The following is a 281,496-nucleotide window of genomic DNA, read 5'->3' on the forward strand; positions in this document are numbered from 1 at the left end:
AATAGTATTGCTTTCGTTTGGATACTTTGCAGTTCTCATATCAAGATCTGGCTTCTCTCTTGTTATACCTGTAAACAACACTGCTGAGGATCCCATACACTGGAACCATACTCTAATTGGGGTTTTACCAGAGACTTACATGCCGTCTCTTTCATATCCTTACTACAACCCCTACATACTCTCATAACCATGTGCAGAGATCTGTGAGATGCTATGTTGGAGAGCAGGAGTTTGATGCGCCAGAGAGCTATGTGGACAGGCAAATTGGCGAGTACAAACTCTGAAACTAGAAAATTCAAGTGCACTTGTAATAACTGCACATGTAGAGATGCAGCAGTCCAACGTAATGAGTTGGTAACTGTTACGAAGTGATACAAAGGAAAAAAAGAAAAGAAAGTTTTCTAACAGAATATATTTAATAGAAAATCATTTCATCTTATACGGCATCATGCCGAATCTGATATTTTTCCTTTCTTCTTCCTAGGTACTTTTGCTGTCTGATCACTGTCTTTTCTCTTCTTTACTAATGTTTCTTCTGTCTTGCTATCATCACGTTTCTGCTCCTGTTTCTTCTTTAACTTTTTTGTCTTCTCAATCCTTTTTCTGAAAGAACAAATGTTAACAAAACTCATAAGTTGATCAGCAGCAGAGAATTGGGAAATGTGAGGGGGAAAAAACATAACATTAGATGGGAGAGAGAGAGGTGAAATTGAAACTGAATCTGAACTTTACACTCCTGTTAAGTTAATAAACAGAGCATGGCAGAAACCAGAGAGAATAGCAAAATAATGTAATATTATCAGAGAAATGTGGGAAAAGAAATCTTAGGAAGATGAAAACAGAGAAGATGCATGTAGCTAGTAGTAAAGACATTCAAAAGGAGGTATCGTAAACTGCATGACTTACAGTAACATGCAAATTCCTTCCAACAAGATGTAAGAAAGTGTTCTCATAATAAAAGTAGTGAATACTTCTGAAAATCAGTTATGCGGTTACAGACCTTACAACAGTTCGACTTAAAATGGGCAATGAAATTACAACATTTTGAAAGAAAATCAAAGTTAAATATGACATAACTCAAATGTTTGATTTACTCAGTGTAAGAATTCAACTTGCTATGATTGCTGCATTACAAATAAAGGTAAAGTGATTTTCATTATGTTCTCAACCTTTTGTGTTTAGTTTAAAATATTGTTTTGTTTCTCCTGAAAACTTAAAAGATGGTACTTCAACAATGTTTTGGCATGGCAGACTCAAATTATTGAAAAAATGAATACTCTTTCCCCAGTTGCTGGTCATCCACAATTGGTAAAGAAGAGCATTCTTTTCATTTGCTCACTTAAGTTATTCAGCAGAATGTAAAATTTTAAATATAATTCCCAATATTATGCAAACTCAATCACAATATATACTGTAATATGAATATAAGTTTAGAAGCAAAAAAGGCTTTTGTAAAGTCCTTTGTGGGGAGTGTACTACTTTATGGTTGTGAGAGCTGGACTATTGGGAAAAAGGAAAGAAAGTCACTAGAAGCAACTGAAAAAAAAAAAGATGAATAAAAATGTTCTAAAGGAACTCAATGAGCAATGGAGACTGGTAAAGGGTATGGAAAGAAGGAAGTCAAAACTTGTAGGTCATAAACGTCTTTGAAGGAAAAAATACTAAAAGGAAGAGGAAGATCAAGGAAGACATACTTGATGGGATGTAAAAACTCCAAGGAAGTGAAAAGAACAGCAGGATTGGAGTGACAAGGCTTAGCCTTTAGTGAATGCTTATAGGTCGAGGTCCAAGAAAATATGGTACTGTAAATGTTGTTCAGCATTTTCAAGGGTTCCACTATCAGACTGCTACAAAGTTCTAGGTGAAATGAAGCTGCATCTTTCTTTTTATTCTTCCGCTAGTGGCTTTACGTCGCACCGAGACAGATAGGTCTTATGGCGACGATGGGATAGGAAAGGCCTAAGAGTTGAACGGAAACGACCGTAGCCTTAATTAAGGTACAGCTCCAGCATTTGCCTGGTGTGAAAACGGTAAACCACGGAAAACCATCTTCAGGGCTGCCGACAGTGGGATTCGAATCCACGATCTCCCGGATGCAAGCTTACAGCCGCACGGCCAACTCGCCTGGTGAAGCAGCATCACACTTCCACCTGAATATATAAGTGTGCTGCTTGCCTACTGGTCTGCCACTGTGTATGTACAATCGCTGATTGGCTGTTCTTTGGCCAATTATTGAAGTGATGTGGAGCTTGGCCTTGGCTAACATGCCTTGGCGGAGACAGGAAACTGATTGCTTGTTGCTTTCACTGGTATTGAACTACCAAAGAGGTAATAAGAAATAGAGGATTGTGGAGGCATTCAGCTAATTTTCAGAGGCTTGCAGGCTGAACACTGATAAGCATGACAGTCCTATAATGAAGGTGTTCGTATGTATGTTAGTTACGGGTTATTCAAACTATCTATCCACCTTGCAGTTTCTTGACTGATGTTTTTATGTGAGAGTACTGCAACTTGCATGTGGCCAGAGTTCTTAATGTTGACTTCCAGGTTTTTAAAAGACAGGGTTAACATGGACTGTTGCGCCAACTAGTAAGTAGGTATTGTATAATGTGTCACTTACTTAAGCTTCTCTTTGCGATGCTTCTCGTATGCCGGTATGGTTGATATACTGTCTCTGGTGGGGGCTTTGGACTCCAGCTTACGACGCGCTCTCTTGCTTGCCTTCTTTAGAGTAAGCAGATACTCAGGTACATCGCAGCCTGAGTCTCGTACCACATGGGCAATGCTAAGGGACAAAAATTAGTGCGTCTTGAAAGGAAAAGTATTCACTTCTTATTGATCAGAACATTAATTTACTATCATTATTATCTACCATGCTGATCTCTGGAAAAATAAAAGTCAATCTTACACAGAATCCCATACAGGTGTATTCAAAGGTTAATTAGAAAGAATACTGACAAGATAACACGCAGATCAAGATACTCACCTACGCAAGCACACAGTGTCATCTTCTGTGAAGAAGGTAATTGCTTTCCCTGGACGTCCTGCTCGTCCAGTCCGTCCTGGAACAAAGGAGTTTGGTATGATACAGTGTCAAACAAGGAGAGAACACCCTACCATAGCTCTCTTTCTATATTCCGCATGGCTTTACTTCTAAATTGACGTTTCGCAAAACAAATGAGCATCACCTTTCCTCTGTTGCCAGCACGCTATTGTTGCAAGAACAGCTGATGGAATAGACCGCGGCAAACAGCCCTTGTAAAATATAACACCATTCTCAGAAAAGGTAATGAATCTGGACTGAAAACAAATTCACAAAACTACACTTACTAACAACATCCGACACTAAAAAAAGATCATTGTGTTAGTTGTTTTTAGACCTTTATGACTTAATTTTTGCACTGCTTTGCTCATTGGCTGATGATGACACTTCAAATGTGTTGAAACCAGTCGCAAATGAACAGGTTGTAACTTCTATTTAATTTAATTTAATTTCGCACAATGTGCATAATTAGAGGACATACTCTTAAGCATTTTCACAGAATTTTGCCAGAGATATTTCTCTGCGCTTACATGTCATTACGTGATATCTGTCACATGGGTTATCACAAAGTTTGCACACACATAGTTCATCCGGTTGGTGGTAGATGTCTCTCGTGCAGATACCGTGGTGAAAACCATGAACAGCAAAACGCGTCATGAAGTGTCTCAATGCGTAATTGGCTTTTATCCATTCTCTGTTGACCATCGCATCTGTAGCGTAAAATTCAGGAAATATTTCTTCTCTTTTTCCTTGCAGTTCACGGTTCAACTTAACAACAGAGTATTGAAAGGTGGATCCTTCCTTCTATTTAATATTGTATACTAAAAAAAGAGTATATATTATTAAGAATAAAACAGAATGAGCAAATAACACATCACCCACCGCTAATGGCTGGCAGAGGAAGGAGGTTATGGGCTACAAAGGGAACACTTCAATGATCTCAGAGTCAGTGGAAACCTCCAACAATGAAGCACTGTCATTATCACCAGCTCCCAAAGATATTGAACTTTTGACACAGGTCTCCACTACACCTTCATTCTTCCATGCCTCCCGTATTATTGTTTGTACGTATATGATGCACACAACTTTCCTCCAGTCATCAGCGCTGACATTCACCACAGCTTCGATTAACAGTTTTTTCCACCTCGGAAACAGTAAACCGCTTAGTACACAAACCAATGCACGATTGTAAATAAAACTAAAGCTATTTTTATATACTGAACTATTAAACCTGTATTGTACTAACTTATGCTAGGCTAAACTGTAAACTATGCTATACTAGAGAGATAAAGACTAATATGAAAAACATTAATTACTGAAGAAAAATGCAAAAGATCGCAAACCGTACTGAACACCATACATGCTGAGCGAGATAGGTTAACACGTGGTGAATGTAAATATTAGTGTTGGCAACTAGGTTTCGAGATCGTATTCCATTGATATATGTCAATATGAATGGCAGCTTTGGATTGGTTGGGTGTCTACATTTCAGCGCATAACCACTGGACAGAGCCAAAATCGGCCAAAACGTCAATTTGGAAGTAAAGCAGTGTGGAGTATACCTAGGTAGTTATCCAGTCATCACTAAAGTTATGGAGTTGTGTGATATCAAAAAACTTGAGCGCTTCCACCAAGAGAAAATGAGATTCATCTTGAACATTAAGTGGGAGGATTATGTGACCAACACGGCAGTTCTTGACAAAGCGCAGCTAAATAGCATTGAGACAACAATCATCGCTCATCAACTGAGTTGGTTAGGCCATATTCACCGCATGGGTGATACCAGGCTTCCCCGCCAAATTCTTTATGATGAACTTTGCTCCGGGAGTAGACGTCATGGAGCCCCTCTTAAGTGTTTTAAGGACCAGCTTACTGTGCGTTCACTGTGGCGGAACACAACATCCACCGCTGTGAACTTGTTTGAAAGAGAACGCCGCAGACATCAAGAGGCTAAGCGACAAGCAAGAAAACTCCATCAATTACAACCCCGCTCTCCTCCATCCATTCAGTGTGATTTGTGTGGGTGTATGTTTTATGCCAGGATTGGTCTGTTTAACCATCGTAAACACATCCATAAACTGAGTTGAACTGGTCAATGTATGCAGGAAGAAGTTAAATACACTCAGATCAAGTTACAGCCGACGACTAAAGTTGTCCTCCTTCACAAAATCTATAGCACGGTATAGTTCTAGACTCTACTATATCTAACTACAGGGCTTTATTTTTAAATCTTCACCGATGACAGAGAGTTTTCCTTCTCTGCTGTCAGGTGTGCGATAACAATGGTTCTGTCCTTCAGAGCTGGTCTGTAGACTGCGATAGCTAGTGCTCAATCAAAGGTCAAAGCCGTGGATTGTTCATTTGCTAAGATGCTTTCATTATAGCAGCGCATCTTTGTGTGTAAAAAGATGAAATAAGTTTACATTATCGCTGAGGAAGAGAATGTTTGTTTTCTCGAAACATATACAATGTTTTTAGTGAATAAATAAGATTGATAAACTTACAGTGTATCAGCAAAGCAGATTTTTTCCCCATCTTATTTCAATTTATTTATTTACTCTATATGAGAAAGTATTTTAAATACGAATCAGCTAGTCGGAAGTGCTTGCAGACAGTGATCAGTGTTGGTGTCTTTCCCTCTTCGCTCCCAAACAGTGTGTGATTTTTACTCTGAGGATAGACTGAAAGGAGAGGTTTATCACATAAATCCTCATTCACTGGAAGAACAAGAAGAAAACATTATGAATGAGATCAGAAACATTACAGTGGAAGAACTCACTTGCCTCAATCAGAATTTGCTTTCCAGACACCATACTTATATACTGTAAATCGTTACAAATTTCGTTGCGATCCGTACTGACAGACATCAGTTACAAAATAAAATGTTAATTAAGGTCAAACTAATCAATACTTGTACTACACATGAAGAGTTACAATTGGTCAGTACATGTTTCGATTTGTTTCAAGCCAACGTCAGCTGACAAACAATGGTAAAGAATAATAATATATCTATATATATAAAATAAGAGTTTTGACTGTACATTGTTCAGAATTTAAAATGAATGGTATTTCTGTATCTGTTGTGACCACAGTAACAACGAAATGCACGTTTTAATTTTTCGTAATTTCTGCCTGTATATATGTACATACGTACATGCATCACGAGAAAGCGGCTGAAGATAATTTAATGAAAATCGGTATGTAAAGTTGGGAAATAAGTCACTACAATCTAGGCCATAAATAAATTTATTCACGCTGAGTGAAATGGTAGTTTAGGGGAAGGCCTGAAATTTAATTCTCAAATATTTATGTTCTTAATGGTCCTTTCAATAAATACTACATAACTAAAATTATAAAGAATTAAATTTGCGATCATTTATATCTTACACATTTTTACCATCCCGGCTATGATAACAGATATACTGATAAATCTGGATCTTTGTTGCTAAGTACATATTAACGCCAAGCCACATGAAAATGGGTTAACAGAATTTAATGAAAATCAGTATGTGAAGTCGGGGAATAAGGAACTACAGACAAGGCTATAAATAATTTTATTCACTCTGGATGAAATGGTAGTTTAGGGGAAGGTGCATAAAATTTCATTTTTAAATACGAGGTGTCCGGGTTAAAGGTATAATAATATAAAACTTAATAATTTGAGAAATAATGGAGATATTTATTGGCAGTTTGTTTCTACAACTACAGTAACTCAAAATGTTTTCTGTGTTCGCTTGCGGTGGCACCACACGCACATAACGGCATTGTTCTCGAGAAGCGCGCAAGTAACCATGAGGACTCCACAGCAGAAGGTGTTCTGTGTGCTTTCGCTTGCGGAGATAAAATCCGTTACACTAGTACAACGTAGATTTTGGCATGAGTATGGACGGTTATCAACTGATGATGTTCTCACTTACGTAACAATCATGAAATGGGACAGGCGCCTTTTGAGAATCTGGGACCTTGCTGTCGATGTCGGGCCACCATGCCAAGCACACAGTTTCAGAGGCTACTGTTGATTTAATCTGCGAGTCCTTCAAGCGGAGCCCTCGTAAGTCAATTCGACAAGCAAATAGGCAGTTACAGTTACTTCGTTCGACAGTACACAATGTCATCCACAAAAGGTTGTGCCTACGGGCGTACAAACTGCAGCTTCGTCAGAAAATCAAACCTCAAGACAGGACGCTACGGAAGGCATTCGTGGAACAATTCTGGCAAAAATTGATGAAAACGAGGCATTCCTCGGTTCAGTATGTTTCTCGGATGAGGCTACATTCCATATTTCCGCCATGGTAACCAAGCACGATTGCCGCATATGGGGATCTGAACTCCCCAGGTAGTGATAGAGTTGGAACGGGACTCTCTGAAAGTGAATGTTTGGTGTGGATTGTTGAAGGACAGGGTTATTGGCCCATTCTTCTTCGTGGAACCTACAGTTAATGGAACACGTTACCTAGACATGTTGGAGCAGTATGTTGTGCCACAACTTCCTCGTGATGTGATCTTTCAGCAAGATGGTGCACCATGCCATTATGTGGAAGTTGTGAGGGATTTCTTAAATCGTGAGTTCCCAGATCGCTGGATTGGGAGAGGTATCTATCAATTGCTTGGCCCCCTAGAAGCCCCGACATTACGCCAAACCAAGTGTAGCAGATACCAGTTTGTGATCTACCAGATCTGCGTCATCGCATTCGTGCAGCTATCGCAAATGTTACGCCTACAATGCTAAGAACACTTGGAGAGAATTGGAATACCGATTAGATGCCTGTCACGCCACTAATGGTGTGCATATCAAGGTTTATTAGGTAAGTAAACAAACATTTTGAGTTACTCTACTCGTAGATACAAACCGCAAGTAAACATCTCCACTACTTCTCAAGTTATTAAATTTTATATTATTATACCTTTAACCCAGATACCTTGTATGTATGTTATTGGTCCTACTGAAAAGTACTACATAACAAAAGATAGAGAATACAATTTTGAATCATTTATGTCTTATTCATTTTTACCGTACTGACTATGGTAAGAGAGGTGGTCTTGGTGATTGTTGTTTTAAGAGGAAGTACAACCAGGCAACCATCCTCCTATATAACACTAATCAGAGAGAAAAATAGGAAGGGGTCCAGTGCATCGAAAATTGAAGGTTTCGGCTTTTGGCACGATTGTCTTACAGCGAAAAAATTTATGGTCTTTGGTCCATATCGACAAGGAAAATTATGAAGAAGTTTATAAAATAAGAAAAATCGAGGAACGACCGCTTGAAGAATAAGACAAGAGGGAGTCTTGAAAGAAAGGAAGACTCGCTTTACATTAGATGCCGTAATATCACAAAATCAGAAGAAAACTAAATGTGAAGGCCTACAATATCGAAAGCTCATAAAATTATTCTAATAATATAATGTTATTTGATTTACGTCCCACTAACTACTTTTACGGTCTTCGGAGACGCCGGGGTGCTGGAATTTAGTCTCGCAGGAGTTCTTTAACATGCCTGTAAATCTACTGACACGAGGCTGTCGTATTTGAGCACCTTCAAATGCCACCGGACTGAGCCAGGATCGAACCAAGTTGGGGGTTAGAAGGCCAGCGCCTCAAACGCCTGAGCCACTCAGCCCGGCATAAAATTATTCAACAATAACATTACAATGACCATTGATTTTTGTGATGTACTCTGTCTTTTCTGTTGCCACTCATTTCCGATAGATGGGATTACTGCTGCGTACCGAGTAAAACAGAATATCTAAATATTGGCGGGAAGTAGCTGGGGTGTTAGATAACTTTCTTCCTTAACATGCCATTCCTCTGGTTCATGCATTTTCTGACGCTAATGGTAGGTCAGAGCCTCTGTGGATCAGGCGGCAGCGCGTTGGCCTCTCACAGCTGGGTCCCGTAGTTCAAATCCCGGTCACTCCATGTGAGATTTATGGTAGACAGAGCAGAGGCGGGACAGGTTTTTCTTTGGGTACTCCGGTTTTCCCTGTCATCTTTCACTCCAGCAATACTTTCCATTGTCATTTCATCTGTCAGTCACTAATCATTGCCATCGAGGAGTGCGACAGGCCTTGGCAGCCAGAACGATTTCTATCCTCGCCACAAGATAGGGGCTTCATTTATTCCATCCCTGGCCCAGTCCACGACTGGAAAACAGGTTGTAGGTTTTCAATTTCAATGATATGTCACACACTGGTTCATCATAGTATTGCAGCTATTTGATACCTACACTGAGGCGCTGATTGAAATGAGCAGTGTGCTCACTTAACAGAATAATGGCAGAGGGGTGTTTACAGCTGTCTGTGGCCTGATCATTCCAGCTCTGGGCGGTTGGATCTGCAGAGTAGTATTGTTTGTTACCCCACCAGTGGTCGTTATATGAGCAAAATGCTCACGGTCATTGAAAATCATCTGCTCTTTTATACAGCATGTTCGCACTGCAGTTTTGAAAGAAGGATGGATGCATTGAAACACACATCTGTGACCTTGAGAAGGGACACGGAGAGAGGAATTATCAGTGATCATCAACGGTGAGCATTTTGCTTCCCGCGCGACCAGTCACGTTGGCACTAATTTCTGTGTTATAGTTTCACTATTGCTGTATGCTGTTTCATAGTTGAAACAGTCCTTTGCAACTTATTGTATTAATGTGTTATGTAATTAGTGCATGAAGATGGCTTCAAGTGATGACATTTTAGCTTGGTTTGATGAAATTCCTGTGATCAACTCGAGGGCGAAAACAGTGATTCTGACTGTAAAAGTGAACACAGTGAACATAATACGCCTACGGATACTGAACAGTCCAAGCTCGGAACTGTACCTGGAAAGCAACCTGTGGCTGGGGAACAACATATTTTGGAGGCAAATAAGAATTTCATGTTTAGTGACAATGTTTACATACAGAAATATAAGGTGACAAAGTGGGGCAGACACTCCCTTGTGACTGGCAGTAGGCAAGTGGGCCTGCCATCATAGTGAAAACACCCCAACTTGACTGTGACTGATAGTAGGCAAGAGGGCCAGCCATTGCAATGAAAATTTCCTAACCCAACCTTGAGGTGAAAAAAGACATACATATGGTGACTTCCCTGTCGCATTTCTGGGGTAACGTAAAGAGCTATACAATTTAATACACCTTACTCAGAATGTGTGCACTACTTAACCTAGAATTCCATAGCAAAGCATGGGTACATCAGCTAGTTGCCTTATAAAATAAAAGACATACATAAAATCTACCTTAAAAGCATATGAACCTTTGTGAGGATCCTTAAAATTAATGTCCCTTGAAAACAATGGGGTAGGTAAGGGTTATTCTGCCCAAAGGCAGGTCCGAACCTCCGCAGAGGTGTTCCTGAGCCGGAGTTTACGTGCGGTAGGGTGGCCAGTTCCTTTCCGCTCCTCCATTCCCTTACCCCCCACCAACAGCGCGTGGCACCCCATCCAACTCCTGACCACGCCCAATGTTGCTTAACTTCGGAGATCTCACGGGATTGAAATAATAACATTAAGTTATTTATTAGACCACCTAATCAATACAATATCGTCTTGGATGATTTACATAAATTTTTTAACTAATAGTGGTACATGTTTCGCCTTCCCTGAAGGCATCATCAGCCATAGTCTTAACCTTAAATTAAAAATAAGCGTCTAAATAACATGTAATAATGAAATGAATTTTATAAAATCTTGAAGAGATTTGAAGTAAAATAACATTAAAAATAACAATAGTGCGTGACGATGGCTTCAAGTGATGACATTTTAGCTTGGTTTGATGAAATTCCTGTGATCAACTCGAGGGCGAAAACAGGATCCTCACAAAGGTTCATATGCTTTTAAGGTAGATTTTATGTATGTCTTTTATTTTATAAGGCAACTAGCTGATGTACCCATGCTTTGCTATGGAATTCTAGGTTAAGTAGTGCACACATTCTGAGTAAGATGTATTAAACTGTATAGCTTTTCACGTTACCCCTCCAGCACAAACCTTCAGCTGTAACACACGTAGCAAGAAGTCTACTGTTACAAATACTTCTAACTCATAACGTTACAAGTTATCTTTGTCACCGTCAAATGATTCCACTATTATATGCTTTTTCAACTAGAATATCTACAAACGCACAATTTACAACATTTGAGCATTACTTCAAATTTTGAGATGGTCCATAGAGATCCTATTTGAAACTGTTCTTCAACTTCTATTCTACAACTTCATATCCTCAACGTGTTCTACAACTTCACCATATGCCTCTGACTTATGTCTTTTATCTTCAAGATCATGATTAACTTCGGACCTCTCGACTAACTTTGACTTTTATTCTCTCTTCTTTACTTTGATTATATACGATTTTTCGCCATCGTCTAATTATAACCGCCAGACTATCAACTTTATTTTTATGCAATCTTACTACTTGTTGTTTAACAATCTGTTGTTTTATCCATTGCACTTATTTTAGCAGCCCTCTAATGTTAATTTTGTTAATACTTTCACTATTATATCTCATCACATTGTATTTTTAAACCATCATTGTTATTTTTAATGTTATTTTACTTCAAATCTCTTCAAGATTTTATAAAATTCATTTCATTATTACATGTTATTTAGATGCTTATTTTTAATTTAAGGTTAAGACTATGGCTGATGATGCCTTCAGGGAAGGCGAAACATGTACCACTATTAGTTAAAAAATTTATGTAAATCATCCAAGACGATATTGGTTGATTAGGTGGTCTAATAAATAACTTAATGTTATTATTTCAATCAAATATCATCAATACGGACCAAAAATGATATTTATTACGTGTAAGATCTCACGGGATCCGGTGTTTCAACACGGCTATGGCCGTTGGCGAAAACAATGGAATGTCATGTTAAAATCAATATACATATATAAAATAATTGAGTATTAGGTCACAATAGAAGATTCCAGCTGTATAACAGGAGATCCATTTAATGGATTTAAAACTTGCTGCACAGCATACATATGCACCTGCCAGCCATGACTGTTGAATCTATGGATGACTGCCACATGGTTCCTCTGTTCATTTGTTCTTTTCCATTACTTACATTGATCTGCTAGGCCCCTACACTCTTGCTGTTTCTGCCCTTTGTTCTTAGTCTTCCTGTATGCACCTTTATCTTATTGTCTCTCTCTCTGTTTCTTTTTACAATTTGCTTTACGTCGCACCGACACAGACAAGTCTTATGAAGCTGGAAAGTAGAAACAAGCTGACTGGGAGTTAAGAACAAATAGATGTAGAAGAACTGGAAATGATGAGGAAAAAACATGTCTAATTTTTGGCAACAATGTCAGAAGTCAATGGAGATTGTCCTTCTGTGTTTCCATATTTGTCCTCATTTCTCTTTCTGTTGTTACTCTTCCCATACTGACCAGTCATTATGTTCATCCTATTCATACTCCTCTCTCTAATTATTTCCTCACTGTTGGGGATTGTGTTCTCCATAGAGACTTACGTGTATATTTCTCCACTCTTTCCCATTGTAAGCCAGACACAAAACCTTCACGAGGGAGGTCTTAGTTGCTTGCTTTATGGTGTTGGACCAATGTGTAGGAGTACGTCCAAGCTTTCGTGCCAGGGACACTTCCTGTGGTGATGACCAACAGAATTTGCCTGGTGTGAAAATGAGAAACCATAGAAAACCATCTTCACGGCTGCCGACGGTGAGATACAAACCCACCATCGCCTGAATGCAAGCTTGCAGCTATGAGACCCTGGCGCTTCTATTTCTCACCAAGAAGTATATGCAGGGATAATATATAAGTAATAATAATAATAATAACCTTCAAATGTAGTTGTCCGTAGTGCCATGGTTTGTTGCAAGTACGAGAAGAATGTGTTCAAGCAAAAAACGTGTGAAATAACACTCAGCCCACGTTACACTATTACTGTCCCTTTTTGTCATAAAAAGAAACAAGAGCGTCTTCTATTGTCCTTCAATGCATCCGTACTCTTCACGTCTAAAAAAAAATACACACTTGCGTGTTCCACAGAACTTTTCATGTTCCTAGGTATGAACACACTGCTGTGTACTGCTTTCAGAAAGAATGATTTGTTGCAGATCATTTTTGTCCTCAATCACTCTGCTCTTCACTGTTCTTACCTTCACAAAAATTCTTGTTCTTTTAGTTTATGCTGTTCTTGACTATACTGTTTTTCACGAGAGTTTAACCCTTATGTAAACAAATAGGTGGAGCACCTTGGCTTTGCACGTGGACATAGACGTAATTGATTGGGGAAGAAACCATTGCACTAACTCGACTGTATGCGAGCTCAAAGAAAGGTAATACGTCGCATTAATTTAATTTTAATCGAAACCGACTTTCAACCTATTAGGTCGTGTTACGTACATTTAGTACGTGTTGAAGAGATGTTAAGTACAGAACAAAAATGGCCATCCAGACACCAGTGGGATCCGAACCCACAACCTCCCGATTTCGCGTCGGTTGCTCTACCAATTGAGCTATGGTGGCCTACGCCATCTTTGTTCTGTTGGAAAGGATCTAAGCTACAGGTCTGGTACTACTACCATCGCACTATAGAGTGCGTTTAAGTTGCCCGTTGAGGGCCAAGTCAATGAATAATGAATGTTCACGACCGCATTGTAATCGAAACCGACTTTCAACCTATTAGGTCGTGTTACGTACATTTAGTAAGTGTTGAAGAGATGTTAAGTACAGAATAAAAATGGCCATCCAAAGAAAAAAGTCCAACAGAAAGAATTGATCTTGAAATGTTTTAACTTGTCATAAGCACAAAGTAGAAATGTAAAATTTATAAAGAGCCTTTCGATTTTGTGAAATCCATAATAATCATTACCATTTCGGTATTACCGTAGTACATGTGAGATAACTGTAGGAACTACGGAAAATCCGTAGTAGTTGGCAACTCTGTATATGACCCAAGTAGGCTACATTTATGCTTCTGGCAGCTTATCTTGTTCTAACCTGCATAAAACAAAAAGACTATACTGTTCAGCCTAGAAAAGTTTCTATTTCGATGTTACTGATACTTTTCATCAGGGCCGATGACCTTAGATGTTAGGCCCCTTTAAACAACAAGCAAGCAAGTACTTTTCATCAAGACTTCAAGAAGAAGTGTTTTTATAAATTCTTCTTTATGATTTTTGGTTATGCTTTTTTACCTTAAGACAAATTAAAACATTTCAGACCAATTCTTTCTGATGGACCTTTACTGTAGTGTTTTCCTAGAATTTTTCTATAAACTTTATATTTCTTTTTCAAGGCTGAAGAAGGCCTAATAGGGCCAAAACATGTGTCATTGTGTTTTTACTCAACATTTAATATAGTGACCAAGGCGGTCTGTTGAAATGACACATTTTCTTCATTGTTTAGCACTAACAGTGAGAAAAATTTAACTAACCCTACTCGACAATGGTCCCAGTGATGCCACATTTTAGCAGTGCTGTCACCACGTGGTTGAGTTTGCTCTCTATCGCTTTTGTAATATCATGCGGAGTCATACTTTGTCAGCTATTATTTATTGCTTTACATGTTTTCTTTTCTGAATATTATTTTTTTTGTTAGTTTATTTTTGCTATTTAATAAGTGGCTGGTTGTACAATTTCCCAGGAACATACTGCCTGAGCCATGGGAGTAAGCTTAAATCCTGTTTGAAGGACCTCACAGGAGCAATTCACTTCTCCGGAAGATTATTATCCAATCCGGGTAAAAATATTTCATTCACATTCTGACTAATTGTGGTTTCCTTTTTTTTTTTTTTTTTTTTTTTTTTTTTTTTTTTTTTTTTTTTTTTTTTTTTTTGATGAACTAGCATCTTCGTATGATGGGTTATTCCTGAAGTGTACCATTAACAATTAGCATTAAATAATACAACTATCAATCTATTCTGTACTAATTTTTTTTTTTTTTTTGCTATTTGCTTTACGTCGCACCGACACAGATAGGTCTTATGGCGACAATGGGATGGGAAAGGCCTAGGAGTTGGACGGAAGCGGCCGTGGCCTTAATTAAGGTACAGCCCCAGCATTTGCCTGGTGTGAAAATGGGAAACCACGGAAAACCATCTTCAGGGCTGCCGACAGTGGGGCTCGAACCCACGATCTCCCGGATGCAAGCTCGCAGCCGCGCGCCTCTACACGCACGGCCAACTCGCCTGGTTATTCTGTACTAAAGGATGATAGTATATCACAGGTGGAGGTAACTATGGCAACGCAGCGCATGTCGTCGTTACTGTTTTAGCCACTCAAATGTCAGACTACAACTCTCGTGGTCTGTAAGGTAGCAAGCAAATTCAGTTATTTTTACAATAAGCAATCAACTATCAAGGGCTTTTGTGATTTGATGCGGAGAAAGAGAAGGCTAATTTTCTCTGTCCAGTTGATGCAGAAAGGCAAATTTACCTATGCGATGGATGTAAGAGATGGCACTTGGTGGGAAGTCGTAGTTGATGACCAGGTTAACACCCTTGAAGTCAATACCACGGGCCATCAGCTCGGTACAGATTAGTACCCAGATCTTACCCTCTCGGAAACTACGCACCACGTTGTCCCTCTGCAACAAAAGACACACATACACTCAGCTTCAATTACTGTGTTGATGGGGGATTGTACCCAGGTGTTAATATAAGCAATGATCTTCATTAGGGTAATTGCATCAATTAGGTCGTAAAGAAAGATTACAGATCACTTCACACGGTTATGAAGGTATTTAGGGGTTCTAGTAAAGATGTAAAGGAGAAGGTGAATAAGTCTCCGGTAAGACTCCAATTAGAGGACAGTTCCAATGTATGGGACTCACACCACAAGTACTTGATTAGAGAACTGAAAAAGGTCCCAAGAAAAGCAGCATGATTAGTTCTTGGTAATTCCCAATAAAAGAGTCGTTTTATAAAAATGTTGCAAACTATGGTCTGAGAAGAACACTAGCTGCTCGACTAAGTGGTATTTGCAATTTACAAACTTCATCATATAGATCTCTATTAATACAGCTTGATTAAGAACTAGTATTAGGTTTAATGGTCCACCCAATCAATACACTTCACTTTACAAGTGAGAACATATTCATATTATGTATATAATATAATATAATATAATATAATATAATATAATATAATATAATATAATATAATATAATATAATATAATATAATATAATATAATATAATATAATATAATATAATATAATATAATATAATATAATTATAATATAATCAACTTCCAGAAGACGGAAAGGACCTTTGTCTGAAGAGCATAAACAGGCACTTGTCGCTGGGCTCAGAAGATACTGGCAGGAAGTCAAAGCCGGAACAAGAACAAGACCTAGACACTGAAATGAAGTTGGTTGTTACCACGCAGTCCATAGAGGCTCAACTCGATGTATATATTAAAAAAAAAATAATAATATAAAATATATACTTGTAAAGTGAAGTGTATTGATTGGGTGGACCATTAAACCTAATACTAGTTCTTAATTAAGCAGTATGTTCTGAAATGTCTGTGGAGAAATGGCGTGGAATGATGTTATTAGACGAATAAGCTTCAGTGGAGCTTCCATGAACTTGCGAGATGTTTTATTCCTTAGATCATAATTCAAGGAAATTAAAAACAATAAAATTGTTCCTTTAAGGATCATGATTTAGTTACTAAATACAATATAAATTATGCAAGAACCAGTGAATGGATTTCCATGGTTGATACCTTAAACAAAATCCTTGCATAATTTTTTAAGAACTCAACTACTAAGCTGAAATTTTTTATAATTTTAAATACAACAGATGGTCACAGTGTTCCCTTGGAAAGTCACTGTTTTGTTTTTTATTGAATTTAATCAAAGGTGGAAACCCAGGAAGTGGGACTGTAATACACACGTAGTGTGTGCCCTTATTACGGTGGAACCTCGATTCTCCGTTTTTCGAGGGACCGCGGGAAAACGGAATATCCGGGAACGAATGAACCATCAACAATTTGGCTAAATTTCACAAAAATGAAATATGTATTATTATAATCTTATAAACACTCCTAAACCAAACCAAACTACAGTCCCAATGGACCTTCTTGCCCACCAAACGACCGCTGCTCATCCCAAAAGCCTGCAGATTACTAGGTAACACATGGTCAGTGTGACGAATCCTCTCGGCCGTTATTCCTGGCTCTCTAGAACGAGGTCCTCATCTCACCATTCGATAGTTCCTCAATTAAAGGTAATCGTAGAATGAGTGAACCTGGAATCAGCCCTCATATGCAGGTAAAAATGCATGACCTGGCTGGGAATCGAACCTGTGCCCTCCGGGTGAGAGGCAGACAAGTTAGATCGCGGGGCTGGCTTCAAAGATTAATTACCGGTAAGCAACTTAAAAATCTTGAAAGTTTACATTCAGTTTTACCGTGAAAACTTCTTTTAGATCAGCAACGTTGATCAGCCAAACTTCAAAAAATCTAATACCGGTAACGCCAAGCCAAACAACAATCAACCATAAGTAGTTTTTAATTCTCTGAAAATGAATGAATGAAAACCTACAACCTGTTTTCCAGTCATTGACCGGGTCAGGGATGTAATGAATGAAACATATATAGGCTGTTATTACAATGGGGTCGCCACTCCCAAGGTGATTTATATATTAATGAGTGATAAATGCTATGAAATGATAATGGAGAGTGTTGCTGGAATGAAAGATGACAGGGAAAACCGGAGTACCCGGAGAAAAACCTGTCCCGCCTCCGCTTTGTCCAGCACAAATCTCACATGGAGTCACCGGGATTTGAACCACGGTATCCAGCGGGGAGAGGCCAACGCGCTGCCGTCTGAGCCACGGAGGCTTCTCTTTTAATTCTCTAATCTAATAAAATAAAGCACATTAGACACAAAAGCGCCAACATGATGGCAAAATACCCTTTTTTTAATCTTCCATTTTAATTTGGTAACGGGTACCGGTATACAGTTCGTAGTTATAGTTGATGGAAATCGTGTTCCACGTAAATTAGGCCTACATCGACTTTTAAAGGTTATGTTGAACTCGAGAATATGGTTTTGAATGTAAATATTGATTCTCGAAAATTCTCGAATGCATTATATTCAGTTCTGCCCATCCTAATCACAATCAAATTGGAAAGAGAAAAAATATAATCTAAACTTCAGAAATTACGGTTATTCGTGACCTTCAGTTCAGCTGGAAAGCACGCTCGCTGTACAAGTCGGTACGAGAGCGAAATGCTACAAACTTTTTAAATGTAACGTGCACAAATAAAAGACTGCGATTTTTATAACATTTTAACACAAAAACATGAAATTCCCAGTCTTATATTAGGACCAAAACAGTAATAGGCAATCCCAAAACCTTCCATGGCTTTATGTATGTAAGGTGCAACATCTGTTCTGGCCTCGATAACATAATCGTATATGATAATATTGAAATACTAAATTTGTGTTAAGAAGGAGCAGTTGCGATTTCTGCCTGAAACCCAGTGACTATACAATGCCCTGAGGGAATTGCCGGAAACCAGTTCGGCGATACAATTGAAAGAAGTAAAAAATATAAACATCTAACCCTGGACATAATGTAGACGTTTTGCAAGTACGAACATTTGACGAAACTCGTTCAGTCTTCAAGTAAAGCTGTCGAAATGTGCTCTGTCTCCTTCCAATTGTTGTGGCCACTCTCTGCTTTATGAATTTCCGAGGATTCTCTAAACAATACCACCCGAATGCAATGCTAAGATGGTCCCTTATACAAGTGCACCGCCAATCGCTTTTCCAGTACAGTACTTCCTCTAATTATCGCAATGACGGAACATTAACACCAAGATCCGTAAGTAGCCTATGCCATAGCCTTTCATGAGATACAGTTTCTTGAAATACGCGTGATCGAGGATTTAGCGTTGATGGGACTGAAATTTCTGAACGGTTGACCCGGGAAATCGTTTCTTCGAGGAACAGACAATACGGGGTTTTTACAGTGTGATTTAATTGGGATGCTCGCGGGACCACGTAATTTGAACGGAGAATATGGGAAAACGTAGTTTCCGGGGAACGTATAATCGAGGTTCTACTGTATTTCTTAAGGTACGTCTTTTTTCAGGATATTATTAGAGACAGGCTACTTACTTGCAGCTGTGTCCTATCAGCATGTATTACATCAACATTGATTCCATCGTATATGAGCTCCGTAAAGAGTTCCTTAGCTCGCTCTTTGGTCTGTACAAACACTAGAACAGGCGGTGTCAACCCCTAAAAACATATAACATTATAAAACACAGAATTACTAACTTTTGTAACAAGTAGATGTACTTCTAATGAATAATAGCCAATATACAAAGGGAGTTCAATTTATAATGCAACACTTTCTTTTTTTTTTCCTAAAAGGAGGTTGGTTTTTATTGAGGATTCAAATACATCATGCTATTCCCCAATCCTTTTGTTACAATACCCTATTTTTCAACATAATCTCTGTTCAATGCTTTGGCCTTACGCCACCGTAATGTGAGGGCCTATATGCCTGCACGGTCCCACTCGACTGGTCGATGTCAGAGCCAACATCGTGCTGCAACGATAACTTCCCTATCATCCATGTAGTGCATCCTTCATTGGGACAAACAGATGGAAGTCAGAAGGCACGATATCTAGACTGTAGGGTGGATGAGGAAGAACAGTTCACTGAAGTTTTGTGAACTTCTGTCACGTGCGCACACTTGTCCGAGGTGTTGCGTTGTCGTGGAGAAGGCTCACCATGCTTTTGTCCACTGCCAGGTCTCAGTAGACATTCTGCAAGCGCCTATGAATATCTGTGATGCCCTGATTTTCCATCAAAAGAAAGTCAACAATTGCTCACTGTTTGGTACGCACCTCCGTAACAGACGCCTTTTTGAAGGCTAGTTATAGCGCTGCTACCTATCAGAAATTAATGAAACTGTACGAGACGAAGCGGGAATATTCAAAGATGTCCCAAACAAAATTCCAATTTTTAAAAACCAAAATTGGCAGAGAAATAAAATGTGTTGCATTATATATTGAACGCCCCTCGTACTTCCTTTTCAAAACCACATGATAAAAGGATGCTTGCTGCCATGAAAAGCAGAGCAACAACAGACGTTATTAAGTGAAACAAATCATTTTCTAATTCTTATGTTGATATTATTATTTACAGGCATACAAGAGGATGCAGCAGCACCATGCCAGAAAAGCTGTGGAAGAATACAAGAGTGGCTACAAGGGAAGATAAAAGGCTGCAAAATAAAAGATGAGAACAGAGAACTCGTTGAGTAAGAGCATCTGAAAGGCTCCAATGAACACAGGCTTTTTACCAGAAGTTAAATGAGTCTGAAAAATTTTCAAGTGAGAACAAGTCTGTGTAGAGATGAACATGGCACAACCTTGAGCAGTGACAAAATGATATTTGACAGGTGGGCTCAGCATTTTAATGAACTCATCATCATCATCATCTCCCATTATCCAGCTGTAGCCGGGTATGGGCAAATATGGTCCCTCCACCATTCCTCCAACACTGTGTCTCAGTCCAGGTTTCTTTCTCTAATACTGCGCTGGATTGTGTCCTTCCATTTCAATCGTGGTCGTCCACGGCCCCTTTTTCCTTGCATTTGCATTTCCATCATCTGTTTTCGCTTTATGTGCCCAAACCATCTTAGTCGGCTCTTCTCTATTCTATCATTCATTTTTTCCACTTCAATGTCTTCCTGTATTTTCTCATTCTTTATTTGGTCTCTTCTACTCTTCATTCATTTTGGCTGCCTGTGTTCGACTCTCATCCTTCTTTGCCAATGTCCAAGTTTCTGCTCCGTAAGTTGTTATGGGTACGTAATACATCTTGTATATAGTTTCCTTTGCTTCCTTTGTGGGTGAGGTTAACTTCCGAAAGTAACCAGGGGAACCTGACTCCTACAGAGTGCGTTCCCAGGTGGCGGATAGGAGGCCCCTACAGTACGTAGGGCTGGTTGAAATACCCAATACAACCCACGGACCAACAGGTAGCCCAATTCCTGGGGGCTTTAAAATACTGGGACACCCTCTCTCCAGGGGGTCATAAGTATGGAGGGCCCTTGCCCTGGATTGTGGGTGAAGTTCCCAACGGCATCTATGGTGGAGAAAACGAACTTCAGTACGGCAGCAAACCTGTAGCGTCCGTACTCCAGAGGAGCGGCTACGAAAGGCGGCGTCTGTCTCCATGTTAGGGGCGACCTAATTTTGAACCTGACAGTAGGTATAAAATGCCTTTGGGTGTGGCAAGCCCATTGTAACAATAGCCTATACAGATAAAGCAGATGTGGTTTAATGAACTATTGAATGGAAATTTACCTGATAATCAAGGAAGGATAGTCACTGCAGAAAATTCATACAGCCTTTGAACTGAAGTGCAAGTGCCAGTGCCAACCACTGATGAAGTACTTCTTACTATTAGAAACCTAAAGAAAACAATAAAGCTCTAGGAATGGACCTCGTCCAGTCAGTACTTGTGAAACATGCAGGACGAGAATATACTAAACTCCTTCATAACCTAATAACAGAAAGATTTGGATTTCCGAAGAAATACTTGATGAATGGAACTTGATCATTATGATATATATATGTCCAATTCACGAGATGATGTAATGTTTTTTATAATTGGCTTTACATTGCACTAACATTTTAGGTCTCATGGCAACGAAGGGATAGGAAAAGCCTAGGAGTGGAAAGAAAGCGGCCGTGGCATTAATTAAGTTACAGCCCCAGCATTTGCCTGGTGTGAAAATGGGAAACCACGGAAAACCATCTTCAGGGCTGCCGACAGTGGGGTTAGAACCTACTATCTCCCGGATGCAAGCTCACAACCGCACGGCCAACTCACCCGGTGAGAGATGATGTCACAGTACTGTACCTTTTCATTGCCCTAATTGAAAAAACGGAGAGTTGAAATCGTCATTTGCCGAGAATAACGGTAAAGTTTCGTTAACCATGCGGCGGAAAATTCGAAGTAAGGAAATACAGACTAATGGAATCCATGTGGCCGTTAATATAAGGTAAAAGATACAAACGGAATCCAAGTGGCCGTGACATAAGAAAAGTGCACTACAAACCAACAGTATGAACATTCAAAGATCGCAAGGGAAAAAAAAAAAAAGAAGGGAAAATACTCGGAAAGTTACAAGAAGTTAATAATACAAAGAAATAGCAGATTTTAGGGAGAAGATGCTAAATTATCGAAGAATTTAACTAAAATTCGAAGTCCAAACGCTATATTTCTCGTAAACATCTAAGATCATAGGCAAAATACTCTGCATGAAATGAAGATGACTGAATGGAAAGCAGGGTTGAGTTAAAGATCAATGAAAGTTTATTGAAGAAGACTTCCAAAAACGATATCTTGAAGCAATTTTAATATAAGCCTGACAGTATTTAAGCCACCACCCGTGTCATTAAGACTGCAATAGATGAATTTACGTCATCATATTCTACTCATAAGAACATAGAGATTTTTTTTTTACGTCGCACCGACACAGATATGTCTTATGGCGACGATGGGATAGAAAAGGCCTAGGAATTGGAAGGAAGCGGTCTTGCCCTTAATTAAGATACAGCCCCGGCATTTGCCTCGTGTGAAAATGGGAAACCATGGAAAACCATCTTCAGGGCTGCCGACAGTGGGGCTCGAACCCACTATCTCCCGATTACTGGATACTGGCCGCACTTAAGCGACTGCAGTTATCGAGGTCGGTAGAGATAATTTAGGAAGAGGCTTTATAACTAAGGAGATCAGGGAATTAATGATGTATTTGTCTATGTTTCTCATGTATGTACGTGAAAATGCTGTAATGGCCGACTAGACTGGAGATGGGATTGGCGACAGAAGGGAACCGAACCGGCTTTGCCCGACAACAGAAGTCCTGCGACCATGACTCGGAGATGCCACAGACATAAACCAGAGATGATCGCCACATAAAGGACGAAACTACAGCAGTCCCAGCCCAAAAACACAGGCAGAATAAGATAAGTTTAAAAGCTTTATTTCAAAATTAGATATTTGTGTAGTATCATGTAGTAATTTGTTGGTTGTGTTGATATAAGGAAACGATCGATATATCTTCGAGAGATGACTTACAAAGATAGTTTCACTGCGAATATATTTATAGTGCTGTTCAAATGAAGTTTTTAGGTAGTACTCCAAAGCATACAAGAACTTCCATATGTAGGAAATGTCGCATTCGCCAATGAAGCATTATACTAATATCTCGTCAGTCGATCTTCAGAGAGTTTTGCCATTAACAATCTATTCTAATGTACTTGGAGTGCATAATTGGTGCGTATTGAATTGTAGGTTACCAAGATCATAATTAACATCAACTTTTTGCCAAACGTGAGTAAACATAGGTTATATATGTGTATATTTTGACAAATGAAGTGCATATTGTCAGAGATAGTAGTTATTGATCCATAAAATTATAATTTTATTGGGATGTGGAATTATACAAGTCGAGCGTTATATTGAGTAGACCAAATGAAGTTTATATACGCGGCAATGTAAGGATATGATGGAAATATGAGATAGGGAGTGCAAATGATAAATAATAGATATCCTTGAATATTATTTGAGGAATTATAATAAATGTGAGGACGTATGAGGAGAGAATTCTGCGAATAATTAATTAATGTAATTGTGTGTAACACAGTGTAGGATTATGGTTTTATTTGACGCCTATAGCGACGTAATCTCGAATAACCTATAATGTGAGGTAATGGCCATTTGAAAATGGATTTACAGGATGTTAATGGAGTATGGTCATCGAAAATAATCTCAATTAACCTATTACTCAGACTACTATGGCAACCTCGAAGAAAATTTCACATGCTATTTAGTTTCAGTTAATTTAAGCTGAAACACTAGATTGTTGTTGGCAGGTATGATATTAGTGTCATCGTAATGTTAGCTTATCACTATTAATGAATTAGGAACTGTCATCTAAGATATTCCTCGACTTATTGCAAACATATAATTGAATTTATTAAGCGGTGCAACGTATTATAACCTGAATGCAAAGTTGTTGAGCCTATCTTGGAGATTTTACAGATTTCATAGGAATATTTTGATTATATCTAGTAATGATAAATGATGATTTTTTAAATATTAAGATAGGTAGCTATTAAGAGCTACAGACATGAAACATTTCTTATTCTGCGTGTGTTTTTTTTTAGATGATAAAATTAGTTGAAGAACGCCTAGACAGATAATTACTTACAAAAAAAATTCTCGGATTCTTAAGTTTGAAACTTTGTAATATATCAATACTAGAAAAACAATCAAAACTGGAATTCATGTCAGAACTTGACATTCTCCTGAAACATGACAATTACTTAGAATCTAATAATTCATGAGAATTTGATTTTATTCATAATAGATTTTCATTTTTAATTTACTCTTGTTATGTCATTTACATAATTTCAAGATAATTAATTAATTTAATTAATTCCTTAATGTCAATCTGAAGAATTTTTTTTTTTTTTTTAATACGTGGATGAAAAGATGAAGAGAGATTGTAATTCATAATAGGTCAGGATGAAAACATCGAATAATTTTTATTCAGGAAGAATTTTAAGAGAAGAATTATTTGATAAGATGAGACCTTAGGCAATAATGAGATAGTTGTTGATTGATGATCATAGATCGAAGGTTACGATAAACACACAACTTCAAGACTTTTTTTTTTGTTTGGATGAAATACAAATGTACATTGAAAAAAAAAAATTTGGAAAACATTTAGCTCATCTGAATATAAGATATAAATTTGAATAAATATTAATAATTAAGAATTTAAGCAATTTTATGTTATTTATAGATTATAAGATTAACTTAAGGTAATATCTTACCTGATGATGGTAATTAATTGAGTTTAAAACTAAGTCTTTATGTCCAAATGATCCAATCGATGTTCGCATATAATGAAAAGGTAGGAAAGGTAATCTCAGTCGGATTCACGTTAAAAATGCTGATATAACTTATTCCCTGAGATATTATTCGTTTAGCCATGGATTTTCTTGAATGCCAAGGGTGACCAAAAAGTGAGATATGCATTGGAGCGTGGCGCAAGAAAAATATTCCGTAAATATGGCGCAGTACGTGGCAATTACAGGGGAATTAAATTTACTGAGCATTGCCCATAAAATATTCTTGACCATTCTGTTAACAAGCTTGTTCCCTTTGTTGAAGATTTCATTGGAGACTACCAATGTGGATTCCGACAAGGAAGATCAACTGACGATCAAATTTTTATGATACACTAATTACTTATGGCAATGCAGGAAATGCACATTCTTCAAAAACTGATTTCATTAGTAAAAGCTACAATGGAAAATACTCAGTCTCAAATTAAGATTACTAGTAATCATGCTCATATTGGTCCGTATTGACTATATAACTTGAGAAAAAAAAGATTAACCACCTAATCAATACACAATATTATAATCTAAAAATACTATTTATCTAACAAAAGTGGAGCCATCATCAGCACACAAACACTGAAATAAGATTAATAGCACGTTGTCGGCAGTGGCTTTAACTCGTTTCCAAGTTTACTCTTCCTCCATGTCACTTCACTTCGAAATCAAGGCTGTCTGTGGATGTGTTTGCAGTGACTAACAGTCCAATCTTAGTGTGGAACAAACTATCACACAGAATTATTGGAGGAAAGTATGGTTGAGCTTCCCTGATTATTCGTGCTCGTCGCTTGCCCTCTTCGTAACTGCGCCGTTTCCCTTCAAACGTCTTGACAGTGCCCAGGATGATCTGTTGCCAGGTTGAATCATCTTCAGCAAGCAATTCCCAGGTTCGTGGATTCAGACCTGTCAACTTCATAGTATGCTTAAACAGGTCCTTATAGCACGTAAACACATTTGAAAGATCATGAATGTAGTAATGACATATATATCTGATATATATGACATGTCCACTTTTGTTTGATAAATAATCTTTTAAGATTATAATATTGTGTATTGATTAGGTGGTTAATCTATCTATCTATCTATCTATCTATCTATATATATATATATATTATAACCTTCCAATGTATGTCAGGATGAGATTGGTGGACACATTGGAAGCTTATGTCGAGAAATGATGTCAATGAAATCTTATATCCGGTTATCACACCTCCAGATGAATTAGAAAGCAGTTGATTTGTCTAATTACATGAACGGCATCGCTGAATTGAAGATATCAGCAGATTGATAACCAGCTCTAAACCCCGTGGTATCTCGGAAATATTAGCAGAAAGTTAAACATCGTGAAACATAGGGCAAGATTATATGAATAATACGCATTCTCCAAGTAAAGTTTTTAGAAATGCATGAACGGCAGTATATCTGTGACAGATTGTTACTGAGGGCCATGAAATACGTAAATAATAAGTTTATATGAGAGGGCCATACCTTGTACATCTAGTCTCGCACGATCCGACGATCGAGATGAAGAAAGGAAACTGTCGATTACTAACCTAAATACGAGGCGGCAATTATTAAATAAGTTCCTTTACTAATACAGCTGATTTGTACGAGATCGTCTTACATTATGTGTCAAATGTTTCCAATTGTCAGAAACATATGGGAGCTAGAAGCTGAGAAGAATTCTGAAAAGCAAACCGTCTCCAATTATTATGTTGTAGTAGAATCTGTTTTGTCTCTGAAGAAGTTGACACTCTAAATCTGCACCTCAGAAAGATCGGAAGCAAGAATTCATAGGGAAAAGATTGTATTGAAAGGAGTTACTAAAGAGATATTGGCATATTATAAACATACAATATTGTAAAACAAGATATCTTGTTATTGAATGAAAAGGCAAGTGTATCGCTTGAACTGTTAAAATTGTATTAAGGTGTATGACCTTGTTCTAATTGATATCTCTAAGTTTCAGGTAATATGGAAATGTCATCAGATAATTATTCAGATGCTGTGTGTGCACGTATCAACATGAACAACTAAAATAGAGGGACCTCAAAGGATCTGATCTGAAATGTGATGGACAATACTTGATGATGTTATTGAGTGAGAGCTGAACTCGGAAGGTGACACCGTCGTGGAGCAACAACCCAGGATGAGTACTTGAATATCTTATACATATTCCGCCACGTAATTGCTTATTGTAGTTGTAGAGTAGTATTTATTTTGTTGTCAATTTTGACATGAACAATTTTAACTTGAAAGCGACCGTTATTTGTTGGACATTGCGTTGTAATATTTATGATCATTACGTCTAGTGTGGTGAGCCGGACTACGTTGTGATAATATGCGATAGTTGTGTAAGATTTCTTTAATGTTTGCTAGCAAGGTTTTGCGAAAGTTTCTTCGACATGGATGTTATTGGTACCGTAATGGTGTTATGGTAATGAACGTTAATTTTAACCTGTAGCTCAGAATACCTCGGAGGAGCTCGGTATTTTGCGACGTGCGATTCTGTGGTCTTCAAAATGTTATGTGCTTGTGTGGAAATACAGTGTTTTGATTATAGAAGTGTGATACTATTGTGGTGATATGGAATTAATGCGGCAACGTATTTAGTAATTTTACGTAATTGCCTGAATAGATTGTTCTTTAGTATTGTGAATTCGCTGTGCATGACGAGTTGTGCGATGTAATAAGGTGTTAGTTACGGTAGGATCTTTGAAAATATTTACGTGGATAGAGTGATATGATGATTATAGACGTGTCATTAGGATTGCGAATTTTATGATGATGTTATGTGAAGGTCCTGATGATGGTATTGACGGTAGGAACTATGTAGGTCATGCGTGAATTTTGATGTTGTCGTGATGAATAATTTATTTAGGTGCGAGGCCGTATTTTAGAATAATATTATAGGATGTTGCACTCACGAACACTAGTAGTTGGTCGTCACATTTATCCTATTTAAATACAAGATTGACCAGAGCGCATGATATTAAAGGGATGTTTAGGATCTTCGCAAGATAATCGGTAACGTAAAGATATTAAGGTCATGTCGTAAAGGAAATATGATCTTCTATGGTAAGTAAACCATTTCTTTGCTAGTTGGATTTTGTAGATCATTTTGAGTTGACGCCTAGTGCTAATGTAGTATTCCAGGTCAACGTCGCAGTGGTATCCGGAGGCGCAGAATCAACGTGGTTAGACAAGGTTATTGTAGATGTGGCAATGTCTCTTGATGTTTTTTATCTAGGTGCGGTCACCGATGGACGTACGAGAAGATCGAGTCTGTCTTTTAAATGCATGATTTTGATGGATGTCATATTATGTTACGATCCTGTGTTTTCAAACATTTCTATTGCATTTATGGTGATTTTATATGGTTAGAATAACGGTAATTTTCAAGTTGCTAGATAGACAGATACTGACATATAGTGCGATGATTTTTAAAGGAGAAATGACGGAATATTATAAGATGTTTGGGTAGGAAATAACATTCTGAAGTGGAAGATTCTATAATTCCCAGTGATTTATTTTGAAAAATGCGAGATTGATAACTGATCTTTCCATGTAAGCCTTCAGCAGAGGGGCACTTTGTCTCTTTTGTTTCGATTGATGATGTTGTATTTATTTGTAACAAGAGCTTGAAGTTAGGTATTTATTTTCAATTTAACATAACATTTTCCTTTTATATCCGTTGTGTTGCCAATAATTTGTTTTTAATGTAGTTGATGCATTTAAAGTTATTTTTAAGTCATTAAACGGGAGATCCTTCCATAAAATAAAACTTTTTACGGAGTTATCATTTAAAGTAGCATAGGAACATTAGGTTAGTCATTTAATTTAGGATAAGATAAAATGTTGGTCAATGTGTCTCGTCGAATATGCCAATATCCTCAGCCTCTTAATACCCTATTGCGGAATATTCACGTAATTTAGGCAGAAATGATGATTACATTCCACGTTAAAAGCCACGATGATAACAGTCCACTCAATTAACCTGTGTCCCAACTCGTCGGACTTGCACGTCCCTTGAGTGGAGCTTTGCATTGCTTCGCCGCGGCTTAACCCAACACTGAGATACAAAATTAAAATTTACAACACGGTCACAGGGACTGCTGTCAGGGCACATATAGGTATTATAATTTTACTTGACACCCAACTGTGGGGCCAGAGTTGAATTATTTTATTACCGAACGACTAGAGTCCAATTACTTATCGCGTGGCAGTGGACTTAAAGAAAGGAAAACTCGAAAAGACATTGGTAATCAGAGAACATTGAATCTACAACGTTGTTGGTGAAGAATGTTTGAAATATTTATTTAATCATATATTTTATGAGTAATATTGGAAGGATTTGACCGTTAATTAATACTACGATTTTTACTTAGTTTCATTTTATGACATTATGGAAGGATTTTCCGTAAAGTTTCAGCTCTTGTTAATCGGGATAATGAGTCATTTAACTCGGATAGAGCGATAGGTTGTTCCGTGTCACTTATTATTGGATGTCCGTCATATTTCGGGTCAGATCCGGAGAGACCCATACGTTCATTTATTGAATCTAATTCGTGAGGTGCTAGACAGGTATAGGTGTTGTGGAAACACTAGATAAAGACTGTAGAGTGAGATTGAGAGTGATATATTCTTGTTAAGGTACGATATAGGAAATTACGATGGCGTCTCTTGCTCAAGTAAAACTATTATTGGAGGAGCTCGCTGGAAAAATGAATAAAATGCAAGAATCGCAAGAGAATACAGAAAAGAGAATTCAGGAAGCGCAAGAAAATACAGAAAAGAAAATTCAGGAGGCACAAGAAAGTACTGAGAAAAGGATTCAAGAAGTGAGAGAATCACAAGAAAGTACCGAGAAAAAGATTCAGGAAGTACGTGAGTCGCAAGAGAATACTGAGAAAAAGATTCAGGAGGCACAAGAAAATACCGAGAGGAAAATCCAGGAATCACAGGATACTACCGAAAAGAGAATTCGAGAATCACAGAAAAATACTAGAGCAGAAATCCACGAATCCCACGAGAAAATGCAAGGAACTTTTGACAGAATCACCGATATGGTGCAAGAAAATATGAAAGTGATGCAAGAAGAGATTGTATCGTTAGGATCGAAAGTCGCTGAAGTACAAGGAGAAGTATTAAATTTAAAAGAAGAAGTGAATGCGGCGATGATTGAGAATAAGAGGAATTTTCAAGAAAAATTCGAAGAATTGAAAGATGATTTTAAATCAAGCATCCAAGAGTTGCGAGTTCAAGTCGACCACGACCTTAAAGAGCTCAAAGAAGAGGTAGATGTAATGCAGGAGAAGATGAAAGAGTCTGATAATAATTGGGATGGAAAACTTAAGAAGGTATCGGATGAAGTCATTATCACCAATGAGAATATACGGAAAGAGATAACCCAAGCAAGAGAGCAGATCAATGACAGGTTCAATTTGATAACGGAAGAAACTGAAGAGAATAAAGCTTTGATGAATCAGCAAATAAAAGGATTAAAAGACGACTTAAATGCTATTCAAAAGGACGTACAGAACCTGAGGATTGAAAACGAAACAAATAGGAATTTGGTATCATCGTTGAACGACCGGCAGACGATAATTGAGGATGGAAGGAAGACTGAAGTAAACAGTCAATTTGAGATACCCCAGTTTTGCGTTGATATTAATGACAACGGGACAATTCATACAGGAAGTGGAACCCAGATTGTTAACATTATACGCACTTATGAGGATAGGCCTAAGAAATTTAACGGAAATATAGGATCCAGTATGACTCCTCGTGGTTTCCTAAGAGAGATTGAGGAATACTTTAGGGAGACAAAGGTATCTACAGAGCGCCAGTTAAAGACAGTGGAGAAACACTTAGAAGGTGCACCACTCATTTGGTTTAAAGCTTTTCGCTACGTTTTTGAGGATTATGCAGGCTTTAAACAAGCTTTCTTGGATAAATTCTGGGGAATCGACGTACAGCAAGGAATCAGACTCGATCTATACTCGAAGAAATATTCTTTAACAGGACCGAGTAGGTTTGCCGAATACTTCACGATGCAATTTCATCGACTGAAGGAGCTTGATTCTCCACCTACAGAGACGGAAATGGTACGAGCAATAATCAAACAGTTCCCTGCGGATATACAGAGATTATTGACGGCGGCAAATATTCAATCAGCCGTGCAAGCGGAGTCGATACTTCGGCAAATTGACAGCACGACAACACATACTAATAGCCGCATAGTAAGACACGTCGATCCGACGGTAAATGTTGTAACACCAGCAGGAGATGAAGGTGAAGAAAGAAACCAAGGATACAACAGTCACGGTCCAGGAGATAGACCTAGGACGAATGAAAGCTACAGAAGAGTGGAACATAGGGATGAGAAGAGTGACAAGACACGCCAGAAGTGGGCACCGTCTCGGAACGAAGAGCGGAGATATCCTAGATATTACAGAAATACAAGGTGGAGTCGAAACAGAGATAAATGGCCGTACCGCAGAGATAGGTATCGAGAAAATTCAAGACAATCAGATATTCGGCAGGACGAGGAGATAAACAAGGAAAGAGAAAGGTACCTTGGCGAATTAAGAAAGCAGCAGGAATGCAAGCAATGGGAACGAGCGATATTGAATCAAGATATGAACGCTGATTGCGTGGGCGCGACTAGTCTGTTGTATCAGCAAGAACAAAGAAAAGAAAGCGCTGATAAAACGTTAAATCCCGCAGCCACACCATTTGACAAGAATAATCAAGGCAATGACGGGGTGAAAAAAAAAACTTCGTTTTGGAATCAGTAACAAATAATAGAATTAGTAAGTTAAATCCAAATTATAGGCAGCACGAATGGGTCATAGCAGGAATCGAATCGTGGGAATTTGAACCCGAGGAATTGCTTCACGAAGACGGTCTACCTAAAGGAATGAAATTAAAGAGAGGACTGCCCGTTATTTACGTCACAATATTGGGTATTCGAGTATTGTCATTATTGGATACTGGAGCAAGTATAAGTATCATATCCAAACTACTATTCTCAGAGTTACAAGACAAAGCACACTTGCCTGTAATTCCGATTGCCAACATGAAAATCAAGGGCATAATTCCAGACAAGGTCACGAAATGCAAGATACAAACTTATTTGCCAATAGAGATTGGAGGAAATTTTATGGAACATCCATTTGTAGTCATGGACAAAATCCAATATAACTTAATTATTGGATCAGATTTTATCAGGGAAAACAACATAGTAATTGATTTAAAGAAAGAAGAAATAAGGATCAGATGTGACGGTGAAAGAGGACAGGACATTACAGCTAGAATAGAAAACAAGGAAACGAGTGAGTTACAGAAAACCATGAACATTTCAATAAATGAAGCTGCCCATGTTGCCGAGAAGATAATGGAAAGATACGACACAGAAGACGCTGTATGTGGACAGACAATCGACAGTGGAATAGGAGGAAATCCTGAACAGCAAGGGATAATTGAGAATCTGCTGAAAAGGTATAACAATGCTTTTAAGAGCCAGCCTGGAGCAATAAAGAACTTTGAGTACAAGTTATTAGTGAAAGATTGGAGGCCATTTAAGATTAAACCGTACCCTATACCAGATAAATTCATGCCCGAGGCTAGGAAGGTAATACAGGAGATGATGGATAATGGTATAATATCTAAAGCACATACACCATTCGTTAGCCCTCTGGTAGTGGTAAGAAAAAGCAATGGATCGATTCGCGTGTGCATTGATGCGAGACAGGTCAACTCCAAATTAATTCCTGAGTATGATAAAGCCCCAGTAATAAAGGAGATAATAAGAGGATTTCGGAACAAGAGATTTTTCACGATTTTAGATTTGACTTCCTCATACTTCCACATAGTCTTGGAGAGTAAATCCAAGCTATTTACTGGTTTCATGTTTGATAATCAAACGTATATCTTTGAAAGACTACCATTCGGCATTTCTAACTCTGCGGCTGCATTGGTACGAGCTTTAGACAGGAACTTGAAACCGGAAGTAAAAGAATTTATAACCATTTATGTTGATGACATCGTACTGGCGACAGCAACTTTCGAGGAGCATGTAGTCAAGTTGGAACAGCTGCTAAGAAATTTAGATGAGGCTGGATTCAAAATCAATCGATCCAAGTCAAAGTTCTGCCAATCTGAAATCTTGTTTGTTGGTCATGTAATTGATGGAACTGGAATAAGACCAAACCCAGTTAAGATACAGGCCATATGTAACTTTCCGAAGCCCAGAAGGATTAAGCATATCCGACAATTCTTGGGAATGACGAGATTTTTTGCTAGCCACTGTCCAAGGTATACAGAGATATTAGCTCCCCTGCAAGATTTATTGAAGACCAATAATCGTTGGCGGTGGAATGAGAGTCATGATCGAGCTTTTGTTAACGCGAAGGAATTACTAGCTAACAGTATAAAACTTGGATATCCGGACTTCGATCGTGAGTTTATCATTCAATCTGATGCCTCAGCAGTTGGAGTTGGAGCTGTATTGTATCAGGAGAGTAATGGGGAGAATAATATAAACTATTTAGCCTTCGTTAGTAGAAAATTAAGAAACCATGAGCTTAAGTATACGACCACTGAACTTGAGATGCTGGCCATTGTTTACGCATTACAACAGTGGAGAAAAATAGTGTATGGGTATCCGGTAGTTATTAGGACGGACCATAAAGCACTAACGTTTGTGTTAAAAACCACATTATCCAGCGAGAGAGTATCACGATGGGCACTTTATGCGCAGCAATTTAATTTAAGAATTGAGTTCTGCCCAGGTAAAAGTAATGTGTTGGCAGACAGTCTAAGCCGAAATCCAACAGAAGAGCCTCTGGAGGTCAATGTTATCGAAATAACTCAAGAGGATGAAGAATGTTTGGAAAGCCTAAAACGATTGCCGGAGCTGCAAATTGAGGATTCATCTCTGAAAGAGATTATTGAATATTGTCTAAGAAGGTCAGCTAATGATGGACCCGAAGATCAAATAGGTGATTATGTGCTGACGAATAACATCTTGTATAAGTACATAGACAAAGATCGGAAGAAATTAAGAGTGGTGGTGCCACGCAAATTAAGATGTAAACTCATATGGTACATCCATAGAATGATTGGTCATGGTGGTCTAGATAAATTAGCGGCTACAATAGGAGAGACTTTCACATGGACTGGGTTTCGGAGAACCATAGGGAGAATAGTAAAAACCTGTGATATATGCCAGAGGGTGAAATACAACTCCGTATTATTGTATCAACCACCGATAGCCGTAATACCAGACCGACCTAGGGAAGTATATGCCATGGATTTGTATGGGAGTTTACCCGTAGGTAAACGTGGAAACCGTTTTGTATTGGTAGTCCTCGATGTGATGTCAAAATTTGTATCACTTCAGCCCATTAGGAAGGCCAACTCTAAGTCCATAATTAGGAGTTTAGAAAGAGTAACGATACCAAAGATGGGTAAACCAAAATGCATACTAACAGACCATGGAACACAGTTTACGTCAAACGAATTTGCGGAAGCTTTAAGGAAAATGAACATTCAACACCGGTTCAGTTCCATAAGGCACCCTGAATCCAATGCAGCTGAAAGGGTCATGAAGGAAATTGCGAAATATTGTAGGATTTTCTGCCATGAACGTCATTGGACATGGACTTCTTGTTTACCGACAATAGCCGATTGTATAAATTTTACATGGCACGAGTCTATCGGCAATATTCCAAGCGTTCTTCACATGAACGAGCAACCAAGACGTCCCTGGAACGAGATCATTGCTAGACCAGTCGAAGAAAGTCCTAGCATCGAAGAGAACATAAAGCAAGCTCAGGCGTGTATGAAAAGGCAGGCCGAAAAACGTCTAAAGAAGTTAAGGCATAAGAGATTTCGAGAACCTTTGGAGGTTGGAACCTATGTTCTTGTAAGAAAACCAGCCGTATCTTGTCCCACGGAAAAATTCTATTCCAAGTTTGCACATTTGTACATTGGGCCGTTCAAAGTTATTGAAGCACTGGGCAATAACGCATATAAAATACAGAGTTTAGAGTCCAACAACATTGCTATTTTCAATGCTTCAAATCTTAAACAGTACAGTTTCCCGATCGTTGAAGAGGAGGAAGTCAATATCATCGTGGAAGACGAAAGAAACGGAGATGCTTGGGATGTTTATTCGCTGACCGACGGATCAGATGACGAATGATGAAGTCCAGACAGGATTGGAAGACAGGATATGGTATAACGGTATCCCAAGACCAGAGTTATTTTTCGTTCATTTCAGACGTGATAAAAGAAGATTTCATTGAAGAAGAGAATTATGATAAGATCTGGCATGAATATGAAATTTCTCCTTTCATACGAAATTTCATTTTTGAGTAGAGGAGGAATATAACCTTCCAATGTATGTCAGGATGAGATTGGTGGACACATTGGAAGCTTATGTCGAGAAATGATGTCAATGAAATCTTATATCCGGTTATCACACCTCCAGATGAATTAGAAAGCAGTTGATTTGTCTAATTACATGAACGGCATCGCTGAATTGAAGATATCAGCAGATTGATAACCAGCTCTAAACCCCGTGGTATCTCGGAAATATTAGCAGAAAGTTAAACATCGTGAAACATAGGGCAAGATTATATGAATAATACGCATTCTCCAAGTAAAGTTTTTAGAAATGCATGAACGGCAGTATATCTGTGACAGATTGTTACTGAGGGCCATGAAATACGTAAATAATAAGTTTATATGAGAGGGCCATACCTTGTACATCTAGTCTTGCACGATCCGACGATCGAGATGAAGAAAGGAAACTGTCGATTACTAACCTAAATACGAGGCGGCAATTATTAAATAAGTTCCTTTACTAATACAGCTGATTTGTACGAGATCGTCTTACATTATGTGTCAAATGTTTCCAATTGTCAGAAACATATGGGAGCTAGAAGCTGAGAAGAATTCTGAAAAGCAAACCGTCTCCAATTATTATGTTGTAGTAGAATCTGTTTTGTCTCTGAAGAAGTTGACACTCTAAATCTGCACCTCAGAAAGATCGGAAGCAAGAATTCATAGGGAAAAGATTGTATTGAAAGGAGTTACTAAAGAGATATTGGCATATTATAAACATACAATATTGTAAAACAAGATATCTTGTTATTGAATGAAAAGGCAAGTGTATCGCTTGAACTGTTAAAATTGTATTAAGGTGTATGACCTTGTTCTAATTGATATCTCTAAGTTTCAGGTAATATGGAAATGTCATCAGATAATTATTCAGATGCTGTGTGTGCACGTATCAACATGAACAACTAAAATAGAGGGACCTCAAAGGATCTGATCTGAAATGTGATGGACAATACTTGATGATGTTATTGAGTGAGAGCTGAACTCGGAAGGTGACACCGTCGTGGAGCAACAACCCAGGATGAGTACTTGAATATCTTATACATATTCCGCCACGTAATTGCTTATTGTAGTTGTAGAGTAGTATTTATTTTGTTGTCAATTTTGACATGAACAATTTTAACTTGAAAGCGACCGTTATTTGTTGGACATTGCGTTGTAATATTTATGATCATTACGTCTAGTGTGGTGAGCCGGACTACGTTGTGATAATATGCGATAGTTGTGTAAGATTTCTTTAATGTTTGCTAGCAAGGTTTTGCGAAAGTTTCTTCGACATGGATGTTATTGGTACCGTAATGGTGTTATGGTAATGAACGTTAATTTTAACCTGTAGCTCAGAATACCTCGGAGGAGCTCGGTATTTTGCGACGTGCGATTCTGTGGTCTTCAAAATGTTATGTGCTTGTGTGGAAATACAGTGTTTTGATTATAGAAGTGTGATACTATTGTGGTGATATGGAATTAATGCGGCAACGTATTTAGTAATTTTACGTAATTGCCTGAATAGATTGTTCTTTAGTATTGTGAATTCGCTGTGCATGACGAGTTGTGCGATGTAATAAGGTGTTAGTTACGGTAGGATCTTTGAAAATATTTACGTGGATAGAGTGATATGATGATTATAGACGTGTCATTAGGATTGCGAATTTTATGATGATGTTATGTGAAGGTCCTGATGATGGTATTGACGGTAGGAACTATGTAGGTCATGCGTGAATTTTGATGTTGTCGTGATGAATAATTTATTTAGGTGCGAGGCCGTATTTTAGAATAATATTATAGGATGTTGCACTCACGAACACTAGTAGTTGGTCGTCACATTTATCCTATTTAAATACAAGATTGACCAGAGCGCATGATATTAAAGGGATGTTTAGGATCTTCGCAAGATAATCGGTAACGTAAAGATATTAAGGTCATGTCGTAAAGGAAATATGATCTTCTATGGTAAGTAAACCATTTCTTTGCTAGTTGGATTTTGTAGATCATTTTGAGTTGACGCCTAGTGCTAATGTAGTATTCCAGGTCAACGTCGCAGTGGTATCCGGAGGCGCAGAATCAACGTGGTTAGACAAGGTTATTGTAGATGTGGCAATGTCTCTTGATGTTTTTTATCTAGGTGCGGTCACCGATGGACGTACGAGAAGATCGAGTCTGTCTTTTAAATGCATGATTTTGATGGATGTCATATTATGTTACGATCCTGTGTTTTCAAACATTTCTATTGCATTTATGGTGATTTTATATGGTTAGAATAACGGTAATTTTCAAGTTGCTAGATAGACAGATACTGACATATAGTGCGATGATTTTTAAAGGAGAAATGACGGAATATTATAAGATGTTTGGGTAGGAAATAACATTCTGAAGTGGAAGATTCTATAATTCCCAGTGATTTATTTTGAAAAATGCGAGATTGATAACTGATCTTTCCATGTAAGCCTTCAGCAGAGGGGCACTTTGTCTCTTTTGTTTCGATTGATGATGTTGTATTTATTTGTAACAAGAGCTTGAAGTTAGGTATTTATTTTCAATTTAACATAACATTTTCCTTTTATATCCGTTGTGTTGCCAATAATTTGTTTTTAATGTAGTTGATGCATTTAAAGTTATTTTTAAGTCATTAAACGGGAGATCCTTCCATAAAATAAAACTTTTTACGGAGTTATCATTTAAAGTAGCATAGGAACATTAGGTTAGTCATTTAATTTAGGATAAGATAAAATGTTGGTCAATGTGTCTCGTCGAATATGCCAATATCCTCAGCCTCTTAATACCCTATTGCGGAATATTCACGTAATTTAGGCAGAAATGATGATTACATTCCACGTTAAAAGCCACGATGATAACAGTCCACTCAATTAACCTGTGTCCCAACTCGTCGGACTTGCACGTCCCTTGAGTGGAGCTTTCATGGATCTCCGACTGCATTGCTTCGCCGCGGCTTAACCCAACACTGAGATACAAAATTAAAATTTACAACACGGTCACAGGGACTGCTGTCAGGGCACAATATATAGTTTTTTTTTTTTCTCAAACTCAAATTAAGGTTAAAAATATGTTGTCAAGCCCTGTAACAACTACAAATTGAGTTAAACAAGGAGGTTCCCTGGCCTGTTTCCTGTTTAATATTGCATTAGAGAAGATGGTTTGAGATTCTGGAGTTAGCATGAGAGGCAGTATCTTCTATAAATCAGAGCAGATTTTAGCGTATGTGGATGTGATATCATAGCAAGAGACCACCATGAGCTATGAAAGAGGCCTTTACTAACCTGGAAAATGCAGCAAGAAATATGAATCTTTATATCAATGATGATTGCTCTACGACTGTGAAATGAAGAGGAAAGTTACAGATCTAAGAGTAATACCGTCAGAGGCCCTAGATAGTGACTACAGACTACTGGTAATGAAACTGAGGACTATGAAGAAAAGAAAGAAGAGAGAGAACCAAGAAAGATAGATCAAACTTTAGAAACTGATGGAGGAAAAAAAACCAAGGAAGAATACCATGAAAATATAAGATTGAACTTACCAACAGACGATACAGAAGCAGGAGAGGAGGAATGGGAAAGTTTCACGAAGATATTAGTAAAAGCTGCAGAGGAATTTTTTGGGAGAACTAGTACCAGAAAAAGAAGCAAGCAGACCCCATGGTGGAACGACAAAGTGGCAGTTGGGGAGAAGAATAAACCTTTTAAAGTGTGGTTTCAATAGAGGACAACAGGGACATGACAAAATATAAGACCAAAAAGGAAGAAGCTAAAAAGGTTGTAGTAGCAGAGGAGAAGAAAAAAATGGATGGAAAAGTGGACAAACATGATGAAGATAGCAGAGGAAATAAAAAAGTACCGTATGGAATGGTCAAGAGTAAAAGGAAAGGCATGAGGGAGGATGTTATAATGGTAAATAAAAATGGAAATGTGTAGTACTAAAAGAAAAACTGAAAGAAATGTGGAAGGAGTATTTTGAAGATTTACTAAAGCCAGAAGGATGCACTGAGGAGAAAAGTACAAGCATGAAGGAAGTAAGAAACATGGAAAAAAGAAAAAGAATTAGCACGGGAGTAGGTAGCACTGGACAAGATGATACTTTAATATTTGCAACTACTGGAAGTAAATTATGGTTCCCTTCTGGGAACTTAGTTTTTGAAATAAATAACTGTTTGAAAAATTCAGATCAAGTCAGGGCATACAATACAGGCTCCACACTAAGAGGTTCAAATGACTCACAAGTAGAATCGCTATATAACTCAGGAATCAATTTCAACATATTGAACTACCACATATTGTAATCAATATATTGCTACAGAAACATATTGATTGTTTCTAAGTGCAAGCAGAATTATGAAATACATAGAAATTTGTACACAAATTGTGAATTATGCAAGAATTTGTGAAAAAAATGTTAAAATGACTATAAAATTTTTGCGATATATCACTACTGTAAAACGTTTGTAAAATCGTGCAATAGATATTAAAAACACTTATACTGCATCAACCTTACAGGGATCCCTACTAATACTTCATACTATGTTGCAATCATGTGATGTTATGTTAATCACCACTGCCTTTGTGATGCTGCTTCGTGACTACAGAGGTAGCTTTCCTCAAATCAGCTATTTTCGATTTACTACACGCCTACTTTGAAAGAAGCATGGGATAAAGTTGACTAAATTCACATTTTGACACAAAGAGCCTCTGATTTTCTGGCTCAGAGAACCGATTAAAAAGGGCTCCAATTCATATCTTTAATGGTTAAGAAGTTGGCAGGATTTTTCACTTTTCCACTCACTAGGCTGAGGACTTATTTTGTTGTATTTCCCTCAGCCAGAGCTTCCGAATGACATAAAAATTGTTACCATTAACCTGGTAGAAATATAGGTATAGGCGATAAAGTTATAGAGCCTTAGCCCTTTATATATACTGATCCATATGAGAAGATTCCTGAAAAAAATGCAGCAACTACAGTATGTACAATCTCGGACCTTGCTACCCATCCTTGCACATTAAAATGATGAACTCACTTTCTGTATCAGCTCCCTGAAGGCCACCAACTTCCCTGATTCACTGCCTACGAACATCAGCTGTTGGTCCACAATGTCAGCAGCAGCATTCCTGCACGGAACAACATGATTTTTTAAGGTCTGCACTGGATAATAAACACAATTTACACAATGTTATCATTGATATCCATATCTGGCACCTGGATAAATGCAGAACATACTTTTCTTTTTGGCTTACAGGATGTAGGAGCTATATAGAAATGAACAGGTTAATACAGCATAGGGTGGCATGAAGAGCTGCATCAAACCAGTCTATGGACTGACGACCCAAACAACAACAGCAGCAGACTGTGGTCGAATTGGGCCAGTAGCTCCCAACAGTTTACTGGAAACTGTGTCTGGCATTCTTTAGAGGTTCACTCTAACCAAAAATCAGTGCACTGTTATCACCACCTGGCTTGGTGCAGGCTATCATTCCACTCGACTAGAAAAAAATGCTAATACACAGCCAGTTTCCAGTCATTTGACCGGGTCAGGAATGGAATGAGTGAAGCCCTCATCTAGCGGTGAGGATAGGAATTGTGTCGGCTGCCAAAGCCTATTGCACTCCTCCGGGGCAATGATTAATGACTGACAAACAAAATGAAATTATATTGGGGAGTGTTGCTAGAATGAAAGATGACAGGCAAAAACGGAGTACCTGGAAAAATACCTGTCCCGCCTCCGCTTTGTCCAGCACAAATTTCACATGGAGTGACTGGCATTTTGAACCACAGAACCCAGCGGTGAGATGCTGACGCTCTGCCCTCCAAGCCACGGAGTCTCTACTCCGCTCAACTAAAAACAATCGCATATTATTATTCTTAAACAGTAGAGTGCCGAACAATGATATTGTATTTTCTTTTTAAATTTAAATTTTGCTATTTGCTTTACGTCGCACCGACACAGATAGGTCTTATGGCGACGATGGGACAGGGAAGGGCTAGGTGTGGGAAGGAAGCGGCCGTGGCCTTTATTAAGGTACAGCCCCAGCATTTGCCTGGTGTGAAAATGAGAAACCACAGACAACCATCTTCAGGGCTGCTGACAGTGGGGTTCGAACCCACTATCTCCCGGATGAGGTCTCACAGCAGAACGCCCCTAACCACACGGCCAATTCGCCCGGTGGTGATACTGTACAGTAGAAGTCCGCTATAGCGAGTACGGCATATAACGAGAACCCTGTTATACCGACAACTTTTTTCTGGCCCTTCAAAGTTCCTACATTAAACTGCATATTATCCTTCAGTTACAGCGAGAGTCCTATCATTGACGCATCCGTTATTACGAGCAATTAAGCGCGCAAGATTTTTTATGGATATTTATGCCCCCGCGATTATGTTGCATGCAATCCATTATCTTCGGTATCGTTTTCTTGCTATGTCCACTAGTGAGTTCTCTTGTTGACATACGAAGGCGATGTCGGAGTCGATTAGTAATACCCGTCAACTGCTGTTCTGTAAAGAAAATTTGAACTGAAAGAGAACATATTTTCTTAATACGTGCGTAAATAACATTCCGATAACAGTTCTAAACTCTTTAAAAATAAAGGCTGACTAAACGATCGCTTAATTTTAATGATAAATACTGCAATCAAGTAAATACGGCAAATTTTCAACGGGTTCTCGTCGATACCGTATTATGATGCCAATTTTTAGTTAATTGTTATTAAACACTCGGAAATGCAAAATAATTGTGCAGCCGCAAGAAAATATGGCATACGCCTAAGTAAAGCCAATATTTGGCGTCAGTGTGAAGACAATGATAGCTAAAAACAACGTGTACTGAACAAAAAGTGCATTCAGTGGTCCGCAACAAGGATGCTTTAAAGAAGTCGAAAATGAAATTGTGAGGTATGTGCACGAAAAACGCAAGGGTCGAATGGCCATACCGTGGCGTAATAAACTCGTTCGTTGACTTTCAGCGTCCGCGATTAGGCCTAAACATAGCTAGGCGCTGAAGTTGGCCGAACCCGGCAAGCGAGACGTGCGTGTAGTGGTAGCCGGTTATATCTGACGCTGAGTAAAAGTACCGTAACAGTTTTATAGACAGCAAGAATATTTTCCTGGTGGATCGTCGTAGAGATACATGGAATAGGTATTGCTGGCAAATTTTCAACGGGTTCTCTTCGGTATTGTGATGCCAATTTTAAGTAAATGGTCATTAAACCCGCAGAATAAAGAATAATTGTGCAGCCAGAAAAAAATGCGGTATAACGAAAGCCAATATTCGGCGTCTGAAAATAGTCTAAAAGTGCGTACTGTACAACAAAGGCATTCATATGATTTTACAAAGCACTTCTTGAGCCTGATTAAAATTTTTTTTAGGAAAAAGTGCGGTTCGTCATGGATTCGGAGAAGTACGGTACTGTAATTTTTTCAGAATGAAATTAAACATACACTTTCACGTAGCATCGGATTTCGAAAAATAACAAACAAGTAAGCCGTAGTGCAGATATCATCCATGGAAACGCACGTTTTGAACAAACTGATCGCCATTTCATACTAATTTTAATGTGTATGGGGTTTTTCCGACTTTTATACAAAAATCGGATATAACGACAATCCGATATAACGAGTAAATTTTCTGCTGTTGTGAATTCTCGCTATAACAAACTTCTACTGTATTTACACGTCTATAGGCCACAGTATTTTACCTGAAGCAGGAGGGGGGGAAATGGATCCAGCTCCTTGGTTGAACGGTCAGCATTAGGCCTTCGGTTCAGAGCGTTGCAGGATTGATTCCGGCCACGTCAGGGATTTTGATCGCATCTGGTTAATTCCTCTGACTCAGGGACTGGGTGTTAGTGTTTGTCCCAACACTCTCCTCTTCACCCCACACTACCAACAACCACAGAAGCACATAACGGTGAATACAATCCTCCATATAGCGCTGGCATGTCATCAATACAGGATGGTTGGAAACAACATGAAACAGGTATACAAGATTTAGAGTGTTGGTCCTGCTGTTAAATGATTTGAAAATATAATTCCATACCTCATGCCATTGTAATTATGTCAGCTCCATAAGTTAGCCAATCAGATCACTTCGCGAGCGAGGCAGTATCGCTAAATCTGCATGTGACTTAAGACTGGCTTGAGAACGTCACTAAGAAACAATGTTAGGTTATGGTCCACCCAAACAATACACATCCCTTTACAAGTGAAAACTATTTAATATAAAAACATATTAAATATATTTTGGGACATGTTTCATCTCTTTTTGAGACTTCATCAGCCATAAAATCACGTAGTAGATTACAAAACTTATTGTTCAGAAATTGAAAAAAAAAAAAAAAAATGGAAGAACCCAATGCATTTTTAAGGACTATTTGAGATATGCAAAAGATGTGTATATATATATATATACACATACATTGTTTACACAAAATTGTCCTCACTTATTGCAAAAAACTTTTGCTATCTTCAATGTTAAAACTGAAATGAAAATGAAAACCTACAACCTGTTTTCTAGTCATCGACTGGGTCAGGGATGTAATAAATGAATCAGATATAGGCTATTAGTACGATGGGGTCGCCACTCCCAAAGTGATTTATTAATGACTGATAGATGCTATCAAATGAGAATGGAGAGTGTTGCTGGAATGAAAGATGACAGGGAAAACCGGAGTACCCGGAACCTGTCCCGCCTCAGCTTTGTCCAGCACAAATCTCACATGGAGTGACCGGGATTTGAACCACGGTATCCAGAGGTGAGAGGCACGGAGGCTCTTCATTAAAATTGAAATATAGCCTAAAATATGACATGCCAGCCATAACGTCTCGAACGGAATACAATGTCCATTGTTGCTGTCTGTAATTTAAAACGGAAGTTCCTTTATGAACTGTTGAGAAAACACTGTATATTTAATAAGGCAGTTTAACACTTCTTGCAAAGAATCTTTCATCAATATTGAATATGAAAGACCTTACTTGAAAATGTAGGAAGCATTGTTGGAATCTGGTAGTTTCAGTGTGTTGACTGAATCCACATCAGATCATTTAAAAACTTTGTAACTCGTGTGGAATTTTCCTTCAAAAACTAAGCTATTCTGGTAGAAGAAATCTGAAGCCTTATGAGATAGCCTGTCGTATGGCAAAGATCAGCGCTGCATGATCACCTCTCTCTTTTGCAGAGTTTGCTGATATGCCTTTAACTTATGGCACTGCTCAGCAAAATGGACCAGAGGCACTGAGGACTTACTCACTGTGTCATTTCGTGCCGCAAAACATTTCGATCCACTGTAAGGCGATGTGGACACTGACTAAGCTTGCGTTGCATGCGAGTTCCAAGTCTACCGTATGCATGTCATATTTCTGTAAATGATTGGTTGCCTAGCAGCTACCAATGCCGAGAAATCAGCATCAAACACAAACACATGCGGGTTTCAGACAGTGTCACCTTACCGTACTTGCTATGGCGCGATGATGTCAATTTGGAAGTACATGTTCAAATCTCCCCCACCCCCGGCAAATTTTTCCTTCGATAGGCGTTCTTAAGCCGATCATAAGCCACGTGCAGATTTACCAACACTGCCTCGCAAATCTTGCGAATAGAAGTAGATGATGGCATACCAAATCTAATATTTTGGAACAAACTACCGGGGTATTACAGGGAGACCCATTAAGTCCTCTACTATTCATCACTGCAACAGCAGACATAGTAGATTTTGTAAACCAGGAAAACGTCAAACTATTAATGTACGCTGATGATATGGTCTTGACAACAGTAGGTTGGGTAAATAAAAATGAGCTCAAACTGAATGTAGAAAAAACTGTTTCCATGACGTTTAGAAGAGCCTGATGGAGTCTTCTTTTTTAAAAAATTGAGGCACGAAAATGGGATGCATTTTTTTTTTTTTTTTTTTTTTTTTTTGCGTCAATGTTGGCATTTTCTTTCCTTCAAAATAAGCCTACCTAAAGTTAAGGTGCGGGGATTATTCGCATAAATACAGTACTTGGGTGTAATTTTTCAAATCCAAGGTAATGTATTTATCCTCCATCTCATGGACCGCCTAAATGCATCTATGAAAGCATTTCCCCCCCCCGCCATTTGCTTTACGTCGCACCAACACAGAGAGGTCTTATGGCGACGATGGGACAGGAAAGGCCTAGGAGTGGGACGGAAGCAGCCGTGGCCTTAATTAAGGTACAGCCCCAGCATTTGCCTGGTGTAAAAATGGGAAAACACGGAAAACCATCTTCAGGGCTACTGACAGTGGGATTCAAATCCACTATCTCCTGGATGCAAGCTCACAGCTGCGCGACCCTAACCGCACGGCCAACTCACCCGGTGAAAGCAATATCTGACATTAAGCATCTGAGAAACTTGTCTTTAGAAACAGCCATAAAACTCTTTCATCTAAAAATCAGCCCTATAGCAACATATGGCTTGGAATTTGGGAACATTTGAGTATGAAACAGCCAGAAAAAATCGAGAAGTTAAAGGCAAACTACTTCAAACGTGCCCTTTGCCTCTCTAAATATTCTCCTTCCCAGCTTGTGTATGAGTTACAATCAAATTATTAAATTAATTTAATTAAAGTAGTAATGATCCACCTTCAATACTATAATATGCAATATTCTAAATTTCATTAATTAGGGACTAGTTTCGGCCGCGGCTGGCCATCTTCAGCCTTAATGTAAAACATCTAATAACTAAACAATCACTGTAATGATTAGCAGTATTAGAACTAACAGTTCTGTGAATATTAACACATTGGAGACGCCGGTTGTAGAAACTACGGGCGCGCTAATTCATTGCTGCTGACGGAGCTCGGAGAATCTACGGGCATGATTTCACTGTAGCTAAAAAATTGTATTTGCCGTTTCAGCGAGCTGTGGCTTCAATAAGATACTGCTGAATGCTTCTATAAGCATAAAATATACTAGTTATGAGCATAAGTCGAGAGCTCTTCTTTCAAAACATTGATAACACAGCCAGGTTCCTACATAACCTACGGCTGCGTCATCGTTGACTCTCAGCTGTGAAATGGGCGGGAAAGTACATACGGTACATGCGGTCAGAAAGAGTGTGTGTTCGAGAGGCAGACTGGTTTGCGTAATTCTTGTGAATATTTAGCATGTCTGATTCAAGTGTACGAAATTTTGACATCGAATCCATAATGGATGTTCTTATGGAAGACACGATTTCTGAAAATGAGAATAAGGATAACAATTACACACTAAGTAAACATCATGATTCTGGCGCTTCAGGTTAGTAAATGTAGAAAATGAGCTCATTTCAAACTGGTGTGAAGTGTAACGTAGTTTTACATCGCTTCCTTGAAGTGGGTTCTGTAATACTATTTTATACCGCTTCCTAAAAATGTGGGTGTTTCCCGTGTACCTGCAGCAACTCGATGCAACACCGTCGTCAAACAAAGAACAGTGGGAATGCAAATTCCTTGTTGTAAACCAGATTACTGGTGCCAATTGACTAATTAGGTTAGAATCTGCATTAGTGTGTTTCAGTAGATGTGCCCACAAAGTCAAATTTCGAAATATTAACCGAACTGGCATCCATAGCTGCGTCAGATTTTTTTCGTTTGTAAAACATGTTATTTTCATAAATTTATATTTTAAAATTGCTGCACTATTGTGATAATTAAAACTCATTTTTGTGTAGAAGAAAGTGTGATCTTTCTATGCATTCCAAACATTGTTATAATCAAGGCTTACCCTAGCATTGAAAAATGTTCACAAACCATTAAAAATCCCACGATATCTGGAGGATAGCACATTCAAATATGGCCGTCTCCAATGTGTTAATACATGAAAGAGTCTTGATGATGAGCATTCTCAAGATCCAAGAATTTAGAACCTAGTTATTTTCAAATTTACTTATAATTTCATCTCAGTATATACAGTATTTGTTTCATTTGTTTTATGTCAGTTGTGTGCATGTACATTTGTTTAGTTATTAGATGTTTTACATTAAGGCTGAAGATGGCCATCCCCGGCCGAAACTAGTCCCTAATTAATGTAATTTAGAATATTGCATATTATAGTATTGAAAGGTGGACCATTACTATATTAATTTAATAAATACACTGTAATTACAATTCAATACGGATCAGAACCATGAAGTTTATAACTTATGTGTATGAGTTATTCAGAGAGGAATTTTATGCGGAGGAGCTACGAATACAGTTGTTACTTCCAGCAACAACATTTTATGTACATCTGCTTCGAGACCTACGATCGAAGAAAGCCAACATCTGGAAAGATGTCTACTCTACCGATGTCATGATAAATCGCGAGTGGGTTCAAGGTGGTTATGAACTGCGGCACCTGCTGACAAGGTTCTCCGTTCATGGGTTTCATTATAAACTATGTAACATAAAGCGTTATCGTGAACCAGGTTTGAACTGTCTATGTTTAAGATGTGGCGCACACTGTACTAGGTACCACGTGTCAAGTTGTAAAAAGCAATCGGAATCGCTGGTGAAATTTTGTAATGAAGATTAATGTACTTTAAATCTTTGCACATTGTGCGCATTAAATAAATTATTAAGCCAATGGCAGATTTAGCAACACCGCCTCGCAAAGCGATCTGATTGGCAAACTTAAGCAGCTGATAAAATAACAATGGCACGAGATATGAATTTATTTTTATAAAATTATTTATCAGCACTCTTAACACTCGTGTATCTAGTCATGTTATTTCCGACCACCCTGTACATTCCCTTGTGCAAATCCCGCTTGAGGTTTCACTCTGAGATTATGTGAGTCAGTTCTGTCCATTGCATTGGAAGTGGTTTTGAAGCTATTGGAGACCATTCCTTCTGGTATGGGGTACTAAGTAGCAAAGGTTCTTCCACTTGCCCAGCAGATAGTTGAATAGTTTGTCCAGTTCACACAGAATAATAATTATGGTAATGAATTTAATTGTTTTTCTACGCTTCTTATGGCTATTCTTCAAGCGGGCAGATTAATATCTGGCATTGATGATGTGCGTTATCTGATGGATTTCCTGTCCTCTACTTTATTCAAATTTCGGGGTCAAACACGCAGAGGTAGTCGGATTATTGTGACACAAGTGCGATAAACGGATGTAACTTGAAAACAATATTCACTCACCCATGGGTAAATAATGCAAGTGTCGAGCTCGAATTATTATTATTATTATTATTTTCCGATTATGATTATTATTATTACTTGTAATGTACGGCTATGAAGAGTTACATCCAGTTAGTATTATTATTATTACATCATATGTACATACAATACGATCGCGTTGTTTGTGAGGTTACGTAATGAAAAATTTGCTGTATAAAGACGTTTATATGAGTTTAGTTAATGTAAGGACCTGTATATAATTTAATATTACCTGTATATGATGTGTAATCCGCTACAGAATTGTGAAGCACACTGTAACTTCTAGAATGGCACTAGATCATGGTAGAATATTCTATACATTATAACCATGTTGTTAGGCACTCAAGAACTTACGAGAAGGTATTTTTTGTAATGCATCTTTCTAGAAGTCTGGACAGGCACATATGAAAGGAGGTGGTCTTGATGGTAATGAGGAGTAATTGTTCAGTAGAGTTATGAGTTAGAATGTTATTTTCAACACAGGTAAGTGCTCTTATGACAGGAGGCAGGTCAGAGAAACTTGCACGCTAACAGAAAAAGGCCTTGAATTCCTGAACTTCACATGATAAATTGCACCTTTGGGGAGCAAGCTGGTTAGCAGTGAGGTTGCTGAATAATTCAGTGAGCACGTCTGTACTTGTATTTCGCATTCCTGCCAGAAATTTATTTATTTATTTATTGTTGAAAATTTGTCGAGTGATAGTCTATCTACGGAATACGACCATAATCATGAGAAGATCAGTAGTGCGGTGCATATATTTTGTCTTGTAAAATAATGCTATTTGCTTTATGTCCCACTAACTACTATTACGGTTTTTAGAGATGCCGAGGTGCCAGAATTTAGTCCGGCAGGAATTTTTTTACGTGCCAGTAAATCTACCAACATGAGGCTGATGTATTTGAACACCTTCAAATATCACCGGACTGAGCCAGGATCAAACCTAGCAAGTTGGGGTCAGAAGGCCAGCGCCTCAACCACCGTCTGAGCCACTCAGCCCGGCATTCTGTCTTGTCTTCTGTCTAGTTATGGATAGGGAAAAGGTCATGAAATAGCCTGCTAATGAAGACGAGTTTGAAATCCTTCAGAAAGAGGACAGGCATCTGCATCTTAAGCACACAGATTTGGGGCAGAACTCCTACTTTTGACTTGAGTTAGTCTGAACCAATGCTGTGTATTACTCGAGTGTTGTCGCATTCAAGATGGCAACCTAAGTCACCCTATCACACATGGGCGAGTGTAACCTCAGAGTAAGAGTGAGAACGGAAAACAAGGTTTATTAGGCATGTAATTATGTGAAGTTGACTAGAGCGGTGCATACTGTATTTGTCTTATGACAGCCTAGGTATGGATATGGAAAAAGTTGTGAAACTGTTTACTGATGAACATAAAATTAAAACCCTTCAGGAAGTGGACTGGCAGCTCAAAGTCTCAGTCATTTCTGTTACACCCAACTTTCTGTATTTTCTGCCCCATATTTCCATCTTCACGTAAAAATTTACAACATGATCTAGAGCATTCGTGAAGAACAGTTATCAACAATTCAAATACCTGTGCCCAATGGTGACAGAGATCAGTCCCGACAGATTCTTCCGAGCCCAATTTGCAACGTCTGGTGTGTGAGTGGCCGAGAACATGGCACGTCGTACATTCTCTGAGTCACAAGCGCGGTATATCTCGCCCAACTGATCCCTGAAACCACGTTGTCCCACCTCGAAGAGCTTGTCTGACTCGTCAACAATCAGCCACTCAACACTGTAAAAGAGACAGCAGCAAAGATAGAAAAAACATCCTGTATTATAGGCTAAGGGAAAAAAAAGTTATGCAACAAGGACATGAAACACACATCCACAACGAACTTAAGAAATACATAAATATGTACGTACAGTATTTAATGTAAAAGGTGCAATGTTTTTAGGGAGATAAAACTCAAAGTAGAAGTGCATCTCACAAGTGCTATTTCTCCCAATATGCAAAAATGCCAGATCTATAATTAAAATATAGTATCATATAAATTCATAATAAAAGTTATTTGCAATAAAAATATCTTATTTGGTGAGATCACACATACACTTGGAAGTTGCACATGATTGTAGGTGACAGAACTTGTAGAAGAAAGGATAACGGGATGGGGACGAAATGCAGGAGAAAGGAAGATTGCCACCGCCACCATCAATGGGGCGCAGGAATCAATGTGATTCTGGCAAATGGGAGCGAAATGTGTTGTTGCCAATCATCTGTAACAGGAACATCTTGGATTCTGCACGAGAATTCAACTAGCCTCTTTCACACCAACTCGAGCACAGAACCTAAAAGCAATCCAGAGGAATGTTGGGTAACCAATCCTTACATGTGATAATATGTTTTCATGTACTATATTAATTATTATGTCCGGCTCATTGGCTGAATGGTCAGCGTACTGGCCTTCGGTTCAGAGGGTCCCGGGTTCGATTCCCGGTCGGGTTGGGGATTTTAACCTTGATTGGTTCATTCCAATGGCCCGGGGGCTGGGTGTTTGTGCTGTTCCCAACATCCCTGCAACTCACACACTACACATAACACTATCCTCCACCACAATAACACGCAGTTACCTACTCATGGCAGATGCCGCCCACCTTCATCGGAGGGTCTAGCTTACAAGAGCTGCACTCTGCTGGAAATAGCCACACGAAAAGAAAAAAAAAAAATTATTATCATCATTTTCCAACTCCAGTTTCCCAGAACCAAGCAAGTTGCCCGAGCACTTAAGGGCGCGCAGGTGTGAGCTTGCATTTGGAAGGTAGTGGGTTCGAACTCCACTGTCAGAAGCCCTGAAGATGGTTTTCCATGTTTTGCCATTTTCACACCAGGCAAATGTTGGGGCTGTACATTAATTAAGGCTTCTTTCCAACTCCTAGCTCTTTCCTCTCCCATCATTGCCATAAGACCTATCTGTGTTGGTGCACCGTAAAGCGCATCGTAGTTTCCTGGGTGGGATGTACAAGCACTCTCTTCCTGTTCCAGGGCATTTTCCCCTTTGAGACCTCTCTCCTCCACATCTGATTTCACCATGTCCATCCAGTGTTCCCTTGGCCTTCCCCTTGGTCTTCTTCCTTGGTCCGTAAGATCAAAGTATTTTCTGGCACGTCTCTTGCTCTTCCTTCTTATAACGTGCCCATGCCAGTGAAATCTATGCTTCTTTATTACACTGGTAACAGGGAACTCAGCGCCTGCTGCCTTCCTGAATACTTCATTCCTGATTTTGTCTTTTCGAGAGATAATCTGGGAATGCCCAGAAGGTGTAGCTGTGCCAAACTTACTGAGCAATAAAGTAAAGATGCCCTATCAAAAGTGCTTAAGCTGTGACCAAGTAGGTGATGGAAGATCAGATAGGTTTGAAACCAAAAGAGGAGTCCAGCAGGGAAGTGTCCTGTCACCACTCCTGTTCATCATTGTTATGGATCGGTTCATAAAGTCCAGAGAACATTGCAAAGAGACTAACACTCTTAATATTTGCAGATGATGTTCTGATCTGGGGAGAAAATGAAGCAGTACATTAGAAACTAAATCTTTGGAATGGCAAGTTTAAAGAATATGGACTAAACGTTAGTAAAACAAAAACTCTTAAAATGACTATCAACAGGCAAGGCACAGATTCAAACATTTTCGTGGAAAGAACTCTATTGCAGTCTGTTTCAAACTTATTTCTTTTGTTATTTGCTTTTTTTTTGCTAGGGGCTTTACGTCGCACCGACACAGATAGGTCTTATGGCGACGATGGGATAGAAAAGGCCTAGGAGTTGGAAGGAAGCGACCATGGCCTTAATTAAGGTACAGCCCCAGCATTTGCCTGGTGTGAAAATGGGAAACCACGGAAAACCATTTTCAGGGCTGCCGATAGTGGGATTCGAACCTACTATCTCCCGGATGCAAGCTCACAGCCGCGCGCCTCTATGCACACGGCCAACTCGCCCGGTGTGTTATTTGCTTAACGTCCCACTGACACAGACAGTTCTTATGGCGACGATGGGATAGGAAAGGCCTAGGAATTGGAAGGAAGCGGCCGTGGCTTTAATTAAGGTACAGCCCCAGCATTTGCCTGGTGTGAAAGTGAGATACGATGGAAAACCATCTTCAGGGCTGCCAACAGTGGGGCTCCAACCCACTATCTCCCGCATACTGGATTCTGACCTCAAAATTGGGTCTCCCATTTCATAAGCATCAACAGCCTCTTTTTGTTCCAGAACCATATCATCTAAGTCTTTACCTTGATTCAACTGTTGGATGTGTTCCTGCCATCTTTCTACCTTGTCTTCTTTCCCTACAAGTGGTTTTCCATCTGAGCTCTTAATATTCATACACCTAGCTTTCCATTCTCCAATGGTTTCCTTAATTTTCCTGTATGCAGAATCTACCTTTCCTAGGGCCATACAAACTTCAACATCCTTGCACTTCTCCTTCAGCCATTCTTCCTTAGCCAGCCTGCATTTTCTATCCACTTCATTCTTTAATCACCTGTATTCTCTTCTGCCCTCTTCATTTCTAGCATTCTTGTATTTTCATCGTTCATCAATAAGGTCTAGTACCTCCCGAGTTATCCACTGATTCTTAGTCGAAATTTTCTTCCTTTCTAATATTTCTTCAGCAGCCCTACTGACTTCACTTTTCATGACTATCCACTCTTCCTCTATTGTGTTTCCTTCGGCCTTTCATTTAGTCCTTGTGCAACATGTTCCTTGAAACAATCCCTCACACTCTTTTCTTTCAACTTGTCTAGATCCCGTCTCCTTGCTTTCCTTCCTTTCGTCAACATCAGGTGGTATTTCATGACCAACAAGTCGTGGTCAGAGTCCTCGTCTGCTCCTGGAAAAGTTCTGAAATCCAACACCTGGTTTCTGAATCTCTGGCTAATCATACTGAAGTCTATTTTGATACCTTCCAGTGTCTCCAGGATTCGTCCATGTATACAGCCATCATTTGTGGTGTTTGAACCACACAAAGGGAACTAGGAAAGTTTTGCAATGTGAGGGAACGCTTTAGACTTTTTCAAAATCATTTCCACCACACTCAATACACTTCTCCATAGGTAGACACCAGTCACTGAACCAACTCTGCCACTTTTCTTTGGTTACATTTTCACACTCTTGATCCCATGCTGCCAGAAGTTCCTCGTCGGATGCAAAATGCCACCCTTTCAGCTTCATCTTCACTTCTGGGAAGAGTGCGAAGTCACATGGGGATAGATCATGACTGCATGGAGGGTGATCAAGCACAGTCAACCCTGATCTGGCAAGAAAATCCGTTGTTACATTAGCACGATGTGCTGGAGCATTGTCCTGATGCAAGAGCCAAGTGTTAAGCCGAGACCTTGAATGGAGCTGCTTGAAAGCCTGGATGACCTGAGGCAGACAAGTCTCACTGTACCACTTCGCAGTAACCGTCCTTTGTGTTTCTAGCACAACCCGAGTCAGGTTGCCCCGTTTAGTGAAGAATACTGCAATCATCCTTTTCTTCGCTGACCTTGACTTTCGCACAGACACAGGAGTACGTTCATCTTCAAACAGCCACACCTTGTTCTGGGATTTTGTTGGGACACTGTAATAATAAAGCCAAGTTTTGTCATCTGTAACGATGCTATTGACGTTATGCGAAGTCCCATTTTCAAACTGTTTTGGCATTTTTCGGCACCATTTCACTCGATGTGCCCTTTGTTCCTCTGAAAGTGAATGGGGCACTCAAAGGGAACAAACCTTTCTAACATGAAGATGGTCATGTAGAACTGAATGAATAGCTGATGCAGGGATGTGGAGAGTCTCTTCTACCTGACGATATGTCAACCACCTCTCCTGCTGCAACATTTTCCTCACAGCTTCAATGTTTTCCTCAGTCACTGATTCCGACAGTTGCCCAGAACGAGGATCATCTTCAACCCCATAATTTCCCCTCTAGAACTCTTTGTACCAGTGGAAAATTGTTGTTTTGTGTCTATTTTGACAACAAGAATCCTTTCACTATGATAGTCATAGTAGCTTACCCGCTGACCTATTTTCTTATTCAATATTAAACCAACTCCTGCATTTCCTCTGTTTGATTTTGTGTTGATAATTCTGTAGTTGCCTGACCAAAAATCCTGTTCTTCCTGCCAACGTACATCACTTACACCAACTACATCTAACTTTAGTCTATTCATCTCCCTCTTTAGATTCTCTAACCTATCACAACGATTCAAACTTCTAACATTCCACGTCCAACTCGCAGAATGTCGTTATCCACTTTTCTGATGGTTGCCCCCTCTCGTGTAGTAATTTCCTCCAGGTACTGGTTAACAGTTAATCCACGAGCAAAATTGTAGCGGATAATTGCGCGATATTCACCTTTAGATCACACTGACATCTTAACTTGCTTTCAATCCCACTGCTTGGTAACAACTGGTGTGAAGGTAGCACCTTGCTGTCTTCTAGACCAGTTTTCACCCCTCTTTTCATCCCTCACCATAACAGGGGTGTCCAGCCAACTGTTTTTGTGTACTGCAAAATTTTCCTAGTGCCCCTTTTATTTTAGCAAGAACTAAGTTGTGATCGGTGCAGAATTCAACCAGTTGACTTCCTGTTTCATTCCTTTGTCCCAATCCGAATTCTCCTACTGTATTATCTTCTCTTCCTTGGCCTACCACTGCATTCCAGTCTCCCATCACAATTAGATTCTTGTCACCATTTGTATTAAATCTTCTATCTCTTAATATATTCGTTCGATTTCTTTATCACCCGCTAAACTTGTAGGCATATAGACCTGCACTATTGTGATGAGGATAGGTTTTGTGTCTATCTTGACAACAATAATCCTTTCACTATGATAGTCGTAGTAGCTTACCCGCTGCCCTATTTTCTTATTCAATATTAAACCGACTCCTGCATTTCCCCTGTTTGATTTTGTGTTGATAATTCTGTAGTCGCCTGACCAAAAATCCTGTTCTTCCTGCCAACGTACATCACTTACACCAACTACATCTAACTTTAGTCTATCCATCTCCCTCTTTAGATTCTCTAACCTACCACAACGATTCAAACTTCTAACATTCCACGTCCAACTCGCAGAATGTCAGTATCCACTTTTCTGATGATTGCTCCCTCTCGTGTAGTCCCCACCCGGAGATCTGAATGGGGGACTATTTTGCCCGGGAGGAAGCCATCGTCAGTACATCATTCATACAGAGAGAGCTGCATGTCTTCGGGAGTTAGTTATGGCTGTAGTTTCCCATTGCTTTCAGCTGTGCAGCAGCATGAACACGGCTAAGCCATGTTGAGTATTATTACAAGGCCATATCAGTCAATCATCCAGACTGCCGCCCTTGCAATTTCCGAAAGGCTGCTACCCCTTTCGATGAACCATTCGTTAGTCTGGTCTCTCAGCAGATACCCATCCGACATGGCTGCACCTGCGGCTCACTATCTGCTTCCTTGGGACACGCAAGCCTCCCCACCATGGCAAGTCACATGGTTCGCAGGGGACTGTGACTATACGTAACCAATCCTAGCAGGAAGTTGGGTCGGCAAGCTGATTAGTGTGGTGGGGCTTCAAAAACAAAATATCTTGATAACAGCACTGGAAGAGACAAGATTTGTGGATGAAGTAGTATTGAAATCACAAAGCTACAGGATCTACAAGAGGCAGCCAGGTCAGAGAGTGATGAGGCTTCACAGTCAGCAATAGCATGACCAAATCCATAACCTCCTCCTCATACCCAAATGGGTACGTACCTACTGTTATACATCAAAACCCTCAACAAGGCATGCATGTAGTAAGGACACTAACAGGAAAGACATCGGAAGTGTAGAACTGTAGACACATAGGTGGGATCCCAAAACACCAAAAGACTGCCTTCATGGGGAACTTCAATGCCCAGATTGAGGAAGAGCGAAGATTTAAGAGCATAGTTCGAGAATAACCAGCCCACAAGAGAATCAATAGGAATATAGAGTGACTGATCGATCTGTGCAGAAACTACTATTAAGTCTTTAAATACAAAGCTTTCAAACACCTTCCCAGGAAAGACACACATGGAGATGTCTCAATCTCAAGCTAGGGGTGTTCCAACTTAACCACACAGCCATTAGCAGAAGGAACACCAAGGACATACTAAATGTCAAAGTACTGAAAAGTGCCAACATCCATTCAGACCATTTTCTTTGATTGAAACTAATTTCATCCCCCTCACATGGAACAAGTCAAGATTTCCAAGATTCGACCCGGCCAAGCTGAGAGACAATGACGACTTCACCAAGACCCCAGGTAACAACAACGATAAAAAGGATAGGCCATATCTACAGAAAGCACTGGCAGATACAGTGACAGCAACAATCCAGACAAGCAGAAGGAACAAACACCTTTGGTGGTTTTTTTTTAGCCTAAGGTGGGGCTGAGGGATGTGGAATGGTGGGTGATTGCTGGAGGGAAAGAAGGGGATTTAGAGTACTTAATATCATTTTATTGTAAATAGGAATTAATAGATCAAATAAAGGGTTTGTTTTTTCAGACAGCTCTTCCACATCCCTCAGCACCACCTTAGGATTTTTTTTTTTTTCATGTTGGAAACAAATGAACATCCCAACACTTTCCCATCAACATCATTCTGTTCACACTTGTTTCAGGAGAGCTGAGTTCTAGAAGTGTTCCACCTGGTTTTCTGTGAGGTGCATTCTTCAAATTGGAGGAAGGCTGAGAGCTTGCATAGGACCTATGATTGTGATGAGCGTTTTTCACATCTTCACTTGTCTTGCACTGAATTTCATGCTTGCTTCATAAATTTTATCTATATTCATGTCTTGCCACAACTTTCATTTTCACGCATGATGTTCCTAGTAAGACTAAAACTAGTTTCAACAAATATATGTGACTTTTTTTTAAGGTTACAACAAATTGTACTGAATAGGTGGAATCCTTCAGCTTTTGTTTTACATTGAACAACAACGGCATAATCATTCGCTAATTTCTTTACTGATTCTCCATTCTCAAACTTTTCGATTAATTTAAGCTTTTGTTTTAAAGATAAAAGCACCTTATTTCACTTCATAGCCATGACTGCTATCACAGAACACCAACAAAGAACTGAAATGAAATGGCGTATGGCTTTTAGTGCCGGGATGTGTGCGAGGACGTCGGCTCGCCAGGTGCAGGTCTTTTGATCTGACGCCCGTAGACCTGCGCGTCGTGATGAGTATGAAATGATGATGAAGACGACACATACACCTAGTCCCCGTGCCAGGGGAATTAACCAATTATGGTTAAAATTCCCGACCCTGCCAGGAATCGAACCCGGGACCCCTGTGACCAAAGGCCAGCACGCTAACCACTTAGCCATGGAGCTGGACAACAAAGAACTGATATACAGTACATCATTTAGTGTTTAATTCTTGAACAAAGCATGCTGCCAGCATACTTGCAGTCGAGAGCGTGCTCAAATTTCAAGCGCGCAGTTCACACGAATTCAAAATGCTGTGACAAAAATAAAGGAAATAAAATGAAAATACAAAAATCCTTGAGAGTGCACGGATAACTGGCAAACCAGATAATCTGCACCCGGATAATTGAGAGTTTGCCGTAAAACAATAGGCTGTTCATCAGGTTTCAATCTGTTTTAATTTTTTAGGAGATTTTTATTTCTACAGTGTAATCATAGGTCTAGGTCACAAAAGATGGAACAGTGGCAACAATACGATATTTAGTAAGAAAAGCAGGGAATTTTTTTTTTACAAGTTACTTTACGTTGCACCGACACAGATAGGTCTTATGGTGACGATGGGAGAGGAAATGGCTAGGAGTGGGAAGGAAGGAAGGAAGGAAGCGGCCGTGACCTTAATTAAGGTACAGCCCTAGCATTTGCCTGGTGTGAAAATAGGGAAACCACGGAAAACCATCTTCAGGGCTGCCGATAATGGGATTCAATCCCATTATCTCCAGAATACTGGATACTGGCTGCACTTAAGCGAGGTACAGCAGAGAAGAGTCTCTCAGTGAAGTCATTATAAGATGAAGAATACAGTAGGACAGCAGAGACATGGATGTTTTCATTTGTTGTCAATATTTGGAGACGAGACTTTAGTTACATAAAATAAACTCACTTGTTTAATGAGAGCACAGGAGGATCTTGTCGCAGCAGATACACGAGGCGATTTGGTGTAGTCACTAAAATATCTGAAATAAACAGAAATCATTAGTCAAACTGTAATATCAGCAACAACAAAAAAAATGTATTTTATTTTTATGAATAGTAATATAGTATGAAAACCAGACCCTTCCTAACATCGCTTACAAAAGCTAACCAAAATGAGACCAGGAAAAGGTCCGAAAAATGTAAAATAGAATTCAGCAATAAAATGAAGAAATACTGGGCCAACAGAAAAGATCAAGATAGGTACCAAGACGAAAGCAGCAGCCAAACCTACCATGAAGAACACCATAAGTAGTAACCATAAAAAACATCATCAACAGCAACAACAATAATACAGCTAAAGCACAAGCACTGTGGTCCTGAGGTGGCCCAAACAAGCTCAAAACAAAAAAGGTAATAAACCACATAACAGAAAATAACAGGAAGGTAAAAATAACGAAACAATTTAAATACCCAGGAGAAATTATAACATACAGCCTGGACGAGAAAATTCCATGCAAGAAAGAACTAATAAAATTATAAAAGCTCAAACATTAACATGGTCTCCATACCATAAAAGATGTCTATTGTACAAAACAAAATTTAAACATTACAAGACTGTGGTTCAAAAAGATGTGACACGCAATAGTGAAACTCTTTTTAAAGTCACTTAAAGAAACAGAATCGACAAAATCCTGGAAGTAGAGAGAAGAATAGCAAGAACAGGCATAAATAAAATATATCAAAAAGATGGACGGTGGTAGATACTGTCAAATGGATGGCGTACAGAGAACTGGAGCCCATCACAGATCCTGTATGGAAGAAGAGAATCTGGATTTTTTGTTTGTTACATTATGAGGACACCAGAAACCAGATCACCAAGAAAAATTCTAGAGAAACTCAAGAATCTGAAGCAACAAATAGGATGGATTAAGGAAATTAGACAGAATGTGGAAGAACTAGAAATAACTCTGGAAGATTAACAAAACAAAAAGTTTAAAGAAATTGAAAAATACGAAAATAAGATTTAAACCAAAAATAGACGACATACAATGAAAAGAGTATTTATAGACGAGGAACGACAGAAAATATCAGAACAAATGAAAAGGTACTGGGCAATTCAGAAAGAAAACTTATCAAATCAAATCCATCAGTCACTACTGATCTGCATTTAGGGCAGTCGCCCAGGTGGCAGATTCCCTATCTATTGTTTACCTAGTCTTTTCTTAAATAAATGCAACTAATTTGGAAATTTATTGAACATCTCCCTTGGTACGTTATTCAAATCCCAAACTCCACTTCCTATAAACAAATATTTGCCCCAATTTGTGCCCTTGAATTCCAACTTTATCTTCATATTGTGATCTTTTCTACTTTTACAGACACTACTCAAATTAATCTACTAATGTCATTCCATGCCATCCCTCCGCTGACAGCTCGGAACATACCACTTAGTTGAGCAGCTCGTCTTCTTTGCCCAAACTTTGCAACATTTTCGTAACGCTGCTCGTTTGTCGGAAATCACCCAGAACAAATTGAACTGCTTTTCTTTGGATTCTTTCCAGTTCTCGAAGGAAGTAGTTCTGGTGAGGGTCCCACACAGTGGAACCATACTCTATTTGGGGTCTTACCAGAGACTAACATGCCCTCCCTCTCCTTTACATCCTTACTACAACCCCTAAATACCCTCATAACCACGTGCAGAGATCTGTTCATCTTTCCTTATATTAACACCTAGGTACTTACAATGATTCTCATAAGGAACTACCACCCCATCAATGCAGTAATTAAAATTGAGAGGACTTCTCCTATTTGTGAAACTCACAACCAGAATTTAACCCCATTTATCATCATACCATTGCGTACTGTCCATCCCACAATATTATCGAGGTCATTTTGCAGTTGCTCACAATCTTGTAACTTATTTATGACTATGCAGAAAAACATCATCCGCAAAAATCCTTATCTCTGATTCCACTTCTTTACTCATATCATTTATTATATGTTTTGCTAGTTGCTTTACATCGCACTGACACAGATAGGTCTTATGGCGACGATGGGATAGGAAAGGCCTGGGAGTGGGAAGGAACCGGCCATGGCCTTAATTAAGGTACAGCCCCAGCATTTGCCTGGTGTGAAAATGGGAAACCACGGAAAACCATCTTCAGGGCTGCCGACAGTGGGATTCGAACCCACTATCTCCCGGATGCTCCTAACCGTACAGCCAACTCGCCCGGTCAAGAAAACATAAAGGTCCAATAATACTGCCTTGAGGAATTCCCCTCTTAATTATTAATAATAATGTTATTTGCTTTACGCTCCACTAACTACTTTTACGGTCGTCGGAGACGCCGAGGTGCCAGAATTTAGTCCCGCAGGAGTTCTTTTACGTCCCAGTAAATCTACCAACATGGGGCTGTCGTATTTGAGCACCTTCAAATACCACCGGACTGAGCCAGGATCGAACCTGCTAAGTTGGGGTTAGAAGGCCAGCGCCTTAACCGTCTGAGCCACTCAGCCCGGCCTCTCTTAATTATTACAGGGACAGATAAAGATTCGCCTACTCTAATTCTCTGAGTTCTGTTTTCGAGAAATAACTAATGTGATTACAGAGTATGACATTTGTTGACTTAATTCTGTCTAAGCCATCAAGTTTCGATGATGTTATTTGCTTTACGTCCCACTAACTACTCCTTTACGGTTTTCGGAGACGCCGAGGTGCCGGAATTTAGTCCCGCATGAGATCTTTTACGTGCCAGTAAATCTACCGACACGAGGCTGGCGTATTTGAGCACCTTCAAATACCACCGGACTGAGCCAGGATCGAAACTGCCAAGTTGGGGTCAGAAGGCCAGCGCCTCAACCGTCTGAGCCACTCAGCCCGGCCCATCAAGTTTCAGTATTGCGCGTGTGTAAAGAGAAGTGTGTTAGAACAAACACAAAAACTCAGTCCCCGTGCCAGGGGAATTAATCAGACAAGACTAAGATCTCGGACCCAGCCAGGAATCGAACCCTGACCCTCTGAACTGAAGGTCTTGATACTGACCAATCATCCATGGAGCCAGACATTTTTTTATTTGAGGGGAAGGATTGGTTCTCATTTTGGAAACATCCACCACAGCCAGTTTCCCACACAGGAGCTAATACCTGTTGCAGAGCTTCTCAACTGTGTACCAAAACAGAACCCCATTTCAGACCTAAACAAGTTTTTAAGTTCATTGTGGTTCTGTGCACGAAACGCTCTGGACAGCAGCCTGTGATGCTAATAACTTGAAACAGGAAGGAAGTCAAATTTACAACACTGTAGAGCACAAGTGGGCAATGAGAGAATGCTACTCCTTGAGCTTATGGCACGAGTGCGGGAAGAGATGACAGTTTGTGCAGTGAAGACTAGACAGCAATATGCGGAGTCAAAACACAAGAAACGCCACAGCAGTGTACGTGGATGACTAAATTATGTTTATTCAATACAATCGTACAGTTCGTTTGTTGTTGACTGTCTTCATGACCAACACTGATGAACTTGAGGACTGGGGGCTAAAAGCTGTCAGGAGGTCTATCCTCATTTCGAGACATATCATCGGAATAAAATTACTGACTTCAAGTCTGAATCATACTTATATTTTACGATTTGTAAGAATTATTTCTGAAGTTGTTCTTATACCTTTTTAAATGTTTTTGTAAAAAAAATTTTATTTTTTGCTAGGGGCTTTACGTCGCACCGACACTGATAGGTCTTATGGCGACGATGGGATAGGAAAGGCCTAGGAGTTGGAAGAAAGCAGCCGTGGCCCCAGCATTTGCCTGGTGTGAAAATGGGAAACCACGGAAAACCATTTTCAGGGCTGCCGATAGTGGGATTCGAACCTACTATCTCCCGGATGCAAGCTCACAGCTGCGCGCCTCTACGCGCACGGCCAACTCGCCCGTTTTTTTTTGTAAATTCTAACTTCACTAATTGATTTTTTAGAATTGTTTAAAATTGTAGATCCAATTTCACAATTATTTTCAATGTTTTGAGTTCTTTACAAACTATTTCTTTTTTAATCAATATTCACAGTACTGTGTATTCTTCACATTTGGAAAACCTCTAGGTGGAAGAATAATTATAATATAAAATTTAAAAAGGCTGTATTCCTAAAGAAGCTTTTATTTTGGCTAACTGTATTTTCATTACTACAGGGAGTAGACAAAGGACTATTTAGTTATCACATGTCAAAATAATTAATTTTGTTTCCTATGTATAATCTAACGAAATGAATATAATTAAACATTTACTTAGTACATGGCGTTTGTATACACCAGGGATGGCGAACCTATGCCACGCGTGTCACTAGGTGACACACGAACACAATTTCGGTGGCACGCCACATGAACATAATAATTGTTTTATATACGTCTTGTACTGCAGACAATACATATCTTACAGTACAGTGTTTCACAAGTAAGAAATAAATATCGAAAATCTAAATACTAGTTCCATTTGGACGTGCAATATAGCAACACTGATACACTGATAGGTCCGAAAGTCAAGTGAGGTAGTGTTGTTTTCTGGTGGTTTTGTATACGGACATCACAAACATGTTTTCAGTGCCGAAAAGAACAAAAAGAACAAAGGTGGTGACCGTACTTTTCAAAACCTCTGACAAGGGAATTTGGACTGATAGAAAGATGTGTTTCCTGTGTTTGAAAACAATGGTATCCCCCACATTTAATGTAAAGCTCAATTTCGAGACTAATCATTAAAATGTTTGTTCCATTTCAAATGAAGAAAGAAGCCAGTTCGTTTCACAAAATATCAAACATTACACAAAACTAACTAGTTCTTTTGTATCATCTTTCCGGCCAAGGAATAATATCAGTGCGGCTGTTTCCATCTGTCTCACTGCATAGTACAGCATGCATGGGAAACCGATTTCTCAAGGTGAGTTGGTGAAAGAAACTTTCTTATTGACGTCCGACACATTATTTGAAAACTTCCCTAACAAACAACTAATAATTAACAGAATTAAAGGAATGTCAGCCAGCTGAACTTTTGTCGAGGGTAGAATAATAAAAAATGAGTGTAGAAGTTTCCGAGCAATTGAAAGCTAATTTGGATAACTCCCACAAGTATGTTTTGATGCAAGCATGAATGTGACCTTATCAGCAAGGTTAGCTGTGATGAAGAAGAAATTAGTTTAATTGTTGAGCATACAAACTACAACATGGAAAGATAATGCTAATGGAGGAAGTGAAGTCCATTCGCAATATTACTATTTTTGATTTTTATACCTAATAATTTTTTTAACAATTTGCTTTACGTAGCACCGACACAGATACGGCGATGATGGGATGGGAGAGGTATACGAGTGGGAAGGAAATCGCCATGGCCTTAATTGAGGTACAAACCCACAGAACATGCAATCAAATATATTTACAAGATATATGTGTAATAAATAAATGAATCAGTAAATAAATAAATAAATAAATAAATAAATAAATAAATAAATAAATAAATAAATAAATAAATAACATATTATGAAACATAATGGGTCATTTAGAAAGGAAGTCGCTGGGAGGGGGGGAATGTTGTAGGTTGTAGACATTCCTTAATGGAAAACAAGTGGCACAGTAGACAGTTGAGAATAATAAACCAGACTTAAAATGGCAAACTAGTTGGAAAAGGTTCGCCATCCCTGGTATACACAATATAAAGTATTCTGTTTTCTCACCATAATCTAATGCACTGAATAGAATGAGACATTAGGCACATTAAAAGTGTTAAAAGTTTAAATTTGTTTAGATACACGCCCCTTCACTGGTTGTAAGTGAGAGCTGTGCAAGCAGCTGCTAGGCTGTACTCTGCTCCTTTTACCAGCCTGAGCTGGAGCAATGCTCATTGAGCTGAATTGTGCCCATCTTTGCTGTATAGCAATATCCATTACAAATTCTATCCTATTTTTTTAGTTGGAGATAGAAACCATCTCTGGAGTTGGAACAGTAAATTACCTCAAGTACTTTTAACAGTGGCATCGAACTCCGCTTTTTCCACGAACCTTGAATGTGGGCAGGCTGGCTATTGCAGGTCAGTGATCTATTTTCTGACAAGACAATTCCACTGATCTCTTTAACAGAGGAATCAAAAGAAAATTAAGATGATGCACAAACCTGAAGCTTACCAAATCTCTGCGATGACTGAGGACCGAACTTGTCCTTTGCATGATTAACTTTGCTGATGATGTGGATCCTCAAATTAGTGCCTTCAGCTAGCCTCAAACATTCCCTGAAAAATGCATTTCACACTATGACAGATGGTAACACAAAATAAAAAGATAACAGCAACAAAACAATGATGGTGGAGGTGATTATATTTTTGGAGGAAGTACAACTCGGCAACCAAACACTTGATACTAATCAGAAGAGAAACGAAAGAGTTTCGAGAATGAAGATATCGCAAAAATCGAGGGAAGGGTCATCATGAAGGGTATGAAAATTAAAGACATTCTAGAGCTCACTAACCAAATACTGTCAGAGTTGGAAGACAACATGAGTTATTCAAGGAAGGTCAGGTAAGAAAGATAAAAGTGAGGAGCCTGACAATGCCAGACTCAGCTACATAGCCCATGGTAACAAACCCAGTCTCCCCAGCCGAAAGCCCCTAGGGATCCCCGATTTAGCTGCCTCTAATGACAGTCAGCAGATACTGTGGGTTTATTCTACTCTCCCACACATAGCGGAAGACAAAGGGACAGGGGCCTATGAGAAGCATAATAAGATCAGACTAGCAGTTTCCCACTGGCTCCGCCCGCAATGTACAAAGTATGGTGTTGTTCGTTACTATCCTCACGGATGTATTTGCAAAGTTTCAAGTTAATGAAATAAAGCACATTATCTGCTGTGGTAACAGAATGTAATATTATGTCAACAAAACATTTGAAAATATATCACACACAGAAATTCAATTAAACGTCCCTTGGAACAACACTACGCGCTGAACTGTTAAAAAGTCCTTCGCAGATCTTTGTTACGGAGACAAATGTACTCATAACTTTTCTCAGAATCTACTAATTTAAGTAGTTATTACCTCAAAAGAAAGCGCTTGATCCACTGAGTGTTTTTAGATCAAAACAAACTGCGTACTTCATTTAGAACGAAAGATATGATTGCTTCAATGAGAAAAAATGTTGAAGAAATGAGACATCAAATTGAATGTGCACTCATAATTTTCCTCAGAATCAACCAATTTGAATAGTTAAGAGCTGAAATGAAAGAGCTTGATCCACTGAGTGTTCTTAGGCTAAAACGAACTCCGTACCTCAATTGGAATCAAAGATATGATTGCTTCAAAGAGACAAAAAATTGAAAAATCAAATAATTTGAGGAAGGCCGAAATTAAGTGATTTATAGTACCTGATAACAAATCTGTGCATGAATACATTTCAGTTTAAAAAAAATGAAGGAAATCGACCAGATAGAATGGCCAGACTGACTGACTTTAGTTTTCATAAAAAAATTTAATACTGTATATAGATAATGAAACTCTGCAGGTAAGAGTGTTTAGCATAAGCATAATCTCCTTATTATCTAAGACCCTTTATCATTGCTTAGAATTAAAACATTAGTTGCTGCAAATCTTAACATTTGAAAGTTTTTTGGTGTTCACTGAAAGTTGCTGCAGCTGTTCTTGCCTTCATGATAGAACTCACTTTAAAAGTAGTAGTCCCTTGCCTGCTCAGGCGCATGAAATGACACATGCTGCCTTACCACATTATAAACAAGAAGAACATCTACCTAGTACACTCATCATTAAGGTTTAAAAGTTGAAGATCTATACATGGCCTGAAAAAGACCTTAAAATACCCACACAAGAAAAGGGACGTAAAAATGAGACCCAAATGCATTCATAATTTTAGTTTTAATTACAAAATTAATTAAGGAATATAATGTTTAAAAATGCAAAATTCTGGCAGTATACAACACACAGTGCAAAAATAAATGTGTGAAATACTTTGTCTTTCAGATTGTTTCAGATGTTTAGATTAACATCATTTAAAAAAAGGAATTCCGTGTTTGTTAAAAAAAAAAGTACTTGCAGAATTTAGAATTAAATTCTTTTTCCACCTAGAATGAATTCAGCAAATCCGCAATGGACATCCTGGAGAAAGAAATCAAAATTAGTATAACTGGAATAATATCTGGCTTAACCACACTAGAAATACACAAATTGGAATTTGGAAACCTTACTTCAGTTGGCTTCGCAGCATACCGCAATAGTCATCTTCAGGTTCTTACATGTAAAGGATCGTCGGTTTTAAGACAGCACACTGCGAACCATCTAGAAAATTCTCTCCACATCAGCGGATGTTAGGGTTTATACTTGAAGCACATGAGATATTCCTCTTCAAAACCTATCACATCTAATTTTCTCTTTACCCCTGGGGTTTTTTCCAAGCACTAAGCTTCATTTTTTCATTTTCTCTCTTTTTAGATATGGTTCAAAAATATATGTATTTACTACAGAAAATAATATGTTTAAGGGGTGATGCATGAATTAATGATATATTCGAACTGACATTGGGCAGTAAAAATGTAGTCAAAAGAAGGTGAAGTTGCACAGAAAAAGCTGTTCAGATCTAAAAATGTAGTCAAAAGAAGCTGAAGTTGCACAGAAAAAGCTGTTAAGATCTAAAAACGTAGTCGAAAGAAGATGACGTTGCAACAACAACAACAAAAAAGCTGTTAAGATCTAAAAATGTAGTCAAAAGAAGGTGAAGTTGCAAAAAAAAAAAAAAAAAAAGAGGAAGCTGTTAAGATCTAAAAATGAGGCTAAAAAGGACCAAAGAACGTGCAAAAAGCTTTAAAAAAACAGATAAAGTCCACCATTTTCTGGCCTACAATGATCCAGAATTAACATATATTATGTGCGCCTCATTTTTGGACACTCAAGAAAAAAAAATATATTTTTCCTCAACTTCCGAGCCCTCCTCATCATATTTCAAAGACACAGCAGGATTGGTGGAACAGTTCTGTTTTAAATTGGGCTAGAATTCATCATAGAATGAGGAAGCATACAAAAAGCGACAGTTCATTTATAATAAGTTATAAGTTATAGATAAAAATTTGAAGGAGAAAATCGTATTATCGTCATAGCTGGATTACAAGTTTCTTAACAGCTTCAAGCAATCAAGACCATAGTTTTTAATAAATTTTCAACATTTGACTTCATTCATATAATAATGGGGTCATTTTATAAAAACTTGTACGCTGGACATCCCACAGCTGATGCAGCAGTGTCGTACTTGTAGTAATGACTCATAAATAAATCAACGGATAATCATTACAACGGTCTATCTACTTCAGAGAGACTGCTGTATACGCCCACAGAGTTTTAATGATTTCTGACGTCAACACTGCTGAGTATTGCATACTTACAATTGGATGTATATCTCGCTCGTAATATTACGGGCACAGCAGAGTAGTGGTAATTCTCTGCAATCGCAAGATTGCGAGTGCAGCAGACCAATTATACCATTTTTGTTTCTCTTTTAGGTTTTTTCTTCTAATTTTTCTAAAAATCATGAATTAGTTTCGACAGACTGAAGAACAGAATGGTTATGGATTAACTGAGTCTAAACTGAAAAGAGTGGTGGTGGTGGTGGTGGTGATTATTCTTTTAAGCGGAAGTACAATTAGGAAACCATTCTCTGTATAACACTAATCAGAGAGGTAATATGGAAGAGACCTGACGCTTTGAAGAATGAAGGTATCAATGACTCATAAATAAATCAACGGATAATCATTACAACGGTCTATCTACTTCAGAGAGACTGCTGTATACGCCCACAGAGTTTTAATGATTTCTGACGTCAACACTGCTGAGTATTGCATACTTACAATTGGATGTATATCTCGCTCGTAATATTACGGGCACAGCAGAGTAGTGGTAATTCTCTGCAATCGCAAGATTGCAAGTGCAGCAGACCAATTATACCATTTTTGTTTCTCTTTTAGGTTTTTTCTTCTAATTTTTCTAAAAATCATGAATTAGTTTCGACAGACTGAAGAACAGAATGGTTATGGATTAACTGAGTCTAAACTGAAAAGAGTGGTGGTGGTGGTGGTGGTGATTATTCTTTTAAGCGGAAGTACAATTAGGAAACCATTCTCTGTATAACACTAATCAGAGAGGTAATATGGAAGAGACCTGACGCTTTGAAGAATGAAGGTATCGGCCAAAGAAACACAAGGGCAACAAAGGGAATAAAAATGAAAGACCCCCTAGGTCTCGATACCTAATACCGACTGGTTCACAAAAGAATAAGAGTTGACCATGGGAGGTCAGACAGGATAGAAACGGCACCCAATACAACAAATGAAGATGCGGAGCACATTTGTCCTTCTGTATTTTCACATTTGTTCTTCTTTTCATTACCCGTCATTGAGTTTCTCCTATTATCTGTTCCTATCTTTCTGCATACATTATGGCCTGATTTTTCACTTGTTTGTTCCTTGTAGATTAATAAAGAAGATTGAAAGTGTGAATACCTTTAAATGAAAATAATGGAAGACAAATATGACGAGGAAAAACATGGATTTACAATAGAGGAACCACAGACCTAATTTTTTCACTTAGGCAGTTAATGGAAAAGTTTTGGAAAAAAAGGGAAGGACTTAATAATAGTGTTTCTGGATTTGGAAGAAGCCTATGATAGTGTTGAGAGAGGAAAAATATGGGAATGTTTAGAAAACATCATCCCAGAAGCACTAATTTAAAAAGTTCAGATGCTGTATGATGGTTGTAGTGTGCAAGTAGGAGATGGAAGATCTCAGTGGTTTAAAACAAGGAGAGGTGTCCGAGAAGGGAATTCTCTTGCCATTTGGGAAGAAAATGAGAGGGTTGTTCAGAGGAGATTGAATCATTGGAAAACCAAGTTAACTGTGAGCAAGAGCAAAACAGTGGTAATGAAAGTTAGCAGGACTAATACACCTCACCCTCAAGGGAAGGAAGAAAGAATGTGTGAATACCTTTAAATATCTGGGGATTATGAAATATCAAATGATGGAATGCCAAGAACGAAGTGTTAAGCAGAGTGCAAAAAGGACCAACTTCTTCCATCAAGTACGGAGTATCTCAGAGGGCTAAACAGACCCTGTTTAAGACTTATTCTCCTGCCCATCATGATATACAGTCTGGAGAGTTGCATCATGCATAGCTTGTGAAATGAAGTTCCTTATATCAACTGTACAGAAAACAAGGAAGGTCAGAATCAGGAATGATCAGATACAAAAAGACCTGGCCATGGAAGAAAGGCTGAAGTGGTTAGGACACGTTAAGCGGATGCAGGCAAACTCAAACTCCAAAGTATTTTAAAAAGATTGTTCTGAGGTGAAGACCTATTGGATGCCCTAGAAAAAAGACCTAGATAAGAGAGGAGAAATATAAAGAGACCTTTATAAATGGAGGCACATTATTCAAAAACATCCTACCCGGGTCGCTGGAAGAAATTCATGATGATGATGATGAATGTTCCTTGTTATACAAACCGATAGGTCTGCTTTGCCAGTTCCCTGGTTGGACTCACTATCACAGCTCTGAAACCTCTCTTTCGTGGCCCTTTCAATTGATGGATCACTGGTACCAGGAATGCTGCTGTTTTCCCAGATCCTGTAGGTGCACACGCCAGCAACTGTCGGCTCTAAAAATAACAGCAGACCAATATCCTCAGTATATTTTAACTTCAGTCAGAAGCAGAAACAAAATACAGAAAATTACTCAGTCCAGGGATAATATTTGAAACATATTTAAAATTTGTTGTGAGATGGACAGCAGGTAAATGGGATGAAAAGTATGTTTCACCAAGAGGAAAAGTCCTCTCAGTTTTAATTATAGTACTGATGGGAAGAAAGTCAAATTTTTTTTTACAACTGGCTTTATGTCACACTGACACAGATAGGTCTTATGGCGATGAAGTGATAGGAAAGGGCTAGGAGTGGGAAGGAAGCGGCCTTGGCCTTAATTGAGGTACAGTCTCAGCAGTTACCTGCTGTGAAAATGGGAAACAACAGAAAACCATTTTCAGTACTGCCGATAGTGAGGTGTGAACCCACTATCTCCCAAACATTGAGAATAAAGTCAGTCATGGTGTAGCGGTATAATTATGGGGACTATGTGGAATTACCGATACACCAGAAATCGATTTGTGTGGAATTTAAAAGAAAAAGGGAAAGGAAATTATTGTTTAACTTTGCCCAATGTAACGCAGCTCTGCGATGGCTAACTGTTGTACATTTAAGGTTCTTATTGGTGTAAATTGTAATATAATAGTGGGATGACCCCTCACCATTGGATATTCCGTGGAGCTTTGTTGTTATGAAGTTGGTATTGGTTGGCGTGCCACTTGACTGTTTTCCATGGTGCGCCCTGGCATAAGCTACTAGTACAGTGGTTGTCGTGGGCCAGATTCGCTTGAGAAAAAATTGCCAGCAACGATTGGTGTGTGTATTCACACCATCCTAATAGGTGTTTTCGACTCAGGTTGAATTAATATTAGGGGTGGGTGGTTGATACTATTATTCGTGTGCAGTTCTTATTTTAAAGGTTTTAAAGTGACCGTTCCTTTCACCATCGAAGCATGCCGCAATACCTGGATATAATGTTGCCACGGTCGTAAGTTTTAAAATCTTACATTGTGAAAAGTCCTCAGCACCGTTGGTAAGTCCAACCTTGTATACCATATAAATATTTAGGCCAAATTGTCCTGCGACACTTCGGCAGTTGCTGCTGTAAGGAATTCAACATGTCTGCTCACCATGTGACATGAATTATTTTTGTTGGGGTAGACTGAAGATCCATTCGCACCTACAACCATGTTAAAGCATAGGAAATGAAGTTTTTTGTGGTTAGCATCATGGAATTCCGCCAATTTAAATATGCCCTACCAATTACGTTATATTTGAGCAAGAACTTTTTTTAAAAACTGAAAGGACATACTTCATCACGAGAACAGTATGGTTTCAAATGACCTGCTCTTTAAACAGGAGCTGTGACAAGTAAAATTGTGTGTAGTCTGTTATTATTAACCTCATAAAGGCAACTGAATTTTTAAAATTAATGTAACGTTTGCTGATTTTAAACCCAAGTGAATACTGAAGCGTGCTTTGGGCTGAATTGAATTTTATTCCATTTTCTTTTTTTATTATTATTATTATTATTATTATTATGAAATTTTCCCTTCTTTAAATTTTGATTAATAGTTACTGTTCTAAGGCTGTCTCCATTTAATTGCATTGTTGTGGTATGCTTCCGTTTTTTTTTTTTATAACGGTTTGATTAGCTTGCATTATCGCGGCATAGTCAGTGTTGTAACAATGCTTGAGATGTGCTGACGTTCGTTGTTGTGCGCTGAACTTATGCCGTTGGTGTGATGAACTGGGTCATGAGAGGAGTTTTAATTGCTTTAATATTATTGTGTTACCATATAATGGTTTTCTTTCAATTTTTTCTGTTTCTCTTTTGATGTGGGCTCTTTCTCAATTTAATTTTAGCCTACCCTTGTTACTTGTGGACATTGTTGTTCTGTTGGGGGATGTGGATAGATGTTTTCATTTGAAACGCTTCCATGTTCACTGAGAGATCTCAAACTATGTAATAATTTACGTTATTAAGGTCTGTTAGCTTTTAATTGTTTAATAACAATTTGGTAAACTGAATGGGTAATTAGATAGGGGCATGCACGTACCCAGAATGGTGCACCTAAGGTATAAATGACTTAAAAAAAAAAAAAAAAAAAACATTATATCTTCTTTTAAAAGAAAATGGGTTCAAGCTCGAACAGTAAATTGTTATGAAACTATAGGTCAAACTCAAGCTAATTCCTTCTGGAAAATATTATTGAATCTTTTAAATTGGTAAAGTATTTAGGTTGTGTGTTTTCCCAGGATGGTAATATAGTAAGTGAGATTGAATCAAGGTGTAGTAAAGCTAATGCAGTGAGCTCGCAGTTGCGATCAGCAGTATTCTGTAAGAAGGAAGTCAGCTCCCAGACGAAACTATCTTTACATCGGTCTGTTTTCAGACCAAGTTTGCTTTATGGGAGCGAAAGCTGGGTGGACTCAGGATATCTTATTCATAAGTTAGAAGTAACAGACATGAAAGTAGCAAGAATGATTGCTGGTACAAACAGGTGGGAACAATGGCAGGAGGGAACTCGGAATGAGGAGATAAAGGCTAATTTAGGAATGAACTCGATGGATGAAGCTGTACGCATAAACCGGCTTCGGTGGTGGGGTCATGTGAGGCGAATGGAGGAGGATAGGTTACCTAGGAGAATAATGGACTCTGTTATGGAGGGTAAGAGAAGTAGAGGGAGACCGAGACGACGATGGTTAGACTCTGTTTCTAACGATTTAAAGATAAGAGGTATAGAACTAAATGAGGCCACAACACTAGTTGCAAATCGGGGATTGTGGCGACGTTTAGTAAATTCTCAGAGGCTTGCAGACTGAACGCTGAAAGGCATAACAGTCTATAATGATAATGAATGAATGAATGAATGAATGAATTAAATTGGTTGAAATTGTAGGTATTCTGGCTTGGTGACCACGCTTGGTAGTAATTCTTCGAAAATGAGCCTTGTCATTAGTTTTTCCTTTTAAAACTTAATTGTTTTCAATTGTTTTATATACTTAAATTGTTTGCTTGTTGTTTTAAGGGGCCTAACATTGAAGGTCATAGGCCCTTATATACTTGTATTACACACCACCCACCCGACTTATTGTCTTTCTTATACTACATTAAATTTTGGTCTTTAAGTGTGACAGAGAGTGTTATTATAGTGAACTGCTCTACCCTTTTAACCTCTTCCACCCTCTGTTATGGTCGTCGACCTATTGGCCTTGCCCAGATTCCATCGCTTCCCTATTCTGTGTTTGTGTTTTAACGAGGCCCTTCCCTCTGTAGTTGGCGTGAATCCGTGCTGGGAGGTACCTCTTATCTCTTTGGTGGTTGTGCTAACGGTTGAAGACTTGGGCTGTGGTATTGTGACTTCAGTCGTTTGATTGCCCCCTTCTTCGATCGTTAGTATGCCACAATGGGAATCGCTTACTTGGGTGTTAATATAAGAAAAGGTTTTCATAGGAGTAATCACATAACAGGGATTGTATATATTTAGTGTACGAATCAATGACTTCCCACAATAAAGGGTTGCCGCAACGGACAAAGTATAGCGTATCAGGATACAGCAATTTTTATCTTATAGAAATATAGCGGTAAGATGATTTTTTAATTACATACATAATCATTATAGACCTTTATGCCTTTCAGCGTTCAGTCTCCAAGCCTCTGTCAATTTACTAAACGTCGTTACAATCATCTATTTGCAACTAGTGCTGTGGCCTCATTTAGTTCTATACCTCTTATCTTTAAATTGTTAGAAACTGAGTCTAACCATCATCGTCTTGGTCTCCCTCTACTTCTCTTACCCTCCATAACAGAGTCCATTATTCTCCTAGATAACCTATCCTCCTCCATTCGTCTCACATGACTCCACCATCGAAGCCGGTTTATGCGTAAAGCTTCATCCATCGTGTTCATTCCTAACTTAGCCTTTATCTCCTCATTCTGACTACCCTCCTGCTATTGTTCCCACTTGTTTGTACCAGCAATCATTCTGGTTACTTTCATGTCTGTTACTTCTAACTTATGAATAAGATATCCTGAGTCCACCCAGCTTTCGCTCCCGTAAAGCAAAGTTGGTCTGAAAACAGACCGATGTAAAAATAGTTTCGTCCAGGAGCCGACTTCCTTCTTACAAAATACTGTTGATCGCAACTGCGAGCTTACTGCATTAGCTTTACTACACCTTGATTCAATCTCACTTACTATATTACCATCCTGGAGAACACACAACCTAAATATTTAAAATTATCTACCTGTTCCAGCATTGTATCACCAGTCTGACATTCAATTCTGTTGAATTTCTTACCTACTGACATCAATTTAGTCTTCGAAAGGCTCATTTTCATACCATACTCATTGCACCTATTTTCAAGTTTCAAGGTATTAGAATTTTAATTATGAAGGTCCAAAGAAATGAGATCTCAGGATGTGTACAGATCCACGTATGGTGGTGGTAACTATGCACTGAATGCTGTTCATAGATAGCTCAAACTTCTTCACGAACACGGCAAGTACTGTGCCACAAACACAAACAATTAGGCCGATAATCTCTACTTCATTCGGATGATATTTGTTTTTGTAGAATGGTATAGCGGGAGAATAAATGTTCAGCTTCTCAAGGTGAACTTCAGTAGGCTGGCTGACATGGTGCTCGAATCAGATGGTTGGAAACCAGGTTAAAAGCTGAGGCTATGGTTGCAGGGCCACTCGCAAGGTAATAAGAACGTGGGGCAAAGCTCCTATATTTGGGGTCATGTTGCAAACCAACTAACCATTCAATGCACAAACAAGTGTTGCATAAACTTAAGAATTCTCGGAGTAACATTAATTCCACCACAAATACCATTAGACTCAACATACAAGATGAAATCAGGCATTTCCCGTTCAAACACGGTGCTATAAGAAGACAGTTTACATTTCTACGTTCCATGTTATGAGAACACGAAAAGAACAAAGACATTTCCAGTTATCAATTATAACTTTTTTAGAAATGTTTATTAGCCATAAGTTTCAACCAAAATAGACATAGCTAAGTTCTTAACCTCCCCTCCCCCCAACTCATTCTCTCCCACGACTTCAAAGGTTCATCCTTTAATTTTTTAATATGGTAGAGATTGTTTTAAGACTTGCATATGTCTCTGTACTTTTATGAATTTCTACGTAAACCAAAAAAGTATAGCTGATGATGTTTAGTCAATCTAAACAAAACATGTAATACTTTTAAATCAAATTTTCCAAAGGCAAAATAAAAAGTATCGATTAGATGGAACCATTTCTCTGCTTGATTCATCATTTCATTGGAAGGGCGAGTGTCAACACCCATCGAGGGGCTATCTTGACAGATCTTCAGCTTGATGCAGAAAGTGCAGAATAGGAAGAAAGCTGGATAACACAGAAAAAGGGAAGAGACATAAGATAAAGAGGTCGGCACCAAGGTGTAGGGGTAGTGTGCCTGCCTCTTACCTGGAGGCCCCGGGTTCGATTCCTGGCCAGGTCAGGGATCTGAGGGCTGGTTCGACGTCCACTCAGCCTATGCTATTAGAATTGAGGAGCTATCTCACGGTGAGATAGCGACCCCGGTCTAGAAAGCCAAGAATAATGGCCGAGAGGATTCGTCATCCTGACCACACGACCCCTTGTAATCTGCAGGTCTTCGGGCTGAGCAGCGGTCGCTTAGTAGGCCAAGGCCCTTCAGGGGTGTAGTTCCATGAGGTTAGTTATAAGATGTTCCTTTTCATGTTCCTAACTCTCTATATATGACATGATCCGATATTTGTTTGTTCCTTTCCAATAACTGCAAAAGATATACTAGGGAGGAGAGTAGAATTCAAGCCAACGAAATGGAACACCGAAGAAGTATGATAGGAAAGCCAGATTAGAATCGAAGATGTGAGAAAGGAGGTTGGGATGGAAGACCTAAATGAGAGAATTGATAGGAGTAAAGAAAGATGGTCTGGACATGTAAAGAAGATGGAGGAGAAAAGAATAACAAAACAGATGATGGAAATGAAGTTTGAGGGAAAGAGAGTGAGAGAGAGAGACCTAGAATAAGGTGGATTGATTCAATAAAGAGGAGTGCAAGAAGAAGAAAAAATCTGGACTGGAACAAAATGATGGAAGAGAAAAAGTGGAAGGAGAGAGGAAGGTGGAGAAGTGGCATAAATGCTCTGACCCAGCAGGAGTTGGATAAGGGGAAGAGGATGATAGTAAATATGAAGTGGTCAGCAGAAGACAGGATAAGGAGGTACAAACATAGGTTCTTTCAAAGATATGCAGCAATCTTTCAAATACCTCTATACTAATGGCAGCACTGCTTTAAAAAATATTTATCGTTACTTGATATTTATATAATGTAGATGTAAAATAGTGACTGCTTGATTAGCAACGAGAATTTACTTTTTAAGGTAAACGGCTGCAGCTCAAAAATAGTTAACAAACAGGAAATGAAAGGGAAATAAAAAGAGGAAGCTGATCCAGTTTCATCTGATATTGAAGGCGTGTAGGAATAACTGCTCAAGAATGTGTTAGGCAGACTATTGTTATTTATATCTTGACATATTTTGCTGTTTACTTTTCATAAAACACGTATTACTAATTAAAACTGTACATTAATAATATAAACTTAGCCTACGTGCACCTATTGATGTTATACAAATTGTAGTTACCAAAATGTTGTGGTTCATGGCAGTTTACGACATCAAAATCTCAAAATAGTGAAACTAAAATCCCTTCAAAACCTACCACATATGGCAAATTTTAACCGCGCACTCTGGGACAGTGCTTCAGCTAATTTTGGGGCTGCCTTGCGCAACCTCCTTAAATCCCACAGCTCTGTGCTCTCAGTCCAGAAATTGAACCCCTTCGCTGGTTCAGGAGGGCAACCGAGTGTTGATGTCAAAATTATCATTACGTGTATGAATCATCTTCTTTTTAATTTCCTGTTTCCAGTCTTCTGGGTCAGGCTGTGAACATGTGTCAATCGCTGGTCCACTCGCTAGCGATACCTGGGCTATATTTTCCTTGCACCTCATAGCCTATCGCTTTGCGCACCCACCTTACGTCCCAAAGCTCTGCACTCTCAGTTCAGAAATTGAACCCCTTCGCTGGTTCCGGAGGGCAACCGAGTGTTGAAGTTAAAATTATCATTACGTGTATGAATTTTCTTCTTTCCCTGTTTCCAGTCTTCTGGGTCAGGTTGTGAATCAAGAACCTCCACAGTTTTCTATTTTTCACAGTTCAACCAGGACGAGAACACCAAGAATGGCGTGTCGCTTTTGGAGGGAGCCTTAACCGTTTCCGAGACCTTGACACAGCTCTCAATCATTTTATAGGCTGTTAGTACGATGGGCTTGCCACACCCAGGCGGAGCTCCATCTGCCTGAAAGCCATTGGCCTCTTCAGACTGTACTCGTATTTATCCCCAAGTCCAGGGCTGTCTCCTCCGCCATCTGCACCGTACCTAACTCCACCTTTTCCGCCGCACATCACGTCGAGTTCTTCTCTCGTGCACCCTTACCAGGCGTTACACACTGGGTCAGTGTGTTCTGGGACTCTCAGAGACAGTGATACCACGCCTTTGAGGAGCGTCCCTACCTGCTACCTCTACGTGTATGAACATACAGAGCTAATTAAATGAACAGTCCCTTGATGAGTCATTTTACTAAGAGTTATCTATTTCTAGGGGGTTCAGTGAACCGCTGAACACCGAATGCCCTGCGCCTGCTGTACACGCTAATGCATAATCATTAGGGGTAAAAAAGGAGGAATGAGGCAAATGATTAAGAAAAAGTTGCTAAATTAGTAGAATTCCTTCTTACCTTCAACATGATGGGAATGGCCTGCATCTGAATTGGTGTTGGAGCAGTATAGCCACACTCGTGAAGTCTTTCCACCAGGTCCTGACTCACCCCATACTCTGCTGCCAGCTGCCCAAACTCCTCCACAGGAGCAGGAACATTCTGCCCAACCACCGAAATCTGATGTCTGTTGCGAATTTGGCTTATCTACAAGAGAAACATATTAGTCCAATTTTCTTAACTCCATGAATAAACTGTGTTTTAAAATTTCCTGTACTTGGCCAGCCAATCAATTGGAACTTGGATTAAGAGTACACCAAAGAAATATCCGTCCCAACCAGCCAGGCAAGTCGGCACCAGCTGAGAATCCCCTATCTTCAGGTTACAGTTTATTATTTTCATGTCTGCATTGATGAAGTTCACGACTGTAAAACTGGGATAATTCTACCTAATCAATACTGCTTATTAAAAGTACAATGTATTTAGGCTTAAAAATACACTATCTGCAGTGCTGGTTTCAATCTGTATCGATCATCCTCAGCTGCATTAAGGACATGAGATAAAACAATGTGTACAAATCATTGGACATTACTTAGTTTAAGAATGTGATTAATAAGCATGATGAACAACATTAATAACAAGCTAAAATCAATAAAATTTTAATTGTGGCGATAGGTCCCTTATAGCGCCCATTACACCTATTGGAGTTCTGTCTTCTTCATAGTTAAGAATGCACTTGTGTGATACTTATTCCGATAAGGTGTAGGCTTGTCAAATATGGTGCTAAGGCATGTTGCTTTTTGTGCTGGGGTTAAGAATGCACTTGTGTGATACTTATTGCAATGAGGTGTAGGCTTGTCAAATATGGTGCTAAGGCATGTTGCTTTTTGTGCTGGGGTTAACTGATCTTCCAATTTGCTTGTGGAGATTTATGCTATGTTCTTTTAGTAACGTGCTTCCAGCAGGGCAACGCCATCTGGCCTTCCCAACTGAACTCTACAACTACTATCCCATAGATAGAGACCTGCATTTTTCATGGAAATCTTTTTTTTTTTTTAAGAATTTTGTGTTAATTTTAATAATTTTATTATCATATTTTGGTATGTTGGTTTTTTTTTCACTATTTGCTTTACGTTGCACCGACACAGATAGGTCTTACAGCGACGATGAGATAGGAAAAGCCTAGGAATGGGAAGGAAGCGGCCATGGCCTTAATTAAGGTACAGCCCCAGCATTTGCCTGGTGTGAAAATGGGAAACCACAGAACATCATCTTCAGCGCTGCCGAAAGTGGGGTTCGATCCCAGTGTCACCTGGATGCAAGCTCACAGCTGCGCGTCCCTAACCGCACAGCCAACTTACCGGGTTTGTAAGACTGTGATGGACATGATTGTTTATTTTGGCGGTGGAAAAACCTTTATAAGAAGGCAAACACTGTGAATTTGCATTATTATGCATATAAAATTGAAAAAGTTGACATACTGTCTGAATTCGTTTTATTTCGCGAAATAAAGCTGTCTAAGTTTCAAATTGTTAACAACATTAAGTACAGGTAACTGTTCCCCAAGCATTTTAGGAAATATTTTTTAAAAGTCGGTGTTATCGCAAACGCGAAAAACACAGGTCCCTACCCATAGACGATTCCACCTACTTCAAATGTACAATAAACAAGAAGAAAATACGGAATCAAATTATGAAATATATTTTATGTATTTAAGACCAAGCGAGGAATAAAGATTTGTCTTTATGCAAAAAAACATACATATTTTAAGCTCGTATACATCCTGATGACATCCTGTATGTAGCTAGTTACAGTATGGGTTGAAGAGTGGATCTCTTGTGTAATCTCATTATTGTTACTTCACTGAAATAAGTTTTATTTTCCAATTAATTTTTTTTTTTTCAATTTTGCTTTACATCGCACCGACACAAATAGGTTTTATGGTGACGATGGAATAGGAAATGGCTAGGAGTGGGAAGGAAGCGGGTGTGGCCCTAATTAACGTACAGCCCCAACATTTGCCTGGTGTGAAGTTGGAAAACAATCTTCAGCGCTGCCGACAGTGGAGTTTGAACCCGTAACCGCACAGCCAACTCGCCCAGTAAATTTCTTTTTCACAGTGTACTTAAAATTGAGGGTTAGATAAACTTCACTTGTCTACAATACCAAAAAAATACTTAATATACTAATATTTATGAAAAATTGCAACACCAAGAAAGAAACGTGTTTAAAATAACATTATAGTGCAGATTAGGTACATGGCAATACATAAATTATTAAGTTTGCTGATCATTAAATGACTTCTGTGCTTGAGTATTCAGTATTTCGTGTCGCCTCTACATGCTACAGTCAGAGCCTCTAAACGTCGTGGCATGGAATCAAAGAGGTTCTGCACATGTTCCTGGGCAATCTCCGTCCATGCAGTTTGAATGCGAGTCCACAAATTATCATTTTAAGTTAAAAACTTCATGATTGTTCCGTATTGAATAGAGAAATAAGATGTACAATATTATAGGGAAGGATCCACCTTTCAATACTCCTTAGTAAGTTGAACTAAAAAGTAGTTACAACCTGTTTATTGGGACTGGTTTCAACACATTTCAAGTGTCATCATCAGCCAATTAGCGAAGATCTTAAAACAACTAATATATTGAACACAGGCAAAAAATTAACATTGTATCATATCGTAGCAATTCAGTTAATGTTCAAAACACAATAACCACAGTCAAGAGAGTAAACAGAACATCACTATCTTGCGCCGAAAACAAATATAGTTGAAGTTCATAAGCAGATCAAGTATGCACTTATGTAAAGTCGTTGCTAGGCAGGTCTTGTAGGCATTTGTTTCTCCGGCCGAAGAGTAAAAGGTGACGTGAATGAAGTCTTAGGAAAACAGTGTAGGATTTAATTTCGTCAAATTCAAAGTGGATATATAGGTTTTAAAATAATTTAAAACATTAAAAAAGAATAAAGCCAAATAAAAATATATTAAAAAATAGGAAGAAATAATGAAAGAAATACGAGGTTCAACTCGAAACAACTTGCCGTAGTAATTGATAAAGAAATGATAAATAGAGAAAGGGGGTGGGGAACGTTTATTAGAGGGTGGTGATGGTGGTGGTGGTGGTGGTGGTTATTGTTATTAGAGGAAATACAATTGGGCAACAATCCTTTACATAATACTAATTCGAGGACAAAGAAGAAGAGAACCGACACTTCGAAAAATGAAGATATCGGTTAAAGGAAGACAAGGGCCACGATGGGCGTGAAAATGAAAGACTCCTTAGCCCTCGCAAACCTAATAGCATCGGGGTCGGAAAAGAACAAGAGTTGACCAAGGGAGGTCTGATAGGATAGATGAAAGTGAGGAGCCTGGCACAAGTAAGTGGAAGCAATGCCAGGACTCAGCTAAGGGCACCGTGGTCGCCAACCCACGCTCCGAAGTTCAGAGCCCCTGGGGGATGGAGGGTGGGAAGGAAAGAAAAATGGAAGGGATCCGATACTTCGAAAAATGAAGATATCAGCCAAAGGAAGACAAGGGCCACGAAGGGCGTGAAAATTAAAGACTCCCTAGCCCTCGGAAACCTAATAGCGTCGGGGTCGGAAAGGAACAAGAATTGACCAAGGGAGGTCGGACAGGACAGATGAAAGTGAGGTGCCTGGCACAAGTAAGTGGAAGCAATGCCAGGACTCAGCTAAGGGCCCCGTGGTCGCCAACCCACGCTCCGAAGTTCAGAGCCCCTTGAGGGGGGAGGGGGGGAGGGGGATCTATGGAGGATCAAGGGGGGTGTTGCGGAAGGGGGAAGTGGCATGAGAGGGTATTGTGTAAATTGTGAAAGATTGATTCCTTATTTGCTGACTTCAGGTTGTTTAAAAAGGAGATGAGAAAATCGAAAAGGGCATTGGGTTTCTCAGAAATATCATTCAGATTAAGATTTGGATTGAAAAACTGGTCAAGGTGTATAAAACAGTTTTCGGTGATGTCTAGGAGAGGGCCTTTATTTAGAGTGCTGAGAATTTCAATATCCTGGTTTATTGTAGTGAAAGCATGTTTTGTGTCATGTATGTGTTGTCGCACTGCCGAAAATCTGTTGCGCTTTATTGCATTAACGTGTTCAAAGTACCTAATTTTGAAGTTGCGACCAGTTTGACCTATGTAAGAAGAATTACAGTTGTGGCACTTAAAACGGTATACGCCTGATTTAGAAAAGACACTTGTTCTATTTAAGGAGTGGGAGTACCGGGCGAGTTGGCCGTGCGCGTAGAGGCGCGCGGCTGTGAGCTTGCATCCGGGAGATAGTAGGTTCGAATCCCACTATCGGCAGCCCTGAAGATGGTTTTCCGTGGTTTCCCATTTTCACACCAGGCAAATGCTGGGGCTGTACCTTAATTAAGGCCACGGCCGCTTCCTTCCAACTCCTAGGCCTTTCCTATCCCATCGTCGCCATAAGACCTATCTGTGTCGGTGCGACGTAAAGCCCCTAGAAAAAAAAAAAAAAAAGGAGTGGGAGTTATGTAATAATTCAAGGTTTCTATTATTAGTTCGAAAAGAAATCATGGTATTGTGTTTCATGAAGACATTAGCTATACTATAGGTATTTGTATTGAATGTGAATGTGGTGTAAGCAGCTGGTTTGGGAATATCTTTTAAGAGTGTTGTGTTAGGACGGTGTCTAAATTTGTTAATGATTTGTTCAATAAAATAAGAATTATAACCGTTAAATTTGGCAATAGAGCGGATGATGTTTAGTTCTTTATTTAAGTTATCCTTTGATAACGGAATTTTGAAGGCGCGGTTAACCATACTGTTGTATGAAGCACGTTTATGTGACTGTGGGTGAAAAGAGTCTTGTTTTATGGTTTTAGCTGTATGTGTGGGTTTTCTATAAATCATATATGATAATGAGGAAGGTAATCTGTTTATTGTTATGTCTAGAAAATTAATTGATTGTTTGATTCTGTTTCAAGAGTGAATTTAATATGTGGATCAATTTTATTGAGGCTATTAAGAGTAGAAGCTGCATTGAAAACTCTATCATCCAGTATAACAAATGTGTCAGCAAATAAGGAATCAATCTTTCACAATTTACACAATACCCTCTCAAGCCACTTCCCCCTTCCGCAACACCCCCCTTGATCCTCCTTAGTTCCCCCCCTCCCTCCCCCAAGGGGCTCTGAACTTCGGAGCGTGGGTTGGCGACCACGGGGCCCTTAGCTGAGTCCTGGCATTGCTTCCACTTACTTGCGCCAGGCTCCTCACTTTCATCTATCCTGTCCGACCTCCCTTGGTCAACTCTTGTTCCTTTCCGACCCCGACGCTATTAGGTTTCCGAGGGCTAGGGAGTCTTTCATTTTCACGCCCTTCGTGGCCCTTGTCTTCCTTTGGCTGATATCTTCATTTTTCGAAGTATCGGATCCCTTCCATTTTTCCTTCCTTCCCACCCTCCATCCCCCAGGGGCTCTGAACTTCGGAGCGTGGGTTGGCGACCACGGGGCCCTTAGCTGAGTCCTGGCATTGCTTCCACTTACTTGTGCCAGGCTCCTCACTTTCATCTATCCTATCCGACCTCCCTTGGTCAACTCTTGTTCTTTTCCGACCCCGATGCTATTAGGTTTGCGAGGGCTAGGGAGTCTTTCATTTTCACGCCCTTCGTGGCCCTTGTCTTCCTTTAATCGATATCTTCATTTTTCGAAGTGTCGGTTCTCTTCCTCTTTTTCCTCGAATTAGTATTATGTAAAGGATTGTTGCCCAATTGTATTTCCTCTAATAACAATAACCACCACCACCACCACCATCACCACCCTCTAATAAACGTTCCTCACCCCCTTTCTCTATTTATCATTTCTTTATCAATTACTACGGCAAGTTGTTTCGAGTTGAACCTCGTATTTCTTTCATTATTTCTTCCTATTTTTAATATTTTTTTATTTGGCTTTATTCTTTTTTAACGTTTTAAATTATTTTAAAACCTATATATCCACTTTGAATTTGACGAAATTAAATCCTACACTGTTTTCCTAAGACTTCATTCGCGTCACCTTTTACTCTTCGGCCGGAGAAACAAATGCCTACAAGACCTGCCTAGCAACGACTTTACATAAGTGCATACTTGATCTGCTTATGAACTTCAACTATATTTGTTTTCGGCGCAAGATAGTGATGTTCTGTTTACTCTCTTGACTGTGATTATTGTGTTTTGAACATTAACTGAATTGCTACGATATGATACAATGTTAATTTTTTGCTTGTGTTCAATATATTAGTTGTTTTAAGATCTTCGCTAATTGGCTGATGATGACACTTGAAATGTGTTGAAACCGGTCCCAATAAACAGGTTGTAATTACTTTTTAGTTCAACTTACTACGGAGTATTGAAAGGTGGATCCTTCCCTATAATATTGTACATCTTATTCCACAAATTATCGACAAAGGTTACTGGCGGACCGTAAAGAACAAGTTGTCAACAATGTTCAATGGACGACATGTCAGGCGAACGCGCAGGCGAGGAAGCAACGGTATGTGACCAAGCATTGTCCTGCTGAAATGTGGCATGTGCAACTGCCTGAAGGAAGGGGAATACGTCAGGCTCTAAAACCTCCATGGTAATTAAGGCCACGGCCGCTTCCTTCCAACTCCTAGGCCTTTCCTATCACATCGTCGCCATAAGACCTATCTGTGTCGGTGCGACATAAAGCCCCTAGCAAAAAACTTCCATGGTGTACTGGATGCTGTTCACACTGCCTCCAATACATAGGAAGCGAATCGGTTGTTGAACTCAATGGCACCCCACACAATCACACTTGGTTTTTGTCTGCTATAACGCCCAACAATGCATGCTGCCAGATTGCACACACCATGTTAGCATCAAACATGTATGCTACCACTACTGTTGGACAGGTTGAAGCAGGACTCGTCTGAATATACTACACTTTGCCACTCAGTCCACCAGTGATAGTGTTCATGTACACATTGCAAACTGAGCCCGTCGATACATATCCACATCTGTTGCAGTGCTCCACCATCGAACCAAAACTGTTGACAAAACTGTATGGGCTGGGCTGAGTGACTCAGATGGTTGAAGAGCTGGCTTTCTGGCCCCAACTTGGCAGGTTCGATCCTGGCTCAGTACGGTGGTATTTGAAGGTGCTTAAATACGTCAGCCTTGTGTCGGTAGATTTACTGGCACGTAAAAGAACTACTGCAAAACTAAATTCCGGCACCTCGGCGTCTCCGAAAACCGTAAAAGTCGTTAGTGGGACATAAAGCAAATAACATTATTATTATTATTATTAAAACTGTATGGTCCATTATGACCGAGCAAACAAGATTGCAGTCATCCCATGCTGTCTCATATTGTGTGGACCACTTGTCACTGCATCTGATCTTATTATGTCTTTTGATGTTGACGAGGCATACTAACACTTAGTTTCACATTTCCACCTTGTTTGGCAGCTCTTCGCTGACGACATTTGGCATAACACTGACCTTAACGGTCACAAAACAGGGCCCTGCTGGGCCTATGTTTACCCCAACTCTCTGCAATATTAGTATTACTTATTGCTGGCACAATGTTCTACATCCACCGAGTTTGGATTCATTTGGCCATTCCTTCACCGTATTGCAATTTTCACAAACGTTAGTGTATATAGCAACTTACACGATTTAATGTTAATGAAGACGAAGACTTAAAACTATTGCACAGTAGATGCCAGTGAGGTCTCACTTATGAAGGATCATGACAGATTATTGATCCGTCTGCAGTATGTATGCTGAGCACAGAAAGGTACTGACGGTCAGGCTTTGTTTATGTATGTGCATTCATTTTTTGGAATTGGTAAAGCACCAGTTTTATAGTTTTCATGATCATAGCCAATATCATCATATGCCGTTTCCAGGACTTCCAATTTTACACGGAATCCAACCACTATGCATCTGTCTTCCACCTAACACAGCTTCTCATATTTTTATATGCGGCTCTTCCGACCCCTCTATAATAAGGCAAAACACCAGCCAACATTATGAAACAATAATGAAGAAAGGGACCGCTAGATTGAGAAAATATTGAGAATGCTGCTATTTCTAAAGCCATAAATTTCATGGTTTTTTTCTTCTTATCACAGGCTTTTCGCCTGCAGGTTAATTCAGGCTTGGTTTCTCTCAAAATGTTTGCTCCCGCTCTCCTCCTGACCAATTTGAGGTGATGGGTTTCCACTAAGATGATTATGACAGCGATTTCAAACTGTTTTGTGATTTTTATAAACCAATAGTTTGTAAACTATGAGGTCCACAACCTCACCATGTGCTACTTTCATTCATTTCCATCTACATCATTTGTTTTTCTCATTCCCTTGTTTCTTAGGTTAACGCAGTTTTTAGTATCTATTATTTCAAATTAACACCTGTTTCACTGAATTTTGTCACAATAAGTTGTTTTTTGCTCTGCATATTGATGTAAATATTGTATATTTGTGCTAATTTTGTTTCCAGGCTCTCTTTTGTTTGTTTTTTCATTTGCGCTTTCATTATGTTTTTTAGCATTTTTTCAAATCATATTATGTATATTATTCCAACCCCCCTAATTTTTTTCACTGAAGATGGCTCAAACGAGCCGAAACATGTCTGATCTTGTTTACTCCGTCTAATGACGGAATATATGATGTATTGATTTGGAGGATACTTTCATTTTTCGCCATTGTAAAGTCCAACCACAGGGACGTAAATTTTTTTCTTTTAATACATTCTAGGTACGCCAGGTGGGATCTGAACTGCGGCCACCTTGGTGTGAAGCCATATATGACGGCAACTGCCCATCATCAGACCTCCTCTAGAGCCATCTGCCTTGGTTAGGTTCTGAGGAGCAACATTAGTCTCTTATAGCGCAAGGCATAATTTAGCCTTTGTTTAGGCGTCTAATAGATTTTTGCAATTGGGCAACTTTGTTCGTTTTTGACACTCCCGGTCAGTAGCGGACTTTGTGGAGAAAACCTACCTTTTTATTCAATTCTAGCCAGCTGAAACTAGGAATTATAGGAAGATTTTTTTAAAGCAAATAGTGCAAGCCCTGTTGTCTTATCAGGTAATTCCTTCATGTAATTTCTTTCATTTTCAACAAAATTATCAGCGGAAATACGCACAAAATATAATTTGTCGTGGCTAACCAATTTGCACAGCACCACAGGAAGTAGTGGAGACTCGCACAGCAGCGTATACCATGTGCTGAGAGGAAGGGTAGCAGAGGAATTTATTTTTCCAAGGTCATGGACACTGAGGTATGATTCACCCGGTTGCAGCGCACATTCATCAGTCTGGCAGTCTTTTTGGTGTCTGTTAGTTTCTTAGTGTGTAGTCAAATACTAAATGGTTTTTAATTGTATAATCACGCAGTCTTATCCTTGGCTTAGACAATATGAAAGTGACTGAGGTATGAGCGCTGCTAATAATGCCATTCCTTGTGCAGCCAGTCCCTGCTATGAATGGTGTGAAAATGTTGCTCATAGGGTCGGTTGGTGCATGCATTTCAGTGGGCTTGGCAGACTGATATGTAATAGCAACTTCTCGCTCGGTGAGGAAAGCAACGGGAAACTACCTCACTCCTCATTTCCCTAGTACGCCTCTTCAGTGATGCCTAAGCCATCTATGACAGCTGATGGCAGAGCTGTTGAGGATCCAACCAGCCTTAGGGCTGAAGACTGAACATACATACAATCACGCAGTAAGTCTGTCTAATAGTAATACATGTGTAATATTGTTTCTTTGGTGAAAGTTTTAATAATAGAGAAAAGCGCACAACGTGCATAGATGTTCTGCATATAGCAATTTAGTCGCTACAAAGTTGTGTTAGGGATACACGTCTCTGGTGACACCATAGTACATGATACCGATCACAATGTTTATCGCACTGTTCACATACACACGATACTTCATCCGGAGTGTGGAAACCCTTTTTCTTGCATACGCGATGGTGGAACCCGTGCACTGTGAATCGTGTCAGCGTGTGGCGCAGATCGTAGTCCGCACCTTTCCAGTCTGTAGACATCATTGCTTCGGTCGAGTAGAATTCCAGCCATATCTCTTTTTTCTTGTTCTAAAGTTCTTCTACGAGTTCCTGATATGCCTTTGTGGATGGTAGGGGCATTTTCTGTCTTAAATGTTCTATGAAGAAAGGTTCTCCGACGAGCTCGTATGTTAGTCTAGAGGGAGTGAATTTCGATACACATAATAGTCTCTTCAGATATGTTGCTTTGATCTGCTCGATGTCTTTGAGATTTGATTTGGTGAGATGTGTCCATATTAATTCTAGTCCGTAAGTCACTATGGGCATTATCTTGGTGTTGAAGATCTTTATGGCAGTGGGTACAGAGTCTGCGCAGGAGTTGGATGTCACTGACGGCCATTATGGCTCCGCAACTGCTCTATTCCTGATGTGCTTAGTGTAGGTCGTTCCAGTGGCCTGTAGTGTAATTCCGAAATAGTTAAATTACTTTGTTATTTTCATTGGTTCCTGGTTTGGAGTGAAGAACAGTTGGTCTTTGGCCGTTATTTTCCCTCCCTTCCTAAATATCATATGAACTGTCTTTTGCTCATTGATCTCTAGCTTATTCTTCTCTGCCCATAATGTTAGGCGATACATACATTCCTGTAGTACCTCGAGGTTTGATGAGCCTAGTGCCATGTCGTCTGCATACATAGAAAGTGACCTGTTCCTTTAGATTTCCGCAGCACTGGATAACGTCTGATGTTGCAAGATTGAACAATAGGGGGCTGGCTGGATCACCCTGCAGAATTCCATTGGTCTGTGGTATTGGGGTCGAAGTTTGGATGTTGTTTTTGATGAGCTCGTTTACTTGTAATATGTTGTCCATGATGATCGTTAGATAGTTGTCTTCTCTGATCCTACATTTAAGCTTATCGATGATTATCTGGCGGTCCAGTAGGTTGAAGGCCTTCTTATAGTCGATGAATATAACGTGAAGTTTCCCCTCTGTGATGCCTAAGTGCTTCCTTCATGTCATCCATAAAGTTACTTATTGCATGAAGTGTCGATCTGCCTTTCCTAAATCCAAATTGCTCATCCGGTATTTGTCCGATCGTTTCCTTTTCTAATCTTGCAGATAGGATTCTGGTGAATACCTTGTTCTCCAACGCAATTCCTCTGTAGGAGTCCAGGTGGTCAGGGCTACCTTTACCTTTGTACAAGAGTTTTAGCGTTTCGGTCCTCCAGTTGTTCAGTACTTTGCCTATTTCCAGGCACTTGTTAAATAAAGGCTGTCCATAATTCCCCTAGGTGTGGCAGGGCTTCCTTCATCCTCATTAAAGATTTCGTCTGGTCCGGCAGCTTTATGGCCTTTCAGTTCCATGACCGTATTTGTTACCTCCTCTGTTGTGATGCGTGGGAAGTCCGAAGTCAGAGTTGCGTGGATTGTCCTTGGAGTTGATTGCCTGTTACAGATCTGTTGAAAGTGTGATTTCCATGTTTCCATTGTGATAGTTTGGAAGAACTTTGGTGACTTAGGTTTCAAAGCTGCAAAGTGGTTTTCTGATGCCTTCTCTAATAGTCTCTTCCCTTCTTCTTCTACCCAGGTTGCTCTCTTCTCCTAGAGTAGGTTTTTGTATGTGCCTCTCTGAATGCTGTAGGTCTGTAAGTCTATTTCAGTTTTGGAGGTTCTTGCAGTGTGTAGGAGGTGCAATACCTGTTTTCTGTTGTCATAACAGGCCATGTCGAACCAAGGCTGTAACTTTCGTTTGCTCCCTGAACTGAGCGTTTGGGCGTCCTTTATATAACTGTCCAGTTTAAATGCTGCAGAGTCTATCTCTCCCTGTTTTATTTGATCAAGAATGTGATCATTCGATGATGGTGATATTCCGCTTAGGATGCTGGTATTCAGTGTTCTCTTTATTGTTACTCTCTTCTGATCTCTGCTGTTTGGTAGAGGCTCATCTATTGCGACCTGAGCATATACAGGTATATGTTTCCTTGGGGGCACGTCTGCGTTTGTGAAAGTCTTGAAGTCGGTGCTTCTGATGTAGGTGTTGACAAATAACAAGTCTATTGTACTAGTGCCATTGTGGCATACATAGGTTGGAGTGTGTGGCTTGTTCAGTAGAATAAAACCTTCTGCTTCTAGGAATTCTAGGACTGTTTTGCTTTTCATGTCCTCTTTGTCCGTGCGACAGTTAAAATCGCCTGCTAGTATGGTGGCATATTTGTAACTGATGAGCGTTAATGTGTTATATCCTGTGCTGTATTGTGAGGTTGGAAATAGGCAGCAATAATGTTCAATCCTCTGGCCTTCATTGCGAGTAGGTTCGGAGTTCTTTGGATAACATGATGCGGTGATAGCCACGGTTTGATTAGACAAAAGATGCCTCCACTTGGACGTCCGCGTTCTCCCTGGCTGGCAAGGTTGTGGATGTTGTAGTAATGTTCTACATTGATATGATTTGTCAAGAAAGTCTCAGACTTTCTTGGTGAAAGTGTTATTGTATAGTATTGAATCAAAATCTCAAGAAACTATTATTACCGCACTTAAGGCCCTCCATAGCAATGAGACGAAAATTTTCAGATGGAGACTCAAGCTCAATCATCAACCATGTGAGAAATGAGCATTTTCAATACAGACTTGGCATAGCCCCAATTCTTATGAAAGTGAAGGATGCTATAATATAGATGCCGATGGTATGGTTATGTCATTAGTAAGTAATGACAATTCTGTGGCAAAAAGAGCACTTTGATTAGATTCCGGAGTACACCGGCCAGGCAGAGGACCTGTAGGGCCCTGGAAAATTGTCAAGGAAGATATACAGGCTCTTGTTTTGAATCCTAAAGATGCCAGCAAGAGGGCAAAATGGATTGTATAGCACAACAGTGAATACTGTACGACGGAAAAATTGCTCAGAAAGAGAGAGAGAGAGAGCTGTACAGTTTTGGTATATAAATATTAATAGGTTAGGATTTGTTTAGGTGAGAGTCTGGATTCCATTAGAATGACTGACAACTGAAAATCTAGCACTTACCTCACTGACACTCATCATCCATGGAGATTGATTGAAAAAAAAAACCAAGTTCCATTAAATTTTTAGGCCTACAGCAAAGCTACTCTTATGTGATGGGAAGTTGGTAAGTTACCTGTTCTTGTTTCAATGCAGCAAGCTTAGCGCCGGTCATCTTTTTCTTCACTTTCACCTTCTTCCTGACGGTTGGACCTTCTTTAGCAGCAGTAATGGAGCCAAGCAAAATCAATTCATCATCCTCAACATCACTTTCCTGTTTAATTCTCTTACTGAACACTTCTGGCTTCTTTTTTTCGTTTGCAAGTTCTTCCTTCACAAGCGGTAGTTCCGGAGTCGACGGTTTTCCAATCTAACAAAAACCAAAATGAATGAATAACACAACATTGAAGTGATGAGTTATTTAAACTTAGGTCTAGTATAAGTTAGGTTAAGAAGACGTGTAGTCCCATTTCGGTATCACAATTGATGTAAGTAAAACACTCATCTATAGGCTATAAAGGCATGCATTCGCTTTTAATAAAACACGTATTAAGCATACTTGCGGTTTCTGGCTGTCATTACGAAATTTCTTTACATTAAATTTCGCACCAGCGCTGAGTTTCTTAAAAATATCCGATGCATCCATAACAAATTATTTTTCTTTTCTGAAGATACCGGTTCGATCACCACCAAACTAACCTCAACTACTGAAATATATAAACAAACGTGCACACTGATAAGTGTCAAGTTAACCCTAACCCCAAATCACGCAAAGAATCATGCAAGTACGAGAAACCACGTGTGTCTGTGTCGGTGTTGGGTGATGAGCAGTGAGCACTCTGGTGATGAGTAAAAGAATCAAAATGTCAAAGATCATCAACACGAAAGATAGCGGACTTCTTTCCAACCTGCAAGATGTTGGATAACCTGAAGCAGCAGTCCGTGTGATTGGATTGGTTTACGCGAGAAAACTTCTGCGCTGTTAAGCTTCCGCATTCTGAGGAAATACAGCTGATAAAGCTGCCTGCCAAAATAAATAATAGTTTTCCCTTTAAGAAATCTAAATCATAATGACGTCATTTTATAAATTGTTAGGAAAAATAATTAAATTTCATGAAATAGGAAGTAATATAAATTTACGCCTTGATTTTCTTTAGTGCTGTCTTTTATATTTACAATGACGAAGCCTTGTCTTTGCAACAATGATACACTCTTCTGCGTCGCCTCGATTTGACAGTTCGCAGCGCAGCCCAAGGCGATCAGCTGACAAGCAAAGGCTTGTGGTTGGTAGTGCAGTCCGTGACGGTAACGTGATGAATATTTTGTGGATGCCGTTCAGATTGGGGAGAGTTTAGCCTTTTGTTAAAATTACTACTTATTGGAGAGTATATTCTAACGTAATGGAGAAAAGGCAGCTTCAAACCTATATTGCCCGGGAGAGTGCTACGTTCGACATGTTTTAATCAATAATTTGCCGTTTCATAGTAGGTTTGTATTGACTTACAAGATGTCATGTTCGGTAAATGCATTCTAGTGTACGGATCATAAGAGTCATTTTGATTGTTTAGCTGTTCCAGGTTGAGGTTTCTTCACCATGGAGAGTGAATCAACTCCTCTACTTTTGCGGCCACAGCAGGGCCTGAACAGTGGAGCCTTACCATGGGATCCACGTCGTAGCTGTATAGCCGGTGTCATTGTTCTCATAACACTGACATTAGAACGTCTAGCATTCTATGCTCTGGTGGCCAACTTGTTTGTGTTCCTCAGCCTTGGTGGTTGGTCACCTCGAGGGGCTATGACAGCTGTACTGATGTTGGTTGGTGTGGCTCATTTCTCCGCTCTTGGAGGAGGGTGGTTAGCTGATGCTTGGATTGGACGTTATTGGGCCCTCGTAGCAGGATTGTCCTTGTATGTGACTGGATTTTCAATCCTCACTGCTGCAGCGGCTGGAGTTCTCTGTAACCCTGATTCTACATCTGCAATCTGTATTTATGAGATCTATAGTGTTCTGGTGTGCGTCGGAATAGCTGCAGGAACTGTCAGGGCTAATTTTCCCTCATTTGGTGCTGAACAGGTTAGCCTTTCCATACATCATCCTTTTTTTTTTCTGTTTAATTTTCTTCTTTGAAGTTTTCCAAACACACGATAGGTCTGTTATCATTTTAGAGCTGTAGATTCCTTTCTGCTGGCTTGGAAGTATGTCGGTTCTTAAATATTCTTCTTACTTTACCTTCATTTTAAACTTGTGTGCATACCTTTCATTCAAGCAGAATAACATATCAGATACCAAACCTTGCATGGAACAAGTTGTTGCTGGAAAATCTCTATGGTTCTAGCAGCTGTTTACGTTATGAGTTGTGTATGTGTTTCTCCTGCAAGTGCCTTATTTCCCTGTGCCATTAATAGTTTTCATCCTAGAAATGGTAAGTTTTGAAACATTTTTAAAACTTTGTGTCTGTTTTACTGTTTCGTAAGTTCAACAGATTTGTTTAACATTTATCAGTTTTACTGATTACTTTATCACTGTCAGGGTAATCAGTGAATAGTGGAACAAAAGGGAAGAGTGTAAGAATATATGTATTACAGAAATAGGATAACTTAGGAATATTCTCTTGGAGTGAAGTTGTATGATCAGAAATGGGAATAAGTTAGCTAGATAAAACTTAGTTCAGAAAAATAAGATAAACAAAGGGGGGCTTAGGAAATGGAGGCTACAGTGTACATTAATGGTACAGAGTGACCTGGATGTCTAGTACAGGCTACATTGTTGTAAATTTGCATTCGAGAGATCGTGGGTTCGAACCCCATGATCAGCAGTCCTGAAGATGATTTTACGTGGTTTACTAATTTCACACAATGAAGATGCTCTGGTTGTACATTAATTAAAACCATGGCCACTTCTCTTCCAGTACTAGCTCATTTCCTATTTCACAAAATACTGCTAGTATTTTAAAATATGCATTTATGGTTTCAAGGAAAGAATCGTATAAGTAGAGGAGGAGACAGTGCTAGATATGAACAGTGGATAGTGTAGGGCAGAGATGCTCAGCTGGGTGCCTGTTGAGACTACTCCAGCGTGGCTTGGCAGGCTTGACTTAACAGCGGGCAGTTTACATGTCAAGCATACGTCACTGAGAAGCAAGAGTGTGAAGACATTCGGTACAGCAAACGAGGAGTGCCATTTGATTGTAACTACAGAGCTTTCCTGGCACCATTTTCAATGAAATGTTGACTGGAGTACAGCATAAAGAAAGACACTAAAATCGCAAGCAAAAGACCTTTTTTCCTTTTTTCAAAATTCATGTGTGATTTATACTTTATGATATTAACAGTTATGGTATTATTTTCCTGTATTTACACATTCAAAGAAAACTGCTCGGCTCCTTGGCTGAACAGTCAGCATTGTGGCCTTCGGATCAGAGGGTCCTGAGTTTGATTCCCGGCCGGGTCGGGGATTTTAATCACATTTGATTAATTCTTCTGGCCTGGGGACTGGATGTTTGTGTTTGTCCTAACACTTTCCTCTTCATATTCAGACAACACACTACACTACCAACCACCACAGCAACACGCAAAAATGATTACATCCCCCCCTCACAGGGGGCAGTAAGGGCATTTGGCCATAAAACAGGGCCAAATCCACATGAGCGGCACAGTTCGCACTCATGATCCCACAGGAGTGGGAAAAGCGGTAGAGGAAGGAGAAGAAAACACCTTCTGACACGTTACTATTTTTAGACATGATTTGAGCTTATGCCATGTCAAGAAAACACAGCATATTGGGGCTCTTGGGTGGCCATGGCAGTCGTTGGATCCCCGCTGCATGTTCCTGGAACCATTCCCGGGCGAAGTGGGAGCGATGTGGCAGCGCGTTATCATCTTGAAACACCGCAGAACCGTCTGGGCGCTGGAAGGCCAAGAATGGGTGGAGGTGGTCTCCAAGCAGCTCAACATACCGCATACCATTCAAAGTCTCTTCCAGTACAACTAGGGGGCCCATTCCATACCAGAAAAATGCACCCCAGACCATAACAGAGACACCAGCGCCCTGGACCACACCTTCGAGGCAGGCGGGATCCATTGCTTCATGTGGTCTGTGCCATACATTGTGCCTCCCATCGGCATGGTGCAGTTGAAATAGTGATTCGTCCGACCATATCACATTACGCCATTGTTCCATTATCCATCCCTGATGACTGGCAACAAATGCGCATCGTTGTGCCCGATGACGTTCGGTTAACAGTGGCACCCGTGTGCGGCGCCGGCTCCCATACCCCATGGAACTCATGTTCCTACAGATTGTCCACGGGGACACGTGTCTAGCATGGTCTGTGTTTAATTGAGCCGTGATTTGTTGCACGGTTGCCCGTCTGTCACTATTGACAATCCGTCTCAGATGTCGCCGGTCACAGTCATCGAAGGTGGCTGGACGGCCGGTCGTTCGTCTGTTGTGGATGGTGACACCCGCATTCAACCATTCACGATACACCCTGAACACAGGTGATCGTGTGAAGCCGAATTCCCGCACCACTTCCAAAATCGCACTTCCCATCCGTCGGGCACCGACCACCATACCCCGTTCGAACGGTGTCAGCTCACGACGACGTTCCATGTTACACCTGTCACATGCACAGCCACTGCTCACATGGTCTCCTATACAACTGCCGCTGGCACAGGGGCATGTGGTGAGCAGACAACACACCTGCGCATCAGTGCTCTGCTATCCCATGACATTTGCTCAGTCAGTGTACATTAGCCGTGCGTCTTGGTAGGTGTGCTAGTTACCAACTGATGAGCCCAAACTGCCACACGGGCAAAATGCTGGCAACCAAGAATGAGTTAGCTGAAAAAGGTATAATTTACCTTTTTTTTTTTTTTTTTTTTAATGTGCCTTAATATAAAACTGGTTGCAAACAATTTAACAATAAAATATGTTTATTCATTCATGAATTTTTTCCCAATACATTTAAGTGATTTTAACCCATAAACTGAAGAAGAGAACATTAATAGATTCTCAAAACATGTATGTATATATCTTTATGTATCTGATATATTAGCAAATATACTAGGCATTGTATTGTATTGACAAAGTGGATCCTTAAATAAGTAATAATAGTGATTTAAGTCAATACGGACTATTGGTGGTCATTATGGTTAAAATTATAGATACATACCACCTAGCCGAGCATCTCATCCCCTTACTCCTGAGTATTCCCAGCCCAAAGTTTACAACATTTTCATAACACTACTCCCTTGGTGGAAATCACCCAGAACAAATCTTGCTGCTTTCCTTTGGATCTTTTCCAGTTCTCCTATCTAGTAATCCTGGTGTGGTCCCAAATTTAACTGGGGTCTTACCACAGACTTATATGCCCTCTCCTTTACATCCTTCCTGCAACCCCTAAATACCCTCATAACCATGTGCAGAGATCTGTACCCTTTATTCTTATATAACACCTAGGTACTTACAATGATCCCCAAAAGGAACTTTCACCCCATCAATGCAGTAATTAAAACTGAGAGACTTTTCCTATTTGTGAAACTCACAACCTGACTTTTAACCCCATTTATCATCATACCATTGCCCACTGTCCATCTCACAACACTATCGAGGTCAACCTGCAGCCGCTCACAATCTTGTAACTTATTACTCTGTACAGAATAACATCATCTGCAAACAGCCTTATCTCTGATTCCACTTCTTTACACATGTGATTGATATATATATAAGAAAACATAAAGGTCCAATAATACTGCCTTGAAGAATTCCCCTCTTAATTATAATAGGGTCAGATAAAGCTTCACCTACTCTAATTTTCTGAATTCTATTTTCTAGAAATATAGCCACCCATTCAATCACTCTTTTTTAGTCCAACAGCACTTATTTTTGCCAGTAGTTTTCCATGATCTACCCTATCAAACACCATAGATAGGTCAATCGCAATACAGTCCATTTGGCCTCCTGAATCCAGGATATCTGCTATATCTTGCTGAAATCCTACAAGCTGAGCTTCAGTGGAATAACCTTTCCTAAACCCAAACTGCCTTCTGTCAAACCAGTTATTAGTTTTGCAAACATATCTAATAAAATCAGAAAGAATGGTTTTCCAAAGCTTACATGCAATGCATGTCAAACTGACTGGCCTGTAATTTTCAGCTTTATGTCTATCACCCTTTCCTTTATACATAGGGGCTACTATAGCAACTCTCCGTTCATTTGGTATAGCTCCTTCAACCAAACAATAATTAAATAAGTATTTCAGATATGGTACTATATTCCAACCCATTGCCTTTAGTATATCCCCTATCTGGACATTATCCTTGTAGGCAACAATCTTTACATACTGCTGACTGAATACTTCTGCCTTTTGAAGATCCTCGCATACACACTCCCCTTGTTCATTAATGATTCCTGGAATGTCCTCCTTTGAACCTGTTTCTGCCTTAAAGTACCTATACATACCCTTCCATTTTTCACTAAAATTTGTATGACCACCAATTATGCTTGCCATCATGTTATCCTTAGCTGACTTCTTTGCTAGATTTAATTTCCTAGTAAGTTCCTTCAATTTCTCCTTACTTCCATAACCATTTCTAACTCTATTTCGTTCCAACCTGCACCTCCTTCTTAGCCTCTTTACTTCTGTTATAATATAGTGGATCTTTAGCATTCGTTACCACCTTTAAAGGTACAAACCTATTTTCACATTCCTCAACAATTTCTTTAAACCCATCCCAGAGTCTGTTTACATTTTTATTTACCTTTTTCCAATGATCATAGTTACTTCTAAAAACTCCCTCATGCCTGTTTTATCAGCCATATGGTACTGCCTTATAGTCCTAATTTTAATACCTTCCTTTCTTTCACATTTATTTTTAACTACGACAAAAACAGCTTCGTGATCAATAATACCATCTATTACTTTGGTTTCTTTATAGAGCTTATCTGGTTTTATCAGCACCACATCCAAAATATTCTTCCCTCTAGTTGGTACCATCACTTTATGAATCAGCAGCCCTTCCCATATTAACTTATTTGCCATTTGTTGTTCATGCTTCTTGTAGTTTGCATTACCTTCCCAATTGACATTTGGTAAATTGAGATCACCTGCTACTATCACATTCCTTTCCGTATCATTTCCAACATAGCTGATTATCTTATAAAATAATTCTGAATCAGCGTCAGCGCTACCCTTTCCCGGTCTGTACACTCCAAAGACATCAAATTGCCTATTATCTTTAGAGATGAGCCTTACACCCAGAATTTCATGTTTTTCATCCTTAACTTTTTTGTACCTTACAAATTCTTTCACGAGAATGAATACTCCCCCTCCTACTATTCCTATCCTATCGCTACAATACACACTCCAGTTCCGTGAGAATATTTCTGCATCCATTATATCATTTCTCAGCTATAATTCAACTCCTATTACAATATCTGGTAAGTATACATCTGTTAAATTACTTAATTCGATTCCTTTGTTTACAATGTTCCTACAGTTGAGCACTAACATTTTTATGTCATCCCTACTTGATTTTCAGTTCCCTGTTCGCTTAACAGCCAGGACGACTGCTTTCAATTGTAGAAATAATTTATATATTTTCTCTTGAGTTATTTGTTTGTTTTAATGTTGTCAATCTTATGTTAATATTAAGGACACTTCCTCTAAAGCATTACTTTGTCAATTTATATATTTTTCATCTAAACAGTCTTATGTGGCTGAAGATGTTGATAATATACGAAACATGTACCACTTTTAACCATTAAATTGCCTTAAGCAATCATTGTATTGACTAGGTGGAAAATAAATAAATACTTAATTGTGAATTTAACACCCAGGAATTGAATGTGGAGCCCTCTGAACTGCAGAACACTGGATACTTACCATTCAGTCTAGGAGTCAGGCTGTCGTAGCCATAATTATAGAGTATTACATTGTATTATGCATTTACATCACCCATAAAAATCACTTGCCGGCCCCGTGGTGTAGGGGTAACGTGCTTGCCTCTTACCCGGAGGCCCCGGGTTCAATTCCCGGCCAGGTCAGGGATTTTTACCTGGACCTGAGGGTTGGTTTGAGGTTCACTCAGCCTATGTGATTAGAATTGAGAAGCTATCTGACGGTGAGATAGCGGCCCCAGTCTAGAAAGCCAAGAATAACGGCCGAGAGGATTCGTCGTGCTGATCACATGACACCTCGTAATCTGCAGGTCTTCGGGCTGAGCAGCGGTCTCTTGGTAGTCCAAGGCCCTTCAAGGGCTGTAGTGCCATGGGTTTTTTAATTATAAAATTCACTTCCCCATTAGTTATCTCCTTTTCTAGTTTCTCCAGGAAGATAATGAACAAAATTTATGTATTATTCACCCATATTGACTTATGTCAGGGATGGCAAACCTTTTCCAACTACCGTATCGGTTAAGGTCTTTTTTTTAAATTACTTTTCACTGTCTAGTGTGCCACCAGTTATATTTATTTAAAATCATCATGAAAGGCACTTTGTTTAGGAATTAGATTGCATTACATACAAATCCATTCGAGTGAAGTTTCATTTTTATTTTGCAGACATCACTGAAAATTCACTTCACAAAACAGGTAAATTTTATAAATAATAAATTAACCTACTAGTATTTGTGAAAAATGTGGCCATAGAAATGTGACATGCTTCTTTATTAATTTTATTAAAGTGTAATATTAAAATAAGCTATGTTTTTTATTTATTACATGTTAAAAACATTAAAATTTGTTAGTAAGTTGTGCAGTGTGGCACAGAAATCGTGTTCACGTGTCATAGATTCGCCATCCCTGACTTATGCGGCTGACACCTGGATAATGAGAAGTAGGGAGGAGAGTGGAATTCAAACCAGTAAAATGAAATATCTAAGAAAGACTGCTTGAGAAATGAAGACGTGAGAAAACAGGTCGGAATGGAAAATCTAAATGAAATTGATAGGAGTGAACTTAGATGGTTTGGACATGTAAAGAAGATGGAGGTGGAAAAAATACCAAAAACAGATAATGGAGAGTAAATTTCGAGGGAAAGAGAGCAAGAGGGAGACCTAGAACAAGGTGGATCAATTTAGTGAAGAATAAGAAGAAACCTGAACTGGGACAAAATACTGGAAAAGGAATGGTGGAAGGAGGGAGGAGGGTGGAGAAGTGCCATAAATGCCCTGACCCAGCAGGAGCTGGATAAGGAAAAAGGATGTTGATGATGACATTGTACTAGTATTTTGATTTAATGACCAGGCGAATTGGCCGTGTGGTTAAGGGCGCGGAGCTGTGGGCTTCCATCCGGGAGATAGTGGGTTCGAACCCCACTGTTGTCAGCCCTAAAGATCGTTTTCCGTGATTTCCCATTTTCACACCAGGCAAATGCTGCGGCTGTATCTTAATTAAGGCCGCGACCACTTCTTTTCCGCTCCTAGTACTTTTCTATCCCATTGTCACCATAAGGCCTATCTGTGTCAGTGCGACGTAAAGCAAATTTTTTAAAAAATTTGATGATGATAAAAATGTATGGCCTCGGCTACTGTGTGCAGGCATTTTGATTTGACATCATCTAGGCCGCCTGAACCTCAATTTTGACGTTCCAGCTTACTCTGCCAGATTGCAGAGTAAACCGAATCCCTCTTGGGCTATCTATGGCAGGGTTTTAAAATTAATTTTATTTGGTAATCACCAGATGTGTCACGAGATATCTTTTTCACATCCCAACATTGTGCGACATGGAGCGTTGAGTGGACTTTTTTCTGCCCTTCAAAAGACCGATTATCTGTGTGGGGTTTGAACCTGTGATCTTGAGATTCAAAGGCTGACACATTACCAGTAGAGCCCTGCATGGAAGTGGAAATTCGCGAAGTTAATCTCTTGGCGGATGTGAACTGTGTACCAGTGTGGATAATTTTGCTGATAATGTCTAAATAATGATGTTTATTATTTTGACTCAGGTATACTCTCATTTTTTCTTGTAGTTGGGTGACCCTTCACGTTGGTATGGGAGCATGGTGATATACTGGGTGAACAGAATAAAGCGGAACCGCTCTATCATGTGCACGGGAATTTCCAATTTTTGGAGAATTACCTGAGAGGGAAAGAGGTGTTGCAGTTTTCCAGCAAGACTCTGCGACGGCACGTAAAACCCACTTCTCCTTACAGGAAATCCATGCGGTGTTTGAAAATAAAGTTAACACCAACAACATATGGACTCCTTGGTCACCCGATTTAACCCCCTGCGATTTTTATCTCTGGACGGCATTGAAAGAGAAAGTGTACAAAACGAATCCACACACTTTAGATGAACTTTGAAATAACATTCATCAAGAAATTGCTGCCATTTCTCAGAGGGAACTGCAGATGGTAATGAACAATTTTCTAAGCAGGTGCCAGAAATGCTTGAACAACAAAGGGAGGCAGTTTCAATTTCTCCTGACGTGATATATGTGATTAATTTTATTGTTTTGTGTTGTTTTGTGTTTGTTAGAAATAGCTTATGCGACAATGTATTTACTGCAGACTTTCTGTCATGCACACATCTCCCATGTGCGGGCAGCGGGACTGGTTCCGCTTTGTGTTGCTCACCCTGTATGAAGAGCCTAAAGTCCATAAAGTCGTAAATCTGACCTAAACCTAACTGGCTCCTGCCTGCAGTTAGTGGAAGAAAGGTAGAACGATTCCGAAAGAGAACCACTCAGTACGTCGGTAGTTGTTGCAAGAGGAAATTCCTTACAAACCTCTGACTGCAGAGGGTCTGGTACCAGGTATCAGGCCTGTTGTATTATGTTAACAGATCTATCTTTTTCAGTACCTTGGGTGTTATCATCATCTTCATTTCTCATTTCCAGCTTCCCAGGTTGGGTTGTGGATTAAGGACCTCCATCGCTGCCTGTCTCTCCACCACTCTTCTCCTTTCTTCAATACATCTTCTGGTTTTCCTCCCCTCTTCTCTATGCACTCCCACAATGAATCTCTCCACCTCTTTTGTGGTCTTCCTCATGGTCTCTTTCCTGTTAACTACTCTTTTTTTTTTTTTTTTTTTTTTTGCACACTCTCTTCTCCCATTCTCATCATATGCCCATACCACTTAAGCTTTGTTGTTTCTATCCTGTCTTGAAGTTTCAAGATTCCTGTCCTTTTCCTTATCTCTTCATTTCTAATTCTATCCTTTCTGGTCTTGCCCTCGATACCTCTTAGTAATTTCATCTCCGCTCCCTGTATTCTACTCTCCTCTCGTTTTGTTGTGGTAGTTACATATTTACAGTATCCACGGGTAACCATTCGCGGATGCGGATAGTATTTTGTATATCCGCACAGGGCTCTATCTACCAGTTATCAACTGATGGAGCGCAATTGCACTGTCACAGTATATCATTTCTAAACAAACATTGTTCAAACTGTGTTATGTTTGTCCTGTCTGACAATGATAAGCCAAGATAAAATACTTCCAGTTCATTCATATAGAAGAATGGTACAATGATAAGAAATCAGTGACTCATATCAGGTGGTGAATTAGTGTGTGTCTACCTGGCTAAATTAACAGACAATTCATCGTTGAATCTTTCATAATTCTTTCTTATAATAACTCTGGTTCCCAATGTCCTGCTTCTCAAAACTGAGAGTTAATTAACCCCGCAACTTAACATTTTAAAAAATAAATATGGTCCAAAATTTTTTAATTCCTTAATATTTTAAAAATAAATAACACTTTACGAAGTAAAAATTAAATGTATCCTCCTAATTCAATACAAAATGGAATGATTCTAATATCTTGTAATAATAAAATAAATAACATCCAATTATACCCAATTTTTTAATTGTTGAAACAATGTTTATTGTAACTTATGGAGAATTATAATTTTTTTATTATGTACAGAAGATTAGGCACTTCTAAAATGTCGGTGTTTAATAACTAATCACAAGAAATAGTGTACATTATTATTGTTAAAACATATGTTGAAAATTTATAATTTTATATTATACAGTAAACATAAATGAAAGTATTCAACTTTGGAAACAAAATTCGTGCATAAAATGGCATTTCCCTTTTGACATTGTCAGGCTTAGTAACTCTAATGGTAGAATGCTGACTTTCTGAGTTGAATTGAGCGGGTTCAATCCCGGTTCAGTTCCGGTGGTATTTGAAGGTGCTCAAATACATCAGCCTCGTATCGATAGATTTACTGGGGTGTGAAAAAACTCCTGCAGGACAAAATTTTGGCACCAAGAACAGTACAAGTTATAAATCTAATTTTACAACCATATTGGAGTTCAGAGTAATAAATTATTATAATTAAAAAACCACCTTTCCAATACTCAAAATGGTTTCATCCTAATTATAAGGATTTTGTGTATTGGAAAGGTAGTTTTTTAATTATAATAATTTATTACCAAGAATAGTCCCAAAAATTGCAAACCTAGTTACCGGGTCTTTAAACCAAAAACATTATTATACCTTTTGGCTTTCTCTATAGTGTTCATTTGGTTTTATCAGCACCATGTCTAAAATATTCTTCCCTCTAGTTGATTCAGCTGTCCTTCCCGGATTAACTTATTTACCATTTGTTGGTCATGCTTTCTGTCATTCACATTACCTATCCAGTTAATGTTTGGAAAATTGAGATCACCCGCTACAGTCATGTTCTTATATGTATCATTCCCCACGTAGCTGATTATATTATTATAGTTCTGCATCAGTGGCACTCTTTCCAGGTTTGTACACCCCAAAAACATCAAGTTGCATATCGTCTTCAGAGGTAAGTTTTACACGTATAATTTCATGTTTCTCAATCTCTAGCTTGCAAATTGTTCTTTCGCCAACATGAATACTCCCAATCCTATCAATTTTTTAATTTTTATAATTTGCTTTGTGTCGCACCGACATAGGTAGGTCTTATAGTGATGATGGATAGGGAAGGGCTTGGAGTGGGAAGGAAGCAATTGTGGCCTTGATTAATGTACAGTCCCAGCATTTTTATGGTGTGAAAATGAGAAACCATGGAAAAACCCTCTTCAGGGCTACTGTCAGTTGTGGCCTTGATTAAGGTACAGTCCCAGCATTTTTATGGTGTGAAAATGAGAAACCATGGAAAAACCCTCTTCAGGGCTACTGTCAGTGGGGTTCATACCCACGATCTCCCGAATGCAAGGTGACAGCTACGTGACCCAAACAAGTGAACATGTGAACTATTCTACGTAGAGGATCTTCGTTATCACTTGCTGCTACCATCTACTGTACATCGAGTTATCTACAGTTTATATAGAAATTAAGGGCAAAGAAGAGAGACATATGGAGTGAATTTAATAGCTTTTCACAAAGACACTCATGGCCATAATAATTAAACGGTTAAATGCCTTTAAGCTCTGGCGTTATCATCGTATGCTCAGAATAACTTGGGTGTAGCACGTAGCGAACGATGTGGCTTTGCAGTGCATCAGAAAGTACTCCTCATATAATTCTTCTCTCCTCACTGGTCCACGTAGGAGTGCAACATCACGCATTACGCCAGCACTAGTGTTGTGCCTGCTGGCTTGTTTACTGTAACTTCCCATTATGTCACATTCCGGTGACCTCATGGGTCTTCCCAGAATTCTAATAAATAGCTTATTATCACTATTTTAAAAAATTATGTGATTTGGTTCCGAACCATACTGATGAGAGATGGGACCAATATCAAGAAATAAAAATCTGAATTGAGAAAGCACGGGTGGCATTCCATCATATGAAGAAAGTATTATGTAATCTGGACTTAGACCTTCATCTTAGAACCAGAGTACTTAAGTGTCACGCCTTCTCCACTTTGTATTACAGTGCGGAGGCTTGCACTCTCACGGCCATAACAATTAAACGGTTAAATGCCTTTGACTTCTGGTGTCATCATCGTAAGCTCGGAATATCTTAGTTGTATCACGTAACGAACAACGTGGTCATGCAGCGCATGAGAAGACAATTAGAAATAACAAAGACCATCAAAGAAATGATGACAGTATATTTTGGTCACATTGTGCTTAATGAGATATACCACCTCCATCAACTCATACTTCAAGGAAAAGTATAAGGAGGAAGAGGCTCTGGGTGACGATGTATTTCCTGGTTGGGAAACCTTCGCCAGTGGTCCAATTCATCATCAGCTGCCTTATTTAGAGTAGCCGTTATGGACCAGATTTACTGCCAACTTCCACTGAGGATTTGGCACTTCCAGGAGGAGGAGGCTGGGCTGAGTGGCTCAGACGGATGAGGTGCTGACCTTCTGACCCCAACTTGGCAGGTTTGATTCTGGTTCAGTCCGGTGGTATTTGAAGGTGCTCAAATAAATGTGTCAGCCTCGTGTTGGTAGATTTACTGGCACGTAGAAGACCTCCTGCAGAACTAAATTCTGGCACCTTGGCGTCTCCAAAAATCATAAAAGTGGTTAGTGGGACGTAAAGCCAGTATTATTATTATTATTATTATTATTATTATTATTATTATTATTATTATTATTATTATTATTATTATTATTATTATTATTATTATTATAAGAATAAGAAGTGTGATTTGATAGAATATGATGATGTTCTTTCAAGAACACAACGTGCCATTCAATTTTAATAAAGCTTTTCTTTTTTTCAGGTATAATCTGTTAAACATTCTTTTTCAAGTAGGTACCGGTAGTTTCTAAATTGATTTATTCATACATTAGTTTGAAAGACTGAAGAATCTAACAGTTATAGATTGAGTCAAAAGTTAAAAGAAATGACTTGCACGATTAATTATAAGCTATAAATTTCATTTTTGTTTCATACATTGGAATTATAAGAAATAAACTGACAATACATTTTCAATACAAGATATTGCACTAATACAAAAAAAGGTCTATAAGTTCGTTAGGTGGTTCTCGAGATTAGCCTGTACAAGCACCTACCAGAGACTTTATTTTGCAGGTTCGCGGATTAAGCATAATGTGAATGAGAAGCGTTTGAGTAAGAAATATCCTAATGAGAAATTGAGACTGTTCAAGTTGGCATGTTTCAGGTGAAGTATGGAGGCACCGATTCTCTACGCCGTTTCTTCAATTGGTACTACTGGTGTGTCAACATTGGGAGCTTGCTTGGTGTTGGAGCCTTGTCCTATGTTGCTCTCGATATGCCGAATGGATTCTTGCGAGCTTTTGCTGGTACCTGTGGCTGTCTGGTGGCTGCGCTGGTGCTGTTTGCTTGCGGTCGTCCTTACTACCTGGTGCACCGACCTGCAGGCTCGGTGCTCATGAACATCCTCTGCATCATACGGGAGGGCATCTCTGGACGGTGCCATCTTCGGCGGCAAACTAGCATACAAGGGTAGGTAACACAACTTGAAAAATTACTAAGAAAATATATCACTGTTCAGCCTGAAGGAAGTTTTTTTTGAAACATAAATTTTCTCTCCCATTATGTATTTAACACATTGAGGACGGGCCCCGGACAGAGGCTGGTGGTGGTGGTGATTATTGTTTTAAGAGGAAGTACAACTAGGCAACCATCCTCTTTATGACACTAATCAGAGAAAAAAAATGAAAGGGATCCGACACTTCGAAAAATGAAGGTATCGGCCAAAGGAAGACAAGGGCCTCAAAGGGCATGAAAATGAAAGACTCCCTAGCCTCAAGTCCTCTAATACCGTCGGAAAAGAACAAGAGTTGATCTAGGGAGTTTGGATAGGAAAGATGAAAGTGAGGAGCCTGGCACAAGTAAGTGGAAGCAATGCCAGAACTCGGCTAAGGGCCCTGTGATATAGATGTTGATTCCCATAGGGAATCTGAAATATTTGTCCTGAATGAGCAAATTTATAATACCAATATAAATGGTCCGTTATTGGACATTATAAATTTTCCAGCTAGCTCATTCTTGGTTGCCAGCGTTTCGCCCTCGTGTGCTAGGGTGGGCTCATCAGTTGGTACCTAGCACACCTACCAATACGCTGGCTAGTGCATACCGTGGAGGCCACTGCGTAGGCTAACTGGAGCCACCGGCAGTGCCAATGCACTAAGAGACTTCGTCTCATCACTAAAAATTGATGCCTGCTTGGCCATCAGATGATATAGATGTTGATTCCCATAGGGAATCTGAAATATTTGTCCTGAATGAGCAAATTTATAATACCAATATAAATGGTCTGTTATTGGACATTATAAATTTTCCAGCTAGCTCATTCTTGGTTGCCAGCGTTTCGCCCTCGTGTGCTAGGGTGGGCTCATCAGTTGGTACCTAGCACAAGTACCAATACGCTGGCTAGTGCATACCGTGGAGGCCACTGCGTAGGCTAACTGGAGCCACCGGCAGTGCCAATGCACTAAGAGACTTCGTCTCATCACTAAAAATTGATGCCTGCTTGGCCATCAGATGATATAGATGTTGATTCCCATAGGGAATCTGAAATATTTGTCCTGAATGAGCAAATTTATAATACCAATATAAATGGTCCGTTATTGGACATTATAAATTTTCCAGCTAGCTCATTCTTGGTTGCCAGCGTTTCGCCCTCGTGTGCTAGGGTGGGCTCATCAGTTGGTACCTAGCACACCTACCAATACGCTGGCTAGTGCATACCGTGGAGGCCACTGCGTAGGCTAACTGGAGCCACCGGCAGTGCCAATGCACTAAGAGACTTCGTCTCATCACTAAAAATTGATGCCTGCTTGGCCATCAGATGATATAGATGTTGATTCCCATAGGGAATCTGAAATATTTGTCCTGAATGAGCAAATTTATAATACCAATATAAATGGTCTGTTATTGGACATTATAAATTTTCCAGCTAGCTCATTCTTGGTTGCCAGCGTTTCGCCCTCGTGTGCTAGGGTGGGCTCATCAGTTGGTACCTAGCACACCTACCAATACGCTGGCTAGTGCATACCGTGGAGGCCACTGCGTAGGCTAACTGGAGCCACCGGCAGTGCCAATGCACTAAGAGACTTCGTCTCATCACTAAAAATTGATGCCTGCTTGGCCATCAGATGATATAGATGTTGATTCCCATAGGGAATCTGAAATATTTGTCCTGAATGAGCAAATTTATAATACCAATATAAATGGTCCGTTATTGGACATTATAAATTTTCCAGCTAGCTCATTCTTGGTTGCCAGCGTTTCGCCCTCGTGTGCTAGGGTGGGCTCATCAGTTGGTACCTAGCACACCTACCAATACGCTGGCTAGTGCATACCGTGGAGGCCACTGCGTAGGCTAACTGGAGCCACCGGCAGTGCCAATGCACTAAGAGACTTCGTCTCATCACTAAAAATTGATGCCTGCTTGGCCATCAGATGATATAGATGTTGATTCCCATAGGGAATCTGAAATATTTGTCCTGAATGAGCAAATTTATAATACCAATATAAATGGTCCGTTATTGGTCATTATAAATTTTCCAGCTAGCTCATTCTTGGTTGCCAGCGTTTCGCCCTCGTGTGCTAGGGTGGGCTCATCAGTTGGTACCTAGCACACCTACCAATACGCTGGCTAGTGCATACCGTGGAGGCCACTGCGTAGGCTAACTGGAGCCACCGGCAGTGCCAATGCACTAAGAGACTTCGTCTCATCACTAAAAATTGATGCCTGCTTGGCCATCAGATGATATAGATGTTGATTCCCATAGGGAATCTGAAATATTTGTCCTGAATGAGCAAATTTATAATACCAATATAAATGGTCCGTTATTGGACATTATAAATTTTCCAGCTAGCTCATTCTTGGTTGCCAGCGTTTCGCCCTCGTGTGCTAGGGTGGGCTCATCAGTTGGTACCTAGCACACCTACCAATACGCTGGCTAGTGCATACCGTGGAGGCCACTGCGTAGGCTAACTGGAGCCACCGGCAGTGCCAATGCACTAAGAGACTTCGTCTCATCACTAAAAATTGATGCCTGCTTGGCCATCAGATGATATAGATGTTGATTCCCATAGGGAATCTGAAATATTTGTCCTGAATGAGCAAATTTATAATACCAATATAAATGGTCCGTTATTGGACATTATAAATTTTCCAGCTAGCTCATTCTTGGTTGCCAGCGTTTCGCCCTCGTGTGCTAGGGTGGGCTCATCAGTTGGTACCTAGCACACCTACCAATACGCTGGCTAGTGCATACCGTGGAGGCCACTGCGTAGGCTAACTGGAGCCACCGGCAGTGCCAATGCACTAAGAGACTTCGTCTCATCACTAAAAATTGATGCCTGCTTGGCCATCAGATGATATAGATGTTGATTCCCATAGGGAATCTGAAATATTTGTCCTGAATGAGCAGTGGCCTCCATGGTATGCACTAGCCAGCGTATTGGTAGGTGTGCTAGGTACCAACTGATGAGCCCACCCTAGCACACGAAGGCGAAACGCTGGCAACCAAGAATGAGCTAGCTGGAAAATTTATAATGTCCAATAACGGACCATTTATATTGGTATTATAAATTTGCTCATTCAGGACAAATATTTCAGATTCCCTATGGGAATCAACATCTATATCATCTGATGGCCAAGCAGGCATCAATTTTTAGTGATGAGACGAAGTCTCTTAGTGCATTGGCACTGCCGGTGGCTCCAGTTAGCCTACGCAGTGGCCTCCACGGTATGCACTAGCCAGCGTATTGGTAGTGTGCTAGGTACCAACTGATGAGCCCACCCTAGCACACGAGGGCGAAACGCTGGCAACCAAGAATGAGCTAGCTGGAAAATTTATAATGTCCAATAACGGACCATTTATATTGGTATTATAAATTTGCTCATTCAGGACAAATATTTCAGATTCCCTATGGGAATCAACATCTATATCATCTGATGGCCAAGCAGGCATCAATTTTTAGTGATGAGACGAAGTCTCTTAGTGCATTGGCACTGCCGGTGGCTCCAGTTAGCCTACGCAGTGGCCTCCACGGTATGCACTAGCCAGCGTATTGGTAGGTGTGCTAGGTACCAACTGATGAGCCCACCCTAGCACACGAGGGCGAAACGCTGGCAACCAAGAATGAGCTAGCTGGAAAATTTATAATGTCCAATAACGGACCATTTATATTGGTATTATAAGGGCCCTGTGGTCGCCAAAACACGCTCCCGAGTTGAGAGGCCCCTGGGGCCACCTTTTAGTCGCCTCTTACGAAAGGAAGGGGATAGCGTGGGTGTTAATTCTACCGCTCCCACCCATGGAGCCTGCAACCCTAAGTAAACCGAAGGGTTCAAGCTTCCAAGAAAGAAATTACACTGCTGCACTCAAACTACTGTAACTTGAAAAGTATTCGAGATATCGACTTCAGACTTGGAACATGTACTATTAGGTTACTTAGTATTCTGCACAGAACCAAACCAAACCAAACCCCATGGCACTAGAACCCTTGAAGGGCCTTGGCCTACCAAACGACCGCTGCTCAGCCCAAAGGCCTGCAGATTACAAGGTGTCGTGTGGTCAGCACGACAAATCCTCTCAGCTGTTATTCTTGGCTTTCTAGACCAAGGCCGCTATCTCACCGTCAGCTAGCTCCTCAATTCTAATCACGTAGGCTGAATGGACCTCGAACCAGCACTCAGGTCCAGGTAAAAATCCCTGGCCTGGTCTGGAATCGAACCCAGGGCCTCCGGGTAAGAGGCAGGCATGCTACCCCTACACCATGGGGCCGGCTTTCTAAGCACAGTGTAGTAGGAATATCCTGTTTGTGCCTTTCGTGTACTTATTGTATTCAAGTATGCAAGGATTTCTCTTTATGGTTATTCCATGTTTAGTGTTAGCTGTTAATCATTGGAAAAATCCAATTCACTGTTACTTGGTACCTTTGATAACCAGTGTGCACATAATTAATCGCAAATATCAGAATCTGTCAGCAACTGAATGCGCCGCTCAATGTTGAAATCCGCACTGGAATAGCTCTACATATCTGATATTATTTTGTTAACTACATGAAGGTTTAAAGAAAGATAGATATATTTTATTTAATTTCCGGGTTGAACCGTGTTGTACTTGTACGCATATCACGTACAGTTTGCCGACGTTTCGAATACATTGCAGTATTCTTTGTCAAGGCGACTGAAATACCCCTACTCGATCCGAGGTAATCAGTCTCCCAGGCAGAAATTACACTACTAGAGTGGCCTTGATCTTGGCCTTTTATATCCTAGCCTTTCTGGCTGACGTAAGCCCTGGCTGTCTCGCGAGACTTCTGGAAAGTATATGTCACAGCCAGGTAGTGGGGGCTTGCCCACGCTGTTATGTAATGGGGTTGCGGCCCGTGTGTTTATGTTGTGGTCTGTATGTCTTAAACTATGAATGATAGGCATCCAAGAAATCCACAAAGAAGGCATACCTCTGCGACCTATCGTGAGCGCTATAGGCTCTCCCACGCACGATATCGCCCGTTACCTAGCTGGACTACTTCAGCCACATACAGGAAACACTGAAACCTACGTGAAGGACTCCCGACATTTCATCCAGCTCCTTAAGGACCAATCAATTGAAAGTACGGACCTATTAGTAAGCTTTAACGTCATGTCACTTTTCACCAAGGTGCCGCTAACATAAGTATTTCCGCTATTAGACCAGAAACTTCCAGAAGACCTGTCAACACTAGCTAAAGAATGCCTTAGCGCCACTTATTTCTATTTTAACGGGGAGTTCTACGAACAGACAGAAGGGGCCGCGATGGGGTCGCCACTCTCTCCAATAATAGCAAACGTGTATATGGAACACTTCGAACAGAAAGCCTTAGCTACTTCTGCCCTGAAACCGAAATGTTTTCTCCGTTTTGTGGACGACACTTTTGTAATCTGGCCTCACGGGAGCAATAACCTACAGCTATTTCTCGACCATCTCAACTCCATACACGTAAATATTCAGTTCACCATGGAAGTAGAAGTAGACGGAAAACTACCGTTCCTGGATGTGCTAGTAATACGTAATCTCAATGGGACGCTGAGTCGCGCAGTATACAGGAAACCCACTCACACAGACAGGTACCTACACGCCTCGTCTCATCATCACCCATCACAAAAGCAGGCTGTCCTAACATCACTAGTGAACAGGGCCATAGCGATATCTGACGCAGAGCACCTCGAGGAAGAAAAAGAACACCTCACGGAAACCCTTAGGAAAAATGGCTACTCGCTCAATAACATCCGACGAGTCCTTAAAAAATCAGAAGAGAACAAAGAAAAGGCCGCCGCAGGAAAAAACAACGGGAAAGAAGAACTGACCCGCCAGAAAACAGCGATACTGCCATACATTAAAAACACTACAGACAGGATCGGCAAGATACTGGACAAATACAACATAAAAACTATCTATAAACCTCACCGTAAGCTAGCCCGTTATCTACCATCAGTAAAAGACACAATAGAATTACAGGCCCCTGGAGTGTATCACGTTGAATGTAGCTGCAGAGCTTGTTATGTAGGTGAGACAAAACGTCTGATCTCCACCCGCCTAAAAGAACATATCCGTCACACCAAGAACCAAAACACAGATATTTCAGCAGTAGCCAAGCATTCCTACGAAACTAGACACGGAATATAATTTGACAAGACCAAGATCCTAGCAGCCATCCCTTGGCATCTGGAAAGGAAAATCCGCGAGGCTATCGAAATCAAGAAACATCCGAACAACATAAATTTAGAAGAAGGATACAATCTCAGTAATTCTTGGATGCCTATCATTCATAGTTTAAGACATACAGACCACAACATAAACACACGGGCCGCAACCCCATTACATAACAGTGCGGGCAAGCCCCCACTACCTGGCTGTGACATATACTTTCCAGAAGTCTCGCGAGACAGCCAGGGCTTACGTCAGCCAGAAAGGCTAGGATATAAAAGGCTAAGATCAAGGCCACTCTAGTAGTGTAATTTCTGCCTGGGAGACTGATTACCTCGGATCGAGTAGGGGTATTTCAGTCGCCTTGACAAAGAATACTGCAATGTATTCGAAACGTCGGCAAACTGTACGTGATATGCGTACAAGTACAACACGGTTCAACCCGGAAATTAAATTAAATAATTCTTCACACCGTGGAAGCTTCACTTCAAAGATAGATATAGTTCATATTCCATGACTACACCATTTGGAACCTCATAATCCTGCTCACAATTGTATCAATGATAAAGGAAATACAAGGTGCATAAAAGCAAGAATTCTTATAGCCCATCACTTACTGTCTGTTCTCATCTACTGTCAGCTGACAATCTACGAGAATTCTCAAAGCTTGTCACCCTTGTGGCATATCACATAATGAATTTGCATACAAATGTTGAAATACTTTGTCATCACACAAGGCATGTTGCCATGGGTTACAATCTTGACAATTGCCTCTAGGCATGCACGTAGGCTCATGTATATAGGTAGTTTTCATGGTTACATTGATTGTAAAAATGGCAAAATGTATTGGCACTAACATCAATGATCCTATTACTCCATGACGTGGTGGCAGGTAGTTCAAACTCTAACTAACAGACAGCACAACAAGCTGAAAACTAAGCCAGTATGTAAAAATGGAGATTTCCGGTGCCTGTCCACAGCCGCTGGCCATAGTAATACCGAGATCTCCGGGGCTGGTGTTCAATGTGTTAAGTAGACATTGTGCTCTGCTGTAAACCAGTACAACTGCCAGATTCAATACTGTTGCGACACAGCCAGTGGAAGTGGATCAAGACAAAAAAGAGGCACAACGCATTTATTCCCTGTTATCTTAATAAATACCATCCCAAGGACCTTGAAGTTGTGAGATGTACGGTTGACATTTTTGTCTTTCTTTGTCGACTTATGCTAGAACCAGGGGCTTATTCTCCTTGAATGCAAGGCATTCATTGCATGCGTTATGATAACACAAAGAACTATCTGATGTACGATTTTAGGTTGTTTCAAGTCAAATATTAATGATTTCATCTCTCAGAAGTTCAAAAGGTCCGCGCAACTGTACTAGTTCCGTTGCTTGACTACGTGTGGTGCTGGTGTAGTCTCGCCGTCTATTCCACTCGAGAAAGAAAGAGACAGCAAATGGAGGAGTTAAGGATGTAAGGCATTCAATCTTAAAATTGCATTCAGTGGTAGACGTAGTTCTGAAACCCTCCGAATGATGTCGCTGCAATTGAAACTTGGTCAGAATTTGTCACCACATACCCGTGCTGCCCTCTGCCATCTGTTGGCAACTTGGAGAAAGTCGGCATGCATAAGTTTACAGCAAACGGGACCCACAGATTACTCGCCAGCGAGAACTCAACGTGACAAAACTGACCAGTGCCAATGGGGGACTTACTTCCAGTGCCTGAGTTGTGGCTAACTAGTGAGTTAATTCATTGTGTGTTTTGCTGATTAGTGAGTTCATTCTGTGTGTGCTGTTCCTGTGCTATTCGTCTTTTCGGTGTTTTATTATATTTTGCGCACATGTGGTATTAACGATGGATAAGTCTAAAACGGATATAATTGTAAATCAGTTTGAAAAGCCACTTACTGGCCGTTCGTTTGATGAAAAGATTCAAATAGTTAAAGCCGGGAGACCTCTAACTTCTCTCGTAAATTTAAAAACAGAAAACAAGAATTGTGTACGCACGTTCAATCCAGTATCTTACAGTAAAGCTGTTCGGCTCGAATTCACCTACATGTAATTAGGGTGAGTAGAATTGAAATTTTCTTAATACATTGTGTTAACTGCATGGTTATTAGTTGCATGCCTCAGTGGAGATTCCAGGATATGCCACTGCTAGAGACTTAGAATCAACAAAGATGTCATCCATGTCATTGCCCTCATGGCTCTGAAGGGATTCATCGAGATATTGAGACATCATTTACATTCATCCTTATGTTAACCGACTCCATGAACTTCAGACCACAAATTTCTTTTCTGGTATGTTTATTATCAAGGAGCATCAACCTCTTGAACTCAATATTGGGGGCTAAAATCTGAAGAATATGGAGAAATTCAATATCTGTTAGCGCTGTGATGTCAAAATATCAGCTTGATGTGGAAATTAATAGCCTCATTAAGAACAACAGCACTGGCCTGATGCTATTCTGGAGGAGAATATGTCTTTCCTATGTGGTCAGCCCATGCAAAACAGGTTGATGTTGCCTTAAACAAGAGATGCAGGATTACTTCAGGTTGTTTAAGGCCAACTCCCATCAATAAATTGAATGATCTGGCTGGGATTGCTCCATCTGATATCAGAAGAGAAGTGGCTGCCAACAATGAAAGGAGAAAATCATCTACTATGACCTCTCACCCACTCCAGGGATATCAACGTGCTGAAAGGAGATTAAAATCGTGAAAGAGCTTCCTAACAACTACTCAACCATTCCAAGCAACAGTTGTAAAATCACAAGTTGCCATGTGGAAGGAGAGAACTAGCAATTTGTCTGAATGGATGGAACCGAAGGAATCTCTATCTCATGGCCACACAGAGAACTGACCAATATGGAAATTCCTGAACAGACTGCGAACTGAAGTTGCAAGAATAAGAGACAATAAGTGGCGTTTTCCAACCAGGACAGTTCTATGTGATTGTGGCAAATTTCAAACAACACAACATCTCTTATGTTGTCCGTTGTGCCCATCCAGATGTACAATGACTCAAGCTAATTCACGTGGGCAGGAACTGTTTGAAGTCACTTGATGAACACATATTTGTGCACTTGTGTCCATTTCATGCTCTTTATGTTTTCGTATTTCATATTTTATACTTCTGACACAAATAAATAAAATAAATTTGAGTTGCCATCAGTCCATTCTTCTCGTCAAGTGAGGTGATTTTTTGAGAAATACTGATGTACTGCATTGAGCAAACTCCACAGGTTTACAGGCTAATCTCTTGGAGATTCAGTTGTGATGAGCATGACACATGGTCTGAATAGAAAAACATGTAAAAACTCTGAATATTGCATACCATAGTGAATCTTACATTCTTATATAATAAAAAGAAGTTAAGAAAAAATGTTGAAATTTTAATGTCAATAGGAAGAACAAGTCACAAATGTTGTGAGATGATTAATAAAATCGAAAATGTAGTCCTTAAAAAATTCATGAAATCTTGTGGGAAATGTATTAAACAGTTCTCCTAAGTTGACGTACTTCATTTAAAATATTGTCCCATAATTCATATTAAAAGCCAAATATGTAACATACCAAAATGTGTGGACAGCCCATCAAGATATTGCCAACCAATGGAAAATGTTGAAATTTTGATTTGGAACTGCAACAGAATCACCTAAAAAGAGGTGTAAAATATCTAAAAGAAAGAAAAAACAAAATAAGTGTCGAGGAAAGAAGAAAAAGAACAAGAATATGTAAGTAATATATCTTTCTATTGTATGATCTACTGCAGCAGAAGATGGCCAAAAAGGCTGAAACATATCCTGTTCATTTATTTTGTTTTGCAATTTTAAATTCAAAATAATATATAATTGGATTGACTAGGTGGACAACTTAACTTCTATTTTATTATACTGTAATGCATTGAGCTTGAACACTTAGCAAGCAAGCGCTCAGAGTGGCGACGCAAGGCTTACAGTCGACCTGAAGCCTTTTGTCTACACAAGTTTGATATAAAATGAAATGCTACAAAATTTATATCCAGGCACCGGTTTCTCTACACCTACATTGAAGAGAACATCCTTCAAAGAGTGGTTGTTCAGCACAAAGTTTGGATTCATCAGTCACACGTGAGTTCATCAAAGTAGCAGGGACAATAATATAAAGCAGTAGTTGCTGTGGTCAGATATCAACAAGAATTTATAATCTAAAGTAATCTAAAGTAATTTAGTTTGTAATATATATATTTCATTTATTTTTTTATTCAAAATGAACAATCAGCTGTAGGTCGTGTATTGCTACAAGGATGATGGTATTGATGCAGCAATGAGATTTGAAAGAGGCAGTCACAAGACAAAGAGGTTGATGTTTTAAAGAAAAGCCACTATGAATCTTGAATCAGATTTGTGGAAGGAAATATGAAGTAAAAAGCTAGTAAGTCATAGGGCTGTATGGTGTTCATGGGACAGGTCTTTGTGTTTCTCATTTATTATTAAGCAAAATTTTACTGTATATTAATTTACGTTAAAATTATTAGACTGTACCTCATGGAACAGGACAGCTATGGGAATGGTTGTCTAATTTTACTTCCTCTTAAAACAATAATCACCACCACCACCACAGGAAAGCTAACCCATGAGAATTTTTTTCTCTGGAGCAAGGCATCCTATTAGAATCAGAATATTTGATCATTTCAGGTCACCACTAATAGAAAGGCGAGCACAGCGGACTCCTCCCTCCCCGTCCTGGCTCGACTACGCCAAGATCCGTTACGGGGGTTCTCATCATGACTCTGCCGTTGAGGATGTCAAGAGACTGGGCATTGTGTTACTTCTGTTTACAAGTCTGCTACCTTATTGGCTGGTCTTCTTCCAGGTAAGAATTCAGCTCATTAAGAAAGCTTCATGTGCTTTATAGCTTACATACATACATACAGGGTGCACACGCAGTCCGTATACCCCTATATAAAAATTAAATTCAAACTGAAATGATATAAAAGTACATATACTCATCAATTGTTTATTTATTTCTACTTCCAACTTATATTTTAGTAATCTAAAACATCTGTATGTGTCCCTCCATGGTTTCTGCACAGCTGAATACACTGCCGTGTTCTGATGCTCGTATTAAGCAACATCCTTGATGTCACTGTCTGGAAAGCTTCGCGTGCAGCATTTTTCAGATCATCAATTCCAACATACCGCTGCTTCCTCATCTGTTCCTTGATGTAACCCCAGTGTGTGTTATTGGGTGTTGTTAGATCAGGGCTCCTTGATGGCTATGGAAGAGGAGCTGGATCATTGTCCGATCCTCAACCGCCCAATAATTCTCAAAGACAGCATTCAGATGTTGTTGAACAGCCACTGCGCCCCATTGTGTTAAAACCAAATGACGTCTAAGATTCTCACATTTTTCAGCTGCGGGATGAGCCGGTCATTAATCATCTGGAGGTAACTGTTCTGATCGATCAGAAAAATATGGGCCAAACAGATGCGTTTGTCATTCCGGCTCAGATCATGAAGTGAGGTGAGTTTTGCTTGATTTCTTGAAAAAGATGCAGATTTTCTTTTCCTCAAAAGTGAACATTGCAAAAACAGGAGCTGTGATGAATCGCACATTCATCACTGAACATGGCTTCTGCCTTCTGAGCCAATGTTTGGAATTGTTGCAGCATCCGACCACAAGTATCAACACGTCTTCCTAAATCATCATCTGATAATTCATTGACACTCAGTGGATGCCAACACCTCATTTTCAGATCCACTTTGATGTGTTTCCTCATGGTTGATTCTGGTATCCCCAAACTCTGATGCATGTTTCCGAATGGATTTGACCAGAGATCGTTCCATATTTCTACATCAGCACAAAGTTCAAGTCTGGTGGATGGTCTTCCACATCTCAGTGCGTCATGAACACTGCCCGTTAAAAAGGTTTTCTTTTCCCACGCTAACAAGTCTTCTTTGTTGGTGCTGCTTTCACAAACTGAGCAACCAAATCGTCCCTCACATTTTTAATTGATTTGCCACTAATTTTACATTCATGGCTTTGAAATGAAATTTTCTACCAGAAACTTAATTTCCATTTTCTCTGTACAATTCTACCTCACAAACAACTATTCCAATGACTTCTAACTTTTTAATTTTGTCATACATCGCTTATTAGAACCAACATGGAGTTACAACTTACATTATGGTGCTAAATTGATTTCACAGAGCCATCTATTGGACTAACATAGAAAGATTTGCACAGACAGCTTTCACAGAACCCTCTGAAATGGAATGGCGTATGGCTTTTAGTGTCGGAAGTGTCAGGGGACAAGTTCGGCTTGCCAGATGCAGGTCTTTTGATTTGACACCCGTAGGCGACCTGCGCATCGTGATGAGGATGAAATGATGAAGATGACACATGCACCTAGCCTCCATGCCAGTGAAATTAACCAATTATGGTTAAAATTCCCGACCCTGCCGGGAATCGAACCCGGGACCCCTGTGACCAAAGGCCAGCACGCTAACCATTTAGCTGTGGAGCCGGACACAGAACCCTCTATCGGGCTGGCATAGAAAGCTCAGCGGAGACAACTTTCATAGAACCATACAGTTAACTGCAATGAACTAAGCATCATATTATTTGAATACGTGACTATTTTATGCAAATAAAGTACTTAATAAAAGAAATAATATTGTTCAAATTATATATAATAAAGATACAGTATGTAGATTCAGCTGATGATGGCCTACGTAAAGGCAAAAACCAGTACTGTGACTTGAAATATATATAAATGTAGGGGCTGCCTGGCCAAGGCAGTAAAGGCGTGCTCGGTTTACTCGGAAGGACGAGGGTTTGATTCCTCATCAGGAAGTCGAAAAATTTAAGAAACGAGATTATCACTTCCGGAGGTTCATATATGGTCCTGAGATTCACTCAGCCTACACCAAAAATGAGTACCAGGTTAATTCCTGGGAGCAAAGGAGGCCAGGCTTAGCGCAAACCACTCTACCCTATCAAGTGCCGAGGTTACAGATAGTGGAAGCCTTTACATTCCACCCCTCCAAGGGCCTTCATGGTCTGTACGGAGATGACTTTGCTTTGCTATATATAAATGTATATTTTACTTTCTATATGTATTTTTATTGATTAGGTGGTAACAGTCCATCCTAACATTTTGTGAAAATAGTGAAGAAAGTGATGATGCTGAAGAGGGCATAGTTACATAATATGAAAATAACCAAACAGATACAGAACAGGCATTTGTTCCTGGATACTAACAGCCCCGGGTTCGATTCCCGGCTGGGTCAGGGGTTTTTAATTGTAAATGATTAATATCCCTGGCCTGGGGACTGGGTGTTTGTGTCATCCTTAACATTCCTTTCCTCACATTCAACACTCTACACTTCCTCCATTCCAGTTACACGCAGGTTCATATCACATGATGCAAGTAGGGGGAAAAGATCTCTATAGGTCGATGCCCCGAACAAATAGCATTAAAAAAAAAAAAAAAAAAAAAAAAAGGCTGAGTGTACCTCAAACCAGCCCTCAGATTCAGATAAAAATCCTTGACCTGGCCGGGAATTGAACCCGGGGCCTCTGGGTAAGAGGCAGGTACGCTATTCCTACACCACGGTGCCAGCCTTATCAAAATATAGCTCTCCAGAATCATTATTTATGAGGAAATTTTTGATTTCTTCGTCAACAAGAGATGAATGGACTCTTCAAGACACCGTGATGGCTACCCATTAGCAGGAAGGGTATTTCACTCCAGCGAAGCTGAAATAACATCAGATTGCTTTCAAAACACATGAAATGGCATGGTATATCTGCCATACAGAACTTCTTTGAGTATTTCCATGGAAATTTAAAGCATGACACTATATTACATTCATATACGAGATTGGCGAAGCAGACACTGCACTATATGTACGGGTTTGGTGGACGAGGCACAGCATTCAGTAACGTAAACAGTAAATACAGGTTGGCATTGAATGGGTTAAAGAATATGGGATTTATGACCATGATGACCCTCTCCTCCAAATGTAGCATGTTTTTTCTTTTTACAGATAGAGACTGGTTTCCAGGAACAAGGGGTGCATCTCAAGATCGGCTTCTCCAGTGGAACCGAGAAGAATTTCAATGTAAGTACCCTTCGGACTTGATACAGGGTCTGTGCTCTCCATAGGAAACCTCTTTAAGTTCTCTTTTTCTCTCATTATCTGCAGATGCCAACAGCTTGGCTGAGCCTCTTTGACCAGATCTTCATTCTGGCACTCATCCCACTGATGAACAGCGTCATCTATCCGTACCTTGATCGTCACGGCTACAGGGTCACCTTGCTCTCTCGCATCGGTCAGTGAAATCCCGGCCAAATTAAAAACATTAATTTTACTGGAGATTTCCGTAACTTAACATGACATTTTTTTCCTCTTTGTTCCAGCTTTCGGCATGGGGTTCAGTTTCTTTGCAGCCATTGCAGCTGGTGTTCTAGAGTTCTTCTCAATCATGCGCTGGAAAGATGGGTAAGGACTAGTTCAACACTACAAGATAAGCTTGGATTTTTTTGACGTCATATTTTTATCCTGGTCTCTGTTTACAAACTTAAGTTAAATTAAACTTATTTCGAGCATTTGTCAACACGATAACACAGTTTATATTCATCATCATCATTTTCCTTCTCCAGTTTTCTGGGTGTGGTTTACAAGTGCTCGCCACTTCTTCCTGTCACAATATTGTTTCTGTTCCTCTATGTCCTCCCACTTGATATTCCTCTTGCTGAACGCCGATTTCACTGTGTCTATCCATCGATTTCTTGGCCTCTCCCCTTTCACTTCTTTGTCAAAGTAATTCCGTACTGTCTGTCTGTCCTCATAACATGTCCAAACCATTGTAGCCTGCATCGTCCTAAAAGCTCAGTAACAGGTATTTTGATGCCAGCCTCCTTCCTGCTTGCTTCATTTCTAATCTTGCCTTTCCTGGTCTTTTAGTTCATTGTTCTGATGACCCTCTGTGAGTAGGGGATGCGGACAAAGAATACACCCACGGTATCCCCTGCCTGTCACAAGAGGTGACTAGAAGTGATACTAAGGGATGATGGTATTAGAGCCATGAAACCATCACGTGGGGAACAGCATGGGTCGCCTTTACTTGCAAGTAGTACCACTATGTTAGGTACGCAATAGGTTTGCGGTTAGTAGCAGCAGAGAGTGTTCATTGTGGGTTTACAGTACCTGTGATTAGTACCATTATATGGGAAACATCACGGATCTGGGCGTTGCCTGTGGTTACTACCACTATGCGAGGAACACCATGGGTTTGCATCCGCCTCCATTTACCTCAGTGTTATGTATTTTCTGTCTTACTTCATGGACACTCACAGAGAACACCCCCAAAAAAACTTTGATCTTTTGAGTTGTGGTGCTACCGACGTCTGCTCAGAGTGTCACGGGTTGCAACAATAAAAAGATGAAAGTTGAGTACTTTGGCCACATCATTCTAAATGATAAATATAGACTCCTTTAGCTTATCTTACGAGGTAAAATTGAAGGAAGGGGAAGAAGGGGAATATCTTGGCTATAGAATCTCCGAGAATGGTATGAAAAATAAACCATTACATTGGCAGAACTCACTCGCGTCGGCCAGAATGTGGCTACCAGATACAATGCCTGTATAACCCAGGAAGGACGACACTTCCAGCATCTTTTATAAGGTAAGATTGAAGATTGGCGGCCACGCAAGACATAAGTTCGTCTGAGGCAGCTTTTGTAGCGCAGAGTATGAACACCATGCGATCGGTCTGAGTTTATATGAGAGATCCTGTTCAGTTCCTTCAATGTGTGAGGATTTGTTTGATACACTCTGTCTTTCAGTTTACAAGTAAAAGTCACACACTGTTAGATCTGGAGAACAAGGTAGAAATAGACCAGCACTTCAAAGATTTTAAGAAGGGAATCTTCTGCTGTATAAGCATGGGCTGAATCCTGTTGAAACCACACACACGATTTTTCTTGCGTTAACTGATGGAAGAATGGCGCCAAAATGTCATCTTGGTAGCTCTCTGCATTTACTGTCATCTAAAAAAAAATAGGCCCAGTTATTCATCTTGCACTAACAGCACACCAAACACCAATTTTCCTATCATAATGAGGGACTTCATAAACACCATTAGAATTTTCTGCACACCGATAGCGAGAGTTATGACTGTTCACATGACCATTAAAATGAAACCAGAACTTTTACATACAATAATACGGTGTTGCAATGATAACTGGCGACTCATGCTTGCCAGGTCGAACACGAGCAGGCTGCTTGCAAGGTCAAGAACTATGCGCATGCTTCCCCCATACTCCAGCTGCCGCAGTGCACTGTGCGTTCAGTCTGGGTTTATATAAGAGACCCTATATAATGTGTGTTCCAGTATGAGCTAAAACAAGTTTATTATATATATATCAGTGAATGAGATGTGGGCAATGCTGGTAATGCCACTCTTTATGCGGTCAGTCCCTGTTATGAATGGCTTGCATGGTTGGCTGACTGATATATATATTTGCACCTTCTGACTTAGTGAGGAAAGCAACGGGATAACTATATCTTTCTTCATTTCTCGAGTAAGCTTGTTCAGTGATGACAAGACTACTATATTTGCCTTTATTTGCCTTTATTTGTAGTGGTGAAGTTAGGACTCATGGTCCTCTCTTACACTTAACCACACTTCATTAACATAGTACATCTGAGAGCAATATTCATAATCTTATCTTAAAACTACCATTACAAACTAGAAACAAAATATGAAACAAAATAACATAAACTCTATAAATATTCTTAGTCATGTCTTAAACTATCGTTACAAGTTACAAGTTGACACTAAATACCCTAAGCACAGTAAACGTACATTCATACACACATTCACTCTGCCAGATTCATTCAGCCTGGCGGCACACATCGAGGAGATGCTCACGGCAAGACAACTTGAAGGAATTTAAGGATTGTATGGCTCTAATGTTGTGGGGGAGAGAATTCCATATTCTAGCTCCATTTGCAACAAAGGAACGGCTGAATGCTGCTGACCTGCTGAGAGGGATAGCAAGTGTACTGCCAGAGCGTGTGTTATGCTGGTGGAAAGAGGATAGGAAATTGAGTTGTGAAGATAAGTAGTATGGGATATTCTCTTTTAATACTCGAAAGATTAATACTGCCACTTGGAGGTTTCTATATTGTTCAAATTTTAGAAGGGAAAGTTGTCGATAATAAGGGGTAACATGAACATCATAGCGTAAGGAAAAGATAAATCTAATACACGAATTCATAGCACGTTGTAATCAGTTTAGTTGTTCTCTCGTGGCATCAATTAGTACTACGTCACAGTAGGAAAATATAGGGAGGATAAGAGTATTTATAAGCCTAATTCTCATGTTTAGTGGCAACATATTTTGATGATATTTTAGTGGGTGAAGGGACGCGTACACTTTTCTACAGATATTTGTAATGTGCTCTCCCCAGTTAAGATTCTCGTTTATAATTACACCAAGATTTCTTACCGAGTTTTCGTACGGAATAATTTTACCAGATAAAGTTAGTGGAGGAATGTTTTTGTTTTTTGCCGCACTGATTTGTTTCGTCTATATGCTATGTGTGATAGCTGATGCTGGATCAGTTGGGGATCGAACCTCTTTGGGCTGAGTACTCAACATATACAAGGAAGTTTTAAATATTGAAAATGTACAACATATTTTTTGTACTCCATTGATGCCTTTTTTTACTGGAAGCAAATGTGAATTTTAATGTAATATACTCTTTGTTGATTGCAGGCATACAGTGAAGCAGACGATCCATCACCGGGTCTATAATGCTAGTGACATTTCCCTTCTGTGGCAGGTACCTCAGTACTGCCTTGTGGGAACAGCTGAGGTCTTTGCTGGTGTAGCCGGTATGTACCTATCCATTTTTAATACAGGTTATGTTTATAACTGAAAACAATTTTTTGTAGCTCATGTATTATAGGTTAGACTATGTTTTCCACTTGTAAATAATTTTTGATATGTTCAGAGTCATTGAGGGTACTTCTGATTATATTGCACATTGGAGGTGACCATTTTTTTTTGGAATATTTAGAAATATCACACTCTTCTCTGCACAAAAATGAGTTTTAATTATCATAACAGTGCAACAATGTTTATATTTAAACTTATGAAGATAATTTTTGCAAACGGAATAAAATTCTGACACACCTATGGATATGCTTACAATATTGTGATTTTTTATTCCAGCTTTTCAATACAATTGGTTTTATGTTGTTAGATCATAATGCTACAACACTATTTTATGGAAGCCAGTCAATATTTTGAAACTTGACAAATATAGAGGACACATCTACTAAAACATACTAATACAGATTCTAATTTAATTGGTCAATTGGCACAGCTATCCTTGTTTACAACTAGTAATTTGCTTTCCCGCAAGATCATTATCTCAGTTTACATGCCTGAAGCATCAGAATCGTCATGATCGCTTTGTGTGTAATAGGGATATATCACGCAACACTTGTCCGCTAGGCAGCGTAATGGTAATACCCGGTATGCGCTTTCCGCTGCTCGATTGTTTTACATGAGACTTATATGGAGTATTCCTACATCTGCGATCATCGAAACGAAACTTTTGCTTTAAATGCATTAAAATGGAGTTACTATATTCTGCTAATGTTTTCAACAAGACGGGAAATGGTATAGGTGCAATGACGATTGCGGATTTGGAAGCAGAATTGAAGAAAAGGGGCGAAAAAGTATCCGGAAAAAATGCAAGAGTTGATTGAAAGGTACCAGTAAGGAATAAATGCAGCAACTACTTCTTTTAGTGTTTTTGTTAAGACTGAATTCTTAAAGTACAAATAGCATTTTGAAATACGGTATTTTTTCTTTTCTTTGTCGGTTATAGGCGTACATAAGGCCTGGGGCTACATCCAGTACAACTGAACTTAATTTCCATGTAGCGCATGAGTTTCAGGATCTTGTTTCGGACCATAAGACAAATACCGGTAAAAAAAATTTCAAATTTGGAAGTAATGAGTTATTTCCTGTTCAGGAAGTCTGAAATTGATGGTGCTCCAGTGTCAAATTATAGGTCACTGTGTGATTCAGGGTACCGTACTGCACATGGTGTTATGGCTGTTTTCCCACTTCTATATCTTCTTGCTCTCTGAGTTATTTCCAAGGTACCTGTGCCACACCATGCAAATATCGAAGGTACAGTGTTCTCTTTAAGTCTTCGTCTTTCGCCCAAAATTATTGAAATAGGTCATATTAACTTTTCAGAATGTACTACCTTATTATAAAATTATTTCTTAATTAGTACTAATTGGCTTACCAGTTTCAGTAATGATATAATCTTCAACTGTAAAATGTTTCGAGCAGACTTTGATATTAGGAGTCATATTATTACATAGGTCCTGCCTACGAATCGCATGCAACCACTTTTTTACGGAAAGCATCTTGCTTAGGAAATTGATGGTATGAATTCGGTCGACCTTGATTTTGGGGTATTGGAACACAGCAATAGTCAGGCATCACAATTTTCTTGTTGTCTTTGTTGTCGTAACGATGTATTAAATCTTTAACGTCAGCATTTAACTAGGTAACTTCCATTAAAAACACATACAAACAAATGACGATCGACAAGCGCATACCGGGTACTACATGTGAGACATCTATCGGTAGTGTTTCAGTACATCCCTATTGTTATACTCATCCTTAACTTCAGAACCGAGACTTCCATAAGAACATCCAGTATGGATTCATCGTCTAAGTCTTGTACTCTTGAATTGGACATACAGGAATGACAAACAAGTCTGCCTCTCGAACACACTCTTTTCCTGTCTGCACACATGTACATTCCTGCTCATTTCACGGTTGAGAATGAACGATGACGTAGCCTCAGGTTATGTGGTTTTTTTTTCTTAACACGTTGCTTCACGTTATACTGACACAGGTAGGTCTTATGGCAACAATGAGACAGGAAAAGGCTAGGAATCGGAAGGAAGCAGCCGTGGCCTTGATTAAGGTACAGTCCCAGCATTTGCCTGATGTGAAAATGGGAAACAACGTAAAACCATCTTCGGGGCTTTTTCAAAAGGTACAGTCAAAGGTTCCACCTTTACAATACTAATCATTTTAATGTATTTTGTCCTTGTCTATTGTACTTATTCTTACAATTATTTGGCTGATGAAGTCTACAAGATAGATGAAACATGTACCAATATTTGTTAATTGTTAATTAAATCAAAAATATTTTAGTATCGTAAAGGTGGAACCTTTGACTGTACCTTTTGAGAAAGTATATGAATGACAATATGGGTTTTATAATTAAATTTATTTTATGCAAACTTCAGACTGTCGACAGTGGGTTTTGAACCTCTATCTCCCGATTGCAAGCTAACAGCAGCTGCGCATTCGTACCTGCACAGCCAAGTTGCTCGGTCTCAGGTTATGTAGGAACGTGGGTGTGTTATCAATGTCTTGAAAGCAGAGCTTTCGACTTATACTCATAAATAGTACATTTTATGCTTTTAGAAGCATCCAACAGTATTTTAGTGAAGTCACACCTTGTTGAAACGACAGCTACTATTTTTAGCTACAGTGAAAACATGCACCTGTAGATTCTCTGAGGTACATCAGTAGCAATGAAATAACGCACCCACAGTTTCTATAGGCGGCGTCTCCTGTGTGTTAACACAAGGGAAGTTTCATCACTGTAAATAATTGTCCATGTTTCCCAAGTTGCTCAGGAAAACCCTCAGTTGTGCGTGTATGTTAATGTAAGTAAACTCGGGAATCTTCATGTTCCAAGGATATGTTGTAAAATATTCTGGGTATTTCTAGATAACTTAGGTTATGTACCACTGTCAGGGGCATAGCCGAGGAGGGGACTACATTGCGTTAGACCCCCACCTCCGTATGGAAGTTTTACAAAAAGAAAATAAACAGAAACTATCAATAAATTGAATAAACATTCACAGAGACATAATTTATTTATTTATTAACGAAGCACAAGATACAGCTACACTGAGCAAATTTCACTTGCACTGTCAACAGACGATTTAACAAACGTAAACATTCACATTAAAATATAACAAGATCAGGTACACAGCCTACTAATAACAACTGTCCAAATCAAAAACCATGAGAATGTCCATGTTCATAGCCAAGTCGTCGTGGGTCAAGATGACGGTATAATCCCTTCACATCAACTTATCTTTAAGAGACTATTTACACCCCTCTCGAATATGCTTTTATTTGATGCTGTATCAAGCACTTGTCTGCTATTAATATTGTTAAAGAGTGTTGGGAGGCGGATTAGGAAAGATCGTTGAAGTATTGAGTGCTGAGTGTGGGGAATGTAGAGAAGATCTTTGGTTCTGGTGGAGCGGGAAGGAACACGGAGTGAGAAGAGTGAGACAGGATGTTCCGAGCGGTAATGCCCATTTAAGATCCCGTGGAGGAAACTCAGGTCAGCTACATGTCGCCTGATGTGCAGCGGTGACATATTAATTGCCATTAATACCGCTGTGTAGACAGATTTCTGTGCTTGGGGTTTCTGTTCCTTACAATTGCAGCAAAGAAGGACTCTGCTCTGTCTAACTGCTTAGTATTGGAGGGGGAGGCTGTTCTCCAAATTGGAGAGCAGTAGTTTAAGAGAGGTTGAATGATTGTGAGGAAGAAGTGACTAAGAGCAATGGGGTCAGAAATTTCTGTGAAGCGATAGAGAATGCCTAGTAATTTCATAGCCTTGGTTGTACGTAGGTGCTTTGAAAAGTTCTTGGAATATACTAGAATTAAGTATCTTACCTCGGTGGAACTGCTTTTATTTTTCAACATAGTCTCCCTGTAGACTAATGCATTTGGTCCAGCGATGTTCCAATGCCTTGATCCCATCTCGAAAATGAGATTCCTCCAGGCCTGCAAAATTCCTCTCCAATTCGGCTGTCAGTTCTTTCCTTGTAGAAAATCTCTGTCCACTGAGGAAAATTTTCAGCTTGGGGAATAGGTGAAAGTTTGATGGTGCCAAATCAGGTGAATAAGGTGGATGTGGCAACAATTCGTACCCCAGTTCATGAAGTTTTGCCATGGCAATAACACTTGTGTGTGACGGAGCGTTGTCCTGATGAAAGATGACCATTTTCCTTGCCAAACCAGGCCTTGTTTCGCGTATCTTTTCCTGTAGTTGGTCTAGGAGGTTTGCATAGTATTGTCCAGTAATTGTTTGGCCAGTAGGAAGATAATCTATCAGCAGAATGCCTTTTGCATCCCAGAAAACTGAGGCCATGAACTTTCCGGCCTAACACACTGCCTTTGCTTTCTTTGGTGGTGGTGAATCAGCATGTTTCCACTGCTTTGACTGCTGTTTTGTCTCTGGGATATAGTAGTGGACCAAGTTTCATCTGTAGTCACAAACCGGCGCAAAAAATCTTGTTGGTTGCACTGAAAACGGGCCAGATTTTGAACGGACATTTCCAATCTGGTGCGTTTATTGTCCAGTGTCAAGAGCCGCCGCACCCATCTTGCGGATAATTTTTTCATACCCAATTCTTCGGTTAAAATATAATATACCCGTTCAGAAGACATCCCTACAGCTTCAGCGATCTCCCGCACTTTCAGTCGACGATCCTCCATGACCATTTTATGCACTTTTGCGATAAATTCTGGGATCGTAACACTTTTTGGCCGTCCACTACGTGGATCATCATCCAAGCTCTCCCGACCAAATTTAAACTCGCTGGTCCACTTGGCAACAGTTGAAAATGAAGGAGCAGAGTCCCCCAGTGTGTTCTGAAAGTCAGCAGGAATTTCCTTTGCTTTCATACCTTTCTTTACAAAGTATTTAATCACTGCTCGAATCTCAGTTTTTTCCATTGTCACAAATCACAACGCAAAAACAACAACAAAGAGTTGTCACTACCACACTCCTGCAGCTAGAGCACTGAGGCGCCACGTGTTCACTCACAAAGGATGTGTGATTATTGCGCGGGAACCTCATTGCTCTAGCACTGACATCTAGCGGTGATTCCGAGAACTTTTCAAACCATCCTCGTATATGTTTCTATATGGGTCTTAAATTGTAATTTTGTATCGAATATTGCACCTAGGTCGTGCTGTTGCGTAACTACGGTGATGGGCTTGCCGAGTAGGTAATATGATATCGGTAGAGGAGATTTACATAGTGTTATGGTCATGTGGCTGCATTTTTGTGGATTGGAGATAAGTTTCCAAGTACGGCACCAGTTCGAGAGGGAATTAAGTGAGGACTGTAGCAGAGCTGCATCTGCTGAATTCCTGATCTCCCTAAATATCTTGCAGTCGTCAGCAAAGAGTAGGGTATTCGCTGTTTCGTTGAGTTCCGATGGCAGATTGTCCATAAACAAAGAAAACAGCAAGGGGCCAAGAGTAATGCCTTGTGGGACACTGGAGGTGACTGGTAACCATGAGGATGAAGTGCCTGATATTACCACTCTCTGCCAACGGTTATGTGGGAAGCCAGCAAGAATGGTCAGAAGACTGCCATGTATATTAAATCGTTCGGAGAGTTTATGGAGCAACAGAGTATAGTCTACAGAATCGAAAGCTTTCAAAATGTCTACGTAGCAGATATCCAGCTGTGATTTTGCTCCAATGGCATGTGATGCAAAGCTATGCAGAGTGGCCAGGTTTGTTAGACAAGAGCCACCTGGTAGAAAACCATGCTGCTTGGTTGAGATATACGGCAAAGTGAATGTGAGGAGACGCTGGTGTGTAATTTTTTCAAAGATAAAGGATAGTGTGGGGAGAATAGAAATTCATCGGTAAGATGAAACATTAAATTTGTTGCCTGATTTGAGAAGTGGAACAATATTTGCCTGTTTCCAGGTAATAGGAAAATAGCCCGCGGCAAAACATCTGTTAAATAATTTAGAGAGAGGGACGCAAAGAGTGCTGGCAGTATTTTTTAGGAAAAGAGGACCTATAGTGTCGGCACCGGTAGCTTTGTTGGTACGAAGAGTTTGAAGAAGGTTATGAACTTCACTTGGTGTGGTAGTTATGCTTGATAGGGTTCTGTACCAATGATCCATCCTCTGTTCTTTGGCGTCCCAGTATCTTCCTCAGAATCTTTCTCTCTACCAGTTCCAGTCCTGCTTTTATAAGATTCAAACATTCAGCTGCATATAAAGCCTCCGGGCGGATCACTGTCTGGTAGTGTCCAAGTTTTGCATTGAGCGAGAGTTTCTTCTTGTTATAAATGCTCATAATTAGTTTATATGCTTCAAGATCCTATTATAATGTTTTTTAAGATTTTATTATGTACAGCATGCTTCAGATACATACAGCTCAGTAAGTAGCAAGTGTTTCAGCGAAGCACTAAAGCACTGTCATGAAGGGGGAATTATTTGTCAACATTATTACTTCGCTCACAGTAGAGTATTAGTAAACGTTGATCGTTGTTTGTTATCGAATGGACCAAGGTCATTACAGTAACGAAGAGTTGTTTGGTGTGCTGTTAGTGTATGGGGAAAGTCAAAGAAATGTATTTCTTCTTTTTGGACTATATGTGTGACATAATTTATGCAGCACAGTAGTTCGTCCTGCTAGATAGATGGTATATTAGGAGTATAGACTGAAAACTACTTCTCCAAAGCACTTTTAATAACATTGTGTTCTGATCATTTTTGCTCTTAGCTGTTTACTTAATTATTATCTTCATTGTCGGCTGCAACTCATATACAAGTAAACATATTCCTCAGCAATTTACATTTTCACACTCACAGTGTACTTACTAGCCCAGTCTTGGCATGAAACATACCGTATGTCCACACAAATCACGTGGAATGGCTGGGGGAGGGTGCGGCTGAGCTTGTTGGAGCTTCTGTGCTTGTCGTTTATCCTCTTCACATCATCGTCGTTCCTTTTCAAAGACCATAACATGTAGAAACAGTATGGCACCAGAGTGTACGATTCTCAGCAAGCGCATCCCAGGATCGAGTTTTAATTCCAGCTCTTTTAATAGTATGCTTTAGCTGATCCTGAAAGTCCCTTGAAGGGGCTCCATGAAGTCTTGTGCCTGAGTAAAATTCACCATGCAGGAGTTGATGAGGAAGCCTGGTTTCACTCATGCGACAGACATGCCCTGTCCATCTGAGATGGTGGCCACTGATTGTAACCTCAATGCCTATAGAACTGCAGGGTTGGTGACATGGTCCTCCCATTTGTTGTTCAAGATGGATCTAAGTTTTTCCAGATGGAAGCACTCTAGCTTTTTTTATATCCTGATGGTAGAGGGTCACATGTTTCATAACCGTAAAGCAGTGTTGATATGACAACAGCATGGTAAACCATGATCTTGGTATGCAATGTAAGGTCCTCATTCATAAAGACACGACAGGATAAACGTCCAAATGCTAAGTGGGCGGCACCAATTCTCCTATCTACATCTTGTGAGCAGTTAGCATTTTTTGAGAGGATACTTACTTCTGTGATATGTGTGTCATCAAGAAAGAACAGCAGAATTGCAATTTGGTCATCAAGAAAGGACAACAGAATTTCATTTTTGTTTGTAATATTTTGTATTGTGAGAAATGAAGAAATAAGAAATCTGGACTCCGCTGGAATATTTGTTTATGTAATTTAAATATGTTTGTAATAATTTTTTTTAAATGTATTTTAGGACAGCAAGATATATTGAACAGTATGAACATTGCAAGATACAAAAGTATTTTGAAGTAATTTTTTTGTATGTAAATTTTATGTAATTCTGTATGTCAAAATTGTAATCTGATGTAAAATTTTGTAAGGTGCTTTATTTTGAAGCATCCTATACCGCGTGTGAGGTTACCGATGTTGAAACAGGTGATGTAATTCCTCTCGCATTAGTAGGCCAGGAAATGACCATATATGGTCATGCAATTGTATTGGCAAACGGGAATCTAGTGTAGGTTTGATCTTATTGGTTAATTGTGATCGGGCCATTTCCGGTCTTCTGCTGGCTTCGGAAAAATGATGCATGTGATCGGCGTCATTTACATCCGACCGCCCTAACGAGCGCGTGCGCTCGAGGGTTTCCCTTGGGAACTCCAGTTCTTATAGGTAAGTGTTATTTCAGTGTTATTTTTATGTTATTCTCTATGTTTTCTGATTTAGTTTGATTTAATTTTATTCCTTTTGCATTTCGGTATTTATTTGCTTAATTAAATTTTTAAAATTTAACATGTCTGAGTTTTCCCTAGGTTCCCGTTGCCGTAAATTCAGTTCTTTCACTTACTTTTGTTTTAAACTATACATTGTAATGTAGCATCACCTTTTTATGTTAAATCGAGTTTTTCTCTAAGTTACTTAAGTATGTCTTGATTCCGTGTCATGGAACTGTATTTTGTTGAAGTCTTTAAACACCCTTCATTTGTGAATTAAGTATCAGTTGCTATGTCATGACATTGTTTCTTGTAATATTGGTTTTGATTATGTTAATATGATGAGTTTCGAGGTGATGATCTTAAACATTTTCTCCCCCATAACGCCATACCTCCCATGGACCTCATAGGGTTCCTGCACCTTCCACAATCCTTTCTTAGTTGTCATTTTTAGGCCTGTAAGTGTTTCCTGTATATAATTTAATTTTGCATATTGAAAGTTATCCGTCACGTTTCCATGCTCTGATGCGTATTCTCCGCCACTGCGTCATTTTACTATTTCTTTATTCACATTTTATGTCAACATTATTTTTATTATTATTATTATTATTCTATTTATTAGTATGGTAGGCGTAATTGTCTGGATTACGGTTACAACTTCAATGTGAATTTGATCTAAGGAATAGCACTGAGGAAGCCGTTAAAGAGGGTGAAGCATGTATGCTACCTATATATTGAAATAAAAATTAGTGAGTAGTTTTTCTTCAATAAAAGTTGTTCTTTTTCAGCTTGACCTAGTTTAGATTTACTTAAAATACATGAATACACCCCCCCACTTATTATGGTACATGCCGAGGAGATATAAATACAGAATAAAAATGGCCAACTGGGCACCTGTGGTATCTGAATCCACAGCCTTCTGATTTTGCGTTGGATGCTTTACCATCTGAGCTATGGTGGCCTGGGTCATATTCTGTTGCAAATCAATATGACCTAATAAGTTGGAAGTGCATTTCACATACAATTTTGTTGTAAAATTTAAATATTGTCCATTTAGATTTTACTCATATTTACTTACCTACGTTGACTGAGAATTCATTTTATTACTATAGGGCTGGAGTTTGCCTACTCAGCAGCGCCACGTCCTCTTCAGGGTGTGGCCATGGGAATGTTCTCCGCCATGGAGGGTGTGGGTTCGCTGCTGGGCACGGCGCTCATCTCGGCACTCAGCCCGGTGTGGATCCGTGAGGATGCTCAGCACTTCCAAGGACATCTCGACTACTACTTCTTTCTGCTGGCGAGTATTCAGGGCTGGGCTCTTGCTCTCTTCAGCTTCTGGCTGCTCTGCAAGAGGGTGCGAGACATGCAAAGCAACGGAGCCCCCACGCCACCTCCGGAACCAGCACCTGCAACCTAGAACAATCATTCTCACAGCCGAGAGAAATTTTCTGTACGTGTCTCCAATGCTGGAACAATGACAGCAATCTGGATTCATGGTTAATGTAGTCGTGAGGTAATTTGTGGAAAAGTGCAATTCAAGGTCAGCCTGTGGCACTGATTATATTTATAAGCTTTCTAGGAGACTGTTTTACAATATAATAGCGTTTCCTGATAACGATATGTGTCATGGGAGCGCATAGTAGTCGTATGTTTTGTCTTTTAAAAAATCAACTGCTTCATTGTTATAAAACCATGACAAATATGATATTTTGATGGTAATACTCAAGATATTTTATTTTACTTAGCAAAATAAACAAATGACTTGGTAATCACATTATAAGTGATTTAGCTTCAGATATATTTAAAGAAAGGAAATTGTTAATAATTGTGTATCATAATATAATCTTGTATTCTATGGTTTACTAACAAAGGTTGTATAACAGAAATCTTCTATGGTTGAGAGAGACAGTGCAGCTGCCCCAGTGTAGCTTCACTACCAGTGCACAAAGCATGTACGTACATAGCCGGGACCAGGGCTTGCCTATAGCTCTCTGTAATGATGTAAGGAGCATAAAGTGTTGGACAGGAACAAACAAGTCATAAGTCAAGTCAAGTAATATACATAGAAAGTTAGGAATATGAATAGAAAAATTTAAGTGACAACCCAGAAAGTACAAGGACTGTTTCTTTATTAATGGCAACCGTTAATTAAAACTGATCAGCATAGTCCGCAGCATTGTGCAGAACCTGCATTTGGTGCAAAGTGTGGTTTCTTCATATTTGGTCATTATCCATTTCCCTCATTCAGCTCCCACTAGGTTGAGATGTTTATGGCACGTTTCCATCTTCTTCTATCCAACCACCATTGCTCCTCCTTCACTTTGTTCTAATCCAGGTTTCGTGAAATTATACCCTTCTTGATCGTTTCCAACCACCTTCCTTCCTTCTGTCAACTGGAACGACGCTATCCACTTCAATATCCTCACCTCTTCCATCCTGTTAACATGTCCAAAGCATGTTAAGTTTATCTCTCTCCATTCGGTCATAAATCTTTCCCACTCTGATTTCCTTCTTGCTGTCCTTTATTGTCTTTCCAATCATACTTCTTATAAATATTTTATTTCAGTGGCCTAGATTTTATTCTCCTGTCTTTTTGTCAGTGTCCAGGTCTTTGCTGCATTAGACAGTAGTACATCATATATATCACCTCTTTACACTCGATTGGTACTTTCTCCATACCAATTTTCTTACACTCTGGTAGAATGCATTTCCCTGTTGACTCTTTTTATTGACCTCAATTTTCAGTGCTCCATCCTGCATCAGTTTGCTTCCCAAGTACATGCTTCACAATTTCAAGGTTTTGTCCCTTTATTTTTTTTTTAAATCCCTTCCCTTCCTCCTTTGGTCAGCACCTTTGTCTTACTCTTTTCAGTACTAATTTTCAACAGTCTCAGTATGTTCCCTCTGTTTGCTCCCCTCACCACAATATAATCTGCTAACGGCATTACCTTCAGCTCCCTGTCCCCATATTTTACCTTTGTCTCCTTCACAATTTTGCGCATAATCATTAAGAATAACAGTGGTGACAGAAAACTTCCTTGTCATAGTCCAGTTTCATTACAAAACCATTCTGTCCTCTCCACATGTATCTGGACACTGCTGCAACAATTTGTGCACATTGCTTGTACATATTCTATCATTTGTGTTCCAAATCCTTTCTTCCATATTCGGTCATCGTCATCATCATCATCATCATCATCATCATCATCATCTGGCTGGCTGGATCTGCTGGGTCTCCATATTTTCTGTCCATCCACCACATCTCTTCTGTCCTTGTTGTCTGTTCCCTCCTCTTGCATTGATGCTCTTCTTTACACTTTTCAGCCACCTGTCCCTTGGTCTTCCTCCAGGTCTCCTTCCCTTCAACTCCATTTCTAACATCTTTCTTGGTATCCTCTCTTCTCCCATTCTCTTACCATCTCCATATCACTGCAACCTTGATTTTTCTATCTTTTCCTTTAGGGGTACCTCATTTACCATTTCTCGAACTCCCTCATTTCTTACTCTGTCCATTCTCGTTAAACCTACTCATCATCTTTGAAACTTCATTTCCACTGCTTGTATTCTACTTTTATCCCTCTCCTTCATCACCCACATTTCTGAACCATACGTTAAAATTGGCACAAAATAAGTCTTGTAGATAGTTCTACATCTCTGTGGTACATCCCTGTTCCATATTTGGTATGAAATCAAAATCATATGAGCTTAAGTGTGGGAAGGATAGGAGATGATAGAACATTTCGCAGTCCCATCAAGTCTATAAAAGCTGCCTGCAAAAGGACTGGAGGTGTCTGCAGAAATTGCAGGCGATATTCCAAAAATGAATAGTAATTTTGCACATTAACGGCCTGCCCTTGGGGTACCACAGTCGTACAGCAGAGTTGCCTTCACATTGCTGGGGTGTGAAACACTTTTGACTTTCGTGGAGACTGACTCTTCTCTTACAGATGATGCTATTCTTTGCATGGAGAATTGGATGGATGAGTCCAAGTACTGTGAGGTAGGACGCTTACCACTCTGCGTGCATATGCGAGAAACACTGGTTCCATCTACTGGTGTACGTACAGTACAGCAGTGTTGCCACTGTTAAGAAAACACCCCTTGTAATAATATTGTTTATATAGTCGCCATAAGACCTATCTGTGTCGGTGCGACGTGAAGCAACTAGCAAAAAAATAAAATTTGTTTATTTTAATTCATATGAATGTTTACTTATTTATTTACATATATTACACCCACATTGGAGCACGTAAATCAAACCATATACATCTAAGTCTTCAAAGAATTGACTGGGAATTTAGCTTTAATCATCTTCCTCCTCTCCAAAACCTCTTCATTTTTTCGAACCTGGTTGCCCTTTCCTCATCACATATGACATTGTTTTCATTGCCAAGTTTTTAGTTTGTCTTACATGGTTGTTCTTTAGGATCCTTTTCTCTTCTCTATTTGCAATTTGTTTCATTATAATATTCAACTAAATCATCTTGATCATCTTGTACTTCTTTGAACCAGTTACTTTTTGTTTTACTTTCCCAAAAGTAGTTAAATACCGTTACCAATACTTGTTTCAAGAGCCTGGTTTCATCTAATCTTGATATATGACAGAAAAGGGTAATATTCTCCTTTTTCTCATTGTCTGTTATTGACTCATTTTCCCAGTATACCACTTCATTAGGCATTGTCCATCTACCTGGTGCTTTTTATTAATGATTGTTGTAATTATCCTTCTGCAGTCTATCCATTGTTGATTTGATGTTCAGTTTAAATATGAATGGCTATTTTAATACAGTAATTACACAACAATCTCTTTTTTGAAAGTAAAAAACAATGCAAATAGCATGCAGTATTTGAAACATTCTGCTGTTCAAATGGTTTCATTTAAGTGCTGTCCAGCTATTTATATAAGTGCACGTAACTAAGGTGTGGTTGTAAAGTTCCTTTTGTTTTTTTGGATCTGGTGAAAAAAAATAACAGAATGATTATGATGTAGTAGATACGTGATTGTTGGAGAAAGAGCTCATTTGTTTGATGATGACAGTCTTCAGAGATTGTCTTTGTGCTTTTGTATTTTCATGTTTTCCCTTTGCTACCTCTTTCCTCATTGACCTATTATTGTCTTTTCCTATTGTATGTTCCTTTTCATGTTCCTACCTTTCTATATATTACTTGATGTAAACAGAATTTGTTATCTATCTTTATAGGACATATCGGCAGAAGTTGAGACAGACAATATCACCACTGTCCTTCCTAGTTAAAAACATCAGCTAATATTATATTGATGACAGTGTAAAACATTTGTTTAAGGACAACATTTTACAATTGAGGATCTGGGCTAACTTGTAGTGAAAATTGCTACAAATAGCATATTTTGAAATATTCTAGCGTTGAGATGATTTCATTTTAGGGGAGACCCTACTAAAAGTTGATTACTAAATGAAATAAATATTTCCAAAACTACAGAATTTTCAAAAGGTCCCAGGTGCAAGTTTTTTGTAACTAGCAAATTGACCACTTTGGATCACGCTACAACTTCATTTCTTACTCTTTCCATAGAGTTTCTCTGTGTCCAAAATTCCTTCATGCGTTCGCTGGCCTGCTTCTCTTGTTTTTATGTTCATATTCTTCCGATCTTCTTAATACAGTACTTCTTTTGGCTTGAAACCCTTCCAAATTTTTAATTGTGTTCTTGAATTTATTTCTAACATTTGGACTTCCCAAGATATTTAACATTTCCATATCTTTTTGCATTTCCTTAATCCATGCTGTATGGTCTCCTTCTTCCAGGAATAATGAAACGTCTGTTTGGTAAGTGTATTTCCATTCATTCTGTACAAATGGCCTTCTCCTCATCGCGATCTCTGCGATTCTTTCCTCCTCCTGGTAAAATTTTTTGTTGCCCGAAGCTTCTATCTGCCTTCAGTCATTATTATTATTTCTGGTTTCAGAGCATATCATAAAAATTTGATTATATTTTTTCAAACTTAATCCAAAATATATCTGAATGTGACTATTATTAAAATGTACTGTACTTTACTAATTATGACTGCTATATAGGTGCTCGTGTGTGCCAAATATGAAAACTATCAGACTAAAACTGTTGTTTAGGGATCATTTAAAATTCTAAAAAAAGTTACTTCTGAGTAATTTGCACTGGAAGAAGGTACTGCATTAACATTAATTTTTGATAAAGAATTAAGATTACTAGGTATCTCATCTCATTTTTTCTCAATGTCTAAACAATCACATTCACTTCTTGTGCTTTTTCTGCCTGTAGACGTTCTCCAGTGACTGACGATTACACGCTTAATCGTATCATAATTATGAAAACTTTTGATACCACAGGTGTGCTTTAAACATCTCAGTGGGATCTTTAAAAATTACCACTCATGATAAAAAGAGTAGCATTTGGGATATCCACTAGCATCGAAAATTCATTTTTTAAGTTTTTTGGCCAATAATTTAGTAGGCTCTCCCCTTAAGTGCTGTTCAGATGTTTTTATTATTCAATCTCTTTTAATATAAGTGCAAATAAGTACAGTGTAGTTACCGAGATTTTTGTGTTTCAGATAAGGTTTAAGATGACGACAACAACAATAGAATGTTTGCATTATTTTTTTGATCCACCATTCTCAACTAAATTTGGTATACAAATGAAGTGTGAGTTGTAAATATTACATTTCTTATTCATTAATTTTGTCTGGTGTGGAAAATATGGCCCAGAAATGAATAATATTTTCTTAATTTTCTCTCATACAAACGTTTATTTTAAAACAGTTATTTTTCTCAACAACATTTTATTGCTAGTTACACAAGAAAACATATTTTATATTTTGGGGAGAGAGCTTTAATTACACCCAAAGTTATGGATTCATTAATGGTGAGCTATGAAATACGATACGAAAACCTCAGTTCTTCTGTCTAGATTAACTGTAATAGATGCTCCATTCAGATTCACTTGTATTAAACGTACCCGGAAGCAAGAGGTTTAGAATTAATTACCTGTTATACCAATGGAGCTTATTATTGTAAGTATAATTGTTGTTGTTGTTATTCTTCTTAGGCACTTCGGACATATTTGTTACTTGTGTGAATTATGTCTGTTTTAGTGTGGTCCTTTGTAATTAATTAATTGATGCTACAATTAGGGAGAAGCCTTTGCAGCTTTTGAAAAGGTTCCTTTTGAGCATTTGTCTGAAAAGGATAGTCATGTCTGGGATTGCCAATGATTGAATTTGTACCCATATCTGCAGATCGCATGATAACTAGAAATGTATATTATTGTTGTTGTTCCATTTAGAGGATAGGAACTTCAGTGTTTGATTTTGTGTCTTATTGTGGTACCTGCACTAATGTGTTATGCTTAAAATTTTAGATGCTACTATCATACAGAATATACAAATGAAGACAAAGTTGATAGTGGTATTTTTGAGAAGAAATTATGGAGCTATTGGGCAGAAATAGTATAATGTACATATTAAGTTATAAAAGATGAAGGAATTAATTTTAATATGTATTGACTAATTAATCTTGTATAACAAAATAACCGTTGATTTGCCGGTCAATACTGTTTGGTTTTGTTATAATATCATATACATATATGTTTGTGTGTTTGACCCTCTTTATGGGATCCCTCGTTGTGATTCTGTAGATCAACAGCATACAAATAAGCGGACAGTATTATAACACAGACATTTGTAGATAACAAGCATTTCATATGAACTTATATAATACAGATTCAGAATTAAAATCTAATTTAAAATTTGAAATAGAGTATTGAAAGACTCATTCATGGTTTTAATCTCTCTTCAAAATCCTATTATATTATATTTATTGAACGAATCAACGACTTCCCATAATTACGCGTTGCATAATGGACAAAGAAAAGCGTATCAGGATACAGACATTTTTATCATACAGAAATATAGTGGTAATAAAGGGTTTTTTCATTTATGGAGGTCCGAACAAATGAGATCTCAGGATCTGCACAGATCTATGCATGGTGGTTGTAACTATTCTTTCAATGCTGTTCATAGGCAGCTTGAACTTCTTCCAGAATTCTATGGACAAGGCAGGTATTGTGTCACGAGCACCAACCATTAGGGCGATAATCTCTACTTCGTTCAGCTGGTATTTGTTTTTGTAGAACAGTATGGTGGACGCATAAATGTTCAACTTTTCAAGGTGGACTTCAGTAGGCTGGCCGACATGGTGCTCAAATTGGATGGTCAGATTAATAATGGAGCCTTTCTTGCCATTATCTTTAAAGGCAATTATGTCAATCCATCTTGTACTGCCTGTCACAGACATATCTGACGTTGAAATATCTAATAATTATTTTATTTTTTTCACAACGTTGTGCCCAACTAAGGAGCACGATTGAACTTATTTAGCAGATGCATTTGGTTTCTTCTCTTCCCAGAACCTTTTCATCCTCTTGCTATGATTTTATCCATATTAATGTCATGATCCTTCAGATTTCCGCTGTTTGTTTTCAGGAATCCTCTGACTACTCTTGGGAGGAGTCTCGAACACTGAAAACATCAGCCAAATAAAACTGTGTTATAGGAAAAGACATTAAAACCATGAATGAGTTCATTATTCTTTTTCAGTTTTGAAATTATATTATGTAAGTTCATGTGAAATTTTTGTAACATATTAATGTCTGTGTTATGATACTGTTCTTCTTTTCTCTTCTTTATCTGTTTACCCTCCAGGGTCGGTTTTTCCCTCAGACTCGGTGAGGGATCCCACCTCTACCGCCACAAGGGCAGTGTCCTGGAGCTTCAGACTCTGGGTCGGGGGATACAGCTTGGGAGGATGACCAGTACCTCGCCCAGGCAGCCTCACCTGCTATGCTGAACAGGGGCCTTGCAGGGGATGGGAAAATTGGAAGGGATAGACAAGGAAGCGGCCATGGCCTTAGGGTAGGTACCATTCCGACATTTGCCTGGAGAAGTGGGAAACCATGGAAAACCACTTCCAGGATGGCTGAGGGGGGGAATCGAACCCACCTCTACTCAGTTGACCTCCCGAGGCTGAGTGGACTCCGTTCCAGCCCTTGTACCACTTTTCAAATTTCGTGGCAGAGCAGGGAATTGAACCCGGGCCTCTGGGGGTGACAGCTAATCACACTAACCACTACACCACAGAGGCAGACTGTTATCATCTTCATCTAGGTATTCTGCCTTACGGCAGGTCTTGTCATGGGATGAACCTCTTCCACTGTTGCTTGTCCTGCGCCAAGTTTTTTCATGTCCGAATATTTATTTCCTTGGATATTGTCCAACATTTGATACTTTTTCCTGCCTCTTCCTCGTTTGCCTTTCACAATTCCTTCTATTCCTTCTCAAACAATGTCCGATCCAGTTCATTTTTCTCCTTCTAATGATTTGTAACATACTTCGTTCTTCTCCAACTCTTCGTAATAACTCCTCATTCCTTACCTGGTCTTCCCATTTCACTCGTTCTATTCTCCTCCATACCCACATCTCTAGTGCTTCCAATCTTCTCTCATCTTTCTTTCTCAATGTCCAAGTCTCTGCGCCATACAGCGCTATGCTCCAAATGTAACACTTAGCAAGTCTTTTCCTCAAATCTTTGTTCAGTGGTCCACAAAGTAATTTTTCTTAAAGCCTTCTTTTGCTATGGCAATTCTTTTTTTAATTTCTGTTGTGCAATACATATCATCTCTGATCATACTTCCCAAATACTTGAAGTTGTGACTTGCTCTATTTCTTCTCCCCCTATACTAATATGACAACTTCTACCTTTTCCTCCAGTTATCATACTCCTGGGCTTCTTCTTATTAATTCTCATTCCATATTCTTCTAGTTTCACGTTGAGTTTATCTAACATTTGTATCATTTCACGTTCGCTTTCTCCCATCACAACCATATCATCTGCAAATCTTATACATTCTACTCTCCTACCTCCAACACAAACTCCACTTTTTCCATTAAAACTTTCATTGATTATTTCTTCGAGATAGATGTTGAACAGTGTCGGTGATAAAGAGCAGCCCTGTCTTACACCTCTTCCTATTTCAGTTTCTTCACTCAACTCATCTCCTATTCTCACTCTTGTTCTCTGGTTTAAATACAAATTCTTTATTAGCCTTCTATCCCTCCAATCAACTCCATGTTTCTTCAGAATTGTCATCAATTTGTCCCATCTCACACAGTCAAAAGCCTTCTCAAGGTCAATAAATACAGCATAAACCTTCCTGTTTTTCTCTATGTACCTCTCTCCTATCACCCCCAGAAGTCCAATGGCATCTCTTGTTCCAACTCCTCTCCTGAAACCAAACTGTTCTTCACCTATAAAGTTATTCACCTTTCCATATATCCTTCTGTTGAGCGTCCGCAGTAAGTCTTTGGCTGCGTGTGAAATTAGACTCAATGTCCTCTGTTCTTCAGATTTTTTGCTGTTCTTTTTCTTTTCCATAGGGATTAAGATGATTTCACTAAAGTCCTTTGGCCATTTTCCTGTCATGTATATTTGATTACATAATCCAATCAACTCCTTTCTTCCTTCGTTATTTAACGCTTTTAACAGTTCAACAGGAATCTCATCTATTCCCATTGCCTTTCTATTTTTCATCTCGTTCAGTGATGCTTTGATCTCTCTTCTCAGTATGGTTTCCCCTTTATCATCCCCTTTAACCATATCTTCCTCCTCTAATTCAAGTTCTTCTTCATTTGGTCGATTGTCCCGATCATATAGCCATTCTATGTATTCTTCCCAACTTTTCATTATTTCTCGGGGTTCATATATCATTGTGCCATCTGTAGCCTCTATTTACTTATTGCTGTTGTTCCTTCTCTTTTCTCTGAATACTATATTTGTTGCTTCTTTGTACATCAAGTCATATTTCCCTTCTTTCTCCAGTTGCTCTATCTCATCACACTTTTCTGTCAACCATTTCTTCTTTGCTTTTTCTGTTTCTCTTCTTTCATTATTTAACTTCCTGTAGTTACGCTTTCCTTCTTCTGAATTTACTGTTTTTCATTCCTGCGTTCCTCCATTTTACTTATCATTTTTGATGTTATCCATTCCTTCTTTGTCCTTTTCTTCTCCTTGACTCCAAGCGTTTTCTTAGCTGCTTCTTTTATCCCATTTTTTAAAGTTTCCCATCTCTTTTCTACATTTTCTGTTTCATTTCCTAACGTATTATTGTTACAATACTCATCCTCTAGTTCTCTACACTTGTCTTTGTCATTCAGTTTCTCAATATTAATTTCTTCTCTCTTCTTTCCTTTCCATACTATTTTCAATTTAATCATTACCTCTGCTACAACTAATATATGGTCAGAATAAATGTCTGCTCCTGGGTAACATTTAGCATTCTTTAGGCAGTTTCTGTACCATTGTTGTATCATTATATAATCAATTTGATATTTCTAGTCATCTAATCAAGATATCCAAGTATACCTTCTCCTTTTGTGGTAGTCAAACAAAGTGTTTCCAACCACCATGCAATTTTCATTACAGAATGCAATCAACCTTTCTCCCCTCTCATTTACCAATGGTCTTACCATCTGATCCTTCACCAACAACCCTATTCCAATCACCCATTACAACAATACATGCATTCTTTTCCTCTTTCTCAATGAGTTGATCTATCTTCTCATAACACTCTTCTACCTCTTCATCAGAATGATTATAGGTCGGCATATAAACTTGAATGATCACTAAGTCTTTTCTTTTCCCTTTCAGTCTTATCATCATAATCCTTCCATTGATAACTTTGTTCTTCAGTCGTTTTCCAATCAGTATTCCAACTCCATACAAACCATTTTTATCTTTACTCGAATAGTACATTCGGAAGTCGGAAGTCACCGCTTTCTGTTCTCCACATCCACCCCATCTCACTTCACACATTCCAAGTACATCCAAATTATTTCTCTTCATCTCATACTTAGCGTTTTCTAATTTCCCTTCCTGTAAAAGGGTTAGAACATTCCACGTCCCTATCCGCAATAATTCTTCCTTCTTCTTCTCCTTCCTTCCATATTTTAAAAACCTCGTTGTACACCCCTCCCGGAGATCTGTATGAGGGAAATCTTTACCTCCAGAATCTTTTACAAAGAGGTCCATCTCATGAACGTCTTGGGAGATACTGCCAGTGCTGGTTTCATGTTGCCTTCCACTGTCCTCCACATCTTGTCGGCTCGCTGACCCCGATTCCCACTGGGGTTGATACCCAACCTTCTGCTGGGTTGCTCAGCTTAACAGGGGCACCACGTGTAGGTAGAATTGTGGAGAATTGGGGTGAGAGAGGCTAAGAGAACTCTCTTGTTGAGTTCTTATATTCGCATCTCACCCCCATTTATTAGCCAGAGTCACAAGGTTGAATTAATGACTCCCCCAGTTTATCTCCTGGGCCCGGACTGTTATGATACTGTTAATTAACATTTATATGATGTTGATCTAATGAACCGTACTAAGGAAGCCCATAAAGAGGGCTAAACATATATACATAATATTATCATTTAGAGCCTGTATAACGATTCATGATGTAAAATTTTTGGGATTATGCCGTGTAATAAAGTATATAAACACACACATCAGGAGAAAACAGAAACTTTACCTATCAATGGTTGCTAAGAAAAAGCAACAAATAACTTAAAATGGTTCTCTAACATGTAATAGGGACACCATTTTAGCCCCATGCTAGGGACAACAAATGGCAGCAGTAAAGCATCATTTTCTGATGGATCTGATAATAGGTAGTCATGATTCACTGAGGTTGTAGCCTGTATCACGGTTGAAATTAGCTGGGTGTTTATGTATTTCAACCACCTCCCTGATGATTCTGGGGCGATATTGTTTTATATGTGCAAGAATATCCACTCCTTGAAACATGACGTCATGACCAGGTGTTAAAGCATGATCAGCAACAGCTGATTTTTCAGGTTTGTTGAAACTGATAACATGTTCCTTAATGCAAATACATATCGTTCTCAACGTCTGCTCAATATAAACCTTGCCACAAATACAGGGAACTCTGCAGATACCCAGTTGTTGCATTTTAGGCAAACTGTCCTTAGTTGGTCGCAGGAATTGCCTAATCTTAATTGAAGTTCCACCGTTGCTTTCAAAGGTGGTTCTGGAATATATTACATCATGAATGTATATATAATATTGTAATAAAACTAAAAAATATTGACAGGCAGATCAACTGTTCATTTAAAAAATATATTAATTCATCCCAGTTCAAATTAGTATAATCAAAACTAACTGAAATGTATTATTATTATTACTATTATTTTAGCAGTACTTTGAAATGCTGCTCCTTTTGGCCTAAATTATTTTATCAAGTAACTTTAAAAATCTTAGTTAACACTCTGATTACTTTTACCTTAGAACATTCATTGTAGTGATTGCTTTAGTGCATGATGTACCTTGACCTGTTTCATTATCCAGCAAAGAATACCGTATGGTGATGTGCGTTTTGTGTGCTTACAGTATTTTACTTGTCAGTGAATATGTCACCACTAGATGATAGGTAAAGTGAACACACACAGGGTATAGCAACCAGGTTAAAGCTAAAGTGAAGATGTTATTAGCAAGAGCAAGTGAGGAAAGAAACCTAAATGAGGGATGATGCCAAAATAAACTGGTCTTTATAATTCTTGAACTACTACTACTGCTGCTGCTGCTGCTGCTGCTGCTACTACTACTAAAACATTTAAAGGTTCGAACCCCACTGTCGGCAGCCCTGAAAATGGTTTTCTGTGGTTTCCCATTTTCACACCAGGCAAATGTTGGGGCTGTACCTTAATTAAGGCACGGCCGCTTCCTTCCCAGTCCTACCCCTTTCCTGTCCCATCGTCGCCATAAGACCTATCTGTGTCGGTGCGACATAAAGCCAGTAGCTTCACTGATAGCCTTGGTAGCCCTCAGTATACGCCACTGCTCTAGGTCTCCTTCTCTTCAACTCCACTTAAACATCATTCTTGGTATCCTCACTTCTCCCATTCTCTTACCCTGTCCATGCCACTGCAGCCTTGACTTTTCTATATTTTCCTGTAGAGGTACCTCTTTCACCATTTCCCAAACACTCTCATTTCTTATCCTGTCCATTCTCCTTAAACCTACTCGACACCTTTGAAAATTCATTTCCTCTGCTTGTATTCTACTTTTATCCCTCTCCTTCATCACCCACGTTTCTAATCCATACATCAAAATCAGCACAAAATAAGTCTTGTAGATAATTCCTTTACATCTCATGGTACATCCCCCTTCGGTATCATTCCTCCCACACTGTTCAAGAATCCATTTGCACACCTTCCTCTTTCATTGATTTCCATCCTGTTTCCTCCATTTTCTTCATTTACACTTCCCCAGTATTTAAGGCTTTCAGCTCTTTTCAAGTGCTGCCCAGGTACTTTTTAAAAAAATTTACTTTTAGGATTTATATTACCTGTTAATTATGTGTGAAGTGAATTCTTGTAAATTTCTTTACTGTGACATTGATTAATATTTTATGAAATTTTTGTAGTTTTAAAGTTATTGTTATTGTGTTTAATTTTTGCTTTTAGATTATTTTGTGCATTAAACTTCGTCCTTGTGGCAGCCCTGATTGTCTGGGACATAGATAATACTCTCAAATGTATAATACAAATGAGAGAGAACTTGTATGCTTTTGTGCATCATGTTATACATATGATGTACACAGTTCTGTCGTGGGGACTGTCGCCAATCGGCCTTGCAACGCCAAAAACTGTGGATTTGATACTAATCTCAATCTTTTCGGACATTTTCACCCCTTCTCAATCCCTTTGCCGATGGAGGCCCAACTTGAACTAAAACAGCATCCAGTGTGTCAGAATTCATCTACGAGGCCCTGAAATCTATGGAATTGGCACTATTATTGGTTGTTTTCAATTACTTTTAAATGTCACACCACTCGCACCCCTAAACACCCTCACATTTTTCTTTATCCAGATAGTAAGTCATGTATACCAAGTTTGGTTGAGAGTTGTGTTGGTGGTGGTGGTGATTAATGATTTAGGCAACCATCCTCTATTAACACTGATCAAAGGGGGAAAAAATGGAATGGCTCCGACACTTCAAAGAACGAAGAGATCGGCCAAAGAAAGGCAAGGGCCACAAATGGCGTGAAAATGAAAGACTTCCTAGGATTCGCACCTAATACCGTTGGGGTCGAAAACAAAAAGAGTTAACCAAGGGAGTTGGACAGGATAGATGAAAGTGAGGAGCCTGGCATAAGTAAGTGGAAGCAATGCCCAGACCCAGCTAAGGGCCCCGTGGTCACCAACCAATGTTCCCAAGTTAAGAGCCCCTGGGGCTTTCCTCGCTCATCCAGGAAGGCTATTGCACTATCACTAAACCTTTCATAACGTTCAAATGCGCTAGTCACGGTCTGAATGTCGCCACCCATACTTGAGCACCCTCCACATGGTCACAGCCATCAGTGGAAGCTACATTTCACTCTATGTACAAAATAATCATAAATCAATACTTGTAAAAAAAAAAAATGCATTAATTGTGTGCTATTTGAGTTTTACAAAAGCTGTGAGATATGGAAGTACTTCCTGTCTTTGTTATATTTAAAGTGACCTTCTCGATAATGCCACAGTGTTGGTCATGCCCATAATTTTACACCCAAAGATACCTCAGAGTTGGAAGGAAAACAGTACTCCAGCTTGTACATAACAAAAAGCCATTGCTTAATATTTGGACTGGGATAGACATTAAAGGTAGTGCTCCCATGAAATGTTGAGGCCATCTTGAAGGTAATTTACAGGAAACTGGACTAGAAGAAAGGTGTTATTGACATGCCATTCAACCTTCATATAGACTTTGAATAATATACATTGGTGGAGTTGTTTAGAATAAGGCCTTCTGTACCCAAACAGGTTGATTAAAATACAGGTTGAGCAGAGTACAAGTTCCTCATGCAGCCGCCACCGCACAACCAGTATGCACGGCCAGACAAGCTGCGTTTTACCAAACTACAATATTACCAACAACAACAACAAAAAAGAATCACTGTAAAGATATGCATTCTGTGGTTGTCACATAACGAAATGTTTGAACTGCTAGTTTTAACAGAGATGAGTTATTTATAAGGTTCAACCTATTCAATACTAATTACGTGTTGTGAATAACATCTATACAACACGTAATTGATATTGAATAGGTTGAACCTTATAAATAACTCATCTCTGTGATCTCAGTTCAATACAGAGACAAGAATGAAACTCATATCTTTGAATTGCTAGTTTTAACTCGAGGAATTTCATGGCCATTCGTACAGAACTATAGGAAGATCCCAACTGCTGAGAAAAATGCCAAAGAGATTAGAGAACTACTACTGTGAGCAGTGTACATCATTGAAATTGTCTCCTGACAGCGTAAGACAATTGTGTATGCATCGTCATCGGCCATTACTCATTTCCAAGAATACATTTTTCTCCTGCAATTCTTCTTAAAGTCTGTTGGCTCTGTGGAGATGTCGCTGATGATTGATCAAGCCAATCTTTGCATGAAGCTTGCGGTCACACAAGTCACATCTAAAGATGGGTGGAGGACGCAGTTGAATCTGATGTAGTTTCCGCTTTTAATGGGTCTTATTTTCTTGTCTGCATCCGGCTCCATGGCTAAGTGGTTAGCGTGCTAGCCTTTGGTCACAGGGGTCCCGGGTTCGATTCCTGGCAGGGTCAGAAATTTCAACCATAATTGGTTAATTCCCCTGGCATGGGGACTGGGTGTATGTGCCATCTTCATTGTCGTTTCATCCTCATAACGATGCCCAGGTCACTTATGGGCGTCGAATCAAAAGACCTGCACCAGGCCTCTCCGGAGGCCACACGGCATTTCATTTCTTGTTTGCGACGTGCTTGCTCGAACAGTGAGACCCCTTCTGCAGTAGTTTTGCGCCAAAGAATACGGTTTTGTGCAGTTGTCCAGGTGTTAGCATTTACGTTGTTGTTATTCATAGTCTTCTTAAGCTTATCTTTATAATGTTTCAAAGGAGCACCTTGAGGCCTTTTACCATGACCGATCTCACCGTAGAGAAGTTGTTTAGGCAGTCTCCTATCATTCATATGCTGGATGTAACCAACCCATCTAAGCCGATGAATGATGGTAAGGCTTGTATGCTGTTCTGTATGCTTAAAAGAATTGTAAACAAACACTCATCATTGAAGAAAAAGGCCTAATATTAGCCTTAGCATTCTTAGCACGCTACTGTACAGACGCAGTTTCAGCAGCTCAGACTGATAACACACTCAAAGTTCTCACAACTCTCAGGATCCTTAACTTGTCAGCCGTAGCTTTGGCTGACATTGCATCTGAAATGGAGCCACCATGTGCACGGGCATCTCATATTCTGCTCACCCGGTTGAGTTTATCTGATCAGATAAAGGGTTTGATGTAACCAAGACCCTTACTTAATCCCTATGGTTCATTTTCTTCCCTTAAATCTTGGACCTAAGAGACTATGGAGCTTAAATGTTTACTTAGACAAAAATAAATGTATATACTAGTCATTTTGTGCTTAGTTTAAGGTAAGAGTGTTACGTGTTTTCTTTGCTGTAGGTAGTATTTATAAAGCATTGTCTTGGAACTACTCCCGAAGAGTGAAATCTGATACATATGCTTACAAAAAAAGAGACCTCAATTATGAAATAGTTTTGCACATAATGGATTCAGAAGGCAATGGACTTTAAGAGACTGAGATTGAAAATTCAATTTTAAAAATATTTCACAGAGTAATACATACAATTAATCAATGAAAATATACTAAATATATTAAATAAAGTTTTTAACCAAGTGCTGCAGAATTAAACATAAATAATGTAAACACTTTTGTACATACAGTATTTGTAAGGAATTTACTCTTAAGTGGAATAGTTGAAAGGTTTTGAGAAGTAACAAAACAGATGATGTATGGACTTCCTACTTTGTTCACATTAAAAGATATTCTATACTTCATGGTAATTTACCATTATAAAGTTTCCAGTAATTCTGTTAATTTCTTTCAGTATTATAAACTTAAGCTTAGATGACATGTGCTTATCTAATTCAAATATGGTCTGAAAGAAAGAAGAAATGGAAAAACTATTTTTAATTGACAATATGAATAAGTGTATCTTTAAAGTGATAGTAAATTTCTCCCCCTTTTGTCTCAACTACAATTATCCTACCTTGGACTTACATCTATTCATTATTGACTGGATGCTTTCAACCAGGTGCACAATAATAGATTTATTTTAGAATGCATCACAAACAGCTGTACTCTCACTTGTGATCATTATGGTTGTTTGTTAGTCTGATATACCACATCTAGTCTATAACTGTCTGTGATTAATGTCCAATATTTCTTTTGTGTTTGTAATAAACTGAATAGAGTCTTGTGATTGATTTTCTCTACTCACAAGGGAAGTCTGTAATGTGGCAGATACCAAATTTGTTGAACTTTTGCAAGGTTGATCTACTTTGGTGTTACTTATTTGGAATACAACTGCGTTGGGTGTTAGTGTTTATCACTATGGCCATCATTGGACTGAGTACGGTCAACAGTCATTCATGCTCTAAAGGCTAAACAACCACAAAGTTCTGTCAAGAACAGTTTGCTTTAGCCTTAACCTTTAGAATGCCAGATAAGGATATATCATTGTTTGGTACTTGTATGTCAAGTGCCAGCAACGATACATCATCATTTGTGTAGCGCGCCTTACTCTCTACATTTAGCACAATTATGAATGGCAGGTGGCAAAATCTTACATTTTTTTTCCCTAGAGTAAAGAACGTAGTTTCAAATTTTATCACTACTTCGCTCATTTGTTCATTTAGTTACGCACATTGAATTTCTGAATTTCATGCGTTTCTATGGTGATGTGACGATTGGCAGTTACACAATGGTAAATACCTGCTGAACTACCAAACGGATACTTTTCAAATTTTCTGTGTTTATTCAATTGGATGGATGTATTGTGGAGGGATTACCACATTTGATCTGTAATTTTAATTTTGAATTATTTTTATTGCTATTTGTTAATTTTGTTAATTTTTTTGTTTCATTTTCAGTGTTCAGAAAATATTTTTTAAAATATATTTTGATACTTAATGGTATTGTAATCATTGTTGGTAATACATACCATCCTTAACATTTCCTGCAAGTTTAAAGTCAAGATATCAAAATTGTAAATTAGGTGGTGCTTTAAATAGAGACTTGCAAAATGCTACTAATCAGCCTGGCATTCTTCGCACATTCCTGGCATGAGAGCGTGGCACTAAGAGGGTTAAATAAGAGCCGCAGATTATTTTGGTGGCCAAGATTTTATAATAGGACTCTCTTGGTCATCCTCTTCCCCTATGTCAAACAACTTTTCCTTCGAAGATGTTGCAAAGGAAGGCGTCATGTCTAAAAATGTGACCCACGGTCTTCGCCTTCTTTCTTTCAATCTTTGTAATGAGGCTTCTTTCAACTATCTATTTCTTGGAGAAGCTAGGTGTTACTTTTTACTGACATGACAAGATGGATTTGTAGAGGAGAATTTGCGAGTGCTACGAAAGCAAAAATTATTGATCGGATTCAAAATGGAATGTGTGTTGATCATTCAGGGGCTAGTGATGTTAGAGCAAAAGGAACCACTGTATCACCAAGGACTGGCTATCTGAGCAGTTATAGATTTAATGTACTACTGTACTTGATGACAGAGCACTAGACGTAAACAAGCTATCATTCCTGGCGTGGCTAAGTGCAGTCGTATTTTGAACACATAATACAAAATTAATGTGTATTTAGAAATTATCTTGAAGGAGCTTAAATTTTAGAGATTTTAGCATTTCAATTTTCAAACACCAGTTAAAAACCATCATATAAGCCAGTACAAAGAACTAATGTAAGGTATAGGATTTGAGTCACCATTGACTCTTAGTTTCTTTTGAAATTCCTTGTTGAAATATCTTGTTTCATAGTTCTTAACTTTTATTACGTCTTTCTTACATTACAAGACTGTATATTTGACTAATGCATTTTGAATGTGCTACTGATGAAATATTTTTTAAATAACTTTCAATAAAAGGGCATATGAAAAAGAAAGATATACAGTTATATACAACAGCAGGGAGTAAAATTTTTTTTTTTTTCAATTATTTCAATTGAGACCTGAACCCCTCTACCTTATATTACATTGACAGTGCTTTTGCAACCTACATTACAGAGACATTGCTTTTATCACTATGCTACGAGAATGTTTCTCTAAATACTGGCTTATAACATATGTTTGAAAATTAAAATGCTAAAAATCATAAAAATGAAACCCATTTGTGAGAATTTCTAAACAGATATTATGTACCTAAGTAGATTAACCTCCTGAAGTTCAATACTCTCCTTTTCAATGGAATATGTTCATTTATTGACAAATAAGGAGTGATTCATTGAAGCCAGAACATGATAGAAAGATGTCACATACTGTATTTCAAAATAAATAGATAATTGAGACATTTTATAAAAACATACAGTGGCCATCACAAGGCTGAAGTTTGTAGAGAAAAATGTGGGAATTTGATATGACTTACATTTAGATGTTCAGTATATTTTGCCTGTCACACAGTATCATTGTTTAATTCTAACCAAACATTAAGTAATTTAGGGAGCTGTTATGACCCTCTGTAACCAGCAGGGGTACAAAAGAAGATCTTGTCATCATCACGCCACCACCGTCATCATTTTCTAGAGGTTGTACCTTGTTGATATAGCTTCTTTAGCTGTCTTCATTTCTTCATAATTCTAAGGTCTGGAGACTTCCAGAATGTCCTCTATCATCTTTTTCCATGGTCTCATTTTTCCTCTCTTGCTCAGAGCTACTGTGTCTGAGTAAGTACCCAAAAAGTTTTGTTTTCCTCCTCTGGATATCAACTATGAGGCTTCTTTGTTCCTTTGCTTCTTTTAAAACATGTTTATAGACTTCTTTCTGTACAGCTAGTTTTTGTAAGTCTCTTCCACAACCAGATTTCCACTGCCCTAAATGCTTTTTGTCTTCTTGAGCAAGTCCAGTTTTCACAACCATATGGCAAAACATTCCAAATAAATGTTTTTACAAATTGCTTCTTTTTTTCTATGCTAAGATAGTTATTTACTATCTTCTCTCTGTCAAACCTCGTTTCACTATTGCAGTTCTTCTAATTTCCATACAGCATTTGTTGTCTTTTATAATTAAACTGCCCAGATGGTAAAATTGGTCGATTTGTTGTATTGTGTTTCTTCCCATTTACCGTAGATGCTGGGTGTTTTTATTTGGTTTGATCTGCCAACAGTCATAATGTTGGATTTATTGATACTGATATTTGGCTTCTTTTTTTCTTTTTTTTTTCTCTTCAAGTTAGATGAGAATTTGTGTAGTATTTCCTGCATGTCCTTTTTGCTATCAGTCAATAGTGTAATGCCATCGGCAAATCTTATACAGAATGGCAGTTATATTTACCTTGATTCCAGGTTTGAATATTTTCACTGCTTTTTCATTGAAGAGGTAAAACAAATTTTCTAATTTTAGTTTTGCTTTGCTTTCCATTAATTTGTATTTCTTCTGTTACCAACTCAGAAATTTGGACATTTTGCTTGAGGTGATGTCACATTTAGTAGTCATGATGATAAATCAATCAAAGATTTTCTAAAAAACTATTATCCTTTCCATGATTATGCTGTTGATTTGAATTAATGTATCAAAAAAAAAATCAGTCCTGGAGTAGATGAAGATGTGGTGAAGCGATTCTGCACAAGACACGCAACTGCACTATGAAATGGCTAATGTTACACATCAAAATATTTGAATTTTTTTCCTTGCAGAATTTCTCTACAAATTGCTTAATGAGTACTAATATCTTTAAATAATCCTAGTTTTACACCATTTTGAATGTATATGCATATTTTGTAAAAATAATACAATTCAACATTTGGAAAAGATGGTTTGATGTTTTGATTGCTAATTTTATATTTCTATGACCGACATATATTAATATATTTTTACTCCTTATGCCATGTAATGAGATGTAAGGCAGTCAAAATTTGAATCTCTTTCTAGGATGCATACTGGGCAATACCTACTTAAGAAAAAGGAAATAGTACTTTTTATGTAGACTGTTTCTATAATGAATTAACCACTGTAGGAGTCAGATACCTGACTCTCCATACCTAGACTTTTTAAAACCTTTATGTTTTGAAGGTTTTGCTTTTTAAAACTATTTTCACTTTATTCTGTCATGAAAACTGAAGACCATGCAGATTGATTACTAACAGAAATTTTAATTTTTTTATGGAGATGCTGGACTGATAGGCACACACTACAGGACTGACTACTGTCGTGAGAGCTACATTTTTTAACAACAGGACTTAGAGAAGGCCTTATTCAAAAGTAGGAAAAATAACATACACTACAAAACATTAGTAAGTTATATATTCTTAAAAACATTGTATTCAATTTTTAGCTGAATAATTGAGAGTTCACTACATTTATATCATGTTCTTGCTTCACTTGATCACTCCATTCTAATATTTTGCATTTTCCCCTTATCATTGTGTGACTATGGTCTTGAATTGTTATGTTGATGCGTTGTTTGTTTATCCGTAATAGCATTACAACAATATGATTGAATACTTACTAGTAGTTAAGCTTTTTGTATTTTTTTATTGAACTGATTTTGAAGGTTGTTAATATGCAGTGTTAGATGATCTGATCTGTACAATGTAAACAGTATCATCTTTAATATTAATTTGTGAAATATAAAGTCAAATGTTTTAACTGTAACAATAGTGTGTATTTATTTAACATATGGCATTTTTCTATGAAAAAAATTAAAAAGAATTTATGGTTCTAAGTCTGAATTTTTAAAATGCTCATTTGACAGAGGTATCACTTGAGACATCATACTGTGTCGTCTATATCTTGAATGTGTTGTTGAATTTACCAACATTATTTTTACAATTTGCTTTATGTCTTATGGTGACAATGGGATAGGAAACAACTGCGATTGGGAAGGAAGCAACTGTGGCCTTAATTAAGGTACAGCGCCATCTTCTGTGGCTCGTAGAGAACTGAAGTCGTTTAGCACTCATTCAATGTAGCACGCTCCAGTATGCTTTTGTTTTCAGAGACCAGAAGAGATCTGCCTAGAAGTTTGTTTTTCTTCTGGTAGATGACTCGAGTGTCCTCTTTTCTCGGCACTATACAATCCTCCCTTTTGCATTATTTTACTCTTTGTTTACAAGCCAATTTTGGCGCTTCTTAGACTGAGTGGAATAGTAAGTGACGGTGGTTCTGTTGTAGACAAAGCTCAAATATGAGTAAATTTTGCAGTAATAGTCCAGCTCCATGCCTAAATGGTTAGCGTGCTGGCCTTTGGTCAGAGGGATCCCGGGTTCGATTCCCAGTAGGGTCAGGAATTTTAACCGTCATTGGTTAATTTCGCTGGCACGGGGGCTGGGTGTATGTGTTGTCTTCATCATCATTTCATCCTCATCGCGAAGAGCAGGTCGCCTACAGGCGTCAAATCAAAAGATCTGCACATCCCCCAGACACTCCTTGCACTAAAATTCATATGCCATTTCATTTCATTTGCTTTAACAATGATTCCAAAAGAAGAATATTTTGCACAATAATGATCCGATAGCTTCAGATAGTGAAAATGAGTGTGATATTGTGCGTAGTGAAAACGTTGGAAGGGTGAATAGTAATTTGGACAGGAACAACGACCCTGAGTTCTCCTTTCTATTGTCCATCGGCTCCAATATTTGATGTACTTATGGGTGTAAATAAAAAAAATAGTGAGGAAAATGATGTTTTGTCTTTTGTACATTTTTTCAGTAATGAATTCTTTAATATACACTAATGTATAACTCAGCTGTCAAGTAGGCAGTTTTTTAAAAACGGCTGGGCCCCACCAGTGGCAAGCTGCTCAGGCAGCTGGTAGTGAAAGTGTTAAACTGACACGACAAATGCATATCAGACAAATCTTGAACCTGATCTGGGTTTGACGTCACTATGTGTCTCGGACATTACACTACAGTGCATATAGTAGACATCTTTGAGGTACTGTGACATATACTGCATGAAATCAAAATGTGCAAAACTTATCTCGAGCATTGTATATGTACACATTACTTTATTATAAGTGGTGCTACATAATTGTTTAATTTTGAAGTTCTTATGTTGTATATTGTAGATGCAGTGGTTAAGAGTGTTTAGAACCCTAAATTCACCATAAATAAAATAGTTGTGCATCTATATCGTGAGGCTCTTGCCAATCCCATATAAACCTATGGCGTCACTTGAAAAAAGAGGTCTAGTTTCAGTGAAAATTTTTTGGAAAAGAAATGTATCTGTCTTCATTTCTCTTTGATCTGTCCATTATTACACACAGCATAGTGCATTGTAATCTTCTGAGTATGCCAGCTAGATGAAGTGTGGCTTTCCGTTGTTCCTTGTCTTGACTGGAAAAGTCTATGCTAAAGTCTATGGCTGCTACTTTATTAACTTAATATTGCCCAACAGTTGCTAAAAGTTTAAATATTGCTGCTAATTTGTGTTGTTCTTAGAATAAACACAATCCAGAGCTTATAAACACAAGAGAACATGATGAATTAGTAAGTCAACATAGAACTCTTAAATTTCAAATAACGGCACAGATATTCAATCCTGCAGCATTGAGTACAGAAAGGAAGTGTCTAGCTATGCCCAATACAGAAACCATGCTACATAGTATCTAGACGAACATAAGCAGAAGAAACCAGCACCTTCAAACCACAACCACTGAAATGGTGATGTTAGTCAATTTTGTGACAAAGGATTAGCGAGGGACAGGAATACATTACAGCAAAATGTAGGTAGAAAATAATATTCCAGTATCTTTAAACTATTTATTTCACAATAACAATATTGGTGGTAACAAATACTATAGACGATGAAACTGAGCCTGTTTAGTAGTGCTAATTTCTGTGTGTAAACTTACATGTGACTTCAGAACATAATTATGTAACAGTCAGTATGTGTCAGATATTTTCATCAATGGGAATAGCTTGGTAATGATAAGTAATGCTACACATTCAAGTTATAAATGGAAAGACAGAAATAGAAAAGTAACACGTAATATGATACACACAATGAAAGGTCTGAGTGAGAAAACAAAATAATAGAAAGAGGATATAAGGACAAACCTGAAAATACAAAAAGACAAGGACAGTCTCCACATCTTCATACATTATCATCCTCCAATGAATAGGCTCTCTCCTCATCAACATCTGTTTTTCTACGTCCATTTCTTCTCAGCCCTTGACAAGTTTGATTCTGCTTCTCAACTTCTTCAGGGAGGCAAGCTTCAGCATTCATTGTGATGCCAACTTGACAAATCTTCAGGTGTAGGCCACCAGTGATGAAGAGAGAGCCATGTATGTGAAAACAGCAGTGTATGAAGATATGGTGATTGTCCTTATCTCCTCTTACCTCTCACTTCATTCTTAATTGTTCATATATTTGATTTCCTACCTGTCTGTTCCTTTCCATTACTTAAAATAAGATACAGTGACTCAGACATGTATAGACTAGAATTTCTGCTCTTCTTTGGAACTTTTTAAAAGGCATTTGTATAAATTCTTTTCTCTTATGAGCAATATTTAGAAAGAGAGAAATTTGATACAGCTCGGGCACAACCTAATTTTAGTCTAGTGCCAGATCAGGTGAATGGCCATATCGAACTTCATGCTACTAAGATACCAATCCTACCTTTGTTCTGCTGTGAAACATAGTGCACCGTTACAAAGAAAATCATATGATAATACTTCCACTAGATATGTACGATAATTTTCCCTTCAACTACTTCCATTACACAATATTAGTTGGTATCATGTATACTTTGTCTTTTAGGCAAGCTCTAAATCGAGAAAGTGTTACTATGTAATAAATATATGTAACAGACTCAATTTCATATCCCTTCCATCACCATAACAAATCAATCACCATATGATGAGAATCAGACAAGATCATATCTTAAATAAATCCCCATTTGAAACCAGGATTTCCTATTCATGAAGGTTGTTATTAAAATGAACTATATCGATATGATACTTAAACTTTTCGGAAATAGTCCAAAATATTTTTTCACAAAGATAAAATATTCGGTAGTTCAAAAACACTGTCAAAAATATAGAATACCGTATTTACGCGAATAATCCCCACCACCCAATAATCCCTGCACCTTAATTTTAGGAAGGCTGATTTTGAAAAAAATATGCCAACATTGACTCAAATACAACCCGCACCCCAATTTTGTGCCTCAATTTTTTTTTTAAATATGCGGGTATTATTTGCGTAAATACGGTATTCTTTCTTACACAAATAAGTAAAAGTTATTCTACCATCCATCACATGTAATACTCTACTATTAGCACTTCAAACATTTATTTCATAAGAATACATACAATTTCATCAACAAAGGTATTAATTGAGGGGCTTGGGAGTAAATAATGGTATGGGACATGGCATGTTTAACAGCAACCACAAATATGTCATCATTATAATTCACTTGTGGTTGCTATTAAACATGCCATGTCCTTTACCATTATTTACTAGTGAACCCCTCAATTTACTAAATCTAGAACCAATGTTAGTTTTTCAAATACAAAGCTCCTAAAATTTCAGGTCGTACAGCTGCCAAATTTATCACAAAACAATGCTCATAGCACATACAAAAGAAAAACACAATACAAGAGCACAACAGATAGATGAACTATAGCTGTCAATCTCTTTGGTCTCCCTCTATTTCTCTTATGCTTCATGACCAAGTCCATTACTCAACTAGGTAGCTGCCTCTGTGGATCAGTGGTAGAGGGTCGGCCTCTGGATCCCAAGAGAGCGGGTTCAAACCCGGCAGACGAAGTCGGATTTTTGAAGGGTGGATAAAAGTCCATTTGACACTCCACATTGTATGATGTTGGCATGTAAAAGATCTTTGGTGAGACATTTGGTGTTTACCCAACAAAATTAATTAAATCTCAGCCATAGACACCCAAGAGAGTTTCGGTTTAATAGGTCTGCCATCTAGTGGGCCTAGAGTAAAACGGAACATCGAAATTGACGAGCATGCGGCCAGATGGCGTCAAATTGAAATGTCTGCACACAGTAGCTGAGGCCATACATTATTATTATTATTATTATTATTATTATTATTATTCAACCAGATAACCTAAGTCTCTTCTATTCCTTTCATATGACGCTAGCACTAACTCCCTCTTTGGATCAGTGGTAGTGTGTGTCAGCCTCCAGATCCTGGCACAGGTAGTCAGAATTTTGAAGGACGGAACAACGTCCATTCCACACTCCATGCCGCACAATGTTGACACGTAAAAGATCTCTGGTGACACAATTATATAAGACTTAGCCACACATCACCCAACAGAGGTTGTTTCTCTGCCAACTGGTAGCATAAAATGGTCCATCAAAATTGACATGCAGGCAGCCTAAAGGGAATCAAATTAAAATGCCTGCACAAGGTACTTCACATCAGTTACTACTACCACCACCCTACCACTGAAGCCAGTTCATATGCTCGGCTTTGACTACAGAGTTCATTCCTAACTTAGCCATATCATCTTCACAGTGACTGCCTTTTTGCCACTGTTCTCACCTGCTTGTACTATCAACCAATCTGGCTATTTTCATGTCACCTCAAAAATTCCAGCAAAATAAAAACACTAAACATATGGAATAATAAATGTCTGTAGAAGTAAACAATTATCTTACATATTTTAAAATAATTTCTCTGGGAATAGCCACTTCCTACAGGGGCGAGGTATTATGGCACAGAAATTGTACTGAGGATTTTACTATACCTTGATTTTTACAGCAGAAAGTCTGTTAAACCAAGAGCAAGGAGTTTCAGAAATGCTGTATCATTTTAGACCTTGGATTTTTAGGTGCTAAAAATGTTATTTTAAGTGCCTGCAATAGGCTCTGAAATATGAAAAATAGTAGGTTCTAAAAATGTATTTTAGGCAGGTTCAATTTTACATATTTTAACAAGCCTCAATAAAAAAAACATTTTTATTAACTCGTTAGGGTGAAATATATGACAAATTTCACTCACCTCTTTGCTGCAAACATCACAGAATGTAACTTTATCATCTGATATGAAATGGAGAAATCCTGTAACCACTGTTTAATTAAAGACGACTTGGAATCTGACACTTTCGGCATAATTCATACACTGACCAAACAAACTCTCAAATGTTTTCAGTGAGTAAAATGAAGAGTTCTGTTTCCAGCAGGTCAACACGCACTGTCCCCCGCCTTGTGACACACACAGACTATGGGCGTGTTTACAGCGAAAAGTTCTTTCGGGGAGTGTGATTTACAGCTTGCCGATTTTAATATTTTGCCTTTAAAGTATTTCAAGAATATACTGTTCCAAGATACTGAAAAGAGTCGGCAAATATTTCAATTTCTCAGAATAAATTAAAAGCATTTTAATCGATTTAGGGATTAGAAAAGTAGGAATTGTAGGAATATAGGTTCTAACATCAATTTAGGCATTTTTAGGCACTATAGGACTCCCATTTATAATCTTATAAGTACATAAACTAAGACCAAATACACGATGTTTGTACTCTGCATTATGGCAGCTGCCTCAGCCCAACTTATGTAGCGCGGCTGTCCTGCTTATAAAAGATGCTGGAAGTGTCATCCTTCCTAAGTTATACAGGCATTGTATCTCATAACCACATTCCGGCTGACGCGAGTGAGTTCTGTCAGTGTAATGTTTCCTTTTTGTTCCTCCAATGTGTGAGGATTTGTTCAATACACTTTTTCTTTCAGTTTACCCCCACAAGTAAGAATCACACATTGTTAGATCTGGAGAACGAGGTGGAAATATACCAGCACTGATCACTCTGTCTGCAAACACTTCCGAGATTGTAAGAAGGAAATCTTCTGCTGTATGAACAGGGCCTATATCTTGTCAAAATGTCATCTTGGTACCTCTCTGCATTTACTATTGTCTCGAAAAAATAGGCCCAATTATTCATCTTGCACTAACAGCACACCAAACACCAATTTTCCTATCATAATGAGGGACTTCATAAACACCATTAGGATTTTCTGTACACCAATAGCGAGAGTTATGACTGTTCACACTATCATTAAGATGAAACCAGAACTTTTACATACAAAAATACAGTATTGGAGTGATAACTCTCTCACCATGTTAACAGGTGAGATTCAGACTGGCGATTCATGCATGCCAGGTGGAACACGTGCAGGCTGCTTGCAAGGTCAAGAACTATGCACGAGCCTCCCATACTGCAGCTGCCGTAGTGCATAGTACAAACATCGTGCGTTCAGTCTGGGTCTATATGAGAGACGCTGTAAATTAAACTTGTAAATACAACTTTATTTTAAGTTCTCTCTTCAGGGAAAAAGTAGGTTTTTGCCTAAAATCCAAAGTCCAGTCATTTTACTTCCTACTCAGGTGGTGTTCAGTGTCAAGACCATGACCCATAGAGAATGTTCAATTGAAAACTGATGATAAATTTTAATTTTCTCACAAATTATTGTTTACACTTCTATCTTCAAAGTAGCATTTACTGTACCGGTACACACTTTTGTTCCACCAGCAAATAATTACCTTGCTGCTGCTTTTGTAAAATGGGAAGGAGTTCAGAATGCTGTGGGCAATTTGTGATTTTGTTTCATTCAACTCAAAATCTAAACTAATAAATGGAAGCTGAAATATAACAGTAGATATAAAAAATCAAAAGACACATGAATTAATGAGGTAACCTAGAAATTTAAAACTTAGTACCAAAGTCCCAAGATTCCTAGGAAAATTGAAAATTCGCTAAACTATAGTTTCAAACCGAGGAGTTTGATATTGAGCCACAGAAGCTAAACAGCGTAAAGTATACAAACATAAGCATTTTTTTTTTTTTACCCTGTGAGAATCTTTTTCTAAAGTAATAATCTAATGGGCTTAAAAGAGTTCAGTGTGATTTGCACTTGCAATGAAGTACACAGGTATCACTAGTATTACATCAAAGAATACTTTGTCCAGCTTCATGTCTAAAATGATGGGTAGCAACTGTCAGCTGTATATTATTGATAACTTCATAGATATTTTTAAGTTCACCAAAACTTTCAAGTGTTTTAAGTCAAGTGACTATTCTAGGATGAAGCTGCCTCTGTGGATCAGCGGTAGAGTGTCGGCCTCCGGATCCCAAGATAGCGGGTTCAAACTCGGCAGAGGTAGTCGGATTTTTGAAGGGGCGGAAAAAAGTCCATTCGACACTCCATGTCGTACGATGTCGGCATGTAAAAGATCTCTGGTGACACATTTGGTGTTTACCCGACAAAATTCATTAAATCTCAGCCATAGATGCCCAAGAGAGTTTCAGTTTACTCGGTCTGCCATCTATTGGGGGCCTAGAGTAAAACGGAACGTCGAAATTGACGAGCAGACAGCCAGATGGCGTCAAATTGAAATGTCTGCACACGGTAGCTGAGGCCATACGATTATTATTATTATTATTATTATTATTATTATTATTATTATTATTATTATTATTATTATTATTATTATTCTAGGATGAAGATTTTTTTTTTAAACCATAAAAGCAAATGAAGGAAGGATTAAAACAAGTTAAAATAAAAATACATTTAAGTGTGGGAATGGTCAGAACTTCGTGCACATTGGAAATCTTGTAACCCACCCTACCCAAAACAGGAATCATTTCCATAGAAAAACCAAGGTAAAAGTAAAAACGTCGTAGTAAAAATATTTAAATAAATGCAAAACAGCAGTATCAACAAGTATAAATTTTATGACAATAAGATAATCTCAAAATTAGCATTAAACTATTAATTATAAAACTCTGTACTATTACACCTCTCCCCCACCTTCTTTACAGATATTTAAATGATTTACCAGATATCACAATTTACTTATCAAAAGCCTGCATAATGCATCATCTACAAGTAAACTTGTGATGCATACTGTCCTGTTGCCCTGTGATATGGCCTGCAGACAATGGAGTGTCACACTGCCAATCAGATATACTACTTAGCTTTGTTGACCAGATCTCTTATCTCTCATATCAGACAGCTTCTCAGTTCACCTCACGAGAATGAGTGAACCCATGCAAGCACTCAGTCAAGGAGCAGATTATCTCTGTCGCTAGGTAATAAACAAATATGGTATCTCAACTCCATGAGGCTGGTTTAATAAATCATATTATTATTATTATTATTATTATTATTATTATTATTATTATTATTATTAACATGTTCATGAAGGAATTCAATATTGCTTATCTTTCTGCCTGCTGTAACTGGAATTCTTTTGTTCTCTGTCTCACTGCAGTAGATACAAGAAAGACAATGTCTTTTCGGTGTTTTTCTGCCTATATGTTCTTGTAAACACAACGGCTCATACAAAAGCTGGATATGCACCAGCATGATCTTTTTCTTGTCAAGGCTACCTTAAAAGATAGTCCATTTCTCTCTACAAACATGAAATAATCTGGTAGTCATTAACACGGGTGGTAAAATCTTAGCTCTTTCCAATCATCCTGACACCAAAAATATGTGATTTGTTAGTGCGACGTTAAACCACTAGAGAAGAAAAAGGAAAAACCCCCACATAGTTGGTATGACTGCAGAGATTTGTACATTCATCAAGTTTCCTGCCATTATTGATGGTTTCAGGGGTATTTCTCATCACTGTACTGTATGTTCATTATTACTTTTACAGCCAGGCACGGCCATAATCGTGGAGCTATAAGATTACAATTGAATTTCTGGCTAAATTTGCTGTAAAGGCAGAGAGATATGAATCAGTACAAAAAAGAAGCAACCATCCACCAGGCGGTGAGACAGAAGTGTAGTCTGTCTACACTACTTTTCAATGTATACATAGAGTATATAATGAAGAAATTTGAAGAGAAATTTGGAAAAGTGTCAGTGTTCAGGGAGAGACAACTAAAACTCTCACATCTGCTGATGGTACAGTAATCTTATCTGAATCAGAAGAAGATTTGAAAGAGATACTGAATACAATGGACACAGTTTTGGAAAATGAATACAAAATCAAATCCACAAAAATAGTAGTACAGTAAGGTCAGGTGAAACATGAGATGTAACACCAGGAGATGAAATCATAAAGGAAGCAGAAGAATTTTGCAACCAAAGAAAGCCTCCAAGAAAAAGAGGAGCCTACTCACTACAAACATAAATATACACGTCAGACTGTCATTTCTAAAAGTATATACCTGGAACGTGGCACAATAAGGGAGTGAAACATGGTTTGATAAATGCTGCAGAAAGAAAATAAAGGCCTCCAAAATGTGGTGTTATTGAAGAATGGTTAATCAGATCACAAACAAAGAGGTAATGAACCAAATAGGAGCGAATAGAATGACTTGGTGATATTTGTCTCAAAGGAGAGACAGGTTGATTGGTCACATTCCAAGATGCACAGGACTTGTTTATTTAGCTTTGGAGGGCAGCATATGGGATAAAAATGGCCATGAGATCAGTATGACATACCGATTAGGAAGGATGTACAGTGAGATATTTCTGTAGCAGTCAAGAGAGTGACTCAAGATAGGGTGGTGTGGTCAACTGCATCAAACCAGGGAATATCTTAAATGTTTATAGCATCTCCTCAGAAGGCTGGCAGCTACATACATGGTTATTTATGTCAAAGTGAGGTGATACGCGTGATGGCTTAAGTGGGCACAGAGAGCTAGCCTGGTTCAATGCCAGGCAGTCTGCCGAGGGAAGGTTAGTTTTTGTTCTTGTTGTTTGAGTCATCAGTCTATACAATGATTTGATGCAGCCCTCCATGCAATGCAATCTTGTGCTAATCTTTTCATCCCGAAAACAGTAAAGTAGTTAGTGGGACTGCATTATTATTATTAATCTGTTCATTTCTATGTAACTACTGCATCTGCTCTAATCTGCTTGTCATATTCATACCTTGGTCTACCTCTACCATTCTTACTGCCTACACTTCCTCAAAAACTAACTGAGCAAGTCCTGGGTGTCTTAAAATGTATTCTATCATTCTATCTCTTCTTCTCATCAAATTTAGCCAAATGAATCTCCTCTCACCAATTCGATACAGTATCTCATCATCTGTGATTCAATCTATCCATCTCTCCTTCAGCATTCCTCTGCAACACTGCATTTCAAAAGCTTCTATTCAGCAATTTTTTCAGATCTTCTGCAGTCTCAGATAAAATAATATCATCAGCACATCTCAGGGTTTTCATTCATTCTCCCTGGATTGTGATTCTCTTTCCAAATTCCTCTTTGATTTCCTTAACCACTTGTTCTATATAAACATGCAGATTAATTGGCAGAGTGGAGTGGGGCAGACTGAGGTGAAATGGACTGGAGTAAAAAAAAACCAACAAGAGTGGTACATGACGCTACAAACCTGTTAAGCTGTGCAATGTTTGCAGCAGTGCAAGTGACTCTAATTCTTTGAGCCCTATACTGGAAAGGAAGAATCTCTAATATTCCACTGGCCACGAAGAAAGGCAGCTGCCACCTTTCATCTGAATGTCAGACACGACTGCCTGAGGAAACACATTCATCAGTTTGACACTTTCTGAGTGAACTGCAAACTTTGCACGGAGATGATAGGCAGAAATCACCTGAAAACTTGCGCTGCTCTTCTCAGAAGGAAGAATGTTGTGACTGCTACTATGAAGCAACAAGGATACATGGGTTAATGATGTATTTATCAGTGTACTTACCATTGGAAATTTTAAAAATGTATATATAGGAATATCTGCCTTTCTTCCTAAAAATAAAGTTGTACCAAATATACATATATATACACATATAAATACAGTTGGGGTAAATCCTGCTTCAGATAACTGTCAATGGCTGGATTAGCATAGCTCAACCTTCACTTTCCAGTCTTTCTGTGGCAACTTCATTTCATTCTCAGTAATGAAGGTGGGAGAATTAAAATAGTTAATGTAATATAATTGCGCTAAAAAGCAACTTAAAATTGATGTATGAATAAGGAACAGAAACTCTCCTATTATGTAGATAAGGCTTTGACTCGACCTCAGTATTTTGAGAACCAATATTCACAGAAAAACTTGTAGTATTAAATTGTTCTGCATCCGACATAAAAAGAGAAATTCTGTTCCAGGTTGCACAACACCTGACTACACCAGATACTAGAAGGCACATCGATTCATATCTCCTGGAGGAGAACTTATTCTATCAACTGTGGTTTGAAGTCAAGTTGAGTGGCTTCTGTTAAAGATTTAGCGTACAAATCCAGACGTTGAGTCATCTGTAACAAATGAAGTTTACAATATCTTGAGACATGTATAAAATGTACTTAAAATGTGTATTTTATTTATACAAAAAAATAAATCATTTCTCTTCTAAAATGAGGTAGTTTCCAAAGATATATCTTAAAGGAACCACAATTTTATATCATTCTAAACTTCAAAATGGATACTGTGCATGTCCAACCCTTGTCCGGTTTCTCTATGGGGTCAGGTATGAAGTGAGATGAATCTACGTACAGAGTTTTTATAATCAGATGCCCTTCCTGACGTCAGTCACATCAGAGGTATTAATAGATAAAATTAATGATGTGATATATGATAGTGGAAGGGAGAGGGTGAAACCTGGTGCCAGCTCACAGCCTAGCCCGGTTGTTACCACCAAGGGGTATGCTCAAGGCTTAACATCCCTATCCGATGGACGAATCAGCATCAGGTGCCATACACTCACTCCATATGAACGCTGCGAAGAGTTTTGGAATTGAATCCAGGCTTTCGGCACGCAGTCTAGTGATTAGAAATTATATACCACCACCTCTCCCACCCTGCCAGCCAACATTCTGATAGTCCGTCTCCGTAGCAGACTATTAACACTATTAGCTGCCATCCTCAGAGGGCTGGGTTTGATTCCTGGAACTGTCAGAAATTTACGAATGGTAGGAGTGCTGGTATGTGGTTAAAATGGTCCATGCAGCTCACCTCCTTGGGGTGTACCTGAAAAGAGCTGCACCACCTCGGGACGAGGATACAAATTTGTTTTTCAATATTCTGATCTGAAATTTTTTCAACCAATGGGACTAGAAACGGGTAACCACAGTGTCAGACCATATAGACGTGACGCTTTAACAATCGTGACCATCAGGCAGGTTCAATATGGATATTATAAAAATACCTACTTTCAGTAACTTACTACAAGAACACTGGCCAAAATTCATTTTGTCAGTTTTGGTAGTGAGCATTTCATAGCGCCTAGCTCCACCACGGGCTTCAATGTGTTACATATATGGACTCTTCCTTTCCTACCTGAGTTCAGTCAAAGTAAAAAATTCCAAAAATTAGCAGCTGAGATAGCCTTGTCAGTTGCTTGAGAGATGTCATCTATTGTGCATGGATGATCAAGCTGGGTCGGATCAGCAGGTAGCTGGGATCCTGGACAGTCCTGCACCCACACAGGATATCTGCATCTACTGCAAGGAAGCCCCGCTTCTGAAGGTTAGTCGTGCATGTAATATCCTCCATACTGCATAGGGCAGATCACCACCAGAAGTCAGGTAATCTTTCAATGCGACGGCAGGATCAGCCAGCTCATTTCTCCACTTGGCAAGGTAGTGTTTTTCCTGCGATCCCTCGAGAATCACGGTTCAACACAAGAAACTCTGCCTGGACTTGAGCTGTTGTGCCAGGGGCCAGTGTCCCTGCAGGGGATGACAGGCATCTGTCCCCTGCTTCGTCCTGTCCATATCTGCAGCAATGTCCGTTCAGATTCAGCCAACATTCATGCTGTTTCATTAACAGCAACATCTAGCCGCTTTACATGAGCAGAGAAGTTCCATTCTGGTGCAGCATACTCTGAGACACATATGCATATTGCCAGGGCTGATGTTCTAGGGGTCTGTGGGTCGGCTCCCCAAACTCTGCTTGTCAGGGTCCTGATATGTTATTTTGAGCGCAGATTTTACTGCTGGAATTGGCACAGTGCAGCTCGAAGATCTAGCGTGATGCCCAGGTATTTTCGCATCAGGCAGTTACCTCGCCACATCACACCCAATTGTTGCTATACTTCCCTGTTGTTTAGGAGGAAGGCACAGACTTGTGTCTTGCTCGAGTTCAGCTTAAGGAAGTTAGCATTGTAGTACAGGGAAAGCTTGTCCAAAGTCTTGACAGTTTCTGTTCTACCATCACAAAACTGCAGCCTTGGGTAGCAACAGCTGCATCATCAGCATAGATGTACTGTCCGATGGTATTTGGATTGGTTGATCATTGGTGCAGATGATGTATAAAGCTAGAGCTAGGGCACTTCCTTGGTGATCATGAAAGTGTGCCATAGCAGAGACACCGGGCAGAAGCTTCTTGGTTCATTTGCTTCTTTTCCTGGTTTGAGTAACACAACAATGTGTGTTTTCCTCCACATCTCTAGGATTTGCAGATTGGTGAAACATACGTTCATTACGTTTAGAAGCCACTGAAGTGTGTTCTGATCGAAGTTCTTGACCTGCTTGACCCTCATTTCATCGGCTCCAGGTGTCCTATTCAATTTTATCTCAGAGATGGCTGCTTCCAGCTCAGCCATGGAAAAAGATTCCTTGAAGAACTGTTTCTCAGCTTCAAGGTTGCTCACTAGAGATTCCCATGCTTTCCTATCACAGATTTTACTACTTAGGAGAAGCTGACTTGCCACCTGATCTGCGGACTCTTCAGCAAAGCTGTTATTTGCCTTTCTGACATCTCCACTGAGATTGTAGTGGAGTACCAGGCCTTCCTGATGTTCACCTGCATGTTTACTAGATCGATCCGCTTTCCTTTGCTGTTTTCAGCAATAGCCAGCATTAGATCTTCTCCGGCTGAATCTGTCTCAAAGAATTCTTGGTAGTGGTTCGCAAAGTTTAATCACTCTCTGACATTCCTGAAATGTACCGAGTTCTGCATCCTTGTGGTACAGTTCTCCTAGAGACTTTCTTGATAAGCCCTACAAGGATGTCATACAACCAGTGGAGATAATGAATACAGGGTTGGTAATATCCTTGAGGAAAGCAATTCTAATTTGAATTAAATAAAACTCTCATTATCTTGGTTGATGCAATCCAAAGGACAGACATTTCAATACAATATCAAATAAATTACAACCATGATACACTATAAAATACTTTCAGTTAGTGAAAGGGTATTTCTTTCTTTAAGTTTGAGGTCATTGTTACTCCAAGAATTGGACACTCTTTTTCACTTCCATTCACATGTTTTAGTGTCAAGAATACTGCAGTGAAACTAAAAAAATGTAATGGAAATATAACAAAGAAATATAAGAATTTAAGTAATCAAAAATAGGAAACTAAGAAGGAGGATACGAACATACACAAGGAAGAACACAATGATAGGCGAGTATGAGCAGAGGGCAGAGGGGGCCCAGTCCGGCAAGGGAAGCTGCCACTGATTGCATGAAGTAAACAGGTGGACAGCCTTAAGACAGCATGTGCTGCATAGGTTGTTAGAACGTACTACTTCTGTGAGTAATTTACACATTTTTAAAATGCAAAATGAATACGGTATGGTACACAACTGAACGAGTTCCAGGCCACCATGCATTAATTTAATTTAACACATTAATAACGGGCTACGTTAATTAACGTAGTTTCGTATTGGTGCACGGGCGACCGGCTACGTAAATTAACATTTTTTCAAATTACTTCATTCTTGTGTGATTTTATCCTCTCCGCCGTTTATTAATCGAAATATTTCGTGTTGTTTACAAACTCAAGTTTTTGTTGATCGGAATTTAGATAGATATATTCTTTCCTTGACAATGCTTTCAACACAGGAAGTGTGATTTCATAACACTCAGTACCACGTGACCAAGTGTATTGTCAGACGTCAGCATGGCGCGCTGTAGCAAAGACAGCTTGAACGATGATGAAATATTTGGAGAATTTCATGCTGATAGTTTATCTGATGTCACTAGTGATTGCGAAAGTGTATTCGTGATTGTGAAGATGTGTGTCCGTCAGCATCAAAATATGCGCGTGGAAGTGAAAGTGCGACATTCAGTTCAGACGAGTCTGTTGACGGCGACAATAATACGAGTGAAAATGCCAGTGATAGTAGTGACAGCGAGGTTGTTGGATGGACAAATAAGGATGAAAATACAGTCCTAGAACCATTTTCAGGTTTTACAGGTATTTATATTTCATCCTACTTCTCATGCTAGGTGTGCTTCTGTTGCCGGTCCACAGGAATGAATGGAGTAGCGCGCGCCCGGAAAACAATGTGTTAACTTGTTGTAAAACAAAAATACTTGTATTCTGTAAGCCAACATGCATCAGTTGCCAGCTGTGAGGGGACCAGGGGAGTGAATAGAATCCTCATTATTTTACTGGCTGAGATGCAGTCCACATTAGATTCTACTTTGCAGCATATTCCTTTGCTACTTCCAACTGCCTTTCTTTATTCAAATGCCTGATGTGAATACATGTCCTCATCCTTGTATACAAATGAATTATATTTTCATGCACCTGAGAAAACATTGCTTTAATAACTGAACACAAAGTTTTAATCACTTTGTCACACTTCGAACTGTCATGCCCATGGAAACCAGCAAATACAATTTTGAATTGTTTGACTGTGTTCACCCAATCTTTTGTCAGAGTAAAAAGGCTCCCTAGAGAAACAGTAGATATCCAGGAACCAGTACCTGCCCCAGGAATCGGGTATATTTCAATTCATTATCCCAAGGATTTTATCAACCGCTTGACATTTAATCCTTTCTACTCGAATTATTTGTAAGTCCTGATTTCTCCCAACTCGTATTTATTTCTGTCAGCATTTTTCATATTTTAAAACCTGGTATTAAGTACTGATTGTAACAATATATACAGGAAGGAACTACAAAATTAATGAATGTATGGTATTTACATGACACACAATCATGTTTTTCACCTTCTTAATGGTATGTCTTGAGTGTGTGGAATCGTTCTAAGCAAATGCCTGGATGGAGCCCTACTTGCTTATCCAACCAGTCTTCACTAAAAATAATCCTGCATTTCTGCCTTACTGTTCATCCCCATGTTGACAATTACACCAATAAATGCCTTCAGCTCTTCTTAAGTCACAACTTTCCAAGAAAACCAGACAGATCTCTTCTGAAGTGGAGTATTTTTCTGTATTTTCATTTCGGCAAATTTGTTTGTCTCATGGACAACAGAGGTTATCAACTGATCAGTAAAAAATAGCTACCAGTACTCTAGTTCTATTTTAGGTCCTGATTGCCACAACTTATGAATCCACTGACTCATCTGTAAGGAAATTTGGCTAATACTGTATCACCCGTTCTCCACGATCTCCAATGCATGTTTGAAGTCAGCACTGTATGACTGGGACCGAAACGAGTCACAATACTATCGCCTCCTCCATGATATCAATATCGTCATTTGAATCACTAATGCATATATCACTTTCATCACCTATTTCAAAATTTTCATCACTTTCATGGTCACTATTATCAAAATCAGCCAAAATAGATGCAAGAATCTCAGCTTCGGTCAGACTGTGCGCCGCCGTGTTGCTTCACGCGACTGCTTTCCATTGTCAAGGAAATGGAGCAATTCTGCCAAGCAAAGAGAAACTAAAACATGTATTTGGTTTCTTTCGGTTTCCGGAAGGGAACAGCACTTACGAAACAAAGTACAAAAGCCCTGGCATTCCAGGTAACCTAGCAATGAGTGCCAAAACAATGTGTCGACTCAGGGTCGACACACGAGCTAAAACGCTAAGTGCCGGCTGTCGACCTCAGGTCGACACATGAGCGGAAAGGGTTAAATGTGAGGTAGCTCGGCATGTACTGAACAGTGTCAGGAGAAACATCCTCATTTTCAGAACATTTCTGCCCTAATCATGGACTTTTCTCAGTAATTCTTCTTCACATTCTTTAATATCTTCAATTTCACAACTACGTACTATATTCCCTGGGCTTTCTTCTGTTACTTCGATGCACAGTAAACTAGTTTGAAGAATTCCTCATCTGTTTCCTCATCCTGTGTTTGAATGTCCGGCAAAGGTGTAATGTTTCTTCCTTCAGCAACTGATGTACTGCCTGATAAGGGTACGTCTTTTGAATTTCTTGTTAATATTACAAGCCGAATTCTGTATTTAACCTCCAGTGCTGTAGGGTTGTTATAAAGGGCACCAAGACCCAAAATTCTCGAGAAAAAAAATTGTAGGCAGTCTGTTAGGAAGCTCTCACCTGTATGGATCGGTGGTAGAGTGTCGGTCCAGATCCCAAGATTGCGGGTTCAAACTGGGCAGAAGTAGTCAGTTTTTGAAGGGCTGTCAAAAGTCCCATTTGAAACCCCATGTCGTATGATGCTGGCATGTAAAAGATCTCTGGTGACACATCTGGTGTTCACCCAACAAAATTCATTAAAACTCAGTTAAAGACACCCAAGAGGAATTCAGTTTACTCTGCCTAGGCCTAAAGTAAAATGGAATGTCAAAATTGATGGGCAGGCCGCCAGATGGCATCAAATTAAAATGCCTGTATATGGTAGCTGATGCCATACTGTTATTATGAAATGGCAAACAATGACCAGCATCACTTGTGACCAGAGGATGAAAGATAATCTCAAATCAAAACTCTATCGTACTGTCATCTGATCTGTTGCACTGTATGATTGTGAATGTTGGCTGAATAAGATGGGGACAAGGTGTCTGATTGGGCATCATGGAGACTAAGATGCTGAGGTGGAGAACTGACATCACTAAACTGGATCGCTTCTCCAATAAATCCATCAGGGAGAGATTTGGTGTTGCAGCGGTTAAAGACAAAATTGACAAGAGTTATCTATGATGGTTTGGACATCTACAGAGGACAGGGGCCGACACTATCGCGAAGATGTGTTACACGTTAGAAGTCACCGGTAGGAAATGACATAAACAGTGATGGGCTAATACTCTTCACAAAGATCTGAAGAGCGACAATCTCCACCCTGACAGGAGAAAACTAAATGGAAACAATGAATCCATGTAGTGGACCCCACCACCAGGAGGGACAAACGCTGAAGAAAAGGGAGAAGAATAATTAATATTATTCCCCTTTATACTGGTTTAAAAAGTACTATTTCTTCTCATACCACAAGAAGCTCATTTCCACTTTCTTATTTCATCAAGGCTTGTGAAAAAATATGCTTGATGAAGGGAAAGTGCATCTATCAAGACAGCCGTACGTGAAGACAGGAGGGTCTTTATGTGTTTTCATGTCAGCCCTGACCTCTCTCTATATTTTGTTAGTCATTTCACCCGCTTTAGGCTGTCAAGATATGCTCCATCTTCTGTCCTATATTTTTATGATTTATACTGTCTATAATTAATCTAAGAACCAACTTACCCTGAAACCCCACTGATCCTTAACTTGACGACACAAATTCAAGTCCATCTCAGCAACAAGTAAACCATCTTTAAATCGAGACAGGCCCTGTAACAAGAAAAGATTTCCATTACAGAGAATGTAGAGTGTTATAAATATATGAAAATATCATTAAAGATAAGTTGCAGCAACATTACGAAGATAAAGCGGGGAATGAACAAGAAGGTTTCTGTAAAGGCGCAAATTTCACTATGAAGATATTAATAGAAAAACATAGAGAATTCAATTTGGAAACACACATTGCATTTGTGGACTTTGAAAAGGCCTTTGACCAAGTAAACAGAAACAAATTGCTCGATATTCTAAAACAAGACAATGTGTCTCAACAGATTACTAACAATATCTACAAATCTATTCTCATTTCTGTAAAACTGAACAAGAACCGGACTGAGTGGAAATCAATAAATGGTGGTGTAAAACAAGGCTCTGGACTCTCCCCTCTACTTTCTATAATATATATAATGCAATAATGGAAACTTGGAAACAAGGACGCTATGGATCAATATCAATAAACACCTTGAACACCTAGACACCATATTACATGCTGATGATGTTGCATTGCTGGCTACGAGGGAAGATGACCTACAAAGATCAGTTTTCAATCTAAAAAATGTTTCCTCAGAATTTAATATGATTATTTCAACAGAAAAGACAAAAATAATAGCCTTCAAGGGAAGAGAACTGATTCCTAGTAAAATATGTTTAGATAATACAATATTGGAAAGAGTAAATGTGTTCAATTATCTCGGGTACAACTTTTCATACCAAACAGAATTAGATATACCAGAAAAAATTAATAAATTCACAAAAAAAACAGGAATAATAATCAACATCATGAAACCATCACTAGTTCAGAAACATACTTGATTGCACCTTTATAATACCCTAGCTATACCAACACTTTGCTATGGATGTGAGGCATGGACGTTAAGATCTCAAAACTTTGTCTCGAATTACAGCACGAGAAATGACATTCATGCGTCGTACAGCAGGGAATACAAAATGGGACCATAAACGGAATGAAGAGGTGCTAAAAGAACTGAAAGTACAACCAATAACTGACTAAATCTATAGTTATTAGGAAATGTCATATGCAAAGGATGGAACCTGGTAGAATGCCAAAAGAGATTCTTCGTTACCAACCCAAAGGAAAAAAAGATATGCAGGACGTCCAATGAAGAGATGGAGGGAAAATGCAAAACCGTAATGGGACACATGGCCCAATAATCGGAAGGAAGAAGATGTAGAGAGCTATATAAGCTGTAGTAATCAATAAACGACCATATTCAAATCAAGATTTCTATCATGGTTTGTTAAGAATTAAGTGTTGCCAAGTTCATAATAACAACTTTGACTTTCTAGTGGCAACACATAATAAACTATCAACATACTATGCACAGGTGATCTTTCTTTTTTAATTAAAAGAAACTTGTTAGATAGAAATAAAACTAATAATACTGATTGTTTGGGTAAATGTCAAGAAAACTGAAATGAAAGACGTAAGAGAGTGTGACACATAAAACACCAAGAGATATATAAAAAGAACTTTAAAATGAGGAAGGTCAGCAGTTGCAGAGTAGGGTCTCGGCCTACAAGTGGCCACGGCTAGTTCGTGGTCCGACAGCTCCGCTCTTCTACCGACCAACCAAGCAGAGGACGGGTGGCCACAGCTCTACCGTGACTCTACGCCTCTGCATTCGAGAGACAGCGAGGGGCTGGTCCCCACTATCGACTGTCCTGAGAATGGTTTTTCATAGTTTCCATTCTCTGGCGAATGCCGGGACAGTTCCTAGTATAGCCACAGCTGCCAACCCTCTCACCTTCTCCGAACATCTCCTTCAACTAAATAAATCTCCTGGCCTGAGAGATGGCATCACCATACACATACACACTGATCTCTCATTGCATCTGTCCTACTGTGTGTTCCTTTTCATGCTCCTGTCTTTTTTATATACCATTTGATGTGTCATTTGTTTGTACCTTTCCATTTCTTACCTTGGACTCCTTTTCTCCTTCTGTTTTTGTTCCGTGTTCTTAACTATTTACCACCTATATTTATCTTTATATCTTTTAGTCTTTTCACTCTTCCTGTCTTTACCTAGCTTTTTTCTTATCCTCCAATTTCCAAATCAAAACTGAAGATCTGTCAAGACCATCCCTGAACGAGCTTTGAAGCTCGCCTTCATGAAATGTGAATGATTCAAGATTGATGAAGAAAGAAAGCCCATCTATTTGAATACAGCGGTGCACGAAGATGTGGAGATTCTTCTTGTCCTTTTGTGTTTTCCCATTTGTCCTTGTGTCCTCTTTCTGTCGCTTCCTCTCCCCTTATGGACCTGTCACTGCCTTCGTCCTATTGTGTGATATTTTTCATATCGCTTTCATTTATATACGACTTGAAATCGAAACATGCAACCCTCTTGCTCTTGCAGTGTTATCCTCTAACATTGTTCTCTCCAGATGTTTGTAAAGTAGTCGTAGTATTCTACCGCGGGTGCGAACTGTGTTGCACATGTGGATTTGACCCTGTTTTACGGCCGGATGCCCTTCTTGGCGCAAACTGGGACGTAATCACTCTTGCGTGTTTCTGTGGTGGTTGGTAGTGTGGTATGTTGCCTGAATATGAAGACGAAAGTGTTGGGACAAACGCAAATAAACCAGTCCCCAAGCCAGAAGAATTAACCATACGCAATTAAAATCCCCAACTCGGCTGGGAATCGAACCTGGGACCCTCTGAAATGAAGGCCTCAATGCTGACCATTCAGCCAAGGAGTCGGACCAGATGTTTATAAACTGTGTCATGTATCTCATTTTTGTATTCTTGTCAGTTTCTTAAACAATCAATATTTTTAATTTTATGAATTAATAGGTGTTGTTATATTGTTTAAAACTGATCACCCAACCAAAATTAATTTTTAAAAATGATCACATGTTAAATGTTTCAAATAATAAGACCATTCTCCTCACCGGAGTACGGCTGCCATCAGGGGCTGCAATGTAGCTGGAGCCATAGAAGTGCCCAAAATCCTTGTGAGCTGGCTTGCCATCTCCAGATGTGAACTCATTGGGAAATGATTCTGTACCAACTCTGTTGATGGCACATGTGAAGTAACTGTTGGCGATTGCTGCATTGCGTGCTTCTATACCCCACAGCGGTTCACTGAAACATCAATTGATCGTAATTATTAGCAATTTACTTTACGTCACACCAACACAGATAGGTCTTATGGCGACGATGGGATAGGAAAGTGCTAGGAGTGGGAAGGAAGAGGCCGAAACGTTAAGTTAGGTACAGCCCAAGCGTTTGCCGGGTGTGAAAATGACAAACCACAGAAAACAATCTTCAGCTCACAGCTGCGCAACCCAAACTGCACAGTCACTTGCTCAATAATTATTAGTTGAAACCAAGATCATATAACTTGAAACTTAACTAGCTTTCTGGTGGTCACATCTAAACGTGAGATGGATCTACGAAGTCAACATAACAGCAACATGTCCTACCATTTTCACCATTTCTGAGGCCTAAAGCTACATTTCACTTAGGATGCTAACTATAGAGGTGGACTGCACAGCTACCATCTCATATGTCAGGTAAGAAATGGAAAGAAATGCAGTGTTCTCCCCAAAAAATTTTGTCAGCTGGGTGGCAGGAATGAGTAGCTGGGTGGGGAATAATACGTAAAAAAAAAGTGAATATGAAAAAAATTGAATGTAGTTTGAACTGAGTTTAGTTTGAATTTAATGTCAAAATTGAACGATTTTTGTGTTGTCACAAACAAGACATAACGGAGTATTTTGAACTAGTGTTTTACTGCTCATTCACAATCATGTAACACCGGGGCTTACCATTCGTTTGCTGTGGAGTGCCATACGGGTTAGTAATGTCGGGAGGAATCGAGTGCTCGCATGCGATTTCATGCTAATACAGACACACTCGCACACAACACTATGTGATAATAAAACTAAACATTGAAACTTCGACGAAATTGATGCAATTATGCTGACAGTAATGAAGATTTATAATATAAATAAACAGTTTTACAGTGTTTACATTTTAATTTGGAATACCTAATGACTCAAATATGTATTAATATTTTGTAACAACTCATAGGTTATGTTAGCCGGGCGGTGCCCATTAAAAAGGTCCTAGGGAGAACACTGAAAGGTATCAAATCATACAGTACAACTCCAATTAACCAGAGTAACTAGGGATTGACACGATCCAGATATTCAGAAATACAATAATTGGATCAGAACTGAATATCAGTCTAGCAACATGTTTCTGTTTTGTGAAATTGCACTAATCTACTACATATACTAAAAGAACAAAAGTTTCCAATATCTAAATACAATATACGATTAAATATTAAAAGAAACTTCTGACTTATGTTCGTACACACCAACATACATTTTTTATTTAAATGTCGTCGTCGGCTGCAACTCGTATCCGAGTAAACAATATTCTTCAGCAGTCTACATTTTCACATTCATATGACTTAGTAGCCCAATCTTGGCATGAAACATATGTCCACATTGACATAATTAATAATAGTAATTAAGTCAATACGGACCATTGGTGGCCGTCATGGTCAAGCTAATAGATAGTGAGGAGGATAAATGACAAGCACGGAAGCTCCGTCAAGCTCAGTTCCGCCTTGCCCCAACAATTTCCTGCGATCTATTGTCAATCAGCTCAATTTGAATACCCCATACAAACTTTTACAGGACTTTGGACATAACATGAATGATATTCATGTTTGAACTTTTAATGTTGTTATTGTATTGTTGTTTTTATCCAGTATTTTGTTAGGACAAAAAGTAATTTTAAATAAGGTAATTGTAATTTTGGAGCACGTTTTAGTCACATTTCTTATGTGTAAGGCTAATAATAAATTAATTGATGCTTACCCACCACGTGTTAGCAATTTGAGATGATGACCCAACTGATGGTAGTGATTATTGTTTTCTGTCAGATCTTCGGATAGTAATTTTTAATTCTAATTGATCGTCGTCGTACGCAAATAATACATTCTGTGAAAGTGATAACTCTAATTCGATCACGTACCACATGTTAAAGTCGAGCATGTTTAACGAACGTAAGTCTTTTACATGCATGTGATTTTAATCTATAACCAGAAGAAGAGAATTTTAATTCTCGAAACATGTACTTATACATATTTTTGTATTTGATGGTTTAGTATATATATTAGATTTTGAATTGTATTGACAAGGCAGACCTTGACATAATGAATAATAGTATCCTCTTCACGTCGCCGTCGTTCTTCTTCAAACAATGAAACTGATGTAGGAATGTAAATGTATCCTTTTTTTCTTTTTAATAACTGTTGGTTTCTTCAGTCTGCTGAAACTCTAAGTTAGATTGGAGAACAGTGAGGACTTCAATAAGATAATTTCAAAAATTCAAGTTTTTAAGGATTTAAATTGAAATAAACATACAGTAAATGTTTATACATTCTAAATATGTTTGAGTGTAGTTAGATAGAATCTGATGATGTTCTTTCAAGAACAAAACATGTCATTCTATTTTAATTAAGTTGTTTCTCTTTCAGGTATAATTCTGTTACCATATGTTTATTTTTTCACATAGTTTATAAATTTATTTAGTCAATATTAGTATTGGCAGACTGAAGGACCTAACAGTTATAAATTAACTGAGTCCAAACTGAAAAGAGATAGCTTCCGATATCACAAATTAAGCGTATCCAACAAAGTTAGTTGCTTCAAGGCTGATACTCTCTTGCGAACAGCCAGATCTCGCAGGCAGTTGATAGAAAGAAGCTGCATAGGATTGCATCCATTTTAAGGCTGTTTCAAAACAGGTGAAGGCTTCATCAGCAGTTGGTCCTGGTTCCGGTTCATTTTCAGTCATGTTATCGTCATCACTGTCCACTTCTTGAGATTCTCTCATAACACTTTGTGCAATTTAATCACCACCTAAACCATGAAATCCTCAGTCCAATGAGTCACACTGTAATCATCATGTCAACATCACAATCATAACAGCCAGGAACCTTTACAATGATGTCATGAATGTCTGCCATGAAAATTGATCCCAATAACTGGTGATCTACTATATATAGCAAGATAGGAACAAGAGAGGGAACAGATAACAGGATAAACACAAAGACAGGTCAGTGTGGGAAGGGTGAGCAATAGAAAGAAGAGACAAAGAGGAAAATCCTTTTGTGTTTGTCCTGTGTTCCTTCACATCTGTCCTGGCTGGCTGTGGTGGTTGTGTTCCTTGAGTCTGCTGACAATATTGCATTTTGTCATGCCTATGTCACAGCTGCAGGGGATCCTGTACACTCCTACAACTGTGAGAGGAAGGCACTTGTCTTTCAGGGATCATAGGAGGTCCCGTATCTTAGTAGTGGGTTTGTATGTCGTTCTTACTCCAAATGCAAGCAGTTTCTCTATTCAGTTATGTTTAGCAGGAGAACTGTAGCCATTGGCTTTACTTTCTCCTGCTCTTTGGCTGCCTGATGCCTGGGATGGCATGCACGCTGTACAACTGGTACCCAGGACCATACTCAGGTGGTGATACTCCTTACTCTTGACGTGACACTGTTCCCATGGGCGACTAGTGTCCAGATTATGCCATATATCTGCCTCAGGTGGGGGTTAGGACTAGGACAAGACAGACAGATTACGACAGACTGAGAAGTAAGCTATCTGTAGCTAAACACACTCTATTGTACAGCCAAGAAATGCATTATGGAGCAACGAACATACTCTCAACCAAAACTCATAATTGCGCTTAGTTATAACAGGAACCCATAGAAACTTTCACAAGCACTAACAATTTCAGCAGGAAGGAATAAACTGAATGGGTAAACAGAACCTGAATATCCATACTCGCAACAACTAAGATATAGAAGTTAATTGGTTGCAGGGGAAGGGAGCAGTCATGCAAAAGCACAACCAGCCAGTAACATCTCAGTGCCCGAGTCTTGACACTTCACAGAGAACAGGCAACCATCGTCATATACAGATTTTCCAAACATGTGCAAAGTAATCAGATGGTGGATATTAGTCCTTATGAATATTTACCCTGTGGACAATCATTTATGAGTTACAGACTTTCCAACTTTGTGCGGGAAGTATTGGTAATAGCCTAACCTGGCACATCCCATGTCGAATAGCTACCGTGTTGGTGTAGCAGCAGGGATACTGCATTCTAATATAAGAACTGCTTAAAATGTCCACCATGCACCTGAATAAGCTATCTCACTGACTGTTGGACACGTTCAAACACTCCAGGCATTGCACGTATTCAACAGCAACCTTGTTCCACAGACAGGTGAAGTACTGCATTGTCTGCAATGGCATTCCTGACTCCAAACTTAATACTAAATACGAACTTTCACCATTCTAACTGATAACTATAACAGGCATAGTTTGTAAACAATCAATTGTAGGGCAAATGTTCATCGGGACTTTCTGTCATTTTCGAGGTGAACATTTTTTCTACTAGTTGCTTACGTTGCATCGACACAGATAGGTCTTATGGCGATGATGGGATAGGAAAGGGCTAGCTGCAGGAAGGAAGTGGCCATGGCCTTGATTGAGGTACAGCCTTACAGTGTTCTCCCCAGAAATTGCCATCAGCCGGGTGGGGAATACTACGTAAAAATGAAAATAATCAAATTTTTTCCCTCAGGGTATTAACAATCTTTTTTTCTTAGCATTTATTCTGCTTAAATGCAGGGTCTGCTGTTCTGCATTTCCTTTTCCACTTGACGCGGTCTTGTGCATCTTCAGGAGAGACTTTCGCCACAAGCATGTCCTCCCTCAGAGGGTCAAGCCAGCACTTCTTTGGTTGTCCTCATGGTCTGCGGCCCTCAAGACATAAGTGTAATGACCTTCTCACAACTGAAGAACCATTTCTGCATAGCAAGTGGCCATACCATCGTAAATGAATCTCTTGCATTTTCTCAGGGACTGGGGCCACACCAAATGGCATCTAAACAGTAATATCTACAAAACTGATCTATTTTGGTGTTACTATGACGAACAATACATACCAGAATATTTTGAAGTTCTAGTGTTCTACTGCTCGTTCATAATAATGTAACATTGGAGCTTACCACTCTATTGCTATAGAGTACTATACATGTTTGTGACATGTGGAATCCTGTGTTTGCATGAGATTCCACACTAATCCAGGGATCGCTCGCGCACACTACGGGACAGTCAAGCAGAACATTTAAACTCAGATGCAATTGTTGCAATTATACTGACAATATTGAAGATTTATAATTTAAATAAACAGTTTTACAGTATTTAAATTTTGATTTGGAACACCAAATGACTCAAACAAATATGTATTAACAATATGTAACTAGCACTTATCTAGGTTATGTTAGCAAGGTGGTCTACAACAATGGCAGGGCAGTGCGCCCAGTAAAAAGGTCCTAAGAGGAACACTGCCCCAGCATTTGCCTGGTGTGAAATTGGGAAACCACAGGAAACCATCTTCAGAGCTGCCGACAGCGGGGTTCGAACCCACTATCTCCCGAATACTGGATACTGGGTGAACTATCCACCCCCCAATTACTTCTCACGCATTTCAGAACACCCTGTAAACTGGGAGCGCACAGTGACAGCTTTAGCCCACAACTGACCTTCAGACAGAGGAGACCTTTTAGGAATGATGGGAAATAACTTTGGTTTTCATCAATATAGGGGACAGGTTGAGCGACATCAAAATATACAAAGGGCACTAGGAAAGTTTTGCAATACGCAAAAATAGTTGTCTGGACACCCCTGTTATGGTGAGGGATGAAAGGAGGGGTGAAAGGCGGTCTAGAAGACAGCATGGCGCAACCTTCACACCAGTTGTTACCAAGGAGTGGGATTGAAAGCAAGTTAAGATGTCAATGTGATCTAAAGGTGAATATCACGTAATTATCCGTTACAATTTTGCTTGTGGATTAACTGTTGACCAGTGCCTGGAGGAAATGACTCCTGTGCGGGGAAAGACTGTCCACATTGGACAACAATTTTCCGCTGGTACAAAGAGTTCCACAGGGAAAATTTTGGGATTGAAGACGATCCTCATTCTGGGCGACCGTCTGAATCAGTGACTGAGGAAAACATTGAAGCTGTGAGGAAAATATTGCAGCAAGAGAGGCGGTTGACATATCGGCAGGTAGAAGAGATCCTCCACATCCCTGCACCAGCTATTCATTCAATTCTTCATGACCATATCCATGTTAGAAAAGTTTGTTCCCTTTGGGTGCCCCATTCACTTTCAGAGGAACAAAGAGCACATCGAGTGAAACGGTGCCAAAAATAAGAAAACAGTTTGAAAATGGGACTTCGCATAACGTCAATAGCATCATTACAGGTGACGAAACTTGGCTTTATTATTACGATGTCCCAACAAAATCCCAGAACAAGGTGTGGCTGTTTGAAGATGAGGGTACTCCTGTGACTGTGCGAAAGTCAATGTCAGTGAGGAAAAGGATGATTGCAGTATTCTTCACTAAACGGGGCAACCTGACTCGGGTTGTGCTAGAAACACAAAGGACAGTTACTGCGAAGTGGTACAGTGAGACTTGTCTGCCTCAGGTCATCCAGGCTCTCAAGCAGCTCCATCCGAGGTCACGGCTCAACACTTGGCTCTTGCATCACAACAATGCTCCAGCACATCGTGCTAATGTAACAATGGATTTTCTTGCCAGATCAGGGTTGACTGTGCTTGATCACCCTCCATACAGTCCTGATCTTGCCCCATGTGACTTCGCACTCTTCCCAGAAGTGAAGATGAACCTGAAAGGGCGGCGTTTTGCATCCAATGAGGAGCTTCTGGCAACATGGGATCAAGAGTGTGAAAATGTAACCAAAGGAAATTGACAGAGTTGGTTCAGTGACTGGTTTCGACGTATGGAGAAGTGTATTGAGTGTGGTGGAAATGATTTTGAAAAAGTCTAAAGTGTTCACTCACATTGCAAAACTTTCCTAGTGCCCTTTGTATTTGGTTGAGACCCTTCAGTTTTCATAGTCCTATATACATCCGAATACTGGATCTTCAAAAAGATAGGCACGAAGCACAATGATGCCTTCAAAATGTTGGATGCTTAGAATTTGTTTACAATTTACTTTACGTCGCACCGACACATGTAGGTCTTATGGCAACGATGGGATAGCAAAGGGGATCTGCCACCTGGGCGACTGCCCTAAATGCAGATCAGTACTGATTGATTGATTGATTGATTGACTGATTGGATTGATTGATTGAAAGGAAGCACCTGTGGCCTTCATTAAGGTCCAGCCCCAGCATTTGCTTGGTGTGAAAATGGGAAACCACAAAAAACCATCTTCAAGGCTGCCAACAGCGGAGTTTGAACCCATTATCTCCCGAATACGACTGCACAGCCACTCGCTCAGTCGGATACTTAGAATTCCATGGACTGACATGAGAACCAAATCAGTCAATGATCAACCAGCCCAAAATGAAAATACACTGAAGTACAATGGTAAAGCAACACAGTGTCAAGTACTGTTGGGCACATTATAAGACAAGAAAGCCTAGAAAAAGAGTATAAATCCAACGGATAATTGAAGAACTCTCCAACAACATACATGGATCAGATTGAAATTGTCATAAATGCTCCATTTTAGCAAAGCATGAGGATGACAGGAAACATCACTTTATGGCTAGAAATAACAGACCCCATTACAAAGACCATAAGATCATGATATTCGAATAGAGTGACAGACTCACAAGAAGAGTAGCAAAAAGTGACAGGAAAGGACAATGTACATAATTTTGCAAACGTACATGATTATCCAATGTAATCAGTAGCTACTGAACACAAGATGATGATAAAAATACAATTTATCAGTCTTAATCAAAAATCATGAGTATAACAAAAGACCAAGAAAATTTATTTCATCTTGCTTTCAAAATACTGAATGGCCAAATGAACTTCTTTCTACACTTCAAAAATCGGATAATTCCTACTGGGTTTAAACACGTCACCATAGGATCCAGAGGCTGACACTCTAACCACTGATCAACAGCGGTAGCTACAGGGCTGATGAAACTTTAGAAAGCATCTATAATTGAAAATTAATTAAACCAATTTGACAGCAATTTCTAAATAATAAAGTCATTTAAAAAAGAAGATGGATGTATAAGAACCAATTTAATTAATTTTACCTCAAATCTCCCACTGTGGCAGATGGATTGAAGACAATCTCAGCACCGTTCACACCAAACATAAGCCAATTCTGAGGATGGTGTCGACCATAGCAAATGTTCACAGCAATCTTCCCATATGGTGTCTACAAGTTAAGGAACAAAATACGGTTAATTTTTATTTCAATACTATTAATGCTAAGAGTACAATGGACGAGTGATGGAAAAGAGCAAGTCTCATTTATATCAACACTAAAAAGTCTACAAATGTACAATATATTTGCTCTCATTTACTCATATATAGTTAACAGATTGTAAGTAAGTTAGGTAATGGAAAGGAACAAGTGTGTCATGTACTGTACAGAAAGACAGGACCAATAAAAGGAACATCTAACAGGAAAAACACAAATTACTGGTCAGTATAGGTGGTGGTGGTGGTGGTGGTGGTGGTGGTGGTGGTGGTGGTGGTGGTGGTGGTGGTGGTGGTGGCGGCGGCGGCGGCGGCGGCGGCGGCGGTGGCGGCGGTGGTGGTGGTGGTGGTGGTGGTGATGATTATTGTTTTAAGAGAAAGTACTATTGGGCAACCATCCTCTCTATTGACACTAATTAGAGGGGGAAAATGGGAGGGATCCAAAACTTCAAAAAATGAAGCTATCAGCCAAAGAAAGACAAGGGCCATGAAGGGTGTGAAAATGAAGGACTCTCTGGAATTCGCAACCTAATACCGTTGGTGCCAGGAAAAAAAAAAAAAAAAAAAAACACACTTGACCAAGGGAGGTCGGATAAGCTCAGCTAAGAGGCCCACGGTTGCCAACCCATGCTCCCAAATTAAGAGCCCCTGAGGCTCCTCTTAGTCACTTTATATGACAAGCAGAGGATACCATGGATGTTATTCCACCACCCCCACCCACAGGGGAATAGGAAGAGCTAGAAATAGGAATGAAACAAAAAAAAGAACAGGGACAATCTCCACATTTTCATACACTGCTGTCTACAGAGAGATGGGCTCTCTCCTCATCATCCCAGGTCTTCTACATCCATCACTTCTCACCCCCTGACAAGCTCATTTCTGCTTCCCACCTTTATCAGGAGAGCAGGTATCAACACTCATTGAGATCTTCAATTTTGATGCAGGAGAGTTGGATAAAAAGAAAGCTAGAAAAAGAAAGGAAAGAAGAAAAGACAAAAAGATAAATAGAGGTTCGAATCCCACTGTCGGCAACCCTGAAAATGGTTTTCTATGGTTTCCCATTTTCACACCAGGCAACATGCTGGGGCTGTATCTTAATTAAGGCCACAGCTGCTTTCTTCCCAATCCTAGCCCTTTCCCATCCTTCCACTGCTGAAAACATCTGGCTCCTCGGCTGAATGGTCAGCATACTGACCTTTGGTTCAGAGAACCCTGGGTTCAATACCTGGTCAGGCCAATGATTTTAACCGCGTCTAGTTAATTCCTCAAGTTCTGCCGTGAGTGTATTTGTCTAACCACACATCTTCATTTACATACAACACACTACACTACCAACACCACAGAAACACACAATAGTGAATACATCCCTCCATATAGTCAGGGTCAGGAAGGGCATCCAGCCATAAGAGTAGGCTAAATCCATACAAACCACCAACCTCAGGTAAGTGAGAAACAGCCAGGATGAAGACTGTAAGACTGGCCATACAAAGCACTTGACTATCCTTTCCCAGCTTACCAGCCATGTCATGACGTGCAGTAAGGATACCTGGACTACCACAGTGCACTACCATACCTGGCTGTGTCGGGAATCAATAGAAATATTCAAACACGCTAACAACTTCAGCCGGAAAGAAGAAGCAGAACGTGTTAACGAAGCCTGGATTCCAGTACTGAGGAACGCAGTAATCAAACAGTCTATAACACTACATCTTTTGATACCAACAGTGCAGAGGACGAGCAACACTCAGAGTATAAATAAGGGAAGCAGGTGTACTCAGCATCAGTCCACTGCTGAATTGTGGAGAGAGCAGACCATTAAGAATGCCGAATGTAGTCTCCAGGAGATCATTCTGGATCACAGCCCTACACACCTGGAAAACTTGCATAGAGAGTTGGATGACGCCCATGAAAGCTTAACCAGTAAAATACGTGAGAAATCAGTAAATCTGTTATGGTGGAAGCTATTTCTTTTCCATTTCATGTTGATTAGCTTATAACTGTTAGGATCTTCAATCTATTGAAACTGATTTATGAATAAATAAAATTTAGACAACACCTGAAAAAAAAAAAAAAATGTATAATAACAGATTGTACCTGAAAATAATAATAAAATCTGCTGTTATATGTTTTCCTTTTCAGGTAGAGAGAGAGAGAGACATGCAGCAAGTGAACTCAACAGTGGAAGAAAGATGGAGAACTGCATCACTGAAATGGTTTGACCAAGTAAAGCAAATGCAGGAGATATGAATTTCCAGACCATACTTAGAGAGGACAGTGCGTGGATGTCCAAGGAGAAAGTGGTTTGACCAAATTAGAGAAAGAGAGAAAAAAAAAAAAAGGTGAGGCCGGCCTTGTGGTCTAGGGGTACCATGTTTGCCTCTCACCTGGAGACAATAGGTTTAATTCTAGGTCAAGTCAGTGAATTTTACCTAAATTTGAAGGCTAGTTTGAGGTCCAATCAGCCTACGTGGTGATTACATTTGAGGAGCTATCTTAACGGTGAGACAGCAGCCCCAGTTAGAAAGCCAAGAAGAACGGCAGAGAGGATTTGTCGTGCTGATCACACATCACTTTGTAATCTGAAGGCCTTCGGGCTGAGCAGCAGTCGCTTGGTAGGCCAAGGACCATCACAGCTGTAGTGCTATGATGTTTGTTTGTTTGTTTAAAAAGTGGGAGAGATATTATAGATATAATGAGAAAAGAAATTTTATAATGAAAGGAACAGATGGAGGCATATAGTTCACCCAAGTCCCACCCAACCTGTTAGAAGGACCAACATCAGATGATGATGATAATGATGATGATTCCATTCCATTACTTAAAGAAGAAAAATAGTTTCCAGTACTTACTTAGCTTCAGACACATGACAGATAAGCATACCTGGAAGACAGGGTGTCCTGTGTTTCCTTCATAGTAGTAGGTGGATTCATTGAAGTCACCAACACGAGGAATGTGATTCTTGCGATGTTTGCCGAGAACTCGACCAGTGTTGGAGACTACCACACAGGTGTTCCAGATAGTGTCACCATGGTTCTCATCTCGTTCCAGAATAGGATTCACTATCACCATGTTGTACTTCTGGCACAGCTACAAAAGAAATATCCTAAATACTTTTCATTTCATTAATATTGAGAGTTCACGAATGGTGAACTAAAAGTGATGAATGGGGATTCACATAGGCACCTGCCATCGTACAACCTGCATCAAGAATATTTGATGTCCAAACATCTTTCTTAAATGTAAAAAGAAATTATCTTCCAAATGCAAATAAGGCAGAACAATTTCCAATCTGAGTATTCGTACTTATTGTACAACGCAATGTAACCAAAAGTCACTGGACACCCCTTAGTCTAGCAGTACTTGTCCTGTATGATACAGAGTCTTACGATTAGGACACAGAAGTTGAAGACCTATAAATTGCCTAAAATAATATCAAAAACATCAAAATATCAAGAAAAAAGGCCCTAAAAACTGGCAAAAAGAGGTAAACATGCAATCCAAATTCATTCATAATTTTAGTTTTAATTACATAGTTAACGAAGGAATATATCTCTGAGTCATTGGAGGAATGGTCAGCGTACTGCCCTTCGGTTCAGAGGGTCCTGGGTTTGATTCCCGGGCGGCTTGGGGATTTTAATTGCATACGATTAATTCTTCTGGCTTGGGGACTGGGTGTTCGTGTATGCCCCAACACTCACCTCTTCATATTCATACAACACACCACGCTACCAACAACTGCAGAAACATGCAATGATGATTACATCCCTCCATATAGGGTTGGAGTCAGGAAGGGCATCCGGCCATAAAACTGAGCCAAATCCACATGTGCAACGCATTTCGCACCCGTGACCCCAGAGGTGTGGGAAAAGCGGAAAGAAAAAAAGATTTAATGGTGGAATGTAATGTTTACAAATACAAAATTTTTGTGGTATGCAACACACAGTACAAAAATATATGAATGAAGTATGTTTTCTTTCAGACATTACTTGCAGAATTTAGAATGAAATATTTTTTTCCACCTAGAATGAATTCAACGAAAGAAATTGAAATAAGTAGAACTGGAATCACATGTGGCTTAACCCAGGAGAACTCGCACTGATATTTTTTCACCAGAACTTGCGCGCAGTCTTTTCGACCGCACAGAATCCATGGGCCATTATTTAATGCACAAATTATTTTTTCGAATACAATACACCGAAATGTCATATCATAGCTTTATTACACAAATGTATGTCTAATCAGCTGAGAAAATATTCTACAGGACACAAAATAAAGATATATTAATTTCAATTGACTACTTTGAACATCTGTCCGTCAGAACTTATGGCTACCGATATTTAAAAATTGAACTCTGGAAATGTAAAATGCAAACAATAATAAACATTAAAGAATGAAAACCCACTCAAGTTCCAATGTACCAGTCATTAGTAATTTTCATCACCTATGGCTGCTTCAAAACAAATCTCAGAACTTAACACTGAGTGCAATACAGGAAAACCGTTCAGAACTTGCCAGATCTCACAAATGCTGAAGAATTTAGTTATCATCCCCCTCCTCCTGTACGATTTCAACACTTTTCTCCGTGCACTGGACACATGATGGCCATGTGTGCTCTTTACATATGAAACGTGAACATGAAACGCATTTAGTTTTGGTTTTCCGATTCTTCTTTCTGTCACAATAAGCACAGCGACCATTGTCTGTCTGATTTACAGTTTGGTGACGTTGGTCCTCTTTCTCAATACCCAAAATGTTATGCAAACGCATCTTTACATCAGGAGCAATGCAGTCATTCGATGCACGATGAATCATATAAACATTTCGTAGCATCACTGAGAGCTCCTTCAAATATTTCTGGCGATTTATGCCACTCCCATTACGCCTGTCTCTAAAAATAATAAAACTGTTGATGGCATGTAGAATAATGTTAGGGGCCAGCGATTGTTGATTCTAGAGACAGAGTATTCAGACTTCATCCTGTCTACAACATCAACGCCCCCTTTCGTGAGGTTATAAAAAGTAAGCATCTCGGCTTTGTTCGCTTCTCCTGAATCTGGGTTTATGTTATCTCCTTCATGCGTCATAGAAAGAAGAAGTACATTTTTGTTTTTCTTGGTACATATGAGAGAAGTGTTTGCTGTCCTCTATACGCAAACAGGCTAGTATTTTCTTTACGAGGCTTGGTTTGAACAAAAACTGGAGGAATTTGTGGTTTATTTTTCTTCATTGTTCCCACGATCGTAAGATTGTGATCATTGAGCAATGATTTGGCTAATGGTACTGAGGTGTACCAATTGTCCATGGTAATATTGCGTCCAGACCCAGAAATTGGTTGAACTAGCCGCTCGACTACACTTTTGCCACTGTTGTCAACTTGATAAGGCCCTTCCAGTTGTTTTCCTACAAAAACTTCCATTTTATACTTATAAAATGTTCTGGCATCTACCATGGAAAATACTTTGGTGCCGTATTTATCCGGCTTATTTGGATTATATTGCATGAATGGGCAACAACCACGAAACACCTGTAACATCTCATCAGTTGTGAGATATTCACTAAGTGAATAATATTTCATGCATCTGATCACAAAGTCCTCAAAGATCTTCCTGAAGTGAGTTAATTTATCAACTATCACCCTATTACCTTGATCATTTATATCATCAAACCTGAGTGCACATAAGATAAACTGGAATTGTGTTCTGGACATTGTTAGGCGAAAAGCTTCAACATCCATCCCATCTGTAGCCCATAAGTCCTTCAAGTTCAAATGTCTTGATTTGACTACACCTGCCAAATAAAAAAGGCCAATCACAGCCTTGAGTTCTACAATATTTGTATTGGCAGCATCACGTGGCCGCTATAGTTAGTCCGATGTTTGTCAATCCATACATTAGTATATGCAACAATTTCCTCCAGTACACTGTCAGGGAAATACAACTGCCAGGCTTCTAATGAAGACTGGACATGTCTTGCCTCCCTTATTGCACCTGGTAAATGAGAAGGTTTCACTATATTCCGTTTTCTTTTGCGGCCTGTTTTAGACATTACATGAGCATCCCACTTTGTTTTATTATCCTTACCAAGCAGATGTGGTACTTGATCAGGCTCCACGCAAGAATTGTCTATATCATCTTCAGATTCGCCAGACTCCTCACTTTCCGTATCATGTTCACTTTCATTCACTGAATGATTCTCGTCATCAGATGCTGTAGTGTCATCAAACGGTTCACAATCACTATTGTCATCTTCAAACACATAGCGCCTTGCAGTATGCTGTTGTCATTGAAGAGCTCGGTTCACTGATTCTTCTTTTTCTACGCTTCGCAGAAGTTGATCAATCCTCTCTATTTCTTTCGGATCCATGTTTTCTTACACGAAACATAACACTACACGCTGAGAGAACTATTAAGACTCGCAGTATGGAACACAAAAGAACAACGCCAAACGCAAGGCCTCGCGTGCGGTGGAAAAGACCGCAACTTCTGTCGAGGTCAGAGTTTCTTCCTCCCAGTAACAATGGACAACAAATTTAGATTAACTGTTAATGCACTAGCGTTGTCAACTCTCCAGCGGAGGATAAGAGAAGCAAGAGCAAGACGAGATGTAGTTTCATTGCAGATTACAAATGAATAAATGAATGTGTGGTTGAAAAGACCGCGCAGCGAGGCCTCGCGGGTTAACCACACTACGGTTACAGAAATGGAAATTCGAGAACCTAAGCTCGGTTGGTTTTGCAGCGTATCACAATAGTCATCTCCAGGTTCTTAGGTGCAAAAGATCGTCGGTTTTCAGACGGCACGTTGTAAAACATCGAGAAACTTCTCTCCACATCAATGGAGGTTAAGGGTTCATGCTTGAAGCGAGTGAGATCTTCCTCTTAAAAAATAATCATATTAAGATTTTCTCCTTTCAAATATTTCACTTATCTTCAACATAATTTGATACCCCTGGTTTTTACAAGTAGTATTTTCATTATCTCTCTTTTCAGATATAGTTCAAATATTTGTATGTACTAGAGTAAAGATGTTTAAGAGGTAAAGGATGAACTAATGATGATTCGAATTGAGAATAGGCAATAAAAATGTAATTGAAAGAAGGCAACATTGCAAAAAAAAAAAATATTGTTAAGACCTATAAAAAAGGCTAAAAATGACCAACAAAATCTCCAAAAATGGTAGAAAAGTACAAATAAAACCCATCATTTTCTGGCCACCAGTGACCCAGAATGAACATATATTATGTTGGGCCTCGTCTTCAGACATCCGAGGGGAAAAAAGGATTTTTTCCTCAACTTCTGAACCCTACTCCTGACTAATGCTACATTTATGAAGGCACAAACACTGGAACTTCACACACATGTTTGCTGTCAAACTTAGTCAACAGAGAGAGTTCTGCGAGTTCAAACAGGGTATGATTGGGCTGCAACACCCATAAATTTGGGCATTCCATCAGTGAGATTTCTCAGTAGTTAAATAAAGATGCCCTGGTTCATGATGATGCTTGTTGTTCAAAGGGGCCTAACGTCTAGGTCATCGGCCCCTAACGGTATGAAATGAGATGAAATGTAATGACAATTTAAAAGTCCAAAATACTCCACTGACCAGAATTCACAACATGAGGACAAAGAATGAATGGATGGATACAAATTGAAACAATCAGTGGATCCGACCCGCAATGCACCACATTCCCAGAACTAGCGTTAAACAATAGTATTATTGACCAAAGGACTGCTTCTACAGCACAATCGTGAATTGGTGATGCTTGTAATCTAAAGGGAACCAAAATCTAGGTCATCGGCCCCTCATAACGGTACTGATCGCTAGGAAAGTAGAGCAATGGTATTTGTCATGTTGCGGTACTAATCAAAGGTAGTGTAGACTTGCAGTATTCCACACATTATGGTACTACTCACAGGTAATGTAATATGCATATATAATGCAGACCTATGGTGTTTTGCACATTGCGGTGCCATTTACAGGCAACGCCAACCTTATTCCTCACACAGGTATACTAATCACAGGGAATCGTACTATCCCGTGGTTTTCCTCACATAGTGGGTACTAATTATAGGCAAGGCAGACCCATGGTGTCGCTCAAAGAGTGGTACTAATCAGAAGTACTGTAAAACTCCCCCTGATACACACACCCTTGTTACTAATCACAAACCGATTGTGTACCTAAGATAGTGGCACTACGCGCAAGTAAAGGCGACCCATGGAGTTCCCTGCATAGTGGTACTAATTGCGAGTAGTCTCATGGTTCTAATTCGATCATCCCTTGGTCGCCCCTTTTAGTCGCCTATTACAATAGGCAGGGGATACCATGGGTGTATTCTTCGTCTGCATTCCCCACCCACAGGGGGTTGTGTGTTTGGTCCACGAGAGCTATTTTACTTCGCTCAAGTCCGCCGGCAAGCCGGTGAGGAGCCCCCTATCCGCCACCTGGGACGTGCCACGTGGGAGTATAACCTCTTCCCCTGCTACGCGAGCTTAGTAGGTTCGTGGCCTGGTCCAATGTTAGTGATATCACACTCAAGGGGAACTATCACGGAAGCAGTGAAGTAAACCATTGCTCTGGTAGGAAACTCAGGAAGCTAGTGATCACGTGCACTAATTCCTGACAATGTTTGCAGTAGCACATATAACACCGACATTTGACTGTGTAGCAACAGAGTAAGGTGTTGTGAACTGATGGGTCATGGTACATTCTGTGACACTCAGATGGACCTAAGTGAACCCAGATGCCTGGTGAATGTCAGTTACCAGAGTGTATTGTGTCAAAAGTAATAATTTGCAGGCAGTAGTGTAATGGTCAGAGGCTCTTTCTTCATGGTCAGGGCTTGGGCCATTCGTTTGAATTGACAAAATGATAAACTTTGGCGTACACCAAGAGTTTAGACAATAATATGTTTCCCACACTGTGGCAACATTTTAGAACAGGCTGTTTTCTGTATCAGCGCGATAATGGTCCTGTCCATAAAGCACGACTGAATTTTGTATTGCAGTTTCAGGAAAATCTAGTTGACATGTTTTAATCAAAGCCTTGACTGCAACCAAACAGAACATTTTTGGGATGAGCTAGATGGTCAATTGTGTGCTACAACACTATCATTTATTCATGATGCAACAGGAAGAATGGAAACAAATTCTATCAGCAGTTTACCAGAAGTCAGTGGAGAGCCTATCCCGAAACATAAACGATATGATAAAAGCAAGGAGGTCCAACATCCTATTAGTTACATGGCTGGTGCCTTTGGAATCAACAACAATGCATTTTGGGTGATTTTTTACTACAACAAGTGGTCTTGGCTTTCATGCTTTTATGTTGGTGAAAAGTGCATGATGATTGTTGCTTAAAGGGGCCTAACATCTAGGTCATTGGCCCCACGATAAGTGCAATTACGTTGTTTCAATGCGCTAAATTAATGTCAATCATCATGTTTATGCAGAGCCTCCATGGCTCAGATGGTAGTGCAACGGCCTCTCACCGTGGTTCAAATCCCGGCCACTCCATGTGATATTTGCGCTGGACAAAGTGGAGGCAGGACAGGTTTTTCTCCGGGTACTCCTGTTTTCCCTGTCATATTTCATTCCAGCAACGCTCTTCAATTTCATTTCATCTGTCATTCATTAATCACTGCCCCAGAGGAGTGCGACAGGCTTCGGCAGCCAGCACAATTCCTATCCTCGCCGCTAGATCGGGACTTCATTCATCCCTGACCTGGTCGAATGACTGAAAACAGGCTGTGGATTTTAATTTTCATCATGTTTATTCGTCAATATGGACGAGGACAGATTTCCTAGGAGGGAACAAAAACATGATGGTTTTACAGATAAAAACCATATAGGAAGATCTAGAGGTCATAAATTGATCTGAAAGTTTTTTCTTTGGAAACAAAATAGCCCACACTACTAACAATAAATAATTGTCAAAGTACTAGTTTATTTACAGATACATGAAAAGGAATTTTATTTAATAGTTTTCATGAAAACATCCTGTATAGAATAAATCTCATGACACAAACATGCAAATGGTAAAATAAAGTTAACAGGGACACTGGCAATCAACTGGACAATATCACTGGTTGTCAACTAATACAGATCTGGTTCGGAGGTTCTCTTCCCTGTAATTTACCGTATCTACTGTATCTACTGTATTTCATTTCAGTTTCCAAATTTGTACTCTTTTCATTACTAGATGGTTCACTCATCATCATCATTTTCCAAATTCAGTTTACCGGGTGTGGTGTACAAGTGCTTGCCATCTCCTCCTGTCTTCATACCTCTTCCATTCCAGGACTTCTTCTTCTTTTGTTTAAATGTTTTTCTTACAATTTGCTTTATGTTGGACTGACACAGATAGATCTTATGGCAATAATGGGATAGGAAAGGACTAGGAGTGGAAAGAAAGCGGCCAAGGCCTTAATTAAGGTACAGCCCCAGGATGTGCCTGGTGTGAAAAATGGGAAACTACGGAAAACCATTTTGGGGCTGCCAATAGTGGGGTTCGAACGCACTATCTATTTTACTGTCTCTATCCAGCATTTCGCTCAATGTGTCATATTCTCATCCATTAATTATTGCTTTCTTTTTGTTTTTACTCTTGTTTCTTTAACCTCCTTAACATTCTTTCCATCTTTTCTCCTCTACCATTTTAAACTTACTTCTCCCTTCATCTCCACTGATTCTGTCCGTTTCTGTCTTCTTTATGTGTCACTACGGCATACACGTGGCAGTCTTCTGTGCCAGATGAAAAAGCTGCTGGGCATTTTTTTGTCTATTTCTTCATGTCATTTACCCATGATTTTCTTCTGTGTCCAACTCCACAATAATCCTTGATTTTCCCCTGTAATAAGTTGTATATGATAGTACATTTTTCCTCACATAAATACTCTAATTTTGGACACATTATTATTGTTAATAATTCTCGTCCACTTCTTGATCTTTGTACTATAATACTTCAGTATTTGAAATCTTTTTGGATCTGCAAGATATGGAGCATTTGTCTGTAAAACCACATTTTGAAAGCTTCAAGCTGTTTTATAAAGGAAGACTTTAAAAGCCCCGGCTTCATGCCATTTGAAAGTACTGGCCAACAGTAAATCCTAGCCATAGTTTGGCATATGTCGAGTCTGAGATCATCATTGCAGAACAGCCGTCTCATCTTGTTAAACGTTGCTGTAGCTCGTTCTTTTTAAATTCTGAATTCGTATTCCTCCCTTCCTCCACCTTTGATTACTCTGATCGCCTTGTTATTATCTATACTCACACTCATGGATGAAAAAACAAAAGCAAATATCAAATATCAATTTTAATATTTTCTCAACATAATTTGACCACACGAGGACTTAGAACACCCTGTAGTGTTTGTAATTTAGCAGTTTATTATAATGTTTTGTTGTAAAATTGTGAATTTTTACTTGTGTCTTTACCATTTTTTAAATGTGATTTTATATCTGATATATACTTGTTTAGCACTCTAGCTGATGATGTTCCCTAGGGGAAGAAAGATGTACTAGATAAATGTACACAACATGTGTTGGACAGGTACTTAATCTTAAATATTTTGCTACTTTTTCAAGTCAATACGGGTTTTTAAATAATGGAGCTTTTAAAGCTCGTCATTTGTCATCATCATTAGTCGTTGTGCTCATTACTGAGCGTCGTGACCTCATAACTCCATCATTTCCTTGTTGCAACCTTGACAAGATGTCTCCATCCAGAGCGGTTTTCACATTTCGTTAGTATGACCTGAAGTGGTAGCCCAGTGATCTTCTTCGCCTGATCTATCCATCTGCTTGCTGTTCTTCCTCGTGGTCTACTGCCTTCAATTTTGCCTTGTAAAATTACCTTTTCCAAGTTCTCTCCGTCTCGTCTCAAAATGTAGCCAAGGAACTGGAGGTAACGTTCACTCACACGGGAAGATAGACGTTTCTTGATGCAGAGTTCTTCCAGAATGGAAACATTAGTTCTTTTTTCTGTCCAGGATACACGTAGCATTCTCCGCCAACACCACATCTCAAAGGCATCAATGCGCTTTCTGTCTTTAGCATTCACGGTCCAGGTCTCACAGCCGTACAAAAAGACGGAGAACACTAGTGATTCTACCAAGCGCATCTTTGTGGCTTTTGATATTGCCCGGTTCTGCCAGATCTTAGTAAGTTTAACCATTGCAGCACGACCTAAGACAATACGTCATTTGTAATGGAGCAAATATGTTGACATATATAAAATAAAGAGTTTTGTCTGTACATTGCTCAGAATTTGGAAAGAATGGTATTTCTGTATCGGTCACGTCCATAGTAACAAGGAAATGCACTATTTACTTTTCCGTAATTTCTGTCTGTCTGTCTGTCTGTCTGTATGTCTGTATGTATGTACACGCATCACGAGAAAACGGCTGAAGAGAATTTAATGAAAATCGGTATGTGAAGCCGGGGGATGAGCTGCTACAATCTAGGCTATAAATCATCTTACTCACGCTGAGTGAAATGGTAGTTTACGGGAAGGCCTAAAATTTAATTCTCAAATATTTATATTATTAGTGGTCCTATCGATAAATACTACATAACTAAAGTTATATAGAATTAAATTTCCGATCATTTACGTCATACATTGTTACCGTACCGGCTTTGATAACACAGATATTCATGAATTTGTATTTTTGTTGCCATGTCCATATCAACGCCGAGCCACAAGAAAATGGGTGAACAGAATTTAATGAAAGTCGGTATACAGAGTTGGGGAATAAGAAACTACAGACTAAGTCATAAACAATTTTATTCGCCCTGTACAAAATTGTAGTTTAGGGGAAGGCACCTAAAATTTAATTTTTAAATACCTACGTTATTGGTCCTATCGAAAAGTACTGCATGACAAGTTATAGAGAATACAATTTCCGATCATTTATGTTTTATTCAATTTCACCGTACTGACTATGATAAGAGTGGTATTTCAAAGTCGGAAGAAAACTAAATGTGAAGGCCTACAATACTGAAAGCGCATAACATTGATCAACAATAACATTACATTGACCATTGTTTGTGGTGATGTTCTTCGTCTCTTATGCTGCTGCTCAACTCGGATAGATGGGGTTACTGCTGCGTACCAAGTATAACAGCCTGACGGAATATTGGCGGGAAATAGCTGGGGAGTTAGAGAACTTTCTTCTTTAGCATGTCATTCCTCTGGTTCATACATTTTCTGATACCGTTCTGCTGGTACATAACTCACTGGTTCATCATAGTATTCCAGCTATTCGATCCCTACTCTGAAATGCTGGTTTGAATGAGCAGTGTGCACTGTTAAGGCAAAGGTTCAAGTAGTAGTAGTAGTAGTAGTAGTAGTAGTAGTAGTAGTAGTAGTAGTAGTAGTAGTAGTAGTAGTAGTATAGTAATTGCCACGTAAGGAAATACCCCAGAAAGTAAATATCGCCGCCCGATGCTCTTCTTTTCTCTTTTTTGTAATGGCTGATCACTGCTGCCAACCTGCCTGGTTACATATTAAAATCATCAGACATAACCATAACAAACTAACCTCAATGTAAACACCGATAATGAATGTTTCCCTACCCTAGTAAATGATAAAAGATAAGATGAAATAAATCAAGATAATTATGAATATCTCCTCAATGAGGAATTAAGGAAATAAACACACTTTCTCACTTAAATTATCTGTCTTTATTTTGATATACAGTAGGCGTACTATAACCATATTCTTGAAAAGAGGGGCGTGTTAAACGATGCAATTTATTTAATAAGTCTTTACAGTGTGATTTTCGAAAGTTCCAGACATCCAATGACTTCCCTTTCTTTTGCGCGAATATTTCCTTCTCTCTTCAATACCGGTAACCAGTAAGGAGAGAGATTATTGGGCATATTTTCAGCCTGCAGGCTGGTTATATCTTCAAGCTTATCAGGAAACATATAGGAATACTAATGTGCCAAGCTCCGTGAACAGAAATTAGGTCAGCTTTCAAGTTCACTGCGGATTTGAAAATAATAATGTTATAAGTTATACTGCCAAAATTTCGTCCCGCAAGAGTTATTTCATGTACCGGTAGATCTAGACATGAGACTGACGTATTTGAGCACTTTAATCATTTCACACAAACAATGTTATTAAATGCATTATCCGAACATGCCACAATCCTACTTACCTGGTATTAGCCAAATAGATTTACAATCCCACAGAAAAAGAAAATATGCTTTAAATATTCTCGCAAATGTATCACTAGTGACTTTAACGGCGATGCGGTGGCAACACGCAATTCACGCTAGAACAGTGATTGAACGTTGCCAACGTGCCAGATTAACGGTTAATGTAAGACGTCGTATCGGCAAGTAGGGTCCCTAAACTGTATGGTTACCGACACTGAAAAATACCCAACAGCAAGAAAAGTCACTATAAATCAATATCTTAATATTACAGGGGAGAAAGGGTAAGGTTGCACCCTTAGGGTACGTCATTACACGGAAAGGACTATAGTAGTAGTAGTAGTAGTAGTAGTAGTAGTAGTAGTAGTAGTAGTAGTAGTAGTAGTAGTAGTAGTAGTAGTAGTAGTAGTAGTAGTAGTAGTAGTAGTAGTAGTAGTAGTAGTAGTAGTAGTAGTAGTAGTAGTAGTAGTAGTAGTAGTAGTAGTAGTAGTAGTAGTAGTAGTAGTAGTAGTAGTAGTAGTAGTAGTAGTAGTAGTAGTAGTAGTAGTAGTAGTAGTAGTAGTGGAACTGCTTGTCAGCATGACATCAGAATGGAGTGATGTATGTTATTAAGCTCTTCCTTTCTCTTCTTTCTCCTTCATCCCCATAATGCTTGTCGCCATTGCCTTTACTGTGTTCCAGGCAAACGGGCTCTCTAACATAATCTGAACCAGATTCCCTGGCGTGAGTTGTCGGCCAAGTTGTTGGCAGGCTTTTCTTCGTTCTTCTTCCCATCGAACACAGTAGAAAAAGGTGTGTTCTACTGTATCCCTTTCAGAACAGTACCAGCAACCATCTCCCTGCGTCTTTCCTATCTTCATGGCGTATACGCCGAATCTTCCATGTCCTGTCAGGATCTGCGACAGATAGTAATCTACCTGCCGATGTCTACATTTAAGCCAGTCTCCTATGTTGGGTATTAGCTTTTTTGTCCATTGGCCAACATCGGTTGTGCCATCTCATCGGTCTTGCCAGTCTAGTAAGAGTTGGTTCCTCGAGGCTTTCTTTTCCTCAGCAGATATAGTTGCACCACTTTCATGCCAAAGTTTTCTCTCTACAACGAGGAGGTCAATGGGAATACTGGCAGCTACAACTTGTAAAGCTGCTGTCGAAACAGTTCGATATGCACAGGTAACTCTGAGCAGCATTTTCCTCTGTACTCTTTCCATAGATCTTCGGTGAATCTTCCTCCTGAGTGCATTGTGCCAGATAGGTGCAGCATAAAGTAAAATGGAATATACTGCAGAGCACATAATCTGTCTCTTAACTGTTCTTGGTCCCCCGATGTTAGGCATAAGTCTGGCTAATGCCGATGCCTTCTTCTCTGCCTTTTGGGTTACTGCCTTCACATGTGCACCAAATGTGCAATTCCTGTCAATAAGAACCCCAAGGTATCGTACAGACTTTCCTGGGATAATCACTGTATCATTTAATAAGAAATGGACATTTTTCCAATTCCTGGAACCTTTCAAAATTACAGCCTCAGTCTTATGTGGAGCCAATCTCAACTTATTATTTACCATCCAAAGGTTAACTCGTCTCAGTGATTCATTTACTCGGAAGGTCAGTTCTTCTACATTCTCTGCTATTACCACTATTGCAAGGTCATCTGCATAACCAATAGATGTTGTCCCTTTTGTCAGCTGCAGGCATAAGACACCATCATATAGAATGTTCCACAAGGTGGGTCCTAGGACAGATCCCTGTGGAACGCCAGCACTCATTTCAAGATCTTCTAAATCATGAAATCGTATTCTTCGTCCTTTGAAGTACTTAACGATTATTTGTTGTAGATACTGAGAAATGTTCATCCTACGAAGTTCTCTCAAAATAATGCTCCAAGAAGCAGTGTTAAAAGCATTTTTGACATCTAGCGTTATCAAGGCAGCCCATTTCTCACTGCTTTCTGCCTGTATTTGAATCACCCTCTCAATAGCTTGGGTTGTGGTTCTACCCTTTCGAAATCCAAACTGGTTCGAAGAAAGTCCTCCCTGTTGTTCAAGTTCTCTCTCCAGTCTAGTTTTAATCAATCCTTCGTAAAGTTTGCTCAAGGTGTTTAATAAGCACAGTGGCCTGTATGCTCATGGATCTAATGATAGTTTCCCTGCCTTCAATAACAGCACTAGCTTGGCTACTTTCCACTCATCGGGGAATTCGCGCTTTTTTAATAAATCATTGAAGACTGATAAGATCCAACCAGGTGCCACCTCAACTGCATACTTGATGGCTTCTGGTGGGATTCCATCTACACCTGGTGCCTTACCAGTCTTCATATTGCGTGCTACCTCTTGTAACTCAACCTCAGTGAACGGTTCTGCAACACAAAAATCTGATTCCATTTCAAGTCTGTCATTAGTACAAGGGAACAACTCCATTGCTATGGCTTTCCTTCTATCAGCTGGGAGCTGAACTGGTACCCTGTTGATTATTCGACCGGTCACTATCTTATATCCCGTTCCCCAGATATCACTGTCTAGATCTTCGCATAGCTTTTGCCAGAGATTTCTCTTAGAATCCTTTATTAGCTTCATTAGTTGCCTCTTTGATGCCTTATAGTCAGCTTCTAATGGTATTAAGTTGACCTGGCTGATTTTTTTCCTAGATCTTGTAAGAATTCGTCTCTTGCGATTGCAGTCTTTCCTTTGCATGTCTATTTTATTGTTCCACCAGTAAGGGACTCGTGTTTTATATTTTGTTGATACCCTCAATCGGCTGGTCCTACAAGCATCTTTAAGAGCAGCAGTTACATCTTTTAGAGTATGTTGCACTGTATTTACAGTTTGTGACATCCACTCGATTGCAATTTTAAAGGTTTCCCAATTATAGTTCCACACCGTTTTCGTGATATCATTAAGCTTCTTCGATCCCTTAACTTGAAAGTAAATAAAACGATGGTCGCTGAGAGATTCATCTTCCATAACTTCCCAGTCAACAATGAATGATGCTATACCCTGCGTTGAGCAGGTGACGTCTATGAAAGACTCTGAGTTCCCTCTGGAAAAAGTTGGTAAGATTCCAGTGTTATGAACCACCAAGTCTAGGGTCGCTATCCATTCTGCCCAATATTCTCCCCTACGATCTGCAGTTGGTGCCCCCCACAGAGGCGACTTGACATTTAGGTCTCCGAGAATGATAGATTCAATACCTGACGCCATGCAGTCCTGAACTATTGCATCTACTTCAGCTTTGAAAATATCAAAAGGGATGTTAGGAGAGATATAGCAACAATAAATCTGATATTGCTGAAGTTGAATACACAAATATCCTTCTTCTGCCCTTATGCTTAGCACCTCCAACTTATCATTTAAAAAATATGCAGCTACATCACATCTTTTGTCCGTGAACCAACCACCTTCGGCTACTCGCCTTCTGTTTGGCTCGCTAACAAGCACTAAATCTACTTTCTTTTCCAAGGCTGTCGCATACATGATGTCATGACTGTCGGATTTCCTCATGAGATTCGCCTGCAGTATGTCCATTATTGGTCGTTTAAATTCAACTTCCTTGCCTCTAATATTAGCTTCCTGTAAGTAGGGCATTTCATTTGATCTGAGCGGTGGCCCTCCACTTGGCACATGGTGCAAAACGAAATGTTCCCACAATCCTTCGCCAAATGGCCTTCTTGTCCACAATTTAGACAGCTCCGTGACCGGTCATCCTTAACGTCGCAGTGTGGCGCTTTATGTCCAAATCCAAGACATTTAAAACACCTTGCAACTGTAACTTTTTCCTTCACCATACAGGTTGCCCATCCCACATTTATTTTCTTTTTTCTTTAACAGTATTTTCAATGGTTCCGTTGGCAATATTACGGTAGCATTCAGATTTCCGAACCTCCCCGGTCTTACGGACGTAATATTGATCTGAGATTCTTCAACAGCAGCTTCTAAGGAGAGTGCTGCTCTGAGATAGTTTTCATTTAAATCCGGATCCATACCATACACTAGAATTGTTGTCTCCTTCCTTTTTGTTGAAACCTCTATTTCCTTGACGTTTTTAGTTATCTCACGTTGTAATACATCAGCCTTTCCTTTGCCTTCTATAGTAAGTATAAGGTCATCCTTTGCTGTTTTCCTTATTCGTTTTATTTTAACGCCAATTTTTTCGATGTTTACTCCTTCCTTTACTGTTTTAAGCAATTCGGCGTACGTTTTTCCCGCAGCTTTGCACGTAACTGTTTCCTGAGTATTGTCATTTAAGGATTTCTTTTTCGATGTTAATCCCACAGAAACAGCCTGTTTTACCTGCGTTTTACCCGATTCCAAGCACCCTATTTCAATATCACTCTTACGAAACATCCATTCCAAGATTTTCCTTATATAATTCCGATCAAGGGTATCCGGGATAGTTATCAGCACCTTCTTTCTTGCATGAGTCTCAATTATCTCTCTCCAGTGGGTGAGACATGAATACAGGCTCTGCAGGTCATTTACTCCATCTTGATTAAATGAATATGGTATTACATATACATATCGCAGCTTCTCCCGCTCTCCTCCTCGACTCGTGTAGGTTTGCGTAACAGTGCGCAGGAATTCCGTCTTACCTTCCTCCAGATTAGAGTTCAGCAAGTCAGAGATTTCTGTATGCATATTCTTCATGCTTCTCATAATTCCATCCTCCTCTGTAAGTTGTTTGGGATTTACAACCATTGATATATCCCAATCAGTCAATTTCCCTATATTTCCGGAGATGACGTGCGTGTTACTGTAAACACAGTCAGGCCATTCCTTATCCAACAGCTTCGCAAACTCGTCAAAGCACGAAGCTTCCAAGAGGGTCTGCTCTATATCTAGCACTCTGTCACTGAATTGCGCCTGTGTCCCAACATCACGGGTTATTTTCTTACTGGAGGTAGTGCCCTGTTCCAAATCACTCCTAGCCTTTGGATCTTCATTCACATCAAATTGTTCCCATTCCCACGAACGACTACGGATTATTTCTGCCATTTGTCCCATTTCTTTAATACCTTTCTTTATCTCCGCTTTGGTATTGGGAGTCATCTTAACTAATGCTAATAAGTCTTCACTATGCTTGACTAACTTATCAATTTCTAGTCGCATCTCTTCTAATCCTACTCTTTGGTTTATAGTCTTCGTACTCTGTAGTTCCATGGTTACGTCCAGCTCCTCATCCGACATAGTATCTCTTTGGTTTTCTACGTCTATTTCAACCTCTTTGGATTTGACATTTCTATTCTCAGTACCTCTACTCTCTTTTCTCTTTGAAAACATAACCTTAAATCATTTAAAGCAATATAAATGGCCTATTTACCTTGTTAGAAAAGGGATGCCTCTTTACCTCATCAAAGAGAGATAATACCGCGTTCTGAAGGGCAGCACTTCCACTTATAATCGCAATATATTTTAACCATACACAGCCTTTAAAACACCACCTAATTAAGCAAATACGCGGAGCACTAAACAACACCAGCCATTCAATAGCAGCACGCGAGGAGTAGTAGTAGTAGTAGTAGTAGTAGTAGTAGTAGTAGTAGTAGTAGTAGTAGTAGTAGTACCTGGTCTAGAATTACAATTTAGGCATATTCCAAATTATAGCACCACAATTCACTAAGTAACTCAAAATTCAACCCTGAATAAGCCGTTTATTAAAAAGGGCTTCTTCCTCTTCACTTATATTAAATTCTACATTCATTTTATTCAAGATTAGTTGTGAAGAGGGGGTTTCTCCTCTGGCTTGGAGAGAGAATTTGCCTCCAAGTCAGATAGTGCCGCCAGTGTAGTGAATTGAGATTTTCTGACACATTGGGTACTCCTAGGAAACAGATTAGTAAAAGGGCATAGTTTTTGCCCTGGGAATCTTCACTATTTGACACACCCCCCCCCCTTCGAAAAAAGACTAAGAGTGTTAACGTATCACGGCTGTCTGCGGCCTGGTCATTCCAGCTCTGGAACTTTGGACTGTTAGATCGGCAGAGTAGTATTGTTCGTTAAAAGTGAGAAAATGTGTGGTTTTTCATTTGAACAAGTATTTCATGTGAAATCATTGCTTTTACTCGCGCCGTTCCTACTGACGTCATTCTAATGACCTATGTTCATTTCATTTGGGAAAACCACTAAGACAGTCTTTCTGAGGATGTAAAAAGGCACATGGAGACAGAGTGTCTGCCATGAAAATTCCCTAACGCAGTCTTCATATGAGAAAAGGCGTTTGGTGATTTATCCCTCACGTTTCTAGGGGAACAAAAAGATCTATGCAATTTAATAGTCTTGCTCACAATGTGTACTCTACCTAACCTACAATTGTGTATACAATCTAGAATTCCGTTGCGAAGCACGGGTATATCAGCTAGTGTTGAATTAAATTTCTTCTTGGAACATAATACTGCACGGTAAACCATCTAGTGACAAATGAGAGCATAATTTCATTAACACAGCAATGTCAATTGATTTTAGCATTGTTAGAACAGTCTTAGTCAGTCGAGTTTCTCTTCTGATGACAAGAAGCAAAGTGTTTGTAAAACATAAAGATCCCCTACAGTTTGCCTCTTTCACATGGCAAAAAAGAAGAAAGATGGTTAGCCTACCTTTTGAATAAACTGCGTTGTTGGTCCAGACTCTGCTGATTCTGCAAACTCGCACCAAGGCTGCTTCTCTCGTGTGCAGAAAGCGAACGGCATAGCTACAATGATAGAAACATCCCACGAATTCTATTAATTTATACCTGAAATTCATTTAGTTCACGAAGTATTGCATGGTGGTGACTGCTCATTTAGAGATGATGATGCTTCTTGTTTAAAGGGGCCCAACATCTGGGTCATCGGCCCCTAATGGCACGAAATGAGACGAAATGTAATGACAATTTAAAAATTGAAAATCATCCACTGAGCAGAATAAAAAACGTGAATATGAAGAAATAATGGATGGATATGAATTTAAAATAATCAGTGGATCTGATCTGCAATGCCCTAAATTCCAAGAAACTATCATAAACAATAGTATTACTGACCAAGGAACTGCTTCTAAAGCACAATCCTGAATCGATGATGCCTGTTGTCTAAAGGGGTCCAAAATCCAGTTCAACACCCCTTCATAATGGTACTTATTGCTAGTATAGTAAAACCATGGTATTCGTCATATTGCGGTACTAATCAAAAGTAGCGTAGACTCACGGTGTTCCACACATTATGGTACTACTCACAAGTATTGTGCGTCGCACAGGTAACGCATACCTATGGTGTTAATCACATAATGGTGCCACTCATAGGTGACACAAACCCATGGTGTTCCTCACCTAGGTGTACTAATTACTGGTGGTGGTATTCCCGTGGTGTTCCTCACACAGTGGGTACTAATCACAGTCAACGCAGACCCACAATGTCACTCATACAGTGGTACCAATCACAGTCAATGCCCAAAACCATGGTGTTTCTCACAATGGTACTAATCACGGGTACTGTAAAACCCATACTAATTCACCCTCTGTTGCTACTAATCACAATCCTATTGTGTACCTAACATAGTGGTAAGGTGACCCATGGTGTTCACCACATGATGGTACTAATCACAAATAGTTTCATGGTTCTAATACAATCATTCCTTGGTCACCCCTTTTAGTTGCCTCTTACGACAGGTAGGCAATACCATGGGTGTATCGTCCCCCACCCACAGGGGGTGACTGTTAATTTATTTTTGCTATTTGCTTTACGTCGCACCGACACAGATAGGTCTTATGGCGATGATGGGATAGGAAAGGCCTAGGCTCTGGAAGGAAGTGGCCATGGCCTTAATTAAGGTACAGCCCCCAGCATTTGCCTGGTGTGAAAATGGGAAACCACGGAAAACCATCTTCAGGGCTGCCGACAGTGGGGCTTGAACCCCCCATCTCCCGATTACTGGATACTGGTCGCACATAAGCGACTACAGCTATCGAGCTCAGTACTGTTAATTTAAGAAGCAAAACAATGGTAATACAAATTGTAGAAGAATAAACCTGCTTCTATGTCTTGGCATCCAACTGAACTTATACAGTACATTCCATGACCAAGTTTGTTTAGCGATGAACTGTTTTCGAAGTACGATCTTCCCACAGGTCTTGGTCCATACAGACTCTTTTGGCTGGTCAGGTTTGACATTTTTTTTTCCCTACAATTTTGCATTACGTCACACTGACACAGATAGGTCTTAGGGCGACAATGGGATAGGAAAGAGGTAGGAGTAGAAAGGAAGTAACCATGTCCTTAATTAAGGTACAGCCCCAACATGTGCCTGGTGTGAAAATAGGAAACTACGGAAAACCATCTTCAGGACTGCTGACAGTGGAGTTCAAACACACTATCTCCCGAATGCAAGCTCACAATTATGCGACCCTAACTGCAAGGCCAACTTGCTAGGTGAGGTTTGACATATATATCCAAGGTGAACCAGCTGCCCCTTATAACTCTGGAAGATATATAATCCAGTAATAGGGTAGGGGCCCTATATCCAGACGATTCAGATGTTTTCGGATATAGAACATAGCAGTAAATATTTTTACCACTGAAATATATAAATTTTCATATTATATGCTGTAATGATACTCGTGGAATTAAGAACATTTAGATAATATTACATACCTACATAAAAACAATATTTTAAAAATTAATTGAGAACGTCCAATAATTTGAACGGATGCTCTTAAATCCGGACATCTCTAAAACAGTGTGCCATTTCCCAGACAGCATATTTTGTTACCCACTACAAAAGGCACTAGGAAAGTTTTGCAATATGCAAAAACGGTTGGCTGGACACCCCTGTTATGGTGAAGGATGAAAAGTGGGGTGAAAACCAGCCTAGAAGACAGCAAGATGCGACTTTCACACCAGTCTTTACCAAGCAGTGGGACTGAAAGCAAGTTAAGATGTCAGTGTGGTCTACAGGTGAATATCGCGCAATCAGCCACTACAATTTGCTCGTGGATTAACTGTTGATCAGTGGCTGGAGGAAATGACTCCTGTGCTGGGGAAAGACTGTCCATATCGGACAACAATTTTCCACTGGTACAAAGAGTTCCAGAGGGGAAGTTTTGGGGTTGAAGATGATCCTTGTTCTGGGCGACCATGTGAATCAGTGCCTGTGGAAAACATTGAAGCTGTAAGGAAAATGTTGCAGCAAGAGAGGCGGTTGACATATTGGCAGGTAGAAGAGACCCTCCAGATCCCTGCACCAGCTATTCATTCAATTCTACATGACCATATCGATGTTAGAAAGATTTTTTTTCCCTTTGGATGCCCCATTCACTTTCAGAGGAACAAAGAGCACATCGAGTGAAATGGTGTTGAAAAATACTAAAACGGTTTGAAAATGGGACTTAGCGTAACACCAATAGCATCGTTACAGGTGACGAAACTTGGCTTTATTATTATGATGTCCCAACAAATTCCCAGAACACGGTGTGGCTGTTTGAAGATGAGCAGCTCCATCCAAGGTCATGGCTCAACACTTGGCTCTTGCATCACGACAATGCTCCAGCACATCATGCTAATGTAACAAGGGATTTTCTTGCCAGATCAGGGTTGACTGTGCTTGATCACTCTCCATACAGTCCTGATCTTGCCCCATGTGACTTCGCACTCATCCCAGAAGTGAAGATGAAGCTGAAAAGGCGGCGCTTTGCATCCGACGAGGAGCTTCTGGCAGCATGGGATCAAGAGTGTGGAAATGTAACCGAAGAAAAGTGGCAGAGTCGGTTCAGTGACTGGTTTCGATGTATGGAGAAGTGTACTGAATGTGGTGGAAATTATTTTGAAAAAGTCTAAAGCGTACACTCACACTGCAAAACTTTCCTAATGCCCTTTGTATTCAACTTAACACATGCACGGTACATCACTATTTACATTTCATATTGTTTTACAACACATTTGCCATACACAAAATCACGCTTTGGTACTGTTCCCACACATACTTCACGAAAACCTATTTGGCACAGACCGCACTGAATCCATGATCCCATTCATCCAGGAACATCACTGAAACAGTCAATACCACAAAAGCCACATAAACATGTATTGTTCTTATCACTGTTTTAATTTTCCAGGACGGGGTTGAGGTAGAGCTCTATTTCCCCTCTTTCTTGGTCACCCCTCTATAACTGAAGCTAGTCAGCCCTGAGGGTCATATAAAGTCTATCATGATAAAAGTTCTGATTTACTTGATAAGGGCTCAATCGTCATGAACACAATACACAATGGGTTTAGAGAAATAGCTTAAGGGTTTTCCCTGTAATTGTATCTTCCTCATTCCACCTGGCATTCAAATAAGAAACAAGTGAGAGAAGTCGTGTGGTTCCAGGACGGGGTTGGGGTAGAGCCCCATTTCCCCTCTATCCTGGTCACCCCTCTATGTGTAATTTCATCATCTCAGAATGTACTTACAGCGCTACTATACTGATATGTACTTTATCTTGGTGCAAAGGATAAGCATTGGGTGCAACGGGTAAGCACTGTTGCCACGCATGGGTGTCTGTCTCAAGTCTCAAGGCATGACAATAAACACATGTTCCATCCGTGGTGACTTGTAAATTGAGGTTTTGTTGTGAAGTTTCAAAGTGGTAGTATAACTGTGCCTTAGTTGCATATTTACTATAATTATAAGTACTGCATAATGAACATGGATCTGCTTTTTCTGTCAGGACTAACGTTTGTAATGAGTAAAGTCTCTGTTACTCCTACCGTACCTACAAGCTGTCATGACTTCTCGTCAGACGCAGATAGGATCTTGTGTTTACTGTGTAATTTCATCATCCCAGAATGTACTTACAGCACTACTGTACTGATATGTACTTTATCTTGGGCAGTCCTCTAAGTTGACTTGATAGTTTGAAAACCAAAGTTGCCAATCATCATCATCATCATCATCATCATCATCATCATCATCATCACCATCATCAATGTCCCTCTCCAGTCACCCGGGTGTGGTTAACAAGCCTCCTCCACTCCCTTCTTTCCTTCCACTTTACCTGCTCCATCACTTCCGCCACATCCAATCCAGCTTCTCTAATGTCCTTCCAAATATGATCCATCCACCTTCTTCTCGGTCTTCCATCTGGTCTCTTTCCCTTAACTTCTCTTTCCTATTCCCTTCCTGCTACCAGTTCCTTTCACATTCTTTTTACAGGTCCGAACCATCTCAGTCTTGCTTTCTGTATGTTCTGTACTAACAGTTCTATATTTAGCTCTTCTCTGATTTTTATATTTTGAATTCTATCTCTTCTTGTCTTTTTAACTGATGTTCTTAAAAATTTCATTTCTATTGCTTGGATCTTTCTTGTCTCTTATTAGTTACCAGCATTTCTAATCCATATGTTACAATTGGTATGAAATAATGTTTATATAATATTATTTTTGTTCTTTTGGGTACTTTGTCATCCGATAAAAGCTTTCTGACTTGATGATAAAATGCTGTACCCAATTAGTCTGCTATTAATTTCAGGGTTGATTTCATTACTTCCATTAATAATGCTACCCAGATATGTAAACTGTTCTACATTCTCTAACTGTTCTCCGTCTATGTTCACTTGGCTTCTCTTTTTTCTCTTTTCCACAGTGCATGACCACAGTTTTATTTTTACTAATTACCATTCCAAACTCCTTCACACCGGGCGAGTTGGCCGTGCGCGTAGAGGCGCGCGGCTGTGAGCTTGCATCCGGGAGATAGTAGGTTCGAATCCCACTATCGGCAGCCCTGAAAATGGTTTTCCATGGTTTCCCATTTTCACACCAGGCAAATGCTGGGGCTGTACCTTAATTAAGGCCACGGCCGCTTCCTTCCAACTCCTAGGCCTTTCCTATCCCATCGTCGCCATAAGACCTATCTGTGTCGGTGCAACGTAAAGCCCCTAGCAAAAAAAAAATAAAAAAATAAAAAATAAAAAACTCCTTCATATTTTCATTCCAAATGTCCAGTCTCCTTTGTACTTCCTTTTCTCCCTTTCCCCAAATCACCACATCATCTGCAAATACCAAAGCATTCACTTCATTACTACTGATACTCTGTTTTATACGTTTTATGCTAAACGTAAAAGGACAATTATATTTAATAATTATGTCTTTATATATGTCGGTGGTCTCTTTAACCTGTACAATTAACCAGCTATGAATATATCATTGGTATGTACTTGTGTCTGGAATTGGGAAAAGAATCGAGCATCCGGAAATAGGAACAAGTCTGCCCATCATTCAAATTTTGCGCTATGATCACACGTGCCGTGACCTACATATTACCACCCACACATTGCCTGGTTAAACCTTTCATCTTCAATACTACAAATTCTCTTATTCTCGGCTTGTACATTTTCTCAATTTAAGTGAAACGAAAGATCAGAATAAATATACAGTCAAGGATAAGTATAAGAGATGCGTCTTACTGGGTTTCTTTTGATATTGTTTGCAGCAAGAAGCGTGTGAGTCCTGCCATTCACTACTGTTACACTCTACTGCAAGAGGGTGCTGCCATCTAGTTAACTGTTTTGGAAACACAACTAGCGCTTATTTCAAATGTAAACAACACAGACGTTACGAGTGTACAGAAATAGGAGCTGTCTGAGACTGGCACTTCTACCCTATGCATTTTACATGTCCAGGTCTTCCAGAAAATGTAATTGCAGTAGTGAGGTTTTGGCAAGATCCTTGATGATATAGATGTTGATTCCCATGAGGAATCTGAAATATTTGTCCCGAATGAGTAAATTTATAATACCAATATAAATGGTCCGTTATTGGACATTATAAATTTTCCAGCTAACTCATTCCTGTTTGCCAGCGTTTCACCCTCGTGTGCTAGGTTGGGCTCATCAGTTGGTACCTAGCACACCTACCAATACGCTAGCTAGTGCATATCGTGGAGGCCACAGCGTAGGCTTCTTGGAGCCACCGGCAGTGCCAATGCACTATGAGAGACTTTGCTTGGCCATCAGGCATCAATTTTTGGTAGAGAGACAAAGTCTCTCATAGTGCATTGGCATTGCCGGTGGCTCCAAGTAGCCTACGCAGTGGCCTCCACGATATGCACTAGCCAGCGTCTTGGTAGGTGTGCTAGGTACCAACTGATGAGCCCAACCTAGCACACGAGGGCGAAACGCTGGCAACCAGGAATGAGTTAGCTGGAAAATTTATAATGTCCAAGATCCTTGAGACTATGATAATAAGTGCAAAGAGCAAATTCATTAATTTGCAATATGCCAAATGTTCTGGAACTTTGCTCCACAATCACATCCAACAAAGTTTTTTAAATCCCACTAATGTAATGTGAAGTCCGTCTGCAATTAGTCCGGTACCTGTTTAGAGATATCTACATTATTCCTGGAAGCTCAAAACTAGTGGAATATGGTTTGGATCAAACAGGCTGGGCCACTCTGGAACTCCATACATTAACTGATATCTCCATTGCTGTCAGACTGAAGCTAGCATCTATCAGCAGCTTGGCTGTTTTCGTTGGCAGACAAAAGGATTTCAACCTTTTCTCCCTTGGATCCATGGCATCTCCCTGGATGGGAAGTGCTGAGTTTGACCTACTTTTACCAAACTCTCAGAAAAGAGCATCTGAGTGGGTCAAGCTTGGTAAGGCAATGTGTAATATAACTAGCAGCCATCAAGGGCCAAATTCATAGACAGCACTTATACATAAGTGGAACACTTAAGTAATAAGGGATCAGTTATATTACATATTCACTTACTGTATGAGTCCTCAAAGTGACAAACAAAGTTTTTGTACCAAATGAACACCAGATGCCTGCTGTTCTTTGCCAAACTTCAATGCAGAGGAACTCTCTCTCTTTATTTACAGGTATTTAATTTACACGCAGATAGCTTCCATTCTGGCACAAATTCAGTTGGAACTAATTCCAGAAACTGCTTCATTTATTGCATTTGTGCTGCCACCTTCATTATTATTATTATTATTATTATTATTATTATTATTATTATTATTATTATTATTTTTATTATCATAACAGGGATCACCCAGGATGGTTCGCAGACAACCTTGGGACAGCTGCAATTTGGATACCAGATCTGAGAAAATTTACGGTTAGAGATTATGGGTGTTGAGACGGATTTGTTTGGGTCCCGATTGACAGAATAACATTTGTGAGCTGTTACTTTACCCCGAATGAGTCTGTGAGTGACTTTCAGACAAAACTGGATGGCCTTGAAGATACACTACAGGGAATGGACAACAGATTAGTGGTTGCTGGAAATCTCAACGCCCAAGCGTTAGAATGGGGCATGCCACATACAGACTCTAGAGGACGACGTATAATGGAGATGGCTGCTAGGACAGGTTTGATAGTCATCAACGTCGGTAACGTGCCAACCTTCCGACTACCAGGCTGTAGGGGAACAATACCTGACGTTATATTTGCATCACAAGACATTTCATCAAAGATCACTGAATGGCGAGTGACAGAGGACTATATAGGAAGTGATCACCAATACATGATTTTTGATGTGTTCCAAGAAGAACCGCAGCTAAGGACTATGCCACGCAATTTACCGAACCAACAATGGGATACAGCCAGTATAGATAAAGAGAAATTTCTTGATTCACTACATATTGAAATGGAGGACATATCAAGAAAATTCTCTGGTTATACAGGAAATGACATGGCTAACATATGTGTCGAACTCACCATGCGGCTCCTTCAACAAGCTTGTGATGCATCTATGACTAGAAGGAAACTGTGAAACTGTAAACGTCCAGCGTACTGGTGGACTGAAGAAATTGCGGAGTTGAGGAAACGTTGTCTACGACAGAGGCACAGAGCACAGAGAGCTAGAGGTAGCCAGGAAATACTATCAAGAGAAGTAAAACTGACAGATGGTGGGCAATGGCTAAGGAAGTAGATGACGACCCATGGGGACTGGGCCATAAGGTCGTCTTGAAGAAACTTGGGGTGCTATCAAATCCAACCATGGATCTGCAAACCATGAAAGAAAAAGTGGATAATTTGTTTCCTGATCATCCAGAGAGGATTGCTGATGAAGATGTAAGGCAACCAATCGACATACTGCTTTTCACCACAGATGAACTACAAAGAGCCATTAGTTCTCTCAGAAATAAGAAAGCCCCAGGGCCAGACGGTATACCAGCCGAAGTACTGAAGATAACGGCAGAATTCTGTCCGCAGTTGCTGCTAGAAATGTACAACAATTGCCTCATGGCAGGTATTTTTAGCAATCGATGGAAAGAGGCACGATTAGTTTTGATCAGCAAAGGGAAGTCTGGGGGATATAGACCTCTTTGTATGCTTGATACTGCAGGAAAAGGTTTAGAGAAGCTCCTACAGCCCAGAATACTCTCAGCAGTTCAGCAAGCTGGGGACTTGTCACCTCGTCAGCATGGCTTTCGGAGAGGACATTCGACAGTTGATGCAGTACTAGAAGTAGTGAACACTGCCAAAAGAGCACAAATGGGCAATCATTATTCTCGTAAAGTGGCGCTTCTTGTGACCCTGGATGTGAAGAATACTTTTAACTCAGCAAGATGGACGGACATGTTGGAACCACTTCAAGAAACATTCAAGCTTCCAGAGTATCTCATGAGAATATTGAAAGACTATTTGAAGGATCGCTTACTGCTGTATAATACAGAGTGTGGACAAAAGACTAAACAGATTACAGATGGTGCAGCACAAGGATCCAGTCTTGACCCAGACCTTTGGAATATTACTTATGATGGCTTACTGCGACTAGAGATGCCTGAAGATACAACACTTATAGGTTATGCTGACGATGTGGCTGTCTTGATAGTGACCCGTGATCTGGAACTGGCGCAACTTAAACTGAATCAAGTGATGCGACAGGTAAAGGGATGGATGAATAATCACAGACTAACACTTGCTGATAATAAAACAGAAATTGTTCTTTTGACAAGAAAAAAATTGAGACCATTGTATCGTTTCAAGTTGGAGAGATGGCCATTGAAACAACTAAGAGTGTGAAATATTTAGGCATTACGCTTGATACCAAACTCACATTCTGGCATCATAACTGGAGGGTGACAGAAAGGGCAGCAAAATATATGACCGAACTTAGTCGACTGATGGGCAATATCAAAGGCCCGAGATCTAGCAAACGATGACTTATGATGTCAACAGTCCAATCAGTACTTCTGTATGGCTCCGAGGTATGGGCTGAATCAATGAAGACAGGAAAGTATAGGAGAATGATGGCTGCGGTACTATAAAGAGCAGCTTTGCGAATAGCATGTGCATATCGTACGGTATCCGAACCTGCAATGCTCACCATAGCTGGAGTAGCGCCTATTGATTTACTTGCTTTTGAACGACAGGAAAACTGGCATACTCAAGGAGAACACGGACAGAAACATGCAAAGAAGTTAGCCCGTAACCGTCGAATGGAGCGCTGGAAACAGAGACGAGAAAGTTATCCTCGAGGGAAATGGACAAAGTGAATAATACCATGTCTAAATGATTGGATTGAATGGACTCATGGTGATGTAAATTACTATATTACCTCAGCTTCTAACAGGGCACAGATACTTCCTCAAATTTTTGCACAAACTGAACATAGCCAGCAGTCCAAAATGCATTTACTGTCGTGATATAGATGACATCCTACATACTTTCTTCATGTGTGATCATTGGTTGACAGAAAGAAGTATTGTGGAAGCTGAACTCGAAGTATTGACACCAGATAATATTGTGCTTGAGATGCTGAGAAATCAGGAATCTTGGGATAGGCTGACAGAATATGTGCAAAGTATCCTGCACCAGAAGAAGAGGGATCTGGATGCTTTTGAGCATCAGTGAAAGATGAATGAAGAAAGAAGTAGTCTGAATACAAATATCGTGGGAAAATGGGTGTGTGGTTTTAGTGGGTAAGAATCCCACACACTCGTGGAGTGCAGACCCTTCACGAGTGTCTCATGTAAGATTTTCCACAATCCCTCGCAAAAAAAATATTATTGTTATGTACTTACGCCATGCTTCCTGCAAACACAGGATATTTACACCACAGAGAGCAGCTGTTTTCACCAACAATTCTATCTTGTTATAGAGAGCATCTCGCTGTTCAGCAATGGGGAGAGTGGTCGGCAGGACGATCTTGTTCTGCACCGCACCCACTCGCACCAACCTGTAAAAAAATGTAGACACAAAAATTACCTTCAAAATTCCCTACTTCAGCAAGTAATGTAAGCCATGAACATAAGAATAAATAAACAATGAAGAGAACAAGTAAGTGTATAAATAACAATGCTTATACACAAGAGAATGAGTAATGCTTTCCAGCTTCCTCGAGACTTCAATAGTTATGATTAATTTAACTGACAAGAAATACATGCTTGCAAAATTGAGCTCAGTTACAAATCCCATTGTACTGCTGACAGAGAAAAATACAATTTTCCAACATTCGCTGCCAAGACCCAGGTGTTTACACTGCACTATATCAATTTGTTACTTTCACTGACCTCTCTCAGTCTCATCCTTAGCTTTGGCAACACGAAAATGACCGAGGTATGAGCAATGCTAGTAATACCATTCCTTATGCAGCCAGTCCTTGTTATGAATGGTGTGAAAATGTTGCTCATTGGGTCAGCTGGTGCAGGCATTTCAGTGGATTTAGCCAACCGATATGTAGTAACAACTTCTGACTCAGTGAGGAAAGCAATGGGAAACTACCTCACTCCTCCTTTGCCTCTTCCAAGATGCCTGGGCCACCTATGACGGCTGATGGTGGAGCTGTTGAGGTCCAAACTAGTCTCCAGGCTGAGCACTCAACATACATACATGGTGGCCACGAAGTAAGGAACAAACATTTCAATTTGTTTAATTGTGTACGTGAATTACACTAGTTTATATTTTGCGAATCTTTTGTTTTGTTTCTGCATCCATCTTTTGTCGCTGTACATTGTTAGAGAAAATTGCAGAAGCGAGACTATCTACTATCTACTATGTACTAAATTATATTCTGTGTCAAAAAATGCTTTTGAGGTTAGACACCAAATGACGGAATTGTATGGACCTTCAGGATCGAAAATGCAAACAACCCTTCGGATAAACAAACTGTTCACTAAAACAGGAATTGTTAGCTATCTCACGGTCCAAGGCCAGTTCATACACAACAGAATCAAGAATGTGTGGCTGAGGAATTAGCATGTTCTCCTCATAAATTAAAGTTGCAATGTTGCAATGTTGGCTATTTATCATGCTAAGTATCAAGTAAACCAGTATACCGAGCTCGATAGGTGCAGTCGCTTCAGTGCGGCCACTATCCAGTGTTCGGGAGATAGTAGGTTCAAACCCCACTGTTGGTAGCCCTGAAGATGGTTTTCTGTGGTTTCCCATTTTCACACCAGGCAAATGCTGGGGCTGTACCTTAATTAAGGCCACAGCTGCTTCCTTCCCACTCCGAGCCCTTCCCTGTCCCATTATCACCCTAAGACATATCTGTGTCGGTGCGACGTAAAGCAACTTATTAAAAAAATGAACCAGTCTTGAGACTTGAAACTATACTCTTACTGACCAAGGCTATTACGTGTACTAAACAAAGATGATTTTGATCAGTGCCTTAATTTGCTAACACCTAGCTGCATATGCTTGAAGATGATTCCTGACTAGGAACACCATGTTGTTTGGTCAATGGACATAACTGGATTTAATGGTGAAGTGAACCCAAATGTTTCTGTTCAGCACATTATCTATCCAGGAGTAATGGTGTGGGCAGGAGTGACATAGGACTTAATTGGTACAGGATGATTTTGAACACTTGTGGTGGCAGTAAGATGGAGCTCTGCTGCATTATGGTATGACAGTTTCATGAGGGGGTTTGCAAATACGTGAACTGGGCATTGGGGTCCTATTGAATGGCCTGCAATATCCCCTGGCCAAACACCATCAGATTTTTTTTTTTTTTGCTAGTTGCTTTACTGCTTTGAATGGCAGTGTTGTTAAATCTGCGCACATGGCTTAAGAATGGCTTGAGAGCCATGCTGAGAAATCAACATCAAACACCACTGGTGGTTTGAGCTAATATCACCGTAGCTATGGTGCAATACTGTCAGCTCAAAGGCGTGTATTCAAGCCCCTCCCCTGGAGAAGTTTTATTCTTTGACAGGTGATTTCATGCCGGTCTTAAGCCACGTACAGATTTAGCTATACTGCCTCACAAAGCCCATTTAAATTTACCCTTGGAATAATCTCATTGGCTAACTTCCGTATCTGACAACAGTGTGAGATATCAGACTGTTTATTTCAAATTATTTACCAGCGACGATGGGACGGGGAAGGGCTAGGAGTGGGAAGGAAGTGGCCGTGGCCTTAATAAGGTACAGCCCCAGCATTTGTCTGGTGTGAAAATGGGAAACCACGGAAAACCATCTTCAGGGCTGCCAACAGTGGGGTTCGAACCCACTATCTCCCGAATACTGGATACTGGCCGCACTTAAGCGACTGCAGCTATCGAGCTCGGTCCTTCAGATTTTTTCTTTGGGGATATTTAAAGGATAAAGTGTACATACACAGTATCCAAAACGAAGCTCATCAGTGCCAGGTTATTAACTGAAGAGTTAAGTTCAATTTCCACTGAGTTCTGCAGAAAGGCATACGAAAACATCAAATAAAGACTTCAAGCATGTATTGACTTGAATGGAACCCAAGTTAATGATCACGTAGAATATCAACAAACAAAATGCTTTTTTTTTTCAAATTACATCATATAATATAAATAAAGGATGGTCATAAATGTGAACTGGGTATATGAACATTAGAAGGTTGGTTTATATTGATAAATAATTTGAAAGAAATAATTTGATATCTCGCACCGTTGTCATTTTATCAGCTGCTGAAGTTAGCCAATCAGATCGCTTCACTGCTGAATTCAAATGGGCTTTGAATGGCAGTGTTGTTAAATCTGCGCACATGGCTTAAGAATGGCTTGAGAGCCATGCTGAGAAATCAACATCAAACACCACTGGTGGTTTGAGCTAATATCACCGTAGCTATGGTGCAATACTGTCAGCTCAAAGGCGTGTATTCAAGCCCCTCCCCTGGAGAAGTTTTATTCTTTGACAGGTGATTTCATGCCGGTCTTAAGCCACGTACAGATTTAGCTATACTGCCTCACAAAGCCCATTTAAATTTACCCTTGGAATAATCTCATAGGCTAACTTCCGTATCTGACAACAGTGTGAGATATCAGACTGTTTATTTCAAATTATTTACCAGCATGACCAACCCTCTAACACATATATGCCTGGTTCACGTTGTTTCTGATCACCCTGTGTAATTATTAGTTGTAATAACATTTTGATGAGGATTTTTATTCCTTATCAAACCTTTACCCCTAACTTCACAGCCACCCTATATAATCCATGACCATGAAATCACATTACTTTTCTGAATTTTAAAGATCTGTTTTCAAAACATATCACAATGTTGGCCATGAATATCTTAAAGCAGGCCTAATAATCTGCATTTTTTTTTTTTTACAAGTTGCTTTACGTCGCACCGACACAGAAGGGACAGGAAAGGGCTAGGAGTGGGAATGAAGTGGCTGTAGCCTTAATTAAGGTACAGCATTTGCCTGGTGTGAAAATGGGAAACCACAGAAAGCCATCTTCAGGGTTGCCAACAGTGGGGTTCGAACCCAATATCTCCAGAATACATAAGCAACTACAGTTATCGAGCTCGGTCTGCAAAATGTTATTACTGATCTTCTTCAGGAGTATAATATCATTGTAGAATCTGAGAGAACGTCCTTTCTCAGTAGAATAGCTCAAGGATCTTGTTTGTCATCTGTTTAATTTAATCTAGCAACTGATGATACTATCAGTATATTAATCAACCTGAGATATCTAATACTCATGGATTCCAATTGTGTCAACATAGGCTATTGCTGATGACACAGCTTCCATTGGAAAGGATATAGAATCAGTGCAGACTCTGTTTAACCCATTTTAGACTATTGGGTCATATACGACCTATAGTTAGCGCTCTGCGCAGGTATACAAAATATTATCCACATCCGCACTTCCATCATCCGCATCCGCAAATGGTTAGCCGTGAATATTGTAAATATTTAACTATGTTACACGTAAGGTATTGAAACAGATAAATAATACAACATAATATAACAGGCCTGATACCTCGCACCAGACACTCTACAGTCTCAGGTTTATAAGGGCTTTCCTCTTGCGACAACTACCGACGGTTGAGCGGTTCTCTTTCGCACCCTTTGTTCCTTCTTTCCGCTTATTGCGCGCAGGAGCCAATTAGGCCTCGGTCAGATTTACGACTTTATGTTCTCAACGCTTTCTATATATCACCATTCTCCCATACCAATGTCAAGGATTGCCTAACCACAAGCAAAAATAAGATTATACCTGAGTGAAAATCAATCAACTTCATTATTTAGGATGAAAATCAAAAAACTTCATTATTTAGAAATTATCAGTAAAATTTTCCACACTGCCATCCAGTTTGCAACCGCCAAGTCACTAACTCTGCGTATATCCACATCCCATAGTGCTTGGATTTTATTTCCCACTTTAATGGTCACTCAGTAATACAAAACGGACATTCCACAATGGATATAATTAATTACAGTAATTAAAACTGAGAGGACTTTTCTTCTTGGTGAAATTTACAACCTGACTTCTCATCCCATTTACCATCATACCAGTCTTTTGTAGTCACTTACAATCCCATAACTCCAAAATAATTTCTTCACTGAAAGTTACCCTAAATATTTTATAGCTTACACTCTTTGAATGCATTCCAATTCACTGCAGTCTAGCAATGCTGTCTTTTTTTTCAGTCAAAATACCTTATTAAAAATTTATAATTTTACATTTAAATAAATTTACTTTTAATTCAACTTTGGTCAAATTATTTACAGTTAGATTAACCCATTTTAGGCCAAGGTTAAAAATAATTACAAAATATGTGTTTCTTTTTGTTACTATCCATTCATTTAAGGGTAATATATTCCAAATGCAAAGGAATTTCAAAAATAATTGAGAGTGTGTAGTATTTACAACATGGGTTGTTTTTGACGCCAGCATTCAGTTTGACTTTTACCGACATAAATACGCGTTAAATGTCACTTCCACAGCACTGAGGCAAATTTTTTTGGTAATTCGTCTCTACTCAAAAGGAATAATAAAAGTGATATGTTAGCATTTTTTCCTAACTGGAATTAATTTCAGTAACGAAGCATGCGCGCTTGGGACCATTTCTTGAAAATAATTATATCCACTGTGAGCTGGCAAACACAATCAAAGACAGGAAAACAGCTTATTTAAGGCATGTTCTACGAGGCAGGAAGTACAGGCTTATACAACTCATATTAAAAAGAAAGATACAAGGCAAGTGAGGAGCGGATAGACCGCTGATGTAAAGGCTCTAAAACATCAAAGAATGAACCTGCATCAACAACAGCTATTTATTTAGTCATTCAGTAATTACAAACTATATACAATAGACACAAGACAAAATTACACTTTAAAGTCCGAGCTTTCCAGCCACTTAATTAAATTTCGGGAGAGACTGAACAAGTCATCAGGAAATCCAGGGTAGGAATGAAGAGGGCAGCATTGAACGAGATGTTCAATTGTCTGTTCTTCTAAACTGCATTTGCACATTGGTGAGCTGATCCAACCCCATTTATACAGAAAGTAGTTACAGCAGCCATGTTCAGTCCTTAATCTGTTGCGACGAAACCAAAGGTACCTTGGTAGGTCAAAACCTTTTGGTTTCTTAGTGGGATCAAGACGGTGGGCATTTGTTCCCAATGTTTTTAATGACCACTCCTTCTTCCAACTATCACTTAAATCTACCCACAATAAGTTTCCCTGCAATGACACTGGCTGGTCTTCTTGATCCTAATCGTCGCTGAGGCGGTTGGCAGAATTCCTAATGCAGTGATAAAGAAGGCGGTACAAAGATTTTCTTAGCTTTCCTCAGACGAGTTTGTTTCCGCCTTAGGTGTGGTGGAGGGATGTGACTTAACACAGGTAATCAGTGACATGGAGTTGATTTCACAGTCCCAGTGATGCAACGCATTGTGTCATTTAGTTTTGTGTCTGGCTCTATTGCTAGATGGTTAGCGTGCTGGCGTTTGGTCACAGGGGTCTTGGGTTCAATTCCTGGCAGGGTCGGGAATTTTAACCATAAATGGTTAATTCCCCTGGCACGGGGACTGGGTGTATGTCTCCAGCATCATTTCGTCCTCATCATGACGCGCAGGTTGCCTAAGGGCGTCAAATCAACCATTTAATTTAATTTAGTTGTATGTCTATTTTCTGTACGTATATATACTCTGACAACAATAAACAACTCTTCAAGTTGGCTAAAGAAAGGAATGCTTTCTCCAGGGTGATCGCCAATGTCTGGGGGAGCGGATATGACACTCGAAGAAGAATGAGGTGACAGTACCTCATGGGGATCATTGTAAGTACCTAGGTGTTCACATACGCAATGATCATCATTGGGTAAAAAAAATTATCGAGGTTGTAAAGAAAGGATACAGTATGGTTATGAGGATACTTAGGGGTTGTAGTAAGGATATAATGGAGAGTATCTGGTAAGACCCCAATCAGAGTATGGTTCCAATGCATGGGACCCACATATTAAGACTACTTGATATGAGAACTGGAAGAGAATCAAAGGAAAGCATCAGATGTATTCTTGGCTATTTCCGACAAAAAGCGTACTAAGAAACAATGTTAGGTTTTGGTCCACCCAATCAATACACATCATTTTACAAGTGAACTATTTAATTAAAAAACATATTTAATATATTTAGGGACATGTTTCATCTCTATTTGAGAGTTCATCAGCCATAAAATCACGTGGTAGATTACAAAACTCAAAATTCAGAAATTGAAAAAAAAGGAACCATAATTGGTAACAATGCTTGCAATGTTTTTCAAGTAAGGTCGTTTATATTTAACTTTGCAGAAAAATTGTTTGCAAGAAGTGTTAAACTACCTCATTAAACTTGTGTACATTTGTTCTCCAATGTTTTCTCAACAGTTCAAAAGGAACTTCCGTTATAAATACGGACAGCAACAATGGACATTGATTACGTACGAGACGTTATGGCAGGCTTATCATATTTCAAGTTATATTTCATTTTTTAACATTGATGACAACAAAAGTTTTACCAAGAAGTGAGGTCAATTTGTGTTAATAATGTATATTTATATCTTTTGCTTATCTCAAAAATGTCCTTAAAAAGGCATTGGGTTCTTCCATTTTTTCACTTTTTTAAAATTTCTGAATATTGTAATCTACCGCGTGATTTTATGGCTGATGAAGTCTCAAATAGAGATGAAACATGTCCCTAAACATATTTAATATGTTTTTTAATTGAATAGTTCACTTGTGAAGTGATGTGTATTGATTGGGTGTCCCAAAACTTAACATTGTTTCTTAGTTTTAACTGTATCAATACGGATCTATACGATGAAGTTCGTAAATTGTACTAAAAAGTGTACTGTTATGAAAATGTTGCAAACTTTGGGCTGGGAAGATTTGGGAGTAAGGAGGTGAGCTGCTCGACTAAGTGGTATGTATGAGCAAGTACAATTTAAGGGTCCACCTGTTCAATGCACAACCTAATCAACATGAAATTTATTACTTGTAATAAGTGGTATGTTCCAAGGTTGAGATGGTATGGAATGACAAAAGTAGTAAAAAAAGCTTGAGTGGAGCTTTTTAAAAAAAATAGATAATTCAATAATATGAAGATAAAGTTGGAATTCAAGAGGACAAACTGGGGCAAATATTAATTCACTGGACGAAGAGTAAGGAATTGGAATAATTTATCGAGGGACGTGTTCAGTAATTCAATGGCCTAAAACAAGGAAGTGTGTTAACTTTGCTGTTCAAAATGGTGATGGATGACATTAGGAAGGCAGCAAGGAAAGATTATAGAGGGGAAGTAATGAATGTAATGATGTTTGTAGTAAGATAGAACTGAGGAGCGACTTTTACCACCAAGCACGGATATTAATATGGAGTAAAGATTTACCAATGAAGGCTAAAGAAGTAATGTACAAGGGATATTACTTACCTACCTTGACAATGACTCAGAAAGATGAGTGTAGCGTACAGGCAGCTGAAATGAAATTCCTGAGGAGTATGGTGCAGAAGACAAGGAAGGATAGAGTGAGATATGAAGACATATGAAAAGAGCTAAATGTTTAAAAACTAAATGACAAACTGGAACAGAACAGATTGAGGTGGTTGGACATGTCAAGCAGTCAGCTTGAAATAAGTAATTATTGATGATGATGGCGATGATGATCAATAAATTATCAAGCTCTTTGACAACGTGTAAGATAGAGAATCTGCTTCCTGGGTGACAGCCTTAAATGCAGATCGTTGATGGTTGATTGACTGACTGACAAAGGTTTGAACATGGGAGCATCAGGTGAACAAATGTTAACATGCATAGTTGCTCAGAAAAAAAAATAAAGGAATGATCACGTGGTACTGTATGCTCCTAGCATTTAATATTTATTCACACTTTCATGAAGGGCATGAAACTACCTTTTACCGGGTGAGTTGGCCGCGCATTTAGGGGCGTGCAGCTGTGTGAGCTTGCAACTGGGAGATAGTGCGTTCGAGCCCCACACGTCAACAGCCCTAAAGATGGTTTTTCGTGGTTTCCCATTTTCACACAAAGCAAATTCTGGGGCTGTACCCTAGTTAAGGCCACGGCCGCTTCCTTTCCATTCCTAGGCCTTTCCTATCCCATCGTCACCATAAGACCTATCTGTGTCGGTGCAACATAAAGCAAATAGTGTTTTTTTTTAACTACTTTTACGATTTTTGGAGCTACCAAAGTGCCGGAATTTAGTCCCAGAGGAGTTCTTTTACGTGCCAGTAAATCTACCAACATGAGACTGATGTATTTGAGGACCTTCTAATACTACCGGACTGAGCCACGATCGAACCTGCCAAGTTGGGGTCAGAAGGCCAGCGCCTTAACTGTCTGAACCACTCAGCCTGGCACATGAAAATGAAACACTCCCTAGGCCTTAACATCTAAAACTGTTGGGGTTAGAAGAGAACAAGCATCAACCAAGGGAGGTCAGACAGTATAGATGAAAATGTGGAACCTGACACAAGTCAGTGGAAGCAATGCCAGGACTTAGCTAAGGGCCCCATGGTCGTCAACCCACGCTCCAAAGTTAAGAGACCCTGGGGCCTCTTTTAATTGCCTTTACAAGTTATAAACTTTTACAACAGGCAGGGGTGTTATTCTACTTCCCCCACTCACAGGAGAACCTGTTGATACAAACTCTGTGGATATCCACAACAAATATTATCTTTTTTTTTTTACATCTCACTGACACAGATAGGTCTTATGGCGACGATGGGATAGGAAAGGGCTGGGAGTGGGAAGGAAGCGGCCGTGGCCTTAATTAAGGTACAGTCCCATCATTTGCCTGGTGTGAAAATGGGATACCACGAAAAACCATCTTCAGGGCTGCAGACAGTGGGGTTTAAACCTACTATCTCCTGGATGCAAACCTAAATGTTAAGATTGTTCTCAAACTGATTTCTTGCATTTGCTATTAGATGTAGGATTCTAAAGACATCTTCAGTGTACTGATACGATTACATTCTGTTGTATAACATGTTGTTTAGTGTAAATGAATTGCTAAAAGCAGACTTATACACTTCTTTTTATTTTGGGCCAGCCAGAATCAGCCTGACATTTCAAGTTATATTTTCCTACCCAACTGTTCTCGGGTTAAACAAGCCTTTCACTGTGATCTACAGTACTGTTCCAGGTTAATGGCCAATGATCATTGAGCCTAACTGGAATGAAACCTGGAGAATACCTGTTTTATAATGCACCTAGACTTTTACTCTGACTGCAGCTGTGAAATGTAAAGAGATATGAAGAGAAGGCAACCATTCACCATCAAATGTTCGTAACAGCAACTATTACTCATATTTTTTTAAGAAGCTTCCCACAATAGACAGAGGTCGAACTCTGCTGAGTTCATGTGAAATCATACATGATTAGATAAACTGAATATTTTACCTTGGTGCTCGAAGATGCTCCAGGTTAGCTTCAAATTTGTACCCTTGCAAGTCAAAATCATTTTTCTTTGCCAGTAATAGGGCTTCTTCAGGAATTTCCAATGACCTGTAATCACAAAATATGAATTATTATTATTATTTAGCTCCAATCCGTACCTTATACATTACAGCTGCGATCGAAATTAACCACTAAAGTCCACATACGAGTCTGGCACATGAATAGTGATATGGACAAAACTACCACGCCCCCAACACTGACAATGCACCTGTGTAGCAAGTCAATTGCATTTAAATAGCAAACAATAATGTTTACATAGGCCGATGTCCCAATTTCATAACAATGTCACGTTTCAATTAAAAATAAGGAATAAAATACTGGTACATTACATTTCGGTATGTTTGAATATTCCTAAACATATAGGCCTACAACCAAACCACCAAGAAACACTATAGGCTAGTACCATGATATATCCATTACCTCGTAATTATATTAGGCCTACTTTAAAAGTTGTTAAATCGGAAATGAAGGTCAAACTGAAGTTATGAATAAAATATTCGTACTCTGTTTCAATAAACCGACGGCAGAACTGTTGAACAGGTCATGTTTTTTCACTTGACGCTATAAGGAGCTATTTAAATCTTCTCTTAATTCTTTGATTCGAAATTATTTATGTACATTGTACTTTAAGTACCCATCTACGAAATAATTATTTATAGTGAAATAATGTTGCAAGTTCTAAGTGAGAAGTCGGTTTGACATGTTAACCTGTGAGGAATTGTAGCAGTTTTCTAAATTTACGTACGAGAGGATTTTTCCGTAAAGTATTCGTTTCACTTCTGTTAACTGATCAGGAGGAATATATGTTTCCAAACACTTTTCGATACTCTCCAATTGTAAGGTTTTAGAAGCCATAATAGTGAAAAATCTGTGATCGGATACACGCTGATAAAAGCACCGCGATAAGTTATGTCATTCAGGGCGATAATACTCTCATCGTCTCATGTGATAAGTCACTGAAGAGCTTATGAATATTTATGACACCATAATTAACGTAATTCAACATAGCATTCAACTTTCCTGATAATAACTTTGATTACTTCACCTGGTAAGTAAACAATGAAACTATTTGAAATGCTTTTAATTTCACTATTTACGTCGTCGGCCTGTTGGTCTAGGGGTATGATTCTCGCTTCGGGTGCGAGAGGTCCCGGGTTCAAATCCCGGACAGGCCCGTAATTTTTATTGTCCTTTAACCATTTAGAGTGATTCTCTGGCGTTGAAAATAAGTCGAATGAAGCTTCTTTTACAGGATGTTGTTGAATCAATTATTTTTGTTTCAATTCAACTTTGGGGTCAGCGACATTGATGTAGCATTCAGTGAATGCTTTAGACATATTTTGATAATGTTAATGTGATTGTAGAGAAACGGGATAAGGGTTGGACGTACGGTGTGATTGTAGTCGAAAATACAAGCCGTGAATTCACTTTTCTTTATAAGGCCTTTATAGTGGGCAAGCTCGGGTTCATGGCTTCATAAGCGATTACTCACGCTGAAGTAGGTAACTACCCTTTAGTGCTGAGTCATACAACTGTAGCTTGTGCATCTTAATAGTGAAATAGCTACGGCACCTAAGAAAACTTCCATATTTGAGGTAAACAAAATCTTAATTGCTATTTGTAAGGAAAGCATCTTCTGCAGTGTCGAATTGCGCCAACCAACTTCAATAGCATATGAGTGTAGTTTCAGTTCCATCCAAAGAGAATGTGTAGGTTCCATCGAATCAAGTGAGCCTGACTGGTAAGGTGGTAAGTACCGGTAGTATCGGTATCAGTACCGTATCGTCCCTAGTGCACAACAAGACTCCTGACCCTGTCTGACAACCCCTAGGATACAAGTTTACGATTTGCTTGCAGGACGAAGTTTGAATACGTCTCGCACGTACCGGTACTTTAATTATCCATATCGGCTACTTAATGTACAATTCCACGAATTATAGTAGGCCAAGTCAAAAAGAAACCTGTATCTTATATTAAAAGCATACGTACGTACTTTTTTAATTGATCAGCTGGATTATAGATGCAGCAAGGTTACCGTACCGATAAGGATAACATCGTTTCGTAATGAATTGAACGTTGAAGTCCATTGTATGGATAATTCCAAGCAATTTATTAAATAGGCTGCGAAGAACTAGAGTGCGTACCATAGTCATCTTCAACATAATGACTCTAAACACAAGTTCTTTCCAAAGGCATATCTATATTTCAAGTAAACACTCTGCATCACTTCTCAAATGTAACTTTAAATTCAGTGTTTCTACTATAAGGAAATGCTCTAATAGCCACGAAAAGAGCCGACGAGTAGAGAGAAGTACCGTACGGAAGGCCTTAAAATCTTGCACAGTCCGAGGAGACTTCGTTATTATCGCTGTCATCCGAACTAAAGACACGGCTGTTTGAGGGTACAGTACTTGACAGCAGTCTTGAATCCAGCCACTTTCCTCCGATGAGTATATCAAGCTTAACGGAGGGAATGGGGGGCGAGGGAATGCAAATTACACCGGCACAAATTGCAATCATCATCATCATCACTCAAGGGCAGTGTCCTGGAGCTTCAGACTCTTCGGGGGATACAACTGGGGAGTATGACCAATACCTCGCCCAGGCGGCCTCACCTGCTATGCTGAACAGGGGCCTTGTGGAGGGATGGGAAGGTACCATCCCGGCATTCGCCTGGAGGAGAAGTGGGAAACCACTTCCAGGATGGCTGAGATGGGAATCGAACCCACCTCTACTCAGTTGACCTCCCGAGGCTGAGTGGACCCCGTTCCAGCCCTCCGTACCACTTTTCAAATTTCGTGGCAGAGCCGGGAATCGAACCCGGGCCTCCGGGGGTGGCAGCTAATCACGCTAACCACTACACCACAGAGGCGGACACAAATTGCAATACTAGGTAATAAAACATTCAAAACAATAGTAACATCTTAATAGTTTCTTTTGCCGGTACCACTGATAAATACTAAACCTTGTGCAAAATTTGAAAAGCGAGTCAGATTATAGAATTGGATTTTGGCAAGAATAAAATAATTAAAGCCGACCCCCACCCCCCACCTACTGCTGTGCATGGATTCATTACTGCTCTATACGAGCATGAGACACTGATTTACATGGTAGTTAGAAAGGCGGTATATTCACTTGTCGACGTTGATTGGAACGCTGTTTTATGAGTAGTCCTACAGTACCTATGTATGAAAATAGAGACACTCTGCATAATAAAAAATAATAAAAAATAAAAAAACAGAAAGTGTGTAAGGGAGAGAAGTAAGTTGTGGTAACTTGGTGACTATCTCATTTAAGGGTCCATGCTGATATTTGATTTTATGAATTACGGCGCAAACTTATCTTCCCATAAACGTTGAATAATCTATATATTTAAAAAAATGATGAAAACTAAAGTCAGTCAGTGCAGTCATTCTATCCAGTCGATTTCCTTCATTCTTGTTTTAATACACAGATTTGTCATCAGGTACTAAAAATCACTTAACTTCCGCCTTCCTCAAATTATTTTATTTTTTCAATTTTTTGTCTCTTTGAATCAATCATATCTTTTGCTCTAATTGAGATACAAAGTTCGTTTTGGCCTAAGAACACTCAGTGGATCAAGCGCTTTCATTTCAGCTCTTAACTATTCAAATCAGTTTATTCTGAGGAAAGTTATGAGTGCACATTCAATTCGACGTCTCATTTCAACATTTTTTCTCATTGAAGCAATCTTATCATTCGTTCTAATTGAGGTACGCGGTTCGTTTTGGTCTAAAAACACTCAGTGGATCAAGAGCTTTCTTTTGAGGTAATAGTTACTTAAATTGGTAGATTCTGAGAAAAGTTATTAGTACATTTGTCTCCTTGACGAAGATCTTTGAAGGACTTCTTAACAGTTCGGTCCGTAGTGTTGTTCCAAGAAACGTTTAATTCAATTTCTTTGTGTGATGTATTTTCAAGTGTTTTGTTGACATAATGTTACATTCTATTACCACAGCAGATCATGTGCTTTATTTTATTAACTCGAAACTTTGCAAATACATCCGTGAGGATAGTAACGAACAACACCATACCCGTACATTGCGGTCGGAGCCAGAGGGAAACTGCTAGTATATATTATACCGTACTCATAATCTTCTACCGATTTCCCAACACCTGTGTCGGACAAGTGTATATGGTCTTGTTTTACGACCGATGCCCTTCTTGACGCCGAGCCTATGTGGTGGTTGGTAGTGTGATAATAATTTTATTATTTTTGCGCCTCGGAGATGCCGAGGTGCCAGTATAAGTGCCGACATGAGGATGACGTATTTGAGCACCTTCAAACACCACCGGGCTGAGCCAGGATCAAACATGTCAAGTTGGGCTCAGAAAGCCAGCGCTCTACCGTCTGAGTTACTCCGTCCGGCTGTTGTATGCGTATAAATGACGATTAGTACATTGGAACAAGCAGAAACACCCAGTCAGAGGAACTAAGTAGACGAAGTTATAATCTCCGACCCGGCCAGAAATTGAATCCAGGACTCCCTCAACTAAAGGTCTCGACACAGACCATTCAGGCAAAAATATCAAATATACCAGTATGAGCCTAATGGCCCAGTATAGAAAATTAGCAGGAATATATTACGCTATGGCCCACCTCTCTGGTGAATTGGTTAGTGTGATTAGCTGCCACCCCCGGAGGTCCGGGTTCGATTCCCGGCTCTGCCACGAAATTTGAAAAAGTGGTACGAGGGCTGGAACGATGTCCACTCAGCCTCGGGAGGTCAACTAAGTAGAGGTGGGTTCGATTCCCACCTCAGCCATCCTGGAAGTGGTTTTCCGTGGTTTCCCACTTCTCCACGGCCGCTTCCTTCCCTCTTCCTTGTCTATCTCTTCCAATCTTCCCACCCCCCGCAAGGCCCCTGTTCAACATAGCAGGTGAGGCCGCCTGGCCCAGAGTCTGAAGCTCCAGGACACTGCCCTTGAGGCGGCAGAGGTGGGATCCCTCGCTGAGTCTGATGGAAAACCGACCCTGGAGGGTAAACAGATCAAGAAGAAGAAGAAATTACGCTATAGTTTAAAACTGATTAAAAAAAAATTGAATTGAATTCCTTTTCTCATAACAGCATGCATTTCTTAACTGGTATATTATTACTTCGTACGAAGGATTTCAGAAAGATTTTTTATTTTTGAATTCATTAGGTACCGGTACCGTATTTGTTACTTGTCCAGTGCTGCACCACGGTCGCCGCACGCCTCTGAAAAGAAGTACTGCATCGTCTGTTCCTTCCAGCACAACACAAAATTAAGAACTACGGTACTAGAAGCACTTGCATCCGTCAATATGTACGATGTATGTACCTATCATTACCGGTTCGCGAATGGGTTGGTTATCTAATTGTACTTCGCCTTAAAACAATAATCACCATTTTCACCACCATAACCAGACAGTTGTTAAAGACAAATGCACAATTATTTTTTCCATCATTAGTTCTTTCTGATGAAGATCTGGGGCTGAATACTGTTTCCCGAAAGGCTGAAATATTATTCTACTCTTGATGACGTTCATAGTTTTGTGCCGTATGGTAGGCTATGTTATTTCAACACTGGGCAGCTTCCTAAATTCTTATTTGTTTAGGCGCCTAGATAGTGAGCCTGTCACTCTGACTTTTAAAGACATTGATTCTTGGAACGGCATGTTTATTATCCACCTACACTATTGCATAATGAATCAACAAGAGAGCTAAGCTGTGATAATAACCAGTCCACGAAGTTCACGTCAGTAGCCTATCACACTGTATGATAACGTTTTCCATCTGTTACAGACGGGAGCACAGATAATATACACCGTATTGGCATCCGTGGAGAGAAATATACCATACCTAGTGAGAAGTAAGCTGTAAGTGATGATCCTCGCATTAAATCAGTGAGACATTCCTCTAGTCTATATCGTAGAGTAGGTACCGTACCGGTAGGCTATTTCATTTCTCGTACAGATCTAGGAAATACTTTCACCAGCAATTAGGAAAAATGTAGACCGTGCCCCTACCTATAAATACAATACACTCAGGCATTTTATAGTACGGAAACTGTGTGCAAAACAACAAATACCAGTTAAGTTGCTATGGATTGTAATTCTACATAATTAGAGAGTGCAAAGATTACACTAGGCTACATGCTGCGATGTGAATACCAACCTGTTTTGCGAAGTTTGATGAACAGCAGGTCACTTCAAACTTGTATATCAAGTGAAACAAATCACATGGAATAAATTACTGATAACATTACTTTCTCCAGAGAAAGAGGCAGTACATACCGATCGAGAACGAGTTTCATTCCCTTTTGAATTATAATAGATTTCAAATTTCCCGGGAATTTCCAGCAAAGTATCATACATTCAGCTCATGTGTTTGCATCATTATGGTCGTTATTTTACACGTATTTATTATTAACAAATTTGAAAGATTAAATGATTTTCGCCTAGGAAGAAAACTGAACAGTATCCTCGTATTGTCACATGCGAGTAAAACGTCACAGTGGTACGTACGCGAGTCTCTTTGCATATGAGATATGACGTCATAATAGAAATAGCACGGCCGACGTTCGTTTTGTTCAGGCGTTCAATTATGCCACAGTACAATACTCAAATTTCTCCATATTCTTTGAACAGTAGATGAACCCTTGGGATAAAACTTCCCCATCCGAATGCGTACATTGTAACAATTTTGCCGAAAACATGGACAACTAATAACTCCTTTCCTAATTGTTTCAAGACCACACACAACGGTTTTATGCAGAAAATAGAGAATTGTTATGATACGGTTTCCTGATATTCAAGACAATATTTCGGGAATTGTAAGATTTGTGTGGGTGGACGAAGAGAGTTTTGAAGCCCTACATTGGAGTGAGGAATTCGTGATAACTTGAATGATTTATTTTTACCTTATTTTTATGAAGTTGTCTATAACACTGTAGGGTAACATGCCTAGTAACGGGCACGCGCTTGAATACATTCTAAAAAAATAATAATAATACCTTCACTTCTTACAGATTTGAATGTATTTGTAAACATCCCTACTAAAAATGAAATGGAGAAATTACATTATGTTAGGTTGGTATACCTGTGACAAAAAAAAACAAGAAACATGGCTAGAAGAGCATGCATTGTTTGTTAAGGTGAGTTGTTATTTTATTTTAAGTTACCTCTACTTAAAGAAACATTTTCATCATTTCCTTTGATATTTTCAAGATTTAGGATTTGGAGCATTTTTTTTGTGGATGTCCATTACTGGTAACTGAGTTTAACCTCAATGCTATCTTGGGCAGACGAGTTCTAGTAATGGACACATTTGGAAAAAGTTTTTTCAACTAAATATTGTTCGTTTCACACAGTTTAAATCAAAACCAAGATGGACAGCAATCAACCTTGAAGGATTTTCTTCTAGTATAGCCAGGATAACATGACTAGGGCCATAGAATCTGTAGGGAATGGCATGCCAAAAGAAGGAGTCCAGCAAAACATTTCACCCTCCCAGGTAGGTGTTTGAAATTGTTGTTCAGCTGGAAATACTTTTTCTGTCATTTAAACATTACATACAGGTACTAAACCAGGTTTTTTTTTTTTTTTTTTTTTTTTGGCTGCAAGTCTACTTTTATATGAAAGCTATCTGGCCAAGGTCAAGAGAAGAGAAAAATAGGGCCAGAGCTAATTCCTGGTGCAGACATAGAACTGAGGACTAAGCAATGGATATTGGACCTAGCCAAACAAAGCTTTCCCTTAAGGCAGCATCTTGTGTTCTTCACAGTGAAGACATTTCTGGACAACAAGGAGGAAGAAGTTTCTAATCCACCTTTGAAACATTTTCTGAAGGACAGTATGCCTGGTGAGAAGCAGTGGAAGTTGTTCTTGACTTGTCACAGAGAGATAAAAGAAAAAAACTGGTGAAGCCCTAAAGTGCTCACAAACCAAAGTTACAGAGATGGGAATACGAAGTTGGTTTGAGCTTCTGTCTTGAAAAGTTTGAATATGCTCACATTAGCAGCTTGTAATATGCAAGTACTGTTTGGATGAAGACTCACATGAATCACTCCTAGACTTTGGCACAACTCACCAGCATGTGAAGTTCAATGTGAATGCTTTCCATCAGTTAAAAGCAGAAGAGGGAACGAAGTGGTTACTGAGATAGGTATTCAAGGAATATTTCTTCTGTCGTCCAACCTGATGGACTAGTAGGCCCTACTAATTCAACAAGATGGAGAAGATTTCACGTGATCACATTGGTTATCCATATATAAGGGTCTTTTACTATTGGTGAAACAACCCAGCGAAAAGCTGAACAAATTTTCAGCTCATTGAGCAAAGTAGAAACCCTGCCTCATCCACATTAAAAATGCAAGTGGAATTTTCTGAAATATGAAGTTGGCCCATTTCTAATTGATATGAATGCAGTGAGTTGACTAAACCAACTGCATTGAAGTGTGATGTCATGGAACTAACGACCAGGAAGAACCAGAGGACGTACAGGGAAGTGTTGTGTTGTTTCAGTGCATGTTTTGTACGGGATTTTGATGGCAGGTTGCTGTAAAACCTGCGGAGATCAAAAAACCGAAGACTACAATCAAATGATGAGGCTTCTCAAAGTGGAGCCGTGACAGAGCTTTACACGCTAAATGAAACGTCTGTTTCTTCTTTTAACAATGGAGAAAGTTTCCAGACCAATAGTGACACTGCAGTAAGTGAATCAGATGTGCTGGAAAAGTTCAAAAATCTTGAAACTCCCTCCCTCTCCTATTTGGAAAATAAAGTGAGAAAGAAACTAAACCTCACTTCTGTTGTTTCATCAGATTCCTTCAGGATTTATCTACAGAAGAAAGAATAGAAGAAAAGGAATGAGGAACTCAGGAGAAAGGAGCAAAGAGCAGATAAGGCAGAAATATCTGAGTTCAAGAAGGGAAAAGTGATTCAAGAAAATGATGTAGAGTATGATGAATTTTAACTGCATTATGAGTCTGATAGGTCCAAGTTTTGGACAAGTGAGGAAGAAGATGAAGCTGTATCTTCCCAACCTTACAATGGAGTGATACAAAAAGGCAATGTCATTGTTGCCAAATTAATTTACAATGAAAATTAAAAAAGAAAGAAAAGAAACCAAGAAAATCTTTGTTGCAGGGGTAATTGATGTTAATGCAGGTTTAGTTGCAGCAAAGTTGACAAATGTTTACATTTTTTCCATATGTTGAAGGTATTCAAAGTGTAGATCTTTGTCAGGTTTTGCATATCATGCAACCACACCATACAATACTTGTAAGAGGGTGTGGCTGTTTTAGGTTTATCAATGTAAATAAAGTTCCATTTTTTCTGTTCTTTATTTCTTTTGTATGATTCCTAACTAACGGCATCTGGGTGTTTGAGTGTCCACCACTGACTTTGTTGTGTTATAATTTGGCATGTATGCAAATTGAGTAGAAGTTCGACAATGCTGGGGGAAAAAAAAATTAGCAGAGCATATTAGAGAAGCCATTATGTATCAAAGTAATTATCTAATCATCTACCAATAAACAAAGACTGGTAAAGATAATTCTGAAATAAAAGTTTTGTTAAAGGGCATCTGTTACAAGGCAGGTACCCTAATTTAAATCATGAAGTTGATGCACCAGTAATGAAAAAAGTTACCATATCATACCGCTAACTGTAAATCCCCAACTTACAGTATGCTCTTTTAATACTGAACTCAGATATCAGTATGTACCAGTACTGTATACAGAGATAATATTTGTGCCTTGTGAAATATTTTATTATCATTTGGTGTACTTAAATTATAACACAATAGTTTACCTCAAAATTTTGAGACAAGGTGACAATCACAGGACCTCAGATGAGTCTGGCACATCTTTATATTTTTTGTGCAACCTTCCTCAGTCATTTCTTTTTCTCTTCTGGCCTCTTCTAGCCTATTAGGTTTGCAATGCCCGGGGAGGATTTCATTTTCACACCTTTCATGGCCTCCTTTCTTTTCTAGCCTGTCTGTTTTAATTGTACTTATCTCCATTCTTCCAATTTTTCAATGTGACCTCCCTTGGTCAAATCCGGTTCTCTTCTGATCCTGATTGAAGTTAAGTTTGCGAGCATAGGAATTTTATTTTCACTCCTTTCATGGCCCAGTTTCTCTTCTCTAATTGATGCATTTTATTTGTTCCAGGCTTAATTACTTTCTCATCTGACCTCTCTTGGTAAATTCTTCCCCTCGTCTGACTTAGTATTATGTTTGTCAGACCCAAGTGCGGATTTGATGGATGTGGGGGATAGGCATCGGCCCCGTTCCTTTGTGGTCCCTTGTCTATACTAATATTATAAAGAGGAAAAATTTGTTTGTTTGTAACGGATAGACTCAAAAACTACTGAACCGATTTAAAAAATTTCTTCACCTATAGAAAGCTACATTGCCAGTGAGTAACATGGGCTGTATTTTATTTTCAAAACAATTCACGGTGGGGAGATATAAAAGTAATAGGCTAATATAGGCAAAATATCAAATTTGTCATATAAGGGCAAGACAAAGCTCAATTTAATCCTCTTGACGCAAAGAACAAAACTTGGTAAGCCCTACGGGCCCAAAACCATGTTTTAAGGTCCTATAACCAAACGTTACAGAGATATTGGCACCACACTACTCCTGCTCTAGGAATCAGATAAAAGAAGTGAACTGCCGTAACCATGGCAGCGTCAGCTCCAGAATTCTAGAGCAGCGAGATTATGCATGTACGTTTGGGCATAGCTGCCAACCAAAATTGGTACACATAAGACTTACTATCTGGAAAAAATATACTGTTGTATAAGACACTCATAGAACTCCTTTGGGCGGGGATGGAAAGGGGGTGAAGTATAAAAATCTTACTATATATAAAAATGGATGTGTGTGTGTGTAAATGACACATCTCCTAAACTACTGGAGCAATTTGAACCAAACTTGGTACACTTATTACTTACTGTCGGAAGATGAACACTGTGGGGGTAAGCCATCCCTAGCGCCCTTAAGGGAGGGGGGTCGGGGGGGTTAGTTATAAAAATAATCGAGAATAGTGTCAAATTCATAGTTTTTGGGGTCGCTGAGTTGAAAAGTAATACTCCAGAATTTTTTAAAGTCCAACTTCAGCCCCCTTTTAGGTGGGGCGCGAAGGTGTGAGGGTTGAGATATAGAAATAATTAAATACAGGTTTGAATCCATAGATTTCAGGGTCTCTGAGATGAATAGTAATACTCCGGATATTTTACAAGTCCAAAGGGGGTGAGATATAAAAATAATCGACAAACTATATATAAAAATCTGATCTTATTCTTCTTACTATATATAAAAATGGATGGATGTGTGTGTGTGTAAATGACACCTCCTCCTAAACCACTGGAGCAATTTCACCAAACTTGTTACACTTATCAATTAGTATCAGGAAACAAACCACGTGGGGGTAAGACACCCCTAGCACCCTTATGGGCAGGGGGCGAGGGGGGTAGTATAAAAATAATCTAGAATAGTATTGAATCCATAGTTTTCGTGGTCGCTGAAATGAATAGTGACACTCTGATTTTTTAAAGTTCATGTTCAGCCCCCTTTGGGGTGATGGTGAGGGGGGGAGTGAGATATAAAAATAATAGTGTCGAATCTACAGTTTTCGGGGTCACTGAGATGAATGGTGACAATCCAGATTTTTTATCTCTTAGGGGTGGGGCCGAGAGGGGACAGTCTCATTGACAGTTGAAATCCTGTATATCGTATCTAGAGTGTGACGGCTAAATACGTATAGTTATCACTTATTAACTTTTGACAGGATCAAATACTTCCCAGTCGATTCGATCTTCCATAAGGACGAAGTTTTACTCGAAAATTAAATAATCTAAAACTTGAAATTAAACACATCTAAATAATTCTAAAACTACATAATAGATCGTAACATATCAATCTGCAAGTCAAAAAGGAATTCTATAAAAATTTACTTCACACATAACTAACTGGTAATGCAAATCTTAAAGGTAAATATTCAGAAACTATCCGGGCAATGCCGGGTACTACAGCTAGTATGTTCTAAACAGAGATAATTCATTGAAATATATATAATTTTTAAAAAATGGTGGTCTCTGAAATCATTCTTAAATTTCTTCAAATTTTGTACTACATGATGTACCGTGAGCTTGTCTGACACGTTTCTTATTCAGCGAGCATTTCCAATCAGGTAATTGGTCCTCACACTGCTCTGAACTCTATACATGAGTTTTAAATAATTTACTGACTGAACCTGATATTGTGTAAATGTATTCTTACAGTTGCCTTTTCCAAAGATGCACACTGCCAGCAGCCCAGAATATAGTTTTCTGTTGTTTCCTATTTTCACAGCAGGCAAATGCTGGGGCTGTATGTTAATTAAGGCCATGGCAGCTTCCTTCACTACTCCTGGCCCTTTCCTATCCCATCATCACCATAATACCTATCTGTGTTACTGAGACATAAAGCAAATTGTTTAAAGAAAAAGAAAATTTTTTGCTAGAGGTATCCATGCACGTTTTTATAGCCAGAGGACTTGCATTGAACGTAAAAGAGTCTACATAGTTGTGTACAATTTTTTCTCAATTAAACAGTGAAAAAAGATATTTAAGATTTCCGATTGACTTCTCCTCTTACCTTTATAATGAAAAGCTTTTATATTTGATTGAAGGAGATTAGGATTCCAAGTTCATAGGGCATCCAACTTACTCTACTTGATGCTGTTTTGAAGTAGAAAAGGTGATTAGTCTTATTTTAAACTGAAAACTGATGTGATAATCAGCCCTTTTAACTCTATTAAGACTATCTTCCGCATGCAAGCTCACAGCTGCATGATCCTAACCGCACGGGCAACTCACACTGTATTTCTTTGGTTGTCTGCATAGTCACTGGTGCACTGCCTTCAGCCTTCATCTGAATGGAATATCCTCCCAGTGCCTTCTTGACTAGCCCAAACGTCTGGTGGTCACTAGCTGGGAGGTCTGGTGAATACTGTGGATGTGGCAGGAACTCAAAAAATGCAGGTCTTGGATGGTCACACTGAGTGAGTTGTCCGTGCGTTTAGGGTCGCGTAGGTGTGAGCTTTCTTGCAAGAGATGGTGGGTTTGAATACCACCGTTGGTAGCCCTAAAGATGTTTTTCCGTGGTTCCCATTTTCGCGCCAGGCAAATGCTGGGGCTGTACCTTAATTAAGCTCACGGCCGCTACTTTCCCAATCCTAACCCTTTCCCATCCTTCTATTGCCGAAAATCTTTGATATGCTAGTGCAACGCTAAAGCACTGGGAGAGTAAAAAATGAATGGATCGTCACAACTGTTGCACTCGCAGTATGGGGCTGAGCATTATCATATTAATGTTATGACAGTCGTGGATCACCATAGCGAATCATCATGTGTTGCTGAATTTCAATAGATCTTCACCATTCAAAAAACAAATTGCTGTTCTTCTTTCGTGCACGTCTGAACTGGAATGACAATTGCTACACTGGTACTTCGATTGTGTTTGCTTGTCTACTCGGTGCTGCCACCTAAAGGATATTTATTTGTTAAAGCCTTTGTATCAGTTTTAGTAAATTTTTAAGATTTTCATTTGACTCGCCCTCACATATTTGGTTGTTAATTTTATGATTTTATGAAAAAATCTTGGATATTATTTGTAATATGTTTAGAGGAATGATTACATTATTACTTGTTTTACTTCCAGGCAAAATGTGTATACTGTTCATGCACGTCAACCCCAGACCTCTCGCAGGTCAATTCAGGCTGATCCTAGCATCAAACAGGGATGAGTTCTACAAACGACCATCAGTTCCAGCACATTTTTGGGAGGAGGATCCAACCGTTATTGGAGGTACATTGTATTATGGTTCAAGACTGCATAGCACTAGTACAATATAACCTTAATCTTTTCCCACTAAAATTGAATAACCTATTTTACATTATAAATTTTAAGGGGACCCGGTAAGTTCTATACCTCTCTTCTTTTTCTTCTTCATGTTCATTCCCAGTTTTTTCCTGGGTTAGGTTATGAATCAAGAACCTCCATTGTTGCCTGTCTCTCCACCGCTCTTTTCCTCCTTCCAGTACTTCTTCTGTCGTTTGTATATACTCTCCTCCAACATATCCAACCTACTCTTTTGAGGCCTTCCCTGTGATCTTTTCCCTGTTGGTTTCTCTATAACTTAAATACTTCAAATATTTTCTTCAGAATTTGGTCCTCATACCGAGCATGTGGCTGTGTGGTTTGGGAGATAGCGGGTTTGAAGCCCACTGTCGGCAGCCCTAAAGAATGTTTCTGTGCTTTCCCATTTTCACATCAGCCAAATGCTGGGGCTGTACTGTACATTAATTAAGGCCACGGTTGCTTCCTCCTCACGCCTAGCCCTTTCCAATTCCATCATCGCTGTAATACTGATCTGTGTCGCTGTGATGTAGAGCAAATAAAAAAAAATTGAAAATTGGTCTTCCTCCATTTGCATCATATGTCCATACGACTTCATCATGGTTTTTTTTCTATCCTGTTTTTTTTACTTTTGAAATTTGGTTAATCTATACCTGCAATGTTAACTTTATATTATTCTGGGACATTTATTTCAGAAGCATCTTTTTCTCAGACATTCTCCATATGTTATTGCATCTTTTAACACAGGTTTCTTCTTCTTCTTCTTAATCTGATTAACCTCCAGGGTTGGTTTTTACCTCGGACTTTGTGAGGGATCCCACCTCTACCGCCTCAAGGACAGTGTCCTGGAGCTTCAGACTCTGGGTCGGGGAATACAACCGAGGAGGATGACCAGTACCTTGCCCAGGCGGCCTCACCTGCTATGCTGAACAGGGGCCTTGCAGGGGGATGGGAAGATTGGAAGGGATAGACAAGGAAGAGGGAAGTAAGCGGCCATGGAGAAGTGGGAGACCACGGAAAACCACTTCCAGGATGGCTGAGGTGGGAATCGAACCCGCCTCTACTCAGTTGACTTCCTGAGGCTGAGAGGACCCTTTTACAGCCCTCGTACCACTTTTAAAATTTCGTGGCAGAGCCGGGAATCGAACCCGGGCCTCCGGGGGTGGGAGCTAATCACACTAACCACTACACCACAGAGGCAGACTAACACAGGTTTTTGTTACGAAATTCAATTTTTTAACAAATTACATTTTTGTTTAGAATTAAGTACTAGGTTCTTTTAGAAAATTGCTTACATTTACATGATTTTAAAAACCACGCACATGGGTTGAGGGCACGATGAAGTTATTTTCCTCAGTACGAGGGCTGTAAATTAAGTAGTGGCAATATTGATAGAATGCAATAGTCAATGAACTGATGAGTACAATTGCATTACATTCCTTCAGTGTAGTCACCTGCAAAGTGTATTGCCTTTTGCCAAATTTCGGGAAGCCATTCGGGACTGTTGGGAAGGCATTCTCTGTTGATAACAGTGCCAGTGCCCTACTGCGCGGAATACAGACGCCTCTACGAATAATTCCCGTCCCAGACAGTTGATCGATGTTCTACGGAAATGAGACCCCTCATGATGTCAATCTGCTCTTGAGGAATGGACGGCCAAACTGTGCGGTGCAAATCCGCGGTCTCATTCTGCCCTGCACAAAACGCCTTGTCCCATTGTGCAACCGTCCTGTATGGTAATGCATTCTCGCCACCGGCTTCACGTAATCCTCAGTAACATTCTGACGTATTTCTGCTACGGGCAATCTCAATTTTAATCCATGAACGCCAGTCGCCTTTTGAAACATGCTTTAGAGCAGTGAAATTGACCCTCGTCATTTCAGTGCCACACAGCAACAACACTCCTCACTGGACTGGATGCCCGTCATATGCACACTACACATCGACAACAGCGCCACCTGACCGCTCCCATATCCTATTTGCGCATGCCCGATCTCCTGCGAGTGTCTGGACTACGTTGCCAATACTTTATTTACAGCCCTTGTAAAATAATAATCCAACAGACAGCTGCCCCTATTAGGGAATCTAATCAATCGGCCTCCTAATCAATTTACACAGAACAATAATAATGACTAAGAAATAATGTTAGGTTTTGGTCCACCCAATCAATACACATCACTTTACAAGTGAACTACTTAATTAAAAATCATATTATATATATATATATATTACATATTAAATATATTTATATCTATCTATAATAATAAAAGAAGTGTTTGTCTGTCTGTGAGTGATACCCAGCAAAATCTACAGCACGCAGAGATCTGAAATTTTGAACATAGGTAGATGGAAGGGGGTCCGAATGCACCTCAAAGCCGGAATTTTCATTTTCGCTTTCATTGGTGACTTATGAACGAAAAACCATCGGAAAATGTGTATTGGGATATGACAATACAATGTGCTGTCACCAAGATTATATACATAGAGTCACTGTCGCTAGGCATCATACATAAGGCAGGTAGAGAACACAATTCAAGGAGCCATTTTACGTCCATGGCGTAGGAAGCCGTTTTTGGTCTTATATGGTGTGAGGGCATATGACGCTGTTGATGGTGATTCGTCCGTCGGATGGGGACGTAAAGTCTTGAGCTATTCGAGAGGAGTGGGCTATGTGGCAGTGCTGGGTTTTATCCTCTTCATTCTTACTATCATATATCATGTCATTCATTTCATCTCATTAACTCATCTGATTATGTTGATGTCGTTGAAAAATATCCGGTCGTGAAAACTCGCTACGAAAATTCATCTCACTTCATACCCAAACTGCATAGAGAAAGGGGACAAGGGTTGAACATGTATACATTTAGAGGAAACATATAGGACACAAGATAGACGATAAGAATAAACAAGGAATAATACATATGTCAGTCAAGGTGCCATTTTAAGTCCATGGAATAGGAAGCCATTTTCCTTCGGTCCATAATGTCTGTCTGTCTGTCTGTCTGTCTGTCTGTCTGTCTATCTGTGTGCCTGTGTGCGATGCCCAGCCAAATCTACGGCAAACAAAGATCTGAAATGTTTGTCATAGGTGGGCACAGGTTTTTACCTAAGACATATGGCTGTGTCTAAGAGCAATTCTTGCACCAAGACATGAAGCTGTCAACGTCATCAATAAGCAACACTCACAAGAATTATCCAGTTACCATGTTTTCTTTCAAGTAACTCACTCTCATAGAGAAAACATAGGCTATAGTAAAGAAGATTAGATTGTAATAAACACGCACAGATCTGAAATTTTTAACATTCGTGGCCACAGCATTTCACCGATTATGCATGGCTATGTCAAAGAGCAATTCTTGCTCCAAGAAGTGAAGCTGTCAACGTCATCAACAAGCAACTTTTACAAGAATTACCCGATGTTCTACAAAGTTACAAGTCTATCGACTACCGATTATGCTTCTCTGCGGTTCTGGAAATTGTCAATCAAACTTTAACAGCCTTTGAAAATTGGAAAATGGTTTGTCTGGTTTTATGTGATTTGAGTAAAGCGTTTGACTGTATAGATCATGACATTTTGTTGGGAAAACTTCATATTATGGCATAAATAGTCCCACTTTGGATGTAATTAAGATGTATTTAAGTAACAGATGCCAGTTTGTTGCAATTAGAAATAGAGATTCTACATTGAAAGATGTTATGACAGGCGTTCCACAAGGATCTGTACTTGGCTCATTTCTCTTTAATGTTGCTGTTAATGACCTACAACAAAATGTTATCTCGCAATCAGTTGTATCATAGGCAGATAACACAACACTAATCAACATGCATCAGAACATATTAAATCTGCAAGAGATGTCACAAGAAGCTCTTAGGACTGCAGTGAAATGGTTTTCATGTCTGTAAAAAGGTATCACGGGTCTCATATCTTATGTGGAAATTGAGGGAATTAGTAACAGCAGACTATTTGAGAATGGCATATTTTGGACTTTTGCAGTCCCATATTTCATATGGGCTGCTATTGTGGGGACATTCATCTTATGTCCATAATGTATTGCTAATACAGAAGAAGCTTGTTCGTGTAATGTGTAAAGCTGGTTCTTCTGAGCACTGCCGTCCCCTTTTTTTCAGGCTTAAAATATTAACAGTTATAAATCTATATATTTTTACCTCATTATTGTATGTTAAAAACCATCTGAATGAATTTACCATCAGGAAAAACATCCATCAACACAATACTCGTAATAAGGGTAATATTGATGTCCCAAGACATAGACTTGTGAAAACAGGTAACTCACATAAAGTAAATAGTATAATATTTTTTAATAAATTACCATTCTCTGCACAGGATGTGTCCATCAGTAATTTTAAAAGAAAACTGTATAACTGGATGTTGGAAAATCCATTTTATGACGTAAAGGAATTCTTAGAAATGAAAACTGTTAATGTTGACTTTTAATAACTGTATATAGATAATAGAAATAATACTGTAGTATTGGATGAAAAAACCTATTTCATGTAAATGATCAATGGTGAATAAATATTATTCTTCTTATTCTTAAGAATAAGAATCCTGCCCCCTGCAATGAACACAACTCTGAAACTGATGACTAATATTATTGAAGCCATTCTGATGATTGGGCATGCCATGAGCGAAGTAATATTTGTTTCTCGGATTCGAATAATTTCTTCGGATATACAGTTTAAGTTTTTTTTCTATTTGCTTTACATTGCTCTGATACAGATAGGTCTTGTGGCGACGATGGGACAGGAAAGGCCTAGGAATGGGAAGGAAGCGCCTGTGGACTTAATTAAGGTACAGCCCCAGCATTTGCCTGGTGTGAAAATGGGAAACCACGGAAAACCTTCTTCAGGGCTGCCGACAGTGGGGTTCGAACCCACCGCACTTAAGCGACTGCAGCTATCGAGCTTGGTCAGTTTAAGTTTAGGTGTCTGCAGTTCCCCGTTTGTTTCAGTTTCACATTGAACATCAACAAGGCAACAAGTTGTAGGACTCCATCTTCGAAAAGGCTGCTTCTCCCATTGTCAACTGTATGTGGTTTGTTCAAGAGTTGGAAAGGCAAACACACTATGCTGTATATCTTAGCTCCATTTAGAAGGACACAAATATATTTCAATCGGAAGTTCTATAAGGAAAAAAGTATTTTATTATATAAAACAGTTGAATTAATAAATGCGGGAAAAGCCGCGGATTCATGCTAGTATATATATATATTAATTAATATATATTAAAAATATTTAATTAAATAGTTCACTTGTAAAGTGATGTGTATTGATTGGGTGGACCAAAACCTAACATTGTTTCTTAGTTTTAACTGACCCCAGCTTGGCAGGTTCGATCCTGGCTTAGTTCGGTGGTATTTGAAGGTGCTCAGATACGTCAGTTTCGTGTTGGTAGAATTACTTGGCACATAAAAGAACTCCTGCGGGACTAAATTTTGGCATCTCCTAAAACCGAAAAGTAGTTAGTGGGAGTTGAGCCAGTAACATTATTATTATTAATAATTATGACAATGGTTTGTTTTTGTGCTATGTTTTATTGCTATTTTGCTAGCAAGCAGGTTATATGGTTATATCTGGTATTGTAATAATAATAATAATAATAATAATAATAATAATAATAATAATAATAATAATAATAATAATACAGTTTAGTAAAGCAGGATACTCACATTTCCCATTCTTCTGGTGGGAAAATATGTCTATCATGTTTTTTTTATTTTAGTCTCGTTTTTCTGCGATGTACTCCTCAAGCAGAGATAGTACAGCTAGCATTTTAAGAAGTCTGCCCTGAAGAATTAAACTGCATAGGAATGTCTTAATTTGTTTCAGGGTACTGAAGCATCATTTTTGCTTCAGCGGCAGCCACCAGAATTAAGTTTCAATTGCTCGAAATGTTGCTGAATGAGTCCATTTGTGTGTTCAGGTTTGTCCGTGTCTCCTCTTTTTGTTGTTCTCTCTTTTGACCCTAACCTGCCATTGTGTGCATCCTACTATGTATTCCTATCTTTCTATAAATATATGACTTACTTTTCACTTGAAACTATGAGAGTGAAGTGCAGGAACAGCTCATTGTATGGGAGGAAGATGTGGCATCTTATGGAATGAAGTTCTCGGTACAAAAGAGTGATGTGCTGGTAATGGCACGAAACAAGAACCAAGCATATAATGGCATGACATTAGGAGGGGAGCAGTTAAAAAGAGCTGGAAGCTTTAAATACCTGGGAAGTGTAACTGAAGAAAATGGAGGAAACATTTATGGAAATCAATGAAAAAGGAAGGTGTGCAAATGGATTCTTTAAGAGTATGGGAGGATTGATATAGAACAGGAATGTACCTATTTGCTTTATATCGCACCGACACAGATAGGTCTTATGGCGATGATGCAGGAATGTACCATAGATGTGTAAAAGAATTATCTGTAAGACATATTTTGTGCTAGTTTTGACGTATGGATCAGAAATGTGGGTGATGAAGGAGAGGGATAAAAGTAGAATACAAGCAGTGTTTAACGAGAATGGACAGAGTAAGAAGTGAGAGAGTTCGGGAGATGGCAACTGAGGTATCCCTACAGGAAAAGATAGAAAAATCAAGGTTGTAGTGGTATGGACATGTTAAGAAAATAGGAGAAGAGAGGATACCAAGAAAGATGTTAGAAATGGTGTTGAAGCGAAGGAGACCTAGAGGAAGACCAAGAGACAGATGGCTGAATGATGTAAAGAAGAGCATTGAGGCAAGAAGAGCGAACTGGGCAAGACTGAGAGAAGTGGTCGATGGACAGAAAACAATGGAGAGATTTATGTTCTAAGCAGATACAGCCTGTGATTGGAAACTGCTCCAGATGATGACGATGATGATTGTACCGGGCGGTACACCTCCACACCGTTTATTTAAAAGTTGCGCCAGTTGAAACTCCTCTTCTGGAGGAAGTCTGAACTTTATCTACGGTCTTAATTTCCAAATTTCTCAGAAGATGTCACTACCTGGAAAATTTTGAGTTTGTGAACTGTGTCATTTTCGACGTACTTTTGTCTTGCTTGTATTAAGAAGTGTGAACTTTCTCTTCTAGAGGACACTACTGAAGATCAACAATAGTGCACCCTAGTGTGGAGTCAAAGAACTATTTTGGTGGAGAAAATTTAATTTCAGGAGTTTGTTCTTTGTTAAATTTCTTTCTGTCATTATTTAAGTTGGCAATATTTACCCCTTTCTTCCCCTTGTTTTGAATGTATCCAATCACGAATTTTTTCAATTAATTTCTGACCAATCTGGTGTATCTTTCCCCAACTTGAATCTGTTGCGGGGTCCTACCCAATAAAATCTTTGTGGGAGGGTGTTTTCTTTCCCCTAACGCCTAGAACTTTCTGCGAGAGTATTTAAACTGCTGATTTTAGGGTCTCCGGGCCACTTCTGTTCCATCTTTCAGTGTATTAAGTACATAGCAGGAGGCGGGAAGCGCCTCTTTCCTCGGCAGCGGTCAACAATAAGGTAATGGCCGATTAATAAATTTTTTCTTTGCCAGCTCAGCAGTTTAACTTTCGGGGCAGGTTCTAAGCGTTCCCCTATGTAACCTTTTCCTATAATGTAACTTCTCTTTTCTTCTATTCTCTTGTAAAGCGACATACTGGGATAGAGAGTGTTAACCCTCTCGAGCTCCCACTCACATTGTTTGAGGTGAACTTATTTTTCGCAACCTATTCTTCAGTAATGTAAGTTAGTAGTTTCTTAAGTCACCTCTGTAGTATGGGATTAGCCCTTGCATCAGTGGCCTTAGAGCCAAAATAGGTCTTAAAGACAAAGTGTATTAGGAGTGCAAGTTCGCCTCCTCTCAAATTGTGATTTTAGAGGTCATGTATTAACTTTCTTGTCATTTAACAGACCTCAGTAGATTGGGTATTTTGCCCCTGTGTATATGTCCTTTGAGGACGGCTTAAAGGTGGAGTTCGGAGTGGCCTATGATAGGCTTGTATTTTAAGGGGAAGTTGCCCTTTTTGAAAATTGTGTTTCTGCCTCAAGGAGGCTTTTGGATGTAATTGGAAGCCGGTGTTTCTGGCATGTTTGGGGGTTTTCGGCCCCTTTGTTGTATGGTGTTCATTGTAAGGTTGGGCTCATGGCTCAAGAATTATGTTTCTGACTTTTTGAAGCCCCAAATGGGGTACCTATGTAAATGTAATTGTCAATCGTGTTTCGGCTACTAAGTACCCGTTCTATTTGTTGTTACATAATTTTGAAAAGAAAATATAACCTTGTTAAATTTTAAAATTAATTTCACTTTAGTAGCTTGAGACCCCTTCACCACCCAGCACCTTCTTTCATGCATAACTACCACCAAAACACGGTAACAATGATGATGATATGTTTCATTCATATTATGATGCAGACATTTTCAGTGACTAATAACTCCAAGATTGCAGGTTCAAATCCGGTGGAGGTTGTCGAATTTTTGAAGGGTAGAACAAAATTCTGTTTGGCACTTCATGTCATATGATGTCGGCATGTAAAAGAACTTTGGCAACACATTCAGTTTTTACGTGGCAAAATGGGTTAAAACTCAGTCATAGATCCCTGTTAGCTGGTAGAATAAAACAGAATATCAATATTGACATGCAGGCAGCTTAGATTGTGTCAGAGCAAATTGTCTGCTCATGGTAGCCAAGGGGATGCAATTGTTATTATTCATTTTATTTTTAGTGATAATAGTACAATTGAAGTTAAGCAATGATTTACAGCAAACTCTCGATTATCCAGGTTAATGTGGAGCCGAAATTGCACGGATAATCCTAACCACACGTATTCTTACCAGAAACTGCCCATTTACTGTATTTACAAAACATGCTACATATCACTGCATTACTTACAAGTAACTCACTGGAATCTTATTTACAAAATTCCAGTTATAAACACACTGTATTTTGTCTCTTGCTTTCTGTCCACTGTTGGGAAATAATCTTCTAATGTTTTGCAATAAAAATGTGATGCAGGTTAACATTCATTGTCAAAAATTCATTTTAGAGGCTACTATTGAGACCTGTTGGCAGCAGCTACGGAAGTACAAAGTTCAATCAACAGTTCATACCTCCTGGTGATGTTTAAGAGTATGCTTTCACACAATCAACACAGAGCAAGAATTTTGAAGGGAACCGTTCCACAAAAAAACTTGAATCTTTATCTCTTACTTTCGGTTTTAGGGGCGTTGGAAATTATGTACATTGAGCTCATAGGGAAATGGTTTGGGAAAAATATACACAGGAAATTGGCAGTGGACATGTTATGAGGTTAGAGTCGTGGAATTTACTTGGAGATAAAATGGGAAGCAACGGAAAATATTTCAGGAATGACCGATGGTGGAATGGTGTCCGTATCATCTGCCAGTAGTACAACGTGAATCACATACACAATAGTGCATTCTAAACAAAAACATTTGTTTTATTTATAACAGAATACAGTACTTCAGGCTTTGTTTTTTATTTTTTACAAATTGCCGAACTACTTCTTCTTCTTAATCCGTTTACCTTCCAGGGTTGGTTTTGCCTTGGATTCAGCAACGGATCCCACCTCTACCACCTCAAGGGCAGTGTCCTGGAGCGTGAGACTTTGGGTCGGGGGGTATAAACTGGAGAGGAGAACCAGTACCTCGCCCAGGCGGCCTCACTTGTTATGCTGAACCGGGGCCTTGAAGGGGAATGGGAAGATTGGAAGGGATAAACAAGGAAGGAATTGGCTGTGGCCTTAAGTTATGTACCATCCCGGCATTTGCCTGAAGGAGAAGTGGGAAACCATGGTAAACCGCTTCGAGGATGGCTCAGGTGGGAATTGAACCTGGGCCTCTGGGGGTGGAAGCTAATCATACTAACCACTACACACAGAGGGGGAACAAATTGCCGAACTACGTAGGGATAATCTGCAAACTGGATTGTCCTCTCCCAGATAATTGGGAGTTTGCTGTATTTTGAATATTTAGTAAATTGTTGATATTTTAAAGTTATTTTACTTTCATTATCACAGGTCGAGACATGGAGCCTGGGAAGGAAGGAGGGTCATGGCTAGCCCTTTCTACGAGAGGACGCCTTGCTACTCTACTGAACGTCATGACGCTGGCGGAACACCCGCCAGAACTTCTGGGTCGAGGAAGTCTGGTCTCCGGCTTTGTCAAAGGCAACCAGTTTGGTCACCCTTATCTGTCGAGTATTGCAGCAGACAGCAGCAAGTACCGGCCTTTCAATTTCCTCACTGTTCAGATAAGGTAATGATTGTTTCGCTAAGGGGCTGTTGGTGGGGAAAAAGCGGTAGGATAGTCTCTGTGCTGGCACATTTCTTACCAGGGTGAGACTCAGCAAAGGAAAAAGGGAAGGGTTCCTATCATACTTCTAAAAAATTAATTTCTCAGGACTGGATTTCATTCTCCTGAGAGGACTTTTCCTATGACCTCACGGACACAATGCACGAAGTAGAAGCCGAGCTTCCTTCATTAGTCCGACAACACGAATAAGTAACATCTCAACGGCCTAAGGGGTAAGTGATACTAATATTTACTTATCTTTACTACCTAGCTCATTTCTTTTAGCCTCCCATAAGTCCAACCCCTTGTCCACGTCGTGGGAGATGGGCAACGGCATGAAATAAGGGATTGCCTGCAGGGGTGATGTACAGCGGGGACTGTGTGTACCCCATGACCACTACGGTAGCTGTGAAGGCCCTACAGGAACCCTGAAAAGTGACGGCTAACGGGGCTCTGGTGAAGTTCTCAATGGCAGATGCAGCTAAAAAGAGACTTTCGGAACGGCAAATCTGGCATATGAGGCAATCCTCTTCCCATAGGGTTTAAAGAAACAAGGGGAACCATTGCCTTGTGGTGAAGAGGGATCTTCAAAGGCTAAGGGAGACAACCCCTACAGAAAACAGCAGGCTTGTAGGCTTAAGTGGCAGTCCCACCACCAAGCTCGGGTTGCTGTGGGCTAATAACTCGCACAGCCTTAAATATGAACTATTAAAGAAACTGAAGTGAAATACAACCGGATGGCTAATAAGTTGACGACTTTTGGAATGAAACGGAAAACAAGAATAGGTTTTTGGAATGTCAGAACCCTGAGAGAGAGAGCGAGCAGTAAATTGAAGCAAGTGGCTAAGGTGATGGAGGAATACAGACTGGATATCCTTGGATTAAGCGAAGTACGGTGGCCAGACTTCGGAGAAATACAGACTCTTAATAGGTGCACATTCCTGTATTCTGGGCAAATGGGGGAAGATGCAGAACATAAAGAAGGTGTAGGATTGCTATTGAATGAAACTGCAAAGAGGAGCCTCCTTGATTGGAAACCCATCTCAGAAAGACTGATGACAGCTCGATTCAAGACCCACGTTCGCAATATGACTGTGATCCAGTGTTATGCTCCCACAGAAATATCAGAGATTGAAAAAAAGGAAGAATTCTACTGCCAGCTAAATGAGACTATTAAGAGAATGGGAAAGAGGGATATTATTATTGTGATGGGGGATTTAAATGCAAAGGTTGGTTCTAACAATGAGCGGCTGGAAGAAATTATGGGAGTGCATGGAGTTGGTGACTGTAACGAAAATGGGGAGCTTTTCATTGATTTCTGTGCTAGCCATGATTTGGTAGTGGGTGGCACTTTATGCCCTCATAAACGATGCCATAAGATTACATGGGTGTCGCCAGATCAGGTTACAGAAAACCAGATAGACCACATCACCATAAGTAGAAAGTTTAGAAGATCATTGACTAATGTTAGAAATAAAAGAGGGGCAGATATTGGAAGTGATTATCACCTGGTAGTTGCAGAGTTTAGAATGAACATTTTTGGCAAGTGGAAGGCAATTTGAAAGGCAAAACAAGAAATTTGATTCAGGTAATTTGCAAGATGAAAGTAAAAGGAAAGAATTCCAGATAGAATTAAGAAACTGCTTTGAAGCTCGTGCTGTTGAACCAGAACTTATGACGGATGTTGAATTATCATGGAAGAAAGTAAAGGACACATATTTAAAAGTTAGTGAGAAGGTGCTTGGATTTCATAATTATCTCAAGAAGGAATGGATGTCTGATGATACTTGGAAAAAAATAGAGGCTAGAAAGCTAGTTAAGGCAAAGATAAATATGTGTAAAACAAAACAACAGAAAGCTGCAGCACAAAAAGATTATGTGGTAGCTGATAAGAGTGTGAAGAAAAGCGTAAGAAAAGATCATATACAGTGGGTAGATGAACAAGCATGAATGGCAGAAGAGGCATCAGCAAGGGGAGATGCTAAGGAATTGTATAGTATCACAAAGAAACTATCAAGGAGAGGATTTATCAGGAATAAACCCATTAAAAACAAGAGAGGTGAACTACTGACCACCTGGGAAGAACAGCTACAGAGATGGAAGGAACATTTCTCAGAGTTGCTCAATAGAGATATAGAACAGAATGGTAACCAGCAAATGGAACCAGTAGATAGTGACCCAAGAATAAATTTACATCCTCCAACCTGTTCAGAAATAGAGGAGGCTTTGAAACAGATAAGAACTGGAAAAGCACCCGGTATGGATAATATCGCGCCAGAAGTACTTAAAGCAGATATTGATTTGGAATGAAGGAAAGCTACCAACTGAATGGAAGAAAGGCCTGATTGTTAAGATACCAAAGAAAGGTGATATTACTAAGTGTGATAACTCGAGGGGAATTACATTGTTGTCGGTACCAAGTAAGGTGCTTTCAAGGATCATTTTAGAGTGGGTGAGGATGTAGTGGAATTAGACCTTAGAAGGGAACAGGCTGGTTTCGTAAACACTGTAGCTGTGTCGATCTCATAAACACTCTGAGAATCATCTTGGAACAAAGTACAGAATGGCAGAACACCCTCTACTTGACTTTCATTGATTTTGAGAAGGTCTTCGACTCTGTGAATAGAAGAGTTATGTGGTAAACACTTGCAGAATATGGTATACCACAAAAGATTCTAAATATTATAAAGGATATGTACAAGGGTAATGAATGTCAGGTTCTGCATATGGGAGATCTTACTGAACCAATAGATGTGGCCTCAGGAGTTCGACAGGGCTGTATTCTTTCTCCGACGCTTTTCCTACTTGTGTTGGATAGTGTGCTGAGGAGAGTGTATCGAGGTCAGAAAAGGGGGATCTAGTGGGGCTTACAAGATAGGTTAGAAGACCTTGTTTTTGCAGATGACATCTGCTTACTGGCTCAACAGTTCAGAGATATGGAAGAGAAAATTAAGCGGTTGAAGGAGGAGGCAGAGGATGCTGGACTTAAAATAAATATTAATAAGACCAAGGAGATGAATGTCAATTCCAAGATTGATGATAAATTGTGTATAGACGATAAAGAGATAGAACAAGTAGACTCCTTCATATATCTTGGGAGTATGGTTACTACAACTGGAGGAGCAGAAGAAGACATTAAGAGTCGTATCAGGAAAGCGAATGGTGCTTTTGTTCAGTTGTATCCTATATGGAGAAACAAGAACATTTCTAGAAAAACTAAGCTACGACTTTTTAACCCAAATGTTAAGTCCGTTCTGCTTTACAGCTGTGAAACGTGGACAGTTACCCAGAAGACGACTAAACAACTACAAGTCTTCGTGAATCGCTGTCTAAGAGGTTTCATCAACAGAAGATGACCGGCTGTTATTTCAAATGAAGATCTATGGGGAGAAACTAATCAGCAGTCAATTGAAATGCAGATAAGGGAGAGAAAATGGCATTGGATAGGACATACTTTAAGGAAGCCCGTTGGAGCCATTAAAAAGACAGCATTCGACTGGAACCCCCAAGGCGCTAGAAAGCGCAGACGTCCGAAGAAGACCTGGAAAAAGACGATCGAAGAGGAATGTCTAACAGTGGGCTTGGAACGAAGTGAAGAGGTTAGCCAACAATAGGAACAGATGGAAGTGTTTCATGGAAGCCCTATGCTCCAGGAGGAGCAACAGGAAATAAGTCAAGTCAAGTAAGTCATTTCTTTTAAACATTAATTTAATAATAAATATTCTCAATTACAATCTATCTACATATGCTCGGCATCCACACCATCCACCACAAAGTAGAGTCCCCTCTGATCAACATTCCAGCATGCACCAACACCATCATGCTGGTCTACTTACAACTTCACTTCACTGATAAGATTAATGAAGACTTATTTTGAGCCAAGATACTCCAATCAAGTTGTTAATCTACTTTACCATTTGATCCCATCGCTATGGACTACGCCGAATGTTAAATCATAATTTACTTTTACTAGGCTAACGTCACAAGGCAAAGTTTTTCAACCTGTATTTTCTTTTTAATTTTACGACATTACCTCCGAATAAGGTCTAAATGAACCATTCTCATATTGCCTGAATGCTTTTCCTAACTTTCTGAAAAATGTAATACTGTATATTAGAAACTCAAATTTAGGCAACTGCTACTAACCCTATATCAAGTTCCCTTGACACAACCATTATCAACAACTAATGGCTGTTATTGTTATCATTCACAATCCACCAGAAGTGTTTATTTGACCTTCCTTTTCAACTGCATCTACTTTAAGCTTGTAAACAATTTAAGACACTCCAATCAAATTTTACGCCAAAGTTAAATCGCCAGTTGTCCTGCCCCGCAGTGTAGGGGGCAACGCGTCCGCCTGTCACGCGGCGGCCCCGGGTTCAATTCCCGGCCGGGTTCAGGGGTTTTTAATTGTAAATGATTAGTATCCTTGGCCTGGGGACTGCATGTTTGTGTCGTCCTTAATGTTCCTTTCCTCACATTCAACACTTTACACTTCCGACATTTCCAAATACACGCAGGTTCAAAACATATGGTGCAAAGTAGGAGCAAAAGATCTTCTTAGGTCGACGCCCCGGATGAATAGCATTAAAAAAACTTTTAAAAAACCCGCCAATTACTTATTGCAAGCCAAAATTCTCGAACCTAAGACTTCATTCAGATAGTTTTTCCAATTATTACGACTTTACTTCTGAATAAGGTCTCATTTAACATTCTCTCAAATTGCTGGAATATTTTTTCTAACATTCCAAACAATGTAATATTTAAATTTTCAAATCAGACCACTGATACTAAGCACTGCATATGTACCTTTGTCACAACCAGCAATCAACAGCCAGCGGCTGATATTGTTGTTATACACATTAATACTGAATATTGTATTCTTTTCCTTAGACTGCTCCTTGTAAAAATTTTAATACAGTATTAGATCTTAGTAATTATACCTCAATTTTAAATCAGGTGCCTGATTTAACCTTGAGGAGGTACAGTGACTGATGATGCCTTTTTAGTAATTATATTTCCTAACATTCCTTATTGTATAAAATTTTAATGTATTGAATAGGTGGTTAAATAATAAATTAAATAGCACCCTACAAGTAAAGTGGTATGTTCCGAGCTGTCAGTGGAGAGATGGCGTGGAATTACATTAGTAGACGAATAAGTTTAAGTTTGATTTTAAAAGTAGGAAAGATCACAATATGAAGATAAAGCTGGAATTCAAGAGGACAAATTGGGACAAATATTCATTTATAGGATTGGGAGTTAGGGATTGGAATAACTTACCAAGAGAGATGTTCAATAAATTTCCAATTTCTATGCAATCATTTAAGAAAAGGCCAGGAAAACAACAGATAGGGAATCTGCCACCTGGGCAACTGCCCTGAATGCAGATGAGTGGTGATTGATTGATTGGTTGGTTAAGAACCCTGTTGACCATCGATGAAATGTAAATCCTGTTGTGAAGTAAAGGGAGGGGGAAATAGGCGAGATAAGGGAATGGAAAAAAGAAGCAGTTATCTAATTTTAAGGCCGGGTGCTTCCCTAGAACTGAGCACCACCTGATGTCCAACTTGAGAATCTCTAAGGGTATAATAATTATAATTTCGTGTGGCTATTTCTAGCTGGGTGCAGCTCTTGTAAGGCAGACCCTCCGATGGGGGTGGGCGGCATCTGCCATGTGTAGGTAACTGCATGTTATTGTGGTGGAGGATAGTGTCGTGTGGTGTGGGAGTTGCAGGGATGTTGTGGACAGCACAAACACCCAGGCCCCGAGCTACTGGAATTAACCAATGAAGGTTCAAATCCCCGAGCCAGCCGGGAATCGAAGCCGGGACCCTCTGAACCGAAGGCCAGTGCGCTGACCATTCAGCCAACGAGTCGGACATCTCTAAGGGTGAAAGAGTACGAAGATGAGGATTAAATGCCGAAGGACTTGAACTGTGAAACATCCCCAGCAGGTTGTTATATTTATGGCACCTTTCCTTCTTCTCTATCCAACCACCATTGTTCCTCCTTAACTGTGTTCCAATCCAGGTTTCTTCTAATACTATTTGTGTTCTTTTAACCACCTTAGTCTGGGTCTCCCTCCTCCTATCTGGGGTTCCGTCTTCAGCTTTGGCATTCTTCCCTTTTCCAGCCTCTTAACATGTCTGAACCATTTATGATTATCTCTCTCCATTTTGTCAACGAAAAGCTTTTCCACGCCAATTTCTTTTCCTGACGTCCTCATACAGTCCTATCATACTACTTAAAAATTTAATTTCTTTGGCCTGGATTTTATTCCCCTCTCTGTTTGTCAGTGTCCAGGTTTCCACTGCATTGGACAGTAGTACATCTTGTAAATGACCTCTTTACACTTCATTGGTACTTCCTTACTTTACACCAGATTTCCCACACTCTGATAAAAAACATTTCCCTGTTGAATACTTTTACTCATCCATACCTGCCAACCTTTACAGTTTTCCTGTAAAATTTACGGAAAGGCCGTGTGTTCTACAGAAGAACTATAATATTTTATGATTTTACATACCAAGATGTTCTTTGTAAAATTTCCGCCAGAACAAGCTTCCGCAGGCTGCCGATACGGGCTGTGTGACAGCGAATATTCGATACATCGGTGTGATTTATATTCATCCGATCGTTACAGTCTTTGATTGTGTCCTGAATCCTAGTTGTTCTGTATTGATTAGTTTGTGTTGAAAAAGACTGACTCTTGAATAACCGTTCGCTTGTTCTTTTGATGCATTGATTTGTTTGATAACCTTTATAGTCATGTATAAAAAAATAGTCCTTTTGTTCTTCACTATGAATTACAAAGCATAGGCCGTATTGTGGTTATGGAATTACATGTGAATTATGTTTGTAACTTAATTTGCTTCATATTTATTGGCACTTGTTGCAAATCTGAGGTTATGGAGTTGTGGAGTAATGTGAATTGTGTTCATTGCTTAATTGTCTGGCTCCATAGCTAAATGGTTAGCGTGCTGGCCTTTGGTCACAGGAGTCCCGGGTTCGATTCCCGGCAGGGTCGGGAATTTTAAGCATAATTGGTTAATTCCCCTGGCACGGGGACTGGGTGTATGTGTCTTCTTCGTCATCATTTCATCCCGATCACGATGCGCAGGTCGCCTACGGAAGTCAAATCAAAAGATCTGCACCTGGCGAGCCGAAGTCCTCGGACACATCCCGGCACTAAAAGCCATACGCCATTTCATTGCTTAATTTGTCTTATGATTGTATTGTTGAACTGATACATCATTGGAAAGTTGGCAGGTATGCTGACCTCTATGTCCAGCCCTGCATCCTGGATCAGTTCGCTTCCCAACTACTTGAAGCTCTCCACAATTTCAAGGTTTGGTCCCTTTATTTTTATAATCAACTTCACTTCCCTTTCTCCTTTAGTCAACACCTGTGTCAACTGTGAAACAATCATATTTGATTTGATAGAACTAGGTGTGAATGGGGATAGGATTTTGCAGATGTTGGGGTCGCTACGTGTGTGTGTGTGTGTGTGTGTGTGTGTGTGTGTGTGTGGGTGTGTGGGTGTGTGTGTGTGTGTGGGTGTGTGTGTGTGTGTGTGTGTTTTTTGTTTTTTTTTTTAAGCCAATGTAGAAAGCTGGGCAGAGTCTGCACTGAAGCTGGTAGATGATGTTGCTGTCAAGTTGCTGCTCTCCATCTGGTTCCTCTGTGCATATACCAGGTGGGCAATATAAAACTGGGCCGGGAAATATTTATAAGACTGATACGGAATTGACTCTTGTCAATGAACAGAAGAACTGCCCATCACAGGAACTGCATCGATCGGTTGCTGTCCCATGTCTGTGTGTGCGCATCTCCTGAGTACGTCACTGTGTTGTTATATGTGAGTGAGAGGAGCAGACGTGTTTAGCAACCAGTTGAATGCAACACAAAGTGATGCTCACGATAAAAGCGCATGTTCACTGTCGAGTGTTATACGAAGCACCATACGCGGAAAACCTGTGCAGAACTGTTTGCGCAAGAGTGTTTTCGCAAAACTTCTAGCAAAGTCTTCAATGTAAAACTTGGGGGCAAAATGACGTGAAACGGGCGGGCTCTATAGCAAATAAAATCCATAACTATCCGAGAAGAGATTGAACACCAGAAAACATTGTTCGAGTGAAGGAAAATCTGGAACGAGGTCTGACATAATCTCAATGCCGTTTATTTGTGCAAGTGGGAATTAAAAGATCACCGAGTCAAAACATTAAGAAGGACCTGCATCTGTATCCTTACAAATTTACTGTTGCGCATGCATCGAGGCGAACCTTTGCACGTAATGATTTCCCATGGTTTCTGAGTGAAGTGGAGTCAGGACTTTTCGATCCTGTTTTTAATTTCTTCAGCATCTTTCAGTAGTGAAATGGCGTATGACTTTTAGTGCCGGGAGTGTCCGAGGACAAGTTCAGCTCGCCAGATGCGGGTCTTTTGATTTGACGTCCGTTGGTGACCTGCGCGTCGAGATGAGGATGAAATGATGATGAAGACGACACATACACCCAGTCCCCGTGCCAGGGTAATTAACCAATTATGGTTAAAATTCCCGACCCTGCTGAGAATCAAACCCAGGACCCGTGTGACCAAAGGCCAGCACACTAACCATTTAGCCATGGAGCCGGACAGCATCTTTCAGTGATTTTCTTTAACAAGGGTCAGTCCTATTGTAAATATTTTCTAGGCCAGTTTTATTTGGCCACCCTGTACTTTGCTCTTGTCAGCCTTCTTACCCGAGCGTCTATGTGTGTTATGCATCACAAAACTATTGAATAAATGACTCTATTTCAGCTCACAGAACATTGACGTATGGGGATACTGCAACAGTGGGAAAGACCCCAAGCCTGTTCCAATCACAAGCGAATACTTTGGCATCGGGAACAGCCTCCTGGAGAAGCCGTTTGTTAAAGTGAATGCTGGTGTGAAGAGACTGAAGACGATCGTGGAACAGTACGGGAAGGTTGAACAGAAGAAAGAGCTGACTGACCAGCTGCTTAGTCTGCTTAAATGCAGGAAATGGTGAGATCCTTATGCTATGTCAAAGATATGTGTGAGTGAGAGAGAAAGAGAGAGTGTGTTTTAAATACAGCACACTTGCACAGACCTCATATGGGATCCCTAATATGTAGGGACCTGAAAAATTAGCATCTCTTTGTTTCAAAATTAGCATCTATTTACAAAGTTAAAATAATCGCATGGTATTATTAATTTTAACGATTCCAAGTTTATGAAGTGCAATTATTGTCCTTAGTTCACACACAATACAAATTCATTGTTCAAACGAAAGCATTGTTAGTACTTCAGCATTGCTTTTTTTTCAAATTGCACCATCTGTCTGTAACCACTGTGTTGTAATGAGACAACACACGCTCACTATCTACATTGTACGTTGGGGTCCACAACAACTCAAGACAGTATTTAGCAAATATGTTGAACTGTAGTTAATGCAAGCATGACATCGCATTTTTCACTTTCTTTCATCTGGATTTGAATTGCATGTTTCAGAGAACAGTAACCAGACCAGATATTGTTTCGTGAGAGATCTGTTACTCCAAACAATTTCTCAAGCTCATCTAATTTATCAGTGTTATTCAAAATTATATTTTTTGGATACAAATCTTGAGAAATTGACACAAGATGCTTATGGTTGGGGTCTTTATATTTCAATGTGGCTAGCGTGCACTGTGAAGAATGAGCAGCTTTGACGAATGTGTCTCTACATGCAGCCTGCTGTAGAGGAGTGAGCTTAATCAAAGCATCATTAGTTGCTGCAGAAAATTCCCCTCACAAATGAAGGTAAAACTGACATCAAGGTTATGCAGTTTGGGATAGAGGAGATGAGAGGTAGGATACAGGGACCCTTCAAGTTCAGTAAGGTGGTCAACCAATCCAGCTGTATGATCTGTGACAAAAACCAGTTGGATGTGAAGCCTATTCACTTCTCGGTCACTCAGATCAGTCAGGTACTTAATACCACAGTTGATGTCTTTCATGTCAGACATCTTGAAAAATGTAACAACATCAGTCAAGTAAGCACTCAAATAGAAGACAGCCTGAAACCAGCTATTCCATCAGGGGTGCAGGAAAAAGCTTTGCTTCCTTTGAAGCACCATACTTTGATGTTAAGAATTGTAAATAATTATATTTTCGCTTTCTTGTGTTCAAAAATGCAGACTTTACCATCGCAACCACATGATTTAAATCTATCATCACTGCGACCCAACTATTATCAACCAAGCTGATCTTATGTGCCCAGCACTGTACATGCATTAAATGATCCCCTATGACCACACTTAATGTTTCATAACACCGGGCCATGTACGGGGCTCTGCCACTAACAAACACTTTAATTGCATCACATGGTACACTATAACTGCGCAGAGCTTCTAAAACAGCATGAGAGCAGTTTGTAGCATTTCCTGCATCAAGATAGTTCTCAGAAACAACGTGCAGCTCTCTTTTCGATCCGGCTGGGACTTGGAATATGATAATAAAAACACAATGGCCCATTCTATCTGTAGTTTCATGTTGATGTTCTTCCCCACTAGAGCCTCTGCTGTTCTTTTCTGGTGGTCAGATGCAACTTCTAAAAAGGAAAAAAGACGTCAAATTATAACAAAATAATTGAAAATTACTGGATCAATTGGGTACGGTAAGATAGTTCGATATGGAAATCACACTCAAATTAGGTATCCTTCAATTTTGCGCGTGGTTTCGATGTCGTAATACCTAAACTGTACCCGATCAATGAAATCGAAACTTACCCGGTAAATATACTTCACATAGAGTTCTCACACATGACAGCTTTTCATTTGAAAACTCAGTAATCCATGCTCTTAGCTTTCCAGCTTTTCCAGAAGTGTATTTGCTTTGGCAAATACTTCAACTATGCGTTTCGAGAAGTTATCTCTGGAAATTTTTCGTCATTTACAACTATCTAACTGTGTAAGCACAGAAGATTGCTTTCTTTGAGACGTACTAGCAGCAGGGTTGAACTTTCATTATCGCTTCGCTTACCCACGTGTTTTTCAGATTTAACATGTTTCACAATGCTATCTATTTTTTCCCACCCAACTCGGCAATTACAATACTTGCAAAACACTGTCGCTGAATCTGTGGCATATCACCATCCTTTGCATATTGCTGAGCACTTGCATGTGCAGTTTTTGTCGTGCGCCCCATAACCTAAACGATCACTCGACTTTCTACTCTTCACTAGTTTCAGTTTTGAACAGCAGGCAAACAACGCTGCGTCTATCTCGTTATTTCCGTGACACTCGATTTACATTTTGATAATAATCGATACAGATCTTATTCCCCTTGCTATTCCCATAGTAAATATTGATTAAAGTCAGCAAGCAGCAATCGATCGGCTACTTTTCTTCATCAGTCGGAACGGTCAAAAGATTTATGCATCACATTTTGAGTATTTCTGACGATTTTGCTGAAATGTGTTGTTTTTGCCAGTAAAATAGCACCTTTTCGCAGAATTCACACCAAAATCGCATATTAATACAAATTTCGCATTTTGGGTCACAATTTGCATTTTGTCGCACTTCTATTTATGCGTAATAATTATTTTATTCCACATTAGAATTACCGTAGGCTTGGATTCAGTACAAGATTAAAAAATTTGCATTTATCGCAAATGCTATTTTTTTCAGGTCCCTACTATTATTATTATTATTATTATTATTATTATTATTATTATTATTATTGAATATCCAAAGCAGTTTGGAACCCTATTTTACATAGTATACTAGGGTTGTAGTTAAAATACATATTCAGTTTTACAATGAAAAAGAATTCATGTATCTAATCAACAGAAAATGAAGTGGATGAAATTAATAAAATATTTGTAACAGCACGGCTTCTTAAACAAATGATACAGGGGTTTTGATAATGCATTGTTGCAGTAATTCAAATGAGAGTTCAAGTCATGCCTTCTTCTTTCAAATGCAGCACATTCAAACAATAGGTGATCCACTGTTTGTGAGGATCCGCAAACACACACATAGCCATCGAGTCGATTAATTCTGAATTAATGAAAATAGTAACCAAATTTGCCATGACCAGTCAAAAATTGAGTAATTTCAAAGCTTGGCACCAACATGTTACTTTGTAGGCGGTTGAAAACCTCAGGGAAGAATATTTCTCTGGTAACTTGGCCTCTAGTGGAAGAAGTCCAAATGTTGTTCCATTGATGGATTACGTGCTTCTTTATGATTTTTTTAGCGTAGCTAGGTGACGTTTTGTCATAAGAAATTTCCAAATTAGATGTAGCCGCTGCTTTCGCCAGTAGATCAGCTTTCTCGTTTCCAGATATTCCACAATGACCATGAATCCAGTCAAAACAGATGTGCGGACTTTGTTGAGCTGTGGTTCTAATAGCTACAGCTATTGGATTCAGATTATATTTATTATTTATCGCATTCAGCGCAGCTTGCGAATCACTTAACCTTTACCACTCGTCTGTCGGGTGAGGCCCGACATTACGATATTCCTGTTCCGGTCGCATGTCGGGCGAGACCCGACATGACATTGTATCGCCCACCGCTCGTCTGCCGTCTCTTAGCCGACAAAATACACGGTGATATACTGTACTGCTATCTTTTGGTTCAGCGTGGAACTCTGTAGAATCCAGATACTATTTGACAACCAGTCAAAAATCTATTATTTAGATGGCAGTGTAGCCGTCAGCTGTCCACTCACGCACACCGAAGCTCGAGCGATAGTAAACAAACATGGTCGCCATGTGCTCTTCTCGTCTTATATATGTTGTATATGTCAGGCAACACACAAAACCACAGTATTTTCACACCTCTGCTCCTAATGAATATATCTAATAGCATTTCACGATGCCTAAAAGTGAACTGACGATGGTCGGTTTGTGTACCGTAACCCAACATGTACCTGATGCTCACGGCTGGCACAATTATAAATCAAGAGATCCATATTTCAAAAAATCGCCGTTTACAGTGGTTTCAGCCTGCAAACTACCGCGAGGTATGAAACCGGAAACTGAATAGAGGTTTTCAATAGCTTTTTAGTGATAATTTGTACACTAAATTATTAACGAAACCAATCGGTATGCGATAACGGTAATAATAATAATAATAAAAATGCAAAATAATTCGTCTTAAATTCCACATATTGCTTTAATTTGCTCCAGTATAGCTTGCTGTAAACGTGTACAGCCTAACTACATCACTTAAAAGCAAGTGCTATCTCCAAAATCGTGAAAGAATAATACAGGTCAAATAAGATAAAAATGTACATTTAAAATACGAGTAGTAGAGACAACACAGAGAACTTTAATTTGAGGGGTAGGGTTAATAACAAAGATTTCTTATTGTTAGATTTGCACCATTCAATCGCAGACTTGATCACCCAAAGTTCAGCCTGGAAAATAGAGCATGTGGAAGAGAGTTTGTACTGGGATGAGAACACCTCAGAATCGTTTTCAAGAACAACAAAGGCACATCCAACTCTGTCCTGTTCATCTGTACTTGGTATGCGAGATCCATTTGTGTAAATAAAGCAGTCAGTGACCGGGTCAGGGATAGAATGAATGAAACTCCCATCTTGCGGCGAGGTTAGGAATTGTGGTGGCTGCCGAGGCCTGTCGCACTCCTTTGGGGCAATGATTAATGACTGACAGATGAAATGAAATGATAATGGAGTGTTGCTGGAATGGAAGATGACAGGGAAAACTGGAGTTCCCGGAGAAAAACCTGTCCCGCCTCTGCTTTGTCTAGCACAAATCTCACATGGAGTGACCGGGATTTGAACCACGGAAGCCAGCGGTGAGAGGCCGACGCGCTGCCCCCATTTTGTACATCCTCTTGTCTTTCTCTTCTATTCCGTTCTGTAGTGGCTCTTCTTTTACTGTATCTCTAGCATTCTCATTTTATCTGTTCTTTTCACTCCTAACCTGTTTCTCAGAAATTTCATTTCACTTGTTTCCTAGTCATAGCTCTTTGCCTCATTACCCAAGTTTCTGGTGCATACGTCAGAATTTGTATATAGTACGTGCTGTATACCACTCTTTTGCTTCTCTGAGGGACATCCTTGCTCCAAACCAGGTTTCTGACACTTTTCAGAAACACTCCTGCTTGTCTTCCATGTTCAATTATTTCCTAATAATTTCTTTGACTTTCCTCTACGATACTTGAAACTAAGCTGTTCCCCTCCAAGCCCTACCATACTCTGAAAAATTTCATTTTACTGGCCTGGATTTTATTCTCCCATCTTTATGTCTGTGTTCAGGTCATTCAGTCATGCAATAATATTGTTAAGGACAGAGTACGTATGTGAATTCTGATGTGATGCTTCCTGTTTCAGCCACTTCCCAGACACAGCCATGGAGGAGCGTGCTCCTCATATGTCTCTTGAAGGGCTCAAGCCATTCACTTCAGTGTTTGTGGAAGTGCTCAATCGAGGCTACGGTACCAGGTAAATAAAACCTCAACGTCTTAGGCTAGTAATGATTCATAATTTGACTGTTTGCACTTGTGTAAAAGTGAATAAATAGCAGTCTCAGGTTTCATCCATGATGTTATGTCCAATCGATAAGGTTCACTTTAAATATAGGTCGTGATATTAACTATCAAAAAGGACGAGAACAATCTCCATTCTTGAAAGAGATAGACTCTCTCCTTGTCAATATCAGTCTTCATATATTCATGTCTTCTCACACTTATATTGCCCTTTTGGGGTTCTTTTCTCTTACTTTGTTTCTCATGTGGTCTTTTACAACCTGTATTCATCTTACTGTTTCTGTCTCTTTCTTTTTCCTGTGTTGATCAGGCTTTCTTCTTATCCCACGCTTCTAACTTCAAGGATTAATTGCACCTTTACAATATTTAAAATTATTTTATTCCTTTTCATAGCAGCATCATGTTTCATTTTTGTCTCTGTAGGAGACATCAGCCAAAGAGCAAAAATATTAAAGATACACATGAATTTCTAAAAATCTCTAAAAGTACTTTTTAAATGACATGTCTAATCTTCTTGAGTCATTGAATGCCACAGTTAAAGATTTACACTTCAACATCAAAGAAGTAACCCAAATGGCAACTTAAATTAAATTTCACAAGCCCTCAATATTATTTTTTGAGGAGATCATTAATACAATTTTTGTAAAAACTACTACAACAAATATGCGTAGCCTTTCCCCTCAATCCTTTCATGTTGCCTCCGCTTACAAGCTTGCTACTCCTAGCAGACAATCAGCTGTCCGTAGTCCAACAAAAGACCACACACAGGTTGGCAGAACCAAAGAGATACAGGCGAGGAAGTAAGTACTCAGATACTTGTAATATTTATTGTCACTCACAAACTTTATTCTTTTCAGATCTTTTCTAATTTTCTTTTTCCCCCTTTTAGACTTCTCTTACTCCATTGAACACTCATAGCCACTAATTAGACCAAACCACAATAATTTCAGAGATGTTCCACTTGAATTAAGCCTAACTTCAAAACTTAGTATTAGAACATCACTTAAGTGTTGGACTTTCATTCGGTATTTTTGACTGAGTATTTACGGAGTCTATGATCCAAAGGAGAATGTAACCAATTTTATACCTTGTATCGTTTTAACTTTATGAAGCTGAAGATATGCTATCTTAGGACCTTGAGAAGTTGGACGGTTATTTCACAAAGTGGCTATCGACACCTAGCCCTCTAAAGACAGAAGTAGCTACGTTTCACCTCAGTAACAGGAATGTAAACTACCAACCGACAATCAGGTTCAGAAATCATACAATGCGGTGTAATGGTACCCGTAAAAGCCTCAGTGAAACTCTAGATAGATCCTTAACATACCGCCATCACCTTCAGAAACTGGCAGCTAAACTGAAACGTCGTAACAACCTTCTGGGTAGACTAGCTGGAACATCATGGGCTGCAGATGCGAATTCACTGCGAACAACTGCTTTAGCACTAGTACATTCTTCAGCTGAAAACTGTTCTGCTGTATGGCTGAATAGTTCCTATACTCGTCTGGTCAATGCCCAGCTGCACCACACAATGAAAATCATATCTGGTACCCTGTACTCCACTCCTGTACAGTGGTTACCCGTACTGAGCCACATTCAACCTCCTCACATCAGACGACAAAAATGCCCTTAATTACACGTAATAAACTTCATATTGGAGCCCGTATTGTCAAAGTATCAACTTGTGAAAATTTGGATTGTATAATTCCACCTTTACAATACTGCAAGTGTCTTTATTGAAAAGACTACATTAAATTACATTCATGATACATGTTTCGTCCTCCTATGGGACATCTTCAGTCACAAATACAACACATTAAAAATAAGGCGAGGACACGTTGAATTGAGTAGATAAAAAGTCTTAGTATCATGTGACGCGGCGTGGTGGCGTCTTGTCAATCATCAATATTAAAAATAGTGAGGCGTGAACACGATGTGAAACATGAAGTCCAATAAAATCATAAGTTAAAAATGTTGTTCAAAACGTCGAATTGTCAAATGTAAAACACAGTAAGTGGCTGTGCGAATAAAATTATGTGGCTATTATACAAAAATATTGTTGAGGTGATGCCACATTACAACAGCTTTCTTGATCAGGAGGTGGAGTTATACTGGTGATACAAGTTGAAACTGATAGTGTGTTGACAATAGGGGCCTAAAAAGAAAAAATATATGAATGAAACTAAAGAAATAAAATTCAATTGAAATGTGAACTAAGTGCCCATCCAATCACTCACCTCCTTGCCCGTCCTACATCGACCACTCCACCTCAAGTGCTAAAGCTAACTGAGTGACGTCCTTGAAGGTCGTTGAGGACTGACCGTGAGGGGAGGTTGAGGGGAGTTTGATGTAAGGGGAGAGGCGTGAGGTGAAGCATTACTCACGCGCCTTCGTGAAAAGAATTTCTTGATTAACTCCTCGACAAGTATATTAATGTCCTCCGATATCTCATTAAGATTATAAATCGGGTTGCATTTTTGATCAATATTTATAAAAATGTTCTCTAAAATATTCAATAGATTACCTTTCTTACATAAATGGAGAATTTGAAGGTCTTGTTGTATGCCCGTGAATGAATGATTAGTATCGTCCATATGAGAACCGAATGCTGAGAATCTGCCGTACTTTGACGCATTAACATGTTCACCGTACCTTATATTAAAATTGCGGCCTGTTTGCCCGATATAACTGGCGGAACACTGCTGGCACTTTAATTTGTAAACACCTGATTTCTGAAATTTGCTACTGCCGCTGTTAATAGTGTGTTGATTGAAGAAAAGATGAGCGTTGTTATTGGTTGTTTTAAAAGAAACTTTCATATTAAGTTTCTTGAAAACATTCGTGATTTCGTATATTTTATTGTGACTATAGGTAAAAAGGGCGTAACTATCTTCTTTCTTTTTGGTATCCTTAGTTAATGTGGAAAATGATTTTTTCTCAATTTTGCTAATAATTTTATCCACAAATTGCCTGTTGAACCCGTTTCTTTTTGCTATAAAATAAATAGTATTCAACTCATTTTTACGATCTGCTTCTGACATGGGTATATTATAAGCTCTATAAATCATACTGTAAAAGGAAGCCCTCTTATGTGCTGCAGGGTGTACGGAATTTTGTCTAATTACGTTTGCTGTTTGAGTGGGTTTCCTGAATATTTTAAACCTAAGATTATTAGAGTCGTTAATAATTGTTATATCAAGAAAATTTAATGCTTTATTATTTTCACTTTCACTTTCAAAAGTAAATTTAATCTGCGAATCCATATTGTTTAATTGTCCTAATACCTCCTGTCCATTAGTAATGCTATGATCTATTATAGCAAACGTATCATCCACGTATCTCAACCAGCTTATTATACCTTTAATGTTGTTAATTTTGCTCTTTTCAAGAAAATCCATATAAATTTCCGCCATAATTCCCGAAGCTGGGGCTCCCATAGGAAGACCTTCCTGTTTATATATTTGGCCGTTGAAAGTAAAGTAATTATTAGCGACGACGAACTCCAAAATATTAATGAAATCGGCTATCTCTTGCCTACTCAAATTACTATATTTAAGTAGATTATTCTTTACAAGAGTTATTGTTTTTGATACTGGAATATTCGAGAACATATTTTTGACGTCAAATGAATACATCTTATAGTTTGATTGCATGTTTAAATCTTTAATACGATCGCAAAATTCTTTGGAATTCTTAATAGACCTATTACCCTCAAATTTATAATGTTTTTTTAGAAAATTATGTATAAATCTAGACGTCTTATATATAGGGCTATTTCAGTAGCCCTATTATGTATAAATCTAGACGTCTTATATATAGGGCTATTTCAGTAGCCCTATATATAAGACGTCTAGATTTATACATAATTTTCTAAAAAAACATTATAAATTTGAGGGTAATAGGTCTATTAAGAATTCCAAAGAATTTTGCGATCGTATTAAAGATTTAAACATGCAATCAAACTATAAGATGTATTCATTTGACGTCAAAAATATGTTCTCGAATATTCCAGTATCAAAAACAATAACTCTTGTAAAGAATAATCTACTTAAATATAGTAATTTGAGTAGGCAAGAGATAGCCGATTTCATTAATATTTTGGAGTTCGTCGTCGCTAATAATTACTTTACTTTCAACGGCCAAATATATAAACAGGAAGGTCTTCCTATGGGAGCCCCAGCTTCGGGAATTATGGCGGAAATTTATATGGATTTTCTTGAAAAGAGCAAAATTAACAACATTAAAGGTATAATAAGCTGGTTGAGATACGTGGATGATACGTTTGCTATAATAGATCATAGCATTACTAATGGACAGGAGGTATTAGAACAATTAAACAATATGGATTCGCAGATTAAATTTACTTTTGAAAGTGAAAGTGAAAATAATAAAGCATTAAATTTTCTTGATATAACAATTATTAACGACTCTAATAATCTTAGGTTTAAAATATTCAGGAAACCCACTCAAACAGCAAACGTAATTAGACAAAATTCCGTACACCCTGCAGCACATAAGAGGGCTTCCTTTTACAGTATGATTTATAGAGCTTATAATATACCCATGTCAGAAGCAGATCGTAAAAATGAGTTGAATACTATTTATTTTATAGCAAAAAGAAACGGGTTCAACAGGCAATTTGTGGATAAAATTATTAGCAAAATTGAGAAAAAATCATTTTCCACATTAACTAAGGATACCAAAAAGAAAGAAGATAGTTACGCCCTTTTTACCTATAGTCACAATAAAATATACGAAATCACGAATGTTTTCAAGAAACTTAATATGAAAGTTTCTTTTAAAACAACCAATAACAACGCTCATCTTTTCTTCAATCAACACACTATTAACAGCGGCAGTAGCAAATTTCAGAAATCAGGTGTTTACAAATTAAAGTGCCAGCAGTGTTCCGCCAGTTATATCGGGCAAACAGGCCGCAATTTTAATATAAGGTACGGTGAACATGTTAATGCGTCAAAGTACGGCAGATTCTCAGCATTCGGTTCTCATATGGACGATACTAATCATTCATTCACGGGCATACAACAAGACCTTCAAATTCTCCATTTATGTAAGAAAGGTAATCTATTGAATATTTTAGAGAACATTTTTATAAATATTGATCAAAAATGCAACCCGATTTATAATCTTAATGAGATATCGGAGGACATTAATATACTTGTCGAGGAGTTAATCAAGAAATTCTTTTCACGAAGGCGCGTGAGTAATGCTTCACCTCACGCCTCTCCCCTTACATCAAACTCCCCTCAACCTCCCCTCACGGTCAGTCCTCAACGACCTTCAAGGACGTCACTCAGTTAGCTTTAGCACTTGAGGTGGAGTGGTCGATGTAGGACGGGCAAGGAGGTGAGTGATTGGATGGGCACTTAGTTCACATTTCAATTGAATTTTATTTCTTTAGTTTCATTCATATATTTTTTCTTTTTAGGCCCCTATTGTCAACACACTATCAGTTTCAACTTGTATCACCAGTATAACTCCACCTCCTGATCAAGAAAGCTGTTGTAATGTGGCATCACCTCAACAATATTTTTGTATAATAGCCACATAATTTTATTCGCACAGCCACTTACTGTGTTTTACATTTGACAATTCGACGTTTTGAACAACATTTTTAACTTATGATTTTATTGGACTTCATGTTTCACATCGTGTTCACGCCTCACTATTTTTAATATTGATGATTGACAAGACGCCACCACGCCGCGTCACATGATACTAAGACTTTTTATCTACTCAATTCAACGTGTCCTCGCCTTATTTTTAATGTGTTGTATTTGTGACTGAAGATGTCCCATAGGAGGACGAAACATGTATCATGAATGTAATTTAATGTAGTCTTTTCAATAAAGACACTTGCAGTATTGTAAAGGTGGAATTATACAATCCAAATTTTCACAAGTTGAAAAATGCCCTTGTCAGATTATGGACTAAGGTGATGATGAACAGCTCACTTCCCATCCACCAGGATACAGAAGAAAACGTCGTTGCGAGACTGAAATCCCGGAAACCTGCCTGGAAGATGGCCAGGGAACTAACTGACATAACTTTTAGACCTGACGAAGCATGGAAGCAAGAATGGGCCAGATTACACCCACATGGTCTAATCAATATTGATGACCCAACAGCCAAACCTCCTGGGTTCAACCTCCAACGCACCATCTGGACTAGATTAAACAGCATACGCTGCGGCGTTGGAACAACTGCTTCTGCACTACACCAGTGGGAGTGGTTGGAGTCTCCTTCCTGCAACTGTGGTGCTGAAGTGCAAACCATCAGCCACATCGTGAAAGAATGTCCTCTACGAGCATTCACTGGGCCTATGGAGGAACTACATCAAGTAACCCCTATGGCACTCGCTTGGCTGGAAGGACTTGACATCAGCTTGTGATGAAATCTAAGAACCTGCAGTTGTGTGTGTGTGTGTGTGTGTGTGTACCTCCTAGTTAGTCTGTAAATACTCTATATCCATGTATATTAATATATTTATATTTTTCTAATAACACTTATATGTAAAATACATTTCAAACAATTGTCATCTGAAGCATCATACGCTAAATAATAATAAATAAATAATATGATCTTCTCTTAAGATCCAACAGGTCTTTTTGATTCATTTAAAAAAATGATGTTTGATTTTGATGTATGCAGTGTATATCTTGGTAACTGTGGCATTTGTCTTGAATTCTTAGTTTATAACTCAAGAAGATTAGACATGTCATTTAAGAAATAGTTAATTTTTTTTTTTAATTTAGAAATTCATTTGTATCTTTACTATTTCTGCTCTTTGTCCGAAGATGTCTCCTACAGAGTAATGAAACGTGTCCCCTTTGATGCTGTTCTGAAAAGGAATAAAATAATTTCAAGTATTGTAAAGGTAGAATTTATCCTCAAAAAATCCTTAACACTTGTTCAAGGTTGACAGTATGGATTAATAATGAAATTCATTTCTTGTGATAAACCTGGAAAGCAGAAATGAGCTTGCTGGGAGCTGAGAAGAAATGGATGCAGAACTGGGGTCGATGAGGAGAGCGCCCTTGTATTTGAAGACTGCGGTGTATGAAGATTTTCCTTGTCTTTCAGTATTTGTATGTTTGAACCACCACCGTCTCAAGGCTATATACTGCCTGCTGTATGCTATGCGGTTAACATGCTTCTCAGCGTGAGCTCTTAGTATCACAAACCTCCATTAGGGGCGCCAGTTAATGCACCCAACTTATCTCCGTACCCACTTTGTTGTGTTCCAGTGCGTTTGCATCGAGCATTTATGTGTGTGTCTCAGGTCGTAAAATGATGAATTGTTGTGTTCCTCTCTGGATATCATAGCAACAAATCCATATTCTTCAGGTATGAGGATTCCTGAAATCCCCACAATAAAGAACTTGGGGAAAACTGGCTTAACGCTATCAAGGCAAGGATCAACCAAGAGTAGTCAATGGATTCTATCCGATTATTCTCGTGTTTATAGCCTGAATTTTAGAGATGAGATACAAGATAAAACTAAAAGAAAATATATTTAAGCCAGAGAGAGTCTTTGAATTATCCCCATTACCTCCTAGCCATAAAAGTAGCTCCACGAAAGACTAGACAGCAACAAGATGGGTAATTCTTAGGAAGAAATCTATGATGAAAAGAGCTCTTCAACCGCAGGAAATACATTGGATGACGAGTACGAAATTCATGTGAACAACGATGTCTCAATCCAAGTCAGTATTCCAACGAGTAAGAATGACAGCAGTTATCAGAAAATCAGACATTAGAGGCTCCAATCGAGAATTCTGAGTCTGAGATAACAGCTGATGACTAACCATAATGAAGTTAAAAGACTACAGAGGAAATCCTGAGACAACTCAGAAATTGATCGTCTGAATAAAGTAAAGGAAGCAGCTAAATATAATTAACGAAAGACTGTTTATCTTTAAAGTCAAACCCATAATTTTCGCAAGACAAAATCCGCGTGGTCAGAACAAATCGCACGGTACTGTGTGGCGTGGGGAATAGTATCCCAAACGGTTACGAATATGGCAGAACTCCTGGTCTAGTGTCAGCTCCGTCACAAAGTACTCTGGACAGGTAGCCTAAATGGAAAATGTTGATAGTGTTTGTCGGGATTTCCCAGTTACTGAAGAAAAGACTTAGAACTTAATGTAAAACACTTAGACCAACAGAGATTGCCGATTCTATGCCTAATTAGGTACGGCTCCTCTACGACCGAACCAGTGACAAGTTTGTTTGCATGGTCAATGTTAAAGGTGTATGTGGCATTGATATTGAAAAATCTGCTCTCGCGAATAAACTGTTGTGTTTTGTTGTAAACGGACTTTCAAAAGAAGTTCTCTATTCCTGATACCTACTTCCTGTGTGACTCATCCATGTTATCCTAGTCGTAAACTTCTTTTCAGATTTCACTATTACCATTTGACAAATGTGAAGTCCCATTTCCTAGACAGTGAAATGACAGCAATGGCATCATCACCTCCAAATACGTGAAAGAAGTATATCACCTGCAGAGAAACTTGACATCGAAGCCTGTTTGGTATTATGAATAAACAGAGGAATTTGGTAAAGATTAATGTTCTGCTGTATAAATATTTCCCTAACACTCGCTGCTGCTATTCGCTTCATGAAAGAAAACCATGCTCGTTTATAAACACGTTTTAGACTTTTCATACGCGGAATCGACGGTGCGCTTCATGGAATCAATTAACAAATTTTTCACATTCCACTACGTCCTTGCCAGAACTTAGCACATTCGGCAAAACAATCCAGGTTGTGTGCATTTCTATTCACCGGCAGATAAAATATTTACAATGGTTGAATGATGATTTCAATGAGTACGATGAAATAGTTCAGTTCGAATCAAAACGTAGAAGACTGAAGTGTATGACTACTGAGACGGCAGATGCTGTCTCGCTAACTGTGAAATCTATAGTGGAATATATGTCTTATCTGTTACAAAATGGGTTAATTTATGTTCTCACTAGATGATTTTCTGGAGACGCAGTAGAAACTGTTTACCGCAGCGAGATTGGGTGGTGGATGTAATGATATGTCTGGCGCACGCGCTGCAATATGTACTATAAAACGTATCCTGAAATCTGGTCATGAACAAAGGATCAGCGAGTGATAGAAATTTTGTTGCGTCCACTGCTGGTAAATAACAATAACAATAATAAAAGAACTGAAAATTGTGAAATGTTTTTACAATGCAACAGTGGGATGATACTAATATATCTACTGTAACTGGTAAGATTTTATATATTTTACGTTTCTATATCTTAAGCCAAGCTCAAATGTCAAAAGTTAGTTTCTGTACGTGCATTTTCTTCTCAATTAGTAACATCATCATCATCATCATCATCATCATCATCATCATCATCATCATCATCATCATCAGTTTTCCACTCCAGTTGCCCAGGTGTGGTTTACGAGCACTCTCCACTTCTGTCTGTCCATGTACCACTCTTCTCTCAAGACGACATCCCAGCTGATTCCTCTTGTTCCTATGTCCTCTTTCACTTGGTCCAGCCACCTCTTCCTAGGTCTTCCTACCGGTCGTTTTCCGGCCACGACTGTGTGTAGCCATTGTTTTGCTGTCCTTCCATCGTCCATTCGTTTGACATGGCCAAACCATTTCAAACGGGCCCTTGTCACTTTTTCATTCAGGGATGGGTACACACCAGCTTGCTCCCTTATTCTTTCATTCCTTACCCTGTCCCTTTTTGTCTTCTGTACCATAGTTCGTAGGAACTTCATTTCTGCGGCTTGTAGTTTGCTGTCCACTTGTTGGGTTGTTGTGCAGGTTTCTAGGCTATATGTTATTATGGGGGTGAAGTATGATTGGAATAGAATCTGCTTTGATCTTAAGGGAACTTGTTCGTTCCAGAGAAGGTTCCGAACTTGATGGTAAAACTGAGCTGATTTTTGAATGCGGTTGTTAATTTCATGCTGTATTCTGGTGTTATCACTTGAAATGATGCACCCAAGATATTTATATTGGTCTACTGTTTCCAGTTGTGTACCTTCCAGCATTATTTTTCCTTTCTTCTTCTGCCTGTTGACAGACATAGTAACAGTTTTCGATTTATTTATTGTTAATCCGTGTGCTTTCAAATGTTCATTCCAGGTGTTCAGCCTCTCTTGGACTTCCTTCTCTGTATTTCCCCAAATTACTACATCATCTACAAATGCAAATGCATTGATGTCTATATTGTTCTTCTGCTTAATTTCTTTCATGACTTCATCCATGACAGTGATAAAAAGTAATGGTGAAAGGGTACTGCCTTGTTGCACTCCTTTAGTGGTTTGGAACCAATCAGAATTACCGTTTCCTATCTGTACGCAACTGCAGCAGTCTTCGTAAAGCATTTTAACTTTCTGGATAAGCCCTTTGGGTACATTCTTCTTTCTTAAACATTCCCATATAGTCGTCCTTGGAACACTATCAAATGCTTTTTCGAGATCCAAAAACACTAGTGTTAAGTCTTTGCTCTTCTCCCAATGCTTTTCTAACAGTATTCTAAGTGCAAATATGAGATCGGTAGTTGATCGGTGTTCTCTGAATCCATATTGTTCTTCCTGTAGTTGTGGTTCTATTATTTTCCTTAGCCTTTTTTCAAGTATTTTCTCAAATATTTTCAAACCATGAGAATAAAGTGATCCCTCTATAATTGCTACATTTCTTCCGGCTTCCTTTTTTGAAGAGAGGTATTATTATTCCCTTTTTCCAATCATCTGGGACTTTCCTATCCTTCCATATTGCATTAATTACTCTATGAAGCCACTGTATTCCTATTGCACCAGTTGCTTTGATCATATCTGCACTGACTTCATCAAATCCTGTAGATCTTTCTTTGGGCATACTATTAAGGGCCATCTCTACTTCCTTCCATGTTGGCGGACTCTCTTGGTCAGGCTCATCATTGCAGCTTAAACTGACCTGCGTGGTTACATCATTGGAGTCTTTCCCAGTACTGTTGTATAAATTATCAAAATAGGATTTCATGATCTTCCTTATTTCTGTCTCCTCCCTAACTATGTTACCATCTGGTTCCTCTATTGCTGTTATGTATTCATTGTCTCTTCTTATATTTCGTATTGTTCGGTAAAGTAGTTTAGAATTAGCTTTGCTGTCTTGCTCTAGTTTATCTGTGAAATCAGTCCAAGCTTTCTGTTTTTCTTCGGCCACAATTTTCTTTACTTGTAACTTCTGATCTCTGTATTTCTGCTGCAGTTCGTTTACTCTAGATTCGTTCCTTTGACTTCCTTTTTGCATTTCTTTGTCTCTGGCTTTCCTGGTTTCATTTTTTACTTTCACAGCAATCTTCACCCGATCGTTCCACCAAGGAGTTTCTTTTCCCTTCATTTTGCTATTAGTTTTACCACAAACTTCTAATGCAGCTCTGACAATGCTTTCTTTGAATCTAGTTCACTCGATGTTGCCTTCTTGTAATGCATCTGATGGTAATTTATTGGTCACTTTTTTTGTGTATTCAACTTGTTTTTCTGTCTTCTTTAGCTCCCATGTCTTAATTTTTGGTTTCCTGTATTTCTGAGGCCTATAAATTTCAATGTGCTTTATTGTTGCGAGGAGAAGTCTGTGGTCACTGTCCAGGCTTTCACTTGGTATAACTCTGACATCACATATGGTCTTTCCTGCTTCAATATCAGATATAAAATAATCTATCAGAGTTTTAGTATCTCCATTCCAACTGTATCTTGTTAGTTTATGACTTAGCTGCTTCTGAAACCAACTGTTGTTTATTCTCAAGCCATTCCTTACACATAGATCTAGAAGACTTTCTCCTTCTGGGTTCCTGTCTCCATAACCATGTGGACCTAGTACATTTTCATATCCACGCCTGTCTGATCCAACTTGAGCATTTAGATCTCCCATTATTATGATATTTTCCTCTCTTTCTATAGCTTCTTCTAAATCAGTTCGGAATTGTTCTTTTTCCTCTTCGTTACAGCCAGTCTGTGGGGCATACACCTGGACTACTGTCAGCACACTCTTGTTAAGAGAGATGTTCAACTTAATAATTCTTTCATTAACATATATTACCTCACTGATGACATCAATGTCCTCTCTTAATATAAAACCTACACAATTTTTGGCTTCTGTTTTATTTCCATTCCAATGTAGTTTGTATCCTTTTCTTAGCTTTTTTGTTCCTCTTCCCTTCCACTTTGCCTCACTCAGGCCAAGAATACAGAGGTTCCTCCTTTCCATCATATCTATCAGCTCCTCGCTTCTGCCAGTCAGGGTCAGGATATTTAATGTTCCAATTCTGTGTTTAGGACTCTTTCTTTTGGGCTTCTTCGCAGAACATCGTACTTGAACATCAGCCTTACGGTCATCATACGTTGCAGATGTTTGAGAAGATGTGTCTATCCGGTATTTTCTTTGCGTTCCGAGGCTCGTTTTGTAGTTGAAAGCAATCGATATAACCCTTCAGTTGACTTGCTAAGCCTAACACTGCTGGGGATTTTCTGTCAGGGGTATTCTCCCTTAGCCTTTGGCAGTTCCCTACCTCACTGCAAGGCAGCAGCTGATGAATTTATGTGTCATTTCCTACACAAGGGTCTCATCAAACCTTCTAGGGGAAAACTCCTCCACCCGTAGCTGTTGGTCTTCCCCTAGTTTGTCGGGTTTGGTGTCGGCCGCCCAACCCTCGGCCAGACAGTCGCAGGTAGTACCGTCTACTGTCGGATACGGTATCAGGATCACTCCTGACCTGTAGAGCTAAGGTCACATATTCATTTGTGTTGAGACTTGTTGCCACTGAATGTCGAATGGAGACGTCCACCGACAGGAATTTGATTTATTGAGCGATACGTAGAGAGGACTGGAAGCCGATCTTTCTCGGAACCTGAGCATTATCCTGAGGAGTTTGACATACTTCTCTTGAACTGGTGAGGCTACGTATCTTTGTCTCAGTCTCAGATATGTGGAGGCCCTCCTCTGCCTTTGCTTTAGTATATTTAGAATGTAGAACTGTCTGGACTCTCTCCAGCTCACTAATGCTTACTAGAGATCGAAGACGGCAGGGTTCAACACTTCTCTGAACCAGATACCTCATAATTCTAGTAAGTGTCCTCCTCAGAGACTGCTCCTCCTGCATGCATGCTTCCTCTTTAAGAGCTTCATTTGGTTCTTCCCCCTTGGATACCGGACTGGATAAAGATGCATGAGGTATAAGCAGCAGCTCTGCGTATTGACCACGACTCAATAGAGTCGCCAAAGTCTTTAATGCTGCTAACTGCAAGAAAGCCAGGCGCAAGCACACAACCTCACATTCTAAAAGCTTTCCATTAGCAGCTCTGGCAGCTATTGTGTCCTTGGTGACCTCTTCCTCACTTGGTTTAGTCTCCATTAGGCGTTCCACACTGCCACGGCGTGTCACTTCCCCAATGATGCTAGACACCATTTCATTGCTAAGAGACTCCATGGTACGGGCCACAGATGGTGTGGAGGAATGTCGCCTCTGAGGAGGAGGTTGTAAACTTACGAGCTCCATTTCAGCCAGCGTCAGCTCACATGGAGGAAAGTGTAACTCACCAGTAAGTCCACTCAGTCTTGCAATCTGTAGAAAAATATCAGGTGAAATACCACTCAACTGGTTTGGATTGAAAGCCAAAGGCTCACAAGGTTCTAGCGTACTGAGCAGAGCATCACTGACACTAGCCTCCATGTCATCCCACTGTACTTTGACAGAGGCTAGACCCTGCTTAAGGGTGCCCAGTAGCATGGCTCGACGTCCAGAGGGCTTGTGAATACACTGGCCACCCACTCGCAGGCCTCTATCCACACCACCAATCACTGCCAGAGCTGGCCACACCTCCTTACATAACTGTTCCAAGTTTACTTGTCGCATCCATTCCATGTTTTTCTCAGGATGTTTGGATTCATTGCTTTCTGCCCCTTCATTCTTCTTGCCCATTAAATCCTCCTCTAGGCAAGAAGGTATATCACATGGTGGAAGTAGTTCTCGAGCCTGGTTCAGTCTTTCAAGCAGTCATTCACCTGCTGAGACCATGTGTCAGTAGCATGCAGACGCCTCAAGAGAGCAATGAGCTTCTGCTATAACGGCTGGCTGTGGAGCACACTGAGGATCACCAGGAAGCATATCACGAGGAGTCCCACGCACTTGCATATCAGTCATCTTTATCTTTTCACCTGGATTTGTGCTGTAGAAAAGTACACAAGGATAGAGTTCTGCTCCGTCAACATCTTCAAAGGCAAGCTATGGCTCCTCTCCATTCTTTCCAAAGCTGACCGTACGAGCATCCATGTCTAGTATAACAGTGATGTAATCTCCCTGTGTGAAGCTTGCCATGCTCAGAGGTAGTTCACCGTTGTGGTACAAGTTACCACTGTAGGCACGGTACAGCCACATGTCAGTAGTGGTCCGATGGCTATAATCTTTGATGGGAAATCGAGCTACCCCCACACAAGTCCCTTCATTGCCTTTGTTCTCCTTCACAATCAGAAACTTCCACTGATAGCAACCTGAGGTGAGAGCAGTGTTCCCTACACCATAGCCACGTCCACCTGGTCCATGCACCAGAGTCTGCCCACCTTCCACAGCACAGCATAGACACTTCTCTGGATCAAATCCCATTTCTTGTACAGGCACATTCTCCTCACACAGCTGATTATCCAACCAGAGATCACCTGGACTATTAAGTTGACAGAGTTTACGCTGCAGTTCTTTCTGTTTCTGTAAGGCCTGACGTTCAGCCACAGCTTGAGGCAAACTCCACATGTTGGCTACAAGCTGGCAGAATAATTCCCTCACAACTTGTTAAGGATAATTTTTCACTTTATATTTGCGTTGCGGACCATCTCTCATTTAACCAACATGTGCTGTGGGTGCGGTAAGTGCTGCCATCTGCCATGTCGCTGTAAACGCATTTCTGGCGGTACAGAACAGGCAGTATATAGAGATTGAGACGGTGGTGGTTTGAACTGATCTTTTCTCTTATTTTCTACTGCTCCCTTTTCCTGTTATTGTGCTTATCCTATTATATGCTCCTTTTCTCATGTTACTGTCTTTTTATATAAGATTTGAATTGTCACTTGTTTGTTCCTTTCCAACTCTTCACCAAGTTCATTCCTAGTTCATATGCAATCTAGGCCAAGAGTATTTTTCCATATAATTGCCTGTCATTTCCCAGAGTGCTTGGTAATAGTGCAGCAGGTACTCGTGGTATTGTTAGAAAGCTATTTTATTTTCCCAGGGCTCACAGTATCATCCTGGTGGACTCTCAAGGGCAAGTGGACTTCAGTGAGTGGTCGCTGAGACAACCTATCGACCCTACCAATCCGCACTGGGAAGCCAAGCACTACACGTGTAAACTGGAGAGCTGAAATAGGACTGGAAAAGTGACATTCAACAGCTACTATCCATCTACTTATTCGCTAGTAGTGTATTTTATTGCTGCAAATCAAATTTCTGCACATGTAAGATGTTATTAAAGACAATGTTTTGTAAAGAAATGTATTGCACAAAACATGAACTGAAGAGGTTGAAGCATTCAGCCAGTAAGAGTCTTTGTTACAAGTGTGGCTGTCCACAAGACAGCTGTGAAAGGTCACACTCCATAGTTGGCAATACAGAACTAGCACTATTTTATTTTATGAAACATTTCCTGCAGAAGCTGCCTTGTGACGAGGTATACTTTTACATTAATCTTTAGAAAAGAAATAGATATGTTTGAGAAATTTATATGGTTAACGATTCTTTCTTAGAATTATAAATGAAACCCAAGGCAATGATGGCAATTTCCTCTAACATTTTAACCCTATAATGCCCGGCGTGACAAATTTGTCACACGACTTTCAGATGCTATCAGAAGCTATAATACATCTCTTTTATCCTTCCCGGACCACAGTTGAAGAAAATATCCACCAGAGTGTGTTCACGACTGTGTGACAAATGTGCTACACTGGGCATTAAGAATAAAAGAGAT

The 281,496-nt window shown here is 39.3% G+C and overlaps 4 protein-coding genes and 1 non-coding gene across 10 annotated transcripts; 3 read left to right on the forward strand and 2 right to left on the reverse strand.

Annotated features, from left to right (window-relative positions):
* Positions 1-397: 397 nt before the first annotated feature.
* On the reverse strand, positions 398-91,890 carry ais (aramis). 2 transcript variants are annotated; one of them, XM_067159305.2, is made up of 13 exons: positions 91,636-91,890; positions 91,213-91,446; positions 78,107-78,292; positions 70,157-70,308; positions 64,792-64,895; positions 58,602-58,674; positions 50,056-50,259; positions 40,390-40,480; positions 19,137-19,259; positions 15,438-15,588; positions 2,987-3,062; positions 2,621-2,785; positions 398-603 (listed from the first exon to the last, which is right to left on the reverse strand). In XM_067159305.2, exons 1-13 carry the CDS (start codon positions 91,720-91,722, stop codon positions 447-449), a joined length of 1,803 nt encoding a protein of 600 aa, XP_067015406.2. In that variant the 5' UTR covers positions 91,723-91,890; the 3' UTR covers positions 398-446. The 2 variants fall into 2 exon arrangements, with proteins under 2 accessions (XP_067015406.2, XP_067015407.2); XM_067159306.2 differs by lacking the exon at positions 19,137-19,259.
* A 420-nt stretch (positions 91,891-92,310) lies between these two features.
* LOC136885893 (solute carrier family 15 member 4) lies at positions 92,311-136,902 on the forward strand. Its single transcript, XM_067158582.2, has 9 exons — positions 92,311-92,564; positions 92,645-93,150; positions 106,085-106,389; positions 117,279-117,456; positions 120,636-120,710; positions 120,795-120,921; positions 121,010-121,091; positions 124,377-124,495; positions 133,825-136,902. The coding sequence occupies exons 2-9, from the start codon at positions 92,671-92,673 to the stop codon at positions 134,127-134,129; spliced, it is 1,671 nt and encodes a 556-aa protein (XP_067014683.1). The 5' UTR covers positions 92,311-92,564; positions 92,645-92,670; the 3' UTR covers positions 134,130-136,902.
* Positions 136,903-163,310: 26,408 nt separating this feature from the next.
* On the reverse strand, positions 163,311-227,828 carry pyd3 (beta-ureidopropionase pyd3). The gene is made up of 9 exons (XM_067158944.2): positions 227,541-227,828; positions 226,739-226,843; positions 216,657-216,811; positions 206,267-206,361; positions 188,409-188,615; positions 185,360-185,484; positions 177,139-177,331; positions 174,133-174,219; positions 163,311-167,044 (listed from the first exon to the last, which is right to left on the reverse strand). Exons 1-9 carry the CDS (start codon positions 227,648-227,650, stop codon positions 166,964-166,966), a joined length of 1,158 nt encoding a protein of 385 aa, XP_067015045.2. The 5' UTR covers positions 227,651-227,828; the 3' UTR covers positions 163,311-166,963.
* Positions 227,829-227,898: 70 nt separating this feature from the next.
* On the forward strand, positions 227,899-227,970 carry TRNAP-CGG (transfer RNA proline (anticodon CGG)). Its single transcript has one exon. It is a non-coding gene; the product is annotated as a tRNA-Pro (tRNA).
* A 359-nt stretch (positions 227,971-228,329) lies between these two features.
* Positions 228,330-281,256, forward strand: Tango2 (transport and golgi organization 2). 5 transcript variants are annotated; one of them, XM_067158947.2, is made up of 8 exons: positions 232,544-232,658; positions 233,810-233,935; positions 234,152-234,294; positions 240,496-240,642; positions 250,717-250,954; positions 259,793-260,020; positions 265,346-265,456; positions 280,765-281,256. In XM_067158947.2, the coding sequence occupies exons 4-8, from the start codon at positions 240,501-240,503 to the stop codon at positions 280,892-280,894; spliced, it is 849 nt and encodes a 282-aa protein (XP_067015048.2). In that variant the 5' UTR covers positions 232,544-232,658; positions 233,810-233,935; positions 234,152-234,294; positions 240,496-240,500; the 3' UTR covers positions 280,895-281,256. The 5 variants fall into 5 exon arrangements, with proteins under 5 accessions (XP_067015051.2, XP_067015046.2, XP_067015048.2 ...); XM_067158948.2 differs by lacking the exon at positions 234,152-234,294; XM_067158950.2 differs by lacking the exons at positions 232,544-232,658; positions 233,810-233,935; positions 234,152-234,294 and adding an exon at positions 228,330-228,390.
* Positions 281,257-281,496: the final 240 nt, after the last annotated feature.

Source organism: Anabrus simplex, chromosome X (genome assembly GCF_040414725.1).
Source record: "Anabrus simplex isolate iqAnaSimp1 chromosome X, ASM4041472v1, whole genome shotgun sequence".
NCBI lineage: Eukaryota > Metazoa > Arthropoda > Insecta > Orthoptera > Tettigoniidae > Anabrus > Anabrus simplex.

What these genes read in the sequence shown, in the direction of transcription:
- LOC136885893 (XM_067158582.2), top strand. Translation starts at nt 92,671, where the DNA reads ATGGAGAGTGAATCAACTCCTCTACTTTTGCGGCCACAGCAGGGCCTG. An exon ending in CGGCAAACTAGCATACAAGG is followed by an intron (nt 106,390 to 117,278) that starts GTAGGTAACACA and finishes TGATCATTTCAG; the next exon opens with GTCACCACTAATAGAAAGGC. An exon ending in GAACCGAGAAGAATTTCAAT is followed by an intron (nt 120,711 to 120,794) that starts GTAAGTACCCTT and finishes CATTATCTGCAG; the next exon opens with ATGCCAACAGCTTGGCTGAG.
- pyd3 (XM_067158944.2), bottom strand. Translation starts at nt 227,650, where the DNA reads ATGGCTTCTAAAACCTTACAATTGGAGAGTATCGAAAAGTGTTTGGAA. An exon ending in GTGTTTGCAGGAAGCATGGC is followed by an intron (nt 206,362 to 216,656) that starts GTAAGTACATAA and finishes CTATCATTGTAG; the next exon opens with CTATGCCGTTCGCTTTCTGC. An exon ending in AGGATCAGTGGGGTTTCAGG is followed by an intron (nt 167,045 to 174,132) that starts GTAAGTTGGTTC and finishes CATTTGTTACAG; the next exon opens with ATGACTCAACGTCTGGATTT.
- ais (XM_067159305.2), bottom strand. Translation starts at nt 91,722, where the DNA reads ATGGATGCATCGGATATTTTTAAGAAACTCAGCGCTGGTGCGAAATTT. An exon ending in GACACTGTGTGCTTGCGTAG is followed by an intron (nt 2,786 to 2,986) that starts GTGAGTATCTTG and finishes TTTGTCCCTTAG; the next exon opens with CATTGCCCATGTGGTACGAG. An exon ending in CATCGCAAAGAGAAGCTTAA is followed by an intron (nt 604 to 2,620) that starts GTAAGTGACACA and finishes TTGTTCTTTCAG; the next exon opens with AAAAAGGATTGAGAAGACAA.
- Tango2 (XM_067158950.2), top strand. Translation starts at nt 240,501, where the DNA reads ATGTGTATACTGTTCATGCACGTCAACCCCAGACCTCTCGCAGGTCAA. An exon ending in GGATCCAACCGTTATTGGAG is followed by an intron (nt 240,643 to 250,716) that starts GTACATTGTATT and finishes TCATTATCACAG; the next exon opens with GTCGAGACATGGAGCCTGGG. An exon ending in TTCCTCACTGTTCAGATAAG is followed by an intron (nt 250,955 to 259,792) that starts GTAATGATTGTT and finishes ACTCTATTTCAG; the next exon opens with CTCACAGAACATTGACGTAT.